This window comes from Alosa alosa, chromosome 22 (genome assembly GCF_017589495.1).
Source record: "Alosa alosa isolate M-15738 ecotype Scorff River chromosome 22, AALO_Geno_1.1, whole genome shotgun sequence".
NCBI classification, from domain to species: domain Eukaryota; kingdom Metazoa; phylum Chordata; class Actinopteri; order Clupeiformes; family Clupeidae; genus Alosa; species Alosa alosa.
Window position 1 is genome coordinate 14260260 of NC_063210.1, and position 288358 is coordinate 14548617.

The 288358-nt window shown below is 44.1% G+C and overlaps 8 protein-coding genes across 23 annotated transcripts; all 8 read right to left on the reverse strand.

Annotated features, from left to right (window-relative positions):
• Positions 1–2563: 2563 nt before the first annotated feature.
• Positions 2564–147345, reverse strand: adkb (adenosine kinase b). 3 transcript variants are annotated; one of them, XM_048233908.1, is made up of 12 exons: positions 146106–147183; positions 145849–145869; positions 144924–144998; positions 144014–144067; positions 127190–127268; positions 80104–80276; positions 70676–70784; positions 35112–35282; positions 18838–18873; positions 13371–13485; positions 4597–4683; positions 2564–3557 (listed from the first exon to the last, which is right to left on the reverse strand). In XM_048233908.1, the coding sequence occupies exons 1-12, from the start codon at positions 146117–146119 to the stop codon at positions 3433–3435; spliced, it is 1059 nt and encodes a 352-aa protein (XP_048089865.1). In that variant the 5' UTR covers positions 146120–147183; the 3' UTR covers positions 2564–3432. The 3 variants fall into 3 exon arrangements, with proteins under 3 accessions (XP_048089865.1, XP_048089863.1, XP_048089866.1); XM_048233906.1 differs by lacking the exons at positions 145849–145869; positions 146106–147183 and adding an exon at positions 147191–147345; XM_048233909.1 differs by lacking the exon at positions 145849–145869.
• A 212-nt stretch (positions 147346–147557) lies between these two features.
• vclb (vinculin b) lies at positions 147558–185601 on the reverse strand. Of its 2 annotated transcripts, none has more exons than XM_048233264.1 (21): positions 185207–185601; positions 170900–170970; positions 167847–167997; positions 166879–166987; positions 166209–166331; positions 164436–164596; positions 159891–159984; positions 159608–159755; positions 157931–158084; positions 157132–157307; positions 156069–156259; positions 154904–155103; positions 153658–153786; positions 153249–153398; positions 152436–152544; positions 151926–152228; positions 151421–151545; positions 150677–150862; positions 150172–150375; positions 149545–149649; positions 147558–148968 (listed from the first exon to the last, which is right to left on the reverse strand). In XM_048233264.1, the coding sequence occupies exons 1-21, from the start codon at positions 185372–185374 to the stop codon at positions 148822–148824; spliced, it is 3204 nt and encodes a 1067-aa protein (XP_048089221.1). In that variant the 5' UTR covers positions 185375–185601; the 3' UTR covers positions 147558–148821. The 2 variants fall into 2 exon arrangements, with proteins under 2 accessions (XP_048089221.1, XP_048089222.1); XM_048233265.1 differs by having other exon boundaries at positions 159891–159981; positions 185207–185600.
• Positions 185602–189954: 4353 nt separating this feature from the next.
• On the reverse strand, positions 189955–198555 carry plaub (plasminogen activator, urokinase b). Its single transcript, XM_048233545.1, has 13 exons — positions 198497–198555; positions 196550–196650; positions 196337–196397; positions 196057–196161; positions 195739–195901; positions 195388–195485; positions 195251–195292; positions 194966–195004; positions 194460–194649; positions 193841–193992; positions 191844–191984; positions 191393–191541; positions 189955–190965 (listed from the first exon to the last, which is right to left on the reverse strand). Exons 2-13 carry the CDS (start codon positions 196604–196606, stop codon positions 190771–190773), a joined length of 1392 nt encoding a protein of 463 aa, XP_048089502.1. The 5' UTR covers positions 196607–196650; positions 198497–198555; the 3' UTR covers positions 189955–190770.
• Positions 198556–203229: 4674 nt separating this feature from the next.
• On the reverse strand, positions 203230–216953 carry exoc7 (exocyst complex component 7). Of its 12 annotated transcripts, XM_048233022.1 has the most exons (22): positions 216766–216953; positions 216219–216284; positions 215760–215944; positions 215418–215523; positions 214947–215169; positions 213677–213844; positions 212980–212991; positions 211366–211458; positions 210390–210458; positions 209078–209223; positions 208657–208809; positions 208168–208266; positions 207904–207966; positions 207216–207282; positions 206416–206454; positions 205105–205170; positions 204868–204988; positions 204560–204655; positions 204332–204395; positions 204175–204216; positions 203804–203937; positions 203230–203558 (listed from the first exon to the last, which is right to left on the reverse strand). In XM_048233022.1, exons 1-22 carry the CDS (start codon positions 216823–216825, stop codon positions 203456–203458), a joined length of 2175 nt encoding a protein of 724 aa, XP_048088979.1. In that variant the 5' UTR covers positions 216826–216953; the 3' UTR covers positions 203230–203455. The 12 variants fall into 12 exon arrangements, with proteins under 12 accessions (XP_048088979.1, XP_048088980.1, XP_048088984.1 ...); XM_048233023.1 differs by lacking the exon at positions 212980–212991; XM_048233027.1 differs by lacking the exon at positions 210390–210458 and having other exon boundaries at positions 216766–216952.
• Positions 216954–217309: 356 nt separating this feature from the next.
• On the reverse strand, positions 217310–221583 carry tvp23b (trans-golgi network vesicle protein 23 homolog B (S. cerevisiae)). The gene is made up of 7 exons (XM_048233268.1): positions 221529–221583; positions 220577–220647; positions 220048–220192; positions 219503–219592; positions 219063–219185; positions 218550–218678; positions 217310–218266 (listed from the first exon to the last, which is right to left on the reverse strand). Exons 1-7 carry the CDS (start codon positions 221538–221540, stop codon positions 218240–218242), a joined length of 597 nt encoding a protein of 198 aa, XP_048089225.1. The 5' UTR covers positions 221541–221583; the 3' UTR covers positions 217310–218239.
• A 2563-nt stretch (positions 221584–224146) lies between these two features.
• trim16 (tripartite motif containing 16) lies at positions 224147–234260 on the reverse strand. Its single transcript, XM_048234096.1, has 6 exons — positions 233334–234260; positions 229959–230054; positions 227550–227783; positions 226565–226736; positions 225719–225814; positions 224147–225491 (listed from the first exon to the last, which is right to left on the reverse strand). The coding sequence occupies exons 1-6, from the start codon at positions 234078–234080 to the stop codon at positions 224866–224868; spliced, it is 1971 nt and encodes a 656-aa protein (XP_048090053.1). The 5' UTR covers positions 234081–234260; the 3' UTR covers positions 224147–224865.
• A 10824-nt stretch (positions 234261–245084) lies between these two features.
• Positions 245085–269343, reverse strand: fads6 (fatty acid desaturase 6). 2 transcript variants are annotated; one of them, XM_048232910.1, is made up of 7 exons: positions 268613–269343; positions 267813–268227; positions 264281–264447; positions 256621–256801; positions 250889–251076; positions 247527–247706; positions 245085–246463 (listed from the first exon to the last, which is right to left on the reverse strand). In XM_048232910.1, exons 2-7 carry the CDS (start codon positions 268114–268116, stop codon positions 246314–246316), a joined length of 1170 nt encoding a protein of 389 aa, XP_048088867.1. In that variant the 5' UTR covers positions 268117–268227; positions 268613–269343; the 3' UTR covers positions 245085–246313. The 2 variants fall into 2 exon arrangements, with proteins under 2 accessions (XP_048088867.1, XP_048088866.1); XM_048232909.1 differs by having other exon boundaries at positions 267813–269343.
• Positions 269344–271933: 2590 nt separating this feature from the next.
• Positions 271934–284569, reverse strand: ush1gb (Usher syndrome 1Gb (autosomal recessive)). The gene is given in 5 exon segments (XM_048232908.1): positions 271934–272093; positions 273049–273181; positions 273184–273739; positions 275803–276265; positions 284241–284569. Coding segments are annotated over 5 exon segments (1476 nt in total). The 5' UTR covers positions 284405–284569.
• Between the last annotated feature and the right edge of the window lie 3789 nt (positions 284570–288358).

Consider the following 288358-nt stretch of genomic DNA (forward strand, 5'->3'; position numbering starts at 1 on the left):
AACTGTAATGCATGATAATGACATGTCAATAACATCTAATACGGCCATAAACCACATTATCCATAGCTTGCGAGGTTTGATTCCCCATATCGCTGTCTTTCTACAGGGAAATAAAAACTTCCTCTGTTGATGTATCCAATTATCTTCACCGTGTGGCGTCCAGCTGGATGGGATGATAGTGCACCAGGGGATATCTTATTAAGCGAGTTGCTCTTCTCGTATGGATCTGTTTACTATTTATGTCAGGTTGTAACACACCACCATTACAAATAATCAGTAGCTCAGAAGGGTAGTAAATATAAGTGTCTTGTTTGAAGTTGTTGACTTCGCTGTTGTCATGTGAACAGCAGCTATAGCCGTGACAGTATGTTGCCATCATGGTAGCACTGAGTGGCATGCGAATGACAACAAATATTAGCAATTGTCATGCATCACCACACCACTGACAAAATGCATTTATGGAAGATTTTCATTTGAAGATTATGAGGACACCTAGTGACATCCATTAATCAAACATACAGCGGAACCAGAGCGAGATTCTGGATTTACATTAGGGCGCACAGGAGATGGAAATTGATGCCTAGGCTGGCATATATTTCAAGAGTTCATGTATCTTATTTTAACAAATTATTACATCTAAATTATAATTAGGCTCACATAGATAATTTGTATTTTCAGATTGTTAACATAAATTATGTTAAACCACTGCTCATTTGTTTAGATGAGCTCAAAGCACGAATGATATCAATATGATTGACTGACAAAGAAAGTGTCATAAGCCTAGGCTGATCAGATGTAGTTAGGATTCATGTCAGGAGTGACAAAAGACATCTGTGTCCACATATAATGAATGTCAGTAAGGCCCCAGCAGGTCCTCCATGGCTTCGAGGGTCTGGGGGATAATTTGAACTAAAGCATGTGCCATCGCATGGTGCGCCCATCCCCCCCCAGCTCACTCTCTGCCAAATGCCACACTGGTGCTCGGAAACGCGTCTGCCCATCTGCGGGGGGGACGACACCGCAACCCGCGTCTCCTCTTCTCACATCAAATCCCACGTCCAAACAGGAGCTCGTCATCAGCCACACGGAGAAAAATAGAGCTTCGTCGTGACTGGTTGTTTGTATTCTTTCACAGCTGTTCAAAATGAATCCATCAGGGCGAGCATCTCATGAAGGGTTAGAACGTTTAGGCTATCGTTCTTGACAATGGCCTCCACCACACACAGCAAAACAAACGATGAATGTTGTAGGCAAAAAGATAGATTAATTTAAAATGTCTTGAATTAAGAGTAAACATCATTTAGAGAATACGATGATGGATATTTTTGACTGCAAACAGGCAGACTTTCACATTGCCTGATCACGCTCCCAGCTTTTTTTGTGTTTGTGTTTAGCCATCTGTCACCTTGAGTAGAAAATGAACCAGCTGCCACCGAGTGTGATCTTGTCCAATCAGAAATCTGCACCCTTTCAAAACGTAGCCATGTGCAACTTGGGGAAAAGACGCCACACACACAAAAAAAAGCTTTGAAAAAAAAATCCTACCCATTTGCTGAATGACAATTTGGCTGCAACTTCTCACACTGCCCAAAAACAAGTGCCACTGCCAGTAGGCTATCAGCTGCTGAACCTTAATGTGTTACCTTCTCATCTCAACACACCCTATGTAATGCCACCACAGAATGTGGTGAGGATTTGTTACATTGGTGCACTTATGATATGAGTCATCAATCATTGATTTTTTCCATCTTTTAACAGTAAATGCAATACAGGCAGGGGCATGACATACTTGGCATCAGAGGAAATCATTCCACCTCACACTCTGTCAACACATAAAGGCCTGTCTGACAAAATCATCCTAACAACATGTAAGCCCCGACACATTCAACACTGCCAGGCAGGCACATGTTACACACGATCAGGCTAGCCATCAAATATCAAGGGTAGTGTGTGTGTGTGTGTTTGGATCTACAGTACATGCTTGTCTTCAGTCCCCCTGGATGAGATGAGGTGGGGCTGAGATGGGCTGAGGTGGGGCTCCTCTGAACTCTCCCAGACATACACCCTATCCACCCACCAAAGCCCAACCACACACACACACACACACACACACACACACACACACACACTTGGAAACCCATGCATGACACACATGCATAACACAGCTGGGATAAGGCTCATTTTCAGGTCCCTTTTAGCAGTCCCCCACATATGAGCGAGCCCACTAATCCCATAACGGGGAGAGAAGGACCTCCTGCAGGCATGCAATCCACATCCAGGAGTGAGCGCCTCACTGCGCCCAGCTGAGATGGCTGAGGAGACACCCCCAGATGCCTCTGGCAGCCCCCCCATCCCAGTCCCCAATTCCCACCACTCCACTGCTTTCTCCATTCTGCTGGTTAAGCAATCTGTGTGTGTGTGTGTGTGTGATCAGGCACAGGATTGATTAGCTTGTTACCCTGCATGTTCCTCCCTCCCTACCCACACAGCCATGCACCCAACAACCCTTTAGAATACCCCAGACTAAATGGAAATAGATTAACAAAGAAAACAGCACATGTGGTTCACATTCAAAATCATTCTCAATCATTTTTTTCTCTTCTTCTTCTATTTATTTGTCTTGTCTGATTGCATTACGTTGACGCTTGGCCGTGTTATAGAGTATACAGACAGATCTTGACCTTCAACAAACAACAAGCGTGTACCTTTTCTTTTAAATATTGGATTGTGTGTTTACAGATACAACCTGAGCTTCACAACAATAATTGCCAAATATGTCTATTCTTGTTCCTTAGCCTGAAATATGAAATCTATGACATCAATTACACTTACATTTGACTGCTATTCTATGTTTGCATTCCAAATACTGGATTTTCTTTACATATTTTCTTTCATTTCAGTATTAAATACAAAGGAGATTGCTATTTGTGTGTAAAAAAAAAAGACTACTGTGATGCTGTTTTGGACAGCTACAGTTCAAGTTCAGGCTGCTTCTCACACACGGAGGAATTAATTTTAGTGTGATGCATCAGACATACACATTTGCAATATCTGTGGAGCCCTGCCAAGGAATAGAAAGTGTAAACAAAAACATAGAGGCACATTAAGAGTCTGAGATGCAGGCAACATTACAGAGGCTGAAAAAATACAAAACAAAAAGTGTCTATGTTCAGAATATCCACTCACTCACTACATAGTGCACTTTAAAGTGAATAGCAACCTCATTAGTTATTTACTTTAGAGTGCACATAGCGTCATGCAGTGCACAATATAGTGAATAACTACTATATGGTTTTTAATAGTGCACTTTATAGTGAATGCGTGGACAGGCAGAGATCAAAAAAGAGAGAGAGGCAGAGGATATGGAAATACACAGTGTTTAGGGGAAGAGGAAGATGAAGAGGAGGAGGAAGAGGCGTGAGGTTGTGGAGGTTATTGGAAGTCGGGCTTGTCTGGGAAGGTGCACCCCGCACGCCGGATGATGACGTTGGCGGCGTAGTGGCCGGCCCGGATGCACTGCTCCAGGGGCTTCTCCAGGACCAGTTCCGACAGGAAACCTGGACGGGGAAAAGGGAAGCAGGAAGAAGGCCAGTCAGCAAACAGCTCACGTCATGCATGTCCCAGGGAGAGAAGTTCCCCTCTGAAGCCGTGTGCGTGATGGCTCTATGTTGGGGACGTCACAGGGTGTGATAATGGTCTAAGTCAAACCACAACAGAGCCTCCAGGTGTAGGCTGTCAAATCACACTACAGTCTAAAGAGGACAATTTCATAAATCCCTTTGGTAATAAATCTGTAATAAATGAATCAAGGAACACAACACAATAACAATCTAATACATTTCATATTAATGCAACCTAATACATTGTATACATTCAATATACATATTATTTATCAGATCCATTTTAGATACTTATATGTAGTACAGCTACATATGAAATCCAGAATTCAGTTGGCTGGTGACAACAGAAGACAGTACTAGGTGTCTTCTACTGTGGCACCAAGGATCAACATTTCACAGCAGGAAACAGTAGCTGTCTTCGCAGTAGCTTTGGAGGTGTGTAGGTGTGAAATATATAGAGCCTACCTACACCCCTTTCAGCTACTCTGGATTCAGTGAGAAGGAACTGTAAAATAACATGCTTGTTTCGAGTGAGGCACTTGGCTGTCTTTTCTTCGAACAGGAAGAATGCCACCTTGCTTTCACAGGTTGTGCGGAAAGTCAAATTATAAACTATTTATAGTCAGGTTGAAGAGGAGGCCATGAAATTGGCTATGTACAGCCAATTGACAACAACAAATCCTACAATGAAACCAAATCTTAATAAATATGTAAAATATATAAATAAAACATATAATATAAATACTTAACAATTACCTATTTCACTATATAATTCATAATCTAGATAAACTCAGTGTAGTGGCTTCAACTCATTGATTTCCATTACATTTTACTACAAACATATTTGTAAGTATTTTCAGTGACTTCCTTTTTGCCTACGTTTTTACATAGTTTGATACCTTGCAGGATTTATTTTGATATTTGTTTACGAGAGTGGTGAAGTAATTAGATGTGTGCCGATCGGACATGTACGTACCTCCAACAAAAGCATCTCCAGCCCCGTTAGTGTCCACAATGTCATTCTGATCAATGTCTAGCACTGGGAAATTCGTCACATTATCACCTGGGAGAACAGAAATGAAGAAGAGGCAGAGAAGAAGTGATAGAGAGAGAGAGAGAAAGAGAAAGAGAAAGAGATGTTGCTTGTTAGGGTAAAAGTGGGCTAAGACAGTGAAACATGGCAAGTATATCAGACATGACACACTGTAGCATGAAACCCTGTAAGGAAAAAAAAAACATGCTGGCAGGAGCTTTACTTCAGTTGGTTTTGCTTCACAGATTTGGCACCGAAAAACGGCGTTGCATTTTTACATTCTTTAACAGCACATTTTCTCTCAGCGGTCCATGGCGGTCCACGTAAACGTGTTTAGCATTGCAACATTACGGCGTTGCATGTGTTCGTCGTGGGAATGTAACACGGTGTGGATCATTTCATCACTCTCTTGGACTCAAATCATTTGCTCTGCCAGGAGCCTGGAGGATATCTCACAGTAATGTCAAGCTTCTTGAAATCAAACTACCCCAACGCACACAAGATCTTCAAACAAGCGCGTCTCTTGTCAGCAACAATGAGCCTTCAGAAAGGGGCCTGCCAGACAAAGTCTGACACCCAGATGAAAAGAGCAGAGCAGAGGTTGACAAGTTTGATGGTGGTGATGGTGCAAGGGAGGGAGAGAGGAGAGGGAGAGAGGGAGGGGGAGGAGGACAAGAGACAGGTCGGTGGATGTTTGGAAGACTGGGAAAAGCCAACAGCAAACGTGATAAAGCCTCGTGTCATGTCACTACAGATCAGCGGCAGATGATTCGCCAGTGGCATGGAGAAGCCGTCAGGACTTAGGCTTGAGTGGACGCAAGCAAACCTTGACTCTTCTAGTGTAGACTCTTATATTGTATCAAGAGAGGTGAGAACAAATCCTACCACCCCCAAAACATCTGGCAAGCTACATTTACCCCCCACCACTTCTCGCACCATCTCTGCCTCTCTCGCGCGCGCGCCCCCACACACCCACACACACCCACACACACCCACACACACACACACACACACACACACACACACACACACACACACACACACACACACACACACACACACACACACACACACACACACACACACCGTCCCTTTCTCAGAGCCTCTTAAAATAATAACGGACATGTTTGCAGATGCGGCAGTGACGCAGACATCTAAGGAGATGTGAGAGGACTGGAATTTATCAGCCTGCCAAGGGATTTTGTTTCTTCTCGTGACAGACAAGCACTTGAGAGCGGGCTAATCCTCGATGGCTCGAAGAAAGGAAGAGGAAAAGGAGGGGAGGAGGAGGAGGAGGAGAAGAAAAAAAGAGGAAGAAAAGAGAGAGAGAGAGAGGGAGAAAAAAAGCAGACACAACACTGAGAATGTTGAAACGCTTCGGAGGCTGGAGCTGCCAGATTCACTTAAGACGGGCGACACCATTTGCGATTTGGGGGGGGGGGCAAAGCGAGACATGAGTGACACTTGAAACAAACAAACAAACAAACAAAAAATCACTACGACATTCCGATAAAATCAGAAACTTAAAAAAAAAACACAATAAGAGTGAGGGTGGAGGGGGGTGATAATAAACAAACATTGTAAACAATTTCCATCAACGCATTGTTTGACGGTCACACAAAACAGGAACGTGTGGATAATGAGTGTTCTGGATAGAAAGATGGAGGCGGGTGACTGCTTCAAGTCTCCAAAACAAAGTGCTAACACCATGACAGACATCTAACTTAATTAGCCTTTAAAAACACAACGAGAGGGGACACATTTCTGAACACATTGGTTTGTGCTTGAGGGCCATTTGAAAAAAACAAACAACCAAAAAAAACAATAGCCCATTTTTTCAACCGGCTTTTTTCAGCTACATCCCAACAAAACCTCAGACAGATAAGACATGTAGTCTACAAACACACCTAAACCTATATGACAGGCGTTCGATTTCTCAATATCTTTTTTTCCCCTGCAAAGTTCCTCAAAAGGAACATTTCCCTGTTAACAAAGCTGCTGATTGTCAGGTTGATAATTAATTACAACAGACTTGGCTCCTTTTGGGAGCTGCTAATTAGTGGCATAACATCTTCGCTTAATTAATGCTACAAATTAAGTATTCAAACCCACCTCCCTGTTGATGTCACTAATGGCAAATCCTACATGCAACAAACGACAACAATAGTTTGGAGCTGGCAACCACATTATGTTGACTTTTTGACATCCTATTTTGAAACTGTCTTAAATGAATATATACCACAGTATTGGTTTACCGTAAAGATGTGGTATGTGTGCAATGTAGACCAGACAAAGGGCACACCAAGAAATGTTAAAAATAGACCTGTGACTGCATCGCTTGCACAACAGTTATCAGCAGATAGAATGTCTCGAAAAGGAAATATTGGCCACAGCTTGCTAAGATGATTCACCAACTGCACAGGGTAGGGTCTAGAGATGGATGGAAAATGGAGCGACAGCAAAACACAATATACTCTGGGCCTTAGAAGGACACCCCATTAAGGTGCAGCTGAGATGACTTTTGGGACAAGATGTGGTTTGTGAAACTTTCTTGCTAAAGGATGCTGCCATCATACCAAAGCGCCAGACATGAACTGGAAGGCAACTCATTCCTGGATATCTACCCCTGCCTTCCGGAGTCACTGGTACTTAGGGCCAAGACTGCTCCGAACAGCTGCTTCTCCCTCAGACAACTCACCTCCTGTGCTGGTGGGCGCGACTGTCTCTCAGGCCCTGGGCTGGCCTTCAGCTACCAGTGAGTCACTTACACACTGCAGCACAAAGCATTCCAGAGGACGACAGGGAGACGGTTACTCACATCACTTATCGGCGATACACCCACTCAACAAAAACACACCTCAATGGCTAATAACAAAACAAAAACAAAAAAACCTCTCAGAGATGTCACTGAATTTACTCATTTGGTCTCCAGGGTTCTTTTTTTGTAGCTGGGATTATTCTCATTTCTTTTCCCCGAGAGAAAGGGAAGAGCATGCATATCATCAGTGCTTTCACTTGTGGTGATTTTCAAACCCATGGCCTTGGCGTCATTACTGGAGCTCCGCGCTCGGCAGGCTGAACTATGGGTAGAATATCTCGTCTGATCTGAGTCATGCAGCCACTTATCAGCAGTACTTTAGAGAAAATGGGAGAGAAATCAGTTTAAGGGGCTGGCCATGTGAGAATGGCATGATGGCCGGTAGCACATGCTTTCACGACGAGTGCTCGGGCCTAGTGCTCTCCGCTAGTTTCACTGGCCATTAGTTATTCAAGTCCTGCACTCAGCAATTACTGAGAGCTCCGCTAATTTGAGATGCGTGACGGAGAACGGCTTGCTTGCTGACGATTTGTTTGAGTCAGCGTTCTCGCATAGCGCCTGGTGACAGCGTCCTCGTGTCTCCTCGAAAAAAAAAAAAAAAAAAACTTATTTATTTGTGTGTCTACGACCTGGCTAATATCATTCACAAACTAACAGACAAAAATTGTTAGAGTTCACTGAAAACACTCTGGCAGTTCAGTACTGCAAGTTCATACATTAGTAAAGGGGAAAAAAAAAAACATGTTTTGTTCCCAGGGTGCAAAATGGCTGCTAATACTGTTACTCTACTTCAAGTCGATAAAAGTAGATGTCCTCTTGACAACCTGATACCTACCTCTCTGGGACTCCCTTAGGTGCTGTAATTGGCAACTACACATTCGAAGGCGGTACCACTGTAGTAATCAATGAGAAAAACTTCCAAAGAGATGGCTAGCTCTGAATTATTTTATGTGCTCACTTACAGCACATTACAGGAAGGGAGTAGAGTCTACATTATAGACTCACGTAATGAGCAAGTCTGGCAAAAATAGCAAGAGTGGCTAAAATGAGCAGGATAATAATAGAAATAGAAACATAGTACTTCAGTAACGCATTAATGGGAAACACAAGTCTCGGCTGGCAAAGGCATTTAAAAGCAGCATACTAGCAATAAGCAGAGCACTGCCAAAGCACTGTGTGTGTGTGTGTGTGTGAAAATTTGTGATTTCTGTTGTGTGAGCTGCTGTGTACTGTTACTGGCTTGTGGTCGTCTCTGTAAACACCTCTATGGAGGACCATTTGTTCTTCTCTGAGCTGATTAGGGTAGGGTTTACTTTATATGCAGGGTCGGGTTAATTTTCACACTGAGTCATCGCGCTCAAGTGGAAAGGCTCCTAAAAATTTTCTCTGAAGGACTTGGGCGAGTTTATTCTTCTCATCCATTTAACAAGTTGACTTGGAAAGAAAAAAAACAATTTAATGCAAAACACGTACTTTATGCAAAGGGTTTATTAGTGACAGTCCCATGAGAAATAATTCTCAGTTTCTTGTTGACCTCAGGGTGTGACACTGGAAGCATTTGATGATATTATTTGACTGTTTAAATAATGATGTTTGAAAAAGAAGAACACAAGTCTTGCACTGAAGAGGCAAGCGTAAGAATGATGTCAAGCTACATAGGCCTCGAAGGTGCAAGAATTCTGCGTAAACAAATTTGCTGTCACTGTGGGGGATCACGATACCTTCACATTAATTAACATTTAATTAGGTCTGAGACTTGTGTCCCAAAATGTGAACTTTTCAAAGTTCACATTTTGGGTTGCCATGCATCATCTGGGGACAGTCGTGTCAGTGGGAGCTATTCAATCAAATAATTTAAAACTCTAAATGCTTTAGCTCGAACAGCGCTAAACGACTAAAGGCCTCAAAGGAATGTCATCAAGCAAGACAGCAAACAAAGAATTACGGACAAGCACTACTCTGCACTTGAGCGCTAATTCAATCATGACGTTGAGTTTTATTTGAATACTTCTGCTTCTTTGAGACAATAATAGATTCGTAATAGACTCAATTATGGAACATGACATGTTTGAGGGGAGACTGCTTTAAATGGGCAACTCCTAAATCATGTTAATAATAGTCATTCCTGATAGGTGAAGAGCATGGGGAAAAAAACAAAAGGAGTAATCTCGGTGATTGTGTAGCATCACAATCCTTGTGGATACATTAATGGTTGCTCTGTACACATGAAATAAATAACTTACTGACTGGCTCACCAGTCATTTTACCCTCAACAATAATGGCCTTTCAAGGTAATTCAACTACCATTTCCCAAATCGGTGGCTAGCTAGTATGAAACCCTGTGTATTGATATCTTCATCGTTCTTTTTTTTTTTAAACCACAAAACACACATAAAAAGAACCTGCCTGCCTGACTGAACCGCTAGCCTCCCACACCCTACCTACCCTCTCCCTGAACCCCCCTCTTTCCCAGGAGAGAGCGCACTTACTCAGGGGAGCCGACTCAGGCGTTCTCTTCCCCGTCCTTATCAGTGATTAGAGCGACTTGGCCCTGGCTGAACGATCGTTTATTAGATCTCCTTCCCGTTAGGGTTCAGGGCACAATGATCTTAATTAGTGCTTTAATAGGTGTGTCTCGCGCAAACACACTGTAGTTCACAAGTGTCAGTGGCCGCTAAATAAAGGGACAGCGTTTCCCACACAGCCTCCATTAAGCACTTTTAAGAGCCGAGGGGCGATGAAAGGCTGATTTAACATTTCAAATGAGAGGCTGAGACAGAAAAGGGAGGGAGAGGGAGGCAAGGAAGCAGACGGCGAGAGAAGGTGGGGGGGGGGAATAAGGCAGCGGCAGAAAGAAAATCGAGGGAGCAATAGAGACAGTAACAAAAACAAATTGACATCTCTCTCTGTGCACAATCCAACTGAGGGTGAAGCGTGTGCTATCTCTCTTCTCTTCTCCCCTGCTCTCTCTCTCTCCCTCCCTCCCTCCCTCCCTCCCTCACTCTTTCTCCCTTTTCTCTCTCCTTCTCCTGTCCTTAATCACAGCAAAACGGTTTAATGTGACAATGCAGAGTCTGGCAAATGATCAAATCCTGACAGGGGGACAAATTGCAAACAAAATGAGAGATCAAGTTTATTAGAGGGCCGCCTCTGGGAAATGAGAATCTTTAATTCTCTTCGCGCACTGACATTTATTTGGCTGCTGCGGCAACGGTTCCCGATGGCTCACCCGGCACGGGGGGTGGGGGGGGGGGGCGGTGGGGTTGCGGCGGGGACGAGGGGCCTTTTCCCTCCACGATACCGGGGGCCGTCTGTGCACGCCTCCCATAACCTCCCAGTGACATACATCATGTCCGCCCCCTTTTGGATGCCATCACAGACAGGCAGCCTCTCATCACTCTTGAGCACTCCACCGTGCAGACCTAATGCGGGTCTATGTGTGGTGTCTTCAACCACATAGGAAGCCAGGGGAGATAAGTGTGTTGATTGTGGTGGGAGCAGTGCCTTTTTGTTGTTGATGAAATACACACCCGTAGGACAATATGTCTACCTGCGGTTCTGCTCGTCAATCACAGAAGACAGAATCACAGACTCTATTAGGACTGTGTCCTACTAGACTCTAGTAGGACACAGACTCTATTAGGTGGTGGTGTCAAGACCAAGAGTCCTTCAGAGACTGGCTGTGTTTATTGGAAGTGAGCGAGTAAGGAGTGCAAGTGCTTACCACCACACGATGGCAAAAGGCGAAGTGCTTTTCGCTAACACCACCATCAAAACTGGCGACTTTGGGCAGACTCAGCTGTCAAAAGCAACAACAAACATCAGCCCCTTTCTCATTGTCCTTCTACGGCTCACATTCTTGGCCATCAGATCAGAGTAAATGGGAAGAGATAAAACACAGGGAGAGCGAGAGAAAGAGAGAGAGAGAGAGAGAGAGAGAGAGCCGAGAGAGAGAGAGAGAGAGAGTGAGACAGAGAGAGATAGATAGAGATAGAGATAGAGAGAGAGAGAGAGAGACAGAGAGAGAGAGATAGAGAGAGAGAGAGAGAGAGAGAGAGAGAGAGAGAGAGAGAGAGAGAGAGAGAGAGAGAGAGATAGAGAGAGAGAGAGAGAGAGAGCTGTCTAAACTGATGCATGCCCCATCATCTGGATGGCGAGAGGGCCCGAGTGCTTAGGCAGGCCATTCCACCCGGCTCGGCCCCTCGTCTCCACTGATCTCCTGCTAGCGCTGCAGTCTGGTAATTGCTGTGGCGTGTTGATATATAACAAGTCCTCCCCGGCCCTCCTGACTGCCTTGCCTGTGCTGCAGATGGCCAGGAGGAAATCCAGAGCTTCAGAATCGATGCTTTCCAAAGATCCCGGAGATATTAACGTGGTGCCCGTTAAACACGGTAAACATTTCCCCTCTGTTACTCAATACAGTGGATCACTGTGTTATTGGACCTGATGAGCCCGTAAGGCAAGAAGCCAGACGTATCTTTTTTGTTAATATATTGTTTATCTTTGGATACATACATTCTTATTACTTTTTAAGGGAAAATTAACTAACACAGCAAATGTATTAAATGATGTTAAAATACTTAAAGACCAAGGCCTAGACAAAGAAAATGGCATTTGACCAATTCTTTATAGTGACATATGACACAATCCAGCAGAATAGGGCTATCCAAAAAGAAATGAAACAGTTTGAGACTTCTTTTCACCAGGCAGTGGGCAATGTGAAGAGATTGAGTGAAAAGCTGAAGGCAAAAAAACAAAACAAAACCAAAAAAAAAAAAAAAAAAATCCTCCCTGCTCCTTTGCCCTGCTGGCAGCGGCTAGCGGGCAGCTTCTTTAGAGGTGAGAGATGTGTCCGCTGCCTTACCTGCGGCTCAGTGGCGTCTCACTGACCCCCACCGCAAGGGCAGCGGGGGGAGACTCCCCGCGGCTTTGCACAAAGCGCTGGGGCTGGCGAGGGTAATCTGACACCATCATCTCTGCTAACACAGGCTTGCTCTCTGACTAACCCCCAACCACCTCCTCGAAACACACACACACAGACACACACACACACACACACATCTATACACACAAACACCGGCCCCAGCTTGCTGGCTGGGACATCGCCTTTTAATATGCTCCAACACTGACAGAAATGCCAATATTGCAGAACTAAAAGGGGAGAAAGACCCGGGGAAAGAGAGGGGGAAAAACTGGGGTTGGCAGTTTTAAATCACAATGGGCCCTGGTTGGATGGAGTCCAAGCCTCCGCAAAAAGCAAAAAAGGAAAAAGAAACGGCCTCAAAAATAGCTCCCCTAGGTCCCTCTCCCTGCTGCACGTTAATGGTCTAATCAGCTATAGCTTTGCTTTTCTTTCCTTTTTTTTTTTTTGAGTGTGTGTGTCAGTGCCTTTTTTTTCCTGATTGAAAATTAAACCACTTGTAAGTGCTCCTAATACGCATTTCATGAAAGAGCTCCTCAAATCTAACACACACTAACCCCCAATAGTTCATCACCTGGAGTACTCAACAGGGATCCCATTTATGTACGTGAAGAAGTACATTTTAACACTTTACCCCCCCGCCCCTTAAGGATAGTGTATTGCATACATCAGAGGGCCTCTCGACAGATCTGTCAATAGTGGGCTAGGACGCCGGCTGGTGTTTTTTGTACGGCCCACCACAACACATTGATCCCACTGGTAATGCCCCTAAGCACAATGCATTCCGCGCAGAATCTATATCCAGAGGAAGACTGCTTTGGGAGCCAATGAATTTCTGTCCGAGGCCCCCCTCACGTTAAGAGAATGATCGGTCGCCACTAATAACAATTCAGCGCTTTCGCAAGGATGCGGATAATTGAAAGAGGGGAAAGGTAAATCTCTTGTGATGGACGTCAGCGAGGGAGGATCAGTGCTTACCGACGGTGGCCACGGTGTCGTCCTTGCCTTGCGTGAAGACCACGATTCGCTGGCGGTTCTTGTTCACCTTCGGCAGGTTCTGCACCTTCTGTGCAATTTCTCCAATATCCTCTGTCTGCAAATACAATGTTATGGTATTATGACGTTTCTGTAAAAAAATAGCACTAAAAAAACTGTTAAAAAACAGACAGGAGAATAATCTCTTAACCATAAAGCAATAAAGTCATTCTGAGCTATGACGAATTTATGACAGAAATATTTTATTTTGTACAGCTTCACCCAAAACATCCTGAATACCAACAATGAAAGACATGTCTGTTAAATCACAACATCAGACAATTTTGCCTCAAAAACAATCAATTAAACCAACCAAAACAAATAAACCATCAGTCATTGTTTATTGACTACAGCCTGAGAGCACATCATCCCTAAATGCATTCTGGGAAGCATCCCAGAGGGCTAATGGTGAACGTGTCTCCAGGCCGACGCGGCCCAGTGCAGCTCAGCCCTCAGCATCTGTGTGGGACGGCTCCAAAAGAGCCTAGAGACCGGGTGTGTGTGTGTGTGTGTGTGTGTGTGTGTGGGGGGGGGGGATCGGGAGGGGTGAGGGTAGCTCTCTGGTGAGGTTCTCTTTGATCAGGATGAGAGGGAAAGAACACCCCCACACACACACACACACACACGCTGCTGTCAGGAAGGCTTGATTATTAGCCCATCACTATGCATCATGTGCAGGTGGGATGTCTCAATCACCTCCCCCCCCCCCCACCCCTCTACCCCTCTCTCTCTCTCTCTTTGTCCACCAGGGGCTCTTTTTTAATCATCTCTCCTCGTCTATGTGGGACTGTAGCTACGGGGGTAGACGCCCAGAAGGAGCATCCGTCGCCTCGCCTCACCCCCATCCAACCCTAACTAAAGATGAGAGGTGACAGCTGCTTTTGGAGCCTTCACCTGCCTACAACTCACACCTGGGAACAGGTCTCAGCTCCAAAGCGCTCACCAGCTCATAACCCCTCCATTGACTCGGATTCTCTGGCTTGAATTGAGCACAGTAATAAAAGCCGTTGGGGGGGGGAAACATTGGCTTACATGGCAGTGTCTGAAACGAGACTCCCCCCCCCCACACACACACCCTCCAAAACATGCACACACACCCCTCCCTCTACCACATTATCCAATCCAAACGCCTCCTGAGATGTGCATCTCTGAACAGTACCTGTTCCGGAGAAAGCACTCAAATTCCCACCCACATATGGCATGACAGCAAACCTTCTGTCTGTGAGTAGCAAGAATCCCAGGGGGCACCTCACAATATCATCCACGATCAGGTGCTAAGATGTAATGTACCGCCATTGTACATCGCCAGCGATAAGGACGCCATCACCATCGCCGCCATTTTCTGCCTATACTCATCAATTTCCTCAACATCGCCATCTGGACTGATGAGGTAGTGCCACTTGAAATGGCAAGGGGTGCCCACAGGGGAAAATCTATTTGAGGCTCTAGGCTTCATAAAAAATATCAATACTTGGCGCCGGGGTATTGATGACATGTCACATGATGACATATAGATTGCTATATCAATTTCTGGCCCGCCCACTGTCTTTGAACATTTGAACTTTGAACCCTATTCCCAGATGCTACCTGGGCTCCACGGCGCAGCTGTGTTCGCCAGTTTAGCCACCGCACACACACAACCAAAACAAACAATCGCACGCAGTCAGTCAACAAAATGCCAAATGCCTGTTCCCTAGTGGCACCACATCACCAAATCCCACGTCAGACGGAGCTTCCCTAGCATGGAGCGAAAAATAAATAAAGAAAGAAAGAAACCGAAAATGAAAGAGGCCATTTCCTAAACTTGCTCAAAGGAGCACAGCACTTCTTAATTAGCCCCACGCTCTCATTAAAACACGATGACGGGGGGGGGGGTGGGGGGGTGGACTGTGTGTGTGTGTGTGTGTGGGGATAGTGAGCAGCAAGGTCGAGGAACACTTAACGCCCTGACTGGGTGGGCTGAAACGCTGCTCACTGTGTCCCCAAACGTCCTTTAAATCAGTCATCAGTCCGGGGACATTGGGGGGTAAGGGAGTACAGGGACACAGAGAGATGTCTGGGGGGGGGGGGGAGGGGGGTAAGGAGCTCGGAAGTGTGCACTAATGGGGAGGATAATTTGGAAGGAGGCTAGCAGGCCACGGTGGAGAGTGATCGGTCACTGTGATTAAGCCCTCCTGCGTCCATCCGTTTAACACAGAAGACACACACACACACACCTCCTTGCTCACTCACTCATCCACTCACTCACTCGATCTATTCAATTACGTATGGTCGTTACAAGCCTGACACTCCTCTCCTTCTATCAGGCCTTTGGCAGTGACTAGAATTAAGGTGCACACTTTTAAAGAGCTTTCTTACATATATCCGTTAATTATAAATGGCTTTGGGTAACCTGGGAGGTGAGGGTCAGGCAATTAGGTCTCATTCATGGATTTAACAAAACACTGCTATAAAAGGGCTCTGGACAAGAGGAGCTGTGGCACAAGCAGCAGCATCCATGCCACGTTCAGGTCTAAGTGTCCATGGGGACCAGCAGCATCCATGCCACATTCAGGTCTAAGTGCCCACGGGGACCTTGGTTCGATTATGACCTGTGGTTATTTTCCAATCCCATCTCTTTACTCTCCTAACTCAATTAAAAGCAAAAGCTCAAAAAATAAACTTAAAAAAAAAAAAAAAGGATTTGGACACCACTGCCAACAAAGTAACAATAAAGTTAAAAATGTGCAACTGTGTTAGTTGACCTGTTACCAACTAGCTAACTAACCAGTCTCTTATTATTTTTATGTGATGAGATGTACTCCTTATTGCAAGCTCTTATCTGAATGCAAATGTGCCATTAATTCTAGAGGGCCAGATCAATGTTGAATTGGCTACACAATTTCCTTTGTTGTTCCACAGGTGAAGGAAACAAACAACAAAGCAAAGCCCTTTTCATGAGCACAGAACGTTCACATCTTTACTAGTCACGTTCAAAAAGTCGGCGTCTCTATTGGAGCTAATGAAAAATTGATCTTCCCTAGAAAAGTGTTTGTGAGATGATGATGGGGAGGGGGTGGGGGGGTGGGGGAAAGATTCAATTACCACACTTCAGCAGATTGCTTGGTGCGGCCGGGCTATTTAAAAAGACAGAGAGAGAGAGAGAGATGACTATCGGACAGGGGCCTTGCCGGGCTCCCCTGTGATGTCTACGGAGATAATAAAAATGACTGCTTTTCACCTCCCCGTGCTACCAAAGGAAAATGGTGATTAACAAGCCACCTGATGCTGCGCTGGCCGTCATTGATCTCGTTTAATCAGTAGTGTCGATGCACAGTCTAACTCAATATTAAAGACTTGTCAGGCAGATGAGGAGGGGATATTTGACAAGGTAGTGCAAACTATATCAACATGCAATTTTGCCTCTCTTTTTTCCCCTCTTGACAGTAAATTGAAAGAATTCAATCAATGTGAGTTTCTTTGGCCCAGAAAGTCAATGGATTGTGTGTTTGATCTATATTTCACTCTTCACACACACGCATGTATAGATATTCATTATTATTACCCTTTTGTCTAGACTTGTCTTTCCAACACAAGAGGGGGAGACAGAAAAGAGATCCCCAAAGGGGAAAGCACACATCTTGAATCCATCATCCCCAATGAGAGCCCATGCAAGCTGCCATTATCAGGGAAAATCGCATTCGCCGATCGCAATTTGGCAAAGTGCTCCGGCAAATCAGGTTGACACGGAAAATGTCAGTGAAGTGGTTACCACGGCGTGCGTCAATGTTCTGCCCTTTGTATTTACTTCCTCTGATGTGTACGGTCTGGAGCGTTCACCAGTTCACTCAATCACACACACACTCTCTCTCTCTCTCTTTCTGACACTCAGTCACTCTATCTTTCACTCACTCTCCAGATTTCATTCACTCGCTCACTCACTCTCACTGCCTTTCATTCAGTCAGTCAGTCAGTCAGTCTCTTACACTGTGAGGAAAAAACAAAAAACGGAAAACCTGTCACTGCTATCAAGGGTCGCTTTCATTCCAGTCACGTTGATCACACCTTAAGTGATTCAGGATGACAATTATTCATACAGAGCAGAAAGGCAAGGAAGAGAGCTTCACAAGAGGGAGGAGGGGGGGAGAGAGAGGGAGAGAGAGAGAGAGGAAGAGAGAAAGGGAAAAAGCCATAAATAAATAAATAAATAAATGAGAAAAATGCCTGAGCTTCCATCTGAGTACACTGAAAAAAAAAAAAAAAAAAACCCTCTTCCATCTGAAGTCATGCCGCAAAAACGGTACTGGAAGACTCTTAAGCATCTGACTGAGATGAGGGGAGGGGGGAAAGGGAGAGAGAGAGAGAGGAGGGGAGAAGAGGAGAAGCAAACGAAAAGCTAAAATGAAGCTACCACTTCACGACTGAGGAAGCGGCCCTCTCGTCTTGTTACAAGTACATTGTATGTAATAACAAGCACTGTAATTTCCATTTGCATAATCCAAAACCACAGGTGGCAGTGATTTGGTTATTAAAAGGAGTGCATGTTTCTCTACTGTTTAGCCATGTGTGTACTCCCACTGTGCATTTGAGCGCATTTGTATGTGTGTGTGTGTGTGTGTGCACGTGTGTATGTGTACGTGTTTATGTATGTGTGTATTTGCATTTATGTGTGTGTGTGTGTGTGTGTGTGGTGGTGGAGGCGGGAGGAGTATCATCCTCCAGCGTAATGCGACTAATGAGCAGGCTTTTTACACCCGGCAACCTGACAAGCCCCCGCCGCAGTGGAGGAAGGCTTGAAGCCGTGCCCAGCTTCCCCTGGCTTCCCGAGAGGCTTTTCAAAATTCAATAAATAACATCTGTAGGCGATGTTGGGTGCAGCCCTAGCTGAGTGTGCGTCACAACACGGCACAGAGAGAAAGAGAGAGAAATGGAGAGAGAGAGGGAGAGAGAGATGGAGAGAGGGAGGAAAGAGATGGAGGGAGAGGAGAGAGGGTGAAGGAGAGATAGATAGGACAGAGGAGAGAAGCACAGAGATGGGAGGGAGAGAGAGAGAGGGTGGGGGTAGAGTGAGAAGGAGAGGCAGGGTGAGGGAGGGAGGGAAAGAGTGAGTGAGAGAGAGCGGCAGGAAGATAAAGAGAGGGAGGATGAAGGAGAGAGTGAGAGAGAGGGGGAAGAGAGAGAGGCAGAGGGAGAGCGAGCGAGGGAGGGAGCGGGCGCAGAGAGTGCCGGCTGAACAAAGAAACCATGACGACTGCCAGGTTGCCATGGCAACTGCTGCAAGGCCCGGAGAGTATAATAGCACATCAATCACTGTCCAAAAAAGAACTTCATTATAAGCAGAAAAAAGAGGAAGAATATAAAAAAAAACACATGCACACACACAAACCTTTTTTTAAGGATCTGTTGAGGGCACAATTGTCGGTCAACTCACCTCAAAGCCTTGCTCTCGGGCAAACGTGGCTGCCTCCTGCAACAAAGCACAAATGGGACGTTAATTATCAGGCATAGAGAAGTGGGGGCTTGGGGAAAAAAAAAAATGTGGTGGAGTGTGCAGATGGGTCTGTGTGTGTGTGTGTGTGTGTGTGTGTGTGTGTGTGTGTGTGTGTGTTTCGTCAGACAGTGACACTCAAGACGTCTCACTTTCTCCTCCACTGCTTATCTCAAGCGGTTTGCCACTTCGGGAGATTGAGAAGCTCCATGGCCGCCTATTCACATTTAGTTCCGCTATTAAACATAAAATAATAATAATAATAATAATAATTATTTAAAAAAAAAAACCTCACCAGGGTCTATTAGTATTCAAGGACGACTGCACCTGTGTGACAGCACAATGCCCACGCACATCTCTACCCTCTAACCTCTCAACACAAGAGCAGAGAGCGAGAAAAAAACCCCAAGTGCTCCACAAGCACTTCCTTTCATTTAGCTTGGTATTTACACTCCTACCCTTACAGCTGAGGGACATATGAGCAACACACGCCTCATACAGCCAGCCATTATATACCGCTGATAGAGAGAGAGAGAGAGAGAGAGAGAGAGAGAGAGGAGAGATGAACATCCCCGAAACTTTCAAACCCGGGCTCCAGTCCTGAGTGCTCAGCACCAGACGCTAAAATCAATCAGGCAGTCCCATCCCCAAGCTGCCTTCCATTCATCTCCAGCTCCGGGAGAGGCAGCTCCTCGACGCAGGGCCCGCTTAATGACCCAATTACAGCAGGGGAAGCTTCGGCTGAGTCCCACGGCCTGACCTGAGGGACCGCCCAGAGAGAGAGAGAGAGAGATACAGAGAGAGAGAGAGAGAGAGAGAGAGAGAGAGAGAGAGAAAAGATAGATAGAGAGGGAGAGAGAGAGAAATATATATATATATATATATATATATATATATATATATATATATATATATATATATATAGAGAGAGAGAGAGAGAGAGAGAGAGAGAGAGAGAGAGAGAGAGAGAGAGAGAGAGAGAGAGAGAGAGAGAGAGAGAGAGAGAGAGAGAGAGAGAGAGAGAGAGAGAGAGCAAAGCATTGGTAGTAGTCCCCAGGGACACTCCACACTAACACCAGGGCTCCAGATCAGCTAATGAAGCTCTGAACACAACCACCTTTAGCCTGTGCGAGTTCACCCCGGCAACTCTGAGAGCCTTGACAGCCAACAGAACACTTTCAGCTCCGTGGCCCGACCGTACACAAGCATGGGAGCTAATGTGTGCTAAATGATGACTAAAGACGAAGACGAATGGGAGGATGAAGAGGGAGGAGGAGGAGGAGGAGGAGGAGGAGGGACGTGGAAAAATGGCTATGTAAAGTCTTTCATTAGTGCTTTAATAAAGGGCTCAATTTTCTCAATGAGGTGACCTTTGAACCCCGCCTCAGACTAGCGCAGCGCGCCAGTTTATTCTTCCATCGCCTCCGCCGCGGACATCGCACGGATGTACGTCCTGGCCTTTGGGCGCCGACCATTAAGAACAGCCTGTACTGGTTATTGTCAGTTGCCATTCATGCGCCTTGTTAAAGAGAGACCTTTTCTGCTCACCCTTTCCAACAGAAATGAAGAGAGTGGGAGTGTGGAGAACATGAATAGGCTGAATCCATTTTTCAATTGTAAAAACCTGATTAGTAGATCAGCACTGTGATTATGAAAAAGGGGGTGGTGGTGACGTGGGGGGTTGGGGGGGTTTCCTTTATTCCTCTGGGTAGCAGAACTGGCACCATAGCAGCGAGGAGCCGACGTTCTGTGCCACCCTGGTGGAGATTGTTCCACTGTTTGGGATTTTGAATAAACACACAGATTACTGAAGTGTATCAGGGGACCTGTTCAGACGTGTGTGTGTATGTGTGTGTGTGTGTGTGTGTGTGTGTGTGTGTGTGTGTGTGTGTGTGTGTGTGTGTATGTGTGTTTGTTAAAGAGACATGGCATACTTAAATTCCAATTTGCCCATTGGGCATCTTGGGACTCTAGAGAGAGAGGAAGTAGTGCTCAGCGAGAGACTACTTTGGTCTGCACCACAAATGGACTCAATCCCAGCAGAACATGAGAGAGAGAGGACTTTTTGTCCTCCAAGAAGAAGAAGAAGAAAAAAAAAAGATCTCCTTGATTTTTAGGGGATGCAAACACTTTCTATGGTGATTGAAGAGGCATTAGAAAATGGGTAAAGTTCTTTGGCCAACGAAGTAAACAAATGAACTAATACACATGGATCCATGACAGATGAGTCGCATTAACAAATCCATCCCGTCTCGAGCCAAGTCACAGTCATTACCTTTCATTCCACCTCCCTGCAAACAGTCGCTTTTTGACCTGTTGCAATCAAGCACTAATGTCAAGCCGCACTAGAATGACTAACAAAAGTCTTCCTTGCCAAAACTCTGATGTCTACGAGACAGACAGCCAGACGTTGACCAGTAAATTGATCCATTACTGTTTTTAATACTAATGATCATACAGTTCATATTTTACAAGGCCCATTTTCCTGGAGCTGCGAATGCTTTGCATAAAACATCACATAGTAAACATGTTTAGCAAAGCATTACAACTAAGGTTAGAGAAGGGAGCAGTAAGCAGCTGGATTAATGGCATCTGACAGGCTGGCAATGGTAAAATAAATCCTTGGGCACATGTCAAAATATGTGGTTTTGGTTAGACCTGAGTGTGGTGAATAAAATAAAAGTCGCTGGGAGGGATTTCCTGAGACAAGGGTTGCTGGTGGGGGCAAAGCCTGAGTCATGTTGGGCATGCAATGAAAGATGGCCGTAGTTCCACCACGGCAGAGACAACTGTGGAGAAGCGGCGAGACGCCGATTGGGCGGTGATTTAGCCGTAGTGCCAGAATCCTGGAGGGCCGGGGAGACGGCTGCTCAGCCCTGCTCTGCTGCGCTGCGGCAGACACGGCGCAAAGAACGATGAAGACTTCTTGGCTTCATTAAGGGCTGATGATTTATTAATCGCTCTTGGTGGTGGAGGACGTCTGCAGAGGACTTGCCGTCCCTTTAGCAGTGACTTGGAGTGAGCAGCCAAGGTGACACCGCTGCTGCCACCACCGCCATCACCGCCGAACAACCGCTGCATCCCGACGCCCTCACGTCACGATTCACCCTGTCAGATTAGCCCCAGTCATTTTTATCCAAGCTCCATACCCAGTGCAATTACTTTATTTAATCATTTCTTTATTATTTCAAAAAGTTGGTCGACCTACACGATTTTCGTCTGTCTATGTTAGAAATTGCGGGGAGAAAGAACCTCAGATTCCTTCTAAGAGTCCTTTTGATGCCGACCTGCTCATTACGCCTAGGTGTCTCTCATGGCCGCTGTTCGACATGAAAGATAACAAGAGGGGCCTTTGAAATGTCGACTCTTGCGCAGTGGAAGCCTCATAGTTAATATGAAGCTATCAAAATGTATGAGCGTTGTCAAAAAAAAAAAAAAAAGGTTGGGGTGAGGTGGGGTGGGGTGTGGGTGTGTGGGTGGAGGCAGAGAGATATTTTTAGACAGCTTAAGCTAACAATCCGAAAACCCTGGGCCCTGGCAGGAGAGGCAGAGCAGAGAGGAGGGGTGCTGGGGTGGAGGAAAGAGTGAACGGCGAAAGGCACGCTTGGTACAACAACAAGCGCGAGATTTCACTCCCAGCGTCTCACTTTCTATTTTTACAGGGACGACTGGCGGCGGTTAGTGGTGGTGGTGGTGGCGACGAAGTGGGATGAGACTGAGAGGAGGGTGGGACGGGTCTGCGTGAATAGAGGGGTGGGGTGGGTGGAGGGTGGGGAGGTAGGGGTAGGAAATATCCCACTCTCTAAAGGGTATTATGCCCCCCCTCCACCCCCTCCAGCCTCTCAAATGGAGCTCATGGGAATTTCCACTCACAGTCTGAGAGAAAAAAAAAAAACACAAACAAAAAAAAAGAAAGAAAAGGACCCACATGATGAGCCAACAAAAACAACAAAAGGAGTGTTTTGTGCTCTCTCTCCCCAAGCCTTTTGAGACGACACACTTCCTTTGGCACCCCAAAGATCCATTCTCCCAATCTCTCCTTTTTTGTGTTAATACATCACATACTCAAATTAACAAATTATGCACTCAACTTTTGATTAACACAGCAGGGGCTGAGTGGCAGTGTTTTTGATTCAAATTTAAAGGGATCGCTGCCTCAAAAAAAGAAAAGAAAAAAAAAACTGCAAAGAAAAAGGATTAGCGAGTGAATATTTGGCAAAAAAAAATAAAAATCCAGAGAGCACGATTTCAGGTGAGACCTCCATGGTCCTGAAAGTCGAGCCATAATTGATAATTCCAAGAGCAAAGGAATAGTATGAGCTCCAGGTAATCGACCCACCACACCAGCGGTCCCCACTGAGCTAGCGGCTAGGAGGAGGACGGCTGAGATTGGTACACAGCCACTGGCGTGTAATGAGTTACTGAACATTTGACACTGGGTGGGGGGTAAAAATCCCATTTCGCTGGGGGGGGGGGGGTGTTTCACTGAGAATACTGCTCTGACAGAGCGAAAGCTAGAGCGAAGGTTAATAAAAGTTGATAACTAGAAAAGGGAAGGGGGGATAGAAAAGAATAAGAGAAAGACAAAGTCCCCCCAGGGCCGTTTCAGGGGGAAAAATAGGCATTTGCTTGACTGCGTTAGCCCAAGCTGATGTTGAAGCAGAAATTGAATTGTGTTTGACATTGGGGATGGGAGGTGTAGGGTGGGGGGTGGCGGGGGGTTATGGGTGGCAGTAAAGGCTGGAAGGGGTTTGGTGGTGGTGGTGGTGGTGAGGGGTGGGGGTGGGGTAGGGGGTTAATACTGAGGAGTTTGGCCCTGACAAGTTATTTACAACGAAGGCTGTGTTTATTTCCCTTTTTTTGGAGGCCTTTCATGACAGGCAGAGGGGGCTGGGTTGTGCATGTGTATGTGTGTGTGTGTGTGTGTGTGTGTGTGTCTGGGGGTGCTGGAGTGTGTTTATGGTGGAATGTGAGGAGTAAACCGATTCACTCCGCGCTAGTTTCCCCTCCGAGACGTGACGAGAATATGAAATCTTTTTTTCCTCTTCCTAGCCCTCCATCTCCTTCTCCTCCTTCTTCTTCTTCTCACATTTGTTCTGGATTTGTGGAACAGATGACTTCACTGAAAAAGGGAGCTTTTTAAGAGATCAAATAAATAACAGACATAAATGACTAAGGGAGAGGGGGAAAAAAAAGCTCTTTCATCTCACTCATTTCATTTCGTTGTGTAGTTTCAGAAATGAATAAAACCGCAGAAACTGTCACCATTAATATGAGGTCAAGCATCATTACCTGATTAACTCAATTAGCGTAATTACATGTCAAGAGTGAAAAAAAAGGTTTAATTTAATTTGCACATAAGAGGCGCATTAATGCTACAGGTAACAACCATGCTTTTTCTCTCCCTTGCCTGTGATTCATTCCTCAGTATAATGCTATGCTGATCAGCACAGTGTCACTCTGAACAAGACGGGGACACGCCAGGGAAACCAGTTATAGCATATAGGGCAGGAAATGGATTTGTCACTCCATTTCCTGCCCTATAGAGCTGCCTTGCAAATCCAGAAGCAGGTGCTTATTACATACCATTAATATTAAATGATTGTTAAGTACAGGACTAGACCCTGGCTGAAAAGGTGGAGAGAAATATGTGCAGGTCTTGAAGCCAATAAAGACTCGGCTGGATATGGTTACACCAGAGGGACTTTGCCAAGTCTGGTCAGTCAGTCAAGTGGTTTATTGTCATAGGGGACATTAAAGTGACAGTGTGCAGTTCAATGGCATCTTTTGCAGAGTGCCACCCCTTGAATAAACAACAACAACAACAGGCATTGGACAACAGGAAAACAGCAGCAGCAGCAGACAAAATATTCACCCAGGTAGACAAACCATAGAAGTGTAGTGAAAGTGTATCGGTGGTTGTCAGGATTAGCTGAAGTACTCAATGTGCTGCGTTATACTCAGGCGTTTGTGTTTGGCAAAGCGAAAATTCACATGATTGCCTGACCTGTGTCATAACATGGCATCCAAACTGCTGGTTATGGCCAATGAGGTATGACGTTAAGTGAACATAGACAGACAGTAGGAGGACACGCTCAAGTGTACTTCCTCTAATTCCTAATAGCAGACCTCTATGTTTCCCCCCCACCCAGACGCAATTTCATCTTCATTAGCCATTAGTGAGGGGTTTTTCGTCCACCTAAATGCCAGCTCACATCTTTTACAGCCACTTAGAGAGGGAGAGGGAGAGAGAGAGAGAGAGAGAGAGAGAGAGAGAATTGTCCTCCTTTATCAAAACAGGAGGTAGGCGAGAAACACCGGCCACAGCCTTCCTGCAGCGGGGCCTGCGGCTTGCGCCGTGACAACCAAGCAACATAAAAACAAACACCGTTGCATGGCAACCGCCTGAGTTCACCCCCAGAGCCATCAGGTCAGTTGTACGGTTTCGCCCCGTCACACGCCCGCCCAAGTGCCTCTTCCATTACAGAGTGACAGTAATGACTGCACCCCCACCTCTTTAACACCCCCCACACACACACTGTTCATCCAGTCACAATTCATCTCACTGAGAGGGACCAGCAGAGAGAGTGGTCTTTACCCTGGCTTTGTTGGGTCTTTAGCCCCTTGGTTCCAAGGGTGATTTGAAGGTTAAGAGCTACTTTACACAGGAGCACGTCTAACACACAAGAACACACAAACAAACAAATCTCTAACAGGATATGGACTTGTGGGTTGTGCAAACGGAACAGGATGTAACCTTGTTGTCGGTATGCCACAAAATAGTTTGGTGTGGTTTGCGAGGATGACGCTCTGCAGGGAGGGGAGAGCAAAACGTTCCACTATGACGGAAACGGTCGAACAAGTGTCTCTCAAAAAATAAACAGGCGAGATGAAACGTTTTTTTCAAAAAAAGAGGAGGAAGAAATAGAAAGGAAAGAAAGACAGAAAAAAAAGAAAAGAAAAACGACGGTCGATAGCAACCTGTCTAAACTCCATCAAACTCAATCATGACACAGTCAATACTGAACACCTGGGAAATTACATCCAGATGTTCCGTGTCAAAATCAAAAAAACATCCTTTCTAAAGCTACATTTAATCTCTCAGGTCTTAGGCATGTCTAGTGATTTGGTCCATGTTCATGTGAAACAGGGAGGTGAAGCATTGTGTCCAAATAGTCGGAAAACAAAACAATCCCTTGTGCCTCGATATCCCAAATTCTGTTCCTTCTTAAAGGATAACAACTGAGTGTCTCTCCATACAATCCCTCTCATCCCCTGCACCCCACACCCCCACCCCTCTCCCCTGTTCCTCCGAAAAACGTATCAACATTTGGCTTGCGCTTCTTACAGTACCCCATAATGAGAAACAAAGACCGGGTCTGTTGGGGTTTGTGAGCATCAAACGGCGAAAAACGGAAGAGCGAAGGCTTTTAAAAACAATCCAAGCCATTTGTGCGGCCGAGATGAAAGGCCTCGCTTTAATGAATTGGCCCGGACTAACTTGACAAAAAAATAGACGAAAAAAAAGAAAAAAAAGTTGGAGACAATGTCCAACGCCGCTATCTGTTGATGTGGCATGGGGTGGCCGAGCGCCAGTGGGAAACAAAGCGAGGAGGGAAAGAGAGAGAGAGAGAGAGAGAGAAAGAGAGAGAGTGGGGGGAGGGTGAGAGGGGGGAAGAGAGGGGAAGGGATGGGACTGGCTGAGTCTTTAGTAAAGCCAGCCATTTCACAGGCTTGCACACAAGCAACATGTGTCAAGGTCTGTAGAGAGGGAAAATAACCGAGAGGCCTTGTCTTCCTTTTTTTCTTTCTTCTAGAGGTTGGAACACTAAGAGAGAGAGAGAGAGAGAGAGAGAGAGAGAGAGAGAGAGAGAGAGAGAGAGAGAGAGAGGCTGAGGGAGAGGGAGAAAGAGGGAGAAAAGGAGAGAAAAAAATACTTGATGCAATCAAAAAGCCCACAATAATGTAGGTCAAGAAAACGCTAATTCATTCAATTCATGTGGGACCGGCAGGGCAGCTCCAAGTCGGTGTGGTTTTCAAAACATATTCCAGATTGCCTCCTAAACATGGAGGCTGGCACACAGCGCTTTCTGAACGTTCTGTTTTTCCTAATGGGCGAAACTTTAAGACGCCGGGGGACTCGTGCCAGCGTTGCCGCGGAGCTGTAGAACGTCTTCTCTCCGACCGATTCCAAATTGATTTCAGCTCAGGAACATGTTTGCCATTCCGCCTGATTGAAGCCGATGCCATTAACCTCCTCGTTTTGTTGGCCTCATGCGCAGTCTGAACTCATACACACAGAACAGGACGGGTGTGGTGGGGAACTGTCAAAGACCTCCAGTTAGGCGAACAACTTCATTTTTCCCTTTTGTTTATTCCTCTGGCCTCTAGCTTAAAGTATGACTGGCTTCTTCAGAGATGTGTGTGTCTAGTCCAGCTGCTTTGATCCGCAACTGCTAATAGAGACGTGGCCTACTTATGTACTTGTGTTTGTGCGCGTGTGTGTGTGCGTGTGTGTTTGGGGGGGGGGGTTACCTTCAACTTAATTAGAGCTGGAGGAACATTAGTAAATCATTTGAATTACTCAAATCAGAAAGAAAACTTCTTTTGACCCCTGCTTGCCTTCATGGTGATGGTGGTGTTTTGACAAGGCATTGATGGATCAGGAATACTGGCTCGGGAACACGCAATACAGTTATCTCTGAGCTAAACAAAGGACTGTGGTGGATGCCAAAAAGCTTCAGATAAGAATGCAACTTACGGGTGATGGGTGATGTGTATGCATGCCTGTGTGTTTGCCTCTGTGTGTCTGTCTGTCTGTGTGTGTGTGTGTGTGTGTGTGTGTGTGTAAGTGTGTGTGTAAGTGTGTGTGTGTGTGTGTGTGTGTGTATGTGTTTGTGCGCTGAGAGAGGGCGGGGGGGCACAGTTCTCAGAGTTACCAGCAGGTCGAGTGTGTGTGTGTGTGTGTGTGTTTGTGTGTGTATTAGTGCGTGTGTGTGTGTGAGTGAGTGTGAATGCGAGTGTGTGTGCGTAAGAATCTGTGGGCAGTGTCAGAGCGAGTGCTGTTAGTGTTAAACTGTCCCACCGGAGTGTCCCTCCCCACCTCTTGCTAACGAGGCGATGTGCTGCACTGCCACCCCCCCTGCTGTGGCTGCGGTACACTGGGGCTCGGCCCCCGCAGAGCCTGGGTGCTGCTGATCCACTCCACGCCTAATACCTCCCCTCACAACCATAATGAGTCTCCCTCACAGGCAGCCAAGACTGATGGCCATCATCTCTTTCTCTCTCTCTCTCTCCATCCTTTTCCATCACTCTCTCATCTCTCTCTCTCCTTATCTCATCTCTTTCACTCTCTCTCTCTCTCTCCATCCTTTTCCATCACTCTCTCATCTCTCTCTCTCCTCATCTCATCTCTTTCTCTCTCTTTGTCCTTCCTGTCCATCAGTACTCATCCTTATCTTATTCTCACCTGCTCTGATCTTCCCATATCATCATCATCATCATCATCATCATCCATCACCATCACCATCACCGGACTCCATCCTCTCCTCCTTCATGTCTATCTGTGCTTCTGTCTTTCCGCTGCCTGTTCAGCGCTTCTCCTCCAATCCTCTTCTCTCTACCATCATCCGCACCATCCTTCCTGTTTTCTCACTCGCTGTCACGGTCTCGGAGCTTGTTAAGGTGCTCCGTGGCTTCAGCTTTTGCCCTCCCTCCCTCCCTCTCTCTCTCCCTTCCTCTCTCCCTCCCATCCACAGCACGGCGGAGACGACCTCTCTCTTCAACCCTGCCAATTTGAAAGACTTTATGGTTCAGTCTGCCGTTCAAGTTCTGAGCCAGCCCACCAGTGGCACGATTACAGTGGTTAGGGCCCCAGGGCTTCGGATCCCAGCGGAGGAGAGGCTGGCAGGGCCCGGGGGAGAGGGAGGTCCAGGGACACCACCCGCTGTCGGGGGGGTTGGATTGGAGGGTGTGTTGGGCTGTCGGGGGAGGCAGTGGAGGGTGTGTTGGGGGAGGGTCTTTATCCACTCCCATGTGGTCAGAACCTTACCATACCTCCACAGGCACCTCCTGGAGGTTGCCAAAGGGGGGGTAAAAACAAGTGAAAATATGGATCATTATGGCTGGGGCCTGGACTACAGCTGCGATAAGTGCTATCGGAGTTAGCACCCAAACTCTGCTTTGTTCTACACTCTTCTCAAGGGTTGGATGAATAGAGCGTAGGCTTAACAGAGCATAACAATTCCCTTATAGTCAATTATGCCGCTGTGGAAACTGTCCAGTATATGAAGTGGGACAAAATATGAGGCACACATGCTTTCTTCAAAAACTAACATAATCGAATGTGTTCTTCATGGGTGGGCAAGAGGGTGTGTAAGGACACAAGGAGACACATACACAGCCACATGTGCACGCACACACACACACACACACAAGTTTATGTCTGAGTCTCCTCTGAAACACTCAGGGGCACACACAGACAGAGAGGCCCCCTCGTCTAGTCACTACACAGCAGATGGACTGGTGGACTACAGCAACACAACAACCAACGTATGGCAACCCAGAGGAGACCAGGAGGACTAGGAGAACAGGGTATGGAAAAGTTCGATAGAAGGCATGAGAGTGTGTGCATGTGTGTGTGTGTGTGTGTGTGTGTGTGTTGGTGAGTGAATGTGGGTCTTGGCGATGCGTCGCGTGTGTGTGTGTGTGTGTGTGTGTGTGTGTGTGTGTGTGTGTGTGTGTGTGTGTGTGCTCTCGCGCACACACACACACACAGACTAAAGCTTATTCTTTCAGAGAAAGCTGCTCAACTTCTTGCTCAGCCCTTTCTAGGACTCTGCCTACATATAACGCTGTTTCAAGGGACTCTGATGACTTTGTCATCACCCACACATGGACACTCACTGAAGATACCAACTGTGAGATAAGAACACGGGCAAGTCTCTCTCTCTCTCTGGCTCGCTCAAACACAGACACATACTGTATACAGACACACACACACACAACACACAGTTTTACACATGCAAACATAAGTGGAAAGACAGCATGAATGCACACACACAGACGCACACGTATGCGCGCACACACACACACACACACACACACACACACACACACACACACACACACACACACACACACACACACACACACACGCGCGTCACCAAGGCGATAAACAGCCAAGGGGCCCCTGCACAGGAGATAAGGCTTCCAAGCAGTCCATCAAACAAACAAAGCTCGATGACCAATCCAGAGGACCAGGGTGCTGCTGCTATCACTGCTCCTTCTTTCTCTCTCTCTCCCTTTCTCCTCTCTCTCTCTCTCCCTTTCTCCTCTCTCTCTCCCTTTCTCCTCTCTCTCTCTCCCTTTTCCACTCACCTTTTTCACCCAGTCTGGAAAAATTATTAAGGAACCACCCGCCACCCGGCGCAACTGGCCCTGCTGCAGATGGAGAACTTGGAGGGCAGATAGCCAACAGGCCCCGGGGAGAGTCTCGTAACAGGAACCTTCTGTGAAAAAGCTTTACGTGCTCTTCAGTAACACTCTTAGCCCCAAACACACACACACACAGGCACAGACATAAACACGCACACACAGACATAGACAGACACACACACACACACACACACACACACAGACACACACACACAGACACACATTCTCCTGCCTTTGCTGAAGCCATGAAAGACGATACAAAGTAGGTGTGAAAATAGGCCCGGCCTTCTCTCTGCGTACGCAAATGCCCTTCAGTCCTCAAAGAGCCTCGGTGAAGAGGACATGGCTGTGTAATTTCCGCTACTTGTTGATTGAGCCCTGGAAGGTTGAAGTGATCTGGTGCTTCGTTGACGTGCTCTCGACAACGGATTCCAGTTAGGATAAATATGTCCCAGCATACCTATCTGCACCACACAAACCTGACTTCTCTTCCTCAGCAACACCCCACCCCCACCCCTTTCCATTCTGAGAGTGTAGCTATTCAGTTTGTGGTTACTGTGGCAAGGTTTCCCTTGCCTATCCTGGCCTTGGACGTTATGAATGAGGCCCAGGGGAAAGAGTGTGTCTGTGTGTGTGTGTGTGTGTGTGTGTGTGTGTGTGTGTGTGTGTGTGTGTGTGTGTGTGTGTGTGTGGTTACAGGTGAGACGGGCTCTGTGGAGTCTCAGTAACCCGAGCATTGAACATAAGAGAGAGCAATGAGGCTGAAAACAACCGCCGCTCGTGCTGAAACCTTTCTAGCACAGAGGCACTCGCCAGCAGAGAGACAACTAAGGGATAAATATAGATCGAGCTGTAGACAGGTTGGATACATCCAGATCAGTGGAAAGCAATCGTTAGAGAGAGTGAATGCAGCTGGGTAGATACATAGACAGATAGACAAACAGACAGACAGACAGACAGACAGACAGAGAAAGATTGATAGATACAGACAGACAGGCTGAGACCGACAGACAATTTTATGGATGGACAGACAGACAGACTGCTGGCGGACAGAGAAACTGAAAGACACACAAATTACAGACAGACGTACAGATAAATGAATGGATGGAAGGATGGGTGGAAGGATGAATGGATGGAAGGATGAATGGATGGAAGGGTGGATGGATGGAAGGATGAATGGATGGAAGGATGAATGGATGGAAGGGTGGATGGAAGGATGAATGGATGGAAGGGTGGATGGATGGAAGGATGGCCAGACTACTCAATTTAAACAGAGAGACATGTGTAAGACAGGCCACTCATTCTCACTGTACCATTCGCATCACTGCACGCTCTGCATGTTTATCTGAGCCTCGGCATGTTGTAATAACCTTCCACACAATGGGCCATCTGCAAGGGTCTCGTGAATGTCTCTTCCAGCGGTGGGTTTTTTTTCCTAGCGAGGCACCGAGGCGGGAAAGAGCAGCGCGGTGCGACACAGCCTGGCGCGTGTCAGCGTCGTTTGGCCTTTTCCTCCGGCACAATCCACTCGTGTCGCTCGCTCGGGCTTAATCAACTGCAGCCATTAAGAGTCCAGAGCCCTCATTTCTCTTTCCGAGAGAGAGAGTGAGAGAGAGAGAGAGTAGGGAGAGGGAGAGAGAGTGGAGAGAGGGAGGTGGAAAAGGAGAGAGAGGGGTAGAGACAGGGTTAGAAAGAGAGAGGAGAGAGGAAGATGGAAAAGGTAAGAGACAGAAAAGAGGCAGGAGAGAGAGAGAGAAAGAGAGAGAGAGAGAAAGAGAGGAGTAAAAGCAAAAGAGTGGCCAAGACAGTGGGAGAGAAAGGAAGAGTGGACTCAATTAGTCCAGAGGTGTACCCAGGTTGTGGCGGTCCATGTTTGCCAATTAAGTGGAGGCGCGTGTGGTCCCCGCCTCCACAACCCATAGCTCACTCGGCCACTCCAGCTGGGCACTATGGAAACGGCAGCGTCCATCAACACTCCGCCAGGCAGCACCCTCGGAAGACAGGCACCTGCACCCCCTCAACCCCCCTGAAAGGCTGTAATTACCACGGTGACGAGGGGGAGAGTTATATAACCCGACACGCAAGCGCCTGCTCTGCTAGCCGCAATTTAGCCTAAACACTGAACCGCCATTTAAACTAGAGAGAGAAAGAGGATAAAAAAAAGAGGGAGGAAGAAAAGGAGGCTGAGGACAGAGAGAAAAAGAAAGATAGACAGAAAAAGAAAGAAAGAAAGAAAGAAAGAAAGAAAGAAAGAAAAAAAGAAAGAAACATGCTACTGCAGAATTAGCCTAGAGAATTCCGCTAATATGACATGTTCCTAATCTTCATCTGCCAGACGCCCATTCAAACTGGGATTGCTAAAATAATCTAATTTCACTGCGTCTTTATTTAGCATAAAGCTGTTAAGAGAGGGAAGGGAAGACAGCAGAGAAAGTGTGTGATGAAAGACAAGCCAACCTTTGCTATCCCACATAATTTCACAAATACAGAGGCCCACGCATGATAATTAAATGCAATTGCAGGAGCTCGAGGACGACACAGTGTTAACTAAGTGTGAACACACTCACGCAGCGTTTGGTAATTAAAATACAGAACAGCAAACTAGTGCGCGGTTTAACAACGAGCCCGAAAAATGGCTTTTCAACAACATGAAGAAAATGTGTGAGATAAGACAAGGCCACTGTCATGCTACACTTGTGACACAGACACTAAGACTAAGGTGTCACGTCGGAAACGTTCACAGACGGTATCACTTGCGGGGACTTGGGGAAAGAGGGGAAAAATGAGAGAGAGGCAGAGGAAGTCGGAGGGGGAGGCTGGAGGCTGAAGAAGCTGAGGTCAGCAACGGCAATAAATTCTTGAGAGTGGAGGGGGCCGCCCGGACTCTCTCAATTTTTCGAAAAGTCATTCTGGGCAGTGAAACTGATCTCTGAAACAGGTCGTTTGTGGTGCCAAGCACGCACACACACACACACACACACACACACACACACACACACACACACACACAGAACTTGTCAATGCTGGGTGTTGCACACACTGATTGTGTGGACTGATAACACCGGCTGACTAATTCCTGACATTAACCACCATCACACTATCGTATCCAGAGGCAACATTGCAATTGCGCTGTGAAGCCGCACTATCAAAACAAACACCACAAGCCTCATCTGCCACCACTTCTGTGAAGCAAGGCAAAGAGGGTTCCAGTCAAGCATCTCCATCTCTAAGTGCACCAACATGAAAACATGGAGGCTCCCCTATCAAAACTTTAAACTTTTACGAGCACAGCACGGTAGCGCTATGCTAGCATATTACCGCTATGTTTTCATGTCAACACAAGAATTACATACAATATTTTCCTCATCATTGATTCATATGATGTAAAGCAACTTTCTAATTGTTTGATAACCACCCGATTTATATTTATGTCTTTCCGTGGATCTTTATGAACTTGTTGTGACTTTTTTCTGATATACAAGGAACGTATAACTTTATCACCTACATGTCTATGGTGAAACACAGAGTAGGAAGCTGTTGTTAATCTTTCTTGTGGGATTCCAAAATCCTTTCCGTTTGAAACCACTGCTGTGAGCGGCAGACACAGAAATGACATCATCCACGTGAAATGCGCACAGTGCTTTTACAGTGAGACACACAGTTTGTGCTTCAACTGGGACCTAGACTGTGCTTTTCTCAACGCCTGAAGGCTTGAGAGTGAGAGACTGTGTGTGTGTGTGTGTGTGTGTGTATGTATAGGAGAGAGGTGTGTGTGTGTGTGTGTGTGTGTGTGTGTGTGTGTGTGTATAGGAGAGGGTGTGTGTGTGTGTGTGTGTGTATAGGAGAGGTGTGTGTGTGTGTGTGTGTGTGTGTGGAGAGGAGGGCTGTGTATGTGATGTGGTTATCGTCCAACATGCTGTGTGTCACTGCCCTATGGCTAGCACGGGTGCTCAGAAAGGGGATGGGGATAGGGGTGATGGTGGTGGCAGGGTGTGTGTGGGTGTGTGTGTGTGTGTGCGATGTATGATGTATTTCTGTGGAGGTTGCATGCACACGGCCTTCCCGGCACAGCGGTCCAGTTTTGCGCCGCTCAGTCGCCCCGGCGACCGCGCTCTGACCTCCAGCCTCACACTGCCCACTTTCTCATGGGCCGCCGCAGAAAATCAATAGATTAACTGCTGTGAAATGGCGGCACGATTAAGATGAACGATTACGGGACGGGAGCTGCAATCACTCTGTGTGTACGCGTGTGTAAGTGAGTGAGAGGGTGTGCGTTTATATATATATATATATATATATATATATATATATATATATATATATATATATATATATATATATATATATATATATATATATATGTGTGTGTGTGTGTGTGTGTGTGTGTGTGTGTGTGTGTGTGTGTGTGTGTGTGTGTGTGTGTGTGTGTGTGTGTGTGTAAGGATGGGTATGAAAAGGTCACTGTTAAATTGTCCAGTAGTCAGGAGGGGTTGGGGTGAGTGGGTGGGTGTGGAATGGGACTATTTGTTGCTTTTCTCCCACACCAGATGGAGCAAAATGTATGAACGAACACACAGAAACATTAACACTAACATACACAAGCACAAATGGGCCCCACACACACACACACACACACACACACACACACACACACACACACACACACAGTCAAACGCAGGCGAACTGCGATTACTTCCTTATCATACAAATGCATATGCACACCCACACACACACAAACACGAACACAGTTGGGTTGTTAAATGTGCATTTCCAGTACTGACCGTTTCATTGCCGAATAAAACGTCCACGTAGGGCATGACGCTCATGAGTTGCTCCTTGAAGAACTGACTGATGAACGGCGCTGACAGGTTCAGGCCAAACACCTTGTTGTTCTCTGATGCGTGCTTGGCCACCTTCAGAATGGAGGCTGGCGACACGGTCAAGAAAAAGCCCTGCGGGAGAGAGAAGGAGAGAGAGAGGAGGAAAAAAAATAAAAAAGGACAATGAGACACTACAGTGGACAAATGATACAGTGAGGAGAATTAGGTGTATCAACTGTGCAGGAACACCAACAATAGGCTTGGGGAATTCCGCCATGAAATCGATCCCGGGATGAGCACTTACACTCGGACCAGCCCATGTGAAGAACACATGGGAATAGGATTACCGATGCTTCCCATTGACCTGGCACCAGGCGAGAGGGTTCAGACATATTGGCTGAGGCAGACAGGAACACAATGGGGCAGCGATACTACGCTTGAGCCGAATAATGCTGAACAATGTCATCAGTGTCATCGGAACTAAAACGCGGAGAATTTAAATAACCTCCGCCTGTCCCTAGGTGGAGATATCCACTCCCGACTTGGCGGAATGGAATTGTAACAAGACGTTGGAACATTATGAACGACAGGAAACACTTGGAGCAGTACAACATATTTCATGTCGCATGTCAGTCGGAGGAGCGGCGCAACGCGCTGTGCAAAGAGATGGAGAAATTGAGTCCAGTTTTCATGGACAGGAAATTCCAGATTATTTATTGCTTAAATAAAAAAAGAGAGTAAATAAATAAAGGCAAATAAAGAAAACAGACAGAAAACCTCCACACACACACACACACACACACACACACACACGCGCACACACACACACGTACGCACACAACCCCCCAAACCCCTATCTGACAGCACGCTTGAGGCCATGACTCGATGACCATGATCCGAGCTCCCAAGTTCCCTGGAAAACTTGGGAAAGTGAAGTGCCGGGCTGCGCTGCGCTGCGTTTCTGAGGCCCCCGATGTGGCTCTCATGGCCCCGGGCCAGGCGGCGCTCCGCAGAGGAGGAGGAGGTGGTGGAGGAGGAGGAGGAGAAGTGGCGGGGCACAGCGCTCGTATCCGATGATGGGAAAAACAAACGTCCCGTCTGGACTCCTCTTACTTGGAAACGGGAGAGCGGGACGGAGGAGAGGAGGGGGGGGGGGGGAGGGGAGGGTGGGCAGGCTCGGCGCATTGTGTGAATGAATACAAATCAGGTAAGAAAACACCTCCGCATTTCAGCAGGAAATCCGAGGCCAGCCTCTCACAAAATCACACACACACTCTCTCTCTCTCAAACACACACTCACTCACACACACACACACACACACACACACACACACACACACAAACGCTTACCCACAAAGACGTTCACACAAAAAAAGACTAAAAAGGACCCCCCTCCCCTTCTCTTTGATACTGATCTTCGTAACCTTGTTTTTTTAGCTACATGACTCCATAATACCCCCCTATCACAATAGGAGCTATGAGGTTGGGTGGAGTGGGGTAGAGGGGGGTGGAGGTGAGGGGTGGAAAGAAGACGAGAACTGGCAGTAAAAGAGGGAAGAGAAAAGAGAAGAGAGATCTAGGGATACAGTAAGACTCAACCAAACCCCCACTCTACATCCTACTCTTTCTCTCTCTCCATTTCTCTGTCTCTCTCTGCTTTCATCCATCCATCCATCCATCCTTATAGTGCCATGTAGGGGCCAAGTCATTAAAACACGGCTGACATTTGCTGGGGGACGCTTTGGAGGCTGGCAGGTATAGGTGGAGGCGATGATGGCGGTGGTTGAGGAGGTGGAGGAGGGAGGAGGAGGAAGAGGAGTGAGAGCTGACCTTCACGTGGTGTGGCTGAGAGGCGCAGGGCGCTCTCGGTGAGGCGCGGATCAAATGCGCTCCGTGCTCGTGGAGCAAATCAGGCAGAATACAATACGCCACCGCCACAGCGTCGGCAGCGGCGACTCATTACGTATTTATGGTGTCACCTGAGAGGAGCGCCTCAACACCGGTGGGGAGAAGTGTGTGTGTGTGTGTGTGTGTGTGTGTGTGTGTGTGTGTGTGTGTGTGTGTGTGTGTGTGTGACTTCTGTGTCTTTTGATATTTCTTCCTTTGGTAAAAGGCATTTACTAAGCAATGTGACAGGGCTACACTCATGTGAGTGATGTAGTGGCTTTTCATCACAGGTCATACGCATTGGACATAATCTGACCTAGAGAACACAGGCACAGCTTTGGTAATGCTGAAAGCACACATGCTTTTATTTAAACCCACGTTTATGTAAACACTCACATAAAAGACAGTCAGTGTTCATAGATAGCGTACATGGCATATTATGAACCAGAGAGGAGGCGACCTGAAAAATTGCTGGATTTGCTTTTATTCAAACTAGAGGAACACCTGTGATTGTGCAGCCAAAACAGTGTCGACTGAAAGGGCTGGATTTGTCCCTTTAACTTAGTGTTGTTGATACCATATTTTTCCAGCTGAGTTGCCGCTGGATACACACACACACACACACACAAAATAACAAAAGAGGTATAATTTTGCAGGTCCTTGCTTCATTCATACCGGAGGCTCAAAAGTTCACCAAAATAACAGAGTAAAATGTCACCCCACCTGTCTAAGTCTGGCCTATTTGACAGCATCCTTCCGACCACCCGTGCCCACCCCCTCACCTCTGAGTCCCTCACGGAGGGAAGGTGCTGTGGAGGTCGTGAGGCTAAAACAGACAGGCGTTTCTCAGTGTCAAAAGCCCCGCCATCGACCCTGACATCTTCTTTTAACAGAGCGCCAAACGCGTCAGCGCAGAGGAGATGGCGTCTGACACAAATGGGCTTTTTTTTGGGGGGGGGGTATGCGTGTATGTGTGTGTGTGTGCAGGCGCAGAAGGAAGACAAACTGTCACGGCTGCCATAATGTTGCCTCTGATCAAAGCCAGGGCGAGAGGATCTATCAAATAACCTGAGGGGCGGCGAACTCTTTAAAAGCCACTGCCAGCCGTCGTCATCTCTGCCTCTGATCGTGCTCGTGGGGTGTGTATGTAGTGGGGTGTGTGTGTGTGTGTGTGTGTGTAGATGTGTGTGTGTGTGGGGTAGGGTGGAGTTGTGCTTGATGTTCAGGCTCGTATCAGGGGTGGGTTTTAAGCCAGACACCTACTGCAGCTTGTTATGATTTCTAGTCAAGCCGCTTTCATGAGGCTCTTGATCTTTCTCAACGTGCTGCTAGATACCTGAATTAGCTTGGGCATTCGGTGTGACAAGACTTCCTGGATTTGAGGTCAGAGAGTGTGTGTGTGTGTGTGTGGTGGTGGTGGTTGGGGTGCAGGGTGCAGATGAGTAAGGGGTGAGTAATTGTTGCTACTTCTTTAAAACAACAGCACAAATCTCAGCTGCTCTTTACTAAGAATCTCAGAACATCCAACAGTAATTCCCCTTAAAGAAAGCAATCTTGCCCTATTTGCAGTTATTACCTAGCTGTACCAGTCTCGTGTAAGCCAGAGTACACATCCATTAAGCAGCATGTCTGTCTTTCAGACTCTCAGAGTGGCAAGACTCATACGCAGGGTGGATCAAGAGTTGATGTGGCCATTCAGAGCCTTTGGAAATAGTTTTAAACCTGGATTAACATCACTTCCGCTTCTCAGATTCGCCTCTGTTCGTTAGATTTGTTTTTTTGGCTTTGATGCAGAACACTTTTTGGTGAACGGGGTGGAGTGGAAAAGGGGGGGGTGGATGGGGGTGGATGGGCAAAAAGAGAAAGAAGAAAACATGAAAACAAAAACAATTTGTTCCCCCGACTGGAGTGTGTCTCTGTTTGAAGTTAGAGCGCATCCCCAGGCTAACCTTTCATGAGGTAATGTATTCAGCTGATCTTCTTCTTCCACCAGGGGAAAAATAAGAGAGAGAGAGACGAAAAAAAAAAAAAAATTTTGCACAAAAGGGTGACTACAGTGGCTCCAGAGTGGAAAAAGAAAGAAAGGAAGGCCAAAGAAGTGTGAGACAGCAGTGCTCATTACAAATGACACACACACACACACACACACACACACCCAACCCCTTAAGGCACAAAATGACATCACACAAACCCCCGAAGGCGCGTGTGCACAAACTTTCTCTCTTTTTTTTTTTTGTGGATGGGGGTGCAGTAATGGAAGATGCCCTCTTTAGTGCTTAGGTGATTCTCGTATGTCAGGGGCAAGAGCTTGAGTTACCCTGGGTGTCAGGGAGCCCTGTGAAGCTAGGGCCAGATCGCCTTTCCAGGTCAGCGTGATCAAAGTGATGGGTACACTTTGTACAATTTTCTCCCAGCCTAAACATTTAATAAAGAATGGAGAGGACGAGAATGGTGTGGTGTGGTGTGGTGTGGTGTGTGTGTGTGTGTGTGAGTGTGTGTGGGTGTGTGTATGTTGTATATGTGTGTGTGGGTGTTCATGTCCAAGTCATGACAGAACTAGCCACTAGTGTTGGGGAAAAGTTTAAAGGGTATGCCCCCACCCCCACATATCCAGCTTCTCTAACAGTTTCTCTTTCACAAAATACCCGTGGCAGATTCAGACACTGTCACTGTCACAAACAACAAGTTTCCAGAGCATGAAACTCCAAAAAGAAAAAAGTCAGTAAGTCATCATGGAAAACAAAACTACCCTTGCCCTTATCAGAATCAGGTGCAAATTAGTCACCATTAGTCAGACATACAGTATATCTGGAGATCAGAGGCAAAAATAGCCAGGCCAGATACCCACAAAACAGAAAAAAAAACCTCACCACTTACAATAAATGACAGTGATGTGGATGTGCTATGGCCTTTTAGTCATGTCACTTCCGGTCCTGGTGTGTCACAGCACACTGTCCCTGTAATGGATGGTGTGATGTCACTGGGTCTAAAATATAGCCTACCGCTCATCTGAGGAGGCGTGGAAAAAAAAGACAGGCAGCGAGAGAGACAGAGAGAAAGAGACAGAGAGAAAGACAGAGAGCGAGACAGAGAGCGAGACAGAGAGCGAGACAGAGAAAGAGAGACAGAGATAGAGAAAGACAGAGAGAGATAGATAGATAGATAGATACATTGTGAAAGAGAGAGAGAGAGAGAGAGAGAGAGAGAGAGAGAGATCTATTTTGGGAAGGGCATTTTCATTTGTGTCACCAAAGGTGGCCCGGCATAGGAAAATCTTTTTTCCACCTAACCCCGAAGCTATTTAAGTTCTGCTGATGTCAGGGATATGTTGGATATAATCCATCAACTGTTTCCAGAGTTTGACTGTTTCCGAGCAGGCCGTTATTATCGGGACAAGATGAGAGCGATGCTGTGGCCTTTCAGTTTTTGCAGGGGATACCTCACACTGAGGAGTTTATGCATAGCATGGAAAGTTATTGACAATGCATTTATCAGAGGCTATTATCCACATTGACTTCGAATGGAGGCGTTGTGCTGAACTGCGGAGATAAGAGACAATGATCAATGTACAAAAGACACGGATGCGCGATTCCGATTAGCGATTAGCCTACAAGCTAACCACATTCCAGTAATGAAACACATGAATAGAGGGTTTTGATACAAAACCTTTCAAGTGTACACAGGTGTAATTCTACGTCTCTGTCCTCAATTATGAAAATGACTGCTGCTTGAATTAACGAACACATGGAACGACTTGGTGCCAATCTCTTTTTATTAAGTGACAAATGAACTCCGAGTAACTTAAAAACAGAGAATAAGGAAAAGAAAAGAGAAAACGCTTTGATAAAAGTCCTCCAACTGCCCTCCCGCCTATTTAGCGGTGGCAGCTGCGGTTTGATGTAATGGCACGTCTCGTGGGCAGCCTATGATTACCCTGCTGCGAGCTGTCTGTTAAACATCGCGGGAAGGACCCTGACTTTGGGGGTTCAATCACTTTCTGTGAGCCTGACGAGGACCCTTCAGGCAGTTAGCAGGATGCCTCTGTCGTGCTACCAAATCAGATGGGTTTACAGCAGGTCAGTGGGCAGACATGGCACTCACAGTTAGCTGCTATGCGGGTGCCACTGGAGGGGCAGTTATTTTTTTTTAATTTCATGTTGGCACGTCAATGCATTTTATGCGGGACAATACTTAGTTTCACTTCATTGATCTGTTCTTATTTTTGGTTTGACATTAACATTTGGTCGTTTCACCATAAGTCTTGATTATTTCTACACTAAATTGTATTTATTTAGCATTCGGATTTCTTGCTAACTGTCAATATGCTCAGGGACCACATGTTCCTCGAGGGTAAACAGGCTATTGAATTCAACTGAATTAACGTCTGCAGTGAGCTGCCTCTTCAACCAGGCTACTCCAAATCCACACAGAGCACCGCCACCAACATACTAACAACCCACAATGAGCCCATTCATTTCTGACCCCCTGCCAGCTACACACACACACACACTTTTACCCGCTCCGTAACACCTTTCTCTCTACACACAAACAGGCACTTATGACTTTCCTCACACACACAGATACAGTCTGAAGTGTGAAGCCCACATCGCACAAACACATTACAGACACACAGACACACACTGGGTATGTTGCTAACCCACATACACACACACACAGAAAAGCTGGATATTCAGTGAGACCTACACTTGAATTGTTATTTGAATAAAAATATTAAAACTTATTTGAGGGGGGTACATGTTGCAACTCCCTTGCAACGTCTCATTATATTACTATCCAAATTTGCTCACAGATATTTTAACGGATGGTATAACAAGGCAAACACTCTCATGCAATCTCGCCATGCATTATGCATGGGGTAATATATTCAGACCACATTTGTTTTGTCTGCTCACTCTCACAGGAGCACTTTCAAATAGTTCCCACCAGGGGCCCAGGGAGATGATAAAAATCATTACTGTTTGTGGTGGGTTTGATGTCGTTCCTCTACCCAGTGTAAATGTATGAAGAGGATGTGCATAGCTGCGTCTCAGTTTAACGATTAAGAGGTCTTGTTTTTTAAACGACTCATTTTTTTTTTGTCACACACATAGAGACACAATGTAAAGTGGTGAAATTCATGTATTGAATACAACAACCTTACATTACCTTCCAAAGAGGTGCAGGCTAAATGTTTTGGATTCATTATATTCCTCACATACTGTACATACATGCAAAGTGTAAAGCTTGTAGTTACTTAAATACATATAATGCATAATAAACCCTGCATTCTCTTAAAGAGGTGCAGGCTTTGTGATTTTAATTTGTGCTGAGTTCAATTAGGCCACTGAAGCAGAAGTTGTGGCCTGTTTTCTGAGAGACAGAAAAGGAGAGGAGCTGGATACTGAGTCAGCATGTATGGAAAACTTAAACATCTGTTTGATCTGTCTCCGCAAACTAAAAACTCTGATAACATCTGGTTCTCTGCTCCGTTCGCTCTTGCCGCTGTGTGTGTGTGTGTGTGTTTTTTAAACTTAGTGTAACATTAAGAATCCTGTTCTGGACAGGAGAGCCTTATCGTGCTCATGGAACTCGATCCGTCTATCCTCTGAGAGAGAGAGAGAGAGAGAGAGAGAGAGAGAGAGAGAGACACTGAACGTGGTGGGTGGGGGGTCCGGTGGAGAGCTGTGGTGGGGGCAGGGAGGGTGGCGGGAGGGGGTGGGGGTTCTGTCAGCCTTGACATGGGGCCCTGGAATGGGCATCAGAGCAAGACCCTTGAATCACTAAATAGAGTGAGCAGAGAGTGAGAGAGACTGGGAGTGGAAAGTCTGGTGGTGGCGGGTCTGATGTTGTGAATAGGCAGGATTGTTCAATCTGTGCAAGGCACTGCGTAAACTGAGTTTTTAAATGTCAAACGCATCTCCTCAGTAGCAGCAGCACCACCTAAGTTAATTTAATAATGAATTTGAAGACAAATAAAATGATAAATGATCAAACTTCTTTAAAAAAAAAAAAATGCTAAGAAGAGGAATTAGGGTTAGGGAAGTTGTAACGCACACACACACACACACACACACACACACACACACACACACACACAGAGGGAGAAAGTGCAACCGTAGCCTCCCACAAGTGCTTAGGGACACCTGGCCAAAGTTCAGCCAGACTTGGACGTATTGCAGAGAGGAAAAACAGAGGGTGCTTTCCAACACTTGGGGGCCGAATGTCGAATGCCTCGCCGACCATTAGCACTCCTGAGTCACAATTTGCACGGCCGGGAGGGTAACATAATTACATTAACCTGCCGTGACTGCGTAGCACCATGCCACCACCCTGCCACGGCCCCAGTGACTAAACTGACCACATTAACCTCATTGACGGACGAGGAGGTGAGAGGAGCACCCCACCCCACCCCACGGCCAAACAGTCCACCCCCTACGCCTCGACCAGTGAGGAGTGTGTGGACATGATTAAGAGCAACGGTCTCTCCAGTGACATTAGTGTGAGTCTGGCTTTAGTGCCACTCGAGGAGAAATGAGCTGAAGGACCGTTGCTGGCTCGGGTCAATTTGATCGTGCGGCAAAGTTTTCGGAAAAAAAAACAAAAAAAATGTGTCGGTTGAAGGAAAAGAGAGCATGGAGGGGGAAGAGAAGGGAAAAAGTAGGAGGGTGGAGGTGGACGTGATGGTGGTGGAGTTGGGGTGACGGGGTTTAGTAGGGTTCACAGGCTGAGCAGGGAGAGAAGAGAGCGAGAGAGCGAGAGCGAGAGAGAGAGAGAGAGAGAGAGAGAGAGAGAGAGAGAGAGAGAGAGAGAGAGAGGAGGCGAACCCGCCAAGGAATGCACTTAAGATTTAAAACAGACAAGATTGAGAGCCAAGAGCCTTCCAGTGCCAATGCTGAAATCCACAAAATCATTCTGCTCACAGCGCCGGGCCCAGACTTCAATTACAGAGTTCATGTGAGCCATGCAACGATGATAGCTTAATAACAAGCTGACTAACAAATAAATAAATAAATAAGCGGGGCTCGCACTAAAAGATGTTCGATGGCGATAAATTAGGAGTGCGGGGATCAAGGGGGAAGACGGTGCCAGTCACAACAGATCACTGTGGCAGATGATAAGGAGGAGGCGGAGGAGGCTCCCATTGCTCATGGCCTTTATTTTAAGCAGCTGTAAATGGGGAAGTGTTATTTTCTGCAGCTATGTTGTGGACGCGTGAGCACACAAACAAACGATGGCACGCACGCACGCAAGGACGCACACCCTATCTGACACATGCAAAATGCACAAGTACACAAACATCCTGACAGACTGATACACACACACACACACACTGAACACACATACACACACCCAGCAGCAGGAGTGAGAGAGGGTTGGAGGGGCTTTACAGCGGGATTAATGGAAAATGTACTTGAAGGTTTGCCTGAGTAATGAATAACAGTCTGCAAAAAGTACCTATATGAAACCAGATGTTAGAACTTATAGAAAGGGGGGGGGGGGACAGTCTCTTTTTTGGCACAAAACAACATCAAAATGCACGGGTCAAAAAGTCAAGCGCTTGGCAAATCTCACACACACACACACACACACACACACACACACACACACACTAAGCGGTGTAGAGTACAGGACAACACCGCTTAGACACGGGCACTCTAATGCTGTTGCACAGAGGCTAATCCATAGATGATTTGGAGCCGTCCGCCGAGGTAAAAAGCGAAACATTACGGGGAGCTTTTCGCACGCCGATGCGTGGCTGGCCCCGGCGGACAATCTTCCATTGTCCGGGAAAAAATCTGTCTGGGAAGAGGCCTAGAGCAGCAGAACGGAAAATTGTGGGTAATTGCTCGAGCCGTTGAATCATATTTGGTTTTGGTTGAGAGACTAGAATAACAAAGCTTTGATTGCTGAAAAGGGCAGGGTGAGGGAAGGGAAGGGGAGGGGGTGGGGTGGGGGTGAGGGCTGGGGTGGACCAGTGGCTTGGTTGGTTGGGTGGGTGGGTGGGGGGGTACTGGGAGGCCCTTGCTGAACTAACATGGTTAACTGGAGACATGTTTCCCCCATGGCAGGGCTGGAGGGGGCCGCCACAGGACGGATGGGGGTCATACAGCTGACCAATGACCAGCACTTTTTTTAACACGCGAAACAAAAACACACCACAGGTTGTCCAAACCCAGCCCAGGGTGTGTGTGTGTGTGTGTGGTGAGGGTATTGCATGTCAACATGGGAAGCCAACACCTCCAGACAGTCACATGACAATTTCTGGCCTTCTTTTGCGCAAACGGTTTCCGCCGAGAAAAAAAAAAAAAAAAAGACAAAACGTGTCTGACGTGCAACCTTTTCACCTGCTTATTTGAGCCGATGTCCCACGGCGCTGAGCGTGAAGAACGACTGAGGCGGTAAAAACGAGCTTGCGCTGGTGCCAGAGACAGTACCTCTCCCTCCCTCTATCCCTCCATTCCTCCCTCCCTCCCTCCCTCCCTCCATCCGCTTCTTCTCCTCCCTCGTTCTCTTACGGTCGGTGTTTGTGTGAAGTCTGAGTTGAGCACAGGGGCACTGTCTCATCAGCACGCTTCTAATAATAGCCTCTGACGGTGTGCTCAGGGCCTGGCAAAGCAAGCCGCAGAGCACGAGGCCCAAGCAGTGTGTTAATAATTCATGCCGAAGAAGAGAGAAAGAAGGAGAGAAAGAGAGGGATAGAAGGGGGAAAAAATAAAATAAAAGAACTGCTCTAATTGGACTTGTAATATGATGGCCCCTAATGAAAATATAAACAGCTCCTATCCATCCAAGGCCTTTTTTTCCCCCCCTCTCCTGATGGCTGGATCATCGCATAAAAATTCAAAAGATAAGGAACGCTAGTGTGAGTGTGTGTGGGAGTAGGTGGAGGTATTACCGACAAGACATTTGGTGGGAAAGGGAAGGAGAAAAAAAAAAAAAGACAACCAAATCTTAAAATAAAGCTCTCCCAATCTCAGCCATCTGTCTGAGGGCCGTCAGGAAGCAATAGTCTGCTCTCCAGCACATCATCCCCCCCCCCCTCCCGCTCCTCCTCATCTTCCTCCTCCTCCTCCTCACCTTGCTCTTCAACTCATCCCATTTTTGCATGCAGCTTGTGTGGTTTTGAAATTTAGAGCGATAGCTAAGCCACTGGAATAAATTCTGACCTTCTACAAACGGCATGCACTTACCAAGTGCGAAGCCCTACCTTGCATTCCAGCATGTCTAGTCAATTTCTAACTCATGATTTTGCATGGAAATAAAAAAAAAAAAGGGATTCTGTAAGAAATCTGCAGTGCCTTTTCTTTCCTCTTCATATCTAAATTAGTCTTTAACCCTTTTTACTGTCTTGTCTGAGATTTATAGGATTTGTTTAGATGAAGGGAACCTAGAACCCCACAATCCAACATTAAACTACTCTGAGTCTGGAATGGTAAATATTCTTTTTAGGATGCTACACTATTAAAACAAAGACCCTTTTACAGACTCTAATGACACGACTACAACTTTCATCATTCCTAAACTATTTCAAGTACAACAGACATCAATTCTCATTACAATTCCTGCTACAATACTCACTCTCTCTCACACACACACACCCACACGCAAACAGATTGAGAGAGCGAGTGGGCAAACCACACGAAACCTCGGCAGTGACTCGGTCCTTGAGGACTGATCCTCCATCATGTTCTGACAAGCACTGGGGAAATCTCAGAGCATTAAACTCAAACAACCACTCAGTCGTCTGTCCTCACTGCATGGAGGGAGTTTAGCAGAGGAGAACTAAAATAACCCAATCACCTCAGATGCCAGTTCACGCTGTGCTCAAACTCTGCCATAGCATCAAGTTATGAGGCCCTCCATTAGTGGCAACATTCATCAAAACTAACAAAACACCACATGCCAGAAATGTGTCCTGGGTGCATACCGCTAAAATATTGACGTCAATAAAATAAAGTGTTCATCAAGCACAAACACTAGTCAAGAGATTTAAAAATAACGTTCTCCTCAACTAATGTGTTTGGGAAGCCAATCCATCAGCAGGCCTTTGACTGGTTTTAAGACTATAAAGCCTGCAAAGACACTTCAGAGAAGAACACTTCCCCCTACAGTCAATAGTCTAGGCGAATAGAAGCTCATACAAAAAAAAAACTGCAAGTAAACTGTCTGGAAGGCTTTGAAATGTGATTTTGCTCAGCCTTAGTAGAATTACGTAATAATTTTATTCCCAGGCTACGGCTGAATATCTGAGTGTGTTTAAGTCTCGAACGATTCAGCCTTTGCAAACATGCTTTACTAAACTCAGTGTGCTACTGGTCTCACCTGGTAATCTGGATTATATTGGTGGAGAGGCACGAGTGAGCACAGCTCTAGCTCTAATCACCTAGCAGGCTTTAGATTATCTTTGTAAGGAGGACCTGAGAGACAGCTTCCCATCCTTTGCTTCACGTCTGTAAGTATTCACAAAGATGGCACATCACAGTCCGGGTAGATCAGTGGGGGGAAATAAAAGAGGTGGTTACCCATGAGGAGGAGATTTAAGACAATGTCTCTGTCACCTCTCCTCAAAGAGAAAAAGACAGGAGATCCTCTCCAATGTTTCGCCTTTTCCTGGGATGAGCTTGACAGTACAGTGCACCTTCAATGGGATTACATTCAATCCTCCTTCAACCAAGAATCACCTTGAACACAATTTTTCTCTTCTGCAGACGCACAAAAGGAAGCTTTCAAAGAATTTGATTGTGTGTGCTCGAGATTTTGTACAAAGCATTCTGGAGTAGTACAGTGCTTCGTGGTACGTAAGGTGAGGCAGTGTTTGTGCAGGATGCTGGAAGATTGTAGTGTGTTTTGGAGCACAGAACAGCAATCATTCTTCCATGTTTCCATGGACAAGATTGAAAGATTTTTTTTTTGTGACAACTCACATACTTAGTGCTTCTGAAATATCTTGGTGAAAATTTGCTTGAACAAGAAAACCCATCGTAATATTTTTACAATGGTTCTGTGGTCACGTCATGTGGATAACATAAGCATGCAAACGCTAGGTCTGAATGTGGCAACTCGGAATGGGAAGGCTAAAAATCTTTTTCAGAGACAAAAAAGAACTCTGCAAAAAGACTTCTGCAACTGCAACTGTACTGAACTGAGTCGAAGAACAGTAATAATTAAAAAGAGAGCGAGAGATGGAGTGCGGAGGAAAAACACTCATTAAAGCTCGTCTGACAGAGCTGGGGCCAGGGAATAGTTCTAATTGCCTTAGGAAGAAAGGAAAAATAACAGAAAAAGAAAGTCAACAAAGCCTGATCGATGATGAGGATAATATCCTCCAGCTCTTCAGCTCGAGAGGAAATGGAGAAATAGGCAGACCTTGCCGTGAGGCCAGCCGCAGTACGTAGAACAGCAGTGCCACCCAGTATGTGACATTTGTAGTGACCGGTGGCGATAGCGTACTGGGGAATCTACGCGTGTAAATGTACAGAATATGTGAGAGTATATTTTTATTATGACCATCAACCTGTGAGATCCAAAGTGTGCAATACTAGAGCGCATGTAAATGCATGTATTGGTGTCTATATACATTTTTAATGTGTTGCTACACCTCTGTATGTAGGCGTGCGTGTGTGTGTGTGTGTGTGTGTGTGTGTTTGCCGGCATGAGTCACTAATATGTAGCTGTAGCTGAATCTGTGTAGCATCTGCCTGTCTTGCAACCTTCTATTGGTCATGCACTCACGGTGGTAAAGGCGGTAAGAGGTGAGACAAAAGAGAAACACCTGTCAGGGGAAAGCAAAAAACCTCCGCTGCTGGATGCCACGAGTATTGTTTAGAATATTCTGGGAGAGGTAGATGGGCTGGTGGTGGGGTGGGGTGGGTAGGGGTGCTGAGAGTTTGTTTATGTGGCTATGCATGCCAGCCAGCCAAACAGCTATTAATAACCCTATCTGCCCTGGATGGCAAATTAGTGGGTGGAACAATATCACTGCAACACGCCACTCTATTCCATGGCAACCACGCTGAAAAGGTCAGCATCTGTACAATCGTGTCTAATGAGTGCATCACATGACATGTTGATATTTTTAAACACGCAATGAAACGATAACTTTTTTTTTTTTTTTTTTTGTACGGGTGTTATTACGATGAGGAGCAATTAAAGACGTGAGCCGGCGGTAAATAGCGGGTGCTTAATGGACTGCTGTATGCACAGTGCCTTCCTAAAACACCATTTAACCTTGCGGCGCTAGACGCCAGCGGCGTGGCGTTACGGTGACGAGACAAATGGATGTGTCTCTGTTGGTTAGTTACACACGGTCCTCTTAGTCAAATATTCCTGTTCAATCAACATCAATCTACATCAGGGTCGTATGCAAACCCATTACGAGACGGGATTGATTGTATTAATTATACCCACAAGAACGCAGGCTGAAGGAAGATGAAAGAGGAGTGTGAAAAAAGAGATAGATAGAAAAGATAGAAGAATAAGAAAAGAGCGAAAGAGTGAAAAGGACAGAGGGATTGAAGAGTGGAGGGGAAAAAAGAGAGGGAGAGAGAGAGAGAGACAGAGATAGAGAATAAAGGACGAGAGAGATAGACAGTGCATTCACTCTCGCATAAAGCCCTGCAGTCTGTAAGCCGTGTTACCATGGAGGTATCCCATTAGAATAACAAACACTTCCCCTAGATGTTTAACATCGCTTCGCCATGAACAGGGCCGCTTTACGAGCGCGCCTCGCACAAGCACCTGCTTTCACATTTTCCACTTCAAAAAATTCCACCGGCTATGTGGAGAGGAGGGAAAAATGTGGACATTTGAAGAGAGAGAATAAGAGAGAGAGAGAGAATAAGAGAGAGAGAGAGAGAGAGAGAGAATAAGAGAGAGAATAAGAGAGAGAGAGAGAGAGAGAGAGAGAGAGAGAGAGAGAGAGAGAGAGTCATGGAGAGTTAGAGAAAAAGAGAAACTTGAGTTCCAAAAAAGGACTTTCTCCCCCTAAAAAAAAAAAGAAAATCTGTAATAACTTTCCCAGGGAATAAGGCGATGGAGAGAGAAGGTGGTGGAGAGGAGAGTAGGGAAAAAAAAAAACATTCTCGTCAATCCTCAACTCCTACTACTTTTTAAAGCAGGCACTGAATTTCCTGGAGTGATAAGGGCTTAGCTAGTGTAATCCCCAGAGGACCATACTCTAGCACGGTAGGAAAAAGAGAACGCCCCCCACCCCCACTCCACACACACACACACACACAAACAAACACACACATAAACACACAAACGTTTCAGCTAGCCTCTCAAACACACAACACTCGGTTTTACACTAGTGCCAAGCTAAAGAGTCAAACTGGGCATGAAGCTCTCCTACTGGCGCAAGATGCCCACCCACTTCCATGCGCACCACAGTATAACGACTTCAGAACCTCTCTATGTAACCTTTTCCTGACCACCGACGGCACAAAGGCCAACCTGATCTGAGGACAGCCATAAGAGTTTGAAATACGGCAACAGTGCAGGTGGACTTGACCCTCGGTGCCTCTGTGTTTCATTCCCTGACGAGGGGTGTAAAAATATCCAGCTGCGCTGAATGATTGATTCATTACCATACTGCATGACTACAGAACAGGCCAGAGCTTGCAGGGGAACATGCTCTCTGACCAGGTACCTTGTAGGTCATTTTCTCGGCTTCAAATTCATCATTTTGACCTTTGGGCATTAAAAATTGAGCAACCCCCTAAACTCTGAACACTGTCTGCACGGCCTGCATAAGATATCACCTGCATGTGAAACCACAAGGGGAGGATGATATTACAATGTTTAACAAAAGATAATTTAATTGGTAACCAGGTCCATCGCTTTAATGGACACACCAATTGGCATTGCTATGCACAATTGGCGCTACGCTTGTTTTGTTGCCGCTTGAAAGGTAAGTGTTTCTGTTTCAACTGAACCTGATGATAGGAGTACAATGGTCCCATCTGAAATGGCTATCACGTTGTGATTAGTGAATAATCTTTGTATTCCCAGTGAGTCGCACCATCCACGAGGCAGATGTTTTTTAAGGACAAAAGAGGCTGACTGTGTATAAATGAGATTTGCTAATGTGATAATTGAAACGTTCGCAAATGCACAGAAAGAACTGGCAGCAAATGGGTCCAGCGCGACTGGATATTTGAGTGGGGGGTGTAGGGCCGGCCACATGCTGTGTGTTTGTGTGTGTGTGTCTGTGTGTGTGTGTGTGTGTGGCGTGTTGTGAGTGTGAGTGAGAGTGTGTGAACGAGCGGGCGAGTGAGTGAGTGAGTGAGTGAGGTCATTACTGGGCGGTTTGTTGCATGTGGTTGACGCACTGGCATCTTCAAAGGGCTCTGCTGAGGGAAGCCCAACACGTGTGAGAGATATCTGGACAGCATGTGGTCATGCAGACTAGTCCTTTGGCTTCGACTCTCTTTGATTTTCAAATCAGCATTTTCTCACCTTCTCATCTCAGTACCCTCTTCCTGTGAATTAGATCAATTAAATCACATAGGATTTGGTCATTAAGGCGGTAAGGTGTGTTAGCTAGCTCAAGTCTTATGCATCGATCCAGACCTGACTAACCTAAGGGTGAAATTCAGATCAGAGGTCACGTGCTAAATTTCCTTGCAAGTCAGCACATTCCAATGGTTGTGGTTGGAGAACCCGAGCCCTCCGACCTGCAGGGTTGATGGTGATAAATCCAAAAGGACATGTCTATTGTGTCAAAGAGCTAAGAAACTACTCGAATGGCAGCCTTAGAAGAAAACCACACATACAGTAGTGTCATCACGACAAAGGGAGAATGTCTTTTTTTCCCCCCATCAAAAGCGATCCCATAGCTGTTTTCAAAAAGCCAAGGCTTTGAGCTCTCAATACAAAAATCTGTGCAAAATTCAGCGGGAATCGGAGTGTTTAACCAAGATCGCTTTGGTGTAATGCGCAACAGATTGGATCAAAACAATAACAGGGGGTGACCCGCGTGTAAGGCCGCGACAGGGTTACACTACGACCCAGGCATGGGGGGGCTCAGTCTCGCTTCATGTGCGCTTATCAGAGACAGCAAAGGAGGATTCCATTTCCTCTTCCTAGCATGTGGTCCAGACACTGATGTGGTGGGGTTTTTTTTTCCCCCCTTGTCTTTTTAAAATTCAAAAAGGAGAAAGAAAGAAAGGAAGGATGAAGAGAAGAAAGGAAAGAAGAAAAAAAAACACCACACCAAGTGTGGTCCTTAAACAGATTAATATTCCCAGAGTGTTTGTAGTGGATCTAATCCTCCAAACGGTTGCTGAGAAGACAGAAGAACGCCGAAGGGAAGTGGGTGGTGTGTGTGTGTGTGTGTGTGTGTGTGTGTGTTGAGGCGCATACAGCTGGATCTCAACAGCAGCTCCTCAGCTTTTTATGAGAGTCATCTTTCAGGCGATCCTATCAAACACAACACATGCCGCTTACAGATGAAGAGAGAGTAGAGAATAGATTTTTTTATTTTTTTTATTTATTTTTCTATTTCGTGGTGAACCAACAGTGGAAATGAGTTTATTTTTTTAAGTGTCGACATTTGTTATTTCTCTCCATTTACCAGTATCCTTCTCTTTATCTCCCACGAGTAGAGGCTAAACTGTCTTTACATTGATGGCCGTAGGTGTGATTTTCAAAGCGACATAAGTAAAATTTATATTCCACATCAACGTCTGTGTATATTATTTGTACCTGTGTGTGTCCGCATGTGTGGGGTGGTGGTTTTGTTTGCTGTGGGTCAGATGCTTTTTATTGCTCGTTTCACTTTTGATGTCTAAGTGAAGAACATTAGCCTGCTATGACACAGAATACAATCAATCATTAACAAATCACGCAGCTCGATTTTCAAGCCAATAAACGTGTCACTCTCCCTCCTAATTCCCCTTGAAATGCCACGCTATTTGCTCCACAAAGAGGGGGGGTTCCGTAAACATTTTTTTTCTTCTGGTTGTTGCTCTCGCCTCACAATACAAACCCTAATGAATAAACATCAGGGCCGATTCAGGCAGAGAATAATTGAAAATGATTTGGCCGGCACACAAATAAATAACCTTTTTTTTTTTGTGCGATTTTATGCAGTTCCCAGCTGCGTGGATGCCAACAGTCCATAGCTCTGGGTCTGACAGAAAAAAAGAAACAGCGCAACCTAATACTGTTTACACAAAAACTTGCCAACAGCATAGCCACTCAATTAGTACCCGAGTTAAAGTCAATATACAGATGTGTCATAATATTAACTGCAGCAGATGGACTAGGGTCATTTATAACGCCTTACCTTACACATTTTGAAAACCAAGGGGTCATTAGACCAAAAAGAAAGGAAAACATATGGCGTAGCCTTCAGTTCAGTCTTAGTGACATCTTGTACCCATTAAGGCCTGACAATATATCTTTGAGATTTGTTTTTATGCATCAGAAGAACGCGAGGGCTGAAATTACATTTTAGTGCCCGCTGTGGAAATAACATGCTGCCATTTGGGTTTTTTTCATGCCGCCTCAAACTCTCTTTCCTTGGCACGAGGTGGTGAAATGAGCCCATGAACTCGGCCAGGCGGGCATTGGCATGGAGAACAGCGGGTGCAGTAGAGTCTGGAGCACCACAGAGCATTCTGGGAAGCAAGAGGACTGCCAAGAGTGGGGCAACTGAGGTCACATGCCTCAGACTGGCATGGAACAGGAAGTGACCGCGTCAGGTGGGTCTGGGTGTATGACACCCCCTCTTTTCACTGGATTAAAGGTCCACTATAGCTTGACGAGCCAGACCCACATTAAAATGTAGGGTCTGGGCACTCACCGTTCGCAGTGCTCAGTCCGAGGGGCGGGATAATCGGTTGTCTTTCAAATTCCCTCTGCACGCAATAGGACAGCGCTATGAGTCCCATGCGTTTCCCACCAGCAGAGCTAGTTGGCTAGTTCAAACTTTTGCCAACTTAATAAACGCTTAACTCATGTCACACTGTTCGCCAACAGCAACATTATCTTATTGTTTTCAAGTAGCAGGGAATTCAAGCCAAACTGTTGCAACTCTGCCATCAATCATTATGTTAAGCCCGCCTAATGACTCTATACACGATTTGATTGGCCTGATAGAAGTTTAATTTTTTGAGCTCACAAGCCAACGGAGAGTTGCTAGACTAGCCCTGGCAGCAAATGTAATTGTAAATGTGCTTTCACCACAGACCACTAAATGGTTCGATGTCATTCCCAACAGGTACAGGTAATGTCGGTCAAATCATTTTTCACAATATCTTAAAATTGGCCAACGGCTAGATAGGCTACTTTTAATAAGATAAGCTGGAGGTGTCAAAATCAAGTCAAGGGGTACTGTGCCACTGACAGGGGTGGTGAGACTCACTGAATCGCTCACACACACACAGTGTCACTAAGAAAATCTGAAGACTGCTCTCTGCGTGTATTGTGACTGCTTTTTCGACCTCGCTTAGGCTGTGTTTATATTCATAAATCATCTGTAAATAATTCGCATGCACGCCGGCGCTCCCCGCTCTCATACACTCTCCCGTGCTGCGTGCCTACCCCTCTACATAATTAATATACTCCAGACATGACAAGGATATGATATGACAAGAGTATTGAATGCATCGCCTGGGCAAAAGAGCTCTGTGTATGCATTTTTCATAAACTGCAGTGTTCTTGAGTCAAAAGTTCGGCACACCATGACTGGTGACGCTAAGGCAAGGAGACAAAGACAGAGAGAGACTCAGCGAGCCAAGAGCCGCGTTGTAACCCGCGACAAACAAAAAGCGATTTGATGCTCGGGTAAGAGAGAGAAATAAACAGCTTTGAGCAGACACCGAGCACGGCCTCTGCGCCCACTTAAGACACGAAAACCAGCTAAGCGATCCTCTCTAGGCCCCAACTGAGTGTGGTTACACGCATACACAAGGGCCAAGGCTAGCGAGCAAGAGTTAGTGAGCGAGTGTCAAGCGCGCCAAGCGAGTTAGTCTGCACCACCGACAGCGGTTCCTGGCATCCTGGATGCGCTTTGACCTCATTTCCTCTTCCTGTCGGGACTTCCTGACCACTTCCCGAAACGGCTTCATCAGCTAAGGGTCTGGTGCTGATCCCGGCGATATGAGATAAGACGTCAGGGAGCACACGCCTGAGTGGCAGACCAAGGTTACTGCCTGCCATCACAGCCTACACGGGGCTTTTCAACTAATCTAATCTTCTCATCTTGTATCACGAGGGAAACAACACAACATGGAGACTTGCTAGGAGCCCACTGGGCAGTAGTAGCTTTAGCGCTGAGTGACCGGTCTAATCTGTCCATCTCTCCCCTCCCCCTTACGAACATGCTCACGCAAACATACAGAAACACACAGAAACACTGATGCACAGATACCATCACACAGACATATATATACACACGGATGCACGCAGTCACACTCACAAACACACACACACACAAATACAATTACACATACAAACTTACGGACACACAAACATGCACGCGCACACGCTACACACATCTGCTGTCAGGGAGGGCCTGTGATCCGTGGGGAAGGGGCCATCTGTGAGCCGACTGACGGAGAGCAGGATCTCTCCTCCATGCTGGCCCACACACTGCCTCCTCTCGCCACTCATTTGCACATTCGTCCACTACCATCCTCTGCTCCGCTCCAGGGACTACCGGCAGGGAAGTGACATGTGTTACGGGCTCCATCGTTTTCCAAAAAAAAAAAAAAACACGCCAGTGAGGCCAGACGAGGCTCCCGCCGCCTGCCGCGCTCGGCGAATGTGACTACAACAGATAAAAGGCGGAGGATGGGTCAGGCTAGGAGGAAGTGGCATATCCTGACCGCCACGAGATTAAACTGATCAGCGCTCTAATTAATGTCCGCTTACATGCAGGGGTCCGTTTCCTGCTAGGACGGTGACGTCAGCTAAACAGGCAGCGGTGTGTGTGTGTGTGTGTGTGTGTGTGTTGTGGGTGGACCACTGGAAAGCGCCTCTGTGTCCTTGCAACAGGAAGGACGATTTGTGATTGATAAGGCTGGCATGATTTCATAACACTAACGTCCAATGACACACACACACTGGATACTCTCCACACAGACACATGGACAGCCCAGCGCAGCACACAGGTGCTTCTATTAGGCAATGCCGAGGCAAATGGTTTCATCATTTTCAATCCGACCTGACATTTCTCGTTAAGGCGCCGACAGATTTATTGTTATTGTCCTTTAACATCCCTTTAACCTCCGCATCATCGTCTCCTTACTGGGGTTCAAGGGGAGGGAGCCAACTGGATTATGCACAACCCCCTCCACCACACACACACACAAACACTCCCCCTCCCACCAAACCACCAGAGACTTTAACATCACCATTCCCCCACCAGGCTTTGTGGCCCTGTCCTATCCCGCCCAGGCTCAGTGCAGAGTCCAGGGCCCCATGCCGGGACAGATCCTGTTTATTTCCCCCCACTTCCTCCGCTGGCAGACTTCACAGCCAGGGAGGATCCGTGAAAAACACAGTGGAAAACACGACAGAGTTTGAATAAATCAATCCAACTCTCTCTCTCTCTCTCTCTCTCTCTCCCTCTCTCTCTCCTCTCTCTCTCCCTCTCTCTCTCCCTCTGTCTTCTTTTTTTCTTTCTTCCTTAAAGTCAACAGTGAGTTGAACTTATCCAGGTTTCAAGAGTTCAGCAAGTTAAATGTTTGCTCAAACATAACACTGTTTTCCATTCTGGCTTCAAACCAACACACACTAAATATTGATGCAGGGGATATATAGTCAGAGTGGGACTAGGATAGCAGGCCTGTAAACGCATTATTCTACTGAGGCTAATGGCCACATTATTAAGTCATTATGAAGACATCACTGACTTATTGAGTTATACCTAATCTCCTCTTCTACTACCATTGCTAACAGACAGTACTGTACCATTGCACAAACAATCCAGTCCGTCACAAACACATTTGCTCCATACCTAAGTACACTTCCACACACACTCTCCCTTCTCTCAGACACACACACACACACACACGCACGCACACGTACAAGGCACTGTCCCAACATCAGGCGACCTTCCTCCAACCTCAATTTGCCTTGAGCCCAAACAATAACACTACCTGACATCTCCTGATGCAAACTAGACATGAAGTAGAGAGGTCTATTTGGGAACAAGGCCAGCCACTGGCTACCTGGGCGAAACCACGGCGGCATGTGTCATCACGATGCGGGCGCGCAAAAAGCAACACACACACACACACACACACACTGGAGTGGATGAGCATTATTGCAGCTGTAAGAATGGGGGGGGGGTTGGTGCTCTCAGGGGGATAACCAAGAGCACGTCTAGGCTGACGGGTTATGCAAAAAGCCCTGACAGGTGAGAGAGGGTATGTTGTCGATCTGTACATCAACAAGACAGACATCCCGCAGCGGGCAGAAGGACAGGTGAAAGAAGGGAGGAGAGTCACTGTTGAGGTCACACACAGAGTCACTGTTGAGGTCACACACAGAGTCACTGGTGAGGTACTGCACGTCACAGGGCGAGGTCATCCACAGAGCCAGTAACCACGTTTACACGGACAGTTTTTTTTTGTCATTCTGATTAAACTATTCCGATTGAAAAACGTTCTATTCCGATCAGGTGCTCTCAAGCGATTTTCCGATTGAGGTGTCTATACAAGCATTTTTTTTCTTTGATTGAGTAGTTATTCCGTTTTAATTGGATTAAAAGGGTCCATGTAACCGTGGTGGCTACTGTTGTTAACACCCTGTGATGTGCTGTTTGATACGGGGCAGCACACTTAATTAAAAAAATGACATAAGGGGAGGTCAAAACAGGTCAGAAAAGCTGTACAGTGCACTAAGATGCACAAAAGGTTACAGTCTACCAATGTCACACCATCAAAATTAAACAACATTTTTTTGTGCAAAACATAAGCGATAGAGACATTTGATAACCTTGGCATGAAAAAGGACTAAAAATTAAATAATATCTAACAAAAATGTGTCCTCTGTGAAGCAATATAGCACCTGTTGTGAATATCCAGTTCAAGTGGAGAAAAATATAAGAGGGAGGACTGGGCACCCAGCATGAGAAATGGTGCATGAAGCTAATCTTCACCAAATCCAGTACAAGGAGAGATGGTAACTGACCCGGATGGTCATTGTGCCATCTACAGCATGTAGAGATCAGAGGATCAAAATCCTGTGTAGCAATCCTCTCGTATCAACTTCCCATCATATCCCAATGTCCTGTGAAATCCCTATGGGCAAATCTCGTCAATAGGTGAGATAAAGAGAAGGGGTGACATATCAGGTGTTCTAGAGAGTGAGGTCATTCAGCAAGGTCAAAGGGGTAGATGGAAAAGGTCAAGAAGAGTTTTTAGGCATCTAACTCGATCAGTCAGTGTGCTGCCAAAAGAGGCAATCGATGGTCTGAAATCAAGGTCTGAGAGATCTGAGGGTTTTTTTTTTTAATCTAAAATGTCAGTCCAATCGACAAGTAGTATATCTAAGCCCAGACAGCAGCACACTCATAGGATCCAGGGGAGGAGATAGGAGATACTTCCTGAAAAAACTTACTTGCAGACACAACAAATATGACCTTCTGATCTTTGACCTATGACCTGCACCAGTTTTTGTTTGTAAAAAACAATAATATATTGGATTTGACAGAGAAGAAAGTTTGAGCTTTAGAGCATTCCTGTGTACTTCCTCTTTTTCTTCCTTCTTCCTCCTCCTCTCTCTCTCTCTCTCTCTCTCTCTCTCTGTGTGCAAGTAACACAGCTCTCTTGGCAGCGTTATCAGACTGAACATTGAGAATGACAGCCTGATGTCTTTTCAGCCACCAGCAACCTTGATCCAGCTATATCCCCCTCCAGTCTCTCTCTCTCGAATGTGATGTGAATATTCATGGCTGGGATCTGAGGCGAAGTGGATGGCAGCCAAGAGGAGTGAAAAACTTGCTCGCTCGAGTCTGCAGAAGCAGATAAACGTGCCAATTTCAAAAGTCTCAGGCCTCTGCAGCGGGCTTGGAATTATCCTAAAGGTAGGAAAAACAACCGCGGCAGCCGCAACGGCTACAGCAGCAGCAACAACAACAACAACAACAACAACAACGACAACAACAACAACAACGACAACAACAACGACGACGACGAGGCAAATCACTGAACCTTGCTGGATAGAGTGGGGGCGGAAACTAAAACACAAAAACAACGGCCGGCAAACGAGCGAGGGGCCAAAACGTGAAAATAGTTTTTCCCACGGAAGACTAAAAGTCCGACTCGAGGTCTCCTGCCACAGTGAACGCAGCGGACCGTAATCAATAGCACGTTCAATATAACGGAAAATGTACTACATGGATTTGATCTAAGGTCTTGGCTTTGATGGATAAGTGAAAACAGAAGACACCATGGTGCTGTAGGTTCATCATTTCACCCCCCTCACTCCCCAAACCCCCCCTGCTTGCTGCGAGGGATGCTTGCCCTTCTTGTGCGAGTGAGTCAGCTTACATCTTCTGACAACTGCGAGCCGAGGGCTTTGTCAAAAGCGGTCGCATTTATTGTTTTGATTGGTCCCCCCTTGTTATGTTCGAGCACAAAATGCTTTCAAATGTGATTGCGCCACAGCGTCTGAAGCCCAGGCACGCACACACGCACAAATACAAACGGAAACACACACACACACACACACACACACACACACACACACACACACACACACACACAAACATCCCAAAAAACAAGAAAGACGGAAAAAAAGTGAAAAGAAAGAAAGAGGTAGAAAGGCGGAGAATGAGAAGGAAAAGATGTAGCGTCTGCTTTTATTTACTGAGGACAATCGCTTGGCACATCACACACACACACACACACAAACACCATATACTCTCAATCCACCAACGCCCCTGCGGCAGCACCAGCCGGACAGCACTCAGTCATAAGCATTACCATCAAAACGGCGATTATTTCAAAGCCATGTTGTGAACCAAAAAACAGAGAGATAAGGAGAGAGATATATATATATATATATATATATATATATATATATAAGAGAGGGATATATATATATTGAGAAAGAGGGGGGAAGGAGAGAGATATAAAGAGAGGGAGAGAGAGTATATATATATATATATATATATATATCAGATGGATAGGGAAAAAGAGAGGGAGATAAAGAGGGGATATGGAAGGAAAGAGGGGGGGAGAGAGGGGGAGAGAGAGATATATATATATATATATATATATATCAAGACGGAGATGATGGAAATATATATATATATATTTGTTAGAGGAGAGAGATTTTCAAAGGATCAGAGCCAGAAAAAATATATAGATATATATCAGAAGGATGAGGGTGAAGACAGACCTATGGCTTGTGCCAAAACTCATCGGCATGGCGCTGGAGGACTCGGTGGCATGGATACTGGAGACTGGCACAGCTGTCTGCCACCGCGCCACCGCTCCTCTGCTTCGCGCTGCCCTCTGGGCCCGGGTACGCGGGTAAGCGGGCAAACCGGACCCCAGGCGTGGAGCCTCTGCAAAGGCGGCGGCGGCAGCGGAGGTACAGCCCTGCCCACTCCCACGCCAGCGCAAGTGCCAGCCAGATCAGACCTGCCAAATGTGTGCACGCTAACAATGCAACACATGAAAAATAAATCACAGCCAGCTTGTTAGCAACAGTGAGAGTCCAGTGAGAGAGAGTGAGAGACGGAGAAAGAGAGTGAGAGTGAGAGAGATGGGGGGGAGTGGAGGTGGGGTGAGGGAGGCGGGAGAGGGTGAGATGGATTTAGAATGGGGAGGGGTGGGGGGTGCCAGAGAGGGAGAGAGAGAGGGGGGGGAGAGAGAGAGAGGGGGGGGGGGGGGAGAGAGAGAGAGAGAGAGAGTTAAGAGATTTAATATGCTGCTGAAATGGTGACACTTGCCAGGGACCCCAGAGCGGTAGAGCAGAGAGCTACAGATGCACTGGTAATTTCCCGGCATCTCCCCCTCTCACACACACACACACACACACACACACACACACACAAACCCAAATGCCTCTCTCTCACCCCCTTGCCCTCAAACACACACACTCTCTGTCACCAACGAAATTCTTCTCTCATCAATAACACTGTTTAAATGTCGCCACATTGCTATTAATATCCTGAGTACAAACTTCAACGCTTGAAAAATAAATCTATAAACCGCTACAAATGTAAACACTGCAATATTTATGGAAACCCACTTGAAATATGCAAACCCGGGTACACACATACATACATATACTGTACATACACACACACACAGGCACACACTTCAAAAACATATTTCTAAATGCCTGTTTAAGGGTTATATTACCAAGACTCCACAGTTTGATTTTCACTGTTTTCATGTAAAAGTAATTTGTTTTTTTTGCGAACAGGGAATGAAAATAAGAAAATGTAAAATATTTAAAAAAAAAAAAAAAACGGAATGGGAGAAAAATGGTGGACCAGAGTGGATGTTTTCAACTGCTGAGGCAGTTCTCGAGAAAAGGCCCGCTGCCAAGATGACATGAAAAATGGAAAACGCAAGCACTAATTATGAACTCCAAACAAATTACTGTGACATGAAAGCGCAGACAGCGAGTGAGAGAGGGAGAGAGAGAGATGGAGAGAGAGAGAGAGAGAGAAAGAGCGAGGGAGGGAGGGCAGGGGGTTCAAAGACATCTAAGGAGTGTCCAGCATCTGGCTCCCAGAGACAAGTCACCCTTAGCATGTTGTTATGAGGACCGTTTCAGGAACTGTCCATTAGAGAGCGAGAGCGGAAAACAGAGAGAGAGATAGACAGAGAGAGAGAGAGAGAAAGGAGAGAGAGAGAGAGAGAAAAAGAAGTCTCTCTTTCTTCTGTGCTTCAGACCTGCAGTGTTAAATGAGGTGAGTAAAAGAATAGAGGAAGAGAGGGGAGAGGGAGAGAGGAAGAGAGGGAAGGAGGGAGGGAGAGAGAGAGAGAGAGAGAGAGAGAGAGAAGGGCAATAAGATAGTGAGAGAATAAGAGCGAAAATCTGACTGCAAAAGAAGGAAGAAAAAAAAAACAAAAAAAACATTGTTTTTTCTTCCACTGAGGTAACGTGGGTGTAAATGGGAGAAGTGCTACAATGCTGCGCTATGCTAATGTGGACTTCTTGCTGGAAGACTGCCAACGTCGAAAGAGAAATCTCCCCTCCAGCCAATTACTCAAGATACAATGGATTAAAGCAATTATTTCTGGTTGTACTGTTGCTCAAACAGGGGAGGCTTTGACCTTAGGTTTCAAAATAGAACTACCGCTTGAAAGAAAAAAGTTTTTTTGTTTTTTTTTTAAAAAGGGAACATAGTATATGCTCATACACCGAAAGCAGAGCACTAACAATGCAACATAACATATCTTAGCTATCTATTTTAAGGACACACTTCCCCAAAACACACATCATGCGACATCATCATGGGTTAGCAAACTAGTGCACTTTGAACGGCACATCTGTCTGTGCTAAAAGCAGCGATTACAGGTGCTCTCTGTATGGGCAGGAGGAGGAGGAGGAGGAGGCAGCGGTGGTGGTGGTGGTGGTGGTGACGGTGGCGGCTTGCTTATCGTCGCCGGTTCGCCGCCTGCATAAAAAAAAAAAAAAAAAAGGCCACTCTCCTGATAGCAGCTCGTTAAAGCTCAATTAAGCCCTCGTTAAATGTCCTCTAATGAAAAAGCTGCCACCCAGCTGGCTGGGCCCACAACCCACCCCACTACCCCCCCCCCATTCTCAAGGCCGGTTAACAAAAAAGAAAATAACATAGAGAAAAAGGAGGTGGAGACCAAGACGTTTTCGGCTCTCCACTATCACTTGATTGCGTGGACCGACAGCAGTTAATTGGAGGGAGGGCAGAGATAGTGAGAGGAAAAAAGGAGAGAGAAGTAGAGAGAGAGAGCGAGTTAGTGGGGAGAGAGAGATAGTGGAGAGATAGTGGAGAGCGAGAGAGAGAGAGAGAGAGAGAGAGAGAGAGAAATGAGATAGTGGGGTGCAAAGAAAAACCAATAAATAAGATTCAGTAAGCATGTAATTGAACAATTATAGATTCATTTTCATCAGCGGGTGCGGGCAATTATAGATGAGGCTGTGATTAAGGAGGATCGGTAAATGACTGTTACACACAAAAGGTTTGTAGTGTCGGGTTAATAAAGAGGACAGACGTCATTCTACTAGACATCGCCTCGAGTGAACTACAGAAACAGAGAGTGTATGTGTGTGTGTGTGTGTGTGTGTGTGTGAGTGAGAGAGAGAGACAGAGACAATTACACAGTGTGTTTGAGAGAATGGGACTGGGTGAGAATGGGGGTGGGGGGGGGGGGTGAGGAAAGGTAAAAAAGAGAGTGAATGAGAGGGATGGATAAGGACCGGAAAAGAGGAAGACAGTGTGTGTGACAGAATGCAGAAAGTGCGAGAGAGAGACAATATGTGTGTGTGAGAGAGTATAAGTGTGTGTGTGTGTGTGTGTGTGTGTGTGTGTGTGAGTGAGTGAGTGTGTGACAGAGGAGAGAAAGAGAGAATGTGTGAGTGTGTGTGTGTGTGTGTGTGTGTGTGTGTGTGTGTGTGTGTGTGTGTGTGAGTGAGTGTGTGTGAGTGTGTGTGTGAGAGAGAGGAGAGAGAGGATGTGTAATTTATGGAGTAGGCAGCCGGGGTGATTGAGGAGATTTGGCAGGGTGCATCCTTTGTCCCTACAACAAATCCCCCAAAATTTGCTGGAAATAACACAGGGTTGCCTCGCACGTCGTCCATCACGGCGCAAAGGGGAGAGGAGAGGCGAGAGCAAAGAGAAAAGGCGGCACAGAGCGATCTTAATCCCCCGAGGACGGCTTCTAATCAAGATGAAATGCATTTACAGATCTATTTAATAAGGCTTGCCAGAAGTCAAACTTGGCATGTAGATGGGGGATTAAATTTCATCCGCAACCAACACTGTAAGCGATCGCCTGCAGACCGAGAGGAGAGCTGCCAGTTTTCCTCTCACTTACCCTCTCTCTTTCTCTCTCTTCTTCACTCATTCTCTTTTGCTCTCTCTATCTTCCTCTCTCCTGCTATGCTTATGGGGAGGGACAGACAGCAACAGTGCAGTGTGCAAAAGACAGTGGCGCGGGAGGGTGGGGGGGGCAGAGGAGAAAAGAGAGAGAAAAAGACCATCACAAGGGAAAGGGAGGGAGGGAGGGAAACAGAGAGGTGAGGACAGGAAAAGAGACCAAGAGAGAGAGAATGAGAGAGAGAGAGAGAGAGAGAGAGAGAGAGAGAGAGAGAGAGAGAGAGGGAGAACAGAGCAGGAGCTAAAGGAGAACAGGACAGAAGAGTGTGTGTGTGAGTGAGTGAGTGTGTGTGTGTGTGTGTACGAGTGTGAGTGTGAGTGAGTGTGAGAGAGAGAGCGAGAGAGTGCGAGAGAGCGAGAGAGAGAGAGGAGAGGTTGGGCCCGGACGGCCGGCTCAAGGTCGCGGTGAGGACAGCGCTGGCTCTTCCTCCCCTGTGGGCAGCCGGAGCGAAGCGGAGCGGACACGCGGGCAGGGCGGCGGGCATCGGAACTCGTGCTGCAGTCACCTTTGTGCTGCTCAACCGCCAGGCGACCGTGGCACACGTCAGGTGGCATCGGTGGGATGCAACACCCATATCCACATGATCTCTTTACGGGCACTGCAGGGACACAGCTGCTTGTGTGTGTGTGTGTGTGTGTGTTTGTGTCTCAAGGGTTGCGAATACTATACATGCATAACAGGCAGGCTACACTAGGCACGTACCTGAAGTGTTTTGTACACGGAGCATATGCTACCACAATTAGCTTCCACTATAATCAATGGAACTGGCTACATTCGACAAATACTACCAGTCTTCTGAAACAATTTTTATGCTCAGCAGAACCCTTTAATTGCACACACGGTGTTGGCTGGCTTTTATGTATGCACGTCGCTGTTCCGTTGTGTGTGTTTGCATTTGAGTAACATTACCGGTCAGCAGATTTTTGTCATACATTTGGCCCCCAGTTGACAGGAGGGACCAATCATGAGGAGGACTCAACACGTCAACATGACCAACGAGAGCCCACCTGAGCACTGTACTACTGTGCTGTGCGTCACCCATCACATGGGCAACCCAACACAGTCACACAAGCCCGCACTCGGATTACACACGTTCCACATGTCAGGGGGAAAAAAACAAAACGCACTGGCACTTCAAAGGCCTGTTTACCGCATATGTTTCAGTACACGTGTGTGTGTGGGTGTGTGTTCGTGTGTGTGTGATTGTGAGAGCAAGCGAGGAAATGTGCGCAAAGACACCAGTGGCAGCGGCAGCAGCAGCACTAGCAGCAGAAAGAGCACATGTGTGTGTGGTCATATGGGGAATGAAGGAGAGAGGAGGAGGAGGAGGAGGAGGAGAGACTCGGGAGGCTAAGTGGGCCACCGTACAAACACCACCTCGGCCAATTAAAGCTCTCTCAGCTGCGCCACCTTTGTGTCTTCTCCCTTACAGGCAAGAGAGGGAGAAGGAGAGAGAGGGAGAAGGAGAGGGAGAAGGAGAGAGAGGGAGAAGGAGAGAGAGGGAGAGAAGAAGAAGAAGAAGTGAAGAAAAAAAAAAAAAAAATCTTTTTAAATAAAATGATGTGAAAAACACACAAAAAAACACCCCTGTTAAATGCATGACATTGTGTCAAAAAAAGCATTTTACACTCTTTTGCTGTCCTCCAACACTCCTAACCATCCCTCTTCATCTCTCTCTCTGTACCCCCCGATCTCCTCTGCCCCCTCCCCTTCACCCTCCCCATCTTGTTACCGCTCTCTCAGTGACGATTTGCCTAAGGACCCCGATTTCCTAGCAACAGCCTGCCACCAAACATTTGGCTGGGGTTCAGGGGCGTCTTTGTGAAAAATGGCCCTGCTGTTTCCTGCTCTCTCTCCCTCTCTTTCTCTTTCTCTCTCTCCCTCCCTCTGCTCGTCTGCTCATCTTCTTGCAGCCCGGCTGCTGCAACTGTGGAGCCGCGCCATTGGCCGTGCCAAGCCCCAATCATCCCACTCTGGGCCAATCAGGGCAGAGGACAGGGAGGCAGACGGTCTACGGTGCAGGGGCTTGTGCCAAAAAGCATCCATGTCCCTCTTTAGCTCTTGTGCTCTCTCACACACACACACACACACAGAATGGGAGAGCGCAAACACACACACAGGCAAATCAACATACAGCCGCACACACATCCAAGCATGCTCCTGAACACACACACACACACACACGCACACATACATACACACGCGCGCGCACACGCACACACACACACAGACTGGAAGAGCACACACACACACACACACACACACACACGCACACACACACACACAAACAAGGCACACCAACATACAACCACACACACATATAAAAGCATGCATCTAATACACATACACACCCACGCATTCACACAGACTCCCTATAAACTAACGTCCCTATAAACACAATGCAACAAAAAAGAACAGTTTGCCAAACATTCTCCCCGGTCATACAATGGCTTCCCAGACTGGCTGCAGGCTTACACAGACATGAACACACAGAAGCCTGGGCCATTGCCAGGGGCCAGTAAAGCCTGGCCAGCTTGGTTTATTATGCTTGAGAATGCGAGGATTTTCCTTTTCTTTTTAAATGAAGAGGGGCAAATAGAAGGATGCATTGTGGGATGCCGAGCCGGTGGCCAGCTGCCAAAAAGGCGTCGCTGTCATTTTAACATGGCCGCGGACGCTTCCCTCCCTCCTCTCCCTCCCTCCCTCCCTCCCTCCCTCTCTCCCTCTCCTCCTCCCCCCCTCCCTCTCCCTCTCCTCCCTCCCTCTCCCCTCCTCTCCCACCTCCCCTAGTTTGGGAAAGATGGGAACGGGCCCCGGATCTCCGATTCGGCTGGATCGCCGAAGCTGCTTACTGATGCAGAGCCCCGGCGTCTAACCCCGCTACCCACCACTCAGACAGCAAGCCTGGCAAACTTGTACCTCCCCCCAAAAACACACACACACACACACACACACACACACACACACACACACACACAAACAAAACCTTGCTGCTGCCAAACACGACTCGCATAAAATTTCCCACTCGATGGGAAGCAACAGGGACTTCATCGAGCACAGAAAAGCGCAGGACCCCGAACCTTCTTTGGGCCTTGGCTGTCGCTCCTTCCGCAAAAAGTGTGCGACATTTCTTCACACGAGGCCACTTCCAGAGGCTCACAAGCGCCACAGACGGACTCACCTGACACTGTGGGCCTGACCACAGCTGTAGCCCAAGCACCAGTAATGCTATAAAGTGTGAAGCTAAAGACCCTTGTTGGGGGCTGCCCTCTGTGGCTTACCTCGCGGATAAACGAAAGAAGAGAAAAAAGACAGATAGATAGATAGACAGAGAGAGAGAGAGAGAGAGAGAGAGAGAGAGAGAGAGAGAGAGGGAGAAAGAGACAGATAGATAGATAGACAGAGAGAGAGAGAGAGGAGAAAGAGACAGATAGATAGATAGACAGACAGACAGAGAGAAAGAGATAGATAGATAGACAGACAGAGAGAAAGAGATAGATAGATAGACAGACAGACAGAGAGAGAGAGAGAAGAGATAGATAGATAGACAGACAGACAGAGAGAGAAAGAGACAGATAGATAGACAGACAGACAGAGAGAAAGAGATAGATAGATAGACAGACAGAGAGAAAGAGATAGATAGATAGACAGACAGACAGAGAGAGAAAGAGACAGATAGATAGACAGAGAGAGAGAGAAAGAGATAGATAGATAGACAGACAGAGAGAAAGAGACAGATAGATAGATAGACAGAGAGAGAGAGAAAGAGATAGATAGATAGACAGAGAGAGAGAGAGAGAGAGAGAGAGAGGGAGAAAGAGACAGATAGATAGATAGACAGAGAGAGAGAGAAAGAGATAGATAGATAGACAGACAGAGAGAGAAAGAGACAGATAGATAGACAGACAGAGAGAGAAAGAGATAGATAGATAGACAGACAGACAGAGAGAAAGAGATAGATAGATAGACAGAGAGAGAGAGAAAGAGACAGATAGATAGATAGACAGAGAGAGAGAGAAAGAGATAGATAGATAGACAGAGAGAGAGAGAGGAGAGAAAGAGACAGATGAACAGATAGATAGACAGACAGACCGAGATAGATAGATAGACAGAGAGAGAGAGAGAGAGAGAGAGAGAGGGAGAAAGAGACAGATAGATAGATAGACAGACAGAGAGAGAAAGAGATAGATAGATAGACAGAGAGAGAGAGAGAGAGAGAGGGGAGAAAGAAGAAAAAAGAACCAGTGGCTGAGTTGTTGACAGGGAATTAACTAGCTTGCTTGGGGACCGGAAGTGGTGGGTGGGGTGGGAGAACACTGGGGGTGGGAGAGCACTGGGGGTGGGAGAGCACTGGGGGTGGGAGAACACTGGGGGTGGGAGGAGCACTGGGGGTGGGAGAACACTGGGCACTGGGGGTGGGAGAGAGCACTGGGGGTGGGAGAGCACTGGGGGGTGGGAGAGCACTGGGCACTGGGGGGGGGAGAACACTGGGGGTGGGAGAGCACTGGGCACTGGGGGTGGGAGAGCACTGGGGGTGGGAGAACACTGGGGCACTGGGGGTGGGGGAGAGCACTGGGGGGTGGGAGAGCACTGGGGGGTGGGAGAACACACACTGGGCACTGGGGGTGGGTGAGCACTGAGCACTGGGGGTGGGGGAGAACACTGGGGGTGGGAGAGCACTGGGCACTGGGGGTGGGAGAGCACTGGGGGGTGGGAGAACACTGGGCACTGGGGGGTGGGAGAGCACTGGGGGTGGGAGAACACTGAGCACTGGGGGTGGGAGAGCACTGGGCACTGGGGGGTGGGAGAGCACTGGGGGTGGGAGAGCACTGGGCTTCTTGCATGTCTTCACAACCAACGCCCACCCCATCCCCCCCCCCCCAACCCCTGCGGCGAGGCACGGAAGGGTACAGCCTGACGTCACAAACACAAGCACATGCCCCCAGACCCCCTCTCTTTCTCTCTCTTTTCTCTCCCTCCCCCTCTCTTTTCTCTCTCTCTTTCTCTCCCTCCCCCCCTCTCTTTCTCTCTCTCTTTCTCTCCCTCCCTCCCTCTCCCTCCGTCCCTCCGCCTCCCTTAGCACATGACTCACTCACATGATGTCAGTGTGAACCTAATGAGGCCGTGTGTGACTTAGATGTGGCACTGCACATGGCGGAGTGTCTCCTGTCAGTCAATCCATATTTACATGTAACTAGTCCTACATTAACTACATTATCTATTTCATCTATGAAAATATGATGTCAAGCCGGGGGCAGCTGAATTCCCCATAGTGTACCTGCTAACCTTTGTGTCGATCATTGGACACTTGAGCTGTGGAGGATTCCCAAGCGAGCTTTCCTTACATGTGGTGAATTCAGAGTGTCATTTTACAGAAAATGATGTGCTGAAATGAACAAGATTTATGAAATTTGTAACCAAAACACAGCGTGAAACAATAAACGTACATTATTCAGTTGTTTAGCAAGTATTTGAGGGCTTGGTGGTCACATTATGCGAAGCTAATGAAGAACATCTGCGAGAGAAACCACTTTACCCCGACAATTATATAATAACTGTATTTATTTATGCGTTGCACATTTGGGACTGCACTTTTTTTAATTCCATTTCATATTTTCCAGACTATTAAACAGGGAGATGCCAGCGAGCTTGGGAGTGTGCTAATGTGTGTGTGTTTAAACGGCTCTTGTTTAACGAGCTGGTAATTGACCACACCCCTCATTGGTGATCAAAGACAGGTGGGCTTTTGAGGCCATGAAGCCAGAAAACATCACAGAGTTTGTTATATTAGACTTCATAATCAGTTCAATATACGCACACACGTCTCTCACCACTCTACTGTAATAGAGAAGGTGCTGTGTGTGTGTGTGTGTGTGTGTGTGTGTGTGTGGTGGTGTTTTTTATTGTTCAGTAACAATTACTTCACAGGTTTACATCACATTATTAAAGATCAGTTTTGAGAGGGAAAAAAGTGAGATAATTGTGTAACTGACAGTTAACTTCTGAGACTAAATGAAGACCGAGTGACAGATAAGAAAATTAGGATGAATAGAGGGAAAGAAAACAATACAGGATGAAAATAAAGTAAGACAGCAGAGAAAAGACAGACAGGCAGAAGCGAGGAACAGATAAGATAAAGAAACAAAAAAATTAGGGATGGATATATATATATATATATATATATATATATATATATATATATATATATATATATATAGATAGATAGATAGAGGGAAACTGTTTCCACTCTACTAAAGGGTAAATTATCAAGAAAAACTAAGTAAACAAACAAAAAAAAAAATATATCAGTAACGGCATCAGTTATCGTCCCAACTGTTATTTTTTATTTTATATTGGTATCAATCGGTATTGGTATCACAAAAAATATAAATCAGTATCAATATTGGCCCAAAATTTCACAATCGGTGAATCCCTAGAAGAAAGACGAACGTTTTTGAGAGAGGGACGGCATATAGCACTCATGGCGATGTAGAAGAAGGACGGACAGACAGACAGACAGACAGACAGAGAAACAAAAAAGAAAGGCAAACGTTTGAGAGAAGGAGGAAATACAGCACTCACTGCAATGTAGAAGACGCGGGCCTTCTCCACCAGGCCCCAGTTGGCGTCCAGGTCCAGGTGCTTCTCTTTGCTGTAGCAGTTCGCCGCGGCCAGATTAGCAACCAGGGACCTGCCGAGACAGACTCCATTCATCATCCCTGCGCTCATCATCCATCTTCATTTCTTCCCCACCACTCTACCTCTACCACCCCACAAAAACACCTTCAAAAACATTTATCAGCCCTTCCTTTGTTATTTAATAGCCATGTTGAGTCAGGCCCAAGGATATTTCGGAGCCAGGAATCAGTGGACGCTATATTTTACTTTACTCGCGACATGGGGGGAAAAAGAAGTTGGATGCTTGAGCAATGGCGAGCCGTGAAATGGCCCACGATGTGGTTTCCTGAAGAGACATCTGCAAAGTTTATGTGGAAAAATGTGCTCCAATAGAGACAAATAGATAGATACAGTACACACACACACACACACACACACACACACACACACACACACACACGAGACATCTCTGCATTATCAAGGTTAGTGCCCTTGTGAGCAGTCCAATGCTGACAAGATAGCTAGAACATTTAGTTGTATTTCCATGCTTCTACAAAAGGCTTGTCTGTCCGTGTCCTCATTGTCCAGGGCCAAATCATTTCCCTCAGGGGTCATGAACCTCTGTCTCCTCTGAAGGAACAGATGAGAAGCCTGTCTGGGCTTTCCGGGCTCAGGAAGAGCTCACCTGGGGCAAAATGCAGGCTGGCTGGGATGAAGGGGAAGGCTCAGGTCTGGATAATGTTGAGTTGTGTTTTGAACAGTGCCATGAGGTTAAAGTGCAACTCCGGAGTAAAATCAACCTAGGGTCTATTTATGGTAGTTAACAAATCAGCGGTATCGTCAAATCAGCAGGTGCGTTTGATCTTGCAGCACTGCGCAGATCTTGCTGAATCTTTCAATACACATGCCTTAGTTTTAGCCAGATCTGTTCAGCGCGGATTCAATTGAACGAGGCTGCTGAATTTACAACACCTGGGGCCATATTCACAAAGAATTTTAAGGCTAAAAGTAGCTCCTAAGTGGCGAATTTAGTAGCAACTCTTAAAAATAATGGGGCGTGTCCTCCTTACTTTAGGACTCTAATTTTTTCACTAAAAGTAATTCCGCGAAGCATTTTAGACCTAAAAAGTAGCACCTAAGTCTGGGACAGCTTAAAAGAAGTCGAGAGGACTCCTAACTCACTAATACCTATTCACAAACAGCTTTTGTGGCATTTCATGTTAGATGTTTTGAAATGGGTATCGCGGTAACAGGAGCTTCAATGTCGCGAGGAAGATTTTGCATTGTAGGCATAAAGGGATGCTATAACGCATACCAACAACAACCAAAACTGCTCATTGTCAACATGTAAAATTAAATGTAGCGTTTCATTGTGAATTAAATTAAAATGTTCTCCTCTTTGCAAGCGTAGGCATATGGTGACAGATTAATTTAATAATGTTGCAAAGATAACCTAGCCTACTGCATTAATCCGTAGGCCTATGTTTCATTAGGCTACTAGGCTATTTGTTTTGCCTTACTCTTTATTAATTTAGGCTAGCCCTTTTTATTCATTTATTCATCATATTCCGTCCTTCGCACTACTTGTGTAGCGTACGCATTCTCAGACCTGTCACCTGTCACTCATCATCGTAAGGGAGGTGTTTGGAATCATTACCGCGTTACAATCATCAGCCAATCAAGGTGGTCACTTCAGTCAAGCTCGTACATGAGTAATGACGTCATCCATAGCAACGAAGACTCACTCTTAGTTTATGAGTTGTCATTTTTCCTTACTAAGAGTAGGTCTGAAAGGCTTTGTGAATAACTTTTAAAGGAAAACTCCTAGCTAAAATCTTTTAGTGCGATTTAGGAGTACTCCTAGTGGTAAGATAAAAGGCTTTGTGAATACGGCCCCAGACCAGGAAGCCATGGAATTTTCTTCCTAAGAAACAGGTCTTGTTATAACCTCTCTGTACACTTTCAAAGTTTACAATACTTAGGTTTGTCTGTAGAAACCCTCACCACACTACCACAGAAGTGTAATTATATTTTAAGCATTGTTAGTGGTCTAAAATAGCGACGTGGCACCTTGCCCAGTTAGCATCACTATAAGCTCATTCAGTGATGCAAATAAACGGTCTTGCTCAAAACGCCACCAATTAACGTAATTTTGCTCTCAGTCAAAAGTTTGAAGTTGTTAACTACCGTAAATAGACCCTAGGTTGTTTTTACTCGAGAATTACACTTTAAGATGCAAATAAACTGTGTGTGTGTGTGTTTGTGTGCTATTTGTCAAGAACAGTGACAATCCCGCCACACCCTACTCCATCTATTTAATCCCATCCATCCATCCATCCACCCATCTCCAAAGATGTGAGAATCTCAAATTACCAAGAACACATTAAAATATCATACATATATCTTCCTATATTTACTAAAAGATTTCATATGTCTATTACAAAACATTCCTCTTAGCGCAAACAATCAGCCCATTTGATAGAACTAGCATCAATTAAGCGTGCTAGCTCTGGGAGGCTAACCACATTCATACACAAAAGCCAGGTGTTCAGAGAGGCCCTCGTGACAGCGAAACACGCGGCGTTTTCAAGGAATATACCAGCCGAGTACTAAAACTTCCATTCTCTGTCTTAATTACACATGACAGAAACAACTGTGGATGAGTTGAGGATGAATAATGAACATGGAAAATAGGCCAGGAACAGAAAAAAAACAAAAAAACACACAACAGAAAAAGAGAATATAAACCCGGGAGCTATCCAAAAGAATGCCATGGTATTAATTAGCGCTCAATGCCTTTAAAGTCTTAGAAGTAATAACTGTGGAGGGATCCTTTGAGCGGGGGCCTGAGGGCTGGGCTGGGCTGTGTGTGTGTGTGTGTGTGTGTGTGTGTGTGTGTGTGTGCTTGTGTGCCAGATGTGTGTTTGGGGGCAATTCCTCGTGCCCAGACTGAGGGCTGGTGACCTTTCCACATGTCAGAGCCGACATCAAACAGGTCCTCAGAGACAGAGACAGAGGGAGGATGACAGGGAGAGAGAATGGAGGAGAGAGGCTGAGATTGAGGAAGAGAGAGAGAGAGAGAGAGAGAGAGGCCAAGACAGTGGGATAGAAAGAGATGGAAAGAGGAAAGAGATTGGAGAAAGAGACAGGGAGAGAAAGAGACAGGGAGAGAGAGAGGGAGAGAGAGAAAGAGACAGAGAGAGAAAGAGACAGTGAGAGAGAGAGGGAGAGGGAGAGAGAGAGAGAGAGAAAGAGAAAGAAAATGAGACAAGGACCGAGAACCTGACAAGTCGGTATGGCGACCAATGACTGACATGCTCAGTAGCTGCTGATGAAGGTCAAGTGTATGAAAGGGGTCACATTTTCTTTCACTCGGAGTGTGTCTGTGTGCACACGTGTGTGTGTGTGTGTGTGTGTGTGTGTGTGTGTGTGTGTGTGTGTGGAAGAGGTGTATTGATCTGCAAATGGCCGCTCAACATGATGGGAGGCATGAACGGCACATTAAGAGATGAGAGCCAACCTCTGCAATGACAGGGGGCTGTCAGGAGACACGGACGGACCCTCAGGGCTGTGTGTGTGTGTGTGTGTGTGTGTGTGTGTAGGAGTGTGTATGAGTGTGTGTGTGTGTGTACATGTATGTGCTTGTCTAAGACTGACCCCCAAAGGCTTAGCCCTCTCTAACACCAAGGCTATGAAGTGAAAGAGCAAACTCATTTAGAGCAAACACACACACCTGGTCACCGTGACCTGCCCTAGCCCCTCCTCTCTTCTCTCCTGACTCTGACTGACGGGTCTCACCATGTAACGACTTGCTCTCTCAAAGAGCTCGCCACTTCATTTTTACCAGTTCCCCTCCTTCAAAAGCCCAGACACAATCCGCAGTCTGCACATTCTCTCTGAAAAAGCACTTTCAAATTCCTGGCCGCGTGCACTCACATCTTGCTACAGCGGAGGCTGAGCAATGTTCCCGAGTATTAAAACCCAACGAAAACACAACAGCACAGCCGCCACAAGAGCAGCAGTAGCAGTGGTAGCATTAGAGGCTTAGATACATAAACACCTCTCATCTTCTTCTGCCTTATTAAATCTAGTGTGCCCTAATCAACATGATTAGAGCAAAGACTGGCCCACATCCATTTATCCACCCCCCTCCCTCTTTCTCTCTCTCCCTCTCTCTCTCACATCCATTTACCCCCCCCTCTCTCTCTCCTCACTCACATTCCCTCTCTCTCTCTCTCCCTCCTATTCCCTCTCTCTCTCCTATTCCCTCTCTCTCTCCCTCACATCCATTTATCCCCCCCTCCCTCTCTCTCTCCCCTCCCTCACATTCCCCCTCTATCTCCCTCTCTCTTCCTCCTATTCCCTCTCTCTCCTCCCTCTCTCCCTCTCTTGCTCATGTCTGCGTGTGTAAACACAGTGCGGTGCAGGAGGGTAAACACAGTGAGTTGTTGTGCACGCGCTAATGATGGCTGTGAGGTTCGCTCACAGGACTGAAGATGCTGGCTCAGGTGTCTGGAGGCGGACCAACTATAAAAAAAATTGGCACACAAACTTTTAAAATGCACACTCCACCCCCCCTAACACACACACACACCACCAGCTTCCCCTGTCGACACCCCCTAGCTCAACCATGCCCCTGTCCTTGCATGTCCTACCCTGTTTTTGGCTCAGTTGAGGCCTTAGAGAGAGAGAGAGAGAGAGAGAGAGAGAGAGAGAGAAGAGAGAGAGAGTTGAGAAACAGTTGAGAAAAGGAGGTAGAGGGTGAGGTCGGGGGGTTTTGTACTAAAATGAAATGCAGGCATGCAAAAAAAGTAACAGAGGAAGGAGAATGAGAAATGAGGCAGGTGAACTGGGCAAAGATTCAGAGTCTATTCACAGGTCAGTACAAAACTTAGAAATCTAAAATCACATTAGAAAGGGCATAAATTGGTAAAGGGGTCTGACAAATCCCATAACCATAACCAAAACCATAGATATTACATACCTTGTGCTGCCACCATGGCGCACAAATCGTATTGTAACCTCAACATGACCGATTACCATTGTTATAGAGGAGTGTAGTAGCCTGGAAAATCCAGACCCTGATAATCTAGAAAGATTAAGGGTCTGGCGAAGAACAATGTAATGGCCCAACTCGAGGGGCGGCAACAAGCATGCATTTAAAAAATCTCACTGCACGGAATTGGATAACACTAGGCCATGTTTACTCTGAATGATTTCGGACTTCGACGCAATCGGATAACACTATGACCAATGTGTACTGGCCTCCAACATTGCAGCGCTGTCTTCATCAGTTTAGCTGGTTCCCCGGAATGTTGGGGTAAAAGTAACGTGCATCATTGCTCTTTGCCAGAGTGTGTCGCAGAGACAATTCCATTGTGCTCTCGCGAGAACTCTGGATTTCCAGGGTAGGAGTGTAGAGGAGTGGGGTGGTATGTGTGCTGTGCATGCAAAAGCAAAACATGGTAAAAAAAAAAAAGAAATGGCTGCAATCACACAGTATAAATGCTCATAATCCCCAAGGAGGTGGTGAACTGTTTTTTTGTTGTTTTTTTTTTTTAAGTTGTAGGTTTTAAAAAGATGAAACCCAAAGACCTCTGTAAAGGCTAACAAAACGTATTATTTGACAAAGATCAAGCAAAAATGCAAATTAAGTAGCCCCCCACAGGGTTGTGATTACGACAGCTGTGAATTAATATTGTCGGCAAATTAGAAAATAACATTTAGCCTGTTCAGCAGATTTTTTTTTCCATTTTACAGACTGAACAGGCAGTGTCTGAAGAGCATGAACCCTTTTCACAACTGTGAGGCTCGTTCAAAACAAAGGCTACCACATAAACAAAAACTGACTAAGAGAATGAGTGGGAGTGCTGGTTTCTACTAGTGTCGTCATCCTAATGCACTTGTTGCACTAATGACTTCTCTAATTGCCAAACAAATAGTCATGTTAGACTTTGGCATAATAATGCAACATGCTCTCATCTCAGGAAGACAATTCTGGTGCTAACTAAGTACTATGGAGAAGTAATTATAAATGCCTGTCTTAGACACCTGTGTTGTTCATGCTATCTGTGTTAATGCTGGTATAAGGAGACAATAAGTATATGTGTGAACATGTATTATTCTTTATTCATGAATAATTAGCAATCTATTGTTTTCCCAAGTTCTTGCCTCATCAACCTGTTCTCGTAAATGTCAGATGTTAGAAAACAGTTCAAATATCTACAAGATGAACATATGCTGTATAATTGGCCATAGCAAGCTCTGGTACTGTGATATGTGTTGCATCATGCCTATTCAAATAAAGTGTTGGATAAAAGAAAATGACTGTCAACCCACTTGAGTGAGGACCAGAGACGCCTCAGCAATCCACAAGGTCACAGCATAAAAACATCTTCTGAAAGCTTGTATGAGTGGCTATGGTGTTTGCAGTGTGTGTGTGTGTGTGTGTGTGTGTGTGTGTGTGTGTGTGTGTGTGTGTGTGTGTGTGTGTGTGTTTGTATGTGGTCGAGCATAAGTTTTTATGTGTATAAGTGAGTGTGTGTGTGGTTTGTGTGTGTGTGTGTGTGTGTGTGTGTGTGTGTGTCTGTCTAAGTGAATCTGTCCTCGGGAAATCAGTGGTCCTCTGAAATAGCACCCCTGGGCTGTGTCACAAATAGGCTCACTTGTCCTCTCAGTAGGGTTCCACTGTGGACGCGGCCGCGTTCCATCTGCTGATAAACGAGTGAGAGCCTCTGAAGGGACAAACGAGGCTTTAAGGACCACAAGTGCTCTTCGCTGCTGTACTGAAGCTGTCAAACCACCCCCATTTCTCTCCCACTCTAATGAGCGGCCAATTAAAACTCATACATCTGTTCAAATGAATAGGTAGATAGCAAAGATTCTAGAACAGAGCTCTAGAATCTTTGGTAGGTGGTGTATGGGAGGACAGGATGGCAAGCAGGTCGGAAACGGTAAAATCCTTAGAAGCGTTTCACAAAAAAATATGGCAAATGCATCAGAAGGCTACATCAACAATCCTGCACATGTTTGAGTGTGCATCTGTGTGTCTCTCTCTCAGTGTGTGTGTGTGTGTGTGTGTGTGTCTCTCTCTCAGTGTGTGTGTGTGGCACGCATGGGGATGTGTGTGAGTGACATGCCCTGACCCGTGCCATGTTATTGTGCCTGCTGTGCTTTGACATGTGTGATTACGTAGTGTGACTGTGTGTGTGTGTTTGTGAGCACGTAGCACTGTGTGTGTATGTGTGTGTGTGTGTGTGTGTGTGTGTGTGTGTGTGTGTGTATGTGTGTGTTCGTCTGACTGACACAGGTCCTAACCCACATAAGACCCTGAGCATACAGGACTTTGTGTATATGACTGTGTCTATGTGTATGTGTGTACGTGTGTGTGGGTCCAGACCAGTTCCTCCTGTGCATGTGTGTGCTTGCCCATAGAAACGTGTGTTCTTTCATGCAAGATGTTTATCAAAAGATGTTTGTGTTCCTTCACGTCTATATTTGTGTGTGGTACATAAATTTGCAGTTCTATGCATCCACAATAGCATGTCTCTATGTAAGTGGAGGTAAGTGGCTGACCAGATGGGTGACCTGTTGACCTTGTAGTAATCCTTGCAATGTGCATCCTTGCGTATTGTGTGTGTGTATGTATTGGTCCATTCGTCTGTGTGTGTGTGTGTGTGTGTGTGTGTGTGTGTGTGTGTGTGTGTGTGTGTGTGTGTGTGTGTATTCTGACTAGTATTGAAATAAGATGCTCTTTTTATTTGTATATGGATGTTTGATTTACCCCTTAGCTACTAAAATATCAGCCACAGTATTGTGACAATTTGTCGGAAGTGTGGGCTGCAGACTAATCAGTCTTGTGTTTGGATGTTTGGGCATGTGTGTGAACTTGTTTTATGTGGGTTAACAAAACAAAAAACAAAACAAAACAAAACAATATAATAAATTATACTATCATTTTTCTGGTGTAGGGGTAAAAGGGGTGTCGGTCATGGCACCTCCCAGAAATGCGTTTGTAAAGGTTGGGATGTCTATGCTCGAGTAGACTGCTTCAGCAAAGTAATGCTTGTAGACTTTTACTTCATTTGTTTACGGTCCTACCCTTTGACATTGTAGCCTGCCGAAATCTGAACTGCTCCCTCACAGTGAATGAAAAAGACGGTTGTATCTCTTCAAAAATATGCTTCTCTGTCTTGCTAATCACTTACAATTAAGCTCAGTCAGCTGAGTTTCCCGTCGAGCACTCCTATTTGCATAAAGAGCGCTAATAGGCTGCAGGTACAATAAGCAAGTTTTGGAAATTGCAGAAAATGACAGATACTGCATTATAGCGCTTTATGTCATATCATTCATATTGAAGTGTGTGTGTGTGTGTGTGGGGGGCATACCAATTGGTTCCAGGAATGTAACGTGTACTGTGGCATCCTCACTGTGTAGAGTGCAACACGTTTCCACTAATGTCTGGATTTGGAGCGTGTGTGTGTGCTTGTATACAGTATGTGTATGTGTATGTGTGTGTAAAGACGTTTCCATTTTCAACGCCAAATATAGGCCAATCCACAAACAACTAACAGGCATTAGGACGAACGTAAAGAGGGCGCTTGTAGACGCAAGCCAGCAATATTTCTGCTGATTTATTGGCGTGAAGTTACGTGCACATTGACAAACATGAGTGAAATATTCTCAAAAAACAATAAGCCGAGTGGACTGCCATTACATCAGTGACAAACATTACTGCAGGCTTCAACGTAGCGGTGTCTGTGTTTACGATTAGAAATGTCAAACAAATTTAAGCCCACATTATAACTTCGATTGCACAGTTTATTAGCCTACAGCTTTGTTCTTCTCCATAGTTTGATATACAAAAATCCAAAGTACTTCCACATCGAACTCCTCAAGTTATTAGGGCCTATCACTTTCGTCTCTCTCATGCTCGCTGGGACAGGTTGATCGCTGTCCTCCATTTTTTGGCAAAACCACGAGCAGTGATTGAAGCGGCTGTTTCGGTCGTAAAATTGGTGGGAATTTTCTTTTTAGCTTTAAATGCTTAGCCTACTGCACTTCGGAATTCTATTATATTCTTATATCCTTGTTTGTGAATTTTGTTACATCTATCCTTTTTATTTGTTTAATTCGTTTAAAATTAATAGTGTACATACTTATTTGGTTAAAATCGATTCCCTATTTTAGTTTTCGAAACTTGTGTTGTTTGGTCAAATCGATTGTGCAATGGATTTTCGAACGTAAAGTGACAGCCCTAATGTGTGCATGTGTATGTGTGTATGTGTGTGTATGTGTGTGTATGTGTATGTGTATGGGTATGTGTATGTGTATGTGTATGTGTATGTGTATGTGTATGTGTATGTGCCCGTGCACACACACTGACTCCTGACCTGTTCTCTCCTGTGATGCAGGCAGCACATGTGCCGGTGGGCTCCTGGCTCTGCTCGTAGTACTGCGCGTCCACGTGGGCCTCCGCGGCCTTCTGCTTGAGGATCTCACCGAAGCGGTCCGTGCCGATGCAGCCAAAGAACGTGGCCACTTTGTGGGGCTCCTGGATCATCCACTGCGCAGAGAGAGAGGGGGTTCCATCAGCTACAATAATACAAGAAATGCCTGATCAACTTCAGAGATTATTAGAGAGAGAGAGAGATAGACAGATCCACTGACTGTAGTCTCAAGTCCATGTTTTAGACACTTCAGTTTTTATTTCAGTTTTCCCAAAGAGCAGGATAGCATTGTACCTCAGCACAGTAAAGTCAGTACATCTCTTTTATGGCACAGACCACTGACCTGTCAATTGCTCACCTAAACATACAATTGAACATTGAACGAAGCCCTAGTGTATGAATGAAATCTCCCTCTCCGTTCGTCACATACTAATATATTACAAATCATCTGTATGGATTTTTGGTTCCGTCTTGAATTGTTTATGGACTAATACCATTCAAATGAATCAAGCAACCGACCAACAAACCAAATACTAGACCCAACCCACACAGCAACATCGGGATATCAACATCAGCAACCCTTGTACAATCACAAAAACACCCATACAAAAGAAACATAACACGCATCGTACTGTATGTCCAACAGCCAAAGGTGAAACGCATATCTTCTATCGACTTAATGTGTGCACAATCGATGTTTAGAGTAACATCATGAGATGAGTCGATCTTCGCTATCCTAAGAGCTATTGAGACGCTTAAGCACCGCAAGCTACCTCCTGAACTGAGATGTTAATGGGAGCACTGGGGGGTCAATGTAACCACACAACACTAAAACACACAATGATGCGGCTACTTAAGCCTGCCATCTCAAGGGCAAGCAGGACACATTCAGGCAGTTCCACCGCTAATTATAGCACTCACCGGACTAGAACTGACACCTGACTGTATAAAAACAGCACTCACTGATGCACTCGTTCTTATTGTACTCTGTATTGTACCTTTAAATTGTTCTAGGAATCGTTGGGAGAGTTGTTGTCTACCATGTTGTAAGTTGCTTTGGTTAAAAATGTGTCAGCCAAATGTAATGTAATGTAATAGCAGACCCAAGGCCACAGACTCGAAGGCTGCAGAGCACAGAAAACTACTTCAAAATAAAAGCCTCGTTGGCGTGTACTTCTACATTTCAATAGGATAATGGGATCTGCTGAATGAGAGACGGGGAGAGTGATAAGAGATTTTTTTTTTGGATCCCAAGGGAAATTTATGAAGTAAACAAGACTTCACATAAACAAACCCAAGCTTAGTTGATACCTTCTGCTTTCTCAATAACTCGGAACATTATGCACCTCGAAAAAAAAAAAAACACAAATAATGAAAGCGAGCCAAACATGTTTCTTTTTGTCGTGGGAAGTGAAAAAAAAAGGCACAGCTAAGCTAAGTACCAATAACAAGGTGTTTTCATGAGCTCCAGCTCTAAGTGAATATCCACATTGGCTGGGGCCTGAAGGGATTTCACGCCTTCACAGCTACACTAATGCATTTTCCTGTCTAGAAACCGACCAGAGAGCACCTGCTCTGGAGACCAATCGGGGCCCTCCAGCTCCCGCTCTTTTTCAGCCATCTCCGGCTACCCTCTTCGCCTTCATTACAGCCGTCTTCACCGATTCTGTGGCTTCTCTCTCTCTCTCTCTCTAGTTCTCCACATGTTGTCCCGATTCTTAGGCTATACACTTTCTCTCGCTCTCTCACTGTGTTCCAACCTCTTGTTTTCATTCTAGCTTTTTTGGTGTGTGGTGAGCGTTCTGGCGCATAATGGCTGCCGTGCATCACCCAGGTGGGTGCTACACATTGGTGGTGGTTACTAGTGAGGTCCCCCCATCCATGTGATGCGCTTTGAGTATCGAGAAAAAGCGCTATATAAATGTAATGTGTTGTTGTGTTGTTGTTCCAACCTCTTGTTTTCATTCTAGCTTTTCGTTCACCAATTCTCTGGCGACACACTGTTTTCCTCTCGTCCTCTTTCTCATCTCATTCCCTCTTGCTATCCTCACCGATTCTTCACTCTGTTCCTGCATGCAGGTAAGACTCAGAGGACGAGAGGAGAGACAACTCCCTGGCTGACCATCCCAGCGTTGGCTCACTAAGATTTATGGAGGCTGCCGCTGCCGCTGCTGCTGTTGTTGTTAATGTGGCTGCTAAGTTTGCTGCGTTCACCATTGGACTGTGCTTGGCTTGCTGCTGACAGAATCCCCTTGTGAATGAGGTGATGCTGTTTATGTGTGTATGGAGTGGGGTGTGCCTGCATCTTTGTGTGTGAGTGTGTGTGTGTGTGTGTGTGTGTATAGAGACACAAGTAAGAAAGTGTGTACATGTGTATTTGCGCGAGCAAGGTGAGTAGTGTGTGTGTGTGTGTGTGTGTGTGTGTATGTGTGTAAGGTTTGCAAAGGGGGGTGGGTGACCTGCATACGTGTGAAATGAATCACAGTGTGACCAAACCACATCTCAGTGGGGAGAGAAGAGCGCTTTTTCTATCATCTGAGCTTCAGCACAGTCCTGATGGCTAGAACAGGAGTGCACACACACACACACACACACACACACACACACACACACACACACACACACACACACACACACACACACACACACACCTCTGACTGCTGAGGTGATTTGTGCTGGCGTGCCAGGATGGCAGAGGTTTGGATAATGGGATGAGAAAAGCAAGGGATTCCAGGGAGTAGAAGGTATTAAATATGTTCTGGTGTGAGTGTGTCCACGTGTGTGTGAGAGAGAGAGAGAGAGATATAGAGAGAGAGTGTGTAAGAGAGAGGGAGGGAGAGAGAGAGAGAAAGAAAGAAAGAAAGAAAGAAAGAAAGTGAGAGAGAGAGAAAGTGAGGGAGAAAAGAGATGAGTGGGGATGGCAGGTATGACAGCAGCTGCCATATCCAGCCTGGCCCATGCCATGATTCTCCCTCTACCCATGCTTATTAGCTGCTCATGCTCAGACAAACACAAACACAGAGCAGCACACACACACACACTGCATTGGGACACAAGCATGCATGTTCTTTTGATATGATATAACGCACACACAAACATACAATAAATATATATTATATTGATATAATTATCAACATACCAACAAAATCACATTCTGTACACATATAACTCTCTCTCACACACACACACAGTGCACAGATATCCCACAGTAAGGCAATGAGCAGGGAATTCGCACACACACACACAGCGTGCAGCCCCCTCCTGTCCTGTGCTGGAGGCCCCCTCACACTTATCAAGGTCACGGGCTCGGGTACACGTCAAGTCCAATCTGATTTTCCCCCAGCCGTGATGAGCTCACAATCCAAGGTTAGTAGCTGCAAGCACTAAATAATGGCACAGCGTCCCCTTCCATTCTGAACATGCACTCACACTCACGCTCACACACACACACACACACGCGGTTTCCATCCATTCCATGAATGTACACAAGCACACACAGGGTCTCCATCCATTCCATGAATGCGCACACACACACACAGTCTGCTCTATTCCCAAAGCTCTCAGGTGGGAGTACATTCTGCCTCAAAGGAAAGAATCCCCTGACAACAGTGTGGTGACTCACATTCTGTGTAAGTCTGTGTGCCTCGGTGTGTGTGCCTCGGTGTGTGTGTGTGTGTGTGTGTGTGTGTATATGGGCCCAGCAGTGTTGCTGCTCATTGCAAGTGTAACCTCCGATTTCACAGGGTCATCAACTCTCAGCACACACCAAGCTTGCATATTCAAGATGCACACAGGCAGTAAGCGCACACACACACACACACAAACAGGGGACAGACGGAGGACACAAGGACACACACACAAAAAACATATACACAGTGTGTGTGTGTGTGTTTTTATAAATGATCCATCATTACAAGAACATTTCCCTCTTCACACTCCCCCTCCCTCCCCCTCCTGCTGCCACTGCGTGGGAGTCGTGACTCTCGTCAATTCATTTCATTTCTCGCCCGCCCGCCCGCCCGCCCGCCCGCTCGCTCGCACAACCTCCATCTCCCTGGGCGCTCAGATTTGCATGGGAGATAATACCTCCATTAGGACAAAAGCCCTCTGCGCAAGGTCACGGCGAGGTCACGACGCACCCCGGCGCAGGGGAGATTCATGCTTAGTCACATCCCAATTATCATACAGTGGTGGCGGCAGAAATTGGCAACTGTACATCAAGGCGCTTCATTACCGAGGGGCCAAGGCGCTGAAATTAACAGGCAGATGAGAGAGGGAGGGAGAGAGAGAGAGAGAGAAAGAGATGAGGCCCCAGGCTGCCCACGTCTGTTGGGGTGTGTGTTTTGCGTGTGTGTGTGTGCATAAAGGGCCTGCAGGGTTAGTGTGTGTGCATGTGAGAATGTGTGTGTGTGTGTGTGTGTGTGTGTGTGTGTGTAAAGGGCCTGCAGGGTTAGTGTGTGAGTGTGTTTGTGTGCGGGTGTGTGTGTGTGTGTGTAGGGCCTGCAGGGTTAGTGTGTGAGTGTGTGTGTGCATGTGAGAGTGTTTTTTGTGTGTGTGTGTGTGTGTAGGTTGGGGTACAGCTGGGGGAAAAGGAAGACAGGAACACACAAAACAAACTTCCCTTTACACAGCCCTTCATAAGGTGCCAGAAATCCATCAATAACTGTGACTCACAGCCATGTTTACTTAATGAGAGACGCACTGGCATAAAAACACATATGCATTACACATGCATATTATTCCTGTATAATTGTGTATAATACATATGTTATATGGACCCTTTCAAGAGAGTTCCATTATCAGCATCATAGTTGGCCCCACAAGACTTCCTTTTTAACATTCCATATGTTATCTTAATGCAGAGGAAGTAGATTGGGGCCCAAATAGAACGTTCAAGCATTGTTTTTGTTTACCTTGTTGAAAGGGTCTATACAGGTTTTTTTAGAACTGTGTGGAGGAAGGAATAGCGAGACAAAATATACTGTTCCAGAAACTGTGTGTGTGTGTGTGTAGAGGGCCTGCAGGGTTACCACTGAGAGGGGCAATGTTTTAATGGGAACTGCATGAGGGAAGGACTAGTGTGTCTTCTTCCTTTATTATGTATAAATATCTTATTTAAGGTTTATTTGACGTAGACATTGCACATTAATAAGAATAAAATGTAAATGTACCAGAATTAGTCAAAATGGGTATTTTGCATGTATTCCATGGACCAATGTTAAAAGGTCAGAGGCACCTGACATTTATACACAGTACTTGTTCATTTGGCAGACGCTTTTATCAAAAGTGACTTACATTACATTACATTACATTACATTACAAGGGCCAGTCTCCCCAGAGCAACTCAGGGTTAAGTGTCTTGCTCAGGGCCACAAAGATGGCAGCTGGGACTGCATGCTAGACTATAATCAATGCAGACAAAAAGGGGCAAAAATGGATGAAATAGGCCATTAACGATCACAGTTCGGTGTGTGTACCTTGGTTTTGCACTCCCGGCTCAGTTCATTTTCAGTACAGTAAGCCTGTGCTAACCTAAAATTCTCTGACAAAATTACTGCGTGTCAAATTTTTGATGTTAATTAACTAAACTGACACACTGTATGGCCCACCACTTAATATGTTGCAGTGGGAACTCAAATATGAAACATGGTCCAAAAGCACAACAAAAAAAAAGCCTACTGATGATTACTGGTAACCCATTTACTCCTAAAATGCCTGCTAAAAACGCCTATAGAATCCTATGGCATTCTAGACTAAATAACCTTATTTCCTGAGGGTTTTCTGAAAACATACTAAAAATTGTCAACGTCTACCAAAATTTAATATCTAAGCCTCTGTAGCACCTAGAAACATGAAATAAAAAGCATGCTGCGCTACGCAGCATCCAGCGGGAGATTCAATGTTGCGCTATGCAGCATCAGGCGGGAGATAGAATGTTGCGTCTAGGGATGCATCCTAATTTAGGCCTACGTAAGGTCCGTCTGGCTACACTGAGCTACTTGAGCTTGATTGGCTATACTTTTTCCTCAATATAATGTCAGCGGTGTGAATGTATTTCACCACTCTAACAAAATCTGTGGATATGCTTTCATTTGGGAATCTGTGCATCTCAAAATCCTCTTGTGAATGATCCGCCATTTAACCTTACCAGAGCGGAGCTCAGCCCTATCTAGAGTCGTCTTGTGCTGACGTGTTTGCACTTTACCGCGCTGGTCGGGGAAACACATAAACTCGTTAGTGGGACGAGTACATAAGCAGGCCTAGTTCTAAGTTGTGTTTTAGTATTATATTTGCATTACTTTAGCTTGGGTTTTGTATTATTACCTAGAAATATGCTAACCATTCCTGCTTCAGTTCCAGACAGGTCATCATAATAAGTTATTAAAACTTCCGGGGCTAACCCTTTCATTTCTGCTGCAGCAGGTTGTGCGCAACAAGAGTAGAGCGGACATAAGATACAGTCTGAGGAGTTGCAGCTTTATTCAGTTACCCGCAGTTGAAACTAAACCTAAGTTTCCCTCACAAACTCTGATTTGGTCGCTATACTGTAGCTTATTCCCAGCTGAGCCGTTTATGAGTGTTTAGTCCTAAATGAAAACGATTCATACTCTCTAGCCACTCACTCGCAATTCACTGACGTCAGGTTCACTTAAAGGAGCCACACATACTGTAGGGCTAGGCTACCGTTATGTTGACTGCTGTACTATTGAGGACTATTATGAGTTCTGTCCATCATTTGGTGGTAGGTAAAATTAATGCAATAAAATTATGCTTATTAAATGCTTTCCCCAAATCACTTTTCACATTTTTTTTCAAGAGTAATATTATCGGTTATCGTATCGGTATCGGTCACAACAAACCAATAAATATCAGTTATCGTTATCGGCCCTAAAATTCCATATCGGTGCATCTCTAGTTGCGTCATGCAGCATCCAGCGCGAATGGGTTAAAGACTGCATTTGGTACCTTCGGTACACATCTGTATTGAATCTAACATCCTGTACCTAAACGGTTCGGAACATATACATACACCTATACACTCCTAGCAATTACAAACCTATACATAATGAGTGTGTCCCCTATGTGTGTATGATATATCCTATGTAAGCTACACACACACATGCATATATTGGGGGTGTATGAAGCATGCAATGAAATGGGAAGCCAACGACAGTGGACTGAAGACCAGCACTAGCAGTAGCTTAGCTAAAGGCCACCTTGTCCACTCCAGAGGAGAGCAGTGAGTACTGCTGGCTTGACATGTTTGAATGTTGCTCACTGACAGAAGCAAGTGTGCTGTGCATGTAAACACACACACACACTCACACGCACGCACGCGCACACACAATATTCACCAGAGGGCCTTCAAATAACTGTTAATTAGGACATCTTGCTTATACGAGGAGTTTGGCGAAAGACTGCAGTCACGTGGAAACTCTCCTGGAGTGGGATTCAGGAGTGTAAACATAATGCTAGTACATTCACAAACAGTCTCTGATTCAAGTACACACACACACACACACACACACACTCCCACATACTCCTACACACACACAGACAGACATGCTCAGACTCAGAATTGAGCATTCATAGACAGACACACACACCTACACACACAGCCCTGGATGTTACTTGTTTCCTGTACTGCATATGGATATGATCCAACAGCCTGCTGTCTGAGTATATGTGTCTCTCTGTGTAAGTGTGTGTGTGTGTGTGTGTGTGTGTATTTGTGTACATGTGTGTACATATGTCTCCATAAATGTATGTATACATACATGTATGTAACTGTACCTGTGTGTGTGCGTACGCGTGTCCGTTTGTGTGTGTTTGTGTGTGTGTGTGTGTGTGTGTGTGTGTGTGTGCGCATGTACAGTAAGAGCCTTGTTTTGGTTGAGGTCTGCCATGTTCAGGGTCACTGCACAAGGCCCTGCTCAGTGGAGGAGCACTAACAAACACTTCTGCTCTATTAATGATGCAATGCCCTGGCAACGCAGGTGCCCCCTGAGCCCTCCATCTCTCGCTCACACACACACACACATTTCTCAGCACAGCCTGTGTGTGTGTGTGTGTGTGTGTGTGTGTGTGCATGTGTGAACAGCTAGTGTGTGTGTGTGTGTGTGTGTGTGGTGTGTATGCGTGTGTGTGTGGTGTGTATGCATTTGTGTGTGCCTGTGTATGCATGTGTGTGTGCCTGTGTATGCGTGACTACTAGTGTGTGTGTGTGTGTGTGTGTGTGAGACTGAGCGTGTGTATGTGAGTAAAGATAAGAAAGGCCTGAGGGTGCATTGAGACACTACTGACTGTACATACACGCACACACACAAAATTATAGACTACTCTGTTCTTGCACGTAGATGTTTCGTGCGAGCAATCCGTCGCCACACTCCTCCCATCCCTCTGTGAAGAGGCAACAAGATGTCGGCACATAAGATCTCAAGTTCAGTTGACACAAGTCCTACTTTTTAGGCGTATGTGTGTGTGTGTGTGTGTGTTTATCCCGGGGACTTCCAAGAGAAGAAGGCGCGGAGCTAAATCTCAACACTCAGAGAGGCCTTGTCATAACATCAACACGACGGCTGTAGAAAAAAAAAAAAAGCTGCATAAATACCCAACGACCGACAGGAACACAACTGTAAGAGCAAAGCTGTGGGTCTTAGCCGAACTGCACTCCGTTGAAGGCACACACTGTTCTCTGCCTGGTGAGATTTCAAAAATAAGACGCACAATGATGGCCAGTAACGTTCAGGAGAAGAAGTTTAAAAAAAAAAAAAAAAAAAAAAAAAAGAACATGTCCTCAACCTGTCGTCAAAAACTCTGAGAATACTGCATAGAAACTTTAGGGCACAGTTTATGTTATGCAACAGATTTTGTAACTTTTTGAGGTATTTAGCTTACAGAAAAAATGTTTTCTAGTTCAAATTGAAATTCAGAAATGGCATTTGAAGGAGGACATACTTGTGTTTCTCACTAGTTGCCCAGACTGTGGACTATGTAGTCTGGACTGACCACCTTGCAAAAATGACTTGGAAAACAAAAGTTTCACATCATGATTGCAATTGCCAAACTATATTTCCAAATATTTTATTTTTTATCATTATCCTCTGGGCAGTTTCTGGTACTTACATGTAGCTAGTTTGGTCTACTACCTAAAAGACATCCAAAAGCCAAACATTCCCAGTACTTACAACATTTCACTCAAACCTTCCCGTTGAACACTTAATAATATGGGCTCTCTTGTGTCCGTTAAGAACCTTGCGCGTGTCAAAATTTCCCTAAATCAGCTCCAGTGAACCCTCCTGGAGGAAGGCGAACTAAATGAAGCTGAAGTCGGGCTCTCTCTCTCTCTCTCTCTCTCTCTCCCCTGCTCTCATCCCACTCCTTTCTCTCTCTCTCTTTCCTGTTCCCTTCTCTATTAATAGTGCGATGCAGGGGGGAGCTTCGGGGGGCTCTGATAACACCGTAATTAATGTGCTCGTCAGCGAGCCAGCAGGACGAGTTCCTCTGAGGTGGCGGAGGAGAGAGAGAGAGAGAGAGGAGTGATATATTAGAGAGAGAGAGAGAGAGAGAGAGAGAAAGGAGAGGAGTGAAATATGAGAGCGAGCGAGAGGAGGAGGGAGGGAAGAGAGGACAGGTCACCGGACAGAGAACGGGCAGCCACAGCAGCCTCTTCCTGCCAGGTTCAGAAACCAGTGAAATTACTAAAGCAGCAGGGTGGACACAGGGGACAGGGGATAAGGTCACCGTGTGATGGTACCAGGAGGGGTGTGAGTGTGTAAGTGTGTGTGTGTGTGTGTGTGTGTGTGTGTGTGTGTGTGTGTGTGTGTGTGTGTGTGTGTGTGTGAGGGATAATTTAGTTGAGTATCATGAAATTTTTAAATCCTTCATATACTTTTACAATCCATTGAAGTACACATGAACACTTCACGTTCTTTTCAGAGAAAATGCAACAAGCATTCTCAACCCCCGAAATGTGCTCTTACCCTGGTGTGCTGAATGAAAAACCCCACTTAATCATTTGATAGTGTGTGGCCGATAGCTTGTTATTATTAGCATAAGTAACACCCTTTAAAGGAATACCCCACCATTTGGGGGAAAGCAAAAAGCTAGCATAAATCATTGAATCAGATTAGACCATAAGCATCTTGCCCGCTAGCATCACGCCTAGAAACCTAGACATTTACAATAACGATTTACATTTACGTAAATCGCTTCTCGCATAAGGCCTATTGTTTTATCAAGCACTGTGTAACGTTGTCAACTTTTTGATTGTGCACACATAATTAGTTAATCGTCTCCTAGGGTGACAAATTGATCACTCTCGTAGTGTATTACATGACGCAGGCATGATCTTATACTTCTTAACTGTAATCCGTTGTCCTTACTATTTGTGGTTTTAAACGACTTCAACCTATCTAATGCCAGAAAAAGTCCAATAGAACTCCCATTATACCGTCTCAGATTTTGCTCAAAGTTTGTCTACATATTGTTTAGGTCCCAAAACTAACACTTGTAAAGTATTTTTGATCATTTCATTAGATCAAGGTTTTTTAAAAAGGAAATCAGAGATGGTGCAGCTGCAACCTTAGCTGATTTGACAAGGAATGATCCCCCGTCGCGACCCCTGTAGGAGGCTTGACAGGTCATAGTGGGATATTAATTACAGTCAATCACGCACTCTAAGAAAACTCCAGGTATGGAGATCCATGGGGACTCGAGTCATTTCATGCTGCACAAAAAAAATTCCGAGCATGGGACAAATCATGTTTTTTTTTTGTCACTGTGTAAATAAAGAACTGAGACGCATGTGAACATCGAGCACCACTTTAGCCACTTCCACAGGGACCAAGGCCATTGTGTTATCTCACCACCACTACTGCTTTGATGGTGTTATAGTATGCATTCTATAGTGCCATTTACATTGGGATACAGTGTATGTGGAATACATTAGTGGTTTCTCAACGGTTGCTCAATGGTTTCTCAACGTTTACTCAATGGTTACTGCTTCTGCCTCTGCCTATCGCCGACCTAGAAAGAGGATCCACCAGCATGAAGCATTACCTAAAGCAGCCTTATAGTGTGGGAGTTGCTGTACATTAAACAGATGAGCCATGAGCTCTGTTGTCCCAAAGAAAATATGAAGAGTTAAGTTCCAAAACGCTATATCCACCATTTTAATAAATCATTTTTTTTTACAATTCATCATACAATTCATAAACCATTTTTTTTTGGTAGCAATTTGATTGATATTACCTGAAATACACAATTAAATAACATGACTTTTTAATGTTTTTAAAAATGGAGATATAGCGTTTTGGAACCAAACTGGAACCATATCCTCCTGCAGCGGAGCCAGTGCAGGTGTTTATCCATAAACATACCTAATGAACATTCAGCGGGGCTTGTAAACACGAACGTAAAGAATTTGTCAATTTGTTTACAGCGCAGAGTCATTACCACTACGGACTTATTTCAGATATCACCACATTTCATTTCACTCTAGAGTAGAACGTTACACGACTGATTGTGCAGTCATCACTGCTTACAAGCACTCAGCGCGTGAGCCATTGAGATGGCGACACAAATGATGGGAGAGTTTGATCCCTACTGGAGGCATGCATATGAAAATCAATCACGTCTTCTTTGCATTGTAAGTCACTCGGAGTGAAGGGCCCCCGGCTAATTGAGTGAGTGTCAGGCGAAGTGTGTTTGAATAATGCAGCGGTGCTGAGATCTTAAGGAGCACGGCGGGAAGTGGACCTCGGAACCAGCACCAGCTGTCCATCAATGGGAATGAGGTGTGTGTGTGTGTGTGTGTGTGTGTGTGTGTGTGTGTGTGTGTGTGTGTGTGTGTGTAGTACGTGTGTGTAACTGAGTTTGTGTGAATGTGTATTCTATGAGTCTGTGTGAAAAAGAATGACAGAGAAAGAAAAAGAGGTGTGTGTGTGTGTGTGTGTGTGTGTGTAAGAAAGAAAGAGAGAGAGCAAGCGTGTGTGTGTGTGTGTGTATCAGAAGGCAGTTGTGTTGACTGGGCAAATGGCTTGTCAGGAGGCAGGATGGAGTGGGGTGGGTGTGGGGAGGGGGAGGGGGGAGGGGTCTGCAGTGGTCAGGTGACATTGATGGGGACTGGCAGCTTCCATTAAATCACTCTTTTCCCGGTAAGAGCCCAGATCAAGAAACAGGGGCGGGCGGAGGGCCAGTCACTCAATCGGACAAGAAACACACACACACACACACGCAAGCCCTCTTATCCACATCTTTGTGGGCCCCCTCGGTCTCCGCCATCCTCACCCATGCGCTCCACCACAAACACAAGCACTGGTCAATAAGTGGCATCAGCTCAATTTCATGCACAGTTAGCCGACTGCGAGGGTCTGTGTCACAGCAGCCGCCTGGGCCCGAGACACCCTGGGTCACGATTTCCTCTCGCCCTTGTGTCATAATAACCAGCAAAAAAAGACCAGGGTGTGGAGGTGGTGAGGAAATGTGTGTGTGTGTGCGCGTGTGTGTGTGTGATGAGTGGCAGAGAGAGAAAGCAAGAGAGCGAGAGAGGGAATGTGTGAGAGAGTTGGAGAAAATGTGTGTGTGTGTGTGTTGAGTTGTGAGTGAGAGTGTGCATGTGAGAATGAGAGAATATATGCGGATGTGTGTGAGTGTGTGTGTGTGTGCATATGTGCTTGTGTGGGTGTGTGTGAGGTTTGGGGGTAAGATGTGAAGCCTGGCCCTCGAGGCCTTCGTGTCTGGCCCTTTTCTGACACTTCCCTGGAGGCCCTCCCGAGTCTGTGAAGACCGCACTGCTGCCCCCTCAAACATATTCTTAGTATCCCAAACGACGCCAAGTCAAATCAGAGAGCACCAAATTAAATGGTGCTAAAGGCTGATTTATTGGACTGGAGACCTCTGACAGCTGCAGGCCTGAATGCATTCTTGACTGGCCATCTTTGGCTGAATATATAAAAAAAAAAAAAAGAAAGAATCTGTGGATTGGCGAATATGGATGACTGGCTAAGCTAACAGTTGTCGGCTTCATTTTTTCCACTTGAAACCGAGAGAACAGAAGGAAAAAAATGGCCCCTAGTGTAAATATGGGTCATGCTATTTCACTGCAAAGAGAGAGAGAGAGAGAGAGAGAGAGAGAGAGAGAGAAGCACAATATGTCAAAGTGTGGCATAAATTAAGGGACAGCCACTTATTCATATGTGTGTGTGCGTGTGTGTTCATCATATTCTAGAGCCATGCCAATAAAGCTCACTGAATGTGAACTTGAAATTCGAGATAGAGCGAGCAGACCAGATATAGGGATCCATCCATCCATCCATCCATCCATCCATCCATCCATCCAGAGAGTGAGACAGAGACAAAGAGAGAGGGAGAGAGAATGAGAACAGAGAGAACAGAGAGCAGTAGACAGTGAGCCAGAGTGAGGCAGACAATGAGGGCCCATCCTGATAAGGAGATACACATCTGGGACTATGGCCAGTGGGATGGGACTGTGTCTGTGTGTGTGTGTGTGTGTGTGTGTGTGTGTGTGTGTGTGTGTGTGTGTGTGTGTGAGAGAGTGTGTGTGTGTGTGTGTTATGGGGGGTTTGGTTGGGGATTATGCTGGTTACAGTTCACCCAAACACCAAAAGAAAGCAACAAGACTGTGGCAATGGTGGTAATGGTCTGTGTCTGTGTGTGTGTGTGTGTGTGTGTGTGTGTGTGTGTGTGTGTGTGTGTGTGTGTGTGTGTGTGTGTGTGATGTTTGGGCACACTGGGGCACACAATGGCAAACGGCGGAGAGATAAGCGTCAGGCCGGGGTGGGCCGGGAAGCTGCACAGGTCTCCTGACGGGAGGCGCGGAGAGGAATGTTCCGGCATTATCTGCAGCGGTGTTTGGTCTGCCGCTGGACAGGCTATCAAAGGGCACGGCTGGGAAGGTGTGGCTGGGTGTTTGTGTATATGTGGGTAAGTGTGTATTGGTTAGTGAGTATACTGTACAATTGTGACCAAATTGTGTGTGTGTGTGTGTGTGTGTGTGTGTGTGTGTGTGTGTGTGCGTACGCGCCCATACGCGTGTGTTTGTGTTTGTGTGTGTGTTTTTGTGTGTGTGTGTACACCGTGGGAACAACAGTGGCACTATCATCTCCAGGCATCGTTTTTATCTCATGCTGGAAGCAGCGCACTCTGCTCACTTGTAAAACACAGAAGCTTGATTTGTTTGCCACGGTTCGGGGGTGGGGTGGGATGGGGTAGGATGGGGTGGGAGATGGGTGGATGAGATAGAGGGTGGGGGTGCTGGAGTTTGGAGTTGGGGATGAATTATTTACAGGATAAACAAGGTGATGCTGTCTTCGCCTACATCTCAAAACTCCTCACCCTGAACTTACTATGTAGCCCCCTAGGCAGCCAAATCTGTGAGGGTGTGTGTATCTTGAGTGAGTGAGTGCATATCTATGTGTGAGTAGGTGTGTGTGTGTGTGTGTGTTTGTGCAGATGTGTGCATCTGTTTGTGTGTGTCTGTGTGTGTGTGTGTGTGTGTGTGTGTGTGTGTATGTGTGTATTTGTATATCTGTGTGTGTGTTTGCTTGAGGATTCATGGTGGAGGATGTGATATTCCATCCAGATACTGATCTGGAAGGGGAGAGGGAAAAACACACTGTATATTTAACGGTATCTCACAGACACTAAATTCTCGGGGGCCCCAAACAGCCTTGGCTCAGTATGTATTTTGACAGACGATCCTCTCGGAGGGGAACGAAGAAGAAATCCGATATGATTTACTGCCAGGTTTTAACTGATCATAAAAAAGGGGGCACTTATGCAGGAGGAGAGGGGCTGGTCGTGAGCAGTGGGGGAGATAGAGGAGAGAAAAAAAGAGAGGGATGAAGAGAGATGGAGGAGAAGAAAAGAGAGACAGAGAGATGGGGCAGAGATAAGAGGAGAACAGAAAGGATGAGGACAGAGGGAAAGAGAGTGAAGGAGGGAAGAGGGATGCACATGATAAAGGGAGAGAGAGAGGAAAAAAAAGAGAGGAATTGAGAGAGGGAGGGTAGAAAAGAGAGATGGGGGATGGAGATAAGATACTGTAGGTGGTACAGAGAGAGACAGAGAGAGAGACAGAGAGAGGGAGGATGAGGAAGAAGGGATAAGAGAGAGGGAAAAGAAAAGAAGAGAGACCGGGTAAGAGGGTAGGAGAGTGAGAGACCGAAGAAGGGACAGAGAGTAGGGGGAGAGGGGGGAGAAGGACAGGCATGAGTGATGATGATGATGATGGAGTGAAGGTTCTCGGGGGCAACCTATAATCCTACTGGCACTGGGGGGTAGTGGGGGGGCAAGCAGCTGGCAGTTTGGGGGTTTAGGGAGTGTGTGTAGGGGTGTGTGCGGCAAAAGGGGCACAGCAGCTGTGTTCGTATCCACTGTCCGCCCCGTCACACACCAGGTGAGCCGCCCATGCCACAACACCCTCCACACACACACACACACACACACACACACATCCATCCGCACTCACTCACTTCCCTGGCTCCCTTGCGGACGATTGGCAGCATGGCTTTGATCACCTCGGCAACAGGCCAGCACCCCCACTGATTCAAATGACTGTGCAGGTGACAGCCGTGAGTCAGAGAAGGGCTTATTTTAAAACAGACACACTCTCCCTCTCTCACACACACACACACACACACACACACACACGATGGGGAAGACAGGTTCAGGGCAGGCTCATTTTAACACAGACACAGACAGACACACACACACACACACATACACCTCAAAGAGTCAAAGAGACAAGCTCACGGCAGAGCACAGTTGATCCACAGCTTCTGTCCATCCCAGTGAACCAGCATTAAATGGAGACGTGTGGCGTATTCAATTAGGCAAACCCTTTAACAATCACCTGTAGAAAAATCCTTTGAAATAACAAAAGTCTAAGCTCGAATAAAATCAGCGGTTTTAAGATTCTTGAGGGTGGCTGGGTAATCTCAAAGATTAACACGAGGGAAACACTGGTAATTTAGTTGGCACTGGGGTCAGTGTCTTTAATGAGTAGTCATTATAGGCTCAGACACTCAACTGCATAATAAAGAGGGAGGACAGCGAAACTGCAGTAAAAATGAATGTGATCGTTACCATAATCTGTACTACACCCTGGTGGTTTGCTTGCTTGCACTTAACAGGCCAAACAAATAATGGGCAAAGCTGGGGAGAGACGAGAGCGTTATCGGTGGCATGATGGGTGCAAAAAGAAAGGGCAACTGTTTATGAAAATGTAATGAGTGAAGTTTGAAGATTTTATATGAGGCCGAGAAAAGAAAGATCAATAAGATCAAGCTGGGAAATCCGACAGAACTGTTGACTCTTCGGAAAAAAATAAAACCACTCTGAGTCCAGGTCTTTGTTGATTGGTGGCTGTTTTGTGTGAGGGGCTGCAATGCATTATACCTTAAAGCCTTGTTTTGATAATCTTGCATCAATCACAATAAAACTTTACTTTGATCTTGGAGAGGAACAGAAGAGGTTCCACTAATAGGGGGATGCCGTAGAACGGAAAAAAATTGCTTCGGAAAAATAGGTTAACTGAACCATTTCTCCACTTACGGGAACAAGGGATCATCAGGGAATGTTTGGTCACATCCATCACCTATAATCGTACCAAGATATGAGTTGAAACCATTTACTCAAACAGGTTTTTATCTCTTTTTATAGCATCAATGCTTCAATTTGCCAACTCGGAATTCACAGATTAATAACCTAGATTCAATATCCTTCAATACAGTCATTAGTCACAAATATGAAGAGGCCTTAATATCAGTCATCAGTTCTCACACCCGTTGCACCTCACTTGCCGTCACCATCCATTACGTAAACCTTAGTAGCAGCTGCAGATGATCAGTCATCATATCTACAGTACCGTCAGTGAAGTGAGAGTTCACTTCAGACTCTCATTCTGCTCTTTTTCCATTTCAAACACCAAACAATGAATAAAACACTACTAAAGAAAAAGAGCTACTCTCTAAGGACATGCAGTAGGAATTTAATGCTGCTCAGCAAACCTCATATGACCCTGATCGCAAATAAACTCCAATTCACACACACAAACACTCTCTCTTTCCTTCTCTCTCTCGCTCTTTCTATCCATCTCTCCTTCTATCTCTCTATCTGTCTATCTGTCTGTCTATCCATATCTCTTTCTATCCATCTCTCCTTATATCCATCTCTCCTATCCATCTCTCCTTCTATCCATCTCTCCTTCTATCCATCTCTCCTTCTATCCATCTCTCATCTCCTTATTTCCATCTCCACTGCCTCCAAATCAAGATGGCAATATGCAGACACTATGCATGTGCCTTTATAAGCAGTAGCTTACTGCCCAGGCAATCTGGACACAGAGGGAAGGTGGAAAGGGGGACAAAAAACCTCCCTGCCGACCTTGACGGGGAGGCCATTCAATCAGAGAGGTGCACTACAGTAAAGACCCATCATCGTGGTCATAGACTCGGGTCTTTACCCCTCCACTCAGCATATGAGAGGATGATGCACGGCTGATTGGGAGACCTTATTTGAGGGCTAAAGGACCACTTTTGCTGGTCTAGCTCCACCACCCAAGTCAATGCACAATTAGGAAGAGAAATAAGAACCAATGGACCCTCTGTAATGGATAAACAAACAGTCTGTCAATCGGCATGTGGACAGCAAGTTAAGACAAGATGAGGAAAAGAGGAATATTCTAGTCTACTGGTACACAGGACAATTTATGTAACTAAATTTATCAGACATTTTCAAAGCTGTTATATATTATTATCCATTTTCAAGGGAATATTTTACTCTGTGTCTCCTGGTACACAGGACTTAAAGCATGGACAATTTATGTAACTAATGTTATCAGACATCTTGAAAGCCACAGCACAGTGTCGGAGACCTTTCAGCCCGGGGTACAGCATGGTACTAACAATGCTCAGGTCAAATAGAAAGAGTGTGTGTGTGTGTGTGTGTGTGTGTGTGTGTGTGTGTGTGTATGTGTCCACATATGAGGACTATGATTGTGAGGACTGAGTAGAGAGATGGCCGTTTGTTACAGACCAAGTGGGGTATAGAGTGGATGTGATCTGAGCTCATACACTTTGTTTGGAGGGTCTGCCAGGATTCCATCTCTCTGTCCAAATATTTCAAAGGGATGCCAGCTCCTGAGGCCCTAAAAGCCAGGAGCGGCTTATCGGCATCTCACAGCAGGGAGGAGGTGTGTGTGTGTGTGTGTGTGTGTGTGTGTGTGTGTGTGTGTGTGTGTGTGTGTGTGTGTGTGTGTGTGTGTGTGCGCGTTTGGTCACAAGACAGAAGGAGGAGGGAAAAGATTTAGGAACAATTGCCAGCTTTGAACTCAGAGTCGCCCTATCAAATTCCACCTTATCAAAGTCGTGGTTTACAAGAAGGCCGTTTTGTTGGGCTATCATTCTGTACCACTATAGCTCTCTCTTGCTCACACACTCTCTCTCACCCACATACATACACACACACACACACACACACACACACACACACACACACACACACACACACACACACACGGCTGACAGCTTTTTGAGTGAGTGAGTATGCGAGCTGCAGCAGTCATAGCTACTCTTTTTTTGCTGCAGCGCCGGGACAAACAGCGTCGGAGGAGCGGAGGAGATTTATGCATCTGATAACCTTCGCCGTTCCTCCGTCTGGTGCCATACGCCGGGCAACTGCGCCCAGAGTTATGTTTCATTAATCTCCATAACTACACGCCGGGAAAAAAAATGCCTTGCGCCCAAGTGAAAAATAAGCCTGTTGTTATGAAACCATAAAAAACCGAGGAGAGAATGTGTGTGTGTGTGGGGGGATCCATATCATCACTTTAGGGGGAGAAGATACACTGCACGGTGGCAACGTTTTCCAGGGGATTGAACGGTCCCCTCGGATGGAAGCGAGATAATGAAAGGAGGAGGAAAAAAGGAGTTCGAGAAGAGAGATGATGGTGCGAAAGAGGGCTATACAGAAAGACAGACATGGCGAGGGGAGTGGGGGGGGTGATGGTGACAGTGAATGGTTATTACTCGAGTTCAGGCTGGATAAATAACGGTGCTCGAGATGCGGATATTCCAGATTGTTCCGTATCCGTGTTGTGCTAGCGTCGGTACACAGAGGGGGGAAAAGCAGGGGGGCTGATCACGTCATTAGAGACGGCTCCATACATCATCATTATGGGACAATAAGAGTGAGTCAGCCATCTTCTCTCTCTCTCTCTCTCTCTTGCTGCTTGCACAGATGCATCACTGGGAAAAAAAGTGAAATGAGAAGGAGAAATGAGGAAATGACTCATCGTTGAAGAGGTCATAGAGGAGCTTCTGCGAAATGTTGAAGAGCGATTGTCAAATGAACTGAAGTAGCCCATTCGGGGGCTACAAACCACACGCTCAAAATAGGTGGAGTGGTTCAAAACAGATGCATGTTTGAACAGTACAGTCTGCGAAAAGAAAACAAATAAAAAAAACATACCTAGAGGAAGAAAAAAGAATAATAAATAACTCATTTTCCATTTTTTCACTTGTAAACCTTTTAAGCTGAACACGTCGCTCTCCACCCACTGATGGACCCAGACGTTAGAATCTGCGTCCCCGTTCCAACATCCGATACTCCCCGCTGTCACTGGAACATGTCACTTTCTGGCACCGTAAAAACGGAGACAATCTCGACGCTGGACGCTATTCGTTACCGCGTCGGGGCCCCCAGATGTAGGCCCCCCACCACCCCTACCGGCAGTCTCGCACGCCTCTGAACGAGCAAGCGAAAAAAAAAAGGTGGCGGTGGCCGGCGTTCCCAGGCGGTGCTCTGGCGGTCGTAAATCTGATCGGAGCTATAAATCAAAACGTGGTGCTGTCAGCCCCCATAACTTTCCTACAGAGGGCCCATAATAACAATGTCACAGGAGAAGCGGCGCAAATGCCATTAGGGCCTCTCTCTCTTTCTGCGTTTGTAACGGTACGGGGTTTAACGTACAGGGGCCGGCAGTGGTGTATAAACATATTATGGGGTCATTTAACGCTTTGCAGGAGAATGGAAACAAGGCGAACACAAAGTGGTGTGTAAATGTGAATATATGCAGAGAGAGAGAGAGAGAGAGAGAGAGAGAGAGAGAGAGAGAGAGAGAGAGAGATCTGTGAAGAATCTGTGTTTGTCTGAGTATTTGTGCAAATGTATGCATCCATATGCATGATATATGTCCATATGACACGTTAAACCCAATTTTGAAAAAAAAAAAAAAAAAAAAAATACAACGAATCCCTTGAATAGTGTAATGGCTGCCAAACACAACAGAGTGTGTGTGCCAACAAACCCAAGTCTCCTCACACACTATGTGGATTCTGCCTTTCAACTCAGCAGACAGAATGTGATCCCAGGCAGCTTTGGGACAGTGCACTCCAGTTAAATCTATCTCAAGTGAGAAATGTGAATTATACTCTCTCATTGAGCTATGGGCCAAGTGAGCATTTCTGCCAAAAAACACTAAATCACAATTTTGCTCTATGCGGACCGAGAGAAGAAAGAGGGGAAAACATACAATAAAACTAGTGCACACACACATATTTAGGACATCTTTTTCACTTCTGGGGAATGACTGTGGAAACAATGAAATAGTCTTCTAGAGTTGGGTGGGGTCCAATACAGAGATTAAATCTATCCAGGGCTTCTTAGGTGGAGATAGGATAGGATAGGATAGAACTTTACTTTATTGTCACATAGTCACAAGTACCAGTGAAATTGACCATCAACCTGACCATACAAACATACATACAATATGACAAGGGGGTAGACAGGGCAGGAAGACAGGGCATTGAAGAAAAATACAGCATAACATGAGGAGAGGGGAGGAAAAAAAATGCAACCCCCAGACTATGCTCCTGTGGGGAGTACAGTGTGGGAACAGGAAAAAAAGCACCTCAGCAACATTAGCACATACACTTTACACACCATAAGAGACACACGGCTTGCAACAAGGGGGGTGGGGGGATGGAGGGATACCGACATGCATACTACTCATCCACACACACACAATTAACTTAAACCCCTGCAAGGTGAAGTTTCAACACTAAACGATCAATGGATTGGAGTGGGATGACCTGACACACAAAAAACACATCAGCCTTTCCAGAACAAAATATACACCTCTCTCTCTCTCTCTCTCTCTCTCTCTCTCTCTCTCTCTCCCTCTCCCTCACAAGGGGCATTAGTCTCTCTCAGCGAGACAGTTAGGTGAGGGATGCTGCCTGGGATGAAAGCAGCGTGGCCTTATGAGGTAAAAGCAAACAGGCCTCGGAGCGGTTTCTGGATCCTTCCGCCCTGTTAGCTTTGGCCTGGCTAGGTCGAGTGGTTTTGGATAAACACACGGCTCAGGACAGACGGCACCCCTCATAGGGGCCACTGCAAGGGTCTGTCTGAAACCGAGCTGAAGGGGAGAGACCAACAGGGATGAGGAAGAAGGGGAGAGAGAGAGAGAGAGAGAGAGAGAGAGAGAGAAAGAAAGTAATAACAGAAGAACAGAAACAAATGTCTAAAGAATAATGACCATGGCCAGGCTTATTTGTTTTTTTGCTGTGTACAAGTCGTACAAGTACAAGGCAGTTTTTTTTTTTGCTGAGCAGGTGCGTGAGGAGAAACATTTAAGTGGGAGTCATGTTACTCAACCTTTGTTAAATGTAGCAGCACAAGCACTTAAGAAGAAGGGATACTTGTTCATCTTTAAATTGCTTAACAAAAAAAAAAAAAAAAGCACCAATTCAGCGCTAATGGTCACGTATCCTCTCGCCACCCGATTCTTAATTTTGTGTGTGTGTGTGTTTGTGTGCATGCATGTGTGTTTATGTAGGCGTGTGTGTGTGTGTGTGTGTGTGTGTGTGTGTGCATGTGTGTTTTTATGTATGTGTGTGTGCGTGTGTATGTGTATGTGTATGTGTATGTGTATGTGTATGTGTATGTATGTGTGTGTGTGTGTGTGTGTGTATGTGTATGTGTATGATGGCTTGGGGAGTTTCTTCAGGCCAGGAGTGAGCTATGCTAACGGGGTCACGGAGGCAAGTCCAGATGAGCCTTGCGCATTCCTTGGGCAGGAATTTCCATTCATATTGCGGAATAATAAACAGTGAGGGCGCAGTCAGGAAGAACTTTCGTGCTCCCACCACCGGGCTTGCTGGCGGGATTGGGCCCTGTCTGTCGACAACCTCCGCTCACTGGTCAAGCTCACCACAGTCTGCCCACAGTGTATGTGTGTGTGTGTGTTTCTTTCAAGAGGAATGTCAGAGTATGTGTGTAAGAGTGTCTATATGTGAGGGTGTTTGCATGCGTGCTTGAGGGGAGTGAAGGGATATTTCAGTAGCGTGCGCGCGCGTGTGTGTGTGTGTGTGTGTGTGTGTGTGTGTTCATTAATTTGCTAATGATGGGGAAACCCCCAGTAGGTAAGTACAGAACATGCAATCATGCCAGAGGAATGGAAGGGCTGGAGAGAGAGAGAGAGAGAGAGAGAGAGAGAGAGAGAGAGAGAGAGAAAGAGAAAGGGAAAGAGAAAGAGAAAGAGAGAGAAAGAAAGAGAGGGAGGGAGAGACAGAAGCTTTTGCCAGCCGCAGGAATGAGAAACTGCAACAGCAGCATATTTTGATTGGCAGGAGGAAGTTACACCCACTTTATAATAACATGTTTCGCTTTGGTGGGGGGCCAAATGGGCCACTGCCAGTGTAGACACTGCTGAAGTATCAGATCGTTCTGGACCGAAAAACATCAAACTCTGATAAACCGTAATTATTCGCCTCGGGGGCCTGACTTCTCCAAATATTATGCAACACTTAATGATATTTAGTGGGAAAGGACTGAGATTAACCTCGTTTGATGATGAATTCATTATACTTTCGGTGAAATTCTATCTGCCCCACTATTAGTCGTAATAAAAACCCCAGACGTTAGGGGGGCTGAAATATGAATAGCATATGGAGCATGCAGTATAATGGGATCATTGTAATATTTCTCAATTGAACTGCGACACAATGACGGAGCACATTTTCCCCTCACCGATGATTCGCTTAGCTATGCACGGCGTTGAGTTCACCCCATCTCCTCCCCCGACCACCTCAAAATCTAATTCTCCACAATAAACGACAAATCTAGCTGTGGTATGGTACTATACGAGTCACGTTACGCTGAGCTTATGACAACATGCAAATCAAAATGAGATTTAAAGAGAGAGTGAATTAGATGAGACTGGAAAGAGAGAGAGAGAGAGAGAGAGAGAGAGAGAGAAAGAGAAAAGAGAGAGAGTGGGAGAGGGATGCTGATTACACTTAAGGTGTGTCATGTCATTTCCCCTGTAGCTGTCAGTGAGTATGTATGTATGTGTGTGTGTGTGTGTGTGTGTGTGTGTGTGTGTGTGTGTGTGTATACACACTCACAAGCAATTACCCGTGGGGACATGATTGATCAGCCCTCATTTGTCATCAATGAGACGCTGCTCGTTACAGGAGAATGGATGAATGGGTGTATAACTGCATGTCAGTGGGGTGCCTGGTACTATTGCGCCGTTACGTTAAATGCATGAGGAGTGGAGAGAGAGAGAGAGACACACACTTAGTGTGTGTGTGTGTGTGAGGGGGGGACTGTAAATCGTGCGACTCCACAGGAGGCACAATGTGGAGCCAAATGGGTGACTGATGTAAACATATAAAACTGTGTTTTAAAGAAGCCCAAAGTCTTGAAAAATAGGGAGAATCAGGTGTATTTTATAAGATTGTTACATTGTGTTGTGTCAACATTTATTGGTAGACCAGCCAAGGGTATGGAAGACTTGTTTTCTCAAGGAGCATGCATGCATATATATATATATATATATATATATATATATATATATATATATATATATATATATATATATATATATATATATATATATATATATAAAAAGCTCTCTACTACTGTTGTGTCACAAGTCCACTACAGTTAAATCTAATACTAGCCTATGCATTACTACATGCTAAACTGAAATAGGTTTGGGGTGATCTTGGCTAAACAAGTTATTGATTGTCTTCCAGGGGGGCTACACCTGGTGCTACACTGAAGCCTTCCGTTCGCATCGCGTAAAAACAATTTTAGAAGAGTGGTCTATTTTTTTCGAATGTATAGTATGTGCCGCTATTACGTCTGGTGTAGCTAGTTCCATTGATCGTGGAAGCTAATTGTTGCTGCAGACGCAATGTGAACAGAACTCGTCAGTTTCGTGCCCGGTGTAGTCTCCCTTGTTACACACAGTAGGCGTTTCTGTTGGAGACCATTAGCCCCACTCTCCATAAAGGCCAACTAAGATGGTTAGGTAGGACTTGATGATGAGGAGATCATGGGCTCAAGACCCCAGAAGCATCAAACTAAAGAGGCATAGAGGGCAGCTCACTGTAACATCTGGTGGTATCATCTTAAATGACTACCTGTGCAATGAAAACAAGAAAAATGGTAGATGCAGACACGCTGACATTATCGATGGAGGGGACCGCTAGGGTGAAGGTGGGGGGCTAACTGCCTCTGTGCAGGGGGCTTGGATTCCTCCTTCCTCCCCTTGCTCTGGTGTACCATACCGATACGAGCCATCTGGTGATTCAGACCGTCAGAGACTGACCCCAATTTCAAGCCGAGTGGGCCGCATCCGAGTGGTCAGGACATCAAGCCTGTCAATCAATCACCGTGACAACCGACTCCATTTTAGCTTGTCACAGTGTCACTTTCCTCACATCAACAGATCCATCCCCCCACCCCACCACTTCTTTTGAAAAGCTAGTAGACAGAGGAAGAGACAGCAAGAAAAAGAAAGCAAGAAAGAAAGAGGGATAATGAGAAGGCTGGATAGAGAGAAAGAAAGAGAAAGAGAGAAAGAGTGAGGGGATGAATTGTGAGACAGAGAAAGAGAGCGAGGGAGGGATCATGAGGGAGATGGATAGTGAATGTAGGCAGTGTAGGTATTTATCTCCCTTTACCTCCCTCCTCTCATCTCCTGGGTGTTTTCATCATTCTACATCTCCATCTCTCTCTAGTCTTCCCCTCTCTCCCTGGGTGTCTAAGAAATGTGGCCAATCGAATGCTCAGTGGCATTACCATTTCAAGGCACAGTCGTCGTATGTGGCCGGCGAATTATGGGATCGATTGGCGGATGAGCGACTGACTGGGGTTTAATTAGCGAAGCGAGTATCAAGTTCGGTGCCGACAGGACGCCGAGAGGCAGCGACGTGCCCGACCTCATTACGCCTCCGCAGCAACACGTCCCCAAAGGCCCAAACTGGCTGCACGCGGTTTACGCTGCACATCTGTTTCTGTGGAAACGCATCCACTAGAGGGACAACTCCATAACAAACACACTTTTCCTTCTTTTCCTTCCTCTCTCTCTCTCTCTCCTTTTTCACCCTCTGTTTCACTCCATGTTTCTTTTTCCTCTCTCTCTCTCTCATGTTTTTCCTTGTCAGTTTCGTCTTTTGCTTGTCTTGTTTGGAGAGGTAGCGTGAAAACGTGTCCCAGTTTGAAGCTGCATCCCATCTGCCTTTCAATAACTAGACAATTATGCCGAGAGGAGCCACCATTAAACCTGTTGTGCTTGCAGGCGGTTTCCAACCCCTCTCCAATGTAGGCATTTTTTGGTGCAGTTGTCATTTTGGTTTCTCTTTCCGTGCAATGGATCTCAGATCTTTCTCAAGTTTCTCTCTCTCCCCCTCTCTCCCTTGTGCTCTCTCGCTCGCCACCTCTCAGGAATGGTGCTGATATTTTGGCCATTCGAGCGCAGGAGGCGGTTTCGACTCCTCACGCCGAGATGTTTACCCGATCCTTCATCCCTCAAGCCACCGCACTGTCTGCTGCTCCAGCAACGTCAACAGAGACGCAAACAAAGGGAGGCTTTCCTGCTTGTGCCGAGCGACTCCAGCCTCCGATGAAAAATGGCAAACAATTCTATCTGCCAGCATGGCCCAGAGGCAACAATGTTGACATGCGAGTAATTATTTACAGGTTCCTCCTCAAAAAAAAAAATATGACGTGCTGTGGCACAAGCTTTCCTCAGAGAAGTCGAGGCCTGGCTTCGATTAGCCAATTACGACCTGCCTGAAACATCAAACAACAAGCAAGTATGTGTGTGATGAGCTGTGGGCTTCAGACAAAAGCAACTATGTAGTCAACTGTCTGGAGCGTTAGAAAAGATGTCTCGTTTCATGTGAAAAATTGACTTGCCAAAAAACTCTCTCTCTAAGCTGGCTTGAAATGTGTGATGTGTGAAACCAAACAGTTCAACAACGCTATTTGTGTGATAATTATGTACGTCAAATCAGGAGGTATTTATGCTAACAATGCTGACTTCAAATAAAAAGCTGAAACTCGTCTCTGCTGGAGACACGGTGCTATGAGCCAAATGCACAACCCTGTTCTAGTTTTCCTTGAGAGTAAATTAACCTTGGCACATCCGAGCGCAGCATGACACACACGTGTGGTGAAGGGATTCGACAACTACAATCATACGCAATCTCAAAAATCACACCAGTCATCTAATCAGATGAGAATTCAACTCGCTTGATGAGAGAGAAGCCAAGTAGGGAGGAGAAGATAAAAAAGAAAAACAGTGAATCTGCTGCAATTATCCTTCCCCCCCCCGGAACGGAAGGGGAAAAAAAAATAGCACAAGGTACATTAAAAATCTAATTAGGGGCCATTATTATCTTAATTGCCGGGACGACGTTAATTCAAACGAGGTTAACAGCGATCGCTTTTTAACATGCACTAGAACATGTGGTGGAGAGAGAGGTGGTAGCAGCAGCAGGCATGTTCAAGAGCATCCCTGGCACCAGCTTGAGTCTTCACACGCGCACGCACGCACATACGCACGCAAAGACACACACACACACAAACACACGCACACACACAAACACACATAGAGAAACACACAGAGAAACACACACGACAGGCTGTTAAACATGTGCTCATCAGGCCTCCATCGCTTAAGGACACCCGTAGGGGTCTTACCTCAACATGAGGTGATGGGTTGAGGCACGGCTTGTGAACTGTGCCTGTAAGTCATCAAACACATGGCAGTGCCCAATGCCTCATGGGCATCGATCGCCTGACGACCAAAACAGGCCCCAACTGGCACACAAAGGATGGTGAGGAGCGAGCTGAATATCCCATAGAGAATGTAGAAATTAGCTACTGAAAAATTCATATTTGATAAATGAGATTCACTAATGGTACTGTGCTGAAAAAACTGGGTTGAGAGATAAGACTGAGGTTCTAGGGCTGTGCTCAAGATATCAATATTCCGATAGGCAAAAAAAAAAAAAAAAAAAAAAAAACCCTCACGCTTATAAGGAACTTTTCAGTTGTCTCCGTTTTGCTTTAACAGTTAATAACTGTCAGATATGTTATAGACATCACATTGTGAGGTTGAGGCAATACCCAGACCAATGAGGCTCAATCAAAGTCAGACTGTTCCAGTTCTGAAGAATGTGACCCAAGACTGTCCATGTCTCTACACCATTACCTACTTGTTTCCTTTTTGCTCTACTGCCTTGAACTTCTACTATAAAAATTCCAGTTTAGCCTAACTGACTGAAACAAGCTTTTCCACAGCTGCCAGATAAAACCATCTCCGTCTCTCTTTTGAAGTGCCCTTCATGCAACCCTCTATGTGTGGTATTTTGCCGAATTGTGCGGTGTTTGGCTAAACCATTGATTTATGTGTCCACAATGGCATCCTACATCTCTACTTCACTGTCCACTTTCCTTGACATGCTCAATTTTAAGAGCTTTGTAGGGTATTGGTTATGATAAATGAGCCACAACGCACGAGAGCTAGACAAAGCTCAAACATTTCGTAATGGGGGTCTTAACAGCCCGGATAAAATATTGAGAGGAAGATATGCACAGAATTTGGGCTAGAGAGAGTGTATTGTTCCAGTATAAAACACTTTTTTTTTTTTTTACATTTATACAGTTCTTTTAGCAAAATTGCTCTTCACAGTGAACATATTCTTTACAGAAAATTATGGTTTAAAAGTACATCAGAAGAGTCTTGAAATCTCTCAAGGAAATGAGCATACGACCCCTGAAGCTCAGCTCCTGGACTGAAACCACCTCTCCAAGAATCAGTTTTTACGTACATAAATGTATCGGTATATTTTTCACACTGGTCTCAGAAACAACGTGAAGGGAGTACAAATCAGCCTGTTTATTGAGGGGAGATTGCGGGTGCATTTCCTATGGAAAGCTGAAAAGTACAAGTAATAAATTCCGCAGGTGCAAGTGTAAGCTGGAACCCGATAGACTGGGAGACAGCAGTGACAGTCCACACACACACACACACACATAAAGAGGCGCACAGCATGACAGCAATGGGGTTGGAAGAGGAGGAGGAGGAGGAGGAGGACAACGACGATGACGAAGACAACGAAGTCGACTACGTCAGTGCGCACGAATTCACAAAGCCTCTACACGGGCCATTTATCACGGCGGTTATGTGACATTAAGCACGGCGAGGGCTCTGGTGCCATCCTGCCTCCTGAAGCAGCCATGTTTGGCGGCGGGCGCCCCCGCCATGCTCGCTCAGTCCTCCCGCAGCCCTGCACGGCCCCCGTTGTGTTTTATTCATGAAATCATTAGGGTCCATTACAGGGTGCAGCCCAACACAGACTGGAGCAAACGTAGTAGTGGTGGCGGTGGAGGTTGTAGTGGGTTGTGTGTGTGTGTGTGTGTGTGTGTGTGTGTGTGTGTGTGTGTGAGAGAGAGAGAAACCACCACTATAAATTGGTCCGCTTTGTAAGATTATTTGCACGTTTAACCATGTGGAGAGGGTAATAAAATATTAGTGACTCGGATAACATGGAGCAGTTGGGATATGAAGAGGGAGCATGAACGTTTGTTATGACCGTCTGTGTGTGTGTGTGTGTGTGTGTGTGTGTGTGTGTGTGTGTGTGTGTGTGTGTGTGTGTGTGTGTGTACGCTCATGGGGGTCATCAGAGTGGAGAAACGGAGAGACTCTCAATTTTGGACAGCTTTTTGGATGCCAAGGATGAAAATCATCTGCAGTCACCCAGAAAGGCAATTACTCACTCAAGGGCTAAGAATCTGCTGAGCTTCACACAGACAGTTTACCCCCCCACACACACACACACACACGGACACCACCCCCAATCTCCTGAACCCAAGCCCCCACTTCTACCCCCACACACACACACACGTCTACCCCCCACGTTTCTGCCCCCTACACTTCTGCCCCTCCACCTCTCTGTTGCGGTCTAATCAGTAATTACCCATCGGTCTCACTCTCACTGCTCTCTTCTGCCCTCTCTCTTTTTTCTGAGGGGTGATTTCCTGACAGAAAATAATAAACGCTAACCAACACCGGCCGTGTTTTCACATTGAGGCTTCGCAGCGTAGTACAAACACTACAATCCCGACATCTGTTAGACGGCTTCATGAAAGCTGCTCGCTGTACTTTTTTTTTTTTTTTTTTACTTCTCCGGCCTTCTACAGCAGACACACAGGAAAAATGAGTGTGGTTTAAATAAATTAAAACAACAAGAAAAAAGAAAAGGAGGGAAAAGTGGGTCTGTTTGGATGAAATGGGGAGAGAGAGCCTCAGGAGGTCCTCAGCATCCGCGCTTAGCCTCTCAGTCTCTGCGAGAGAGAGAGAGAGAGAGAGAGAGAGAGAGAGACAGAGAGAGAGAGAGACAGAGAGAGAGACACTGTACAGAGGAAGAGAGAAGGCAGACAGAGAGAGAGAGAGAAACAGAGAGAGAGAGAAAGAGAAGAGTGAATAAAACGACAGCTCCTATCGCTGCCCTGAGAAAGCAAACGCCGCGCCGGGATCGCTTTTCAATTCTCAGGGGCTCGGATAACTCAATCCTGAACCTACCCTCCCCCCGCCTCACACACCCACCTTACACACACCCCTCCTCCTCATCCTCCCCTCCTTTCTGCCACCCCTCCTCTGGTCCTGGGCTATTCAGGCAAACGTGTGAACGGGGCCTGTTGGGAACGCGACAAGTCGGGTATCAACATTCTCGCCTCTTGTTGCCGCCGCTGTATAGATCGCTTGACTTGATTAGACCGCTGCCTAACACTGGACCTCCACCTTTGAGCACCGCAGACATGGATATCAACATATCAAACAGAAGAAAGGAGGAGGAGGTGGTGGTGGGGGGTGGGTGTTGCTGATGTGGTACAGTGGTTGGGGGTGGAGGGGGGGTGTGGGTGGAGGGGGCAGGCGGTCTGAGCTTTCATAAAGTCTTAAGGTGTAGCCCCATTACTTGCTGAGCAAGAGAGAGGGCCTGTAAGCTAATAGGATTTGCTCCCGATCAAGAACCGCTGCTATTTCCTGGGGCGGCTTCGGGCCAGGGCACAAAAATAAATGAGCCTTTATTTCGCGACTATTAAAGAGAGTCTCTCCACCACCCAACCTGACCCTACCTTCTCCCCCCCCTACCAGCACCACCACCACCACCCTGAGCCAAGGGTTGTCTGTTACCGTTCCAAGGGCTTTTTTGGTCTCGGTGCCAACAGGGAAAGTAAAGGCTCGGCACTTTGTGCTTTAAAAGATCCATTTGTTCAGGTGAAAGTGAGAGCCGTGCGGTTTAGCGGGGGGGAGGCGAGAGGTGGGGGGTGTTGGTGGTGGGGGAGAAGGAGTGGAAGAGAGCGGAGGGGGAGGCAGGTCGGTCTGCTGTTTTTGGATGCGGCCGGCCACTTCAGAAGGTTCCCGACGCCTTTTCTGTGAAGACCGTGCCCATGTCTGCCCATTTCGCCACAGAAGAGGAGAGAATGAAACCATTATCCACCATCTGGTGACATTTTTCGTTCACAACACTGTCAAAGTTACAGCCTTGCTCGGATGGGCCAAGTAAGCTGCAGTACAGACCTGTAACTCATCGTCATGGCCATAAACGACTCATGCGACTTGCCACAGAATCTAAAGACAGCAGTTATTAGTTATGGAGCTCTTAAGGACGGCTACAGGTGTTTGCAATCCCACATCAGGCTCAGATCCATTTCACAGACAATGAACTTTATAACATCTTTTGGGCATGTAAGGTCTGATTTGTGACACTCTTTAAGCAAGACCTACATGCTTCCGATAGCATACCCTCTGCCCTACACACACACACACAAACACATATACGCGTACATATATTAGCAGGGTGCAGTTGGGTGCACCATTTTTGGACTTGTTCTTTTTTGGAGTGCATGCAGGAAAACGACGGCGTAATCGTGCCACACATCTGAGAACAACTCACTCAAACAGAAAATAAAAATGTCTCTGGCGGGCGTAACAGTTAACTTGAGTCAGAACACCATAAAGCCAGCGGGGGAGCTCGGAATAATCGCGGCGATGTTAATGATGCAATTTATATGTGAGGGGGACCGACGTTTGGCAAGCGCTTTACGTCTGAGTGCTTCGCTCCAACCAGCCAACTCCCCACCGGCTCTCTAACAGAGAGATCGAGAGGAATGGGGGTAGAAAAGAGAGAGAAGAGAGAAAAAGGAGAAAGAGCAGAGAGAGAGGGAGCAAATTGGGTTGGAAAAAAAAAAGAGACAACAGATTGGAAGTGTAGGGAGGGAAAGAGAGAGATGAGTGGGTTGAAGAGAGAGTAAGACAGCGAGGCAGAGAGAGACGGACAAGAAAGGCAGACAGGCAAGCAGGGGGCAGCAGAGTGGGTTGGAGAGGAGAGAAACTGCAGCGTGAAAAAATAAATAATAAAGACAGCATGAAGCAAAGCAAAGTGAGTGATGAGAGAAAACTATGAAAGGTGCAAGAGGTTTGTGTTTGTGTGTGTGTGTGTGTGTCTTTGTGTGCGTATGTGCGTGCGCGTGCGTGTGTGAAGACTCAAGCTGGTGCCAGGGATGCTCTTGAACATGCCTGCTGCTGCGTGAGTGAGTGAGTGGAAAAAGTCTGTGAGAGAGAAGGAAAGAGAGAGATGCATAGGTACAGAAGTGAGAGGGAGAGGAGGGGGGCAGGAAAGGAGAGAGGAAGAAACAAACATAGCAAGAGAGAGAGGGTGGGAGGGACCGAACAAATGAGCAAGAGAGAGAGAGAGATAAGAACCATCACTATTAGTGTCTGTCTGTCACCTGTCTAGTCACACTGCACCCCCACTTACCCACCCACCCACCCATCCTCTCTCTCTCTCTCTCCAACTCTCCATCTCTCCCTCTCTCCCTCTCTCTCCTTCCTTCACTCCCACCTCCGCACAGCAGCAGCGGTGGCGGTAGCAGCAGGGCTCAGAAAGCACATCACATCAAATTTGCACCCTCCTCGCACCTCTGCCTCCCTCCACTCACTTCGACAACTACCCCCCACCCCCATCAGCGGAGTCAGGGTGGTGGCGTGGATTAACAGGTGCAAGACGCGGATAACGACATTTTTAAAGAAAAAGAAATTATAATGACTTCAATAATCGACTTATCCAAGGTTCCATACGAGTCTGAGGGGCAAATAATTAACTGTGTGTAAATTATCCAACCTACGGGGCCGAACTGAAAAATACACATTTGAGCGACTAAAAAAAAAAGGGCATGCTTGTGTAAATTGTAAATAGCAGTGCTGGAGCACTCTTTAAACTTGTGACCTCTGGAAAGAGGCAAGGAAGGAAGAAAAGAAAAGAAAAAAAAAAAAATCACAGAAATAATTACAGACCTTGCGTCTGTGCTCGCCTGCAAAGATTTTAACCCAAATATTTAAAGCTGTTTTTCTTTGTTGCTATGCAACAATTTTGCCGCAAGAGCAAGGGGGCATGCAGAGAATGCGCCAAATAAACACAACGGCCACTTTCCTTCTGCAGAAAGAGAGAGAGAGAAAAAATAAAACTGAAACATAAAAAATGAGAGAACATTTAAATACCATTTAGATACGAGTGCGACCTTGACATATTACATTAACACAGACCTCAACAGCACAGCATTAATTGAGGAGTGAGGGCTCTGTTGGGAGTTAATGTTAGTGCAACACTGGGGCCGTTTCGTCGTCGTCAGTACCCATGTGGCAAATTCGCCTGAGCAAACACGTTAAAGGCAGACGGTTTTCTGACAAGACGATGGGCGATTTGTCAAGTTTCAGCTGGCAGTTTTTGCAGTTTGTGCCTTCGGCCGCCACACAGACAGGCAGAGTCCTGAAGCGAAAAAAGGACAGTGTGTGTGTGTGACTGTGTGTGAGTTTGGGGTATGGGGGGGCTTCTCATTCCGCGGGTCTCAGTGCTGCACGATGCCTCACGTCACGTAACGTCAGCCCACTGACAGCTCGGTGCTGGCGGTTACGCGCATGACCGTCCATTTCATGCGAGTCTTTTCGGATTTCTGTCACACCACAATCCTGACTCCTGGCAACTGTGCAACACCAACAGCCCCTCTCAACACACCCCCTGTGCATCAGCCCTTCCATCACCCCCACCCCCACCAGCACAACTTACACCACATTAAAACAAAACCCTGGACATGAGCACTGGATATTAAGGTTGGGTATCGTTTGGGTTTTATCCAATACCGGTGCTAAATCAATACTTTTAAAATGATGCCGTGCCAAAATTCACATTGTTATTCAATGTCGTTACTATTGTTTGCGTTAGCACCAACACTACTGGACATCCACTCCCTCCACGTCCCCAACCATCTCACCACCTGATCAGAACGGACTACCAAATCTCTTCCTCGCAGTCATTAGTAGCCTCAATCTTTTAGGGCAGCTTTTCTCCAACTTCTTTGACCTGAGGCCCGGTCATGGCAAACCGGTGCCAGTCCGCAGCCCATAGTTTGAGGGAGCCTAAACTTAACTCAACACCTGCTGCCTTCCACTGGCGCGTCCAGTTCATGAGACTCTAAACATGCAAGGCACCTGGGGGAGCAAGGTGCTAAGACAGAAAGAAAATTACTGTAAATGCTAGACATGAATCTGCTAAATGGCTACACTTATCTATCTTAAGTATCCTGAAATATCCAAAATGGACACTCTCATTATGTGCCTACTGAGTAATGAACCTTTTCAGTAGAATGTACATAAATGCCATTAACCTATGTACCAAACCTCAAACTTTTTCTAGGGATCTTGACACGCATTGCTATGAATTCCAGTCAGCATGCAAGCACATCTCATGCCCAAAATCCTCTGAACGGATACAAAACAATCGATCACTGCATGATGGGAGTCAGACGCCCCATAGGTTAATTCACTTTCTTTTCTATGTGACGCTGAATGATGACGCTGGACAGGACCAGAAGGTCTGTGTCTTTCTGCTTATATGGCTCCACAGAGCTGGCTAGACCAAGTGTGGCAATCAAATGGCAAATTAACGGCTGACGGCAACACTAACTTCCTGCCTTACGAGTACCGATTTGACTTGGTAATAAATTGGCTAGCATCTGGGAAATAAACTAGATGTACCGCATAGCGGTACAAAATATGACCGCCGCTCAGTCCTGTCCAGCCGTTCCGCGAAAATAAATCACACTTCAATTTGTCTCCATATTTTACTCCATCCCCCACTCTTGAAACTTTTGTGTATGCTTGTTTGGCATGCCTGAGTGTGTGTGTGTGTGGCTGCACAGAGAGTAGCCTACTGGTGCTGAAAAGGTGAATAGATTGTAGAATAGCCAAAAAAGATGTAGCATTGTTATAAAACCTTTAACATCTCAAACAATCACAAGTAGGGCAGTTCATCACAGTTCATCCATTGCAACTGGATTGATGAAAGGTCACTTACACCTGTAGGCTACATTGTATTTGGGAAAAGCAAAAGGTATCAGCATAATGTTATTTATTTATTTATAAACAAAAACATCTCTGTCAGTTCCGTGCCGTTTTCAACAGCGATCAAAAACAAAGGTCATTTTTGGATGGATGGAACGTTTCTTCTTCTACATAAGATTTTAGTCATCTTTAGTTCATGTAATACTTTATTGTCAATGCACAAATTAAGTAACAGTAGTCTGAAACGTTATTGTTAATGCACAAATTAAGTAACAGTAGTCTGAAACGAAACGCTGTTTTACATCTAGTGGTGCAAATAACTGACATGTCCAAATGGGCCTTGATGAAATGCGCCGCTAGACTGTTCAACGGGCCAAAGCTGAAGAGCTGTTGTCCGTTATTGTTCGTGCAAATATAGGCTGATTCATGTTCCCTTGCATTGTGTAACTGAGGTCCATGGCTAGTCTGGCTTTCACCAGACCAACCTCAATCTTTTAAGAAATCAAAAAAATAAATATGGGCAGATCAGGCTGGGTTCACCAAGCCTAGTCCATAGGCACCCGATATTGTTCACGCTCTGGCTATTCTAAATGCAAAAATGCATCAGGGAGTTATGACAAAACTGTAACTAACACACTAGGTCCTAATAGAAAGCTGTTAGCTTCCCTAAGCTACAGGTAGGCTTATAAGGTAGGCCTATTTACAACATAAATTGTCAATAGGCTATGCTGGCGACACAAATAAAATCTCCTTTGGAAACCAATGGCTTACGCCTTACACTATCAAGCGGACTTAAAGGGAAACTTGGCAGGATTTCCCCCTCTGCTGGAGAAATTGTGCATTATGCTATTTCAAACTGTGGGAAAAGGTAACGATAAAGCACATGGATTTGTTTACAAGCTAGCGAATGGTTAGCATAAGTTTGGCAGAACTATGTGGATGTTACAAGGTAAGAAACACGATTTAAAACTAGTTTCTTGTTTCTCACTTCTCTTTCCCGGACGGTAGTCTCAATGTTGCAAGGTTGTTTTTTGCCTGAGGGGCTAGGCTTGGCGGGGAAAGTCACCATTTTCACCGGAACAGGTCATTTAACCATCCAAATGATTTCTAAACGGGTTTATTACGTAGAAATAGTTACCAAGTTCCCCTTTAAACTGCCATATCGTGGCGAAAAGTTGTAATAAAATTCACGCAGCTCCATGAGTCAAGGAAAGCGCGAATGAAGTAGCCACTTCTAAATGGGACCCACTGCACAGTAGTTTAAGGTGTGTTGCTAAAGCAGCCATAATGAAATGAAGGTGTCATTGTTTGGATACTTCACACACACGTGCTTTTTAATTTCACAGACTACAACTACCAAGCTGGAATCAAAGCACATCGATTCCCCTCTCACACCCTGCACGCACTTAAAACAAAATAAACAGGCGTCTCAGTCTCACGCATGTATAGGCAAAACTGTATCAGACCGGTGTAACGTTGGTAAATCTTCCATTGCACAGAATGATTTTTGTAGCACATGCAACAAATGACAGTCGAAAGATACAATTACAGTGCTGCTATCAATTTGCTTGGTATAACCGCATTTATAGTTTTCTACAAATGCAATCAATCAAATTGGCCTCCATCACTCAACCAACGCTAACGGTAACCTAGGTCCTTATTGATATTATAAGATTAACGTACCTTCAGTAAAAACCAAGCATGTCCGATAAACATCCTCAGATTTATTTCGGCTTCAAGAAGAAATGTGAATTACATTTCATGTGAACATCCTATCGTTATTAGACGTTCTCTGCGGTAAACTATAGTCCTTGTAGGAAGCGTCCATTGTTATTCCAACCCACGTTAACTTCCAACAAAATTACGTCTCACTGCAACGATGCGCCATCTAGTGGACAAACGACTACTTATCTCCAATACTGGAAATGCAGCCATGATGATGAATATATATTTTGGCTTTCTTTTAATCCTACTGAATTTGTAATTATGTATCGGCCGTTCTAATACCGATAGTATGTGTGTGCCTGTGTGTGTGTGTGCATGTGTATATGTGTGCACCGCCATCTACAGGCCAATGAGTGTACAGTCACTAAATGTACACATAATCTATTTTTTTTTAAGACCCCCCCCCCTATGGATGAAATTCTACGAAACTTGGCATACCCCCAGAGAATGCCAGGTCAATCATACAAAATAAAATGTGGTGCAGTTCTGAACATCTTAACTGAAGATAGGGGCGATTAAAGCAGAATAATATTGCATTTTCATTTTTTTTACCGGGTGCAAATCACAAATGAGTGATTATGGGCCAGATTGATGTGGGCCCTTGAGACCAACATACCATAAAAGATTCTTCATCCCTCGGTGCCACGGTTCAGGTAGTTATTTAGGAAAAAACTGCTTTTTGCTGTTTTGGGGGGGCCCAGCACGGGGAGTGGACCCCGAGGGATCTAAACAAAATTTTTCCGTAAAAGTCTAGTGGGGCTACATACCCACCAAATTTCATGTGTCCCGGTGGTTCGTTGTCCCGTGTATCATTGACCAAAAATTCAGGAAGTAGATGACGGGGGACTTTGACAATCCCTATATGACCGCTTTGCTAGCGGCGGTCATAATAATGCTATGCTTCTTAGAGCCAATAAGCCATTACCAAGGTTTAACTAAATGCAATCACAACCAACTCCCTCAAAGACACAAAGGCATCATTTGTCAAAAGGACAAACCAAACAATTAGAAAGGTTTTATAAACTTTTAAACATTGCCATTTGTACAATCAATACATGTCATATGTTCAGATATCTGGGGATTTGACATTCCAAAAAGCACTTTCAGACTCTTTTAAAAATATATATTTTTTAAATCTGTGACCATTCACATCTATAAAGAACATTCAATACAAGTATTCAGTTCACTGTTTTGTTATGTGCTCCGTTGTATTTTCCCAGATTCACTGCTTTTCATTTAAACTTTTCTGGATTCATTTTTCTATGGTTAGATCTAGTTATACCCTTTAAAAGTGTGTCTAATCACAATAAGTTCATCAATAAAGCTGGACTGAGGTTAGAGATATTTCACCAAAATGATTTGTAATGCAGTTTGCCCAAGGACCTGGATGTTTATTAAATGACGCTTCTTCTTTGGAGAAAAGACTGCTTCAAAACAGTGTCTTTCTCTCTAAGTACACCAAAATAATAATACAAAAACAAAACATATGGAAAATATAAATGCTGAAGTTTAAATAGATTTTAGTTCATAAACTTTTGTTGTTTTACAATACTGAACAGCCAGGGATTGAAGAACCAGAACAAAAATATATTATCTATATACTACACTACACTGTACAGTACTTTACTATACTATGATAAAATGTTTGAAGTTCTTTGCAAATGTCCAACTTCTTGATATCAGCTGGGAAACTGCTACCATGAAGTTTCCATCACCCATCACCTCCAGATTTTCATGGTGATGGACTCTCTCAACTACTCTAGATTGATGATATTAAACCACATCCTGGCACTGGCCCTTGTAAATACCTGGCACCATTTTGACTGACGAGAGGTGAAGGGGTCAGCCATCTCTCTTGACTACACTCTGGCACTGGGGTTTGTCAAGAGCTGTGATCGGAAAGGCTAGGGGAACTGTGGGAATATGATGAAGGTGCGGTGTGTGTGTGTGTGTGTGTGTGTGTGTGTGTGTGTGTGTGTGTGTGTGTGTGTGTGTTGGGGGGGGTGTACTGGTTTCCACAGCTGTCTGCAGTCAGCTGGTGCCTATGGCCCCCCGCACATATGAGCACATCACTCGTAAACACCAACGAGGCGCTGCCTTCTGCCGGGGAAACTGGTGAGAGAAATGTGTCTGCAGCACGTGCGAATGGGGGGAAACGATGACTCCTCCATCTACACCTGTGGTTCCCAGACAGCTCTCTCCCTGGAGATTGAGATGTGGGGAGAGGAATGGGAGTGAATGGCCGGGGGTTGGGTGGGGGTTGATGGGGGGATATCATATACGCCAGGCCATGCCAAAGCCACAACTCCACCACATATACACATAAACAAGACACGAAAAGTAATGAATGAAAATAACTTTTGATTTGCGATTCCATGAATGGCAATATATTTAAACACTAACCAGCTCCTTGACAACACTGGTCCAGTAACCCAGAAAGATAAATAATAAATATGTACTTGAAGACATCTGTGAGACCTGAAGGACCAAGAGACGTCCCAGTTTTGAGTGGTTGAGTCAATGTTGGCTTGTTTACCACAGAAAGAGCTTAACTTCTCTTGAAACAGTTGGAGGATCAGAGACACTACAAGTAAAAACAACAGCTGAATGGGGAAACATGAAACTGCACTGAGACCTCCAGAGCGTGTGTGTGTGTGTATATGTGTGTGTGTGTGTGTGTGTGTGAGTGTGTGAGAGAGAGAGAGAGAATGTGTGTGTGTGTGTGTGTGTTCCAAGTCAATATATTATTTCCCCAGCTAAAATCTCGGCCAGGCAAGCACGACATTGTGGTTTCATAACCCCCAACCCCCCCACCCTACATCCCTCCAACCCAGTCCTCCAGCCTTCAGTATTTGCCGATCCTCTAAGTGGGAACAGGCAGCGGACTCGGCATTTCATCATTCTCTGACCCGCTTCGACGCGGCGTCGGGTTTGACTTATTTGTTTAGCTGCCCGCCGCCATGCCAAACTGTGAGACAACCAAAGGGGGCTTCGAAAAGAGAGGAGAGGGGCCCTGCGGGAGACGCCTGCCAAGCGAGGAAGACATCAAACCCGCTTAAAAGATCCTCGCTAAATCTGATACCAGGGAACCCCCACCACCACCACCTCCCCTTCCCCAGCCCCCCCTCGGCCCGGCTCAGCACAGTTCATTACAGGCTTTTCTTTCTCCTCGGAGGACGTTTCAACAGCACAGCCCACATGTGCTTCACATTAGACCCTCTAGAACCATATGTAACGCAGGGCTGCTCAAACTGCACCCCCCCCCACCCACATACACACACACACACAGAGCACATTATGTCTGGAGGAAAACTAGGAGAGAGAGACAAAGACCGACATTGTGGCCATGACAGGGTGGGGGGGTGTGAGTGTAGAATGCCTTGACCTCTTAGGTAAAACGACAATTTACTTTTATGTGAAAGCGTTTACACACAAAGACAATACTCACAGCCTGGGACTGACTCTGCTGGAAGCTAAATGTGTGTTTCATTGTGCATACATTAAAAAGTATTTTAACATTGTCACACACACACACAACACAATGACAACATCAATCTCTAAAAGCACGTCACACACCAACCAGTCTGCCTGCATGCATTTAAAACATGGCGATGGGGAAAATGAAGGGGATGATGCTCTGATATTTATTGTACATAGAGATTGTGCAATGGACACACACTGCTGTTAGCTATCTGGGTAGAGTTGCATCCATCAGGATCTCTCCACACACACACAAATCTCCTCTCCGTCCAACACTGAGCTATGTTCTCCAGGTAATTGTAAACAGAGTTGAACAGGTTTGCAGCTCCCTCTGGCCATCTCTCCACCCGACCTACTCTCCTCCTCCTCCTCCTCCTCTTTCAACTTCTTCCTCTCTCCATCCCATCTTTCTGACATTCTTGCCTCCCTCTCGCTCCCTCTCCCTCCTTCTCTCTGTCTCTAGCTCCTTTGCTCCCCCCCCCTCCACACCTGTCTTTGATCTCAGAGCCAAGCGTGTTTGCTCTTCTCCTGCTTCGCTTGGAGCAGGTAGGCAGGTAGGTAGAGGTCCATCCAAGAAGCCCCTAGCGGTTAAAAAGAGACCCTGCTGTGTTAGATAAGATGGCTGCTAGCCTAATATGCACACACACACACACACACACACACACACACACACACACACACACACACAGGTAAAAAAAAAAGTCAAACACACAAATAATAATTAAAAAAAACTCCTCAGCACTAGAATACATACCTCAGGTTCTCCATACAGAGTCAAAAGCCTGTGGCGGCAGCGGATGCTGACACTACTGCTGCTGCTTCTGCATGTGCTGAAGCTTTAAATCTAATCCACAAAAGACTAAGAAAGAATAACAGCACCTTGCGTCTGTAGATCTGAGATGGGAGATTATGTCAGCTCAGAGAGACAGGAGCGAGTAAATGTCACGACATGTGAAAAAGGCGAGTCGTGTGTAGACACGGCTTTAAGAGATAACACACGAGTAATGCTCACAGACAGCATTGTTAGCATGAAGACGATCACAAGGGGCTTAGATATTTGTTAGATGAAGAGATGGGTAGAGAGTTTTAAGAGACATTTAATTAGCTCTGTGTTGATATAATGCCATCCTGATTCTTCCATGCACTTGATTCAAGGAATGACCTCTTCCTAGGCTTTCCTAGGTTTCCAGAGGGCTTAGGTACTATTCTCAACTACATTTTAGAACAGTGTTCATATATCTATATATGACCAGAGAATGAGAGCATCTATCCACACAAGCGCATATCCAATCTTGTTGATTGGCAGGTCCTTCCTGTTGCCTTAGTTTTCCATTTGAGATCACGCCACGACTCTGTTTGGTCTTTTGCATAGTAGGCTACATTGATTCTGATAGATCACCTGAATGGCATTTTAAGCTGCATTGCCTATTCAGCGTGAAGCCATTAACAAAAATTTCCAAGCATTTAGAACATAAAAATTCCAATGAAGATGAGGTGACAAGGGCCACTTGATTTCCTTAAAACTCAAAAGAGTGACGCATGTGTAAGATGCTCAGAAATTAACATAGAGACGTCGAGCTATATCCTCACTTGAAGGAGCTTGTGTGGACAAATAGGGTGAAGAGTTAAATGGCAATGATATTATTACATACTCGTTAATCTGACTCCATTTGATTGGCATGGCACACTACGAGAATTGAAGATATACTATTGGTAGGCAAATTAACAATTTAATAGGCATTAAGCCTTAAAAGGTAAATGTAACCAATATCACTTCAGTTGAAGGTAAAATTAGACTCACATGGTCTACTGTAGCAAAGTAGCAAATGGTAACAAAGGAAACTTAACCAATTCACAGAGGTAAACTTGACAAGTTAGAGATAACAGATACACCAGATAAAAGGATACAAACCCAGAGATAGAGAAAGGGGGAGAGAAAGAGAGAGAGAGGGAGAGGAATAGGGGGAGAGAGGCAGAAGACCAAGCCACAAGGCCCAAGGCCCTTTTCCCAAGATGGGAAAGAAGAAGAGACCTGGAGGACCAGAGCCTCCACTTTTATCATTCACTTGGGCCACACCCCGACTCATCAGAGCCTTTGTTGTCTGAGGTGGATGGGTGTGGCCCAGGTGGATATCATAACTTTATGCTACAGTTTAATTCTTAATCTACAACTATGCACAGATACATTCAATTGTAACAAAACCATAATCAGACTGTTGCCCACATTACAAGTATTAATTCAAGACCAAACATGAATGTATTATTCACAACACATATTTACAGAGCAATACTGTATAATAATGAGGTTGGCCTATCTCACCATAAGACATCAAGTAGGCCCAGGACTGAGTTACCCTCTCAGTAGAGGGGCCATAACCAGGAGCAAATGGTCACTTTATGCATGAGCGGGTGTTGGGGATCTTTGGCCATGGCCAGCTAAGACAATACAGATCAAACACAGGTATCCACACATGTAAATTGAATGCAAAAGGCATTCTTTAGAAATGCATAAGGTTTGGGCAAAAGACGGGCCTTACACATGCAACTGGAACACCATCGTAGCAGGGGGCATTTTGCACAAAATGTCAATGTTCTGCAAACAGGAGAAGGGAGTCTGGTAGCATGCAAGAGGCCAATTGGAACGGGTACAGTACTTTGGTACGGGTCAGTTAACCTCAAAAACAGGACAGAAGGTTACAGGGCATAATGAAGGTATGTAGCAAAAGCTCAGGACACTGAAGGGGCCTCACCCAGCTTTGAAAAAGGCCTGTGCCTCGTCCTGCATATTTAAGCTGTTGCTGTCTGGACAGAGGTAACCTTTGTCTACATGCAGGACTAACCGATACAAGAGTTAACTTCGTACCAGTGGCCTTTTAAATAACTTCCTATGATTTTAATTAATTTAAACCCTGTCGATTTGGTACTTTGGTGATGTGCTTTTATGTTCCTATGCTATTTATGTTTTCACATTGTATTTATAATCTATCTCTGGTGTTCAGTTGTGATTTTGTGGGAAGGGTTTGTGGGGGCATTGCTGTCTGTACTACAAATGGCCTCTTGAGGACAATAAATACATCCTAGATCCTTGAAGTGAAGGGATGCAGGGTCAGAAATTTGCAGGTACTTGTTGCTTGAAAGGTTTTATGTACTGTAGGTTATCGGCCAAACTGTCATTTTAAACATGTGCATCAGTATTGGTCCAAAATGTCAATCAGTGCAACCCCTCCCGTCACCAAATAACAAACAGATAACTAAAAACCCGAGCATGAAAAAATGAAATTGCATAAAAACATGCAATATAATATATATATATAATATACATCTTAACATGTATATACTCAGACCCTCTACACGCCACCAGATGCTGTTACTTTTTTACATTGTTTGTTTACTCCAAGTCATGTCACGTGCTCATGAAAATGTAGACAGGGTCCACAGGCAGAACATCTGAGGGCTTATAGGCTTACATTCCACTTGATTCAAACAGACCAAACCTGGTGTATATATATATATATATATATATATATATATATATATATATATATATATATATATATATATATATATATATATATATATATATATATATATATATATATATATATATGTGTGTGTGTGTGTGTGTGTGTGTGTGCCAGCGATGGCACCTCTTCCAAGCAGCACCTGCCCACCACCGTGCCGCGTTAGATCTCATTTATACGGTACCACCTTTGATGTGTGCATACCCAACCCCATCACCATGCCCGTCTCATCACCGCATGTGTGCATACCCAACCCCATCACCATGCCCGTCTCATCACCGCATTTTGACAGATCTAGCCTTCGGAAAAAAAAATATACAACCCAGCTCATTTTTTGATACTGCACCATTTTTTACGTGCTACAATGTGACGCTACAGAGAGTGACATACAATTCAGATGTCTTTGGTTTGTTTTGTTTTGGTAATACAGAATAAGTAACATCTGAAACAGAGTTCAGATAACAGTTAAACCAAACCATAATACCAAACTGTACCACTGTATTAACAGCTCAGACACTTTAAGACGTAACCACATCACACCAAAAGTAATTTGCATATTCTAAGTACATTTACAATCAAAGCAAACCGAGTGTCCTGAAGCAAACCACATACCATGTTGACCTTTAACCCCGCAACCTTGAGTACCTAATCAGTCAATCTAGCCTTTGTAGTGATTAACTGTCCAAGGTTTGATGAATACCACTCGACCCCTTTGGGAAATAACACTGTGTGATAACAAATGGAACAAAGTAGGCACGGTCACACGCACTGGAAAGGCTGCCGACTAGCTCAGGATAAAAAGCACAATAAAAAGAATAAAAAGTAACTCATCTAATAACAGAGTCGGACAGTAACAGAGTACATTTACTTGAGTACAGTACTTAAGTACAATTTTGAGGGATCTGTACTTTACTCGAATATCATTTTTGGGGAGTACTCATGACTTTACTCAAGTACATTTGAGAGGCAAATATTGTACTACATTTCTATCCATAACCGTGGAGTACCCAAGTATTTCTTCTAAAAAAAAGGAAAAGAAAAATCTCGAAACCCTCAATTTGTTGTTTTCCTCTCAAACGTGATTGGATTGTACAGGCGCCACTGATTGGGACAGCCTATCAGCAATCACCTTCAGCTTTCCGCCAAAGTCAACTCCATGGTCAGATTTAGATAAGAGAAGAAACCATAGACGAAATAATGGATGAAGACGCAGCAGGTCCATCCCGGGAATGTGCCAACCTGTGGCCCCACCTCGGCAGACTATTTCAATTTTCTGAACAAGTTAAAAAGTTGGCAAAAAGATGAAAATTACTTGATTTTACTTTCAATTCCTTTTACATTCTCCAAGGTATTAACATTAACATTTTTCATAACTCCATGTAGGACGTTTCTGTACATAAATGTAAGCACTGTGGCAGTAGTAATGCAATATTTAGAAAATGTAGGCTACTCTTGTACTCTTGATCCTCAAGTACTTTTAAAAACAAGTACTTCAGTACTTTTACTTAAGTAGATATCTGACTGTTGACTGGTGTTGTGAACAATTGTGGGGTAAAAATGTAAACTTGTAAGCTTAATTTACACAGAAACATTTCATAACATCAACAAATGCATTTTGATATGAATCAACCCATTGCATTTCAACCTTAGTCTGTGTGAACAGGGATTTAATCCACTTTCCACACAAGTTTCGTATTTAACTTTGATTTTATGTCAATTCCAAGTATTTCCACTGAGGATTTTCTACTCGAATAGCCAGAATCCACTTTTTAAAAGTTGAATGGAAAGCTATTATGAGACCAAGTCATCAGATTGTGGGAATTTTGGGGCGGGGTGGGGGGTGTTGGGTCTGACAGTACTCTCGAACTGATTCCACAGATGTGCCAGCCAACCCAACAACCCTGGTGCATTCCTACACTGCTGTTGCCAATAAATAAAAATAAACATATGGCAAGACAAGAGGAAAAAAACACCTTGCACTTTACATTGCAAAATTTACATCTTTAACATTTCCAAAACTGGATTGAACCCTCCAGTTCGCTTAGCTTGGCTCAAAATCAACGGCGTCAATTCCAGCCGGCTGTTGTAACAGGTTGTAATGAAGTCAAACTAGCATACATGTGGGCAGAAAAAAACACTCAGCAGGCTCCGGCTTGACACCGACAACGTGCAAATAAGGGCTGACATTTGAGAATGATGGAGGAGGCACCGCCATGCTAAATGAAATAAAACTGGCAGTTAATGTGTCAGTACTCGTCCCACAAGGGGGGCTTTGCAGAGGGAGTTTTATGTAAATGCTTGTGATCTTCATAATTAAAGAGTGTTTGCAGCAGAGGTGCATATCACTCTTGTCTCTTTGAAAAGGATGTTTACTGTCTTCTACAGCACTGAGAAGCTGGCAGTCTCAAGACGTGACTGCCTAAACAGACACACACACACACACACAAAACACATAAACAAGCAGCAATGATAAATGTTCTTATAAACATTGCACCAACAAAAAGAAAAATATCCATGATGGGCCAGGGGAAAAAAAAATCCTTTTTTACCATGTATGGCTTCTCTATTCATTCGCTTATCTATATATGTGTGAAAGCGTGTTCATTTTGCGCGCACCCAGTGACACACACACACACACACACGCTTTGTGAATGTGTGTACAACTCTGAACCCACGCTCTTATATCACCAAATCAATGTGTCAGAATTTCTCATAATTACAATAGGGGCGCACAGAGGTTCAGCATTCATGGCTTTATGTTTCTTTTTTTTCCCCCCTGCCTCTGACAGCTATTTTGGAATTGGACCACTCCCCAGACTGGGAGAGAAAAACTCTTTTGAAGCGCAAATCAGTGGAACAGTCAGCAGGAAAAGAGAGGGAGATCGGCACTTGTTGGCTATAATTTGTTGTGACATGTTAATTGCCTCAACACATAATTCCTCCTAATTGATGTTTGATACGTTGCAGGAAATTAGGCCAACTGTACAACACTGCAGATATTAAACACGTTCTCGATCGTGGGCTTGTTTTATGCTCAGGGTGGGTTGTGAGGGACTTGAATGGCTCGTTTCTCAATAGCAGTTTTTTTGACACATACTAGGGAGCATCAGATAGCAGTAGCTAGCCTGAGTGTACTACTTTGCATGTGTGTGTGTGTTTGCCAGTGTGGAAACAATTTGTCGCATTTAGGAATAGACAGGGACAGGGTAAGAATAGAAGTGTTGTATGTGTGCATATGCAAAACATTTGTTTACGTCACTATGCATATGTGATGTTTGTTTGTGTGTATGTATGTGTGTTTGTGTGTATGTATGTATGTATGTATTTGTGTGTGTATGTGTGTGTGTGTGTGTGTGTGTGTGTGTGAGACGCCTTTACCAACGGGTAGCTAGTATCACCCCAACATCAACGTTCCCTTGCCCAACCTGTGGCCAAATGTGTGGCTCACACGTCGGCCTCCCTTCCCTGGAGTAAGCATCATCACTGGACACAATGGACAGCTGAGATGAGGCGTGTACATCATGTACACCCTGTTCCTCTGCATGTGTGGGATTCAGCATTATTGCAATCTAACCTGGGCAATTTTGACAGAGTTCTGCGTTGAGCCTCCGGCATGGTACTCCACTTTGCTCTTCTTGGCAATCTCATCAAACCTGGACAGACAGAAAGCAACAGGATGGTGTGTGTGAGAGAGAGAGAGAGAGAGAGAGAGAGAGAGAGAGAGAGAGAGAGAGAGAGAGAGAGAGAGCACTCCACCACATGTTTACAAATACTAAGCCACAGAATAAACCTTCTAAAGTAGCATAAGTGGTCCAGAACATGTTCCACAATCCTTTTGCAGATCATCAGACCCATGCAAACATGCTCAAATAACAATACACACTCCCATATTAAAACAAAAATTTTTTTTGAATTCAAATGCTCTTTTTCACACCTTTACCTTCAAGCTTTGTGACTGTAAAGATGTTTTATTCAATTACCAGTGTTGGCAGGTGGCTTCAAAATCATATGCATTCTGCTATTGCCATCAACACCTTCTGTTTACCCTAAGCAGGGGGGAAACTGCGGCATCTGCGGATCATCTAGAGCCACAATGGTGGTAGGGGGTAAAGGTGGGAAAGATCTGTGACTATAAACGCGCGGTATGAGAAAATGAGTTTTACGGGATCGTTAGGGGGAAACGGATGAAGTCAACGGCATTTCGGCACACGGCTTGGGATGTTTGTTGTTTTTGCGTCTCCGCGTTTATGGGGAGAGTCGTAAAAGTGAAGTCATATGAATGCCCAAGGGCGTGGGAGAACTTCAAGAGTGGTGGAGTGGAGTGTTTGCTTGAGTTTGTGTGCTTATTTACTTCTTATTTTTATTTCTCTTCAAAGAGATGACTAGGGACTGATCTCAAAGAGCATTTTCAGGATTCAGACAGAGGCTCTGTTGAAGTACCTCCTGGGTGTCAAACAAGAAAAGCTTTGAACGAGACATACCTAGACACCATTCGACGGATGTAAGCACAACACTTGTCCACTGGATGACCCGAGAATGAAATGCAGCATCAAAAACCAAAACTGAAATCGTTTCATGGCCACGCCAACAGCTCATGAGAAGTTGAGGAGTTAAGGGAGTTCAGTTCATTGTTGCGGTTCACAGCACAGTTGGCATATTTCGTATGGAGCAATCAACTGGAGCTAGAGGGATCAGGGAGCAAGAGTGGGACGGGGATAGTGGGGGAGCTGATTGGAGATCGCGCTGAACAACGTAACAATGAAGCTAATATGGCATGCCAGTTCATCACTCTAATTGATGCTCATAAACTGTGGCTACATTGCCTCTGTTGCAGCTATCAAAAAGCAAGTGAATGGGGTTTGAATGGGGGGGGGGTGATTACTCACCAGCGCTATCAATCCTAGTCAAAGACTTACATAAATATAGGCCACCAGTTTCTATGGAAATTGTTACGACGGTTATCATTCAGACCTACAGCACTTTTTGAGGGGGGCTGGCAGGCCTGAATAATATGCTTTCCAGTCATGAGTCATGGTTAAAAGCTCGGATTTCAATTGACCCATTTTGAAGCCCTTTTCCCTCCCTAATCATCCCACGAGAAGCCCCACCACACTCCAGACATGGGGCTTATAAAATGGTGGGTAAGCAGCAAAAATATAAACTGACACCACTGCGAAACTTTGGGGAGAGGGAGAGAGAATGAGAACAGAGCGCTGTTAAAAAATGTGCTCGCATCATGTTCTATTTGCAACGGCTTGGCTAACACTATTAACATGCGAGTGCCTAATTTAAGAGAGAAAGCAGGAGAAGAACACACACAAAAAAAGAATAACTGGTACCAATAAAAAGAAAAAAAAAAAAAGAGGGAAAAAAATGAAAAAAAAAAAAAAAAAAAAAAAAAAAAAAAAAAATCAAGGATCTGGTCTTTGAAATCCTCAACCACAAATGATACGAGTAAAAAAAGAGCAAATAAAAAGTTTCATGTCAGTTTGATAAAAGCCAAACTGACATTTCGACACATGTGTTTGTAGTTAGCCTTATTAAAGTAAGATGAGGGGAGAAGAGACCCTTTTTAAAAAGCTACGCTTAATCTGCTATCCCTCGGTGAGTCCATCGAAGAAGTGGATCTATTTTTCTTTTTCAATCTGCCTGAAATGGGTTTCAAAAACCAAAAAATAATTTCTTCGAGTCCACGTTTCTTGAGAAGGGGTTCAAACAAACAGCTGTTTTTAATTAATCCAAAAGCTCAGATGTTGTCTAGCTTTTTTGATGCAAGATGCAATTTGCAACAACACAAATTAATGCACACTCATATAAGAACCCGCCTTGTAAAAAGATAACTGTATTCCTCAGTTTCCTCTCATTATGCAATCACACAATTACCTTTTAAAACGAGTATTAACATGGAACATAAAATGCCTGATTAGCCTACTTAACATTACACTCCCACACTTATTAAAATCTCTGCTAAAATGTGTAAAGAGGTATCAAATTTTACATGCTATTTCCCAGAAGAAGAGCAATACACGGATCAGCTATAACATCCACCCATAACTTGAAGTGGAGGTTCCCTGATTATGCATTAAGACGTAGGCCCTAATGCTGGATTCTGTTAAATATGTATGCTTCTTGAATGCTAATCCAGTGCTGGAAAGTGTTAGTGCATCAGTTTCTCCCTGCTTGCCCTCCACACGGCCCCGCTACTTGATGTTTTCAGGCAGGTTTTTCCAGGCCCTTATCTCCCCCATTTAAGTAGCCAGTTCTGGCTTACCAGAGGATTAGCACACAATAGGCACCGTAAATGAGCCAGTGAACAAGCAACTCTAGCGAACGCTGCCTGGCCCTACAGCAGTCTCTCCAGAACAGGGTGGGGGGGGTGGAGGAGAGGCGAAGAGGTCTACTCCCACTCGGATCACTCTCTCCTGGGAAGGCAATGTGAGAGTGTGTGTGTGTGTGTGTGTGTGTGTGTGTGTGTGGGGGGTCAAGTATGTGAAAGTAATAACGGCCAGCTTTTGTCTTAGCTGTCCGTTTCCTCATCCTCTGGTGTAATCGGAGAGCCTCTTAGCTCAGCGGCGTCTCCCTATGTGGTGTGCTGTGATGCTGCTGGCCAATAAAGATATCAAGTGCAAACCAGATGTAAGAGGTTTATATTTATGGACTAAATTGGGGCTTTTAAAGAAATAGTCTTGCTCCCTTTCCATCTCTCCCTCTTTCTCACACAGAAACACACACACACACACAAAATGAGCACTTGGCCCTGAAAGCTGCATGTCCTGTCATGTCCTGTCTGGAGGTCTAACGGGGGCAATGCGGTCCTCCTCAACCAGACTGTCAGACTTTTCCATGCGAGTGGAAAATATGCCGACCATAGAAAGAAAAAAAAAAAAAAAGAAAAAAGGACTATGTGCTAGACACCTGTTGGGCTGCAGTCAGAGAGGAGGAATTCCAACACTGCGGGTGTTTATATCGCTAAGGCAGCCAAGGGACTCCAGGAACCCTTTCAAAAACAGACACACGGCTCCTGCTGATCCGTCCAGGCCTAAACCACCCACCCCCACCTCCCCTCCAACACACACGCACACACAGCCACTCCACCAGCACCTCCAACGCCCTCCACCACATCATCACCACCGCCGCCTCCACCCAGCGCCACCCCTTCTCCCACGAGAGGAGATATTCGCTCCACCTTCGAGGGGCCCCCGACACAGTGACGCCGTTCAAATCCCCTCCGAAACGGAGCAGCTGCCCTCTCTCTCTCTCTCTCCCTCTCTCCCCTTCCCAGGGGAGCTATCGAAGGAACAGGATCACATGACCGTACCAAACACCTGTTTAACCCAATGACACTGGACCACAGGCTGCAGACTGCATACACTGGACCTTACCAGGACTTCCAAGAACTTTGACACAGAGGCCAGTACGGAGAACATTTGTAAAAGATGGAGAGTTTATGACTTGGTTAAGGGAAAAGAGGAGGAGGAAGAAAAGTTGTGAGGAATGTCACGGACCTGACAACTGCAAGCCACACCCATCCACACCCGTCTGCTGTAACTCAACCACACTTATTTGCAGCAATAACAACCAGTGGGCCGAGATTCTCCAACAGGGACTCACTACTTCGCCCAAGTAACAACAACATGATCCCCTTTTCGCCAGGCAATGGAACATGAAGTGGGCAGAGTCCCCTGAAACGTTTGTCCAGTATCCCAGTCACACAGAAGGTCACTTGTAAATCCTAGCCGTTTAAAGTTTACCCCTTTCAAAGACCACAGTAGTGCCCAGAAGAAAAACTCCAGGCCTCTCGTCCCGGCAGGAAGATCACGTGGGTCGGCAAACTGACCAAAATCCTCCCACAAAAGCCCAAAGCTATTCCCACTCGGTCAATCCTGCTTTCCCCTCTTTTGATGTTGATCGGCCTCAGTCCGACTCCTGCTAAGCTCTCCGAGAGCCCCTCGGAATGTGAGCGTGACCCGGTACTGATCGATGCCCTTGATTGGACGGGCGTCCTCCTGACTGCTGTTCTGGGTTTAGTGAGCGTTGTGCATCGGTTCAGACCGGTGGGGGTCTTGCTAATGATCAAGGAGTCCTGCACACGCACACACGGCCAACTTCCATCACATCTCACCCTACTCAGTCCTGCTTAACTACCTCACTCTTATAAGCTTCTTACCAATCACATAGCACAAGCCATAGTTTATTGATCAAACCCAGAAATCTCGGAAGCAGGAGTGGAAGTCAAAATCTGTGTGTGTGTGTGTGTGTGTGTGTGTGTGTGTGTGTGTGTGGGGGGGGGGGGGGGGGGTTGGGAGGGGGTTAGGCACCAGTGTAGTACACAATGAACTTTGAACTAAAAAAAACTCCTGTACACTGTCTGGTTCACTTGCAGTATTAATTTTATTGTAAACAAAGCTTCGGTCCGCAAAATGGACACTGCCTCTAAATCCGATCAGTCAACAGAACTTTCATCTCATTCTCAGTACTCCCATCTCCTAGCCTGGGAACACCCAGACCTTCACAATTGTACAATTGGGGGTCTGGAAAAGGTTCATTGACTTACAACTTCCAGCAGGGGCGTAACTAGCAGTGAAATTAAACTTAAATTAGTACTTATCAAATCATTTCAAAAGTGTAGCAATCTTGTAAACAAAGATTTCAAATGCAGATGTTTACTCAATTCCAAAAACAAAAATACACGTCCATGCCGGATTAGCGATTGTATTTTTTCGTGCTCGTGTTTTGGGGACATTGGAAATGAGCTTCAATGGCTTCTTGGCCAGATGGACTGCTGAGCAAATCCCAAAATTTTGTTTTGGGAGTTCGTATGGGTATTCCCAGGCTACCCAACTCCCCATGTCGGATCCAATGTAAAACCACAGACCTTGGCAGGCTCGTATGAACACAGTAAAAGTCTGTCTGCAAGAATGACTAACATCTTTTACTAAACCTTTGTTTTCCCCATCAATGGCAGGGAGGTATTGAAGGTGGATCCTTGAGCAATAGCCTCTATGGGCCAGATTAGTAAATAAAACAGAGTTTGTTGTACGGGTGCAGCTTGTGCTCAGTTTTTTTTTTTTTGTGTTCTTTGTTTTTCTTTTTTTCGATCCTTTCTCTACCCCCTCAATTAAATTGTTTGTCAAAGTCTTCACAAAGGGTAGCGCAGCTTGTCTGGCTAAAATCAATACCCCTTGTCACCTCGCAGTGAAAACTTGTCGCAGCAGCAGACAGGGCCATTAATTATACCAGCTGCTCAGCACGCTCTTTGCCAAGCCTCTCAAGGTGGAATCTTATCTTTTCTTATTTCAGATCAATAATTATCTCTTGGTATGTTTTTTTTTACCTTCTTCTTTTGGAGGTCTTCCTGAAAAAGTAGATGACTTTACCCATCAGAGAGGTGCTTCTTCAAAAAATGGTTGATTTTTTTGTTTTGTTTTGTTTTTTCTTTTTTTTCTTCAGAAACTAACAACAACTGGAAGAGGAGGCTGACCGCGCGCACACACACAAACTAACACACATTTAGACACACATATAGACACACACACCCCGGACACACACAGACGGGTGGTGGCACCAATGGCGGTTCCATCTACCGTGCCATCATGGCGACGCTGCCCTGAAAAGACTCCCACTGCTGTAATGAAAGAGGAAATGACCCAACCTTCGTATGAATCCATCCTCCTATTCATACACAAATACCCGCACAATTATGCACAGTCTGCATTGCCAGACTGACAGGCAGGTGGATGGAACATTAAGACACAACAGGGGAGGACTATGAGGGAAAAGAAAACAGGGTAAGCTGTAGGGGAGAAGACACACAGATAAAGGAGGAGAGAGAGAGAGAGAGAGAGAGAGAGAGAGAGAGAGGAACAAAATAGGTGAAAAGAAATAAAGAACTGTTTTGTTGTTGAGATAGATAGACAGACAGACAGAGAGAGAGAGAGAGAGTGGAGTGGAGGAAGAGAGACAAAGAAAGGAAAAGAGACAGATACAGAGAATGAGAAGAGAGAAACTTCTGTGCTGTTCTTAAGAGAAAGGGAGGAAAGGAGAAAGACCACAAAAAAGAGGGACTGGGAGAGAGAGCGAGAGAGAGAGAGAGGCGTAAAGCTTTGTGTGTGAATAATTCAGCTCCCCGCTGTGGATACCATATGGCCTGGTGTGAACTTTAAAACACATAGGGAGGGCGAGCCGCTCACAAGACAGCAAGGATCCACTGTGCATATGCTTAAATGTCGCTCAGGGGGTCCTCAACCACCTCCTGTCACACGCTTGAGTACTGCAAAACATACACCCACCCACACCACCCACACACCCCACACACCCACACACACACAAATACAAACATAAACACATGCATATACACATACACACATACTGACTGACATACACAACAGATAGACACAGGTTTGGATGTCACGTGTTCTGTAAAAGACAAAGACACACACACACACACTCTTGCATGTCATGCATCTACAGCAGCTTCTATCTGAAAAGAAAACACATCTTCCACTCAGGGTAAACACTGGCCGGCACGGCCGGTTTTAAGTAGCATAGCACCACAAGTCGTTTTATTTTTCCACCAACGTGCCAAGAGAAATCAGCACGCTCGGAGCAGAGGGTAGTATTAAATTAGCCTTGGCTGAAAGACCGAGTCGCCAAGGTTACATTTTAGGGGGATTAGAAAAATAAATATATTATTTGAAAAGAAAAAATTAAATAGAGAGGGGGAGTAGTGGTGGAGGTGATGGGGAATCAGTACAGTTCAATGCTGTTCTGCTAGACTCTGGTTCGTTTCTGGCGCCACCTGGTGGTGGAAAGTTGACAAGATGGATACTGTCTAAATGAGAGGTCTGGATCAGCTCCACACAGATTGCATCAGCCCCTGGTGTCTCTGCGTCTGTCTCAGTCTCCCTCTTTATCCTTCACTCCATCTCCATCGCTCTCTCTCTCTCTCTATTCCAACTCTCTTTCTCAGACACTCTGTGTCTGTCCATCTTGCACTCAGCTACTCCGGCTCCCTCCTCCCCAACCCCTCACTGTGTCCCTTCACACTCTCCCTTTCTACTCCCTTAACCCCCACCCTACCCCACCCCACCCCACCCCACCCCACCCAGTATCCTTGACAGCCTACACATTCTGCCCCCCCCCGTCCTGCCTCCCCATCCACCTCCACCCCCAAAACCGCAGAGTGACAATATTTATTGCGGTCCTGACGGCTGGAGGCGGCCGTAAAACATCCCGGTTGACGTGGAGACGCCGCGCAACTGAAGGGGAAAAACAGGCGGGACGTCAACCGCATAAACAAATCTACACATGATTTCCTCCGACTACCACCGCTAACTGACATATTTACAGTCACCCCCCCCCCCCAAACCACCCACCCTCCTGAAGAACATTTTTGGGACTATTTTTATAAAGACGACCCCTTTTTCTCGACAATCATTAGCATGAGCTGAAATATTTTTCCCCTTTTTCCTCTCAAAGTAGAAATGTCTCTCTACAGAGGAAATAGCCAGGACCAAGTTCTGGCCCAGGCGTTAGGCTGGAATGAATAGGGTTTTGTGGCTTTGCCTGTTTCACTTGCCTGAGAGAGAGAGAGAGAGAGAGAGAGAGAGAGAGAGAGAGAGAGAGGAGAGAAAAAGAGAACGGGAAGCCTGTTTTAATGAGGTCATCAAAATTATAGCTCGGCTTCCAGACGGATGTCCACTGAGAGGACGGCAGAGAGAGCTGGGGACGAAGCAGATCAATAGAGCCAGACAGTGAGGAGCAGAGATGGCTTTATTTTAGAAAGGGGGGGGGGGGGTGACTTTACGGCTCCATTTAACAGACTGGGAAAGGTAGTGGACTGACTTGGGAGCAGGTCAAGAATACAGTGCAGCTGAAAAGGATACAACTGGGAGCTGGGCTTGTATCAAAGGATGATATAAGAGGTTGACACATCATCACACGTCCCTAACACACACACACACACTGCTCTTTGGCTAGGACTCCCATGTGTCCTCTGGAGTGACCAGTGAGATGGTAGCCTTGGGGGTTGAACTTTGACCTCGAGTGGCGATATTGACCAAAACAGACTGGAGGAGAAGAAGGAGCAGGAACTCAAAAGGGAGTTTGGCCTGGGCGTATGACATGACCATCAGCAAGGGGGAGATGAGAAAGGCTGCTATGGTGGATGTCAAGTGTCAATAAATCCAATGTGACAGCAGCGTAGGAAATCTAAATGACTACATGTGAGACACATGCTTGCCCAGCAACCGAGATTTCTCAGACATGAAGGAACACTTTTAGATCTCCTGTTGCATTGGGACATGCCAGCACACACACCTCCATAGAAAACAAAAATAAAAAGAAACACACAGGCTCATTCACAAACACAAACACACACACACAAACGCACGTGCACACACACACAGACAGACATAAAACACATGATTGAAAAACACAGACTCCATCCCCACTCTCGCTCACTTTTGAAAACAAATCGCCACCACCTGGGACTTCATTGGCCAACACACCAGTTCAGTTCTCATATTTTGCAAGACAGAGAATGGTGGGAGGGTGGGGAGGGAAATTATAGGAGTCAGGAGTGTTTACAGAGCCTGGAGTATCACACACACACACACACACACACACACACACACGCCGCCGCGAGCAGTAGACTGCAGAGTGCTTCTCTTCGTCAGAGGAGCCTTTGTTGTTTTCCCTCACAGCAAGCTCACCAGGCTCTCCACATAACAGCAGGGATCTCTCTCTTCTCTCTATGCACACACACACACACACACACACAGGCAAACAAACACACACACCTTCATACCCATGCTTACAGACACACACACACAGAGATTCACGCTCCTCTATTGATCCCACCTCCTGTAGCGTGATGGTACAACATCCATGCATTTGAGTGTGTGTGACTGTGTGTGTGTATGTGTGTGTGTGTGTGTGTGTGTGTGTGTGTGTGTGTGTGTGTGTGTGTGTGTGTGTGTGTGTGTGTGTGTGTGTGTGTGTGTGGGCACGGGGAAGAGATGCGTTGTGTGATGTGCGTTTTACAGGCTCTGGTTCGCCTCTCTGGTTGGAGCTGTCACTTCTCCGTTGGCTCTGTCCTGTTCGAAATGCTAATGGGCTCACAGAAACACAGGCTGGGTAAATTATTCATATGGTAGCAGGTCACACAGCGTAATGGGGGGGGGGGGTATGCATGTCTGTGTCTGTGTGTGTGTGTATTTGTGTGTGTGTGTGTTAGGGATTGTGGTGGTGGTGGCGGTGGACGTGGTGGTGGTGGTGGGGGTTACTCCATCAGTTAGCAGACAGAGAGCCTCTCCACTACATTAGCCAGAAAAATGAGCTAAATGCGTGTGGAGAGCGAGAAATAGTGAAAGGGAAAAGCAGAGCGAGAGATAGTACGCTAGATTACACCAACGGGGGGGGAGGAGGTCAGTTCAATGCCTGGCAAACTGCGGGGGAAAAAACGCAGATGCACAGACACAAGCGGACACAGATACACACACACAAACGCAGACAGACCGAGCTGAGGACCAGTGTGGGGAGATCTCTCTCTCTCTCTCTCTCTCTCTCTCTCTCTCTCTCAGCAAATCCCCTAAAGCCTGTACAGTTATGTAATACAGGTCAGCATGGAATATGTCTATCTGTGTACAATAAGCACAGGGTTTAGTCCAATCCCCACTGTTCTGCAGCAAAGGGGGAGTGTGTGTGTGTGTGTAAGGGGGTGTATTCCTCGTGGGCTCTGGCTGAGCTAGAAATGTGACCCGACAGGTTACACAACTCTCCGGCAGCACGTTTCCATCTGACGGCGCGCATTTAGCAAGCCGAGAGGTGGAGGACGATGGAATGGTGGAGCCCGCGCAGGATCCCGCCTCATCTCCACCCGTCTTCCATCACAGCCTCTTCCATCCGAGCAGCACGGGGAGGCAGGGCGAGAGAGAGTTCTGTTGCACCGTGAAACTCTGCTGCCACCTGCAGAGTGAAAGTGATCGAGGCGACAAGGAGGATGCCATTCGTGACAGGAACCAGAGGGGGGCGGTGTTGCTCACTTTTTAACCAGGTATCTGCTCTATTCTTTTTAACTGGTAGCCTGTCAAGGTGTGTGTGGGGGGGGGGGCTTCCATGTCATGTTCCGGGCTTTATTCAATGTTCTACAAGAATGATGAGGCCATGTGGGCTGAAGTGAGTTCTGTGTTGGATGGACGGACCAACCAGTCAGAACGCTAGTGCCCACGCTGTATGGGCAGACAAAAGCTCTCAAACAACATGTCAAAGTCCTCTGGTAGCATGTGTGTGGCACTTATCATTCACCTCCTGAAAGCTATTTCCCACAGAGATCTGGATTAATGTCCTTGGGTAGTTGGAACTTAAATGCAAGTTTCAACAGTTTCTACAGTCACACCCACAAAGGCTGGTAAAAACCCTGAGTCACCATGACAACATCCACAAAAGTGTGGTTAGCATTAGCATCCGGACCTTACCCATTCTGCTTCTTGTGGTGAGGGCGCGCGCACACACACACACACACACACACACACACACACACACACACCAACACAGACCAACTGGGTTACCAGACAACTGACACTGCCTGGTTGATATAATATCAATGTACGCATGCACACATGTACTGTACGTGTACACACACACACAGAATACGACCAATGGGGAAAGCAACACCTCAACAACAAGACACTATTTTGTTCCTTTTGAGAGAAAGTGGAATAGATCATTAATACTGTATGTGGTTTAATGTTCTACATTATGTCCAATATTCTAATATGTGGTTTAATGCTTTACATTTCTCACTAGGTCACTTTGACACTAAAGGTATGCTCCTACTTCATGACCCTGTATGATATCTGTACCATTTTCCCCAAATATGGATAATGTAAGACGCCTGGGTTGATATCACTTCTTATTGCTTGTTTTTTGTAATTTAATTGATTGGAGTACACTGGATGTTGTCTGACTGTCACTATATGATTATCTATCCTTTGCTACGATCTGTTGTGTAATTAAACTCTGGATAATTCTGTCAAGTCAGAGATGCATATTCTGGAGTGCACTGTGCTTTGTGTGTGCCTCTCTCCTGAACAGCCAAATTAAACTCTTGTACTTCTCTGTGACTGGATTTCGTGTCTCGCTTTGGTATGCTCTATTTATTGATATTTATTTATTTGTATCCTACATATCTAATTTATTTCTGCATTTATTTATTTATACTTTTAGCCGCTGGCCATAATGATTTTTTCCACGTTTTTTTCTGACCAACAGTATTCCGTGAACATGATCAACTGAGCTCCGTGTTAAAATTGGCTGGATTTCTCGTTTAAGTGTTGAAGGTTTCACTGGGGTTGCAAGAATTTGCATTGGAAATACTGTAGCTCATGGAGAATTAGAGTGAACTGCATGACCATACAAACTCTATCATGACTTGTCATGAGCATGAGGGAGTGAAGAGTCCAGACACTGAAAGGAGAAAGCACTGTGGTTTGACCTCTATAAGACCCTGCTCTTAACACACAGCCCCGTGATCCACAGGGTTAGCTCAACCAAGGCAGGGTGTGTTGTGTGCATGTGTGTGTGAGTAAATCTAATATATATGTGTCTGCGTGTGTGTGTACACATGCATGAGTATGTATATGTGTGTGTGTGTATGTATGTGTATGTATGTATGTATGTGTGCATGTGTGTGTGTATGTGTGCATGTGTGTGTGTATGTGTGCATGTGTGTGTGCATGTGTATGTGTGTGTGCATGTGTGTCTATATGTATGTGTGTGTGTGTCTATATGTGTGTTTATCTATAGGGCTTAACAGGTCACTGGAAGCCATAATTACTGAGTGTGTGCCAGGGCTGAGTCGAGGTGGAGTCTGTGGCACCGCATCACTTACAGTTCGCTCTACAACGGGATTAGTGTGTTCAACCAGGGGATAATTGAATTCTGGCCCACAGACCTCCTGACTCAAGTGTTTGAGAGTGATATTCACGCTTTTGAACAAGTCGCAGAGGGAGGGAGAGAGGGAGCAAGGGAAGAAGAGAAGAGAGAGAGAGAGAAAAAGAGAGAGGGTGAGAGTGTGTGTGGGTGGGGTGGGTTGGGGGTGTTGTGGGCTTTGGGCTGAAGCAAAGTAGTGGTGTGTATGACTGGTTTATCAGACTAGAGCTTGCTAATAAGGTTTGAGAGAAAATTAAATAACCTCAGTCACGCTGACATTGTTCGTAGGAGGTAATTGAAGTGGGCCCTCCTCACTTGCTGTGAAAAATAGCATTAGCCTGAGATGACCTTAAGCAGACACTAGACTAGCAAGCACAAGACGTCCATTTTGAAGTAATGAACACCTGCTTTTTTTACTAGGATAGTCATTCTGTCCTGTTGTACTGCCAAAACAACTCTGAACACTCGCTGTCTATTTCATTATCATTTTAATAGATTCCTCCTCTAATATTGTTAATTTTTATAGGTTTTCCTAATTGCATAATGAGCAAATCAAAACACTCATGGGCTTCTATGAGCAACACAAAGAACTTTGTGTCTTTTTTTAAGTTAAAAAGCATTTACAGCTTTCAACAAGACTCCTGACAGTAAACAGAAAACAGTAGTAAAAGACTGTCTACTCCATTTGGTCCCAAATTACACAGGCCTGGAGAATCAATACTCTTGAGTCTGAATTGCATCTGAAATCATTACTTTGACACCCACACTGGCGTTTTTCCACACATACAGTTCAGGGAAAAGTGAAGAAAAGAGAGCAAAGTCTTGCACTCCATTCAAACCGCAATATTTAAACTGGTCATTTATGGCATGAACGTGCCGGCATGTTTAACTGGGTCAAAACATGGAATTCTATTGACTGTGACAATGCAATTGGTTCCACATGACTGATGACTGAATTATAAACTATAATTAGTTGCCAATGAATGAGAAACAAAGAGTGGTGTGTTAGTCAGCATGTTTGCATGTGTGTATGTACATACAGTACATGCAAACATGAGAGAGAGAGAGAGAGAGAGAGAGAGAGAGAGAGAGAGAGAGAGAGAGAGAGAGAAATGGTTATTAGGCACCCAAGCTCAATGCTAATCCCATCTCTGAACTGTTGCATGGGATGGACACAGACACACACACACACACACACACACAGTCTGTGCAGGGCCAGATAACAGTGGTGCTTTGTCCTCTGCTCGTCAGTGCCTGGAGGACCACTGTGCTGATGGAGCACTTTTGGGAGCGCACTGCCACCTCTGGGTCCCCATGCAACAATGCAAAACACTCCTGGTTTTCAAAGCACCCAAAACAGCAGGAGTTACACACACACACACACACACACACACACACACACAGAATGATTTTGTGTCCGATTTCCACTTGTGGGCCTTGGATAGAACACCAGGCTATCTATGCCCGTCTCAAAGTCTTTAATCAGATAGTCTACTCCCCTCCACCAAAAAAATCTTAAATCACCAGACTTAATGACTTTGGTGTGGTTAGTGGAGCAACTCCGCAGCTTCCAACTCCAGGAGGACTAGTCGGATTAGCACAACTGAGTGCATTAAAACAAGTTCACAACAGAACTACTGTACCTGCAAGGCAACTCTGCAGGGGGCATTCCAGGCTTTGGAACTCATTTTTTTGTTACACTTCCTGGTCTCCGTTAAGAGTTGTTTCATCCCCTTTTTATTACAAACAGAGCTAAATGCAGCTTCGCCGTGGTAACAATGTTTACACTGGGCGCGGTTGAATATGCTCACAGATTAGGTTGAGTAAATCCAGAGATTGTTACTGCAAATCAAGAGGGGAGGCGAAGGCTGTTTCTTAAGGAGTTTTACTGAGTCGAGTACTCCCTTTCAAACAGTGATAAGACTCCAACATTCCCACTTGACAAATACTGCTCTTCTGAGTCTCAAACAAGAGGGCCTCTTTAGTAGAATAACACCATGTTGAGCTTTGTAGGCAGCTTTGGCATTGACAGTAACATTGTGAGGAGACAATAAATGGTTGAATAGTGGACCTGGCACTGAATAGGGAGAAGCAAAGTCTTTCTTCCATATAACAGTGCTCTTCTTGTCTCTGCATGTCTATCTCAAGGATAGCGAGTCTCAAAACAGGAAATGAGGGGCTCTGTTTGCCACATGCAGCCATGGGAATAAGAGGTCGGTTACGAAACCCTCCAAGGCAGCAGGATCACTAGCTGCATTAAAACACATGACTGGAGACGCCTTGCTGTGCACATCGTAGCATGCCACAGCTTCAGCCCAGTTCACACACACAGCTAATTTTATAATGGTGGCCAGGCCCATGTGCACAGAGCAGACATGTTTGACATTCCACTACACTTCAGGCCACTTACAGTAGGTGTCCTGATAACAATTATGCTTCAAAAGACAGCCAGCAGTCAAAGAAAAATTACATAAAGCAAAACAACGCCCAAAACTCAACCTGCCGGAAAAAAAATACAGATTTCGGGAGGAAACTCAGACACCAAGAGGAGACTGATTACCACTCATGGCAGGGAGTGCGAGTGTTTGAATGTGTGTGTGTGCATGTTTTACGACTCTGTGTGGATGACAGGGAGCGTCTGATGGGAGATTATCTATCAGGGTGGGAGTGTGGCCTGTTGAACACTCACCAGGGGCTATATTTACACAGATGTGCCTGTGGAGACCCAAAAACCGGAGTCAACTGCCAAGAACTGGAGCTCAACACACACACACACACACACACACACACACACACACACACACACTGAGCGGCTCTTAATAGTTTTCTATTTATTTTCTATTCCAGTTTTTTTTTTTTTGCCTTTATTAGGTAGGACAAGTGAAGAGACAACAAGGATGATGAGATGAAGGAGAGAAAGATGGGGAGTATGTACAGGAAATGACCTCAGGTCAGTCTCAAACCTGGGTCTCTGTTGCCAAGGCTACTGCACTACGGTTCCCTCTTATTAGTTTTTACATTAACTAATTTCAGGAAAAGCAATGAACAAATGTCTTAGAGGAACTGCTGCTAAAGGCACATGTACTAAAATGGGACGTGCAGAGGTTTCATAGAGATAGCTGCAAAACAAATATATCTCAACCTGCCGTGATGATGAAACACTGTACTGACTTGCTAGGATTGCTTATGGGCTCAGCTCAAGCCTGTGTGTTCGCTTCCCATTTACACAGCCAGGGCCAGGCAGCCAGGGGACCCGGAGGAGCAATGTGACAATGTGACAATTGTTGTACATGATAAGGGATTCCCTATTCCCTATATATTCTGCTGAAATCCCAAGCACATGAACTTTAAATTATTATTAATCATGTTAGAAATGGAATTTTGAGCACTGCACCTTGAAACTTCCGTACATAATCTATCATTTATAGCAATACATTTTATGCTATTACTACTTTGACGTTCTTTATCTCATAATTAGATTTGGCGATTCTAGCCAGGTTTTCACAGACGGGGTCACATTTGTTTTCTGTGTGTGTCTCTGCCAGTACACCATGAGCCTAGCATGTAGCTGCTGGCACGCTCAGACCATGAAGCTAGTACGGGACATTATCATCAGTATAAGCGCTCACCAGTACATAATTGGCCGGTTTCACAAACATGCATCAAATCCTAGTCTTAGAACTAAAAGAGAACTTCAATGAAGGTCCCCATGGAGAAAGCCCTTTTAGTCTAGGACTAGGTCTAGGGCTTAAAACATGTCTAGGGAAACCAGTGAAATGGTATATGATGAGGAAGGTATGATAAGGCGAAAATAAATAAATAAATAAATTCATCCCACTGCAATAAACAGCCTTGAGGCTGAAGTGAAGTAGCAGAGTCCCATGGAGCTCAGCAGCAGCTCTGAATGATACACCCGAGAGAGGAGAAAGCAGCTTGAGCCGGAGGCCTTGGGCAAAGACGGGAGATCGGAGCCTCTCGGCAACAGATGTGGTATGGCTGAGATGTGGGTGTGGCACGCGTGAGCCGCAAGCGACAGCTGCCTCCTTACAGGGGTGTCACTTACTGACATCAGGGGGGACGCCGGCTATTTCTGGCTACTACTTTGACTGGACCACGTGGGCGCACAAGAAGCAATGTACACTGATTCATACACAGTATAGCTCATTCTTAAAGCTACACAGATCTGGTTCATGAAAGTAAGGCTATTTAAAAACTGACTCTGATGTGCACATTCAGTTCTAATGAACTGAACTGCCTGAAGCTCAAGTTACTGGCTGAAGACAATAAAGAAGAGCATAACTATTGAGTGAAGAATTACATCTGACTGCTATGTCTTCGGTGGAAATTGGTGCGTAAAACTCAATAGATTGCATCAAAAGAGTTGGGTGAAAAGGAAAGATTTTTTTTGTCATTTTGAGTGAGGGAAATGGGGAGTTGATAAGTGGTTTGTTAACACTTTACTCACAGTTCTTTGTGTTTGTCCTCTGCCAGGATCTGGTCATTGGGCTTCAGTCCGTACCTGTCAGAAACACAAGATCATCCTGTAGGCTAGTACTTCATTTCCCAGTGGGCTGATCAAGGATCCTGCATCTGCTGGTCTTAAGTTACAAGCATACATCTTGTCTTGATGGACGACAGATATGTTACTGACTTGAGAAGGTCTAAGTACAAGGATACAAGGAAGTTTATTGTCACATGCATATAGTTACTGGAAGTAAGAAATGCAGTGAAATTATGTCTGGTGTCAGCCTATTTGTGCATTAATGGGGGGAAGTGCAGTAGAAGAGGGGTTTAGGGGTTTAAAAAGTAGATTGGGATTGGGTGGGGGGCACCAACAAGGAGCACCCAAGAGCAACAGGGGGAAAGGGCTGCAGTAGAAGAGGGGTTTAGTAGATTAAGGTGGGGCTGCATAAAAAGGTGGGGAGGATTGGGATTGGGGGGGGCACCAACAAGGAGCACCCAAGAGCAACAGGGGCAAGGAAAAACTCCCTTACCAAGGAAGAAACCTTGGGCAGATCCACGGCTCAAGGGGCTAACCCAACTGCCAGGGGTCTTGGTGTGTGTGTGTTGGGGGATGACAGGGGAGATGGGATAGTGTGCTGTGTATGTGGGGGAGGGCAGTGTGCAATATGTGTGTTGGAGAAGCTTCCTCATGAGACAATGTGCTGTGTATTGGGGGGGGGGCAGTGTGCTGTAAGTATGTTGGGAATGTGTGTTGGAGAAGCTTCCTGATGAAATAATGTGCTGTGTATGTAGGGGGGCAGGGACTTACTATTGCAAGTAGTAGGCACCCCAACTTCTATTTAATCTACATGTGCTGTGAATTCACCCATTCATGGACCTTCACAGAGTTCTGGCCGGGTGATTAAACTTACTTGTCCAAGAAGTCCTTGTCCACCACCGCAGAAATGTCCAGCAGAGGGTTTCCCATCCCAAACAGGGCATTTTGGCTGTGAGTGTGACAGCGAGTACACAGTGTTAGCTGGGATATCCTATTTCATAGCATTTCTCTTCACTTAGAGCACTCACAACCAAACACACACATGTACACACAAGAACAGTAGTACTAGTAAACAGACAAATCTTCCAAAACACATTATAAAGTTGTTTAGTACCGGTACATGAAAAGCTGAACCCTCAACACTGCACTTCATAACAAATGAACTTTCTTAAGAGGGCATAAGTCAAAATCATCAAGTCATGATTTAATTTCTGTCCAACAAACTAAGACTGTGGCCATGTGCTCAGTGCTGCTCCATGTGCTCACAAGAATGGCAGACAAGCCCAGCACACAGGACGCTATAGTGTCAGTGGACACACAGTCACATGCAACACACACACACACCCGTCTGTGGAAACACACATTATTCAAATAGCCTAGACTGATTCATTAGACTGGCATCTCATGCAATCAAAACGGACAGGTCTGTGTAATCCCACCCCCCTCTATCGTGTTAGTGACACACATCAGCATATTTCAGAAGGGATCTAGCCTCTGTTCCATGGATTTTATAAGAGGATGTCTGGTTAAACAAAAAACACAAAGAAGAGGAACTGACACACCAAATCAGACATGCACACACAAAAACCCCTATGTCAACAATTTTCACTCATGTCATGTGTCTGCAGCAGCCTCCTATCAATATTTTGTGTGAGAAATCAATGTGTGTTACACCCTGAAGCCATATGGGACTACTGTATGCACATGGTCATTCCACAGCCACTGAGGCATGAAGAGCAAACACAGGGATGCAACCCACTGCAAAGCCCAAAACCACCACCAGGTCCAAAACAACTTACAGAAATGAGTTGTCCTCGTGTCTGAACCAAATAATTAGAGCACATTGATAACACAAGACAGTACTATTAGAATTATGCGAGATTAGTCATGTCCTACCTCTGACACATGAACAGCTGATTATGTAATTCTATTGTATGTACTGTATATAGGCTCCTTCAAGAGCATTACAGATGCACGCATGTGACAAATTACATTTGAGCGCGTTTTCCGCCATTACAAATTTAAGGTTTCTCGCATTCATCAAATATTTGCTTACCTGGAAGCTGGCATGGCTGTTGATACCGGAGCTCTCTAAGTGTTGACAAACTGTGGCTTCAAGCGTTCACGGCTTTTAAAATCTCAATATCAACATCCAGGAGGGACAGCATGCGTTTTAGTTGTCTAATTTTGTTGAAACCGGAACCCAACAACTGTTTGCTAAACTGATTGGTTACATCCAGAAGTGGGAGGCACGTGTGCTTTTCTCCAAGAATCTGGTTGGTTGAAAATGCATCGTCTATTTTGGGTCTTGATGGAAAATCATATTTGCCTTCAAAATGCGTGGTTGATCGCAATGATTATGGTAATGTTGTTCACCGTGGCGCAGAAATCTGCCGTTTGCTGGGTTCTGAAGTGGCGACTATCCATCTAACTGAAAAGGTATTCCCGACCTATACAAAGCTCATTTTGACAGCCAAAAACACGTGACAGTCGTATCGTATGTGCTATGCACTCACTGCTTTGTGCATTGCAGCCAACTAATCACTGTCAAGAGTCATTCCGTGCAGTTGACATTGACCAAGCTCTCAACCAACAACATTTCAATTCAAGAGAACTTACCTCGTGCTTTTGCTGCAGGCTAGTCTTTCGCAAAGGGCCCATTGCGTCTAATAAGATGAACCAACCTCGGCATCCTCAACTTTCATTAACGTCAATTGTCACCTTAACAGCTAACGTCAACGTTACTACAGCTGCCAATATTACTAACAATATAGCATACGGAGGGGCTAATCTACAGCATGAATTCATTGAGCATCCCTGTCATAACATTAACGTTAGCCAGCCGTCAAGAGCTAGCTAGCTCGAGCATCATAGGGCTCATATCGACTTATCGTCACACTGTTGCACATTTGGCCTTTCAGCAAATACATACCCTTATTTGCAACATTAGATTAGTTAATACTGACTAATGTCAACTAAATACTCTACTAATCCAGCACAATGTTTAGCATCTTGCATAACGCTGTTAAAGCTAATTTTAGGTAACGTAGGCTACAGCTATCTTTCACTTGCAAGCAGTTCCTTCACGTAACGAAGACGCATTCCAGGTGCCATGTCTAGGTCCCAGATACATTTTGTTACCTTAGCGTTTCTCTGGTTTTATTTGCTTGAGGTTCGCCGGCGGCAGCCATACTGAGAAGCAGTGTTGTTTGCCCGCTAAACTTGATTTCATCCACTTTAATTTTCCGAGGGTTATCGACGTAACGTTAATGCAAGAAAGGTAGTCTCAGGATATCGCCTGAATTAAATGTGAAATTTGCACATTTAAAAATCAAATAAAACCTTTTTTGGTTTCGATTGAGAAAATGTGTTTTGTTGATCTAACTCAATTGCTTTAGTTCAAGGTTCAGGAGAACTTGACATTTCAAGAATCAGCGCACTTAGTGAAATGGTAGCCTCTGCTATTTCATGCAGACTGATGAGGTAAATGAATTGACCAAAGACAACATTTGGTGATAAAAGTCCTTAATATTTATTCCAAGGCACATTAGATGGTTTTGAGGGATTCTACAAAGATTGTGATATTTACATTCAAACTACTTTAACGTAAAACAGTCTCATGGGAATCTGCCTGATCCTGTCTTATAAATATGCACGCACATTATAAGTAACCTTAGTGTATTTTTTCTTGACAACTTTTTATGATGGTAGACTTCGTCTAGCAAAGTCTCTGTAAAGAGACACTTAGTCGCTACTTGTTCTGAGAAAAACAAATGAATACATATGTTTCAGCTTAAAAAAAAAGACTAAGCACCTGTTTAAAGAATTGACCTTGATGTTACTGCACATTTCATTCTGAGTATCACAGGAATTTTGAGAGACATTCTGAGGTTGTAATACTAATAGCCTATTGTATTAACAATTAATTTTCATTAGTTTCAAGAATGTAGCCCTTTGCACATTTATCAAATACAAACAGAAATAGTTTGAACAAAAAAAAAAGAGAAAAACTAATAAATCTTTGGTAATTCCTGAAAATGTCATATAGGCCTACTGCTAAGAAAATACATAGAACAGCAAGAGCACACAGTTAGAGATCATTCCCTATTTACCATCATAATGTATTGTGAATGTGAGAGCAGTGCTTGTTTTCGTATATGGTGGTAGTTCATGGTGTAATATATTTTGTGTCAAACTAAATATATAGGCTATATTGTTTCGCAAACACTCTGAGTTTAAATGGTTGTTCAGGCAAAAGGGTGAAAGGTTTTCTTCAGTACACAAAAAATGTCATAACCAGTATAAAGATATAAAACAAATGTCTCCAAAAAAATTCTTAACATTGAAAAGATCCTAAAGTTTCAACCCCTCACTGAAAATAACCTCTGAGACAGAAAATAACCATCTCTATGTAATACCAAAATCAAACCTCCACTCAAAATATATACCCAGGATTCTTCTCAACAAAATTCAACAACATAGTATTTTCACATAATACAAAATGAATTACCCAGTTGCATTGAATTGTCCCTTATCTTACATTCCACTAAGACAGCTCTTGAAAAAAGTTACCAGTGGGGAAAAAGGAACAATTGTTAACAAATGACACCCATACAAAAAAAAGTGAAAGCAATGTTTTCAGTGAACGTCATGACCCTGCTATAACTGTCCACACTTGAGGACTGTCAAAGCTGTGTGTTAAACTGGGGGCAGCTCTCTCACTGAGAGATACTGGACTTGGGACTGAGGAGGATGTGGTGTTGGCCGGGCTTCTACTGGTACCAGGGAGTCTTCCTGACCCAGTGGAGAGTGAAGCCAGCGTCTGTCCGAATCTTGATGGAGGCGGCCTCGGCCTCCCTTACAGTCTCTTTCACTGACTGCATCAGATTCTGGGCGTTGTGCACCAACATTTCTGTAGCCTGTTGTAGGAAGAGAAAGAGGAGCTCATTCAGAGATTAGATTTTTTTTTTGGGCCCTTTCCAAACATTAGCCCCATAATTCTCCACACATAGGTGCCGACATGAGTGCAGCACACTCCGCTTCCGACGTTCAATTACATTAGATTCACTTTTTTTTCCCAATACAACTCTGCACACCAGCGTTAAACTTCGACCCCACCACCATGATGATTACGATTCAGTTCTATTTTTGTCAGCGCTGCTCAATAAAATCCATTGTTTATCAAATCCTTGTCAGCTAAAAATGTCAGTGCTGATGTGCATGTCAATGTCGGGCGCCTATATGCAGATATAATAAATGTTTTTGCTTCAATAACTCATGTTTTGAGGCAGCTGATATAGCCTATGTTACGCCACTTGTTTGTTGCAAAACCACATACTATCAAACACTACAGTTAAACATAGCAAAGCAAAACAAAACAATTTATACTTCCTAAACCAGAATTTTTACAGCACTGCGATTGAGTATTTTTTTACTGTGGGAGATTCTTGGAGTGAGGGTACAAAGGGTCAAACGGAGAGAAATAGAACACCCACCTGCTCGGATTCCTCCTCACTGATGTTAGTGCGACCCAACATGGTGGCCTTGACAGTGGAGAGGATCTTCAGCTGAGTACTGATGGTGGGGATACGCTCGCACACCTGTGGATAGACACAGCTGTTAACTCAGAAGGCAGCTATGCAAGAGTGTGATTCTGAAGCATATTCCAGATTAAAGCAGTAGTCCCCCAAAAAAAACACGTTTTACAGTGATTTTGAAACCGCTAAGGAGCGTTGTTAGGCACGACACAAAGGTGAGTTTTTTTAAACACAGTATTAATAAGGGAATGTGACTACATGAGTATGACTGAGCATTTTACGATTGCTTTGAACACATCTCTGCCAATTATAATCAAGATTCTGAACTATCCATTTTATTTTGAATGCTAATTCTCATTACTAAATCAATTAGTACTGTTAAATTGTCAAAGTACTGTATGACAGAGACACGCTTTGTCCAACTACAAGGACTCCAGCACACAGCGACAATTGTATTGTTTGTTCTATGACTAATAAAAGTTAAAGATGATGCTGTTCTTCTGTGGTATATGTCAAACAGAATCAGGTCACTTAAGTTTATGAACCGTCTCTGATAAGGTATTTCGATTGGCCCCATTTACTCACCTGAAGTAAGTTGGTCCTGATTCGCTTGTCTGTGCACTGCTTAGCGACTTCTTTGGCCAGCCTGGTGACCTCGTCTGAGGCCTTGGCGATGTCTTTGGCACACTGAATGAGAGCACGCTTGTTGCCACTACCACCACGCACAAGACGGGACATCTCTGCCATCAGCAAGGCCATTCGCTTAGCTGCACCAATGATGTCGTTGCCCTGCAAGTAATGGGACAGGTTATGTATTTGTTTCCTGTCGTTTCATAACTGTATTTTTTCTGAAAACATATGAACATTTTTATTTTTTGAATAATATATATATATATATATATTCATTTTTATTTCACAATTCTATAAAATATATAGTGCCCTTTTATCCATGTAGTTATATTCATTTAAACTATTAATTTTAAACTATATTTATTTGACCACAGTAGAAGATGATCATCTTCTGAAGATGTGGCAAAATAAAGATAATAAAGAGTCCCAGTTTACTATAGGGTGACTTTTGACCACTCACCTTGCTGGACCACTTGCGGGCCTCGTCGTGGAGTTGCCTGGCGGCCAACATCATGGGCTCGCTCACCATCTCGCCGGCCTTTTGCTCAGGGAACTCCTCTTCCTTCTCCTCTGGGGGAGGGGGTCTGGGAGGAGGCACCTCACCCTCAGGCAGTGGGGGCTTGGGAGGGGCAGCCTCGTCGTTGATCTGTAGGAGAAATATAGAATTGGTTCATTACAGGGGTCAGTGTGGCACAAGCGGCTGCAATGTCCACACCACATTCGGGTCCAAGTGCACACAGGGGTGTTTGAATCTGACCCGCAGTGATTTCTCAATCCCACCCAATCTCTTCTTTCTAATCACTTTTCACTGTCTTATCTGAATAGAGGCAAGAAGCCCAAAAAATATACTTAAAAATGATTCATTATAGCAGCCAAAACAATTATTAATACCCGCATTTCACTCCATAAGATCCTTCCTTAAAATATTTTTGGAAGGTTTTGGAGAAATGTATCAGCTACCAGTTAAAACACATTTGTTAAAAAAAAAAACACAAAAAAACCCAGCATTTTTCATTCTGGATTTGAATTCATTTGGATTCTTTTATCATGTACGAGTAGGTGACTTGAGGCAGTGCAAACAAAACTGGAGAAAAATAAACACCATTACTGCTGTCTGTGGATCCACTCAATTTCAACAAGTAACATGCCGTTTGGGTGATTAAGGAATGTCATGTGAGGTGCATGTGGAACTGTTTGAACTTACGTGGAGCTGATCTAGATCGGGGGGAGGTGGGGGGAAGTCGGGCTCCTGTGGCTGGAAGGCCTCCCTCACCTTGGCCACGGCACCCAGAATCTTGTATCCGGAGTCCAGGAAACCTTTCTGTAGGCCTGTCAAAACACAAACATTTGGGACTCGTCACGGCAACCAACCAGCATGAAATACTCAGTAAGAATGGCTTACTTATCTTGGGCATTTATTCAGGACTTCATAAATATATAAGATGTGTTTTAAATGAATTGACCTTTCTGATTTAACAGATGTGTTCCCATCACTCCTCAATACACTTTCGGCTTAACTTTATAAGAAAAACACTTTCCGAATTTTAAAGACTGGGAAGCAAAGACTGGGTTTGGCAAAATGATGTCAGAGTTCTGTATAGAATTACTGGTCTTTTTCTCTCTCTTAGTCCAAAAACCCTTGTAGCCAGGAACTATAAATGGTACACTTCACAAGCAAAACTGGCCTCAGTGGCTGGAAAAGTCCAAACCTTGGTCCTGGATGTTGGCAGCCACGGCCTTGGCGTTCATAACCATGGGGGAAATGGTCTGGCTGAGTTCATCCGAGGCTGCCTTCACCGTCTCCCGGAACTTGGGGTCCTCAGAGTTCTCCACCTCCCGCTTGGCCACCAGGAGGATCCGGTTGGCGCGCCTGGCGATGCTTGTCGCTCCGGCGACGAGCATCTGAGGCTGGTGATTGGCCATGGCAACCTGGCACTTCTCAAGGTCCTTCCTGATGGCCTCCTCAGAAGCATCCAGCAGGGATTTGGTGTCAATGGCCTCATCAACCAAACCTGGGAAAAGGCCAAGTAGAGGTCAGTAATCCTGTCCATCTCATTCAAGGCCTTCCCTAACCTCCCTTGTGCTTTTATAATAACCAATATACATACGTACGGACAGACAAAAACTAGATCAGCAAGTTGATCATTTTAATAATATACACAAGGTAAAACACACATACACTCACAATAAAAACGAATGTGGAATAATTTTTTCCCTACCAGTCATCTTTTCCACATTGTCGATCCACTGGTTCTTCATGGTCTCAAAGTGCTCATTTGCTGCCTGGTTCCCTGGGTTCTTCAGCAGAATTCGAGCAGCAGACACCACCTATAGACCAAGAAAATCCAATGTACCGTGAACAGAACTGGACACTTACTCTATAACTCAGAGTAATATAATATAATATAATATAATTCAGCAACACCCTGCAAACACCAACACTATAGCATTTCCCCATCTATTCAAACACAAAATTCTATGCAGACCTACCATGGTTGTATGCAAAAGGTCCTAAATATATTTGATTCTAGCAATATGGGGTTGTAGCTACTCACGTCCCACAATAAGACTGTTAAAATACAATTGATATCTTTAATGCAGCACTAGAGTGGGTCTAACTGTTTCAACCTGAACTTCCCCCTCAGAGTACACAGAGTATTATAGACCCTTTCAACAATAAAAACAAAAACAATGCTTGAACGTTCTATTTGGGTCCCAATCTACTTCCTCTGCATTAAGATAACATATGGAATGTTAAAAAGGAAGTCTTGTGGGGCCAACTATGATGCTGATAATGGAACTCTCTTGAAAGGGTCCATACCATCACATTAGCATCTCCACCAGGCTCCACATCCACACAGCCTCAGTTACCTTCTTTGCATAGACAGTGCAGTACAAGACTCAAACTCACAAGCCTAGACATGGCTGGCAGAAATGCTTTTAAAATCTATGGCTGCTAACTAGCACCTGTCACTAACACGTCTCTAGGTGTCGTGGGAGTGAGGTTTACACACTGCACAGCACTTCCTCACCTGAGGAGTCAGGTCCCTGGCAGACTTCACCGCAGCCTGGATGCCCTCCACAGTGGTCTTATTGGCAGTGCCCACAGCTGCGGCCTTCTCAGCCGTGGCACCCAGACGGTTGGCATGGCTCTCGAAGTTTGCAGCTCGCTCGTCAAACACCTGAGTAAGGAAGACGTTTTGGATCAGAGGGAAAGTCTGACAATGCGCCAGTCTGCCAGTGAGAATGTGAGAATACATTCTGTTTGCCAGTACAAAGAAACGTTAGATAATACATCACTAAAAAAGGTGTAAACTGCTATGTGAATTAATATAATTCAACAGTGTCTGTGTGAATTATGCAAAAAGACGGAGTGAGTGTGTACGACGAAGATAGTGTGTGTGTGGCTGAGTGTCTGTCTGTCTGTGTGTTAACTCTTACCCCTTCCCTGTTTGGAGCGTCTGGCGGTGCAGTGGCGGCCACAGCCAGGAGTTTGATGGGGGTGGTGGTGTCGCTGAAGATGTCCGACACCTCCTGAGTCATGGCCTCCTGCATCTGCCCCTTCAACTCCTGCAGCAAAAACATTTCCGTTCAGAAGCCAAACTTAACCATCTGAGTTAGATCAACAGCCAAACACACCAGTCATTTGGCATGCTAAATAAAATGGCGATTTCTGCACTAATATTTAACATTTCATCTTGTGTTTTCAAAGCAATCAAAATTGCTGCTTTCTCTGCCTAGCACTTGTCAAAGGCCATGTCTGGGATTGGTGTGCATATGATAACCAGTAGGGGGAGCTCTGCTCTTGTATTGACCAGAGCCGTATATATACCTGGTATTGACCAGACTGTGCAGCACACTGTGGGAACACATTAAATGGCTGTCAGAGAGTGCAGAGGTGTGAGACTTGGTGGTGCTTGTGAGATCTTGAAACTGTCTGTGGGTCTTGATTAGTCATTAAGTTCACAGTTCACCTTCTTTTTCTCACAGTCTTTACTGTAGATGTATGCTTCTAATAACTTCATATTTTATGTTGTACAAGTGTTTAATGTATGTGTATAAGGTAGAATATGAAAGGTACCTAGTCAAGTGTTTAAGAGTTAATAAACAGTTCACACCCTCAGGAGTTGTGAGTTAAAGGTAGTATAGGCTTCTGAGACAACTGCTCATCCTTGAAGGAGGGAGTTCCTTCTGAAAATTGTTATTCAAAATGTGCAGGAAGTAAACACAGGAAGTCGTAATGGGCGGAGGTGTCTCAGCCACTGTGGTAGGCTTGGTCCCATGTGCTCGATCCATAGACAGCTGACATAATGAGACATTGGGGTTTGCAAAAGCTTCAACCTCAATTTATCTCTGAAGATTCCAGTACCCAATTTGTAAATCATGCCCTGGAAACCTCTACCGAGACGATAGTCGGTGTGTGCTGATTAAAGTAAAGACATGATTTGGAAAATGTCCAGTCAGGATATGCTCTCACAGAGAGAATACCATGGAGCTTGGTGGTGGTCCTCCTGGGTGGGTTGTGTGTATCAGTTAAGTGAGAAGGTGTTGACGTGTTCAACACGACAATCCTCAATAAATAACACACGTGACAGGATGTAACCTAACACATCCAAATGTGTGTGTGTGTGTGTGTGTTGATGTCCTGCAAGCACACACACGCACACACGGCCGCGGCATTCCTCACCTTGAGGGCCTGCTGCAGCTGGTGGGCGATGGCGCGCGCCTGCGGGGAGTCACCCTGGCCCCGGGCGGCCAGGTCGGCCAACTGGGCCATCAGCTGTTCCACCTGCTCGCACTTCCCCAGGAGCTCCTGCCGCTGCGGCCCCTGCAACACGTTGGCCAGGCGACGGCCCTCGGCGACCATGCTGCGGATGGCAGCTTGACCTGCGGTCGGGAAAGTAAGCGAGAGCGAGAGCGAGAGAGAGAGAGAGAGAGAGAGAGAGAGAGAGAGAGAGAGATATATGTTAAGGTTTGTGTACAAGACAACGTTGACAGCAAAGGTGGCAGTAGTGTAGCATCACTGTTTTACTTGATGTGATGTACAATTGGACTTCCTTGTGTGTGTCTATCTGACAGACATTCTCTGTGAGGAGATAGCTTGTTGGGGAAATCAACGAGAGGGATGTAAAAGCTTGTGTACAAAGACAAAAGTTGGGACACAGTAGTGTGCCATTACTGTAATAATTGATGTCAAAAGTACAGTTGAACTTCCTTGTTGCAAACTGACACAGTCATTCTCTATGACAAGACCAGGAATAGCCACTTGGCCGAAGGTCAAGATATGAACAATAGGAAGGAAATGCTCGGAGTTGTAGCGACTGTTGTACTGTTCATGCTAATCTGCATGGGCAGCACAGTGCATGCTGGTGATGCAGCATCTTTTTCACCAGGGAGATGCTTGTGGTCGACTAAGATCTTTTGTGCAACACAGGGTTGGCTCGCGTGGTTCTGCTAAATGTTTGCTGTGGTATTTTTTTTGTGGATGACAACACATAAATAATGGAAGTGCGAGCAAGCACATTTATGGGGAGGGGAGTTTTATGCAACTGCTCCGTGGAAACAATAACAAGTGTGGAATTTTGAGCTCCGAAACAAGCCAACTGGGGAGGAAATTATATGGTTTGGAGTGGCGGGGTGGAATGTAACGGTGGAAAGAAACCCTGGCAGACATGTTCACAGCGCAAACAAGAGATGGACATGCAGAGTGTTTGTTTGTGTCTTTCTCTGTGTGTGCGTGTCTGTATCTCTGCCTGTGTGTGTGTGTGTGTCACGCCTCATTTTCTTCACCATAAAAAGATGGAAGACAGGGAGTTGAGGAATGAGAGATGGGACAGGACAAGGGGACTCACCCACGCCGCTGTCGTCCAGGGTGGGGTTGTCGATCCAGTGCTGGGCCTGCTCGAGCTTCCCTTCCAGGTGCACGGCCGCCTTGGCGGGCCGGCTGTTGGCAACGGCCTTGTTGGTCTTGGACTGCAGGTTCTGCAGCGCCGTGGCGATCTGCTTGGCCAGAGCCCTGGCTTCTGGGGTGTCTCCTTTACCCCTGAGTGAGAGGAGAGATGGGGCCGACGAGAGAGAAGATGAATGAACGTGATTTCCCAACTATTAGTCACGGCTTATACATTGATTGTGCAAAATTTCTTCAGCTATGAGGTTAATACACGAGTTAATATGGTATTAATGTTTTTTTTTTCCTTTTAACTTGCATAAAACAGTGTCCTGCGGCTTATACACAATGTGGCTAATGCACAGGAAATTACTGTAGGAAGTAGGAACTTTATACTGTACTGCAAATGGAAATGAGCTACTAGCTAAATCTGGTGCAAAGCATCTTTTTTTTTTCTGTGATCAGTGGATTTTTTGTACATGGTCCCTGAAAGAAATAAACTTAAACTACAGCCTCGAGAGCTCTCTAAGCCTTTATTGACGCAATAAGTTTTTGTGAGTTTTGAGGGCATAAACAAAAGTGCACCAATGTGAAGTAAAGACACAAAAAGACATGGAGGACTGAGTGAGACTTGTGTAAATGCTGATTGCTGAATAATGAACTATGCATGTTCAACATTAAAGTGTTTATGATACCCACACCACCACTAATATACTAATCCACCACTAATATACTATTCTCATGTGATTAACATGCAGCAATAATGTTTGCATTCATTGTTTGCATTGCTGCTGTTTGCCTGTGCAAGCAGACAGTATTGAGATAGTGGCAAACAAAATTAGGATTACATCAGAAAAGACTTGACAGGAGTATAGCACAGCCTCTAGGCAACATTGGGCCATTGTACAAACACTGGGTTTTTACTGAGGTTATAGGAGAAAACTAAAGTGTACACACTAACCAACAAATGGCTTGGACACAGTTTAAAGATTAAGTCCCTGGGAGAGAAGGCTCTGAGGGCTACATACTGTTTCTTGAGCTCTGACAGCTTTGCGGTCAGGGCAGCGATCTCTCCCATGGAACGCAGGATGTCATCTCGCTCCTTGGGGTCCTCGCAGAGGTCGGCGATCTTTCGGGCCTCGGCCAGCAGGGACCTGATGTGCTCCTCGCCCTCAGGGCCTGCGTTGGGGTCTGCCAGCCAGTTCTGCAGGGGCAGAGACAGTCACATGAACATCTTTGCAGACATGCACTCATCTCATGTTCATGACTGTTACGCTCGTGACTGTTACGTTTGTGAATGTTACGCTCGTAACTGTTACGTTTGTGAATGTGACGTTTGTGATTGTTGTTACATTTGTTTGTGACTGTTACGTTTGTGAATGTGACGTTTGCGAATGTGACGTTTGTGAATGTGACGTTTGTGAATGTGACCGTTACGTTTGTTTGTGACTGTTACGTTTGTTTGTGAATGTCTATTTCCTCACATTGCTACTCTGGTCTCTGGTGCAATGGTGGCATATCTGCACTTTTTACAGGGTGCTTGCAAACGTTGTGTCTCTTTGATAAATGAATAACATATTAGGCAACCACAGAGAAAGAATGGGGTATGTGTGTGTGTGTGAGAGAGAGAGCGTGAGTGTGTGTGTGAGTGTGTGAGAGTGAGTGATAGAGAGAGAGGTGGGAGAAAGAGAGCAAGGTGACATGTTATTCATTTTGGTGAGTGGATGTGTGAGAGAGGGGGTAGGTGTGAATGTTATTAGTTGTGTGTGTGTGTGTGTGTGTGATTAGCCGTCTCTTCACAGTCGTGGGTGCTATGGGTGGACCAACCTGAGCAGCATCGATCTTCTTGGCGATGGCCTGCTTGGAGTTGGTCATGGCCTCCAGCTTGCGGGCAGCGTTCTCCACTTTCCCTGTGAGCATGTCCAGCCCCTGGGACACCTGCTGGGCCTTCTGCATGGCCACTGGGCTCGCCCCCTGCCCTCTATGACAAACACACCAATCAGAAATGGTTATGCATGTGACGTTCAACACAAGCACCAATCAGAAGTGGTCATACTCATGAGGTTCAACACAAGCACAAATCAGAAGTGATGATGTAGAAAAGCAGTTGTTATCTCCGCGCTTCTGTAATTAACTATCTGGCGCGTCAACGGGAGAGGACTAATTGTAGTATCTCTAGATAAGTTGGCAGAACGTTGAAAGTCCCATTATGTTGGCACATTAAAATAAAAATCTGAAGTTTAAACATCTGTGCTGTTCCTCTCTCTCGCTACAGTAGTGACCATGCTCATAAGATTCAACACACGCACCAATCAGTTGCCATGCCCCTGCGGCTCCACGCATAGCCAGAGAGGGTCAAAGCGGAGTTACAATGTAGTAATCAAGGATCTTTCGCATAGCTACTCTATGGCACTAATGATGTGCTGGTCATAAGTTTAAATTGGCGCTTTAAAACGAAGATTTGGACCAAACAGTCACTGCCACAGCATCTTTTAAAAACAAACTCAAATGTGTGGCCAGTGACAAAGAATGCATTCATTTAACATTAACAAAGAAGAATGCCTTCATTTAACATAAAATAGTTGATTAAGTAATACAGGTATTTTTAACCGATTCAATCAATGTTCTGAGCAACATATTGCTTAACTCGATAACATCAGCTGATCCTTTTTTTGTAGAAAGCCACCAGTCTGATGTCAGAGTCTCAAGAAAAAGGGCCAACAGCTCACTTAGAAGGCATGTGAAGAATGTGTTAAAAATATCTTTTTTTAACAGATTTGCTTCTTTTGTGTAGCTCCCCCCACCCTCCCCATCTCTCTGAGGAAAAAGTCCAGAAACAAGCCCCAGTGCCTAGAGAGGCTGGAGGAGGATAGAGAGGATTAAAAATAACCAGAGGCAGCTGCATTTCATCCACCAGACCGCAGCTTCAGTCGAGACCCCCATATCTGTGGGAGATCGCTTTCCCTCCCTTCTGAACAGTAATCCCCCATAATCAGATTGCCACTGCAAGTCTGCTCCGACTCCCACGACTGGGAAGACATATTAGAGCTACCGCTCCAAGAAATACATAGCATCCGCTTCTAGGACAGCACTAGATCAATGGTTTTGATAATGAGTCGGAGATCCAATAAGCAGTCAGCAGACAGCTGTGCATTTCCTGTTTCAACTCAGCTTCTTTATTACATCAATCAAATAAAACAACTATAAATGAAAATAAATATAAATGAATATAAATATAAATATATATAAATAAATAAATAAATAAATAAATAAATAAATATAAATGAAATCAATTTGTATCACTACTATAGCTGAAATGACATGATATCACATCACTACAATTTAAATGTTAAGAGAAAAGAGCTTAGCCATCACAGAAAAAATGAATTAGTACATGAAGCACCTACAGTGAGTGAGTGTCTGAGAAACTGAGAAATGCTCAGTGTGGGTATAAAAATAGGAAGTGAAGACTGTGGTGTTAAATTTGGATGTAGTGGTTCTTACCTCGCCCGCATCTCAGACACCTGATCGGTCATCTGGCCCAGGGCCTTGGCTGTGCCCTCGATCTCCCTGCGCTCCTTGCCGGCACACAGCTCACCCACTTTGCCAGCCTCGTCCAGGATCTGCCGAATAGCCTGCTCACCCGGATCGCCTGAGGACACACACACACAAACACACACATTTAGCAAACACTTTCATCCAAAATGACTTGCAATACACTAGGGAAATCAATTCTACAGACATACTAAACTACATTAGCGGATCATGGCATAGTTGCCTGCCTTACCTGGTTGGGCGTTCGGGTCTCTCAGCCAGTTTTTGGCCTGGACCAATTTTGAGTCGATGAGGGCCAACGCTCTCTTCATGGCTTCCGTGTCCTTCATTTCATGAGGTTAAAGAGAATGAAAAGATTAATATTCTCATTTTATTTATTGAAATCACACACTGTTTGGCACAATATCACCCAGCTTATACAGGCCAGGCGTCCATACAGAGCTTGATTTAGCACAAAGTGGCTCACACTTCCCCAGTCATTTGACACATTGGATGATAACCTTCATTGCCATAAAAATGACAATAAAGTTCACAGCAGGTGCCAGGTCACACCAACAGATGCGTGTTAGGAGCGGAATTTACAAGAGTACGTATGCAACACGAACAAACAACTGAACAAACACCATGCACCAGCAGAGGGCCTAATCAAGCGTCTCTCTTATAAAAAAAGACACATCTGCTTCATCATACCAAAACCTGAACTCATAAAAATCAACATAACAAAAACCAGGGCAACATGTATTGCTTTATTTCATGTTGAAACATTCCAGGAATTCCAACTGACGCTCTGATACTGTACACTGCTAGCATGTATTGGAGAGCATTAGAGTGGAGGGGGAGGAGAGCGAGGTGAGGGTAGGAAGTACTGTAGGATATAAAAAAAAGGTGCAGAGAAGTGTTTTCATGGCCATTTCCTTTTTAGGGTAACACGGTTTTTCAGGCGGCTGAACTGAGTCACCGGTACGCCGGCTGACTCACTCTAAGAGCAGATCCAGACTGCCATGCCTGAGATTAGACATGCTCGGCAGTTGTAGCGCTCACACAGAATGCCACACGTCACCACAATCTGCTGCCAAAAGGGCTCTGCACTGGATGCCGTTTAAGTATGTTAACAGAGAATTCAAATGGCTTATTTATGTCATGAGTGTACACATGATTTGTCTAATAGGTGTGTTTTTTTTTGTCCTTGCTTGTTTTAAAGCAACACAATGCAGTTCTTTTAGCGTGAAATAACAGCTTAAAACTCATTATGATGATACACTGACTTATAATACAGAGAATGAAGCCTCGGACAATGCCAATGCACGCCCGGAATGCACAAGCTTGAACGTTGTTGTTCAGGTAGGATCATGACCCTTTTAGTCGTTTTTTTTACTAACTGGGTACAGTCATAGCGCTAAATGATGGTGAATGTTAAATCTTGCTATAACTAGTCTTGCTAATCCTAGCACTTACCACCCAGCTAGAACTGACACTCGACTGTTTAAAAACAGCACTCACTCATGCACTTATTCTTATTGTACTCTACCTTTTTTAAATGGTCCTAGAATTGAATTGCTTTAAAAAACATGTTGTTAGTCACTTTGGTTAAAAATGCATCAGCCAAATGTAATGTAATGTAATGTAATGAGTGTTGATGGAGAATAGATATCAATTCTTCCATTGTGTTACCATAAGGCAAACTCAACTGCACTGTCATGCCAATAGAGCAATCTAATCTAATTCATACTGTGAATGCTAATCTGATCTTTGTATCTATCAAATTAGTGCGGAAACTAAAAACATTTATATTAGTGTTTGAATCTGTACATGTTGTGTATGTGTTTGTGTGTGTGTGTGTGGCTTAAGAGTTTAGACAGGGTGGGATCAGCTCAGCTGTGCCTACTCAAGCTTCCTGTAGCTCACAAACCGAGCTTCGAGAAAGGAAGAAAAAAAAAAAACACTTCTTCGAGTCACTACCACACAAAACACAAGAGACATCTACAGAGGAACGTTCACGACAGAAATAGACCATATGAGAGTGGGATCGGTCTACCGCCAGAGAGCAAAGAGAGAGCAAACACTCTAAAAAGCCACAAAACAGACGAGCACAAGGGGAAGACACCGATGCCGCAAGTACACAGACAGATGTACAGTCTGTCCTTGACGACAGCTAACGCGCATATGCTAACGTGTCCATATTCTGTGTGGCCATGAAATACTGATTATATGAAGTATGAGAAACGTTTAGAGGGAAAAGAATTTATGATGGTCATTCAGTAAGAATGAAATGGAGTGGAAATGACATGGCAGTGTGAATCTTTCCTAAGATACTAGCACTAAAACAACAACATTAATAACAAAAAGGTTACGTCATTGTGTAACCATGGTACACAAGAACAATACCACAGCAAGGGACTAGCTTCTTTCACACTTTTTTCTTTTACTAATCATTTTTCCATACGTGGCAGAGAGAGAGTGAGTGAGTGAGTGAATGAGTGAGTGACACAGGATGAGTAGGTGGATGGCCAAGAGACAGTAGGTGAGTGAATGAGAGACTGGGAGGCAGGGGAAAGAGAGAGAGAGGGAAAGAGAGAGAGAGAGAGGGAACGAGGAAAAGGGAGGGAGGTAAGAAAAAAAGAAAGAAAGAAAGAAAGAAAGAGAGAGAGAGAAGACAGAGAGGGAGGGAGGGAAAGAAAGGTAGGGAGGTAAGAAAGAAAACAAGAAAGAAAGAAAGAGAGTTGTGAGAGACTGAAAGAGAGAGAGAGAGAGAGAGAGAGAGAGAGAGAGAGAGAGAGAGAGAGAGAGAGAGAGAGAGAGAGAGAGAGAGAGAGAGAGAGAGTTGTGAGAGAGATAGAGAAAAAGAAAGAAACAAAGAGGGAGAGAAAGAGAGAGAGTTGTGAGAGTGAGGGCGTGAGGCAGCGGAGAGCTGAGTGGGGGCCAGCCTGGTGGGTGAAGAGGCACGTGGAGCTCTACGGAGCAGTGGACTGAGCTGAGGAGGGAGATTTGGAAACATACGTCCAACAGGGGAGCTTAGATCCCTTTACAGACCGACACACACACACACACACACACACAGTCCAGTAGCCACACACACACACACACACACAGACAGAGACAGAGTGCAGTGCAGGGCAGTGCACTGAGGGATTAGTGATATGAGGGTTATGTTGGGACAGGAGATTTCATGGAGAGATCAGAGCATCCTGGAAACAAAGCAGAATGCCCCCTTTAGTCCCTCGGTCTCACTGACTGTCAGTGAGGACAGATTCAGTTTCAGTCATTAGGGCTGATAGTGTGTCCTTCCCACAACTACCAAAGATGCCCTGCTGATGCAGTTATTTCAGTTGTAGGATTTATGTGTGTGTGTGTGTGTGTGTGTGTGTGTGTGTGTGTGTGTGTGTGTGTGTGTGTGTGTGTGTGTCTGAATGAGTGAGACAGAGACTGTGTGTGAGTGAGTTTGTGCGTTCAATGTTAGAAGGAGAAAGACACACTTCTTCAACTTGTGTCATGACAAACACACACACACACACATTCACAAAACACAGACAAACTGGACGAATATCCTGATTAATTGCCATCTCCCCATTGTCCAATCTCACAGGGCAATAGCAGGTTGTCATTCCACGGGGCATCACTTACGCTGCGTCATTAGGAGAGACTCATTCCAGCACACGGCACTGGTCACTCCGCCTCAAAGGCTCATGGGTAACCACACAACATGACAACACACATGGGCAACCGCATGACACAAGGAGCCAGTAGAGGGAGAGAGAGAGGGACACACACACACACACACACATAGAGCAAGCATGCATGCTCCTGAGTACCGCTTACCTTCTACAGGGGGGAGGAGGAGGAGGAGGAGGAGGAGGAAGAAGGGAGTGATTGAGGGATCAAGGGAAAGAAAACAATAGAAAATAAAAGGGAAAAAGGAAGAACAAAAAAAGAAGCACAAATATTTTAACAAGACATAATAAATCGAGTCAAAAAATCTGAAATAAAGAGCCAACGAGAAAGCAAACAAACAAGCAATCAGAAGGATTTGAGCGGTTCTGCTCAGAGCTGAAAAAGGGGAGCTTAGACATGCAGTGCAAAGAGACAGGGCCAGGAGCCAGTGGGGTTTGGGGCCAATTTTATTAAAGGCAGCAGCTTAAATTTGGTGGTAAAACTGTTAAGTTTCCTTCTCAGAAGCAGTGCATTTAGCAGTAGCTTCAGCAGAGTAGCCGCAGTTCCAGCAACTGTGTAATTTGTATTTTTTTATATTCATCAGGGCATAATTTTATTCTACTGTGAAGAAAAAAAAAATTGCTCTGGGTTGAAGTTCTTGGCACGGAAAGGTAAGTGTACGGGAGGGCAACCCGGTACAGTCTGTCACGGCCCAGAGGCTTTTGTGTGCAGTGTGGGGAGCCGCATCGGTCACGTTCTACCCTTAACAACTAGGTTTGGATGGGCTCAATCCTCTTGCCCCGCTCAAGGGTAAATTCAACACAGCCATCCCCTCAAACCAGTTGCTAAGGGTATGAAATGGTACATATACAATGTGTAGAGGTGAAATTTAAAAAGAAAAATAAATAATCAAACTTGCTGTTGACCCAGGAACTCCAGAAAGCCCAATTTGTAATTCACCAAGAAATTGAAATGTTCCAGAAACTTCATGGGGGGAAAAGGAGTGACTGGGTCAAGATTATTCCCCTTTCCAAGCACTTATAAAGGGGCTTTGTGTGTGAGGGATCATGTGTGTGTGTTTTGCACGTGCATGGAGGATGCAGTGGGCGTACAGGCCAGAGGCACATACCTTGTTGGCCCAGGCGTCCTCATCCCAGGATGTGAGCTGCAGAACCCGGATGATCTCGTGGATCTCGGTGCTCATCTTGTCCACGGTGAAGTTGCGGTTCTTCAGCGCCTCCTCCACGCCCTGGCTACCCGAGGTCTTGGTCGTCACAAAGATTTTGATTCCTGAGCCACGGAAGAACGAACAAAGGACTGGTGAACATTTCATTTCATGACATTTCTTTTATTAGTCACTTCACTCTGAAAAGACGCTGAGAAGTATTCCCCTATGAGAGGCCATTCAGGATGAAACAATGCCATTGTTTTGGCCATATAAAGATGAAAGGAGGACACACACATCCCCATAGTGTAATTCACATTAAATTATTAAAAGGGAGCCGCCTTGGTGTGCAAGTTGTTTTCTATATTTCTTCTATTGCTCTTGGGTGCTCCTTGTTGGTGCCCCCCAATCCCAATCCTCCCCCACCAGCCCTTGCCACTTAATCTACTAAACCCCTCTTCTACTGCACTTTTTAACCCCCCTCCCCCATAAATGCACAAATAGGCTGACACCAGACATAATTTCACTGCATTTCTTACTTCCAGTGACTATATGTATGTGACCATAAACTTCCTTGTATCCTTCTATTGTTTTGGCCATGAACATCTTCTTAACGATCTTCGCTATGTCCTGCGAGTACACTGAGTGAGTTCCCCCCCACTGAGTGAGTTTTTTTTTTTTTTAGAGGTGAGAGGTGTCTCAGGACAACTAAGTACATACAGCCATGCTTTCCCACTACCTTAGGACACACTCTCCTCAATTGGAAGGTCTCTCAAGGTGAGGAATGTTCCAGCTAGGACACTAACACCATAGCCCAATCAGCCCCCGGCCCAACCTAGACTTGGCCATCTGATTTCACTCGTTCAGATCATCTGTTTCTGATTATGGCATCCAGATGGGTTGGACACGCTAAACCCTGGGGAGGACCACCTCTGATGCTTACAAGTCAATAACATTCATGGAAACACTGATGCCACTGATTATGTGTCAGGTCTCTTGAGGACAACTCTATTAAAAAGATCCTGTTCTGACTCAGCTAGGAGAGCCTCCTCTGGTGACAGAGGACAAACCAGATTCACCACTCCTGGTTCACTTTTGGTTTTATACTCAATTGACACAACTGGCATCAATACTTGTTAGGATGGCAAGATGTAGCAGAATAGAACATCCTCCATCTTCTACTAAAGTGACATTAGTTCATGAGCAATCCCGTTCTGACTCAGCTAGGAGACTGGGTGTTGCCTTCTATGGTCAGTGGCTGGTTTCACATCCAAATGTAACCTGTACAACAACACCAGTATGAGAAGACACAGCAACTTCCCCATTATAGAATTCTGAAGGCTTTGTTGTTACGCAAAGTTAAGGTAAAAGAGATATTAGGGACCAAACATTTCAATAGTCAATATTCAGTATGAAAATTTGCTATGTGTCAAATACTGTATGGTAAATATGGTGACGTGGTTGACACCTCAGTCTCCTAATTACTTTCTGCCATCATATACAATTGACACAAGCTTAAAATGCAACCTAACACTTGGTAGGATGGCAGGGTGTAGCAGAATGTAACCTTCTCTATCTTGTGGCCCAATTAAAGTGGAGGAAAAGTGAAATTAATGCAAGGGCAATATGCACCATCAAATATGATATATAGATGATATACTTAGATCATCAATATAGAATTATGATGAATTTCATCAATAATGACGTCATCTCCTGTTTTTTATAGTTTATAAATACCTGAGATGAGGACGGGCAGAAGCTCCTTGACCGTGTTCATGGAGTTGACGAGCATGACGCGGTGCTCCTGATGTGTGAGCTCCTGCTGGCGCTCATCAATCATCTTAGCCATCTTCGTCATTCCTGGAGACAAAGAGACAGAACTGGGTATGACTGAAAAGGTCACTTCTTCTTCCTGTATTGAAATATGTCATTCACGTACGTCCTTGAGATGAGACAAGTTGTTAAATACAAACTATACTGATGCAGTGGTACATGCAAGCACTCAATCTAAAAGAATTATGATCTGCATACTCAAGATTCTGAGATTCTGTTCAAATTTGTCATCGTTTGTACCATCACTCTTGATATATTTATTTTCTCTTGTGAGAGATGATTATGTGTCCTCCATCAGAGATTCTGGTTGTCCCTTTAACTCTGTCCCCCTAGGTTTTGATTACGAGGCTCATTAATAAAAACACAAAAATGCAAACTGCTGCTTTAACACCAGGACTGTGTAGCAACATACTGATCCACATTGGATCAACCTAGCATCGAGAGAACGGCAGAGAAATATTGTTTGGTGAACTATTTTACATTTTCCAGGTAAAGGAATGAATATTCCAATGAATCTTCCAGGAGTTCTGAGGCCTCTTGAGACCTGGGTGTGTGGACAGAACCCTGGACTCACCTGGTCCCAAATTCTTTGTGTATGTGATCAAATCCTCCATGGACTCCACCACCTCTGCCACTGTGAGATACTCCAGGATACCTTTACAGACCCTGATGATCTTACGCACCTGTATGGCATCAAAGGGAAAAAAGGAATTCACTTAGTGCCAGAAACATTAAAGGCCTGTAGTGGAAAAAAAAATAGTCACACTCTGGTTACACCATATAAACTATTTCCTTCTTAGAGGTTCTGAGAGTCCTTAGAGATGTAATGCCCCTCTCAAGTCCCTCTCTGCTTTCAACCTATGAGGTAAGGCCATTTTCATCATGTCTGTACACCAGAGAAGCAGGTCCACCAAGACAGCTAACAAGCTGCTAAAGTCTTGTTTGATCACCTCTCCCACTCTAATGTTACCCAGAAATGACATTCCCCGACCTTCATTACCCTCCACCTCATCCACCTCCTCCTTCTCCAACACCCCCCCCCTTCCTTCAGCCTCTTAGGTCATGCTGTGCAACATAAACACTTTCCAGGCTTTGCTGCGCTGTGCAGGACGTGCGCTTCACATCCAAACAGCCTGTCCCAGGAGGGGAGACAAATGGGATGTCTCCCCCGGAGCTGAGGCAGAGATTTCTGTAAATGGAGACTGGTTGAGGGGTAGAGTAAGGAGGGGGAATTAGGGAGTCGATGAAAGAAGGGAAAGGTGGAGAGGAGTGGCGACAGAGGGATGGGGTTGGATGGAGGGTAAGAAAGCAAGAAGAAGGAATGGAGCAATGGTGGATGGAGGAAACGCTGAAAAGATGGAGGGCTGAAAATGGGGAGAGATTGACACTGACAAAAATAAAAAGGAGAAAAGAGAAATGTGGGCCAAAAGAGGAAACCAAACATAAATAGAAAAAAAAAACTATATCTACAGAGAGAAAAAAAGGAACCCAATCACAGTGACAATGCTGGTTAGCAGAGATAATAATGCAAGCTGGCTGTACCTCAGCCTCGTCGAAGGTCAGCAGGAGGTCGGACGTGCCGGACAGGATGCCTCGCGAGCCATCGATGAGGTAGTCCCGGGCAGGCACAGAGTACGGGTCAGCCTTCAGCATAGACGCTGCCTGGACCAGCTTGGTGCATGCATTCTCCACCCTGTAGGAAAAACACGAGCAAGACCAACCATCAGCTATGTTACCTCTGCTCTGTGGGGAAAAAAATGTGTTGTGAACCACTATTACTGTACTGTTCTTTTTTTTTTTAACGATTACAGTCTTGACTGATGTTAAGGATCACAGTGTTAAAGCCGTCATAGCTCTGTGTGCAATCATGTTAATAGAACAACTCAAAATCAAACTGAATCTTTATGCTCAACTTGTACTTCAGCCAAGTCAACATAAAACAGAGAGATGACGACATAGGACCCCGAGGACAGTAGTAGATGTGACACATGGAGAGAGTAAGGGGTAGGAAGAGAGCAACCTCTTACTGGTAAGTGATGAAATAACGGATGAGGCCACTTTTCATGCCATGAGTCAGCTAAGCTAGCCTGGCTCCGCCTGTCTACGTACTTCCGCTCGATTTCTTTTCCCTACAGTACTCCGCGAAGTCAGAGAGTCTGGTATCCAGGCTACAGCTAAGCAAATGTAAAACATGGCATTGATGTGTGGCCTGCCTTAGATTTGTCTCTGCACATGTAACAGTAGCCTGCTAGTCACATGTAACGGTAGCCTGCTGGTCACATGTAACGGTTGCCTGCTAGTCATATGTAACAGTAGCCTGCTAGTCCGTAGCTGTGCAGTATCTACGTTGTGTAAACCTCCCTCCCGACACCTTAATAGTCGTGTTAGTGAGAGAACTAGCAGCCTGGCTTTTAGCTCGATTGCTAGCGCGTTCGACTCCCGATCTGAGATGCTGCAGTTTGCGGGTTCGAGTCCGGGCGAGTGCAGGGCTGAGCCACACAGTCAACACAACACAGGTTCCACACTTTTCCATGTATTAATTGTCTGTATTGCATGAGTCCTCACCAATCGCCGGAACTAAATTCTTTGTGTGTTAACATACTTGGCTACTAAATCGGATTTTGATTCTGAGAAGCAAATCTCCGTTAAACAGGGCAGGAAAGCGTTGCTCTCTTTCTCTATCTCTCAATGCAAAACACTCTTGCCCCAACTGCTGTTAATGTCATTCATGGGATACAATTATACTGCACTCTTGCCAAGACATTGATACTGAGCCTACTGTAGGAAGCAAGCAATCCGAGGCCTCCAATCTCCACATTTTCAGTGACTCAAGGAAATACCACCCAACTCCCCTGACAGGCCACGGATGTTCTGCAGATAACTGCCATACGTCCAGCGTGAGATTTCCACTGAGCGTCACACTCATTCCCAGAGCGAGCGAGGGAGCATAACTCAACATTACTCACGGAGAGAGAGAGAGAGAAAGAAAGAAAGAAAGAGAGAGAGAGAGAAAGAGAGCAGGCTGGAGAGAACACCCTGCATCAGCAAAATACGACCAACAGACAAGGCCAGATAAATCACCACCCCCCACCCTCTTCCTCTCAACCCACTCCCCGAACTGCACCCCCACAAATGTGTAAGAACAGCCGGCGAGGCAGCGACGTGTGTTCCCATTCCCACACAATTCCCGACTTCCTACAGTCGGCCGTGAGCCAAGAGTGCATCTGGGAAAAGGGGATCTGTATCCTTCTTGACCCATTGTGAGGCATTGTTTGAGAAGAAGGGAAAATATTATGAAAAAGACATCAAGGTAACTCATGTTACAGGCCGCTGTTGGCGAGCCGTGCAGGAGACAGCCCAAGGATGTGTGGTACGAGGTAATGTATGTGCATGTTAACGAGTGGATTGTGTGTGCTGTGTGTGTGTGTGTGTGTGTGTGTGTGTGTGTGTGTGTGTGTGTGTGTGTGTGTGTGTGTGTGTGTGTGTGTGTGTGTGTGTGTGTGTGTGCGTAGAGGAGAGGAGTTGGCCCAAGAGTGGCAGAGTCAGCAGTGTCCTTCAGTATGCAGCCCTGAGCCAGGCATGAGACACACACACACACTTCCCCACATAAACATATCCTGATGGTCATTGCATGGATGCTAAGCCCTTAGTCTTCTGTGTGTAATACCCTGATGGAGTGTGCTTATAAAACCAGTGTGTTGGCATACAACAGTGACATAGCCTGAAGGTGAAGGTCACAACACTAGCCTTAGAAACCTACAGAGAGGATCCATGAGGGATGATGAAGTGTGCAGACTGGAATGGGAGACTACTGTGCATGTAACTGGATAGCCTGGAAGGCTCTTTTGGTGTGCAGACTAGTCCAGAGGGGGGAGAGAGAGACACACACACACACACACACACACACACAGTAATAGGTTTCCACATGAGGGCCATTCATCGGGACTTAACAAAGCGCAGCTGTCTGGAACAATCTGTCGGTGATTTATGAGTCTATCGTGCTCGCTCTGGAGTGGAGCCTCCCTGGGCAAACAGAGAGCGGCCGGCCAAGGCAGAGCCTCAGAGACCATGCAGTCAGCGCAGCTATCTAGCTAGCTAGCTAGCTAGCTAGCAAGCCAACCAGCCAGGCAGGCCTCTTTATTTATAATGCAACTTCAACAGGACTGTGCAAAGCACTTAACATGCCATATCTGACCTTTGCCTGAGCAGACACAGACGTAACTGCTGGGGTAAGAGAAAGAGAAAGAGAAAGAGAGAGAGAGAGAGAGAGAGAGAGAGAGAGAGAGAGAGAGAAAGAAAGGGAGAGGGAGTGTGAGTGTGTGTGAGAGAAAGAGACTGAAAGAGGGAGTGTATTTCTTTAGCATTTCAGGGTCATCTCATCTTTCACTTATTTACCATGCAGCATTCCCTGGCCGCCTTCAATTTCCCTTTCACAACCAGCACAGAGACAGAGTGCGAAGTGATACTGGAGGACCAAAGTTCTACATTCATGGCATACATTTCACCACATAAGCTGTATTAACTGGTTGTGGAGTGGTGTGGTGTGGTGTGGTGTGGCGTGGCGTGGCGCGTGGCGTGGTGTGTGTGTGTCTTACTTGATGAAAGCAGGCGGCATGTCTCTCTTCATAATCTGGTCCTCTGTGGTCTGGACAGTCTCTCTGCCCACCTGCAAACACAGAAGCAGTGAGGTCAGAAAACGACACCATTTCGCCTCCAACGGCTCTGAGTGGACCTTCAAAAGGCTTCATAGGGACATCGGCACTGCATGGCATATGTTTGAGTGCATTGTGGGAACGTGTCCCACTTCAAGTGTGATCCGGGTGGGGAGGTTAGGGGTGGAGGGGAGCTTTGCGGAGCTCATAATTGGGGCTTGATAAACCATTTTCTAAACAGCTGCAACTGTATTCTGGCTCTGGTATGGAGAAAAGCTAGCTATCAGCCACCACCAAACAGCCCCACCCCCTTCAAATTAGTCCCTCTTCTCCCTTACACATCCCCCTCCACTTCACCCCATACTTCATTCCTTCCTCTCGCACCCCCTAATACTTCATTCTTTCTTGTTATGCCCCCTTTCTTATGCCCCCCTTTCTTCTTATGCACCCGACTCCAGTGACTCAACTTTGCCAGTACGTGCTCGCCATTTATCTGCCCAGTAACGACACCCTTGTTGCCAGCCTGCCTCAAATGTCAAATCTATAATAGAAAGGAACCCATACATTAACAGCACAGAGGCACTCATTGTCAAGACGACTCGCGACCCACACATCAGGAACCATTTCCCCCAACTTGTGCCACCTCTAATTATTAATAAATCTATGGTCTTTTTAATAGCACTGCATTTCATCTCTTAAGGACAAGGGACAAAGTAGTCATTGTGCCTTGATAAATGCTGCTGCATCTACACACTTGCACAAAAGGAATGGTAGGCTACAACTCAGACATCTTTGATGTCTGCAAGACTTACATACATAGCAAGATTCAGACAGTACAGGAGCAAACTGGCTCATGCCTAATATATTCCGACAAAATTGGAAACAGGGATAATGGACATAGAAATGCAACATAATAGGACACCTTTTATATATGACACCAATACTTCATACATTCTCTATATTTTTATACATGCAATAGTGTAGTTTATAGTCATACATCAATGAACAAATTGACCAAATTATAAAGAGTATACTGCCTTCCTCTTAAATGCTTACGTGCATTCCATTTCCTGTGAAATGAAGCTACAAGTTAGTCAGCATTCTATTCTAGAATCAGTGTGGTGGTGAGTGACATTGGTCTTCTTCTGAAGGCCTGGCCACGATGGTCAGTTTCACAGATCATGAGGTAAAGCGCACAAGTGAGTCATTTATGGTAGGAGCACAGTCAAGCCAGAGTCAGAGTATCGCTGGGACTCCACGCTCTTCCTCACAACTACAACTACCACTCCACCCCCGCCCCCTATCCGCACGTCTATCCACGTCACTATCCACGTCATCCAAGTCCAACAGGTGAAAACATGCCACACATAACGTTCAGCATGAACTCCCAGGGATTTCAGGGATCGCAACATCAGCGTCCGAGTATGCCGCATGAAGATGCAACCACAGCTAAATCTGTCCACTAGATAAACCCACAAGTTCTGCTTTCACGCAGCTCGATAGCCAACATTTCCTACGGACAAAATATAGAAATAACACAATAAAATGTTGGTTAACTAATAGCTATTGAAGTGCCATGACAACGAAACTACAGTACTACCGATCTAGGCACAGGGAGGATGGAATGCATTGTTTGAGTTGGGGGTAAAAGTTCAGTGGACTTGGCAATGCCAATGCGCTGACGTACTGCTCTGGCTAGCCATTCCAGGAGGACAGTTCCTTTCCACACACACACACACACACACACACACACACACACACACACACACACTTGACATTCACTCGCCAGAGCAGGTCGGTGCCAGTCTAAAAAAGGGAGCCCCCAGCTCACCACTCGCTCAGTTATCGGGGAGGCTGGCAGAGAATTCCACTTCAGCATTCCTGCGTGCTGCGCGGAACCTGTACAAGAGCCAAAACGGCCATCTGAGGTCCAGCAACACTCGGTGAGCTGATCATACACTAGGCAACTCTGTGGAGAAACCCTGCTGTGTGGCAGAACGGCCAGTTCAGGTTATCAGTCATGGGTGCCTGACCATAACAAATAACTAAAAATATAGCCGTGTTCAATCACGGTGTAGATGTGTTACTGTGACATTTCTCAGTATTGCAGCACATCATTGTTGTCAAGAACACATTTCCCAGAGTCGATCAGCCTAAAGCTATGAAGTTTAACAGGTCAGGTACACAATAAATGCTCTGCCACTACAGGGCTAAAGGTTTACACAGCGTCCCGAGCGATATAAGCTCGGCTATATAAAGTTATTTCTACAGTTAATCTTATATCAAATCTACCGTGACTAAGCCAACTGCATCAGGGTTTACTGGAGAATGATCTGTTTATGTAGCACTGTGTGAATTATGGTGATCCAGGCCACGACTTCAAATCACTATCTGTAAGCCGGTGCCTGGAATGCTTTCATAAGGACTCTGTCTCAGTTTGTATCTGTGATGTGAGCGATATGGCTGAGGGTGGATGTGGGGGGGGGGGGGCACGAGGAGTGGGTGGGTGGCTTTCAAAAGGTCCATGTAGGGGAATCTGTCCAACTAGTCCAACTACTGTACTGAACATCAATACAGGGTGATGTAATGATGTAGTTAGAAAGCGATATTCCACCTCCGGGGAAGAGCAAGCTCAGGCAAGACAACCAAAGTTAGCCTATGTAAATTTTAACTCCTACGCTTCGGCAAGAAGCTGCTCTGTGCTCCTCTGGTCTGAGCTGAACGTGGCCATATTTAAAGGGACTACAATGACTCAAAGCATTCCAATGGAGCAGAGGGCACGTACTGTCAAGGGGCATGAACCAGGACTGGACACCCCACTGGACAAGTCAATGCTGGCGTCAATTTAAGAGGGACTCGCTAAACTCCAGAGTAGAACAACTGTACATACACACACCTAGTCTGTGTCCTGACTCACACACTCCTTTACAGACAGAAAGTCTTTTAGGGTAGCTCCAGCCACCTGCATCTCCACACACACAATGCAGATAGTCATGCATGTGGAGTGAATTCACAGTGACGCAGTGTTGTGGAACATCAGCCATTTTTTTTTCCTCAAGGGAGGAACCAATTACAAAAGCATTCCCCAGCACTCACAATGCTGCTGTGTAAAGACTGCAAGTGACGCAAGACAAGGTTTGCACAAGAAGGAACAGGAAGTGACATAATTATCTCACCTCATTGCAGAGCAGCACAGCTAGTGAAATAATTAGTGTGGCTACAGTAAAAAGCCTGGTACACAATCAAGCAAGTTCAATAATCACGACCGACCGACCGACCGACCGACCGAATGAATGAATGAATGAATGAATGAATGAGCCCAAGAAAAGGCAAAGGGAGGGAAAAAAATCCACACAATATTCCAGCTGCCAGCAGCGAGATGGTGAACGCCAAGCTACCAGACGCTGATAAAGTGGCTAAGTCCGTGGGAACAGGCGAAGGCTTTGTTGAGATGCACTCAATCCTCCTCATCCACACAAAGAGAGCCAGAGAGGGCCCAGACACTAGCCACACTGACTGCCCACTCACTCTGAGGCAACGTTGTTAGGCGTAATGCGCCACATCTTAGAAGCCAAAACAATACCATTTTAAATGCTAAATTGTCTGTAATGAGCAGAGGAACCATCCGTGGACGCCAATCTGGCACAAATATCATGACTTTTTCACACTGTGCACTAGCAATAGAATTTCTACCAGATTCGAGGGACACTCTGAAAACAATTAATACTTGAGGAGAGATCAAGCTAATCTCATATCATCATAGTGGTTCAAGATGGCTAAAGGCAAACGCATACCAGTTGAAGGTCACCAGCTGCTAGACTGCAGGTCCATCATGCAACTGACACAGTCGTGGCAGGCATGGTTTACAAATAGAGGAGGAAGCACCCCGGGCAAATTAAAGGTGGTGAGAGGAACAAATCAAAGGGCCTCATGTTTGCCAAGAGAGGCTAGAGACCAGACCAGAGCTTTTTTTTTTATGCTTGTTTAAACTATTATGTGGAGGGACTCTGACACAAACTTTCCATTTTCCCTGCATTTTCCCTGCATACCGAGGCGGATAAATTTCCATCGCAAATGACCTCACTGAGGGATTCCCTCACAGAGAGTTAGGTTTGGTTTTGATCAGATGTGGTGGCCTCCTTGGCAACACAAATACACACACACACACACAAATATACATCAAGGGAGGGAGAGAGAGAGAAAGTGTGTGTGTGTGTTGTGTGTGTGTCTGAGGAAGAGTGTGTGTCTGAGGAAGAGCGTGTAAGTGTATGTGTAGATGCAAGAGTAAATAGTGTGCCTATATGTGTGTGATGAATAACTAAACCACACACACACATACACAACCTCGAAAAAAGGATAGCGAGAGATAGTGTGTGTGTGTGTGTGTGTGTGTTGTGTGTGTGTCTGAGGGAGAGTGTGTAAGTGCATGTGTAGATGTCTGTGAGTGTGTGCCTGACACACACACACACACACACACTAGCATAAATATCAGGTCAATCAGCTTTCCATCTGTCCCCACATCTCAAGGCGAGCAATAATGGAGCCGTGGGTGCACCAGGGATGAGTCATGGGGAAGAGGGGGATAAAAAAGGAGAGGCCGCAGCCACAGGTTTTCCTGGCGTCGCTGACAGCACTCATTTCCCCTCATGGCCACACAGGGCCATCAACGGCTCATCAGCGTGGGTGTGGGCGGAGGCAGAGGCAGGCCTGTTCAGCAGTCCACTGGGCTCGCTCATCTCAGTCGTGCAAGAAGCAGACACACACACACACACACACACACACACACACACACGCACACACGTACACACACACTATCTATACATTCACATGCACAGACACACAGACACACACACACACACACACACACACACTCTCTCTCGCACTGCTGTTGCACACACTCACTCACTTTCTCACTTCCTCTCAACAGGCCTTCCTGACTTGGCTAACCCCATGTCCCTCACTCGCCCCACCTCTAGTGCACCTCACCTAACACACATCCACCCCTGCACCACCTGACACCACCGCCCCTTTGTTCAGGGGTCCCCAACCTTTTATGTACCATGGACCGGTTTGATTCCCATTTTTTTTTTTCACGGACCGGTTGGGGGGGGGGTGGGTTCAGGGTTCCATGTTCCGTGTTGTGCATGCATTACTTGAAAAGAACTAGCTCCAGCTATGTATGAACAGTGAAGGTAACAAACTCTTAAAAATGTGAAAAACGTGAACTTGAAGAAGTGAAAATTGAACAATATGAACTATGAAAATTGAACAACTTGAAGCTACATCTATCATGTGTGAACATGCTTAACAAAATATGGTAACAAAACATGGGAACTAAACGTGCATTACTTAATATAATCAGTGGGAGCCCTGTGCTTGTTTCCCTGCAACAAGAAGGTTCCATCTGGGGGTGATGGAAGACAGTGACACCCTCAGTGTGTTTGAAATGTCCAGTCGATTGCGCAATTTGATCTTAGTTGCAGTCATTGCCGAAAACCTTGCCTCGCATAGATACGTGGTGGGAAATGGTAGCAACGTTTTTACGGCTATCTCGAGATATTCTGCTTTGGTTTTCATCCAAAAACCCGCCAGAGAGGTTTCCTCATAGCCTACACACTCTTAAGACCATTTGCAATTTCGATCAACTGCTCTTCCTCCTGCGCTGACAAGTTAGGACTATTCGGGATATTGACAAATGGGTTGCGGACCCACTCATTGGTTTGCCGTGGATCTTTGGAGGATGGGAAGTAACGCTCAAACTCATTTGAAAGCGCCAACAAGGTGATCAAGCACCAGCTGCGGGGAGAAAGGGCCCTGCCTCAGTCTCTCCCAAAACCCCCACTACTGTTTGGAACATATCAAATACACCCTATCCACTCGTCGTACCCACAAATCAAGCTTGGCTTTAAATGCAGCGACTTTATCTGCCAGTTTAAAGACAGTCGTCATTCTCCCCTGCAGTGACAGGTTGAGGTCATTAAGCAACCCATATATGTCACACAGCAGGCCTGTCGCTAGAAGGCAAGCAAACCAAGCAATTGCTTGGGTCCCCGAGCTGGCCAGGGGCCCCAAGACAACGACTGGTTAAAAATAAAATGCAACGACAAACTGTGAGCACCCCTTTGATAGTCAATGCAGTAAAGTGCAATGACACTGTTACCGGCAATACCGGGATCCCCCTCAAGGGGGCTCCTCTCAGTAGTCGCTGACAGCAGCCAGCCAGCCAGGTTTGTGGTCTCTGTTGCTGCCGTGAAAATATAAAACCTCGGCGGTCATAATGAAGCGTAGTTATGCGTCCGGAAGCCAGAAGAGAAAGGAAGAGGATGACAAGAAAAAACAAGATAGTGGTAAGTGATAAATTACACTGGATAAAATAGCTCTACTTGTCTTGTACCAATGGTGTAATGTCGCAGCAGGAAGGCTAGCCTAGCATAAAATGTTTATGTTAACTACCTGCCTGACGGCCTATGTTGCTTGTAACAAACTAGAACAGTTAGCACAACTTTTTTTCCGAACGGACGGAATATGGTTACATACTGTAATATGTTTATTAACGGGATAAGGAAGACGCAGATCTGTTCCAGAATCACTGTTTATCGTATTTAATGACATAACATTGCTATAGCTTTGTGATAGGTTTTGATGAAAGTGGCATAGCTTCTCTGCTATACTATTCGACCGTGATAATCTATTTACTAAATGGGGGTTAGGAAAACCACACGATAAATTCCGTGCATCAAAGCAGACTGGAACATTCATGTCTAGTAGCCTAGTATTCATGCACGCCAGCTGTTTACTGTCTTTAAAGCATCAGGTGCGTCTGTCTAATTCTCAAACAGCAGAATGCTTAAATGCTATGTTAAGCTACAAGTAGGTCTAGGTCAATGTATAACATTAGCTTGGGATGTTTTTACAGTAAGCATTGGTAGTTGTGAAAGCAGCTGCATCCCTTCTACTGTAAATATCAAAATATGGAAATGCTAACATATCTTTGCTTAAATTTCTCAGACCTCAGGCTCTTCCTAAGGATACCTCCACTGATGAAGATGGCCTGAAAGGTTAATCTTGTGTGTGTGTGTGTGTGTGTGTGTGTACTTGTATTTATGTTGGATTTTTAACTTGCTATACAACCTGCACTTTTTATAGTTTGAACAATGCATCCTGCATAAGATGGCAGTGTTTTATTTTCTCACTTTGTGAGAACTGAAAAATGTTAATGTGTGTGTGTGTGTGTGTGTGTGTGTGTGTGTGTGTGTGTGTTTTTAAGTATGTTGGATTTAGTTATTGTGCACTTTTTTACATTTATATTGGATTTTATGGTACGGTGGTGTTTTTCCAAATGTTCAAAACTAATGCACAGTATATTTATGCAACTGCAGTATTGCACTGTCAACATTTTGTATTTATATAAACTGTGGGTGAACTTAAACTGTATGGCTATGCGGTGGTTCCTGTACACTTTGCGTGCGGTGGGGGGGCCTCCATGTCCATTTTGCTTGGGGCCCCCAAATTCCTTGAAACGGCCCTGTCACACAGGTAAGTGAGTTTTGACACCCAGCCCTCATCACTAAAATATGCAGCTAACGGTGACTTTTTTTCTGTAAGAAATCTCTGCAGCGGCTCTCGCAACTCGGTGACCTGCAACCAACCAACTTGGATAGCGTACCACGGTGACCCATTCACCCTCTCTAACAACTGTGCCTCAATATCCTCTGACATATCAAGTCGCCTATAGACAGTGCTTGCAGAAAGCGGTACCGGAGCTATTTTTTAGCTGCAGCCTCCTCAAGGAGTTCATTGCACATATGCTTTTACCAGCAGGCAGAATGAACTCTTCCCCAATAGTAAAGGGCTTCTTAGATTTAGCAATCCGACTAGCCACTATGAGGCTTTTAGCGCAGCCACATTCACTGATGTGGTTGCTTTACGCACTAGTTTTTTGTCCTTCTTGCTCGCGTTTCTTACGCTCAAAGAACTCAAGGGGTTTGTCTTTAAGTGTAGGATGCTCGGACTCTAGATGTCGAATTAGCTTTGATGGTTTCATTGCTTCGTTTGACAACTTATCGCCAAATACCACACATAAAGGACTTGGTGCATGCGAGTCACCGGTCTCTGCGAAACCATATTTTAAATATGACTTGTCATATTTCGTAGTGAATGACCCCCTTTTTTTTCTTTGAGGTATCTGGCTCACCATCGTCAGTGGGTATTATTGCGAATGTGACATTATTGCGAATTAAATTGAGTTTATTTAGTTTGCATGCATTTTTTTTAAACTCTTGTCGTAGGCTACGGCCCGGTTAGGAACGTCCCGCGGCCCGGTGGTTGGGGACCGGTGCCTTTGTTGACCATAGACCCTTTCAACTGCATGAACAAACATGTGCGTTTCCAAGGCATTTCCAATGCCACAGAAACAACATTGTGCTAATGGTAACTTGGGGACAAACAAAATTAAAAAAATAGACAAAGGAAGATTCTTCGCGCTTCTGCCGTTTATCAACAATCCGGTACAACCAGGCCAGGACAGATAAGTATAAGTATAAGTATAAGTATATATCCTTTTTTTGATCCCGTGAGGGAAATTTGGTCTCTGCATTTAATCCAATCGGTGAATTAGTGAAACACAAACAGCACACAGTGAACACACAGTGAGGTGAAGCACACACTAATCCCGGCGCAGTGAGCTGCCTGCTTCAACGGCGGCGCTCGGGGAGCAGTGAGGGGTTAGGTGCACTGGTCGGGGCTCGAACCGGCAACCCTCCGGTTACAAGTCCAGAGTGCTAACCAGTGGGCCACGGCTGCCCCAATGCCACAAGATAATGTGAAGAGAAGGAGAGGGACGCCGGTGCAGTTCAGATGTCTTCTTAATTTTTTACTTACTTAAAGGTGCAAAACATCATTGACTAACGTTTCGATCTTCATCAGAGTCCTTGGAAGACATCTGAGCTGCACCAGCGTCCCTCTCCTTAAAATTCAAAAAATGTTTCAAATCGCATTTTGTATTGCATTGCGCTTAAGACAGACTCGTTTTAATTTCAAAGTCTCTGCATTGGTTTTAAATGTTTCAACCGGAAAGCCCTCTAGGAACTGACTGAAAGGGTCTATACTTGCTTGCGAACGCACACACAAGACAGACAGCTGCAGACAGCCACCGTGGATGCCTAGCTGTTCTTATTATACTTCCTTGTCTGCTTGGAGTCTGGCCATGTGTAGTGCCCTTGTAATGTAGTGACCGCGTTGCCTCTTGTGGACCTCAACACCCCCACACACCCCCTGCACCACTCAACACCAACCCTTAAGCACAGAGGCACTCTACTAGGGTTTGAAAGAACTGATAGCAGTCTTCTGTACCATCATACAAAGAAACATTGCATTCAGCATTTTTCCTGTAAAGACTATCATGTTACTTAATTGATCCTATTGAAGTGAATAGATAACGGGTGACAAATGCCCAGAAATAAGGCTGGCAGATAGCGGGAAATCCTATCTTTGGATGTCTAAGTGGCTTGCAGGCAGCAATCTTAAACAGAAATCTGATATGCAACCTTTGGCACCTATATAGGCTATGCAGCCTTCAATAGAGTCCCATCATCAGGAGCCATTAACTTGTTCATTTGACAGCATTTCAAAGCCATTCTTTCTATTCATGACATTGCAACATTTCTACTCGGTCAGTTTCTCACAACACACTTCAAAGGGTGGATGTAATCCACCTCATAATTGTTTTTGGATGAGAATAAGTGGTAATCTGCATAGGACTTTGCTGTGCTGTGGTCTCACTCTCTGGAGCGTTTGCTGTTGTGGAGCTTGGCTTTGCAGACAGGCTGGCAGGCAGACAGACAGACAGAGACAGACAGGGAAATATCCAGCGCTCACTAGCTGCCAAAGGACCCATGCGCTCGCCATTTACACCCCGAGTGAGCTCCATAAAAAGCCATTTGAAAATGATGAAGAACAGACAGATCACAGCAATAGGCCCATATGTGGTCATTTCAGCTGCATTCATATCAACTTTTTGTTTTGTTTTTTTACAAAAAGCAAAGTCCACACAGGGCATGTGGTCTCTGTAAAAGGAAGAGAGGATATTTATTTAATTCAGAGCAGCCTTCCCGCCACACGATACATGGTTTTAACGGACTGTTTGTAACGTAAAGGAAATGCACCGCGATATCACTGCATCAGATCCTGATATGTTTTCGGTCGGTGGGTTGGGTGGTGTGGTCGTGGGTTTTGGCCAAGCAGCTGGTTGCTTACACCAGGAATTCTTAGCATTCCGGTGGGTTAGAACACAGCAGGAGGGTACGGAGAGAGAACGCTGGCCATTATAGAGAGAGGGAATGGGCTGAAGCGCACAGGTCAACGACAACATTCAAGTACTGTACCAGGAGCCGCCACAGGAATATGTGACTAGCCACAAGCAGTCTTAGCCTTTCCCTGATGCTACTCGTGTTGCAGCCTCAAATATGCTGTTTTTAATTGTTCTCTAAAGCTGCAATGATGCATTATTATAGTATGCAGCATTATACTGTAATATAGTACTGTTATGGCATATCAAATGTGCAAAAATAACAAGCAACATGAAATGTTATGCATCTCAACATGCATCATGTAGCATGCAAATGTTCTTTTCAGACTGAAAAACAATAAAACCTGTTGCACACAGCCCCAGCTTGCCTCTATGAAGAAAGATGCCTGTGGTGCAATCAGAGTCACTAGGCTGGTTTTCGAGACAGGGGGGGCCATTTCTCAACTCGATTTGGCTCTGGCAGAGAATCTACATTCAAAATGCTGTTCAACCCCAATGTACACATCTCTATACAAAATTGCCTTTGTCTACTCATAGTAACAGGTTCAGCCCTTCAGTTGGATAACTGGTGGAGCATTTCCTGCATTAGCTATGCATCTGATGTCATTCTTTATGTGACTCTTAGACTATGTGAATCATTACATGATATATTTTAGTGTCCTGAAAAGAATGGCTAGTCACTACATACAATAGTCCCTATCCTTAACACCATATTCTGCTTACATCCCATCAAACTGGTCCATTTAGACCTGAGACTCAGTGGAAAGACCAAGTGATGCTTATCTCATCCATACAAATGGACATTACAGTGCTTACTCCCACCACGGCAATAAAACAGTATATTGGTAATTGCAGTACAAATGACAAGATAATAACAAGAATTATAACAATTCCTGAGATGTATGTCTAAAGTGCTCTTAGTGATGTTTTACCACTTGGGGTATGAAGGACATTTACACCTCCCACCTCACCCGCAAGGCGACCAAAATTGTGAGAGATGCAAGTCACCCCGCTCACAATTTGTTTGATCTACTGCCCTCTGGGAAGAGGTACAGAAGCCTGCGCTCCCGCACCACCAGACTCACCAACAGCTTCATGCACCAGGCTGTTAGGATCCTGAACTCTCTTCCCCCTCTCCCCCCTCAGCTACATAACATCCTTTGACTTTTAGACCCAAAATGGCTGCCTTGCACTACTCCACTTGCACTACTCCACTTGTACACTTGCAACTTGTTGTTGTTGTCCTGTTGTCCTGAACACTTCTGAACACACTTCTGCTGCTCTTACATAACTTGCACCACTATGCCACTTGCATACTTAGGTCAAACAAAACTACCTCAGCCATTTATTGGCCTGACTTTTGCACTATTATATTGACTGTCTACTGTATGCACAATTGCACAATTTCTACCAAATTTTGCTGCTCTTATTTCTTCATTGTATGTGCCTTCTTATTTTTACTTTTTATATTGTTTACTTGAATTTACTATGTATTGGTAAAATATGTCTTGTAGTAGGAAACGCAATTTCGATCTCTTTGTATGTCTTGACAATAAAGCCGACTTTGACTTTGACTTTGTGAGGGCATACAGCTTAGTGCACCCTATATTTAAACAAATCTCTTCCCATTTTCGTGGGGGAAATACTAAAGCATCTCTGGATATAGTCCATATGTTTACAGTAATTTCCCATTTATTAACTACAGTGACCACAAGCCCAACAAATCAGAATCAGATTGAGCTTTAGAGATACATTCCCATGTATAGCCCGCACCGTGTATTCACCTCCTAGCTGAAGACATTTAGCAAAATCAATGTATAAACCTTGGTTAATAGTCGAGAAATTACGGTAATACAGATTCCTGTTGGAATGATGCCCTCCATCGTGGGATCTACAAGGCTCAATCAAGCTAAACCTACATAATGCAAGGCAAACCCTTATAGTGGTGACAATGGGTTGAATTGCTTTCCCTGGCTCTACCAAAGCCAGTCTGGATGTCTGGGAAAAGACATTAGACTCAATGAGCACCTAATGACATGAATTACAGCTCACACATTGAAGGGCAGAGACATCTCTATAGAGGGTATCACCATATATTCAGACAGATATTGTGTGAGAAAAGAAGATTTACAAGGCGAAGGAGACACGTTTCTCTCCTCAGAGACAAGCGATTTCAGGAAAAAAGGGGGTAAAAAGCCAAGCACAGTTTCTAAGGAGAGCAGGAAATAATTAGTGCTTGATATCTCGTGCCAGGATTGGGAAAAATGTGATCAGTAAAGTGATAGAGCAAAGGCCTGCTAAATGTGCAGCTCGTGATTGTAGCAGAGAATGAACTTATCCATTTCACAGAGTTCAAAACTCAATGAGAAATGGATGCAAAGAATGAAATGGTGTTGTGCTGCAATACTGACATCAACACAAAGTAAACGAACATCAGTAGGTCTACACTACGTGAGATTCTGAAAACAGACCTCCATACAGATTTCAACTGATTTACAGTACGTGTCATTTGCCATTTAACTGTTGACAGCAAGTGAAAGTGACAGCAAGACAGACAGCATTCAACCAACAAGAACTGAAACTACTAGGAATACTTGGATGTTAACTGGGCTACCGCTACATTCCTAGACACAAGCCAACTCAGATGGAAGGAAGACGGAGTGTAGGGTGAGGAAACGTGAACAATGAAAAAAAGGGCGTTCAAAGAGTTTACATAAGCCACATAAGGGCCCTCTGGATTTGGCCGAACAGCTAGTACCAGGCCATCACGTCTTGAGTGCTTCACTCCTTTAGTCATGACACTGAAATAGCTGTGAAACTGACAGCATCCTACTGCCTTGCTCGTAATGATAAATGCATGAGCAATATCTCTATTTCCTCTTTAGCCAAAAACCACAGTTCTGCCGAAATGCTGATAGACCTAACCATGTTCCTGTTCCCGTCTCTGTGGTGCTGTTTTCATGTCCATTATGATGATGGCCTTTGAGAAGATCATAGTTTCCATTAATGGGCCTAAATCAAATGTGCCTTGCATTGGGACATAATATGCTGGTTTCCCACATGGATTAAGCCTAGTGCCAGACTGAAAGCTTTTTGTCAATAGAGATCTCTACTGAAGTAGCTTTCAGTCCAGGACTAGGCTTAATGCTGTGGACAGGAAACTGACCCTATATGTCAGTCAGAGTGGCATATCTGAGGAGGAACCAACCCTTATCCTTCAGATTCTGTGTATAAAAAACATGGAGAAGTACATAAAAAGAAAGAGGACATCCTCTTTAAATATTGTTGTATTTAAAGTAAAGAGAGGGTAAGCTGTCAGCAATAGGCTTATCTTCTAATCATTGGAAGACATTATAAAGAACCACAATGTGGTAGTGGCCTATTGAACCGGTTCCTAAATTCTGTGAGCCAAAACTATTGCAACAATATAGCCCAGCAGTTTTGGTAAGTGGGGAAACCAATGACATCTTGAGGAAGCAACAGTTTGATACATCAGCACATCGCCTCACCTATGGCGGTGGGGCAACTTACCTCACGCACACCAAAGTTGCTGCGTGATTAATTGTGGTCTGTGGTTATCTAATTGGTACTCTGGGAAGAATTAATTGACGAATCCGGCAAGTCATTTGATATAGCCTGTGACAGAGCATGGCACCGCAGTCAACTCATGGTTACCCTGCCCCTCTGTCAAGGGGGAAGGGCATAATTCCAAAGGGAAAGGCGTCACCCTTTCATGATGAAAGTCAACTCTTCACCAAACTTTCTTTTCGATAGGCTAACCTAGTCATATTCGTATGATATCCAAACATAATCGTGAACCTCCACATTGCAACTGTAGGGCAGGTGAATACTGGGCAAAACAAAGAGACACCGGGCAATAAAACAGAGAGAAGGTAAACTGTTCTAGGGCTGCTAGCGTCCTTGAGGAAAAGAATAGCTCTTACCCGGACGAGGTTGCTGACAGCTGCCTGCACCGCTAACACGGGAGCGCTGAGGTCTGGGATAGCTTTTCCGTCAACCTCACCTTCCTCGTGCATTATCACCAGATGGGATATCTGCTGAGCCACTGGCTCCAGGATACTTTCTATCGTCTTTGTGTGAAACACCGGCATGATGAAAACTTAAGTCCGCTGTCCGAGAAAGAAACAAAAAATGTAAAAGAGGGCAGAGAGAACCGACTTCCGAAATTTCTCGATTCCTTGAATGCGCTCGCTCCGAAACTCTACTGTATCCGATGCCTCTTTACGCACTGATTCACTTCGAGAGCGGACTAAAGAAGTCTCACTCCCCGACTTGCCATCAACGTGAGGATCACTGGCCGCAGTTCACTGTAGACGACCAACCTAAACTTCAATGAATTCAATTGCAGCCTGTTGACCAATAGGAGGCTGGTAGAAGACGTAACCACAGAGTCGATTGGTGCAACTCAACGCTACTCTTCGCTTTCCCAACTCCTCCCAGTATTGTAGCCGAGTTTGCTAGAGACGCGAGTTCTTCCCAAATTACGTAATAAATTCTCATGCCCTAAAAAGGGAAATACAACATCCACTGTTGCGAAGAAGGAATTCCTATAATCATTTGCAGAGGCGAACGTGAACTGTTATGGCGCGTCACTCTATAGTGGATGAGTACCATGAAGGTTTAACAGCCATGCTCAAGCAAAATAAATTAATATATTAAAAAAAATCAGTTATAGTTTGCTTAGTGTCTATAGTTTGAAATATCCACTAGCTCCAGACGTAGCCTCGAGTCTCACAAAAATGAATATGGTGCCCCATTTGTGCACGTTTTGTTTCTTTTTTTTCCTTTTCTGACGTAGATGGATTAGAATATGGCAAATGTGTGAAAACCATAAACTACAAGCTATAATTAGATGCTTTTTTTAAACCTCCATCTGTTCATCTTACATGTTTTCTAGGAGCATCCTTTCACCCTAGTGGTAGAGTGATAACTGATAAGGCCTAATTTAAAATACAAAAAGTGAAACTATAGTTGTATCCATATGGACTCTTATTCTATTTTGTTTAAATACTGTACCTTTTTACTGTCAGATCATTTTAATTTTGAAATCAGCTGATACATAAGGACTGAGAGTCGATGCAGGTTTGGCTCATCAGGTCATAGTGGGTATTTCTTAATCACTTTCAGTGTGGCAGCGTAGCAAATAGCTCAAATTCCTGCACTACGGGACAGACTGCAACAACAATATTGGAAGATTTAAATGCAACTGCCAGCCAAACCAGCCATGGAATTCCCACAGCATCTCTCCAGAGACGACTGGAGTGCAGCCCATGACCTAATAAGGAAGATTCCCAAAAGAAGGAATTCAGGAAGTTGACCTTGGAAGTAAACACATCAGGGCCTTGATGAACTGTGAGCAGGCTGTTTAGGCCTCCCCATATCCCTCACCTTCCCTATCTGACTGGCTCACCTAATAAAGACTACCACGCTGAATTGTGCATGCCCACCCCCTCTCTGTCCATTTACATTCATTTAGTTAGCAGAGGCTTTTATTCAAAGCGAAATACAAAAAGAGAAATAGTGTTCAAAGAAAGAGGATTACATGTATGCTCCATAGGCTAATTCATCAAGATAGTATGATCACACACACACACACACACACACACATCACATATTGTTCGCCCTTGTCCAAGAGGAACAGCTTTGCTAATATGAAGTGTCCTCTGGTATTGTAGGCCTACAAAAGTGGCTGTCAGCAACACTCAGTTGGGCTTAGAAGAGCCTTGATGAGAAAGAGAAGTAGGTGAATATTACAAATGGCTCTTAGGTTTAAGATGTTATTTAAGATGTTGCTAAGTCATAGCTGTTTTAGCTTGCCTATTACAACACTATACATGTGGATATGCTTTAAAATGGGGAATTATGTAGGCTGTAGTTGAACACTGCTTTAGCTCATACTCGATCTAGAAATCTAGGAAGTCTAGTGGTAGGTTATTTATGCATTTTTGCACTATAATATGTAATAAACGGTCAATGTAGGCCTAATGATGGCATGTTGTCTGACTATATCTTCTCCATCAATGTTTTTCATTGAATTTGATTTCTCAATCACAACCTTATGTGTTCATAATAACCTTTAATCTGCAACCTGGAAACTATCAAAGCTTTGGCTGGGAAGGTAGCCTACAATGTCCAGTGACAAGCACCATGGGTGGTCTGACTTGGGGGAACAGACACTTTTTTTAGACTACACAAACAGGCCCACTATTTTAAGTGTAATAGACGTGCATGTAGTGTGTAGTGTAGTGTAGTGTGTAGTGTAGGCTTGCTCCCTGCAATCCAGTTTTATAATCTACAAGTAGTGTTTGATCTGTGTAAACCTACTTCGGTATTTATTTGAGAATTTATTGTTTAATGGTTTTGTGTTGATCTCACAGCATTATCTCTTTAACACCGGTATGTTTATTTCTAGATCAGTTTGTTACATTTAAAGCAATGGATGATCCAAGTAGATTTCATTGTCACAGTGTTCATAATGCTCTCTATTCTAACCACTGAGAACGTCTATCTATTCTGTTGTATGTTTAATTCGCATTGCCACCTAGCGGTTGTAATATGTAGACACACTTGTAATTAAAGTCACAGTAAAACATTCTAACTTTAATGGAAACCTGAATTAAATATTCCAAATTAAAATCATATATAACAATTTACTTACAATTTGGTGTCATAATTACAAATCTCCCTTACCTCAGAGCCTCCCAAAGTCAGTGCCCAAATGAAGGCATTGAGTTAAAGGAGAACTCCGGCGATTTTTTTACATACTGTAGATCTCTGTTTCTCAAGGTCACCGATGATTTTAAACATTCCAGATGCTTTTGTAAACACTGCAATAGTTTTTTTTCCAGAAAAGGCCTAAAGTAGATGTTCTCATGCAGTTCTAGCATGCTTTGAAAAATTAGCTGATTTTGCAGCTGATCTTTTATTTTTATACTAAATTGTAATTGCATGATTGGTTTTACTCTGATTGTCCAACATCTTCAGGTATCTTCTAGGTGAATTGCTAGATTGCTTTCAACAAGAAATGAAAGCATTTGTGTTTCTAATTCATTTGTGTGGCTTGACCTCTTTGGATTTTGAATTTAGTCACTTTTAAATGAGTATATGTGATGAAGGTGTTGAGTTTAGTCACCTTAAATGAGTATATGTGATGAAGGTGTTGAGTTTAGTCACCTTAAATGAGTATATGTGATGAAGGTGTTGAGTTTAGTCACCTTAAATGAGTATATGTGATGAAGGTGTTGAGTTTAGTCACCTTAAATGAGTATATGTGATGAAGGTGTTGAGTTTAGTCACCTTAAATGTCTACAGTATTTGCGCTCAGTCACCCTAAATGACTATTTGCTGTAATGGCTAATGTGTAGTGAGGTATGGTATGGCCCCCACCTTGCCCGTCATCTTTATGGTGGTACCATCAAAACAGTAACACAGTCAGACAGCTACTTTGACCCTAGTCTGTCGAGGGCATCCACTAATCCTTCAGTTTGGTGTTCAAATCATGCAGCTGTTATCAGGACTTCCCAAGTAAAGTCATTCAGTAGATATGTGTGATCCCTTCTCAAATAGACCCATAGTATCCCATAGTGTCATTAGTATCAGATAAACCAGTTTAAACAGCAGGGCCTCCTATTACAAGACTATGTCATGATACTCTTTTAAGATCTGGAGGAAAGACAGACATGGTGAATAGATGTATTTGAAGAAAAAGGAATCTGCAACAAATTACAAAATCAACAGCACAGGGTGATCATGTTTTTTGTGTCAGCTGCAATCTTTTAACAGCTGTAAAGTATTAATATATCATCTTGGCCAAAATGTAGAAGCCCCCCAACAGCCTAAAATCTCAAACAATGAGGTCATGACATGAAAAGCATGGATTTTCCTGGCAATGAGATTGATTGCCCCCCTTCAGTAAGCTTTTACAGAATATTTCTTAGAGGTCGTCATGGAGACGACAGTGTTGTCCTCACCCTTGCATCGTGCAACTCTCACAAGAAAATAGGTCAGGCTTCATAATCAATTAACAACACCAGATGTAGACTATTTAACTGTGGAAACACTTTTTTAGTACTGATGTCATTTTCACCGCTCCAAACAGATCATTAGCCCTTGGAAAACTGACATAGCACAACAGCCAAAACAGCACATCAATCTCTGTCCAAGTCAGAAATGCAAACAAGATCAAGTGGAACCCTATCATAATCCTCTGTCCAACCCAGGTCTCGCCGCGGCCCTGGACCATGGAGTGCCTTTTGAAATGTTCAAAGTGTTGTGGTCAGCACTTGTGGTAACTCCATGGGTCAAGAAAGATTCCAGAAGCCTGAGTGGAGAGACCAGTGGGTGGTGGATGGATGGATGTTATGGACAGTAACCAAAACACAAGCTGCTGCTGATGAGTCACGTCCAAAGAGCATTTCACTGGAGATTACAGTGTGTGTGTGTGTGTGTGTGTGTGTGTGTGTGTGTGAGAAAGAGGTCTGTTGTTTTGGATCAAGTTGGTTTCAAAATAATTTATCCTTCTGAATTTTAAAGAGCTCTTTTGAGACCGAATCATTCACTCACATGATAGTTATGCCGGTGGCCTTGGCCTGTTTTGAAAGAATACTAGAAGAAGAATTCGAAACAAGTCAGTAGTAAATATACACAAGATCAAAAGAACTTATGAAAAAAATAATTTATTTGATAAAAGTGTCACATAAAAAAGAGAAGGAAAACATGAACTGCAACTGTACATTTGATAAATGTAATGACACACACAACGCACAAAAAGTAGATATAAAATATACTCTATTTACACAAGATATCTAGTCATGAAATAGCAGTGGTCATGGTTCAAGACATGTTAAAACTAAAGCAGCAGTGATTCACAGAAAGGTGACGGTGACTAAGTTCGCCCCAAATCTAAATTAGATTTTTGCAGAAGCTTTTTAAACGATTTAGCATATAAAACAATGTGACCTCCTACACTATGATAGTTCAAAGGGTTCAAGTGACAAATTGTGGTATAGTGTGGGAGCAGTTGAGGCTGATGGTACAAATGTGTGCACAATTCCAGACTTATTTAGTTAAATAAGTTAATTAGTGGATTACATGAATCAACCACAAGAGTTTTACAGCACCAAGATCACTGGTAGGATGTCTGATATTCGCACATTTTTCCCTTAGGAATGTTCTAACACACCAAAATTGCTCCCAACTAAAACCATGTGTCACTGGACCTATATGACCTTATCCAGTGGGCTATAATGGATTAGTTCTGAGATAGATCGTTTAGTCTTAATTTTATTTCTTGTTTCATTTCTAAATTACATGTTAGAAGAAAATGTCTTACACACTATCGACCGGCTCAAAAGAGCTTTGTGTGGGCGACGTTTCTTAATGTGCTGCGCAGCAACTCATAACCCGTCACGTTGGGAACCTCTCAGTGATTAACGCAGTCAGTCGGCATGTCACGGCTCGGAAGTGAGATGGGCCCCTCGCCCGCCCCTCACTCCCGTAAACGAGTCGTGTCTGCTTTCGGAGAGGCTTGAGCCGTGTGTTTGGCGATCCAGCTGTTGTAGTTGCTAACTCTGGTGTACACCCCCGGGCGGAATGCCTTGGCACAGCCATCCCCCCAGCTGATGACGCCGAAGAGGACCATGCGACCGTTCACTCCGCAGACCAGCGGACCCCCGGAGTCTCCCTGTTACACAGGCAGAAGAACATACCGAAAGCAATGAGCAATGAAGTGTCAGTCAATAACCATCATTTGCATTTACATTTGTTCATTTAACAGACGCTTTTATCCAAAGCAACCTACAGAAAGAGAATAACATTCAAGCTGCAGGGCAGAGGAGACCTTAGCTAGGAGTTACTACTGCATCTGTCAAAACTATTACTAGAAGATACAAGTGGCAACATTAAGTACTAGCCATAATACCTTTTTTTTGGTCTTCTTTTGATCTACTTTGGTTGTGCTCATGAAGCATTGTTTGAAGGACCAATGGAGTGGTCCCTAGTGATCATTAAAATATTTCAAATGTATTGTTTCAAATAAATCCTACATATGAGACTGTATTATAGCTATACCTATAATTACATACTGTTTCTGACAATGAGATTTCCCATACCTTGCAAGCATCCGTTGACCAGTTGGGGCTGCCCGCACAGAACATGTTGTCTGTAATCATGTTTCCGTAGTGTGTTTTACTCGAGCACACGTCCTGGGATATGAGGTCCACTTTCCCCTCTCTCAAGTACTGGGAATAGTACCATAAACCTACAAAAAAGAGTCACATTTACAATACAATTAGGACAGCAATCCATTTAGGCTATGTCCAATTACCAAATACAAGGGGACAAGCATGGGATGACAGAAGGCAATTCTAGTGTCTGAACCATAGACTGTATATATAGATATATATGTATCTATGGTCTAAACTTAATGTCATTTGTAAAATATCTGTGATACACTGTGCTCAGCTGTACTTTAATTGACATTCAGATGATGGCTAGCCTATGTGATTACTTATGAAGCTGTCCAACTGGCATGTGGAATTTGGCCCTTGCCAGTAACCTTACCCTCTTTCTCTTTCCCGTACCCAGCGATTTCACAGGCATCTCCGGCAGGCAGAGCCTGACTGGCCACTGGCAGGCACACTGTCCTCACGGTGTCGGACTCCTTGGCGCACTGTCCTGTTGAGGACTGGATCTTCAGAAGGGCTATGGAGCACAAGACAGTGTTAGCAGAACATACACTAAAACTAATGTGTTAGAAACAACACAAATTGTGTTATTTTCAACACATTCTGTAATCTGTAAATTTGACAAATTGTGTTGTCCTATCTGGACATAGAGATGTGTTTCAAAACAACACAAGTTGTGTTATTTTCAACACATACTGTAAGATGAGAAAATGTGAGAAAATATTTAGAGTAATATATTGTTTACAGAACCGGACAGTAACGGAGTACATTTACTTGAGTACAGTACTTGAGTACAATTTTGAGGGATCTGTACTTTACTCGAGTATCATTTTTGGGGAGTACTCATGACTTTACTCAAGTACATTTGAGAGGCAAATATTGTACTCTTTACTCCACTACATTTCTATCCATAACCGTGAGTACCCGTTACTACTTCTAAAAAAAAAAGGAAAAAAGAAAAATCTCGGAAACCCTCAATTTGTTGTTTCCCTCTCAATCACCTTCAGCTTTCTGCCAAAGTCAACTCCATGGTCAGATTTAGATAAGAGACGAAACCATGGACGAAACAATGGATGAAGACGCAGCAGGTCCATCCTGGGAATGTGCCAACCTGTGGCCCCACCTCGCCAGACTATTTCAATTTTCTGAACAAGTTAATGATAGTTTTCGCTTCAAGTGTTTCAATTACAATAGTAGTATTTTGTATTTGAAATACGTATTTTAAATACATGTATTAGAAATACATGTATTAGAAATACTGCCCATCCCTGGCAACATGGTAAAAAGATGAAAATGACTTGATTTTACCTCCAATTCATTTTACATTCTCCAAGGTATTAACAATAACATTTTTCATAACTCCATGTAGGATGTTTCTGTACATAAATGTAAGCACCGTGGCAGTAGTAATGCAATATTTAGAAAATGTAGGCTACTGACTTGTACTCTTGATACTCAAGTACTTTTAAAAACAAGTACTTCAGTACTTTTACTTAAGTAGACATCTGACTGTTGTACTTTTACTTGTACTTGAGTAAAATGTATTTGTTTATTTGACTGTACTCTGTCCGCCTCTGATTGTTTACCAATTTTAAAGTTGTTATCTTAAATCTTAAATCCTGTGCAATGAGAGGGCTCTTTGCTCCCACTCAAAATCAGAAAGTATATGTATACACCTTTGCAAACACACTCCTTCTCTGTCTATCTCTCTCTCTCTCTCTTTCTCTGTCTATCTCTCTCTCTTTCGCTCGCTTTCTCAGAACAGGTAAGTGGTCACGTCTCAAATTGTCATGTGGTTAGAAGCCACAGACCACCCATGTATCAGCATTTGATGAAGCTGCCTAACCACACGAAACAACAATGAGACCAAGGGTCACAACCAGGACATCAGCCTGAATGAAGAGACCTTGAATGGTTCAGTCAAATGACTAACAAACAGTATGAGTTGGTAAAATAAAAGGGTGTGCCAACTATTTTTAGAAATATTCATGACTACAGTGGCAAGAAAGGGCATGTTTTTCTGGAGGACTGGGGGGAAGCCCAGATGACTTGCCATATGAGCTGCCATGAGTTACCAAATGAGTTGTCTGCTCTGCTATCTTTTTTGTTGCTGTTTCTGCACTGTCTTGTTGATAATGTTCATCGATTTTGTTTCCATATTTTGAAATCCTGTAGGATTGTGCTGCACAAAACATACTAAGTTGCAACAGTAAATGTTGGACCTGACAGACACATTACACAGTTAAACTGTAGGCTAATTACTCGTGCTGAACTACTTAAGCACATAGGAAGTAAGTGCTAAAGTGCAGATTTATATGTCCTTAAATTTAAACAAAGACATGATGACGGTTACTTACACATGATGACACTTACCTATGTCATTATTGAAGCTTCCCTGACTGTTGTCAAATTCCTCGTGAACAATTACTTCAGTGACGTCAAAGTTTTGTTCACTCATCTCAACTGTCTCGTTGATAGCACTCTTCCCAAGGATCACAGATACTTGATTGGCTTTGGTCTTCTGACTGTGGAGAGATGAACAGTCAACAAACCAACCAACTAACTAATCAGGAAGTCAATCAATAAATCTGTTTACATCAAGCCATCAAGCAAAAAAATAGTATACTGTATGTATCCATAACTTCTAATCTTAAAAGCACCAGCTAAACAAATGCTACTATTTATCCTTCACCTAAAATATGTGGATATATATGATTGACAAGTACATAATATCTCTCTATTACTCATCTCCAGGAAGTAGTTTCATCCCCTCTAGTACTATTCTTACTTATTCTGTCCACTTCATACCAGAGAGCTTGGGGTATAGGTATTGACTACTGCTAATATGTGAGGAGAATCTATTCAAACAACAAAACATACCCCACGTTAGCAGAAGTGAGCATCATGCTTAACAAGGAAATGCTCCATTGAAGCAGATACATTGATAAAATCCTTTCATTTTTCTATCTGCATAAGTGTGCCAGGCCCTCACCCATCGGAGAAGCAGTGTGCTGCCGTGAGCACCCAGCAGGGGGCGATCAGGCTGCCCCCGCAGAGGAAGGACTTCCGGTGGGAGGAGCTCTTCCAGTAGATGGCCGCCATCCATGGCTGGGATTCCACAGGTGTCACGGATCCGCCCACGATCTTCATCAGCTTGTTTTGTCTGTCGCCACAGGTGTGCTCTGGAATGTAAAAGACAAACACACCACACTTCACTCACTAAGTCTGTGCATGGTAAGCCAGTAAGCCTCACTCACAACAAGGGATCAGCTGGGTTTTGTGAAAAGCAACTGACTGTGAAATGTATGGGAATATTACAAACGTTTCAGGGAATGGGATTTGAAAAACACTATATTTATTGCTTCTTCAAAATACCTACAGTAACTTGGGCAATAAGTGTGACAGAAAGTTAAGCTGACAAATACTTTAGTCTAGGATTAATGTTGAAGTTGAATAACACTACTTTGAAAATGTTTAAAAAAAGATCTCATAGCTTACCAGTGCCTGGTTGAGTGGGTTGAGGAACACTTGGTCTAGCTGTGTTGAAGAGATGAATATGTATTAGTTTGGAGCATGGATAAGAACACACAGACAAATGCCGATTATGACTGATCTGCACAGGTGATCTGTTCCTCAAATTTCTAATAATTGAGTCCTTCATCTCACAATTTTAGTGCAAAGGTAAACAGACAAACTTACTATTATTATATTCTTCTATGTATTTGATGATGATGTACAAAAACACTGAGAAAGATGGTTGATTATTAAATCCATCTAGCTTACCATTGTCTGGCTTGCTGGGATAAGGTTGAACTGTTGGTCCTACTGTGTATTGAGGAGATTTTCAGATTAGTGTCCAGGAAAGCACATAAGCACATTTTTTTTTATCCTATCAATGATTTTTCACAATTCCTACATACCAGGCACTCTGACACAGGGTGGGATGTTGCAGTATTCTTTAATGGGACCAAACGCTGTTTTTACGTAACACCAAGGCTTACGGCTGTAGTCAGGATTCCTGCATTGACAACAAACATTTTAGTGTCAATATCTGCAAAGTCTTAGGTGGTTGAAACATTTCTGTATCTTCAATTTTTGGGCGTGTAATGTTGTGAAGATGAATAAATAATACAAATCTAAGCATGTCTATCAGTGAGACTGGAGAAATCAGTGCAATTTGGGGAATTTCTAAGACTTGCCATCATTTTAATCAGGTGAATAACATCAGGTGCATCATGAAGAACAAAAAAAAAAACTCCAACTCAACTAACCTGCAGTAGTTCCGTTCTAAACTAGATGTCCAGATATTCTCATCACTGGTGTCTGAGTTCCACCTGAGACATCTCCGACTGCTCCGTGACCGTGACTCTGTGCCCTCATAATAAAGCCCAATACCAGTGTAGCAGTTGGCAGGGGCAACGGGGGAAGAGGTGACTGGAACGCAGAATGAGCAGAGAGGGGTGGGGTGGGGGGGGGGGGGGGTGGAAGTGTGAGTGTCTCGAATGACTCGCCAGAACATACAGACAAGGTGTGATAATAAGCATGGGCACATTATTGGGATTGCATTTCGGTGACTTAACAAGACTCACCTTTTTCACAGAACTCTCCCGAAATTCCGTCGGGACAGATGCACAACAAATGTGCCCCCTCATAGATTAAGGCACTACCACCATTTTGGCAAAGGGAAGAAAGCTCTAGAGGAGAATAAGACAAAACTATTTAAAATAGGCTGTACCTCCTGGTTCCAAAATCCTGTCAATATGCATATTGTAAAAGACCCTGTGAATGTATACACTTGTATATATGCATAAAGATCCCAATCAAAACACACACACAAACACACAAACACACAAACACACACACACATACCTGTACTTGCATCGTCTGTAGTAAACACGTAAACATTCTGCCTTTTCTCTCTTAAGAGCCTCTGCAAAGAGAAGAACATCAATCATTCTCTCTCCTGGGCTCCTTGTTTAGCTGTATTATATTTCTACTACTTAGCTGTATTACATGTCATGAGTCATAGACCAACATAATGGTTCTATGATTGTTCAGATTGAAGATAAAAGTTTCCCTTACCGCTGAGATTCGACTGACTAGCGTCAGAGCTGCGATCAGACTGAATAAGATCTGCATCCTCTCCTTTTTGTTCAAACTTGAGCTATGGGGTTTGTTTAGACCTGCAGATGGAATGGGGAGATTTAAGCTGCATGAGACTCTGGCATCTGCTCTGAATAAGACAAGCAGCTTTGGATAGTGGAAGCATGCCAGTTGTTGCTACAACCGCCAGTGACTTGTGCGTGTGTACGTGTGTGCGTGGGTGTGCGTGCGTGCGAGCGTGCGTGTGAGTGTGTGTGCGTGTGCGTGTGAGTGTGCGTGTGCGCGTGTGCGTGTGCGTGTGCGTGTGCGTGTGTGTGTTTGGAGGATGGGGGCCTTGCAGGGGTTGCGTGTAAACACATATGCGGAAATGAAGACATACCAAGGACCATTCCTCATACATTGAGCAGAAAGTCAGAAAGTTTAGTAGACATAGCCAGAACCACAGTGAACCAACAGTAATCTATAACTGTCAACCTAACACTAGTGTTTATATTTATCATCTATTGTCTACACTAGAACTTCAACACACAGGAGATAACCACCATCTATCGGCAAACTACAAATTACAAACTGGGCAAACTGTTAAAACGCAAACAACAATAAAACAAACTATGTACCAAACCAATAATTTGATGCTGAATTATTGCAATGCTTTAATCCTTCATCAAGTTCATCAAGAAGCTCTTGAATACCCAACTCGTCCAAGGATACCTCCTCTGTTAGCACTTCTAACAACCTTACACACACACACACACACACACACACACACACACACACTTACCATCAGAACCGGACAGTAATAGAGTACATTTACTTGAGTGTACTTGAGTACAATTTTGAGGGATCAGTACTTTACTCGAGTATCATTTTTGGGGAGTACTCATGACTTTACTCATTACATTTGAGAGGGAAATATTGTACTCTTTACTCCACTACATTTCTATCCATAACCGTGAGTACCCATAACTACTTCTAAAAAAAAAAGGAAAAAAGAAAAATCTCGGAAATCCTCAATTTGTTGTTTCCCTCTCAAACGTGATTGGATTGTGCCGGCGCCACTGATTGGGACAGCCTATCAGCAATCCCCTTCAGCTTTCCGCCAAAGTCAACTCCATGGTTAGATTTAGATAAGAGACTAAACCATGGACGAAACAATGGATGAAGATGCAGCAAGTCCATCCCGGGAATGTGCCAACCTGTGGCCCCACCTCGCCAGACTATTTCAATTTTCTGAACAAGTTAATGATAGTTTTCAGTTTTTCAGTTTTTACAAAATAGTATTTTGTATTTGAAATATGTTTTTTAAATACATGTATTAGAAATACTGCCCATCCCTGGCAACATGGTAAAAAGATGAAAATGACTTGATTTTACCTCCAATTCATTTTACATTCTCCAAGGTATTAACATTAAAAATTTTTCATAACTCCATGTAGGACGTTTCTGTACATAAATGTAAGCACTGTGGCAGTAGTATTGCAATATTTAGAAAATGTAGGCTACTCTTGTACTCTTGATACTCAAGTACTTTTAAAAACAAGTACTTCAGTACTTTTACTTAAGTAGACATCTGACTGTTGTACTTTTACTTGTACTTGAGTAAAATTTAGCAAAGGGTATCTGTACTTTTACTCAAGTAATGAAGCTGTGTACTCTGTCCGCCTCTGCTTACCATGCACTCCCTCCTCTACCTTCTTCTCCTCCTACCACACTTGACAAGTACTGATAATGTCTGCACTCTTCCCTAGTAGTAGTAGTATTTAATGAGTCCAGGTTGCACCCAACCAACCCAACCCTGAAGCAATAGTAATTCCTAGCTAAGGTCTCCTTTGCACTGTAGCTTGAGTGTTATTTTCTTTCTGTAAGTCGCTTTGGATAAAAGCATCTGCTAAATGAAGAAATATAAATGTTTAGTGGAAAGCTTACCTTTCCTGGATGTGTCTGCTGATTGTCTCTGCTGTTTGTCTGATGTAGGTTTGGGCAGCTTTGGGCTCTCTCTGTCAGACTCCCTCTCTTATAAAGGGGAGGGATGACAGTAGACTGGCCTACGGGAGCTGACGGATTGGCACATTTGGTGTTGTGACCGCCAGGGCACGGCCCGTGGGAAGCCCTGCTTCAGCAACAGAAACCAGGATCAATGATTCACATTGATGATTCAGGGTTGACCAAAATTACACCCCCACAGAACATGATGATGCCTGATTCCCCCAGCCTCTCTGGTCTAAACTCCACATAACTAAAGAATTACAATGCGTGAGTACATATCAATTATGCTGCTCATCATAAAACTAAGTTCAAGTCAGGAGGAGAAAAAAAATATTTTGATGATCAATTATATATATTTTAACCCCAAATGGTTTACCAAATTTCATTTCAATTTAACATTTGAAAATTTGATGATATAGGCACAAGTGGTTTGTCTTCTTAAAGGGTTATGGTAGGAAGACACACTTGTTCTAAATTTAGCTTTCATTAAAGTATTTTTCCCAAAATGCTTGCTTAACAATGTGTTGGTGTGCGTGGGGGGACACATTAGAACTTCTAAATTTGTGTTTTCTTGTTAAAATGTTTTAATTCGGAACGAGACACTTTGTTTTACATACGCCGGAAAGTTGTTAAAGGCAAGTAAATATAACTTAATAGAATTTTTTAAGGTTAATATGTTCCCTCAGCCTAACTTGGCCAGCCACATAGCTGCGGTGATGCAGAATTACGTCCGCAGCAACCACTAGTAAAAATGTGAGACATACTGTTCGAACGCAATACATTAATTTCCTATAGTGCTTTTCAGAAAACAAAGGGCAGTGCAGAGGTGGGTAGGCAAAATGACACAAGACAAGTCAAGGGGTGGGAAGCTTAAAAAACAGAGGTCAGAGACAAGACATGGATGGATGATGACACTACGTATGGCACAGAATTAGACATGTGTGAAGGATAAACAGCATATGTATGTCTGTTGGACATGTACACATATGTATTCTGCAGCCGTCTACAATCACTGAGGCATTGCATAGTTGATCAACCACAGATGGCATTATATTTCTAAAGACAGTATAGGGAACTACTAGATATGAAAAACATAATGCCATTGGAAGACTGAGCCATGAAAATGGAAATTTACTGTTTTATAACTTTAACTTTTAAAGCATAGAGTGGTGATGGCCTAGTTGTAGTCAAGTGTGTCTGGGCACTAAAACATTGTGAGTTCAACCCAAGGGGCTGCCACCATTAACCGTTAACCCCACATTACTCCAGGGGTACCGCCCCGGTTCTTAGTTCACTGTAATTCTTGATAAGAGCATTTGGTAAATGGCAAATAACACAATTTGCTACAATGAACACCAAACCCACAACACACTTTACACAATGTTGTTTTGGAGGAAAAAAAACAAAACAAACAAAAAACCACTTGGTGTCATTAGGAGAAGCACTCGTTTGGGAGTCTCTGGTATGTGACCTCTGCAAATCTGCACATCAGGGGATGCAGTCTTATATGTAATTACATGAGATTTAGCTTCTCATGTAGAGACTTGTCTGAATGCTCAGCATGTTTATGAGCGAAAAGGTAACTTGGGTAAAAAAAAAAACTGTCTGTGTTGTCCTGAACTGTTGAATGGTTACTTTAACTGTTGAATGGTTACTTTAACTGTTGAATGGTTACTTTAACTGTTGAATGGTTACTTTAACTGTTGAATGGTTGCTTTAACTGTTGAATGGTTACTTTAACTGTTGAATGGTTACTTTAACTGTTGAATGGTTGCTTTAACTGTTGAATGGTTGCTTTAACTGTTGAATGGTTACTTTAACTGTTGAATGGTTGCTTTAACTGTTGAATGGTTGCTTTAACTGTTGAATGGTTGCTTTAACTGTTGAATGGTTGCTTTAACTGTTGAATGGTTACTTTAACTGTTGAATGGTTACTTTAACTGTTGAATGGTTGCTTTAACTGTTGAATGGTTACTTTAACTGTTGAATGGTTGCTTTAATGGCATAACAACACAAAAGTTACTGTATGGGACTATAAAGTAGCATAGATTTCTGGGAACTTGTCTTGTGTTTTTTTACGAATGGATTATCCATTCTAGTTAATGTTACATATAGACAAATGTTTCATGCCATTTCATCTGTTTATACAATTCACCAAAGTTCTAATATTTTTTTCCGACACTTTTCACAGTGTGATCAATGTGCGCATTTATGTCTCCTATGTACATGTATATAGTATGTTTAAGTATGTTTAGCATGTATGACTGTCCCCTACCTGTTGCGGTACATGTTGCACCTTACTGTGGTAGATGAGGAACGACATTTCGTCTTTGCAAAATGCTGTATGTATGTTGCTAAGGTGACAATAAAGCACTACTTGACTCGACTTGACTTGGAAGGCAAGCATGTGTTTCCCAGATGGTGAGTGGTTGAGTGAAAGGCTTGATGTATCCACTTCAGGGTTGCCCTCCTTTCCACACAATTACACAGAAGATCTGATTTGTGCTGAAATCCCCCTAAGGACAATTAAAACACCAGATTGACTTCTCTGTCACTTTTGTCAAACCTCATGCAATCAAGTTTATTTAATCCATCTTTAATCATTTTTAATCAATACACACACGTCAGTGCACTGATTAGAAATGAAGTATCATTCATTTGATGTGGATCTGGCAAGACAGAACTAATCTCTATCCAAAAAAAAGTTAGTGTCAACATGCACACAGAAAATGATTTCTGTAGGTAAACAAAAAAAAGTTAGCAATCACCTATGCAGGCTTTAGATGCTGGATGACCCTGAAAATTACACAGCTCATTACCCAGGATGCTTCACTCCCTCTGGACATGGAAGTGGAAACGGCATATCAAAACAAATAACCTCCTGAAACAACAGTGCCTTATGATGATGATGTACAACTTATATTATTATTGTTTTGCTGCTAAAATGTGAAACTAGGCCTATGAACTGTAACAACACATCTGTTGTTGAAACTTTGTTTCTAACTGGCTAATTCTTACAGCATTTTGGTTTGCATATGTTTATGATTATTGTTATTAATCTGTTACATTTTATTTAGTCTATTACTAATGTTGTTTTATTATTATTATCATTATTATTATTTAGGCTATAGCCTATGACTATAAACTGTTAATTCTAATGTCAATGTAATGGTTATTGATGTAATTGTAAGTAGCTTTGGACAAAAGCTTCTTCTAAGAACCATAAACATAAACATCTGGAACCTTCCATTTACTAAGAAGAGAATAAATATTTTGTGAAGATTTGACATGAATGTAAACTGAAACTTTAAAGTGAAGTTGAACACATAACAAATCTTTCACAAAGAAACAAAGACATGACCAAGCCAGTGTGACTTCTCCCTGTACTTTAAAAGTTGCCTATGAGTATCCTCTTATCTTTGAATAGAAGTGACGGCTCTAGCTACAGAGTAAATGGCAGACAGTGCAAGGACTCTACTGTGTATGCACTTTGCTGTACAAGTACTTGTACAGGCCACAGATCTTTCCAAACTTAACTATTGCAATGCATTGTTAGCTGGCCTACTGCTGTGTGGGCCTACTACCGATGATTCAGCCAAAGACTCCTGTTAGTTACTCATCATTGGTTTCCTATAACAGCCATAATTATATTCAGATCCATCACCCATCTGGACATACTGGATCTGCATCTTATTACAGTGCAGTGACTTCTTTTATCTCAGTGCATTGAAAACAATGCACTGTATTGTTATACGATGGCTTCTTATTGCAGTACATGCCAAGCAATGCATTGTTATCTGATGGCTTGTTTTTATTCTTCTAGGATTTTTGTTTAATTCAACTTGAACTGCTCAACCTAGAAGCTTGGTTCAAATTGTGTCACATGGGTGTTGAAACTAAACTGTTTTTTTTGTTTTTCAATTTGTCCACACTTTGATTTTAAGATTTTAATTAAAAACCCTGCTATTGTTATTATCCTGTTAAAACATATTTATTTTAATAGTAGTATTTTTTATGTATGCTATATGACAACTTTGAGCTGTTAATATTTTTTTTATGATAATGTTTATTGTTATTGTTGTACATTGCTTTGGACAAAAGTGCCTGACAAGTTTAACAAACCTATAATTTACGTATGCTCACTGCTGCTTTTACCCCTTCATGATGTTGGCACAACTGATGACATTGGTGCCCCCTTCTGGCCTGTGGTAATACAGGTCTTATTAACATATCCTTTAGGCTATTTTGTAATTCAAAATATGAATAAAAGCATTGCAGTAAGCACTGTGAACACTGGGACCAGGGATGGCAACGTCAAAAATGGGCATCTGTGAACTGAATCAGGTACAGTAAATGTTTCAATCAGGCACATTTTCTTTATCCTACATGACTATGGCAGATTTTTATTATTATTACATTTTATTGCGGATTTCATTTTTTAATTATTATTATTATTATTATTATTACATTTTATTGCAGATTTGTGTGTACAGTAAGCTTCAATGTTTTAAAAGTACTCAGCAGTGCAAGGAGTATTCATCTGGACTTGGATCATATCACAGTAAAAAAAATGCCTTAATTATGGTCACTTCCACCGTTATAAATTACATCACAGTGATGTATCCTTTATCTCCACTTTTATGTTAGAAATGAACAGAGATACCACATCAAAGTAACATAATTTCTTGTATTTATTTATAGTGTATTAATCTCAATACAAATGTGCACATGGAGTTCACATAAATAGTTTTTATACAAAAAGAAAACAAAAAAACAAAAACAAAATGCAAAAAAACAACAGCATTGGCTCCCAGGGGGCCCAAATGAAGCAGGAGGTTGAGATGAGCATGGAAATGTGCAAGGAGCATTGGGTGGTTGCCACTGGCGACTGACGGGAACTCAAGCTGAGGTGTCGAAAAGCCTCCCGATCATTTCCTCCACGTCTTCTGACCTGTACTTGTGATACTTCTCTGGATTTTTCGTGAACGAGATGTTGGCATATCTGGCAAAATATAAGTGTCATATTAGCCTTTATTTCTTGAAGTGTAGGACAACAGCTTAGAGTTAAAATGACAGTCATCAGTAAAGTAGCTATAACCCTCTCATTAAGTAATTAACTAAGACAGTAATCTGAATGGGTAACTTTTAAAAAATTATTCTGTTAGTTCTCACGGAGTAATCTTATCTAGACTACATTATGGCTGCTGGACCCCTACTGTTGTGCTATTTGGAGAGGTTCTATCTCACCTCTGCAGGAAGGCCTTGTAGGTCTCTGAGACTACTCTCCTTTGGGCCTGACGGATGAAGTCGCGCTGCTCTTTGTCAGGGATGGCCCAGCCCTTCTGGATCTTACACAGCTCCTCCAGGCCATCGTTGAAACCCTGACCGACCACAGACAGAGACGGGGTCATTATGATATTTCCTAATTATTGTAGTATTTTTCAAGACTGCTTTTGAGTGTCAAATGCCAAAGGTTACAGGGGGTCGATATGATATGTTCTAATTATTGCAGTATTTTTAAATGACTATTTTCAGGGCCATAATACACTGACTGCAGTGTACTGTTTTGCTGAAAACAAATACACAATATTAAATACATGTGTACATAAATAACTTGCCTTGAACTTGTCTTTGATCACTTGTCGTTCTTTATCTTTCAACTTGTGAGGGAAAAACAATGATACTGTTTAGTTTATATCATACTGTTGTGCTTTCAAACACAACTTTGATGTTTGTTCCATAAGACAATTTATTTATTTTTAACTCAGTGCTCACCTTGGTACCAGGTTGAAATACTGGCATATTCCGATCAGTCAAGTGCTCTGTTACTTTGTACCAGCTAACGGAACAAACAGTGTTGGCTCAATTTGATAAACACTCACACAGCAGTTTTCTTCAGTATACAGGTCATAAGGAACCTCTGTCTATATCCAACAGAATATCAGACATTGAACATCTCTACACAGATAATGAAAGCAAAAATTAAAACAACACGATTTTTACCTGCGTTGGTACACCTGGATTTGTTGTTGTATCAGTTCCCTATAAGAACTCTCAACCTTCTTATTAGTCACGGCAACCAACTGGATCAGTTCTGATCTGTTTGAAAATCAGATTGAGGATTACCGTATTGTGAATTTCTGTGTATTCAGTATATTTTTGTCTAAAGTGATGTACAAGTCAGGAATGAAGTTGAAATAAAATAAAAACCCATTAGCAGTAAAAAAGAGAGGTTCAGAATCTTAAAATACTTTTGGTAACAATGAGTGTATTTACAATATGTTGTGTCAAAGAGCATGATCTCTGCTTACTTCTCCAGGGACTTGAGGATGTAGTTATAGTTATTGTGGAGGAATATGGCACTGAGGGCTTGGTCCTCATACACTTTGGATTTGCTGAGTAGGTTCAGTTGTAGGTTACCCAGAACTTTACCTGAAATGCACACAGATTACTGATGACAGTTGATCTGAGGGGGAGAAAGTGAGATAATCTAAAGGCTGCTACAGACACGTGGTTTCACTCCAGAAAACTAGCCAATGTGTACTTACATATGTATGTACTGAGGAGTCGTCTGCTGAACTCAGAGCTGTAACTGCTGGCAGACGAACTGGTCTCTAAAAATAACAGAGAAAGTGTTAAGTGTATTAATGCACTGCAAAAACTGCTTATCGAACAAAATGCAACCAAGTGTTATTAATCTTATATCTTTGGACAAAGGCTTCTGCCAAATCCCATAACCATAACCATATCAAAATAAAAAAAAATAGTTGGTATTGTTTTTAGTATAGAGACTTACTGTACCTAGCACCTAGATTTCTCATGAAATCATTTGACTTAATTAAAAACACTTTAGACTTACTTTAAGACATCTTATCCTGAAAACAAGCACATTTGTCTGCCAGTGCGTTAAGCAAATTTGTCCTAAAAACAAACAAATTTGACTGCCAGTGCATTGAGTAAATTTGTATTGATAAGACTCCTTAAAATAAGTCAAAGTCTTCTTAAATTAAGTAAAAATTATCATTTGAGAGAGCACTAGATAATACTTTTTATACTAATAACAATACCAAATAGATTTGATGTTAATATAAGATTAATAACACTTGGTTAGATTTCATTTTTTTGCAGTGTGCACCTGGGAAGTGGGAAAGCTACCATTTCAAATTGCCTCACTTATGAGATGACAGCGTTCACTTGACAGCAACAAACTGCCAACGTGGGTAATGTTTGTAAGCATGTTAGCCAGAATGCTATCGTCACGTACTGTAGTTACACAAAAGTAAACTGGGAAGTTTTATTTAACATCAAAATCACCAGCGCACATCTTTCACAATGTCAAGGGCCGTCAAAACGTTGTTATAGGACTTTTCAAAGAGCTAGTTTTGAGGTTAACCGATGTTCAGTGGTGATGTTGTCACTTAAAGGTCAGACTTTTCCCACTTCGCAGTTGCTTATGAAGACACTATTGCAATCTCCCCATCATGATCTGGTGGGTAATTGCAACAACAATATCACAATTACTGATTCTTGTAGTTTTTTTTTTTGTCCTTGTGTTTTTTTTTTTTAAAAGCAAACTTACTTTGTTGGCACTTATCAAAAGAACTTCATTGATCTTGAACTTACTGAGGACAAATAATTAGCTCAGAATAAGGCCAAACAAGAAAGCTGGCTGTTTTCCCTAGAGTTAAGAAGTTTCATTAGCCTGGCTAACAAACACCAGACCAATTCTGGGGGATGCTTTGTTCACTGCTTCGGATCTGTAGAGCAAATTCTAATGCGCTTACAGATTTGTCTGGGTTCGCCCAGGCTAAAGTACCATGCTTGCCCTGACTGGAGTTGGACCCTGGGTGCTTGCTTACCTCGGGGGTCTAAAGGTATATTGTAAGTGTCCCCGAGGACTACAGGGCAGAGGCAAAGCAGAAAAAAAGAGAGAAAGAAGGAGAGAAAGAGAAAGAGAGAAAGAAGGAGAGAAAGAGAAAGAGAGAGAGAGAAGCAAAGTGCAAAAGGTTAGAAAAGTTTTGTTAGTGCAGAGTAAGCATTCAAGTCACAGCCCCGTCACAGAAGCAAGTGTGAGCAACAGTGCAGCAATGAAGTGGTGAAAAAAAATGCATAGCATAGCAAGCGAGCAGCCAGACGAACAAACGAACAGCTGAGATAATGAAATAATAATCAAGAAGACATTAGCACAGGTATGTTATGTAACTAGAAGGTAGAAAAGCTGAGAGAATGTTAGTTTAAGAAAAAGGGAGAGTGACAGTGAAAGAGAAAGAGAAAGAGAGTAGAAACCAGAGGAAAGACATGCCGGACATTTACGATCAAATGTAGAGGCGCTGAACAAAACAGAGATGCCATGGGAAGTTAAGAATACATTATACTTAAGTCTTGCATATTGCAGATAATAAAAGGGCATGGAATTAACTGCTAACAGAATGAGTCTCCATCAGTGCCAAAAGTGACATTCACACAACAAAACGGACCAATGGAAAAAAAACAACAACTTTGTATTAAGTACTGAATATAACAAGTAATTGCGGATGGACATCTATACGTAACTGGAAAAAACAAATCTTATGTAAACTGTATGATAACTTAGCAAAAAAGCAGTTATGGGAAAGCCTCCTGTGGAAGTTAATTAAAAGGGGCTGCTTCTGATCTTTACCTTGCGAAGCCAGCATGGCCCCAGCGGTCTCCTGGAAGTCCAGCAGCTGCTGCAGGAACAGGATGGCCTGTGTGGCAGAGATGAGGTTTGAGGAGCCACCTTTGCATTACCAACTGACATTTTATGAAATTTGTTTTCATATTTTCTTAGCAGTCCAAGCAGCAAAGCTGCTGGAACCTTCTAGGTTTTGTTCTGTACATTTTTAGGGAGGGTTAAAAATGATTGTGTAGCTAACACCATCACACACCAACATTGGAAGGTGTGTAGGAAGCTTTACCTGCTATTCATGAAAGGACACACATTGGCCTTAAGGTGATGCTATAATAATGCTTGGACCCCGTCCATTGTTGCTTTGAAGCTATATTTCTACATTTTAAGAAATAGTAAAATATAATTTTGAAGAAAATCCAATTTTTTTACACTGTTTGGTGCAGAAATCAGTTGACGTGGATGTGTCAAACAAACAATGTTAAATCTCAGTTGGCCATGTACAACTATTGTGCCAGGTCTGTTGAATCAATCATAGTTGTCAAATGTTGCTCTTATATTACAACTAGTTGTTTACATACAAAAACAATGCTTGTAATACCACAAACTCAGCAACATGTAGAAAAATCTTTATCTCTATGCTGACATTAACCAAACCACACAAACCAAAGACAAGGGTATACTGTTCAAGGACACTCACATTGCTAGTCAACTCATGGACTGTTCCATCCTTGGGCATGTTGTATTCCTTGTCAGGGTCATTCTAAAAGAGTTAACACAAACATTTAAGTAACACAAAACATTTTTAAAGTATTATACTAATTCGCTATGAAATCCTTTCTAAATAGCACGACAGGCATCGTCATTACCAAACAAGAATTCATAATTTCTGTAAAACTAATACATTGAGCTTTCTCTGTCTTTTAGCTAACATGATAAATGGATGTGGAAGCAGCTCTCTGACCTTAATGCTGTCAGCAAACTCCTCTAGAGCCTTAGCTCCAATGGTCTCCATGGACGTGATGAGGGTCGGGAGCTTGTTCTTTGTGCTGGCTGCTGTGCCCTGAGTGTGAATGGGGGTCATAAGTTAGTACTGCCACTGCTGTCCGTGAAATATATATTACTTTAGGGTGTAGAAACAGGATGGAGAGTTATCTATATATATTTTTTTTGAACAGACAAACAAACAATCTTGAACACACAGGTCTCTGTGAGAGAAACATGGGTGGTAGAACTGACGTTAACATGTCTAAGTGGACTTTGCCAAAATCAAATTTTGTTCACTGACTAAATGTATTATTTGGATTGAGAAATAATTTACAATAATGGCCAAATTATTCTTAAAACCATTGAGATATTTCACTCTACAAATCAACCGACACCAATTACAATCTTCTTGGTAATTCACTTGTGACTGCCTTCCAGGATAATCCACCAATTTGTCCCTCCCTACCTGCAGTGTAGAGTCAAAGTCGGGCTTGGTCTGCTTCAGGTGTCTCAGTATGGGGAAGATGGTGAGGACAGCAGAGTAATCATGACGCAGGATGGCCCGGCGGGCAGCCGACACAATGTTATCGCCCTCCAACATCAGGTTATCAAGAGCCTCCTGTGAGGAGAAGTTGAAGCCATCACATTAAAGACCTCAGGCAGGGAACACATACTGTACACCCACATACTATATATTATATAAGCAAAGACCTTAATTCTAACTAGAAGACTGCAGTTCAGTCACTCAGTAGTTATATGGAACATTTGATAGAAACCAAAGCAGTATTACAGGAACCCAAAGAATGTAGAAGATAATTATGACTGGTCACCAATGAACAAACACAGCAAACACCCTCTGCTGACCTCCATGACCTCACAATCCTGACCTGAATGAGCGAGTCGAAGGTCTTCTTCTGGTGGTGTTCCGGAATGATCTCCGAGAGCAGAGCATACTCGCTCTGGGCCAGCTTGACGAAGGCGCTGATACAGTGGATGTAGGAGTCGATCTCGACGTCCAGCACTTCGTCCTTCCCTGAAGGATACACGGCAAAGGGAAGCCAAGTGAGAACAAAGTCCTCAGAGAGAGAGTCTCCATTAATAGGCTTTTAACATTAGGCTTCATTAATCTATAGACCCTTTCAACTACAAAACGCACGAACGTGCGTTCTTAAGGCATTTCCGGTGACACAGATAGCAATGAGTTTATGGTAACATGGGGATACAACAAAAATTAAGGGAAAAAAGGTTTTTAGTGTACTAGACTTAAGTGCAATACAGTACATTTTCATTACAACTTATCTGCACTGATTTTGGACGTTTAAACCAGAAACCCTGTAGGAACAGATTGAAATGGTCTATACTCAACTGGGCTAATAGAGATAACCTGACCATATGATAATATTGTGCATGGATTTATTGGCTTACTGTATAACGAGACTAATCATGTTCTGCTCAATCTAGCTATGAAAAGTGTTTCTACATCCCACTAAAATAATTTCTGGAAATGGAATACACACTATAATAACCACATCATTGTGCCTTTTATGAAAATGCTTCATATATACAGTCATGGCCAAATTTGTTGGTACCCTTCCACAAAAAAGAATTCTCAATTTTTCTCTGTAAAGATCTGAAACGGATAACCTCTCCTTTGCTCTTGACTTGCTTGTTAATTATGATGTACTGTACACAATGATACCAAACTGCAGATTGACTACTTTTCTTCTAAAATAGGCTGACTGAAAGCAAGGTTGAATACATCTGTAATACTAATTAACGTGAAACAGTTAGTTTGAAACATCACTATAATCAATGATTTATAATTTTTTAGGGGTACTAACAAATCTGTCCGGGCCGTTTTCTAATAACTTTGTAAAATAAACAACAAATGATCTTTTTTCAAACATTCTGTACTCTATTACATACCAAATGCATGCAGCTGTACATGAGAAAATTACACTTTTCAGGAAATAATTTTTTCATTGAGAGGTAAGAGTACCAACAAATCTGGCCACAATTGTATCTACTGCCATAAACCATTTTCCTTTATCATAATTTGGAACAGAGGAAACATTCACAATAATTCATACCATACATAGTGTGTGGGGACACATATCAATGCTATATGCTGTATGTATGTTTTGTGGGGTCCTTTGGGTCCCTCTGCTCTCAGCCTTGGCTCCCCTCTCACGTACTCACCTGTGCTTGTCGCATGCTTCTCATTCAGGGCATCGCTCGGGTGTTTGGCCCGCAGGTCATAATCGTGACCTACTCGGCAGTGTGGGGGGGCGATAGGGTGTGGGGGTCAGGGGTTGGGGAAGGGGAGGTAGTCACATGACCTGAGGTTACTTCCTGTCGAGCTGAGAGCTGAGCCTGTGACGAGCGTGCTGTGCTGACCCCGAAGCGGCTGCTGACTGACACTCAAGTAACCGACCACCAAAGCCCAGAACTTATAGAGAAGCACAGGAGCCCCATGGGAGACCGACAGGGGAGAGGGGACACGGGCTAGTTCAGAGGCTGCCCACAGGCTAGAAAAGCCCAGAATATGTGTGTGTGTGTGTGTGTTTTAGACTATATTATGCCCAGGGTTAGTGAGTGGGTTAACGAGAGAGAAGCGTGACAATGTAACAAGCCATAGTTTTCAGTTATATGTAGGAGAGACCATCATCACAGCAGCTTTTGGACTTTTACTGGTCATTTTGTGACTGACTGTGTATGTTAATTTACTGGTCATTTTGTGACTGATTGTGTATGCTAATTTACTTCCCTCTTAAGATAAGACAATATTTTGTGATGTTTAAACTTTTTTATATACTGTTATTCTACACAATATACTATGTTGCGTTCATTTACAGTATGACGTCAAAAAGCTGCATTGATGCTCGTGAGCGCATGACCGTTGTTGTTTTTAAGACACACACACAAAAAAACCAACACCCCAAGTCAAACAACAACATAGATACCCGTTTCCTAGTGTCAAGAAGGAAAGAGCAAAAGATAGAGAATGGACACGATACCTTTGTGTGCGTGTGTGTGTGTGTGCGTGCGTGCGTGTGTGCGTGTGTGCAGGCGTCAAGTGTAAGTGTCATCGCGTGCTGTGGGTGTGTGTGTGTGTGTGTGTGTGTGTGTGCGTGTTTGAAGGGGGAGCGGGTGGAGTGAGAAGAAAGTGCTTTACCTTCCAGAGGGGTGAGGTTAGCGCCCCCTTTTTTGCCATCCAGCCCATGCTGAGAGTACTGTTTCAGAAGGTTCTGAGCCTTGCGAATGGTCCCTGCTCCCGCAGAGAGACCCGCAGAGAGAGCGAAGCGAGGAAGAGGAAGAGGAGGAGGAGGAAGGAGGTGGTGGTGGTGGTGGTGGTGGTGTGGGGGAGGTGTCCCAGAGTGCACAGAGAAAAAAAAAGAGAGAAGAGAAAAAAACAGACAGAAGAGAAGGAGAGAGAAAGGAAGGAAGGACATCTAGGAGGTGAGTGTTGAAAAACCATGGCATCCCATAATCCCTTGCACCCATCACACATCCCCAACAGGGGAAGAGAGTGAGAAAGAGGAAAGGGGAGGGGGGGCATAGTCTAGCACCACAACACAAGAACAAACACATCACCACTACAGCAGCAGAAGGAAGACTACAGCTACATGCACCGCAGTGCACTTTCACAGGCTCAGTGGAGAGAGAATAAACTGGTTAATCCATAGACATATAATACAGCCATCACAGTCCAGGTCACATACATCAACAGTTCTGTTAATACAAGTATCATACCATACATTCATACATACAGTCAGCAGCAAGGTTAACACAGTTGATGAGTGAGTGTGTTACATGAGAATGAGTTCACATCCTACATCTCTATATTCTACAAATACAAAGAGGATGCAGCAGAACAGAGGCGTAATATAATACTGAGTACAGTACACAGCAATACAGTGGCAATGTGATTTGGTTAGTAGTATGTGAGCAAGTGATAGATTAAGTTATTGACAAACCAAAGCAAAAGGCTTGCAGTTTAAGAATGTTGACATGAATGGAAAATGGACAAATAGTCATAACGTATCAATCCTCAAACTACAAACGACTTCTAGTATATACTTTAGCAGTATACTTCTTATAATTCTAGTAAAAAGCTATTCTTGCTGATCTATTTTTTTTTTGCTGTCTATTCTGTAGCAAAAGCTGTATTTCACAAATCATCATTAAATTCACAGGTATAGGTTTCACATTAACATGAAGTATGTAGACCTGTGGTATACTATGCTTATCAAAGAACAACTGCATCCAATGTCTTTAGTCTTCTTCTGGTACGTGCTCTACAGGTAACACACAGTAAGGCACAACGGCAATAGCAAAGCAGTGCAAGACAAATGGCACTAATGCAACAATTTTCTATCTAGATTGCTCGATCAATTAAGCTTTTGCACTAGTCCAACAAAACTAGCCTTCCATGTAACTAGGACAAAAGGAACTGTATCTACAAAGGCAATAGTCAATCAATCATCATTCTACTGCTACTGAGATGCTACTTTATAAATGTCTACAATTGTAGCCTTCCATATTACCAGGGCAAAAGGTACTGTATCTACAAAGGCACTAGTCATCACTACATAATCAGTCATGTATTTCTAAATTTTTCTGAAATACTATTCTATAAATGTCTACAGCGTACTGTCGTTGGGCACACTAGCTGGACACATGACTACTTGGCCTAACTCAGGCCGTGGGTTGGAGCTGGAATGCAGATGGGTTTGGGTTACAGAAGAGCAAGCAATGGGCAGAGGCACACTAAAGCCTTCGTCTTTACCTGGGATGTAGACTGCCATCACCACAATTCCCACGGGGAATTGAGAAACAAGAGGAAAGGAAGGAGGGAGGGGGTTAGTCAGAATCACAGGAGGGCCAAACTGCATCATGGATATACAGATAGGAGGGTAAGCGGGTTGGGCTGGGCTGGGGGTGGGGGAGAGAGAGACTTTGTGGTGGATGTGGGAAGAAGGAGAGAGGAGGTTTGGAGGTTCAGTGTAATTTGTGTGAGGATTTGTCAAATACACCACAAAACCAACATGTAACCAATTGCTTGTAAACAGAAAAAAACAATTTAGGCACTCACACATATTGTCTGAATGTTCCAAATGTTGTTTTGACAAATTGTGAATTTGCCGGTGTGCAAATTTGTATATTTGTACATTTTGAGGATGTGTGGAGAGATCTGATGATTACTCTTATGTGATATGTGTTCGGGGGCAACAGATCAAACCCATGGTGAGCAAAAATCATAATAAAATGAGAGGTCAACTCAAAATAATCTTGTATGATAGCCCAAGAGAAACCCATACTAACTCACCCCAACTAACATGATCTCTGCATATCAGAGACATGGTTACTGTCTAGAGTGAGTGTCACTCTGAGAAAAAGAAAGAAAAAAAGAGAGACAGAGCCGGACAGAAGAAAAGATAGAAAGACAACAATCAACGACCAGCAATTTCCTCTGTAGGACTGACCTGGTCTTTTGGGGGCCTTCTTGGTGGGGGTGTCTTTGCGTTTGGTCTGCACTGCCGGCGAGTAGAGGATGCCGGAGGAGGCACTGCTTTTGCGGAAGTGCTCCTTCAGCCCCTTGATGGATCGGTCCAGCTGGTTGGAGCGGATCTGGAAGTACACGTTCATGAAGTCTGTCGAGGTAGCGGGGTGGGGGGGCAGGAGGCAGAGGACAACCAATCAGTTGAGGGAACAGACCAGTGAACAACCAATGAAAAGACATGATGGCAAAGAAGACGGCGGTTAGATCAAAATCTGTGTCCGTGTCCTGTGAGGTGGTCTTTAAAAGAAAACGTGCCGGTACTGATGAAACACATCACTCAATTATAAATATCAATAACTATGGATGAAGCTATGAGGATTATATACAAATCTACATTGAATGATAATTTAGTGATACATATGTCCTGCAGACAATTAGATTCATGTTGTCATTTATTTGTTATTCTTCTCGGAACGCAAATATATGATGACACATAAAGTTAAACAACACACACATGGGTGATGTGTAAATAAGTAAGTTAGTTTGGTAGATTATTAATTAATACCGAGAATCCTTCGTCATGATTTACCATACAAGGTAGTTGAGCTGTAGAAACGCATGCTTGGAGAGGGCCTTCTTTTCTCTGAACTCCTGTGCCTGTTACCTGGCGTGGGGCCTCTCTTGGTCCTCGATGTCCCCCTCATCCTCACTCTATGCATTCTCTGTCCCTGTCCTAAGTCCGTCACAGTTCCAAAAGACCACTATCACTTGGTGAATACATGACCTCAAACCTGACACTTAAAACTGCTACACCTGGGGACCTCCTGCTGACTGGACAAAACCTGGCAGCAGAAACTAAACTCAGAGAAGTCAGGGACCAAGAATGCAGGAAATGGAGCAGAGACTCAGGAAAGGGAAATGGAAGAGTCATCAGCAGGAAGCACGGAGGTGGGGATTGGGTGGGAGATGGGGAGGCAGACTTAGAGAGTAGGTGGTACACACAGGGCAGATCAGAGCAGAAAGAACATGCAACTATAACACAGGTGAAAGGAGACACGCAACTTTACCATGCATTGCATCACCAACATTAAACCAGCTACAAAGCTCAAGACCAAGAAAGAATAGACACTGACAGAGTAAAGATGAATAATGTGTGTGCACACATATTATATGTGTGTTCATGTATGTGTGTGTGTGTGTGTGTGTGGGGGTTGTGTGGGTTTGTGTGTGTGCACATATGCATGCTGGCTCACCCTGGTTGCGTCCGTACTCTACCAGCCAGCCGGAAATGATGATGATGTCCTGCAGCACGGCCTCGGGCAGGTGCTCCAGCGTCACCTCCTCCTGGATCTCCAGCTCCTCGTCCACACCGATGGCGTCCAGGATGAGGATGGGGGGCACTGGCTTGCTGTAGCGCGTCAGCAGGCCACGGAACTCGGCCTCCAGGCTCTCCTTTCCCTTCTCAAATCGGGCTTTCTGTGCGGCGGGGAACGACAACAAACAAGGAAAACAGAGATGTTTAAGAGGAGATGGAGACAGTGCACTACAGCAGAGAGAGACAAGGAGTGAAAGAAAGACAGCAAGTAGTAGTAGTGTGTGTGTGTGTGTGTGTGTGTGTGTGTGTGTGTGTGAGAGAGAGAGAGAGAGAGAGTGTGTGTGTGTAAGAGATTAAAAAAATGAAGCCAAAATTGCACGCTAAAGCTAATGAAGAGGGGATACTGTACCACTAAGTTGAGTTCTGGGCTGTCAGGATTGTTATCCTGGAAATACTCCACTGCTTTCTGGATCTTTGCAATGCAGGCCAGATACTCATCCAGTCGCCCGGTGGGTCTGTATTAAACATCATCCTGTGAGGTTACATACTCTCTACTACTTACATAATCTCTAAATTGTAGGGTTCATTGATGCAAAAATACTAAAATTTGGTTAAAGTACATTTCAAAACTCTAAAAGGATAAGGCATCATAGGTGCATGAGTAAAAGTTGGTCAGGCCATCCAGCATTGTGATGATTTTTTCTTTTTCTTTTGAAGACTTGCACAATTCACAACACTGGTCACTACTCACCCCTCTCTGATGATCTTGTCTGTGTCCTTGGCTACATGGTAGTAGCTGATGACGTGATCCATGCAGGAGAGGGTCTTGTCCACATTCTCTTGCAGTCTCTGAAGGTTCTCCGTTTGCTTGTGCACTGGGATGATGGAGTTCTCCAGCTGCATCAGTCGGCTCTCAAACGACGACAGAATGGACACCTGACAGCGCAAAAGGCAAGCAGCGAAACTTTAAGTATGAAGGCCAGTTTCAATCTACACAAACCATTACCAGCTATAGGTTGTTTTCCATACATTCCCCTTGTTTCAGGGACAAAAGTGACATTGACCACAACAGTGCAGTTGAATGCATGTGTACAGAGCTTTGACAAAGGCACATACTGTAGTTGAACTCACAGTGATGTCACACCACCATTGTATCCTTGTAACTTCAAACCTTGTGTAAATACAGTAGGCTACAAATCAAGTTGCTTACCATTCCTTTTGTTAACTGGTCACTCTTCTCTAAGTTTTCACGAATAAATGCCAGGGTTTCTTGCTCCTTTGATGAAGACAAAAATGCAAGTTAGTAGGCCTATGCAATTCTTGTGCTGATAGCTCCTTCTCATTCACTCAATATATATAAGTATGTTTTGTTGTAGAACAACATCCAAAATGCGAACAGCCAGTGTTTTTCATTGAATAAATCTACACACCACTGACATTGGTTAATTAATTACAACACATTAATTGTAGCACAGACGTACGATTGTTGTGTACTGCATTGCAAGGGACTTTGTAGATTGGGCTACTGAACGCTACGTAATCATGAACTGCCGCCCCACCCTCCAACAAGAGGTTGAGTCTATGCGTTTGTCAACATTCGATCGGAAACATTATGTATCCATTCGCACAACAGAATTCGAAATGAGCAAATATGTCTCATACAACATTAAATGGGCCTTTGGTGGGGCCATCGGGCAGTCATGAGATCAGTGACATTGTGCCTACAAATATTAAACCTTCTCTTCCTCTATACTAACCTGCTTTAGTTTCTCCTCTATCTCCCGCTTCCTAGCAGACGCATCCTCGGTCGGAATCATCCTCGCTATTTTGGGGTGACTGACGACTGGGCGCGAATGCTTAGAAGTATTGTTATTCACAAAAAGGCAACAATTTATCCGGACGAATACAAACACCAGTCAGTAGGCTGGTCCGATGAGATTTGATTTCCTGTACACTTCCGTTTCCTTTTTGCTATGGCAAATGAAGGAGGCCATCTTGGTTGTGGTATCAGCTGACTTGCAACACGTTTGTCGACTTCAACCGTTTGCTCTCTTATGTTCAAATACTAGTCTGGTGAGTATTAAACTTTAGTAACTAAAGTGTGCTAATAGTACATTAAAAGCAGAGAAAGACGCCATTCTTTTGAAAGACTCAACTCTAGATGTAGGAAAGGCCTTTGAAGACATCACTCTTGATGAAATGTAATAGCCTACACACACCAGTCAGAAGATCTTGGAATGAGTAATAATAATAGATGAAATCAGATCAGAGGGAAATGACGAAACTATGTGTCAACAACAGTTTACTTTCGTCAGAAATTCTTTATTTGAATTAGCACAAAATGTTTTTACATGATGTCTTATAAATAAATATTTACAAACACACTCTTGCCATCATACATCCAAACCATTGTACACAATATTATACAATGCAGTTTTTTGTACTGTACAAAAAAACTCATGTTAGCTAATGTGTGGCAAAACACCAAAAAAAAAAAACTAAACAAATAAACAAATCAAACAAAATGGAAAATACTGTGGGTATCCCAAGTACATAATTTAGTGACTAATCTGTCCAAGTTAACTCAATTCTCCAAGCTAACACTACTGTAACAGTATTCTTTTACAAGGGCTTACTACTTGCTCTGAATGAACTTTTTTGGGTTAGTCACTAAACAATGTTGGGATACCATTGAGGGCTGCACTACAAAGTGCGGTGACTGGCTAACCCAGGTAACTTCGGGAGTAACCGCTGATCTCTAAAAGAACACTGCACTGAGCAGCTATGGTTTCTAAAGTATGGTGTTGTTTGGAGATCAGTAGCCTTGCTTTGTAGCATAGCTCTCTGTTGTATCCATAAACAAAAACATTATGTACAGAGAGGGGGAATATAGAGATGTCCCTAGATCTCTACTGATGTGGTGTGATCACCGTAAACAATCCCCAATGAAATTCAGTAACCATAGAGGCGCTTGGTTCATCATGCAAATGTATCCCTCGATGCTCTTGCAAATGCAAGCATGAGCAAGTCAAATGACCCCACAATCACTACAGAGATGTCAGCCCGCAACCATGGTGACCAAGCAATACAGGAACAGGAAAAAAAACAAACTTTGAGTTAATGTTGTCAACAATTCTAAATATCTTGACTTTTGGAGGAAACAATTAACAAAATTCCACTCTCAAGTCTTTAAAATATAAAGCATACGCTCTTCCATAAGGCGTAATACCCTTAGGATTCTTCCTGGTTGGACATAGCCTGTATGGAAAGAGAGAAAGCAAATAAGAACTCATATAGTCAAAAGGCAAAACAGACCGCAAAACAGACAGTAAAAATCAGGCAATTATAATCTCAGAAAAGTTATTGGTCACAAAAAAACATACTATTTCTACAATATTCAGTTTCTCATTACACTTCACTTTTATGTTTCTTGATCACTAACTACAACAACATAATTGTGTAGTATGGGGAACCTTTACTTTCATCTCATTAAACATTCCTCACCTCCCAAGAGTTTAACATGGTGGTCATCCACACTCACCTGTTTCAGAAACTGCCGCCCGAAGTAACTGGTGGCCATGTTCTTCAGGTTGGTCCTTGTGCCCACTTTACAGCGCACATAGCCGTACATGTTAGCTCCCTGGAGAACCACTCCCATGATGACCACAGCCTAGGTTTTCAACAACAATAATAAGATAGTAAACTTAAGAGGAAGAATAGTGTTCTTGCTTATGCAGTAATGACTCTGTGAGGTCTATGGACTGACACACAACTACAAAACTACAGAGGCCATCAGATATGGATCACATAGCTCCAAATTTGAGAGGATTCTTTTTTTTTAATAAATCAAATTTCAATTATTGTTTTGATAGTAAATAGCTGTCAAACTCAGATAGGGAACCCTGATCCATATTGAACGTGCAAGGTGGGGGTGTTGGGAGGGCGTTGACTGTTGGAAACTGTACTTTACTGTACATCAGAATGAATATACCAAAACTATAGTTTGTATTATGGCTTCAGTCATTCAAATATAGAGAGAGAAACACAGTCGTACCAGCCACTTGATTTTGAAAGAGAAGAGAGAGCTGAAGGCAAAGATGACCCAGATGATGGGGCAGATGATCAGGCCGAGCCAGAAGATCCGAGACTCCGAGTCAGAGGCCTGCTTCCCTGAGCCCTGATGGAAAGGAAGACAAAACGATTCTATTCATGCAGATGTAATTACATTTACATCCCTCACTGTCTCTCTCTCTCTCTCTCTCTCACACACACACACACACACACACACACACACACACACACACACACACACACACACACACACACTTAATGTTTTTGTTTGGATCTCAACACAAGGAATGAATTACAGATCCATACACTGATGGAAGTATGTTACAGGTTTAGTAATGTCTGATCAAACACAACATGCTTTGTACTACTCATCTCCTACACACATACACACACACAATGTTAACTTTGTACAATATGGGCTACCTTTCTGGATTCAAACACCCAGTGGCTTTTCCCATCGTCATCCACCTGATTCCACCATCGCAATCCCACCATCAGACGACCAGAGATGTTCTGAGTGATAGAAAACAAACAAGCAGCGGCCAGTCGTATCATGATTGGAAGAGGAACACTAAGAACAGCTAATACATTGAGATGCTGGTTTAGTCCTTTTCAGTCTAATTTTCAGACCAAAGACCAAAGTCATTAGTAGCCATATTACTGTAAATTACTTGTTGATCAAAACTAAATTAAAGTAAAAAAATGTTCACCACCAAGCTCTGACCGCAACTGAAAACACATATACTGATGTACTGTAGGCCTAAATCTCCACCAAGCCAATGTAGAAGAAAACTAAAAGTCTGCTACATGATACAATGTGGAAAAAAACTGTAGCATGTTGGTTATTGTTGTGGTTATGGGATTTTGGCAGACGCTCCAAAGCGTCCAAAACATATATAGTAACATGTAATTGTCCAAAGCGTATATAGTAACATGTAATAATAGTGAGCAAGTGGCGACCGTCTCACCTTGACAGTCCAGAAGTCACAACAGAGCAGTAGGATGATGGTCACCATGGGAGCGATGAAGCTGCTGCTGAGCAACTCACACAGCAAGTAGACCAGGATGGCGCTCACACGGAAGAACAGGTGAAAGAATGACGCCAACGGATGCCTGAGAGAGAAGTATTTATTTACTTACTTATTTATCCTCTCCATGCCCTTATGGACGCTGCTGATGGTATGTTAATGTCTATCCATAAGATACTCAAAGACATCATATAAATCAATGGCAGGGAATTGATTCAGTGATTCATCAGTGAGCAAATGAAGGCCAAGTGGATTGGTGCTGTCTCAAGAAGAGGGACAACCTTCAAACTTGACATTATTGGAGTACTGATAACGAATTTTACATATTCAAGGTGATTACCATGACCCTACATACTCTTACTTGAAGGAGTGAATGGTAGTTGTGGTATAACACACACACACACACACACACACACACACACACACACACACAGATTGATTAAGCAGTAAACAGTTGACAGTCACTGACTTGATTTTGGACTTTGATTTTCGTCCTGCATCTTCCTCTGCATCAAACAGGGAGACATCATCACTTGAGTCCTGGAATAGAGATAGGAGCATAACAGTCAATAATACTGTCATATTAAGTCTACAGCTAGCCTAATTCAACACTGACAAGATACAATATCTGACAATTCTTGGTAAACATTGTCTGCAATTATTCTGCAATAGCAATGCGACTGAAACATATATATCAGTATTCCACTGCGAATTACAAGTAAATTGGGTTCATAAAATCTTCTCAAGGGTTTGAGAGATCCATTGACGAGATAGGGTATTTGACACCAGGTCAAAAATTGCTGAAAGAATGTCAATATGACTGGGAGTCACCAAGATTTTCGGCTAAGAACGAACAGACCGATGCGCAGAGGTTGTGTAGCCTACTGTATCTGGCTACAGATTGTGAACGGTCAAGGAACCTCAGCTATATGTCAGGCCTATCAAACTCCTGTTCATTATCTTTGTGAATGTCATAGGTGGACACGAACATACACTTAACTGATTATTGTAGAAGGTTGTCGAAAGAGCGAAAACTTCATGCTGGGCATTTATCTATTCAACACTAACGTTAGCTAATGTTTACGTACAGTTCGCTAAGTTCCGAGGACGCCAACAAGGAAGAGTGCTAACGAGTGGAAAACAAATACAACTGAACAACAAAGTGCACACCTATTCAACTGAATGACAACTCTACTTTGGGTCTATCAGTGAGTTTTGGACCACTAGCAGCTAACTGTAACGTTAGCTAGCAGACATTAAGAGCTGGCTAAATATCACTGATGTTAGCAATCAGTAGTTGGTAAAGATGTAGCCTAAGTGTAAGCATTGCTTCTTAGCAATACCATGAAAACACGTGTTTAGTAAAAACAAGCGTTAAATGGCAGTATAAAACGAAATTGACAAGAGTGGCCTTTACTTACCAGTCGCCTCATCTCTGCTAAAAAATGTTTTCGATACTACTTCCGGATGGTGGTGGATGACGTACAATACAAAAAGGTGACGTGTCCTCTCAAAGTATTTGTTCCTCCACTGGGGGGAGCTCGCTCTACACTTTGAATGAGCCTTCATTTGTTGTGAATACTTTATTTATCCCCAAGGGCCAATTGTACATAGAGTAGTACACAAAAATAAATGATATAGACATACACATTGAAGTGTAAAAAGCTGTAGATAATAAATATATCTAAAAAAACAAACAAAAAACAATAGGTCATCCTATGAAATGGGAGCATTTGCGTCCACAACATTTTGATTCTTGCTTTGTCTGTAAATAGCATACTATTACTTGAAATTAAATCACAAAGACAGTTTTTTATCCTGACATTATTTTATCCTGACATTGTTTTACATTGTTTGTTTATTTATTTATTTTATCACTATAAAATGTTAAGCTTAATTCAACCACCCCGTCACATGAATTAGACAGGAATAACTGTTTTTCATTACAGTTTTAACACTATCATTGCAAAGTAAATTACATTTCTTGGCTGAGGTAGAGTCTGGACAGAGAGTGGATAACAAGGCTGGGCTACTAACGTAGTTTGAAGTTGAGGAGTTGAACAACCACATAAAGGTTGCCTGCCTTCGCTTCGTTTTGCAGCATAGGTTGCGGAGTCCTCGTCCAGGGGGAGCCACTCAAAGGAAGGGAACAGGGCATGTGTGGGGTTGTCTAAAATTCTGCTAGCCAGCCTGATCATCTGCTGCTCATAGTGAAGAATAGAGAAGAAAACCTTAGAGGGAAAGTCCTTAGAACAGACATTAACCACATTGTGTAATCACCTGCGGTTTGAAAGGCTGATGGAACCAGCATGTGAAAGAGAATGTGATGGTGCCCTCAAGGAAGGAATAATAAAACACTGTGCAAGACAATGCTTTTTTGGCCACATATGAGTTTAGATATTGTCACTGCCAGAGGCGGACAGAGTACACAGCTTCATTATTTGAGTAAAAGTACAGATACCCTTCGCTAAATTTTACTCAAGTACAAGTAAAAGTACAACACTCAGATGTCTACTTAAGTAAAAGTACTGAAGTACTTGTTTTTAAAAGTACTTGAGTATCAAGAGTACAAGAGTAGCCTACATTTTCTAAATATTGCATTACTACTGCCACAGTGCTTACATTTATGTACAGAAACGTCCTACATGGAGTTATGAAAAATGTTAATACCTTGGAGAATGTAAAAGGAATTGAAAGTAAAATCAAGTCATTTTCATCTTTTTACTATGTTGCCAGGGATGGGCAGTATTTCTAATATATGTATTTAAAATACGTATTTCAAATACAAAATACTATTTTGTAATTGAAACACTTGAAGCAAAAACTATCATTAAATTGAAATAGTCTGGCGAGGTGGGGCCACAGGTTGGCACATTCCCGGGATGGACCTGCTGCGTCTCCATTATTTCATCCATGGTTTCGTCTCTTATCTAAATCTGACCATGGAGTTGGCTTTGGCGGAAAGCTGAAGGGAATTGCTGATAGGCTGTCCCAATCAGTGGCGCCTGCACAATCCAATCATGTTTGAGAGGGAAACAACAAATTGAGGGTTTCCGAGATTTTTCTTTTTTCCTTTTTTTTTAGAAGAACTAATGGGTACTCACAGTTATGGACAGAAATGTAGTGGAGTAAAGAGTACAATATTTCCCTCTCAAATGTACTTGAGTAAAAGTCATGAGTACTCCCCAATAATGATACTCGAGTAAAGTACAGATCCCTCAAAATTGTACTCAAGTACTGTACTCAAGTAAATGTACTCCGTTACTGTCCGGCTCTGGTCGCTGCTGACATTTCTTGAGGATTAACCCTTAAAGGTGTAGGTTTTTGAACATTCTAAGTTCCGCAACAATTGAAGGTTCTAAAATTCTATGTTGAATTCAATGAACCCAGATATTCTTTAGAATGTTCATTTCCCAACATTCCCGTCACACCGGTGTGACGGTACTCCTTTATGGGTTAACTCAGTGTTGGAGGTGAATTTCAGGAGACTAAGGTTGTGCCCAGGTATTTATATTTGTCCTCTGATACTACAGGTTCCCCATGGATGGTAGTAGTAGCCGTCTTAGCTATAGTGCCCTCTGTTTGCTAGAAAAGGTCACTACCCTCTCCTTGGTCTTGCTGTTGAGTCCCAGATGGTTCCTATTATTACACTACTCCAAACTTGTGGAGAGAGCTGAACCATGGTGTAGTGAAGACTAGGAGAGCAGTGATAGTCGAAAAAATTTCGAAGTTCAAATCAATGACTTGAAAAGAAAAGGTATTAATGGGTTCAAAGCCAGTAATATGTTACCATCTCTTTCAGTTTACACATAAGACTAGCCTGACCATTTGCCATAAGGCCAGGCTAACATAAGACTAACCATTCAAGATTCAAGATGCATCTGTGCGTGAATCATTTCCTCAAGTGCTCAAGGCATTTAAAAGAATTTAAATGATTTGTGCAACCTTTAGCAAACCAGTTTTACCAGGCTGTCAGCAGTTCAGTGGAAACTGGATTATTTGTTCAAGAATAATATAGAATAATATGTTTAGTTTGTACTCTGTTGTTATGGCAAATTCATTTTATTGTTGCAAAAAGACAAAAAAAAGTAAAACAATCCCTCTGTGCATCTCTGTGCGTATACAAAAAGACAACTTTCCATGCAGCTTACAAATAAATATGGTCAGTGGTTCAGACATTGCACAAAACTGAAAAAAGAAAATAGGAAACAGGAAATGATCCTAAACCATTAATGACACACCCAACATATACAAAAATAGACTTTTTCTTCAGATGTTTCACAATGCTATGCTATAATGACCTAGTCAAGGTGTGTGTGTGTGTGGGAGGAGGAGGGGGGGGGGTGTTAATATGTAACAGGTTTACATTTTCACCACTGAGTGCCCCCAGCCCTGCAGTGAGTCCTACTGTGGCCAGCAGGGCGGAGACATAGTAAGAGTGGGCAAAGATGAAGGTGAAGAGGGGCTCTTGAGAAAATGTTCAATCTTATGGCCCAAGGCTTCTTGTTCTAGAATGTCCACTTTGATCAGATAAGAATCATGAAACATGGCTACCACTGTGAAACATGGCTATCACTGAGGAATGGTCTGTGGACCAGTCCTTTATCAACCAGTAAAACAGTTCATGAGGTCCCAGCTGAGCCCTACTATGATTCTTGTTCCGGAAATGACAGTTTGAGTGAATAAGAATTGACCATGAAACATGGCTACCATTGAGGATAATAGTCTTAATACCACAGTTAATATGGTCAGGAAGTCCTATTTTTGCACAGAGGATGGTGCCAAGGGTGGTGCCGCGTGAAGAGTAGGTGGAGACGAAGGCGGAGAGGGGCTCTTGACTGGCAGGGCGCCCCCTGGTGGTATCAGCAACACCACATTCTCCTTCTTGGACAGCCAGAAAGCTGGGTAGAGTGGCTCCAGGAATTCCGCCTGGTACTCGTGGATCAGGGACATGCCGTCGTCCACACCGTAGAACGCCAGATGGCCGCGGTGATAGTCCACGTAGACACCGATCCGCGTGGCCTTCGGGACGCTCAGCGGGGTCTCCACGTCGCTGTGCCAGGCCGAGAAGCTGCGTCCATTCCACTGGAGGCACCAGGAGAAGTTGTTGCTCGTGATGCAGCAGTTGCTCTCCTTGCCCTTGCGCTCGATGCTCTTGTAGGTCAGTCCCACGTGTGTTCCCTCACCGCTGATGTCCACTTCGAAGTAGTGGCGGTCCATGTAGAAGCTCTCGGTGGTCAGGACCTGTCGCCAGTGCTCGAAGCGCTCCGGGACATCCGGGTAGCTGTGCTGCCAGGGGGTGGTGTTGGTCACCTTGTGGTTCTCCTCCGTAAGACGGAGGAACTTGTGGACTGTGTTGCCATCAAGATTCAGAGGACTGGAGTCTAAAAGGACATTTCAGGCTAAGGTTACGTTTACATGTAGGTACTGACATTACATTTAAGTGCATTTTAACATTCATATAGCTTGTATGATTGGCCCATTGTCAAAAGTGACAAAGGAATGTATACAGTATCATGACCACAACTAAGTTTATATCATATTACTTTACATACAAGTGCCTTAATCAGTTTCTGTCCTTGGTTGGTCATAAGCAGATGAGAACACTTACACTTCATGAAATCTTCTCTAGTCTTTGGGTCAGGAATGGACACATTTTGTTTAGCTGCAACAATGGTCTGTACTGTGGTTTTAATGCTGAGCTTATCTGGAAGGGGGTAAAAAGAAGGAAAATGTGTGGTTAAGTTACAAATCATTTGTCAATATTTGTCAATATTTATGTCTATTAATGGAGGATGTGGATTGAGATCTAAAGGAGATGAATCACAGTGGTGAATATATCATCTGGATTAAGTCATTGGTTATCGTAAGCATGACTAGCAAAGTTTGCCGCAAGTCACCGGGCAGTCCTTGGGAAGAGTTTCAGCTTTTATTTCTGCTGATACCAGGTGTGCCTGAGGGACACGTTGGATAAGCAGGTCACCTTACGTGTTGGAACACTCCTCTTCTCTGACTCACATGACATTTTCAAAGCCAATTTTAGCTCAGGCTCCTTGATGTCTCAATGTGTCTCATTACTCCCTGTTGAGTTGGTCTGTTTGTCTGGGGCAATTCCACGGAAAATTTAATTTTTTTGTCACATCCATAACACCAGTGAAATGATGTGAATGATAGCATTCATTTTTTGTAAATTTTTTCTCATTTACATTCTTCAGCCATTCACATCATACCATACCATCACATTTTATTGGCGTTATGGATGTTACCAAAAATGTAATTTTCCACGGAATTGCCCTCTGGGTATTTTCAGTTATATGTTGCCACGTCCATGTCTATGACTATGTGTGTTTGTATATGTCTATGTTTGGAAGAACAAGAGCAAATGTGACAGACTATGGAAGTCAAAAAGAGGGAGACACGAAAGGAGAGATTGGAGTGTGTGGAATGTATGACGTACCATTCTTGCAGGTTTCCTTGAGCGTTTCGAGGTAGGTGGAGAGGAGCTTGTCACACAGCTCCTGGGTTGAGCTCACAATGACACGGCTGAAGGCGTTGAGGCGATCCATCAGACCGATGGAGACCCCGGGCAGGGAGATGTCTGGAGCGTCTTTTTTCCATTCTGAGTACTCCTGCAAGTATGAGTAACAATTTGCTTTTTTACGGCCTGTCTCACAAAACTGCTGTGAGCAAAATCCTACCATAGCAGCCACCTCCTGATGCATATCTGTACATACGTTTCATTTCAATTCAATTCATTTCCCAGGACAATTGAAGTTGCTTCGCTTTACAGGGCCCAGGGACTGAATGTCCAAGAGCAGGATTAACCAGGGAACCACTTGCTTTCGGCCCTGTGGGTCGGCAAAGACATTTATGGTGGTCCTTGGCCACAAGTAAATTTCTCAGCCTTAAGAATTTGCCAATGTAAGGTGTCCTTATCAATCAATATTATCAATATTAATGTTTACCCACAATAACTGTAGGCAAATTACACAAGTAATTTGCCTTCGTACTAGCTGTAGGATAGTTTTTCATTTGACTGTGACCCAGGGACTACCATTCTGACTAATGCAGCAATCTGAGGACCTCTACTGAATAAAACAAAAACGTGATTACCACATTACCACAAACTACATTATAATTGCATGGCCAGGGACCACCATAAGTGCCTTTGTGATAAAGCATGACTTGAGTACAAGACTATAGACCAAGTCTCTACTAGAGCTAATATGCCAATGATGATATTTAGGCCTAAACCTTCTCCCTCATCAGTGAACTGTGTCAGAGGAAATATCTAAATCTGTGATAAAATGTTACAAATCCAAATTCTAAATTGCCACAGTCATGTCAGTAGCTAAAATCACATAAAGAGCTGCTTGAAGATATTTCAGAAGAGTGGCACTGAAGGCCAGCGTCTATCATGAACACGGAGGGTCGTGGCTTACCTGTAGAAAGTCCACATCGTTCTTGTTGCGGGAGATCTTATCCACCTGTGTCTGGGTCTTCTTGAGGTCAGTACAGCGCTGCTCCAGGTGCACACGGATGCCCTCCACCTGCCGTAGAGCTTGGCGCTCCTCACCCTCCACCATCTCCGTCACCTCCCGCTGTGCACGCTCCACTGCGGCCTGCAGCACTGAGAACTGCTCCTCGATCACACTGCGGACGTCCTTCACCGATGTCTGCCAATATTGGGGGACAAATACACATGGTTTTCATTAAAGCACTGTCTTTTATAGAGCACATGGCAGTCACAGAGAAGTGGTCAGTATGATAACTCATTATTATGCTATTTCATCAAAAACAAATGGCATATTGTCAGTTTTTTTAGTATCTAACATTGAAGCTAAAACTGTTTGACACTAGAGGTTCCTTCGTAAATTTAGTATAGTAAAGTAGTAGTAGAATACAGTATATACTCTTTTGATCCCGTGAGGGAAATTTGGTCTTTTATCCAAATCCATGAATTAGTGAAACACACACAGGACACAGTGAACACACAGCTAGTGAGGTGAAGCACACACTAACCTGGAGCAGTGAGCTGCTACAGTGGCGCCCGGGGAGCAGTGAGGGATTAGGTGCCTTGCTCAAGGGCACTTCAGCCGTGGATGTGGGCATGGGAGAGCAGTGCTCAACCACTTCCCCCGCCCACATTTTTCCTACTGGTCGGGGATCGAACCGGCAACCCTTCTGTTACAAGCCCGAACCAGTTACCATGGCTGCCCCTTGGTTAATTTAAGGTGGACAGTGAAGGACATTTTGTTTTCAAGAACACTGGTCCATTGATTCTGATCTGAATATACCACTTATGAAGAACTAAATAGTTTATGTGTGACAAAAATGTTAATGTAATGTAATATTTGTAATGTCATTTATTTCAGTTTCATTGCAGATAAAGGTCAAGACTAGCTCAGGAATAAACAGGATCTCCTTGGAATCTTGGACCAAATAGTAACAATAGAGGTCATTCTTGCTGGTAATTCTTTATACAAGAGCGAGATCAAGATGTCCGGAAAGAGATGTCACTTCCTGGACTCCCACCTAAAGCCTGAAAGTATTTTCACAGACTCCTAGGCCTGAGGGAGAAAAGAGGCACTAGCTCTCCCTGGTCTCGACTAGTCAGGCATATATTAAAATACCAAAATAAACTGTTAACTAAATGTCCTTAGTAAACTGTGAGTGTGAACTAAATGTGGGTATGTGTGATTGCAGCCATAATGGCAGTTTACATTTCTAAATAAATTCAAGCACCTTAATGGAGTTCGGTTTGGAAGACGATCAAAAGTCTCTAGCCAAAAGTACAGAGACATGCAACAGTTCAAGTTGGGTCACCGAAGAAAAGCCAGTAGGCCTTGTGGCTGTTTCTAGATTACAGGTTCATAAAAACCCAGTCTGTGTGTCATAGTCATATTCATATGGTTCCACACAGAGCCATACAAAGAAAGAGTTGCAAGACTCTTTGGTAACGTCGCCACGCGATCAGAAGTTCCTGTGCTGAATGGCTGTATCGCAGGAGGTTGGGATGTATTTCTGGATGTTGGAGGGCATAATCTAGTAACTCATTGACTCATAATCTAGTAACTTACTGACCAAGTGATTGGTCGTTTTCAGTTCCAAAACTCCCATTATCCGGAAACTGGCATGGAAAAGTGCTGCCATCTTTTTTACTGGGTCTCTTATGGGAGTGTCGCCACTCTGTTTTCTCTACCGCTCTGGTCCCACAAAGTGATGATGACTCCCTGACTTTGAGAGGTGTTCCTCAGCAGTTTGTGACTACCAGGCCAATGAGGTTGGGGCCGAAACTCATTCAAAGAACTGGATATTAAATCAGCCCAACCTACAGGCCTCAAGTCATCACCCGCCACTCACATACTGTAATACTGTAACCCACAGTTAACCAAAATTACTATGTGTCATCCAGGTACGGTTTTGTGGGTAGTCAAAGGAAGTCCATGAAGTCACCGCTCTGGAATTTCAAAACAGCTGTACCACCACAACAACTTGTTTGGTTGGCGGAAAAACACTCCCACATCAAAAATGGAGACAAGACAAATGGTATACAAAAAAAAAGAGATAAGACCTCAATTTTAGCTGTGCGATGATGAAACTACAAAAGCTCAAAAGATGTCTATGATTTTATAATTCAAATAGAATTCCCTCTTTAGATTTCTTACTATTTCCCTAAACAAGTCAATTGAAAGAGGTGAGATTTTTCCACAGCAATGGCTATGGGAAATGAAGGGTAGTGTAGCACATGTCCCCTATCATACATACACTGTGTTATGTAAGCACGGAAGCAGTGAAACAAACACAGACAGTGTGGGATAAGCCCTTCTTAATGTTGTGTAATGGCGTACCTCGATGGAGACGGTGTTGACCTGAAGCTTGTTGATGGCATTCTCTGCAGCACTGAACGTCTTCACCATCTCTTTTTGCTTATCGTTCAACTCTTTCTGTCAGTGGAGAAGAAGAGAGAAGCTTAGTGAACACATATACGCATGCATGAACGCACACACACGCACGCACGCACGCACGCACGCACGCACGCACACACACACACACAAACATTTTTTGTTTCTTTTCCATTTCAGTGCATCTTATCTAACCTGCCTCTCAACTGTTAGAGCAAGGGGCTAATAACATCAAGTTCATACCGACCGAGCAATACACACACACATTGATGAAAATGTGTTGTAGTGTAAGCCACTTCTGATTAAAGTCTTTGATGAATGTACATGTAAAATTATTCAACTCAATATTCTCCCTTTGGAAAAGGGTTGAGAGTCTTTTGAATAAAATTTTTTTTGCACTTCACTGATTGAGTCAAGCCACATTCCTGAGGCAGGTCTGGGCATCCCTTCATTCAGGTTACTGTACATACTTGACAGCAAAATTTGTGCCTGAAGGTGATCTTTCCCCTTTTCTCAACAGGCAAGACTTGAGCAAGAACTGAATGGTGGGGAATATAAAGGACCTGGTGATCAGCATCAGACAGAAATACAGGCTTATAAATGCCACTTTTTCAGTTTAAGGGGACATTTGTAGGGGCAATTAATGAGGAACTGGTTCTTCCTGATGGGTGGGACTGAGTTGCCGTGCTTTGGGGGAGTTATACAAGAAAATTACATTCTTGTCCCGACACACATATCATTCCTTTTGTTCTGCAGTCTTTTCTTTCAATGTTCTGCAATTTCCTCCCCCAAAGTATACATCAGGTTCCAGTTTCAACATGCTCCAAGTTGGAATGCTCTGAAATGCTGTTTCAGTGGGTAGACTCCACATACCAGTATGAGACCATGGGGGAATAAATGCATAGATGCTGAAAAGGGTTTAGTCTGCTGACATGAGAGAAATCATTTGGCCCCACAAGTGGATGTCACTTCATTCTGTGTGGCTGTATGGGCTAAACATCTGAACATTACAGTGTAGATCCAAGTTTCCAGTTTATTTTATGAAGAATGTGTCCAGTATTTTTGCTTAATGGGGACTATATTAATTCAGTAATCCTACAAAACCGATGAAGCCACTCTGAGGAAAATGAATAAGCACTTTGAATCATGCACTTTTATGTTCTGATCAAACAGGACTTGCCCATTGCGTTACGTAACTGCATGTCAAGAGGCACTTGTCAAATAACGAGTTGTAAATGCATGAAACACTGCTCCTGTTTGCTCATGTCGTTGCTGCAGACTCCAACTGAGCAGGAAGCCAGTCCTGTTATCTGTAATGACAGTGAAATGTAGCATGAATACCCTGTTTCCTGAGTATCACAAGCTTGTCACTGACTGTGCCCAGTCATTTAAATGACAATGGCTGGACATACCTCAAGACATCTGGAATGAGGTGCAGACCTGACTGGGATATGTGTCATGACCCCTTTAGTCACATGAGTCCAGAGTCAAGGGTCAGGTGATCTAAAAACCTTTGGAGAAATATGCCCTAGATGATGCTGAACAAAAAGCTGTCATGCACAGTTTTTACAGGTTCCCCTGGGAAATGAGGAAGTACACACCCATACACAAATGAGCCAGTGTTCCAGTTTCTGTGCCATCTAAATGTCAGTTTTGAGAAGTTTAAACTTGAATAGTCATAGTCTCTTCACTCAAATAATAAATACATCCTCAGGAGAAATGCCTTGCCTATGCATCAGTTCTTCTCAGTCAGATCAAATTCTGGCTGTGCTATTTGCTCTTTAACACTAGAACTGCCAAGAATTTCAAAACTACTAGAACTGCCAACGCGATTATTTTGACCATTGGAATTTAAACTCAAAACTTCACCAGCAGAACTATTTTTTTTATTATTTTTTTTTAAATCAGTGGTCAAAATGACCCATCATTATTGCTTGGCTTATTCAGTCAAAACATGACTATTCATTTCTGCTATTATGGCCTTCATCAGGGCAAGTGAAAATGATTGATAGTTTATCCAGAGGAATTCCCCAGAACTGACACTTCCTATGACCTCAGAAGAATTTGTTTTACAAATAAGTTCATGTTTATGTTTATGCTGATTCCCTCACTCTCCACCTCAGGCTGGCGTGTGATGAGAGTTCTGGAGTTCTGGAGCACCCAGGTGGGGACTACACATTGGTGGTGGTTTGTGAGGATTCCCCTTCACTGTACAGCACTTTGGGTGCCTTGATAAAGCTCTATATAAATGCAAGTTGTTGTCGTTGTTATGTTTGTGATAGTTTTATAGTTTTTAAAAGATGCTTTTATCCAAAGTGACTTACAATCACATCATTAAACCTTTACCTTTATAAACATAAACATTCAAATTAACGGTTTAACAGCTTAAATAATAATAAAAAAACAATATTAGCAATTAAGTAAATATAATTTAACAGAATAGATGATCATTAGATGCCTCCATTAAGAATGTTTTAGGGGTTCTCTGTGGGAGAAGACAAAGACTTCAACTCAAATCCTGAAACTGTGTCTATATGCAAATATTGACCTCAATGAGGTAATGAGCCTTTTACTTTTGTGTCATATGAAAACATAACTGAAATGATCTCTTCACAGCTCTTGATTAAATTAAAGTAATATAATCACCTGCAGTTGCCGAGACTTGCTTATCACTCACTGATTAAATTGGGTGCAACTGAGCAGTTAATCCTATGCAATGCATTCCTGCACCAACTCAAGTGTTTGACAATATCTGACCTGGAAGTCTACCGGTCTGTCCTGACTATTTTTATCTGTTTTCCTTTGATCTGGGTGATGGTGTGAAATCCCTTGTTATTTTTCTTGAAACACCTGTCGAGTCTTGTCATCTTTATGGCACATTCAGTATCATGTGGGCTTTTCCACACTCTTTCCATGGCTACAAGGCCGTTGGTATATTGTGACAAAATGGACTTTAATATGTTAGTAGAAAAATATTTGAAATCAAAGTGCCAGCAGAAAAGTTAAGTTATTTTATTTGTCCTATAGGAGATGAGTCCTCTGTATTTTTGTGAATTTTTAGAAATGTTTTGCTGTTATTGGGTAGAGAAGTTTGCATCTGAATATATTTGTGTGTAAGTACTTAAGACACAGATTGCAACAGATTGCAAAACATATTTGGCTGTCTGTCTGCAACACCTTTTGCCTATGTGTCTGTTTGTGTTTGTGGTGTGTGTCATATGTGTGGCATGGTGTGTGGTGTGTGTGTTGTGTGTGTGTGTGTGTGTGTGTGTGTGTGTGTGTGTGTGTGTGTGTGTGTGTGTGTGTGTGTAAGCCCCTCACCTCTATCTTCTTGCGCGCCTCTTCGATGCGCATGGTGTTGTGTCCATGGTGGTCCTCCGCGGCACAGTCCTGGCACACACAGCAGGCATCGGCGATGCAGTACAGCTCCAGCGGCCACTTGTGGCTCTCGCACGTCCGCCGCTCGATGTCCTGCAGCGGCTCCACCAGCCGGTGGTTCTGGAACTTGGCGTTCTCCACGTGCGGCCGCAGGTGGTCCTCGCAGTACGACACCAGGCAGGTGAGGCAGGAGCGGGTGGCACGACGCGGGCTATCGATGCACGAGTCGCACACCACATAATCCGGCTCCAGCACCTCCTCCTCCACCTTCTTCTCCTCTGCTGCTGCTGCGCCTTCACCATTCTCCTTCACCTCCCTTTTCACCTCCTCTGCATCCACCTGCGTCTGCTGCCCACTCGAGTCCTCCAGTGGCTTCTTTGGATCCTCTAACTGCTTCAGGTCCTCCTGGATCTTAGCTTCTTCAGTGGCGGCAGCTGCCCTCTTGGACTCCGACGCCGTCTTGTTGGGATCTCGGGTTTCCGCTCCCTCTTTACTCTTAGTGTCTGAGCCGTTTTCTTTACCTGGCTGCCCGTTCACCTGAGGCTTCCCCTGAGGCACGACTGGACCGGTTTTCCCACCACTCCCGCTCTTCTTGCTGCACTGAGGACAGTCTTTGTCCTCCTCCGCCTTCTGAGTCCCCTCGCACAGAATGCATTTTGTCTGATCTGAGGTCAGCTGTGTGTCTGCCATGGCTTTCTCTTTCACTTTCTCTTTCACTTTTTACTATCTCGTTCCTTCCTCCAGACAGTCACTCACTGGACTCTGTGATCCACAGGTTCCTCGCCTGTCCTTTTTAAAAAAAAAAAAAAAAAAAAAGAGAGAGAGAGAGAGAGAGTAGTTGAGACTGAAACCGCTGCTGTGAACTGGCACAACAGCACTGAGCCTCTCCCATAGTTTCAGTGTGTGTGTCGTGGACGCCCCTCCCTCCTTTCACTTCAGCAGACATGAGTGGTGCAGGGAGGAGTAGGAAGGACAGGAGGAGCCAGCTGGGGCTTTCAGCAGGAATGTCTCAAATCAAAGGCGGCTGTAGGTGTAGTGTTGCCTGCCTCCCGACGCCACATACATGAAATACAGGGGAAGGGTCAGGTGCGTGTTACAGTTAAACTTGGGCAAACAGAGAGCAGAGCACTCACCGTTGGTTTGTTTGTTTACGGCATTTGTGAAGGGTGGCTTTTGTTGACTTTAACATGTGCTGTGTGTATGTAGTTTTGTTTGATAAAACATTCAAGGTTGAGTACACACATTACTTATGCGGGTAAGAATGGCAAACTGTACTTTTCTGATATTCTGATATTGTCACAATGTTTCAGTGAGAATAAACAGTGAGAATAAACCAAAAAGTTAGATGTAGCCTACAGTCCTTAATGAAGCTTTACAAGTCAAACCAACTCTTTTAATACGTGAAACCAAAAAGCAGCTTTGGTTGGTAAATGTTCACCTACCTGATTTAGAGGTGTCATTGATCAACAGAACACCAATCCATACGCTCTAACAAAGTGGTGTGTGGCAGTGGATAGTCCAGGAAATGGTTCTCATTCACTGCTTTATGACTTTTGTTCTGAGATGGAAAGTTTCGAAGGAGAACAAAACAAAAGCCTGGTCCTGCTTTGATTGTCAGCTGGGCTCAATCGGGTTTGGAGTTACAGTTTTTCTCAGTCGCTTTGGTGCTTTTCTCACATCACTATTAACATTTGCACAGCAGTTAGTGCATTTATCAAAACAATTAGTGCAAACTGCAAAACCTAGTGGATAACCTTCAAAAGCACGTCACTTGCTCAAAATGGATAGTCCATTCCTCAAAAGCAAGTATTTATGTCAATTAAACTGCCAGTGTCATCAAAATGAGAAGTCTTGACACCATCGTTTATGAACAAGATAGTTAAATGGCTTTTCTGAAAGCCTGGAATCTCAGCTTTTCAGTGATGTATGATGGCCATCTGACAAGAGTAGCTGTTTTGAGTTATCACACATAATGTAAACTAAGGTTGAGAAAACTAGATGTACCGCATAGCGGTACAAAATATGACCGCCGCTCAGTCCTGTACATCCGTTCCGCGAAAATAAATCACACTTCAATTTGTCTCCATATTTTACTCCATCCCCCACTCTTGAAACTTTTGTGTATGCTTGTTTGGCATGCCTGAGTGTGTGTGTGCGGCTGCACAGAAAGTACCCTACTGGTGCTGAAAAGGTGAATAGATTGTAGAATAGCCAAAGAAGATGTAGAATTGTTATAAAACCTTTAAAATCTCTAAACAATCACAAGTAGGGCAGTTCATCACAGTTCATCCATTGCAACTGGATTGATGAAAGGTCACTTACACCTGTAGGCTACATTGTATTTGGGAAAAGCAAAAGGTATCAGCATAATGTTATTTATTTATTTATTTTTTATGTATTTATAAATAAAAACATCTCTGTCAGTTCCATGCCGTTTTCAACAGCTATCAAAACAAAGGTCATTTTTGGATGGATGGATTTTTGTGAATGTTTCTTCTTCTACATAAGATTTTTAGTCATCTTTAGTTCATGTAATACTTTTATTGTCAATGCACAAATTAAGTAACAGTAGTCTGAAACGTTATTGTTAATGCACAAATTAAGTAACAGTAGCCTAGTCTGAAACGAAATGCTGTTTTACATCTAACCAGTGGTGCAAATAACTGACATGTCCAAATGGGCCTTGATGAAATCGCGTCGCTAGACTGTTCATACACATTTTAACGGGCCAAAGTTGAAAAAACTTTTGTCCGTTATTGTTAGTGCAAATATAGGCTGATTCATGTTCCCTTGCATTGTTTAACTGAGGTCCATGGCTAGTCTGGCTTTCATCAGACCAAGCTCAATCTTTTAAGAAATCAAAAAATAAATAAGCGGGCAGATCAGGCTGGGTTCACCCAGCCTAGTCCATAGGCACCGATATTGTTTAATTTTCGATTGAGATATACACGCTCTGGCTATTCTAAATGCAAAAATGCATCAGGGAGTTATGACAAAACGGTAACTAACAAACTAGATCCTAATAGAAAGTTGTTAGCTTCCCTAAGCTACAGGTAGGATTATAAGGTAGGCCTATTGACAACATAAATTGTCAATAGGCTATGCTAGCGACACAAATAAAATCTCCTTTGAAAACCAATGGCTTCGCCTTACAGTATCAAAGCGGACTTAAACTGTCATATCGTGGCGAAAAGTTGTAATAACATTCACGCAGCTCCATGAGTCAAGGAAAGCGAATGAAGTAGCCACTTCTAAATGGGACCCACTACACAGTAGCTTAAGGTGTTTTGCTAAAGCAGCCATAATGAAATGAAGGTGTCATTGTTTGGATACTTCACACACCGCGTGCTTTTTTAATTTCACAGACTACAACTACCAAGCTGTAATCAAAGCACATCGATTCCCCTCTCACACCCTGCACGCACTTAAAACAAAATAAACAGGCGTCTCAGTCTCACGCATGTATAGGCAAAACTGTATCAGACCCGATTAATAACGTTGGTAAATCTTCCATTGCACAGAATTATTTTTGTAGCACGTGCAATAAATGACAGTCGAAAAGATACAAACAGTGCTGCTATCAATTTGCTTGGTATAACCGCATTTATAGTTTTCTACAAATGCAATCAATCAAATGCCTCCATCACTCAACCAACGTTAACGGTAACATTACCTAGGTCCTTATTGATATTACAAGATTAACGTACCTGCAGTAAAACCAAGCATGTCCGAAAAACATCCTTAGATTTATTTAGGCTTCAAGAAGAAATGGGAATTACACTTCATGTGAACATCGTCCCTATCCTTATTAGATGTTAAGCTGCGGTAAATTACAGTCCTTGTATGAAGCGTCCATTGTTTTTCCAACCCACTTTTAACTTCCAACAAAATTACGTCTCACTGCAACGATCGCCATCTAGTGGACAAACGACTACTTCTCGCCAATACTGAAAATGCAGCCATGATGATGATGATGAATATTTATTTTGGCTTTCTTTTAATCCTACTGATTTTCATTTTTTTTACCGGGGCAAATCACAAATGAGTGATTATGAGCCAGGTTGATGTGGGCCCTTGAGACCAACATACCATAAAAGATTCACAGAGAACTGTGTCTGCCCTACTCTCCTTTTCTTCGGGGGTCCAGTCCAGCGGGGGGGGCTGCAGATGAAAACGAAAAATGACGGTTCCATGCTATCCATGTGGGGTACATGCTCACCAAGTTTTGTGTACCCCGGTCTTTCAGTGTCCCGGGGAATCCTTGTTGGTGTATGCGTCACTAAATGTACACATAAATTATTTTATTGTAAGGCCCCCATGAACGAAAGTACACAAAACTTGGCATGCATTCAGAGGGTGTCATAATGATCCTACTCTTTTAATTTCGTGCAGTTTTGACCTTGTCAACCAGAGATATTGAGATGAAAACACCTCATTTTTGCTTTTTTAATTTTTAACTAGGTGGCGCTATACATGAAATAAGTGGTAATGGGATGGGTTGACATGCCCCCTTAAGACCAACATACAAAAAAAAAGTGGACCTCTAGTTCGCCCTACGGTTCTCGAGATATTCACAGAAAACTGTCTCCGGCCACCTACAGGCCAGTTGGTGTATAGTAACATAAATTAATTTATTGTGTGGCCCCCATGAACGGAATTCCACAAAACTTGGCGTGCATACATAGGGTGTCATAATGATCCTACACTTCCAATTTTGTGCAGTTTTGACTATGTTAGGTCACAGATACCTTCAATTACACCACCTCATTTTTACTTTTTTGTGTTTAACTAGGTGGCGCTATACATGAAATGAGTGGTTATGGAATGGGTTGACATGGCCCCTTGAGATCAACATACAAAAAAAAAAATGGTCCTCCTAAACCCTACGGTTTTCGAGATATTCACAGAAAACTGTGTCTGCCCTACCCTCCTTTTCGGGGTCCAATTCAGCGGAGGGCTACAGATCAAAACGAAAAACGATGGTTCCATGCTATCCATGTGGGGTTACATGTCCACCAAGTTTAGTGTACCCCGGTCTTTCAGTGTCCCGGGAATCATTGGCCGGAAATTTGGGCATGCGAAAAAAAAAAAAAAAAAAAAAAAAAAATCTGACTAAACCTATATGACCGCCGCTTCGCTGTGCAGCGGTCATAATAATGCGTATAAATCAAGCAGTACACTGACATAGCTGAAACTCTATATTGGACATATTGGAATATTTTATTTTGTTATGTTTGGTATCATTTTAAAGGGGAGACTCTGAGCTTTCATTTAAATCATTTTGTGAACATCTTAGATAAGTACAGCCAACCCTGGAGCTCTTCAAACTTTGAACCCAACTTCAAACACATTTCCCTGCCATTTCCGCCAAGTCATTTTTTGTCTTTTAATCCTGTGGCACCAGGGAGCATCAGAGAAACAAAATCCAAACACTGAAATACTGGCATGACCCTAAGGATTCAGAAAATGTATCATTTACCCATATTATCTGATTTGGAGGGGGTGATTTTCAGTCTTATATCAGACATGGCATTTGAGAAAATAATGCGTATAAATTAAGCAGAACACTGACATAGCTGAAAATCTAAAAACGGTATCACAAATAACAAATGAGACATTGGTTCCTATGTTTTAAGGTGTGGTAAACCCAATTATGACATTGCCATTAGTGTAAAAGGTCAAGGTCCTTTAGGCATGGTCAATGACATTTTATGACATTTTTGCACATATTGCATCATTCAAGGCCAGGGACAATATTGACAGGCTGGAAGAGACACTGACAGGGCATGGAACATCCCATAGGGTCAAGGGTATAGCAGTGCAGCCTCAGATGTTCAGTCCTGAACTGCCTACACCAGCTTGTGATGTGCCCAAGAGCAAACAAAGAACTGTCTCTGTATCTTTGCCAGCTCTACTAGTGTATGCTGTGGGAACTAGGTGTGGTCCTCCAACTAGATCCTATGTTGAAGTCAAGACAGGATATCTCTGCTGATGCTTTGAAGAAGAACTTCTTATGGTTGCTATGCAGACTAGCCTGGCTGGCCATCCTATATCATTGAAATGTATAGTCTGGAATCGAACCATTTACCTCGCTTAATCCAAGGGGCGGGCAGAGAATTGTCTTTAAAACTGCCTAGGCATGCAATAGGCCAGCGCTTCACGACCATATCCGTTATCCGGGTCGGCAAAACGGCAAATACATCCTTCTTGAAAGGAATTACTTAAGTGCATTGTGTTGCTCAACTTTCAAAGAAAAGCTCAAGTCCAACTCCTCAAAGTTGACGCCAACGCCCGATTCAAACAACCTCTTAGTTAGCCATAGCCACCTTCCTTGTTGTTCACCGTCACAGGACTGTCGTTATCCTGTTAAGCCCGCCTTAAGACTCTCTAACAAAATAGAGCGCTGTGATTGGATGAAGTCCACGGCGTCAGCCAATAGAAATCCCTATGGTTTGATACTAGACATACAGGCTGAGCAAATTAATTTGCCGCCGCTAGGGTGCGTCTAGATTTCTAGGCTATATGCAGACCGCACTCTGCCTCAAATCAAAGCGTCCCTAGCTGGACAGGTTACAACATCTTAGCATCAAACTCTGTGGATGTTATTCCCTGTGTTGTCAGCTATCTGCCAACCATCAATGCCCCTGCCACCCAGATGGCAACTGTTCATGAGATTCTCCTTCAAATTAAAAATCATGACTTCCTTACACATCAGCAACATGTCAGTTGCCTTTGATCAGGCTCTCTACTGTAAAGTTACAGAAATTCTGTGGGCACATAGAGACAGGTTTCCCAACATTGTGACAAGACTTGGAGTCTTTCACACCATCTGTATGTTCTTGGGTGTGATTGGGAAGCGCTTCCAGGCTGCAGGCCTAAGGGACATATGCATTGAATCTGGAGCTGTGGCTGAGGGATCTGTCAGTGGTGTTTTGGATGGTCATAAGTACAAAATCATGTATGAAGCCCTCCTGAGGCTAGTCTGGAATAAGTTTCCCCAGTGGCTCACAGAGAACCATCCTGATGCTCATGACCTCTTAGATATCCTGCCCCTAGACTTGAGTGTCTTTTCTGAGGGTATATCATCAACCACTGTAGAAGATTCACTTGACCGTACAGTCTTCAGAAAGGTCCATCAATACTTCTGTGAATTCCTGCAGCATCTCAGGTCTCAGCAAGGTCCACTGGCCAGCTTCTGGATGTCATATATTGACATGGTGGAGGTTGTACTAAACCCTGTGAGGGCATCACGTGAAGGAAACTGGGCATTGCGCATGGCTAGCATTCAATCAATCATCCCCTGGACATTTGCCTATGATAAGCCGTGGGGCAGCCGTGGCCTACTGGTTAGCGCTTCGAACTTGTAACTGGAGGGTTGCCGGTTCGAACCCCAACCAGTGGGCACGGCTGAAGTGCCCTTGAGCAAGGCACCAAACCCCTCACTGCTCCCCGAGTGCCACTGTTGTTGCAGGCAGCTCACTGCGCCGGGATTAGTGTGTGCTTCAGTTCACTGTGTGCTGAATGTGTTTTACTAATTCACAGATTGGGATAAATGCAAAGACCAAAAAGAGTATATGTACTTATACTTATACTTAATCTGAATTATGCAAGGTCACTCACTGCTTACTACTCAGAGATGAGCCATATTGTACATGTTTCTCTGTGAAGGTGGCAACAAACACATTTGGCAGGGTTCCGATTGACCAGACCCTAGAAGAGACTGTCAATCGGGACACTCAGACAGCTGGAGACACAAAAGGGTTCAGCTTGAACCCAGCAGGTGTCTCCAGATATTATCTTACTGCTGAGTACAAAAGCACTTACCTGTCTATATTGAAAAGCTCCCTGGGACTCCAACAAAGTGACTGTTCTCACAAGGACCTTGGACAAAGCAGAATTGGCAAAGACGAAGAACACATTACAAGCACTGTGGATCTGTTGGATTCTAGTTGGGTAAATCCATTTGCAGGTGGTGAGTCCCTTGTATCTCTGTCTACTAGAAGTACAGCACCAGCAGATGTTGCTGAAGACCTTCTGAATTCACACACCATTGGCAAGAATGCCTACAGAACCTTCTCTGCTGAGTGTGTTGAGAGTAATCCTCCTGCAAAGCAGTTCCATGCACCACTCTCCAAGATGAAACTACAATAGAGGAATAATGAAGTTATCCTCAAAGCTGATAATCGAATATTTGCCCAGATGGTACTGATTGCACAGAGTAGACAGCTCAACCTGAAGGAGGTGTTATCTCATCCCCTTGGACCACTTCCGTGGGCTCTTGCTTCACCAGATGGCAATCTGAGGAAGACTTGCAAATCCTCACATGCCAAGCAACTGCTCAAGTTCCTATGTGTTGCTGAATCATTGCCATTAAATTCCACCTGCGTAATAGATGGCATGGCACTTGTTCAGAAGCTGAATGGTGATGGCAAGACATTTGCTGATATTGCAGACTATGCCTTGTCCACTGTGCTAGCTGAAGCAATTCACAGCACCCGTGTTGACATGGTTTTTGATGTATATAATGAGGCTTCTATCAAACACATGGAGAGAGTGGCCAGAGGTGCAGACTCAGGCCCAGAGGTCAGACAGATCACTGCAGGGCACAGAGTTCAGCAATGGAAGAGATTCCTACAAAGCAACAACAACAAAACAAATCTTGCTACCTTCTTGCTCAAAGAGAGGAGCAAAGAACAGTCTAGAACAAGACTAAGTGAGAAGGTTCTGTACACTACAACCAAAGATCAGTGTTACAAGCTGACCCAACAGGGAGTACACAAGGTAGCAGACCTATCGTCCACTCAGGAAGAGGCTGCCACCCGTATGCTAGTCCATGCTTCAAGGACTAGTCACAAATCTGTCATCCTTGTGTCTGATGACACTGATGTCTTGGTGATACGCCTGGCTACCAGTGACACACTCACATGTGACCTGTTCCTGAAGACAGGGACAAAGAATCGCACCAGTTACATAAACATCTCACAACTCGCTCGTGGTCTGGGTTCACAGTTGTGTCAGGCTTTGCCTAATTTACATGCATACACAGGCTGCGACACTGTAAGTGCATTTGCAGGTTGTGGTAAAGTGTCAGCCCTAAAACCTCTTCAGAAGAATCAAAACTCCTGTGAGACCTTTCAGAGGGTTGGGGCAGACTGGACAATGACACCGGAGTTGCAGTATGCAGCCTTACAGGAGTTAATGTACAGCTCCAAGTCCAGAATCACCAATATCAATGAAATAAGGTATGCACTTTTATGTGCAAAGAAAGGCATAGAATCCTGGCAGTTACCTCCATGCTCAGATTCTCTCAGGAAGCACTGTCTCAGGGCTAACTATCAAGGTGCTATCTGGAGAAGATGCCTTGAGAACAACCGTGAAGTTCCTTCCCCAGTTGAGCATGGGTGGTCTAGAGTGGACCAAGATGGTGACTTGCAGCTCTCCATAGACAGGTTCAATTGGTCTCCATTGGTCCACCTGCTCAGCAAGAGTACTGTGGGCTGAGTTTCTTTCCTCCGCTTCCCTGGAACCGCAAGAATATTTAGTCTCTAAGCGGATTCTCAACCACGACTCAGCGCTTGCTTCATATCCTAGGCCTGTCCACTGTTTCTGTTACAATGAACTAGGCACGGCGAAATGGCTAGTGCAAGGGAAACCAGAATTGTTTGTTACGGTTTCAATTTTTCAACTGTAAAAAACTAATAAACCATTTTCACCAGGTTTCAAAAAATAAGTGTTCACATTAGTTTTGGCTATCACCGCAGTGCTACTAAACGCCTTACAGGATTCCGTCTTTAATAGGCTACGAATCAAATTGCCATTTGCATTTAGGCGATGCAAAACCTGTAACATTCATTTTTTTTGTTTTTTTTCTCAACCATCAAAAAATAGCATGCTCAAATTTCCATTCACATCATACCATACCATCACATTTTATTGTGATGTGACAAAAAGTCAATTTTCCGTCCATCATGTCAGTAAATGAATGACCCAACAAAATTAATTTAAACTTGGCCTGCACTTCCCTATGCCATGCAAGACAGTGCAAAAGCCAGAAGGATCCTATTCCTCTGATGAGGATTCTGACAATGACTTTTGATTAGTGTCGGGCAGCTGTTGCATCATCAATGCGCATGAGTATCGCGAATGATGCAATCTGGGACCAGGTTTCAAAATGAAAATGTCATGAAATGTCATTGACCATGCCCTAAAAGTCATGACCTTGACCTTTTACAAAGTAATGGAAATGTCATACCATGCCTGGGCCTTACCACACCATTAAAACATAGGAACCAATGTCTCATTTGTTATTTGTTATACCGTTTTTAGATTTTCAGCTATGTCAGTGTTCTGCTTAAAATTTATAATGATTTTTTCTCAACGCCATGTCTGATATAAGACTGAAAATCACCCCTCAAATCAGATAATATGGGTAAATGATACATTTTCTGAATCCTTAGGGTCATGCCAGTATTTCATTGTTTGGATTTTGTTTCTCTGATACTCCCTTGTACAGCCATTTAAAAACTACAGTAAAGTTACAAATTGCTGTAGTTAGGGGAGTAAGTGAGTACAAGACACTGAATATGTACGTTTCACAGTTTTACTGTATATGATCTTTGCAATTCTACAGCATTGTGACAGAATTTGATAACTAGTTCACCAATTTTGTATGTAATGACTGAAGCAATGAAATGAAGACTATTAGTTTTATTGGGAACAACTATTCAGCATCCATAAGTATAGTTAATTTTGACTGACATGACAAAGCAACTGATACATGTTCAAAAGCATTTGCAATTTGTCCAGAGGAAGGAGAAATAGCTACTATTATGTGCACAAATGACTAAATGTTGTGGAGGTTGAACTAATAGTTATGAGAATTTTCATTCTGATCTGAGAAAAGCACCAAAGCGACTGAGAAAAACTGTAACAGAAAGTTAATCATTGCTGCCATCTCCAGGCTAAAAATAACATTGCAGAGTTTTGTTAAGATAATATGGCCTCAATGGCATATTGTTCTGTATTGTACAGTAAACAACAAAAGACCACTGCTATTCAGAATCAGTTTTAATTTCTAACACAGTGTATATATCCTCAGTGCAAACAATTATGCAGCTGCATATTATTAAAGACATTCAACACAGACATTCACAGGGCCTACATTTTACAATAGAAAAAGCATGGCGTGGGTCTGTTGCCATGTTTGAATTAAACAGTCAGCTTAAAAGACAACCAGTGAGCCACTCTGCCAATGTCAAGCTGGAGCACCAAAAGCATTGACAAAGTCAAAACACCAGAAAAACGCAAAACCTACCGGTAATTTCCACAGGCAACTGATTTACCCTGGTTGATTTAAAATGCCCTGAAACAGTTACTTAAACTGTCATTTTATCCACTTGTATCACCTTTTATCTTCTATCCATTTGACGTTCCATCATGAAAACATTATTTTTTTGATATACTTACTGTCTGTTTGGTCAGAGACTTTCTAATGTGGAGACACAGCACTCAAAAAATACTCCATAGAAATGCATGGGGCTAGTTTGTCACACCAATATGGCCGTTGTCTACACATATCCCACCCCTTCCTCGGCAAAAATGTGAATACATTGAGCCAATCATGTGATGTGAATACATTGAGCCAATCATATGGTGTGTTGTGAAGACATCGTGCCAATCATGTGTTGTGATCTCGCCACTGGAGCAAGATTGGTGTCGTGAAGCCTTGCGCACGCACATTTCTGTCGAAATGGATGCCCTACGACTGCGTTGCAATATGGCCGCCGAGTGGAGGGACTTGCTTAAAAGGACTTTGGTTTGGTGCAAAGCTGCTATGGATTAACCTACATTGGTGTAAATAAAGTATGTGTATGTAATTTCTGTGTACTGGCAATTCCATTAAAAATATAATGTAACAGTTGTTCCCTAGTCATTAAACTACAGAAGTGCTATAAAATCCATCCATATATGGAATCCATCTTATTTACAAAACTTACGCATAAAAAAATGGGTAAGTTTTGTAAGTAAGATGGATTCCACAGGCTTTTTGTTGGCTAGCACAATATATCTTTCACAACAGCAACTGCCATGGCCATTTTACTCATTATATAGCTATTATGTGCTGTCTACGAACTATGATTGCCTTGAATTATCAACATACATATTTCTTGCATAGAATCATCTTGATTATGTGATATATGAACCTCCTCCTGAATGTCTGTATGACGTGCACTGCTTTGTAAGTGCAGTTTGTTGGGTCAACTAAAGCAGTGTTTCTCAAACTTTTTTTGACCACTAAACTAATAATAAAAAAAAAATCACAGACCACCTAGCTAAAAAAAAAAAACACTAGACCTACTCCAACAGTATATTGCACAATAGGTATACTCACTGAACCACCTTGCTTATTGTCTTTGCACCTTGCTTATTGTGTCAGAGGAATCATATGATTTAACTGGTGTAGCTTACATAGGCAGTGTTGCAGAACTGTTTGGATTTACATACAAGTTTGTTCAATATTGCAAAGAGCTGATCTATATTATATTTTACCACGTCTGCTCGCGGACCACTTGGGATAGTTTGCGGACCACCAGTGGTCCCCGGACCACCCTTTGAGAAACACTGAGCTAAAGGATGTATGTGTGAATACACGATGGGATTAACAGAAATGTTATGTTTGATAATTAAATTACACGCAATGTAGCTGGCCAATGGTGTTAGTAACCTCCGGTCCTTCCATGAGAGGGAGACATTTTCTCTCTCTCTCTCTCTCTCTCTCTCTCTCTTTCATTCTCACTCTGTGTGCATTTGTTATTGTGCTTCAGAATAAACAGAGTCTCTCTCTTCTTCTTTCCTCTTCTTCTTCTTCTTCTTCCCTCCCTCCTCCTCCTCCTCCTCCTCCTCTATTCCCCGTCAGGAGTCCGTCACTGCACCCCGACGAGCTCGGTGATGGGAGGCGCGTACACCATGAACTCCTGGTACCGGTGGAAGAACAGGCGCAGACGGGAGACGTAACTATCCTCCTGGTACGGCAGCTCCCTCTCTTTCAAGTACTTGGAGACAATGGGCTTCACCTTTGGACAGAGATGAGAGGGGGGGGGGGGGACAAAGGGTGAGGGGGGGCTGTTTGTTAAAGGAAGCTGCCTGGTATTCAAAAATCTGTGTGAGGCAGTGATAAAAAAGACAGTGAATGAAGAGGCGTGGTGAGGTGGCGGGGTCCTGCAACTTCAGTGCAACTCTTTCACAACTTGAAATAGACTTGAGACTTGAAGTCTAATTTTAGCTTCTCATCAGATTCTCAGACCTAAGAGGAAAGATGTTTATGTTTCCTCGTTAGCTGTGTGGCCTTGCTTGAGCAGTCCAGGGAAACTTAACTCTTGACTGGAACTGAGCTACAGTCGTGTACTTGCATCTGGGTCATTATGAGATTACATTTAGAGCAGATTTGCTACTCTTGGCAACCATGGACCTTTCCTTTTTGGAATTTACTTACTAGCCAAAGTTTATGCCTCTGACCTAATATGCAAAGCCAAGGGTGGCCATTAATATTGACTGTGGGTCTGTAACGCCACAGGGGAATACTTTTATCCATCTAATTACGCAGCTTATTGGCTGTACGAGCTCTGAAAACAACTGTTTTGACATTTGTGTCTTTATCACTCTTGTTATACACACTACTTCATTTTAATTTACTGCAGGTGAATTCTACCCTTATTGTTCCTTGTTGTGAGACTGTCTACGATATCACCATCCTCATTTTGCAGCTTTTAACTTGTGTGATTGCTTTCTCTTATTAGTCAACATAAACCACATCCACACTAACACCCAAATGTCCAGCTCTGACCTTAATCCAAATCCTGACCCAAATCTCATGAATACCAACCCCAATCCAAACCCATAAACCCAACATGGAAGGCAAACATGTTGAGTAAAGGTTAACCCAAATCAAGCATGGACCCCAAATTACCTCCTTGTTTTGGGAGGCTGTTTGAGGATCATGTGTGTGTGTGTGTGTGTGTGTGTGTGTGTGTGTGTGTGTGTGTGTGTGTGTGTGTGTGTGTGTGTGTGTGTGTGTGTGTGTGTGTGTGTGTGTGTGTGTGTGTGTGTGTGCGTGTGCATGTAGTGTTAGTGTCTGACCTTTAGGCACATGTTGTCGGAGAGGAAGGGGAAGAGGTGGTGCTCCACGTGGCAGTTGATGAGGGAGTGACCAAAGATCCAGTCCAGCAGTGGGTTCCGTGGGAGGTTCAGCACTCCGTGGGTCATCTGGTAGATGCGCTTGGGCCGCCGCGTCGGAGAGAACATGGGCAGCCCGATGTGCTGCAGAGGCAGAGAGTGGAATAGACATGGTGATGTGTCATGTGATGAGGCCATGTGTTACGACCCTGTGGGTCTTGTTGTTTATTATTTGTGTTTGTTACTTCTGTTGTGTGTTCTTCCAGGCAGATTGGCGCAGTTGAGGGGTAGTGTGAAACCCTATGACGTCAGGATAGCCCGGCCCTTTAAAAGGGGCTGACGTCATTGAGCTCTCTCTCTTGCTAGCTGTGGGGATCGTTCGTTGCCACCGTCGCTGCTGCACATCGCTGCCACTAGGGCCAGCCTCAGGCCTTGCCCGTGCAACTTGCCGTCATCTCTCTCACTCCCTGGGGTGAGAGACCAGGAGTGAGCGCCTGGCCGCCGAGGCCTGGTTTTTCTTAGTTTAGACATTTTTCCATACTGGTTTTTTTTTTGTATTAATAAATACACCATTTTATTAAGTTTTGTGTCTGCCCGTTTTTGTTATATCCCACAAGCCCTAGACCGGGATGTAACAGCATGTGTATGTGTGTGTGTGTGTGTGTGTGTGTGTGTGTATGTATATATATATATATGTGTGCTTGTGTGTGTGTGTGTGTGTGTGTATATATATATATATATATATATATATATATATATATGTGTGTGTGTGTGTATGTGTGTGTGTGTGTGTGTGTGTGTGTGTGTGTGTGTGTGTGTGTGTGTGTGTGTGTGTGTGTGTACTGGATGCATCCTCAACTCTGTATGTATTTCATGTGGTGATGTGTGCACTGCTTTCTGTGGGTTTGTGTTACTGTGTGTGACTCCCTGTCAGTTGACCAGCACATCTGTGTGTGTGGAGAAGGTGTGGTGTTTACAGATACACCCTCCTAAGAACAGAGAATAACAAGTGGACAATACAGGGAGTGTTTGAAACAGAGTCCTGCTATGAGATGGCCTTGTCATGTAAAGAAAGAGAAACATATAAGGAGACAGGGAGGGAGAAATATAAAGAGAAAGAAAGAAAGAGAGAGAGAAAGAGAGGGAGAGAGAGAGAGAGTGCAGGGGAGGTCAGAACAGGACAAAGCCCAGCATGCATGGACAAACAATCGAGATGTTGCCACTGTAAGTGGATAGCACTGCAGGGGTATGGGTGGAGGCTTCAGAAAGGGGGTTAAAGGGAACAGGGCTGCACTTACACACACACACACACACACACACACACACATTCTCTCTCTCTTCTCTCTTTCTCACTCACACACACACACACACACACACACACACACACACACACACACACACACACACACACACACACACACACACACACACACACACACACACGAGCTGTTGCTGACCTGCGAGCTGCCATGCCAACTGCAGACTCTGACATCCTTCCATCCATCCGTGAACAGTGCACTTCACTGTCTGGTCGAGGGGATCTCTCGACAGCTGGACCCTAGGCTAGCTACTCGGGCGAAAGATCTGCCGTGGCAGCCGAAGCTGTTGCTGACCTGCGAGCTGCCTTGCCAACTGCAGACTAACGTTAACGGTGAAGAGCTGCAATCTCACGGAGCAACAAACGGTTAGCTGTTAAGTCCAATCGGTTGCGGATCTGCGCATGATCGCCCAGTACTTTGGACTGTGCTTCCAGTCATCTCCAGACTGCGGGTCTACAAGGCCTAGCTTCTAACGCGTTAACGTTATCTCCAGACTGCCAGTGAATTCACCGGGTTGGTCAGTTGCTAAAGAACTTTGTTGGCATTGCATCGGTTGTGAAGACACAGCTCTGTGCGCGGTTTTCACGCATCATTGCCCTTTTTTCAGCTGGTTTGGAAATTGGACTAATTTTAACATCACTCTTCCCCCTTTTAAATATATTTTCTTTTTTTATTTGTTTATTTGTTTTGTTGTCTGTATTGTATGTATTGGTGTCAATGGTGCGCTTGGCGACTACGCTGCTCCGTCCGGCATTTTTGTATTTGTTATTTTTAAATGTATTTGTCATGTCTTGATGTCATGGTTACGGCTGGCGACTACGCCCGCTCCATCCGCATCGTTTGTCTTGTTGTTATGTGTCTTGTTTGTGGAGCGCTTTGGGTTGCACTATGTGCATGTTAAATGCGCTTTAAAAATAAATCTGACTTGACTTGACTTGAGACACACACACACACACACACATACAACCACAAGCAAACATCAGTCAACATCACCTCTTCCCAAGAACAAACCTCACAAACAAACACACTGAGGCTAAACATACACCAGGCAGCCCATTACATGTAACCCTTGTCTTAGCGTCCAACATCCAGGCTTCCTTCCTTCCCATCAGCCCTCGTTGGCTTCCTGACCTCACAAGTGTGGACGCGACTCAAGAAAGCACATTCTGATCTGACTTCAAACCGGGTGCACAGCAGACAGTCTTACAGGATCAGAACAATGGCGCACACGGATTACATTGAGACACACACACACACACACACACACACACACACACACACACACACACACTCTCTCTGTCTCGAGTCTCCACGTCTGGTAAAGTAACTCATGCATGGGCTGTTCTTTTCTGTGGGACTTGAGTTGGCTGACTGCGCTGAATTCGGGGGATGAAGGACCAAAACAACAGCGACATATTGAAAGGGAGGAAAATGTCAGTGGGGGGAAAGATGAATAGCACAGACCGCAGAGGCTTGCCTTGGGCTGAGACGGCCGGTCTGGAGAACAATTCCACCAGCACCCATCAGCACATTCTGACACATATCCAGCTATAGTACAGTAGACTGAGTCACGAGGGATTGGTGTGAGAGAGAATAAGCGTCTGGGTTGGTTACTTAGTGGGTTATTGACTATGAGTGGGATGAGTGAATTAGCGCATTGTTAGTGTAAGGTGATGTGAGAGAGGAGCAAGACATTTTCTTGTTTGTGGTTTGTTTAGCCACTGACCTAAGAGAGGAGTAGTCATCTGAGAATTGGCTTAAGTGGTTGTGACAAGAGTGGGTATGTGTATATATGTGTATGTGCTTAGGTGTGTATGAATCTGTGTGTGTGTGTTTGTGTGTATTTGAGCATGTTTGTGTGTGAAATGGCATCCCCTACGCTACCCCGTCCCTGGAGCAAGCACCATCAACGGCAACTAAAAAGAGAAAGAGAGAGAGAGTGTGTGTGTGTTTGTTTGTGTTGTGTGTGTGTGTGTGTGTGTGTGTGTGTGTGTGTACATCTCTCACCTGAAAGATATTGACGTGGATGTAGGGCATGGAGAACATGGCCCTGCACACCAGCATGCAGAGCAGTGCGCTGGCCGGGGACTGGAAACCGGACACATGCAGCAGTAGCCAGTACTGAGAGTACACGCCCAGGGCCACCATGAGCACCGTCCGCAAGGCCAGGGCCAGGGAGTGGTCTTTCAGCTGACCTGAACACACACACACAACACAGAATAGCGCTGATACACATACACTCACCTCAAGGTTGTATCACGAGTACATGCATAAAGGCACAAGTACACACACTCACACACACATACACACACACTCACACACACACCCACCATCATCATCATTATCATCACCATCATCATCAACAACAACATCATCATGTGCATCATGTATTCGGCATGTAATTAAGACTTCTTATAAAATAACATTTAACAATACAATGAGATATTTATTCTTATAATGATCAATGTCAAGGATAACTTTATTGTCCTTCAGGTGGAAATACAAATACAATATATATGATATATATATCATTTTTTGTTTTCTATCGCTCATTTGCACATCAAGTCAATCATATGTCCGTGTGTGGAGAGTGGGGGCCGTATATTCTGTATAGTAGGGCTGGGTGATAAAACGATAGCGATATGTATCGCAATAGACATGTAATGATATCAATAATCAGTTTTCATTATACCTTGTGTAGATCTACTTTTTTCACATATAGTATTTTGCAGTATTTTTAGAATACAAAAATACACACCAATAAAGTATTTTGATACAAAATACAGAGCCATTTCCTTCAACCCAAATACAAATAACAAAATACTATTTTGTATTTGAAATGCATATTACATGTTTCAGAAATACTACCCATCCCTGAGAACAGGCAGATTACATCTTTATAGTTGGTCATATGATAACATACTTAGGTTAATACTGTATTTCACCAGTTAGGGCACCAAAATGGCCAGCAGTGGCACTTGTAGCCTATCTTGACATGTCTTTAAGTTTTGAGTTACAATATACAGGTAGTGGGATCTCTGTTGATTTTAATGAGTAGGCCTAAGCCTAAAGTTACAACATTTCTATCACAATTGACCAGACTTCGACCTTTGGTCTGCTTTTAACAAAATTCTGGCTATGATTGTTCCTTGTATTGCATCATGAGCCATCACTGCCTATTGCATTTTGCTGTTGTTAGCCTTAAGCCTCAGTCATTATGTTATACCACATCCCCCTCCATTAGAAGTGCAATGAGCTGCATTGAGCATAATAAACTGCATTTAGAATTCTAAATCCATATTTCTAGATATTTTGGTAAAAGTAACTTAAAAGTAATACAATAGTAGTGTATTTTTTTACAATTCAGATACAGTAATATTATAATGCAACAAATTACTTTGAAATGACAGTAATGAGTAATATATAATACATTACGATATTGAAGTAACTTGCCCAACACTGATGACAACCATCGCTTTCTATGTGTATGTGTGCGTGTGTGTGCACTTCTGATTGTGTGTGCATGTGTGTGTGTGCGTGTGTGTGTGGAGGGTCAATCAAATTCTATGATTGTCACTGATGTGAATGATCTCACAAATCACACAAATCAAATTTGAAAAAATCGTAAAAGTATCAAAATCGAGATTCTTCACTTAGTATTGGTATTGAAACAATAATGTTGGTATTGTGACAACAGGAGTTGGGGATGTTTCCCCACCAAAGCTGAGACCAAACCTACGCCCTTGCTGTGGTTCAACCATTACTAAAAAAGCCCAATCTTGACCCCGCTATCCTCTCAAACTTCAGGCCTATCTCCAAGCTACCATTCCTATCCAAAGTCCTTGAGCGAGCGGTTTATGTCCAACTGCAATCCTTCCTATCCAACAATAACATTTATGAGAAGTTCCAGTCTGGCTTTAGAACAGCTTACAGCACAGAAACTGCGCTCCTGAGAGTCCTCAATGACCTGCTCCTAGCCGCTGACTCAGGTAGCCCTGTGATCCTGGTGCTCTTAGATCTAACAGCAGCCTTCGACACGGTGGATCACAGGATCCTGCTGGCTCGGCTCGAGCAACATGTGGGCATCAAAGACTCAGACCTGGAGTTCTTCCGGTCCTACCTGGCCGATAGGAGCTTCTCTGTCCAGCTAGGAGACTCTCCCCTCCTGACCCCCTCAACTGTGGGGTCCCTCAAGGCGCTATTTTGGGTTCCATCCTCTTTTTACTGTACATTTTACCCCAAGGGGATATCCTGGCAAAACATAACATCTCCTTCCACTGCTTTGCAGATGACGTCCAGCTGTATATCCCCCTTAAGGCTTATGGGCAGGCTACACCCCATCTACTGCGTGACTGTCTTGCTGACATCAAGGCATGGATGGGTGCAAACTTCCTCAACCTTAATGAGAGCAAGACTGAGTTAATTGTCTTTGGCAAAACCTCTCCGGCCTTCTCCACCAATGCCCTGGGCCCCCTTGCCTCAAACATCAGGCCCTCTGTCAGAAATCTGGGCGTGATTTTTGACAGCAAATTCAAGTTTGAACAGCAGGTCAGTGCAGTAGTTAGGAAGAGCTTTTTCCACCTCAGAACCCTAGCTAAGACCAAAGCCTACCTGCCCCAGAGCGATCTTGAGAGAGTCATCCATGCCTTCATCATATCAGAATGTGCTTTCTTGAGTCTCCCTTGCCCAATGCCCAATGTTTAGTTTTAAATGTTCTGCATTTTTTAATTTATTTTAAAAGTAAACTATGCAGAATTGGCAATTTCCTTACTGTTTTCTCAGTTTTTGCTTCTTTTTCGCTGGCTCTGTCATGACGAATGTCTGTGAAATTCACTTTTTTACACCAATATAAAATTCTCCGTGTAGTAATGCTTCGCCTGCGCTTCACCCTAGTCTCAAGTCAATACATCTGCCTAGGAAATCGGTGAATAGGCTAACCCAATCGGTAACGGTGAATAGGCTAACCCAATTTCATACCACATTGGAAATCAGTGACGGTGAATAGGCTAACCCAATTTCATACCACATTGGAAATCAGTGACGGTGAATAGGCTAACCCAATTTCATACCACATTGGAAATCAGTGACGGTGAATAGGCTAACCCAATTTCATACCACATTGGAAATCAGTGACGGTGAATAGGCTAACCCAATTTCATACCACATTGGTACTATGTTGACATTCCGTAGCAAACCTACTTGGGCGAAGTGATTTGCAGGCAGCACCAGAAAAGCTCTGGTACTACTTCTTCAAACCCCAAGCAGCATTGATTTCCCTAAATGAAAACATAGTTCCAACCAAGTAGCCTATGCAGGCCTTAGCCTATATGCTTAAAGAAGGGCTGTGTCTCATTTGACATTGTTATTTGTACACATTGTAACTATACAAATCACAGCATGTAGTGGTGGGTGCGTCAGACCGAGTAACTACACACACAGAGATGAGAAGGGTATGCATCGACTTGACTCTGGGGAATACATTGAATGAGCTAAAGTCCCCAAAAGTCGGCGTGTTCCTTTAAAGTTGCTTTATTAGCATGACAATGGGGACATAGTATTACCAGGTGTAACGGATGCCAGCTAGCTTAGCTGTGCTTGTGGAACGTTGGTAAACCTCACTCCCCAACGCCTCAAGAGTGCTGCTGGCATGCAAGCCAGTAGCCTGGGCTATTGGCTTAACTGTCAGCGTGCTCGCCTCACGATTCCAAGGTGCTGCTACTGTTCGCGGGTTCGAGGCCGGGCGCAGGATCAACACAAAGCAGGTTATACAGGCAGTTAGTGAAATCATTACAATCAAAAATCCTGTTTTCACTCTTACTTTTCCTCAGTAAGAGAACAAAGGATACTTTGTTTGTCTTTGGGCTTGTGATTATAAGTGTTTTAAAACTCTTCAATATGTAAAGTGTAATAGATTGATAAGAATGATATATAGAAAGCATTGATGACATATGCGTTTGCATAATACGACAGTGACTTGTTTAGGACTTGAAAAATAAGGACTTGGACTCGACTTGGCCTTGGTAAGACTTGACTTGGACTTGCTTGGGACATTTCTGTCTTTACTTGGGACTTGATGACAACCTGAGGGTATGCTTTAAGAAAATATATTTAGGTGGTTGAATCAGTTTTCCCTAAATGGTACAGCCCAAAAAGGTATTATATACTGTACACTATTTACCAATACCCACTGTATTATGCATGGACAGCATACTAATGAGGAGGGTGGGACATGTCTCAAGTCATGTTGGATCACATCCTGAGGGTCTAAGCTTTCAGAAAATAAATGGCTTATATAGTTGAATCAGTTTTCCCTTCATGGTACAGACCAAAATGTATTATGTGTACACTTTCTTCACCTAAATCCATAAAATCCCATTCATTTCAATGGGAAATTTACTTAAGTGGTCTGCCATGTACAGTGTACTTGTTACCATTATTTTCTTAAACGCTTATTGTGTTTTACTGAAATAAAAAATGATTCCCCGAATCATTTTTTATTTCAGTAAAAAACAATAATCTCATGTCAAAGTCAGATAACTGACTTTACCATAAATTGGCACCTCAACCGTTTGGTAGAGGTTTATAGAAATTTAATGGGAGGGTACTTTAAAAAAATAAATCACAGATTTTTCATACGACAGCCTAATAGAGCAAGAAAAAAAATCTTCACTTTTATGCCAGTTAAAGGGTTAAAAAGAAAAAACATGGTTTGGTTAGAATATAATATGATACAGAAGTGAGGCTGCAACCACTTATTGGGTTTCTTATAATAAGTGTTTCTTATTATAAGACTGCTTGTTTCTGTGTTTGTAGTTGGTTCTCTATATTTTGGACTTTTTAAGCCTTTCTTTGACAGGAGGACAGTGAAGAGTGAATAAGAAATGTGTGGGAGAGGGGGGCGCTATGATGCAACTGGCTATAGCGCCCATGCCACACCTGGGTCCATGTGCCCACGGGTAGTGATGGGCAAGCTTTGGTGAACCACTGAAAGACAGCGTGTCATGAAAAGCTAGCGACACTAATGAAAACAATCCAATATGGCCACCACATGTAGATTTTTCAACATAAAAGTCCTTACCCAAACCAGTATATGAAACCAAAAATACTGGTTTACTTAAGGACTTTGATGTTGAAAAATGTATGTGTGGCGGCCATCTTTTTTTCAGCTAGTGTCACTAGCTTCACACAAAAGCTTAATTTGCCCATCACTACCCACGTGCACCGGGGTTCAGTTCCAATACGGGTCATTTCCCGATACCACCCCATCTCTCTCTCCCACTAACTTCCTGTCGGTCTCTTCACTGTTCTGAAACCGGTCTATACATTACAGGCAAAAGGCCCCAAAAATAATACACCTAAAAAAATGAGTGTGAGAGAGATATCGGGAGTGAGTTTAGGAAGTGGCCTCAGGTTGGACTCTGGGTCTTCGTGGTCAGTGAGCCCACATGTGGTATAGAGGACACACCGTCTTGTCACACCGCTAGACAAGACGCTATCGCTACGGTATGTTAACGCTACATTGCGCTATCGCTACATTGCGCTATTACTACGTTATGCTATTGCTACGTTACGCTACCACTACGGGTACGCTATTGCTCTGTTACGCTACCGCTACATTATATCGCTACGTTACACTATCACTATGTTTTGCTACCGCTATGTTACGTTGCGGCTCTCCCCTGGCTGTTTTCGTTCCTTCTGTGTGTGTGTGTATAAGTGTGTATGTGTGTGTGTCTCACCTAAGGCCACCAGTGGTGTCATGATGGGCATGGCCAGGGGGGCAATGAACAGGTAGATGCTCCGCGGGAGGAAGGGTGCCTTCCAGGTGCTGGAGTCGCCCAGGCCGATGACGTTGGTGTGCGCGTGATGCATCTTAATGTGAGCCTGGACACCTGTTCGGGCCGTGAATGAGCCGCACACCTGAGCATAGACAAACACACACGTAAACACACAAGCACATTGGTTTATGATGTTATTTATCATCCATGCTCTGCCAAGGACATTTTGTTTCCATTCATATTTTTCTTTATCTGTTTGCCTGTTTATCAGCTAGTAAAAAATACTACTTGGCTGGTTTTTTATAAAATTTGGCAGAGGGATGAACCCATTACATCTTGGAGCAAATACCAATCAAGGTCTGGATCCAGGGTTTTTTCCCTCACTTTCGTTCACATTGCAAGATAGGCATATTTCTTTGATTGGAGTCGTCTACCTACGGGCCTTGGCAGAAGTCCGAGCTCACCATGAGCTCTTCTAGTTTTATGGTGTTATTAATCCCAATCAGAACAGACATTGGACGGAATGGGGAACACACTGGGGACACTATCTGACTTATGAACGAATCAGCACTGGGTCCATGACGAGGTTATGATAAGACAAGTGTTTGCTTGTCTTATGTTTGCATAATGACAGGCTACACACTCACACACAGACACTGATATATATATATATATATATATAGCCAAACCATGTCTCTGTGTATAAAGGTCATATGCACTGATGAAAACAGAAAAATATTGCTGAAAGTATAGTGTTTTAGTGTGCCTGGGTTGAAGGGTGATTTTATAAGGGTACATATCTTGGAGATATGTCGCTTATGCAAATAGGATGGGAGTGAATGAACTCTTCAATCTTGTTCACTCCAGTTGAAGATTCAAGGACAAAACCACATGAGTGTCAGACACCAAACAGGACGAGGACCACAAAAGAGTCACGTTCAAAAGTTTATTTAAGGGTTGGGGGTTAAGGGGGTTTCAGGGGTTCCGGGGGTACAGGAGTTCCAAGAGTCTGCGTGTGTGTGTTGCCCCAGTAGCCAAACAGCGATGGCAGGAGCTGGATGATCCGGGAAGTCCTGGGGAAACACACACAACAAACAGCAATTGAAACAAAAGCAGTACAGTCAAGGACTAAGGCGGTATTAGTGAGAAGAGGGACGGAAGGCAGGTCAAGATTACCGGGCTGGAGAACACAGAAGTAGTCGAAATGGGTCCGGGATCACAGGCAAAGAGTCAGAGGCGTTTTTCAAAACAGGCAGGTAACTGGTGCTGGTTGCAGACAATCTGACAAGTGTGGACTGAAAAGCAAGGCTTTATATACAGGGCATGATGAGTGGTGAATGCAGTGCAGCTGGTAGGTAAACGAGGGTGAGGCAGAGCAGAGCAGGAACAGGTGGAGGTCATCAGACTTCAATCAGCGATGTTACCAGGCAGAGAGAGAGCTCATGACAATGAGACTAAAACATCAGCAGTGTTCTTAAACAAAGTAATGATGTTGTTGCTTGTAAATGAGTGAATTAAAATACCTGTTTTGCAAATATTTTAATAGCTATTTTCCCATGTTGTCTGCATGTATGAAGACATTCATTTGCATGCATTTATATCTTTTGACATACGAAAAAAATCCTCACAAACAAATACATATTTTTTAATTTTTGTTTCTGCCATGGTCATCTCAGTTCCTTGATTTGAGCTTGTGGAAAACCAGTGACGTGAACTAAAAAGGAGAATCCACAAGAAGGGACCAAGGAATCTGGGTGATCCAGAGATATTCTATAAAGAGGAATACTCTCAAATCACCTGCTTGGTATCTTCCAAACTATATGAGATGTTATGGAAGAAAATATATTTTTTGGCTAAGAGAGGCCAATAACTGTGGCATGTTTAAGCCCTCAATGTTTTCATTGTGAAACTAAGATAAAACTGCAACATCAGGGCTGCACTCTCTGCTTCAATCTCATCAAGCGTCACAAGCAGCCACTGCGGCCACACCCCCTTCAGTCTTGCTCGGCTTCACTGGAAATATTGAAACACCTGTGAACTATATTCGACTAATGAGCCTTGGAGCTGTTACGATAGATAGATAGATAGATAGATAGATACTTTATTGATCCCCAGGGGAAATTCAAGGAGAAAGGACAAGACTGTACCTGCCGTGACTAAGTGTGAGATATTGTTTCGTTTGTGAACTTTGCTGAACCTGTGAATTGGATGAGTTTGGATTCGCTGTTATTGACCGTGCCCTGTTAACTTGACCGTACCTGAATTTCTGTCTATCTTGCCTACGTGTGTTACTGACCTGGATCTTGTACTTTGACTGTGCTTTAGGATTACTGGATACTTCTGCCTGTTTAGCCTCTCTCTGTTACTGAACTTGCACTGTGTACTTGAACTACATTTATTGGACTTTCCCTTTGATCTGACGCCTGAATTAAAGAAACATTATTGCACCCCACACTTGAGCTCCCTCTCTGCAAGTCATTACAAAAACACAGCAAAAATATTTTTATTCCTCTTTTTACTCATCCTTAACAGGGGTGCCAATACATTGGAGGGCGCTGTGTAAGAATGTATTAAAAGTGTGATTTGAATAAGATACCAAAAGTGCCCCTAGTTAAAGAAACGCCCATAACAGCAACTGTAAAACTATGATAAACTTGTTAGTGGTGTGGGAAGAAATGATAAGACACTTCTAAAGCAAAAAAACAGCAAGAGAAGCACCGCAGTGCATCTGAACTCCAACTGAACTTCAATAACCGCTGCAGACAGTTTGTGCAGAACACAACTGGAATTGGTTCAACGTCAAACACACTCTTGGCCGGCGGTGCTGCTCAGGGTCACTGGCCAAAAAAGGGGAAACACAACACAAAGAGGGATCTGTCTTGATCAGGCACTTACTCTAACACTCGTGTTGGGCAATAGGCTGGATTTGTTGGAATAGGGCTAGGGCCGTCATTTATGGTAATTCTCATGGTCATTATCATGGTCATTATCCTTTTTCTGTGTGGGTTGTTGTTTGATTACATACTTCTTTACTACTCCCACTTATTAGCAAACAAGACAAATAGGTTTATCATATACTGCTGTCATACACTGTTTTTTGTTGGTGTCATTACATGTCTTGATATGTCAGGAATCAAATATATATAGTTTAATATTACAGTCAAATAATGGTAAATTATCTTTCACATAATTCACATTTGGGTATAATGATGAATCATTTTCTATTAGTGGATAAAAGCATCACATTTGGTAGAGAAATTCACAAAGGGGGTCTGATCAGATTTTGGATTGTAGACGCGTCGAATTTGGCCCCTAGGGTCATGATGGGCATTTTTTAAATTGGCCGACAAATATGGATTTTGTTATGTGGAAAAGGATTAAAAACAGAAACCAGCAACTGATAATACAGTTACATATTATATCATAAATCAATCAAATTAATTTTTTCAAGTCAAAAGAAATTGGTTATCTTGATATCAGGGGCGATTCTAGACCTAGAGCTTTGCTGGGGCACAGGCCCCCAACTCCCAATACATGAAAAAAAAAAAAAAAAAAAAAAATGTGCACGCAATATGAAACTAGATGTACCGCATAGCAGTACAAAATATGACCGCCGCTCAGTCATGTACATCCGTTCCACGAAAATAAATCACACTTCAATTTGTCTCCATATTTTACTCCATCCCCCACTCTTGAAACTTTTGTGGATGTTTGTTTGCCATGCCTGAGTGTGTGTGTGCGGCTGCACAGAAAGTAGCCTACTGGTGCTGAAAAGGTGAATAGATTGTAGAATAGCCAAAGAAGATGTAGAATTGTTATAAAACCTTTAAAATCTCTAAACAATCACAAGTAGGGCAGTTCATCACAGTTCATCCATTGCAACTGGATTGATGAAAGGTCACTTACACCTGTAGGCTACATTGTATTTGGGAAAAGCAAAAGGTATCAGCATAATGTTATTTATTTATTTATTTATTTATAAACAAAAACATCTCTGTCAGTTCCATGCTGTTTTCAACAGCTATCAAAAACAAAGGTCATTTTTGGATGGATGGATTTTTTGTGAATGTTTCTTCTTCTACATAAGATTTTAGTCATCTTTAGTTCATGTAATACTTTATTGTCAATGCACAAATTAAGTAACAGTAGTCTGAAACGTTATTGTTAATGCACAAATTAAGTAACAGTAGTCTGAAACGAAATGCTGTTTTACATCTAACCAGTGGTGCAAATAACTGACATGTCCATGATGAAATGCGTCGCTAGACTGTTCATACACATTTTAAGTTGAAGAGCTGTTGTCCGTTATTGTTCGTAATATAGGCTGATTCATGTTCCCTTGCATTTGTGTAACTGAGGTCCATGGCTTGTCTGGCTTTCACCAGACCAAGCTCAATCTTTTAAGAAATCAAAAAATAAATAGCGGGCAGATCAGGCTGGGTTCACCCAGCCTAGTCCATAGGCACCGATATTGTTTAATTTTCGATTGAGATATCCACGCTCTGGCTATTCTAAATGCAAAAAAATGCATCAGGGAGTTATGACAAAACTGTAACTAACAAACTAGATCCTAATAGAAAGCTGTTAGCTTCCCTATGCTACAGGTAGGCTTATAAGGTAGGCCTATTTACAACATAAATTGTCAATAGGCTATGCTAGGCGACACAAATAAAATCTCCTTTGAAACCAATGGCTTACGCCTTACAGTATCAAGCGGACTTAAACTGCCATATCGTGGGCTTAAAGTTGTAATAAAATTCACGCAGCTCCATGAGTCAAGGAAAAGCCTTGAATGAAGTAGCCACTTCTAAATGGGACCCACTACACAGTAGCTTAAGGTGTGTTGCTAAAGCAGCCATAATGAAATGAAGGTGTCATTGTTTGGATGCTTCACACACACGTGCTTATTAATTTCACAGACTACAACTACCAAGCTGGAATCAAAGCACATCGATTCCATTCTCACACCCTGCACGCACTTAAAACAAAATAAACAGGCGTCTCAGTCTCACGCATGTATAGGCAAAACTGTATCAGACCAGTGTAACGTTGGTAAATCTTCCATTGCACAGAATGATTTTTGTAGCACGTGCAACAAATGACAGTCGAAAGATACAATTACAGTGCTGCTATCAATTTGCCATCTACAGGCCAATGAGTGTACAGTCACTAAATGTACACATAACCTAATTTTTTTTAGACCCCCCCATGGATGAAATTCTACGAAACTTGGCATACCCCCAGAGAATGCCAGGTCAATCTTACATATAAAATTTGTTGCAGTTCTGCACCTCTTAACTGAAGATAGGGGCGATTAAAGCAGAATAATATTGCATTTTCATTTTTTACCGGGGGTGCAAATCACAAATGAGTGATTATGGGCCAGATTGATGTGGGCCCTTGAGACCAACATACCATAAAAGATTCTTCATCCTCAGTGCCACGGTTCAGGTAGTTATTTAGGAAAAACTGCTTTTTTTGCAGTCCGGGGGCCCAGCACGGGGGGGGAGTGGCCCCCGGGGACGAAACAAAATTTTTCTGTAAAAGTCTAGTGGGGCTACATACCCACCCAATTTCATGTGCCCCGGTGGTTCGGTGTCCCGGGTATCATTGACCAAAAATTCAGGAAGTAGATGACGAAAAAAAAAAAAAAAAAAAACTTTGACAATCCCTATATGACCGCTTCGCTAGCTTCGCTAGCGGTCATAATAAATGGCTAGCCTACGGGTAGGCTACAAGCTTCAAAATTATTATTGTCACTGTCATACTGTAGGACCAGCACTATCTCTCCCTCAATTGTTGTAAGAACCACTATCCAGCAACATCCAAACACATAGGAATAAGTAGGCCTATACTCACTGCATGAATTTAATAGGCTTTCCTACTAACACAAGGGAAAGCTTATTTTTTAGTCAAAATTGAGATATACTTCCCTCCCAGGCAATTGGGTACTATAGTCATCCTGGCAATACAGCAGTTCTTTGTAGCTTAAAACGCCTACTAAAGCCTTCATATTGACTTTTGGTGATAATTTCCAGATGTAGCCTATAATCTACACAGAGTCTGTGTAGATTATTATAGGCTACATTTGCAAATGCAGCAAACTTATTTAGGTTTGCCATTAAACCATTGATCAAATCACCGCACTGGCACTTTAACATAAATGTTAATGTTACCATTAATGTGGGCAATTATCATAGCCTACCTCCCTCGTCCTCCTCATCTCTCCTCACAGTTCCTCTCCTTCTGCCTCTGTTCAGGAAGACTTTTCTGATGTCCATCTCTGAATAGTTTATCAGAAGGCTATGTTTAGTTTTACAGTAGGACAGCTTCACAAACAGTATAGGCTACTTTTACAGGACTCTCTCTACACTATACGTAAATCATTATTAATTGTCCGCATGTGTGCATGCAGCCTACGCATGGTGTGAGTGTGTGTGTCAGGGAGAGCACAAGCTGGTAAACTGTTGCTAAATTTAGGCTACAAATGTGACGCTAAGCATTGAAAAACAGATGCTAATTATGTGGGCAACATTCTCTAACATCGATCAACTTGTCATATTTTCTGTCAAACAAGTTGTGAATTTGCTGTAACATTAAAACAGGGGACGACTTACTCTGCGCTCAAAGTGATGTGATGAGCTCCAACGGTTTCCACTGTACAACGAAACACTCAGGAAGAATCATGTGAATGATTTTCATTGGTTGTTGCGTTCAATCTTACCCAGCTACAGAGGTGCTATTTCCTGATTGGTTATTATGGCCCCTTTCTTTTTTTCCTTGTTTGTTTTTTATTGGCTGGTAAGTGACAGGCTCGAGTTATGACTAAAGCAGGCACGGAGATGCGCTCATGAATGCCGTTTCCAGCTAGCCTAGAAATCTAGACACACCCCTAGCGGCAGCAAATTACATTTGCAAATTACATTTGCTGCCAGGGCTAGTCTAGCAACTCTCCGTTGGCTTGTGAGCTCCAGAAATCGAAACTTAATCAGGACATTGAAATCGTGTAGAGTCGTTTGGTGGGCTTAACATAATGATTGATGGCAGAGTTGCAACGGTTTGGCTTGAAATCCCTGCTACTTGAAAACAAATATCCTATTGCGTCCTATTGCGTGCAGATGGAGTTTGAAAGACAACCGGCACTGCGAACGGTGAGTGCCCAGACCCTACATTTTAATGTTAAAGTTTCCAGCAAGAGCAGCGCTAGAATTTTACTGGGGCACTGGAGACTTTTACTAAGGCACGTGCCCCAGTGTATAAGGTCTAGTGACGCCCCTGCTTGATATTGATATTAAATTGCATATTTATTCAAATGTATATACATGCATAAGTCTACTCCCACCATAATACTTATTATATACATAATATAGCTATTGCTTAAGTGTCAGCGCTCATTTGAAGCCCTCCTTGTGTGAAGGCAGGTTGAAGCCCTCCTTGTGTGAAGGCAGGTTAAGATGAGCAGGTTTACCTGCATCTGCATCATGTGCATCTGCTTTGAAACTGAACAGGCATTTTCACCCCTGCACTTTTTTGGGGGGGAAAGGCTGACATCTTCATGTGCCTTGTAACATACAGTACGTAACCCATGACCAAACGTCAGTACCAGATGCTCCTCACTCACCTCGATGAAGAAGACGGCCCAGAACTCGCCCCAGGCTTGAGACTCGCTAAGTGACCCATGACTGGCCAGGTGGGTCCCTTTGATGGTGATGATGCCATGGGCGACACCCATGACCAGCATCCCCAGAGCGAACAGCAGCACCTGAGAAGAGCTGAGGAGGTAGAAGGCTGGATAGAGGGAGAGAAAGGGAGAGGGAGAGAGAGGGAGAGAAAGGGAGAGAAAGGGAGGGAGAGAGAGGAAGAGGGAGAAAAAAAGGAAGAGCATGATGTATTAGAATTGTTTAATTTGACGGAAAAGTGTTTATCAAAGGGCGATATGGGATTAAGATTGGAGAGGTGAAAATTGCATATCTCCCTGTGACAGTCAACAACTATATTTTTTTGTCAATTTGTTGTTCTGTCATGGGTGACTAAAGGAAGAAGATACATATAAGAGGAGGAAGTTGAAGAAGAAAGGATAGAGAGGGGAAAGAAAGAAGGAAAAAGAAGAGGAGAGAGCGAGAGATGATGTCCTGGCAGCGCAAGAATGGGACAAAACCAGTCTGTCAGGAGCACGATTTCAAGTGAAGAGAAACCAGAGAGAAAGTAACGAGCCATTTCAAATACAGTAAAGGACATTACAGGGTAAACTCCCTCTGCATCCAGCTGACACTGTAATGAGACACAATCTTACAGGACCCCCCGTCCTCCAAAGTCTTTGCCCCGGTCCTCCTCACAGCGCTCATAAATATTATCGTTCCTCTCTGAGCACAGGGTGCAAAGTAATTCCTGAAATAACATGTCGTGTCGAGAGGGGGATACTTTCGTTAGTCGCTCTAATGGATTTTGTTTTTAGCGTGTTGCACTCGAGTCCAACAAGCCCATTTGACACATCAGACTAAACTGTCCCACTGCCAGAGGCACATTCTGTTTTGTGCATTTAAGGACTTCTAATGACGATTTGATCAGAATGTTTGGCACAAAGAAAAAGCTGCTCATTTGGGGTGGCAAACCCTCCTCATGATTAAAACTATGTATATGGCCTAGGTTTAGCTGTTTCTCAGTCTCCAGAATGGTGGTTGTTATGTTATGTTACAATGTTATGGAATGGTCAGAACTGCACTACAGCATACCGCTAGAGTACATGTTTTTGTTTTTATGCTAGGGGTTCCTGCAGTTCAAAGTCTGGTATGTTAAAGTCTGGTATGTTAATGCTAAACATTGATCATACCGTGACCCAGTGTCTATGCAGCTCGCCAGAATTGATCAGACCCTCAATTAGCAGGAGATATCCGTGTGCAAAAACATATTTTTAGCTGACAATGCTAGATGAGACTGATTTTACCCTGCATCTCAAAAACAACTCAATAGCATGAACAAGTTGACACATCTTCTCTGAATGTTTTCAAGTACTCTGTTATAACTAATAAGATGTCTAGATGTCTAATAAAATGTACCAGGTTTAGCCATACAAGCTAGTTTTCATCTGCAGTCCCTTAGATACACATTGACCAATGAACACAAGCATCTGAACCAGCATCCTCTCTCCTCTCTCAGGCTGCGCTGCGCCGCACATCTCACTGCACAGTGTCCAACCCCGTCACTTTAGCATCACCAAAGATGATAGCATCTGATCATGAGGTCATTGATCAGATGCTATCATCCAGTGCTATTTTAACACAGTGAAGGCGTGGCATTACATTTGATCAATTGCTCTGCATGCGTGGAAGTGACCTTCATGACCTTGTCAGATGTGGATCCCATGCATCCAGAGGGGGTTGTTAAAGAGCTGTAATGGCCAAATGGTTTGATGTAGCCTGAATAAATGTGCTGAAATCAAAACTGAATTTGGGCTAAATGGTGAGTAGGTGCAGTGGACGTGGCCAACATGACTGAGTTCAGTGTTCTGGGGAGTCCAGGGAGATCTGAGCCATCAGGGTGACTTGAGGCTGAGGTCTGGTTTCAGCTCTGAAAGGACACTTACTGGGCTCAAGTAGAGTGGAGGGAAACTGGATCTAACAGAGTGAGGGAGAGCAGACAGACACACACACACACACACACACACACACACACACACACACATACACACACACACACACACACACACACACACACACACACACACACACACACACACACACACACACACACATGCACGCACACTCTCTCTCACACAAGACACACACACACACACACACACAAACATAAACACACTGAAATATACATAGGCCTACACACACTGAGAAGAAACTTCCAACTAGACCAGTTGTCATGACAACATCCACTCACAACTGTGTAGGTCCTGAATACTGATAACGCTTCTGCATGACAACTGAGAAAGAAATGACCAGAGAGAAATAGTATGCTTCATGTTACACAACTGTCCATATTACAGTAACCTCCTTGTGGGGCACATGGAATGGGGTCGAGAGAGATAACCTGACTCCACTTCTCCTCTCCTGTAAAATCCGAACGGCCTTCTCAAGGATCTTCATCAGAAGGTGCTAAGCCTGAGGGTCAGGCACAATATCACACACCAAAAGATTACTCAACACACGTCCACTTCACTGGTTCACAAGAGGAGGGAGACTGTAACAGATTGTGAAGGTAGGCTACATTGTGTCACTCTGTTGTGTAGGGATACGGATAAGGATTGAGGAGGGGAGAGAAAGAAGAGTCCGAAACAAAGTTACATTTTCTCCCAGCGGCCGACCCTCATGAGTTTTTTGAAAGAATGTAACGAGCTGTCAAAACGGGTCAAGCTCAGCAAATTGACCTCAGGAAACCCACAGGCTCTTTTGTGTAAGACCACCATTGCGCAAGGCCCCAATAACCAGGAAACCTGATCCAGCCGGGTGGCACCCGCATTTTCTAAAGCGCGCGCTTTCTATTAGATGTCATTAGACACCTGTCCTGACTTGTTCCAAAGCTAGAAGCTGTCACTTGGGTTACTGTAGTCTAATTTGGCCTCTCAAGGCTTTTTATACCACTAAGCACAAAAGGCAGGTCATGTGGGTCCCCCAACACGCACCCCAAGTTGGATTTGACTGACAACATATGGAGCGAGTGAGCACTAAAATAAGCCCGTGTTCTCTCCCTACACACAGCACTGTGGACTTCTGGACTCTGTTCTGGACATGAGGCTGTTCAGTGTTGTTCGGGGGCAAACACATGTCGGTCATAAAACACAAAAAAGACTTGCAAATTATATTGTAAGCAAACCAACTGCGCTCCTGCCACTCCTGAGGACTTATTTGTATGGAGGCCAACATGCTCTTTGTTTTTAATTTCATTCACGTTAATTCTCTACATGTCTACTTGCTGTCTTTGCTTTGCATGATAATGTGAAGTCCACAGGTGTGATATGATGCCCATAGGCATGAATACATAGCTAAATTTCCATGTGTTGCCATCTATTTTCAGCCACCAATACACAGCTGAGGCTTCTGTCAAGAAAACTGGCCTGTCAATCAATCAATCAACTAGTAAGTCAGTCAGTCAGTCAGTCAGACGGTCTCGGTCAAGGAGAGGTGGACAGGGTGCCGGGGTCTTACCTACGGGCAGGGTCAGGAACGCTGCGGCCAGGATGGCACAGTCGATGCCTCTCCTCTCCCACCAGCTGCTCTCCTTCACAGTCCTCTGCACCAGCCTGGTCAGCTCCATCATCAGGGACTCCCTCTCCGCCTCGGCCCCCTTCCCGCTCACCTCCTCCGGGGACGCGGCGTCCGACGCACCCTTCGCAGGAGCTCCGGTGCCGTTTCTCTGGAAGAGCGTCTGTCCCTCCCAGGGCGCCGGTGCCCCCTTCTCGTCCACTCGGTCCGACGGGGTGTCCCGCCACTTCTCTGGAACGGTCTGCATGTCCAGCGCCGGGCGAGGACGGACGCGGAAGACGATGTGGAGGATAGGGATGCAGGGACGGAGAGGAGAGGAAGGACGCAAGTGGACTCAAGGGCGATAGTTGTAGCAGCGCTAGTGGTGGGTCATAGTACACACACACAGACAAACGTGCCGGCAGACAAGAGAGTCAGTCCAGACAAAACTCAACCCTCTGTTCTCCTCCTCCTCTTCTACTCCTCCACCACTTTCTCAGTGTCTTTCTCTCCTCTACGCTGACTCGTTTCACTCATTCGCTCCCTCCCTCCCTCCTTCCCTCTGTTTGTGCCTCTGTTGGTCTTCCCCCTCCCGCCGTTCCCACGGTGATGCGCTTGGCAGAGGTGACCGCTGTGCAGACAGCCAGCGCTGGGCCAGGTGGTGTCTCAAATCTCACGCCAGACACACCCAAATAGACACTCAAACACACACACACATACACAAGAACAAACACTCACACGCACAGAGAGCAAGATGCCAATTCCTCCACGGTGCAGTTGCTGCAGCTAGAGAGCCGTCTAGTATGCTCCCCTCTTCTCTCTCTCTCTCTCTCCCCTCTCTCTCTCCTTTCTCTCTTCTGCTCTGTCTCCCTTGTTCTGTCTGCAGTGTAACTCAACATGCATTCTTAATGCTCTGCCCCTCCTCCCTCTCCCTCTGCCTTTCTCCCTCCCTCTCTATCCCTCGCTCCTCCCATTTTTGCCTCCCCTTCTCCCTCTTCTCTCTCTCTCTCTCTTTCACGGCTCTCTCTCGCCTCCCTGGCTGAGGTCCTGGGAAAGGGGTGAGGAGAGAGGGGGGATTAACTGGGTCACAGAAGCACACACAAACACACACCTTCTGTACTTTAGTCTTGATCAATGTGTATGCAGTGGGGTGACCTAGACATTGAGAACGATAAGATGTGACAGAAAGAGAGAGAGAGTGTATGTGAGAGAGAGAGAGAGAAAGAGAGAGTATATGAGAGAGAGAGAAAGAGAGAGTATGTGAGGGGGGGCAGGGGGACAAAAACAGAGAGATGCAATTGGCAGTGACAAATTCTTCAATGCTCATGTAAACACAGTTCTTACAGCGATAAATATGAAAAATGAGACAAGAAAGTACACGGGAGTACGGAAGGAGGAGAGAGAGAGAATGCTCTGGACCGGTGCCATTCTGTTGAACGTGGGATGAACTCATGAACATTTCTCTCTCTCTCTTTCTCTCTCTCACACTCACACACAATTTTTAAACTATTCTTTGACTATTGCCCTTCTATGCTTTTATCAGCTATTCCTGTTTGCTTTTGTTTATGTAAAGCACATTGAAAGACCTCTGTGTATGAAATGTGCTGTACAAATAAAGTTGACTTGACTTGACTCACACACACACACACACACACACACACAGTGAGTAACTGTAATTAATTATAGGGGGACTGGGAGTTAGCTGTCAAGAACCATCTCAGATACATACAAATGCATCCAGCCTTTCTTGCCCCATCAAATGTGTAAGCACACACACACATACACTAACTCATCCCTCATGCAGATGCATAACGGAAGACTTGATGGCATCAACACAAACTGTATGCTTTCATCCTCTTTTAGCCCCAACACACACACAAACACACACACACACACACACACCTCCTACAGTATCTCCTTCATTGCCAGCATCTTATGTTGGTTGTCCGTCACCCTGATCTCACATAGTCATGTGATTCACAGACAGGAAGTTTACACTCCAAGGAGTTCCACTATCACCATGTCAACACTAACAGAAAAACAAAAACACATGAAAACAAAATACCAACACAGACGGAGCATTCCATAGAAAAACATCCTTTCATTTTTTATTCTTGTGACTGAATTCAAGCAGTGAGTCCATCATATAATACAAGTTTCTTGCATCATGAACCAAAGTGAGTTCCAAAATTGGGGAAAAGGGGTGTAAAATGACCAAATTCGACACACACACACAGTACAAACACATACACTCACATAAATGTTACTCTTTACATTGTAACACAAACATATTAACAAATGATTGGCATTGCGAGTCTTCCTCTGACAAACACTTAACATATGCAATGCATACTGTTGGAAGACATACAACATGACATAATGATTTAAGGAACAACATTTCCACTTACTGAGGTACATACTGTACAAAATATCATAAACAAATGACTGGCAAGCATGCAGGGGGTGGGGGGGGGGTGGTGAGGATGAGGAGGAGACAAAGATGAAGGCTGGCCAACATCTAATAGACACCACGTCTCCTGCGTACATCACCCAGACACAAGAAGCATGACACAAACATATACACTTACATTCTGACAGGCATACATAACTACATACATGGAAAAAGACATTCAGTCATGTAAACATTTCAAACACACACACACACACACACACACACAATCACACACACATACATATAGACACTCATAGACACCAAATTGTAAACAGATACACATGCATAGCACGCACACACATACATAGAGAATAGACACACACTCATCATACACACACACACACACACACACATCTTCACACTTCAAGGGGTGGCTTTTTAAATGAGCTTGCCATATGTTCCTTCTCTAAGATAGTGTATCACCAGCTGGATCCTCTTTCAGAGGCAGCACATAAACATGCACACACACACACAGACACAGACACTCACACACACACACACACACACACACACACACACACACCCACACTTGCACACACCAAACAGACAATGACCTAAGACCTCTACTACAGAGATGTGTGCAGGTAATGTATCTAAATGGACCTTTGCTCGCCCCTCTCCTGTGCCTCCATAACACAGTCACATAACCGTCCTTTACTCGTTCCCATGTGTGGTATGAGGTAACTATAAAAGACCCCATGTGCAACTTTGTGTGAGTGTGTACTGGAATTGTATTTGTATGTTCCACACATCCTATGTGTGTGTGTCACAGTGGCAACGATACATTATGTGCACCAGACTCACAGTGGTAAAGATACATTATGTGCACCTGTATCTGTAAATGTGTGGTGCGTGTGTGTGGATGTTACGGCAGAGGGCATCCCCAGTTTAAGGTCCTCTGGCTGGCTGGGCTCCTGGGTGGGTGCCAGGGGTCCTGTTCCCTGTGGACCTGCCTGTCCAGCCGCCTCACCCCACCCCCAGCTCCCCCATCTGTTCACCCAGCCACGGCCTCTCATTAGGGGACTATTCTGGTTCTCACTGGGAGCCACTTTTAATCCCCCTCCCTGGTGTGTGTGTTTTGTCAGTATGTATGTGTGTGTGTGTGTGTGTGTGTGTGTGGTGAGAGAGAGACAGAGAGAGAGACTGTGGTCCAGGGGATGAGTGATGAGTGCCAGCAGATCTGGTCTTTGAATCTGTTGACTGACTCAACCAAAATATGCAAATACACACACATGAGATACATTCGCTCACATGCACATACAGAGACACAGACACACACACCACACACAGACACACACACACTTCCTTTTTTGTGCCTATGGAAGTTCTCAGAGGCAGTTCTGTAATAATATTCCACATATACATCTGGATCTCATCTGAAAAATAAGAGAAAAGATGCACCCATTAATGCATCAAGGGAACATACATATATTGAAGAAATATTTTCCACAAGTTGTTTATAATATATCACCAATTTACTGTAAAGTAATTGTTTTGTGTTCCACCACTAGGTGTCTCTATTTGTCAATGTAAATGTGCCATTAGGAAGAGTGTGCTGTGCATTTACGTTCATAAAAACATGCACAACACACACACACACACACACACACACCTCCCACCCCATCGTCCTCACTCACAGCTGGGTGTCCCCCATGGCCTCTGGCTCGTCCAGGACGTCCAAGCGTCTCCTGCAGGCCTCTAAGATCTTCTTGCGGGGCCCGAGGGGGATGTGGATGCTGCTCAGGTCCTTCTCCGAACACAGCAGCAGGGCCTCCAGGTCAATCCGCTCCCTCCTGCTCAACACAGGCCACAGCCGTTACAACTTACCCTCCAATTAGAGGCCAATCATTTGATTTGGTTTGTGTTATTCTTGATTATTACACGGCTCTTCATAATGCTGAAGAATGCTCCATTCACTTGAATGGGCCTTCCCAACGTTCGGTGGTCTGCTAATTCTCAATAACAGACCGATGCTAAGTATAACAGACCGCTGTCAAGGAAAATGGGTTTTGTGCTTCTATTTTATTGGAACTTCATTCAAAAGCGAAATCGTACGGTTGATCATCTGTGTTCTAAAGAATGTTTGATTCAAGTTCAGCGTGTGCTGTTGCGAACTATTTGTTTCTCAGCAAAAGCCACGATGAAACGGTAACAAATAGGTTATAGCCTAGGCTATGTAGGCTAAAGAGTCATATTGTGAGGAGTTTATTGTTTTGGGGCGGAACAAGACCCCTCCGCTGCGCGTCGGGGTCCGGTTCACCCTGTCGGGACTTATTTTCCCAATAATGACCGGCGTTATCCCTTACGTAAAAGGAATGGTTGGTACTTGTGAGTAATTCAGAGACTGTTACAGTTCAATTCAATTGTATATGTATAAGGCCGTAGACCACATTGTGATAATGCACTCCATTCAAAACAAGATTCAAATCTATTCTACCAGACACAATTTTGGCAAACACTGTAGAAAATTCAATATACTGTATAATATACATTAACAATACAGCTTTATACACATTTGACCAAATATTACCACAAATCAGACTACTACTACTACTACTACTACTACTATTTTTATCTTGACAGTATCTTTAACTTTATTTCCAACTATTATGTTTTGCTAATGCAATGTTCATATCCTGTAAGTCGCTTTGAAAAAAAAGCATCTGAAGAATACCATGACCATAACTATTGTTTTAACATTATAAAGCTGTAGCGATTTTCTGCCCCCAGATCAAATAAATGTCCAACCTGAATATGGCCATGAACTCCCCCAGGCCCTGAGCCACCAAGAACACCTCCAAAGGCCCGGTCACTGGGTCCAGTGCCGCTCCCTCCACATCCACCTCATCGAGCCCAAGTAGCTCCGCCTCCTCCCACCCCCCCCCCCCAGCGACAGCGCACTGCCCACGGTGCTGTCCTCGTCCAGGCTGGGCGACCTCCTGGAGGGCAGCGGCCCGCGGAGCCGCACGTTGGGGGCTCGTCCGGCGGGCTCGCTGCCCACTACGCTGCCCTCGCCCGGGAAGAGGAGGGCGCTGCCTGTCCTTGTGGCATAGTTCCGCCGGAACACCATGGTGCCCAGCCCCGGACGGGTGAACAGCGAGTCCCGTCCCGAGTCGGCGCTCACCTCCGACAAGGCGGCCTCGTGGAGCCCCGGGTCACTCAGCGCCCGCGACACCGTGTCCGCTCTGTCCTCGTCATCATCGGCATCGCCAGCGAACATGTGGCGGATGTTGAGGCGCGACGCAGCACGTTGGTCACGGGCCGGCACGTACGTGCCCTGCTTGACAAACATAACGTCGCTGCCCATCTGCAGGCCGGACAGCGAGCGCACGCTCTTGCGGCCGTCCTCGTAGATCTTGAACGTGCCATCGCCCTGCTTTTTCTTCTCCAGCTTCCTCTGGATCTTGGTCTTGCCTTTGCCAGTGGAATGGAGTGTGGCCTGTCAGAACAAAGGCTGTTAGTTGCGTGCCAACATCACAGAAAAGCATAAGCACTCTCAGATAAAGCTGATTATAATAATAGTTGTATTTGGAAAAAAATTATTAGAAAACCAGCATGATGCCTTCTTTGACTTTGGCTACTTTATGTGCTTGTGCAGCTTTGAAGACAGATTATCTGGCGTAAACCTTTGCGGTCCGGTAGTCAAGGATACAAGGAAGTTTATTGTCACATGCATATAGTTACTGGAAGTAAGAAATGCAGTGAAATTATGTCTGGTGTCAGCCTATTTGTGCAAAGTGGGGGGTAAAAGTGCAGTAGAAGAGGGGTTTAGTAGATTAGGTGGCAAGGGCTGCATAAGAAAGGTGAGGGAGGATAGGAATTGGGGGGGATAAAGGTGTGTTGCAACAAGGAGCACCAAGGCAACAGGGGCAAGGAAAAAACTCCCCCCACCGAATGGACCCAACTGAAACAAACAAGAAAACCCGTGAGGCTGGTAAGACAGATCCACGTGTTGGATAAAGCTTCCGATGAAATAACGTACCGCTCTCAAAGAACAATGGGCTAACCCAACAAGCCAGGATGTATGCGATCGAAGACGTGTGTGTGTGTGTTGGGGGATGACAGGGGAGATGTTAGTGAGTGCAGTGCAAGAAAGGCAGCAAAACTATGCAATCAAGGACATGGGTAGATGGAGGAGAAATCAAAAATGATAATAAAATAAAAGTTCTATGGAGATGTGCAAAAGGGGTGGGAGCTGGGAGAAAAAGGCCAACCCACGACCACTACATGGGTAGATGATATGTGTGTGTGTGTGTGTGTGTGTGTGTGTGTGTTTTGACGTGTGATGAAATAATAAAATAATAAAAGGTCTATAGCATAGGGTGAGGGATGTAAAAGTGCTAAAAGTCTTGTAGGTGTGTGTGTGTGGGGGGGGGGGGCATGAGTGCTGAGGAGTGAATGAGTGCAAAGTCAGTATAGTGTGAGGACAGTGAGTGTGTGCCCAAACTCTATTGGTTTCCCCATGCTAAACAAAAGGAAAACATCTTTTCACAGATGGTATAGATTCCTTGCATAAGTCTAAATCTCTGATACACCTGTGTGAAACTCCTTTGCACAATTCTTCAGTCAGCAATCATTGATTATACATAAGAGATGTCTGTTTTGTGTTGCTATTTGAATGTATGGATATAATGCACATTTAGTACTGTATTGCCTATTTGGTGGAGAAAACAGTACAAAAGGTGTTTACTGTAGGTTTATTTCGATGAAAGTTGTAGTTCAATAAAAATGTACAGTATCTTGCTAGGTGTTTGCTGTATGTCTTACATGTCATTGACAGTTACATCTTGGGAGGAATTAATAAATTATTTTTTTACAGTATTCAGTAAATTTTGTTTTTTCACTGTTTTTTTCAGACATAGCAAAAATGCTCATTTTGAGAACTAGATTTTGCATTTTGTTGTCAAGTGTGTAATGATTGATTAAATTTTGTTTTTAAATTGGCAACAAGTTGTAGTGTTTGAAGGCAAGATTTGCTTTTGCTGCATGTTTTAAGTGTTTTGAGAGAGTAACAGCCTTTTGCAAGCAAAATGTGTCATTTTGTCCAGAGTGCTTTTGTTCAGACACGGGTGTTAACTGTTTTGAGAATGTGATGTCAGAGTTGACACAGGTATCAAAACGATCGAGAAAAACTGTAAGTTCAAATTAATCAAATCTATTTGTGTTCTGGTGAGTCATAGACCTCTGAGTTGACCTAGTTGAACAGGGGCTGTAGATTAAACAAATTCATTATGTTGAAGCGTGTCATAAAAGTCTGCAACGATTAATCGATTAATCAAAATATGAACTGAACTAAATATCTTTGGTGTGTGGACAAAACAAGGCATTTGAAGACTTGGGCTCTGGAAAATATTGATCCGACATTTTTTCACCATTTGCTAGCATTTTATTGATCAAAGAACTAATCGAGAAAATAATCGGCAGATTAATCGCTTATGAAAATACTTGTTAGTTGCAGCCCTAATATCAAATCTGTTAGTGTTTTGGTTTGTCAGAGCAGACCTGTGAGTATGTCATGGTGGAGTTGACCGTGTTGAACTGAGGCAGCTTGCGACTGAGCGTGCTCCCGCTGGTGTAACTGGAAAAGCTCATTGTGTCCGAGTTATCCATCGCCGCCGCCGTCGACTCCCTCTGGAAGTGGCGCTCCATCCGCTGGTGGTGCTTCTGCTGCAGTTTCAGGCACTCCTTGACCCTCCGCTCGGCCATCTTGAACGCCCGCTCCTTCAGCTTGCCCACCAGCTTGGGGTTGAGCGTGGCCTGCTTGGCGGCGATGGAGTCCAGGTAGCGCACGCAGTCCATGTGGCTCTTGGCAGCGGCCATGTCCAGGGGCGTGTGGCAGTCGTTGTCCAGGCACCACACATTGGCGCCGAACGAGACCAGGAAGGACAGGCAGTTGAGGTGGCCGTTGGCAGCGGCGAGATGGAGGGGAGTGTTGCCCCAGATGTCGCAGCGGTCGGGGTCGCCACTGAGGAACGAGGTAGATTTTGGATCGCAGATGGAGAAGGTGGGGGGGGGTGGGGGTAAAGAGAGGAAGAGAGAGTGAGAGAGAGTTTGAGTACAGGGGTGAAACGCTGTTGGACCATATGGAGTGCTTTAGAGAAGTCAATAATTAGCTGTAGTAATGTAGATCACTGTGTACCAAGTTGAAGGAATTTGTGCAACAGCAAGGTGTCAATCAATGCATATGAAAAGATTAGCTTCACGCTGCTGCCACCCAGTGGACAAAGACACAACAACAATAGCTCACTGAATGAAATGTAATAAAACATAAATTTTTATGTTATTCTATATTATGTGAAATCTGAAGTTAAAAAAAAATTCACAGCTTTGTGCTCTGAACTTTGCAGGTTTGCTTTCCATGATGCTTTTTAAATGTACTCAACTTTCAGTAAATTCAATGCATATACATTTTTGTCTCCAACCCACGATGCTGGTGTTTATAACACCATGGACTCCCCGGCTTCTGCAAACATGTCTCTGAGTGTACGTGCCTGTGTTAGCCTGGTGCTGTGAGTTTCAGTGTTCATGTGGACGACTCCATGCTGCGGTTCTGTCACCAGAGGTCGACCCCTGGGCCGGTCAGGCCTGGGTCTCCCTCCAAGGTGTTGATCTGTGGCGTGTAACCCAACACAGTCTCAGTGCCTGAGCTGTATTGCAGCCAGAGGCTCACGTTACAGTCAGCACAGTGGCCCATTTAGCACACACACACACACACACACACACACACACACACACACACACATAACGCAACTCAAGCACACCTGCTAATAACCTAAGCACATACACATACACACGCATACACACACACAGAAGCAGCACAAGCATACAGTATATACAGCAGTCAGAGCACAGAACCCATGCGTGCAATGTAACAAAGTGGACCAATGCCACACATGTGCATGCGCGCACACACAGACAGAAAGTGATGTCATCTTGAAGTTGTTGACCTCTCACATGCAGTGTAGCCTTCTAGTATGATGTTGAACAGTGATCAGCCAGACAGGAATACATCCTTCACATACAAGTCCACTCAAGTCATCTACGTATACCGACAAGAAATTCCTTAATAAAAGTCAGTTTTTCTCAGTGGGCCTATAGCTACTTCCAGTTTGACTGGGTACAGTCTGCTGATTCACCTCCTACCACTGAATGGTAGTGAAAAGGTGATTTATTATTGATGTTTTGGCAGGTAAAACATTACAGCACCACCGATGTATTATTCAGCCTCAGACAGAGAGTTTTGTCCAGAAACATGTGTCTGTTTGCGTGTGTGTGTGGGTCTTAACCTCAGTCATAGAGGTCAAGACATTTGTGTTCCTTGATTTTATGTCTTGTCATGGAAGCATGTCGTTGTTTTCCAAACAGGGTAAAAGGAATACGGCCTTTGTTCTAGGATACACCACAATAGTTTGGTATAGGGTAATCTATTTTATGCTATAATGATTATGGTCTAGTTGAGTTTATTTATCTATAGCAGTTTTATTCATTTAGCAGACAGATATATTAAGGCATATCCAAAGCGGCATCCTACATAGTACCATAGACTGTATAAAATAGCATCCATACGAGTGCACCCTTGGCCTTGGTGTTCCTATAACCTCACCCTTCCAGTTACAAGGAACAGAAACTTCTTAAATTGTGTAGCCCTGTTATCATCATCTCCGTATTTGAGACGCAGTTTTGCTAACTCAAATGTACTTCCTGGAGATACAGTAGATGGGATACATCTTAACAGTTAACAGCTACCCAATAAGAATAATGCCATTTTAAGCACGATTGCCCAAGTCTTACTGTGTTGTTCAAGGATTAAAGGATCAAGGATCAAATCTACAGTGAGAAAACAACAGAGAAATCCCATCCTTCTCCTTTGCATAGGATCTGAGTAGGACAAAAAGATTACTGAGCTTTGCAGAAGCACCCTCTAGATCGGACCCTCCTCCTTTCTGAATGGTGACCTCTTTTTGACCCTGAAGTCCATGAAAACCTGTTTCACAGTTGAGCTGACAGAGCCAATGTCAATGCCAGAGAGACATGCAGCTGGGGGGAGTCAAGTGCAATAGTCCCAACTCATCACCAGTGACCTTTCCCTGCCAATGCATTTACAGTCTGGGCCTACTCAAGCAGAAAGCCCAACGGCTGCAGACAAGATGGTTTATGAAGCCGTCAGCGGCTCGCCCTGACATCCCTACGGGCTCTGCTTCCCAGTCTCAGGATGTTAAAGAAGCTATATGGAATTCTCTAGACTTCCAGTTGTCTTGAACATAGCTACATAGCACTCTTTTAACTGACTTGGATTGTATTTAAAAGACAAATTAGGTTTAAGAACTGATTTGGTTTGTCTGAAGGGACCCTCTTCACAGTATCACAGAAGTGTAAACATATTTTCAGCATAATTAATGGCTTAACAGAATGATTTACCAAAGCTTCCCCAAAGGCTATGCTATCGTAAAACCACCAATTACCAGCCCAACAATGGTGTTTTTTAATACTTCAAAATAACATTTGATAAATGAACCTTACATTTTTCAGTAGCCATAGGTGTGTAGATTTTAGATCCAATTTTGTTTACCACGCTTGGAGTTTAGTGCTGGACTGGTGGGTGCCTATTTCCAACCTTTCTCAAGGCACATCAATGGTTAGACCGAGAATTCTCGTCGCAAATAAAAATTCCACTGGAGCTCCAAGCGGATTTGTACACGCAGCCTTACAACACTGTTTACAGCTCTTCAAGTCATGGTAAAATGTAATTTTTGATACATAACTAATTTAGATACACTTATGGTGTGGGTGCTTCCGTTTCTTTAGGAATCCGCTGTAACGTCGGCGCACAAGACATTGCATAGCGTTCTCCCGCGCAGGGCATCCTGGGATACAAGAGCGAACATTTGGGGGTTTATGTCTGTATTTCTCCTTAGTTTTGAGTGTAATGTTAGCGTCTTTATTGTAACATGTTTCCCTTTTAGTTCTCCCTCGTGTGTGATCCTTTTTGTGTGGGGGGCTGCGTCCACCCCCTGTATGTGTAGTGTGTGTGTGTGCTTGACGTGCCCCTTGTGTATTGTGTTTAGGGTCTGATTCTCGGCCCTCGTACTAATAATAAAGCTTGCATTGAACAACGCTTGGAGTCCTGGAACCTTCAAACGTTTCAGTATCATCAAAAGATGGAGCACACCCGACCTTTCGCTCGCGTTGGTGTTGGGGAGTGAGATGTTCCAGCATTCCGTTTGTTTACTATGCGAGAGTAGGGGAGAACAAAACACGTTTCTATTCTCTCCGTTCAAACTCGATTTACATAAAGCTGTTAAACGTGAAAGCTGTGAAATTTGGCCAGAAAGGAGTCAAACATGTTTAGTTCATGAAAGAATTACAAAATATATTCTTGTTTGTTAAGAATTCAACTTAACAGCGACATGTAGGTCTAGACTAGCCTCGGACCTACCACCGACGCAGCCATTAAAATGTGCGGTAGCCTACCGTTGTAACATTAGCATAACAGTTCTTAAATCATGATAGCCTTGTTGATAAACTGTTTATCTCTTCATGTCTGAAGCATTTGGTCCAGTGGTCTTTGAAGATGCTGCAGCTGCCTAAAGTTTAATTGGCTGTGATGGCTGATGGTGGCACAAAATTCATAATCCATAATCTATTTTTTTTGGGGGGGCGGTTATTTCTTGCTTACTGACCGCGGTAAGAAAACATCCGTCCCAGCCCTATCTTAGACAGGAGCTATCCTTTCAAACGCGTGGCATATCATAGTCTTACAAGAGAACCAGCCTGGTGATAGCTGGGTTGAATGCTAACATCAGTAAATATCTGGACAACACAGAGCATAGGCGTTGTTTTTTTTTTTTTTTTTACTCTTTTGATCCCGTGAGGGAAATTTGGTCTCTGGATTTATCCCAATCCGTGAATTAGTGAAACACACACAGCACACAGTGTACACACAGTGAAGTGAAGCACACACTAATCCCAGCGCAGTGAGCTGCCTGCATCAACAGCGGCGCTCGGGGAGCAGTGAGGGGTGTGCCTTGCTCAAGGGCACTTCAGCCGTGCCTACTGGTCGGGGTTCGAACCGGCAACCCTCCGGTTACAGGTCCGAAGTGCTTAGCAGAAACTGGAATCCATGCATTTCCACTGAATTATTTTTGGAATCTGATCCCTTATCATACCTGTTCATTCTTACTTGTCGCTCGACTTATGTGACTAAATTCAAGATGGCTGCAAACGCATAAATCGTCTTGTAAGTAAACTACCAGTGCTTTTTCAAAGTTCTCAATGTCTCGTTTTAAATGTCAGGGCCCTCGGAAGTCTACCAATGAAGTGTGGAGATACATTGAGCCTCGTAAATGGTGTAAAACAGGGATTTATTTGCATGGCTAGCCCGATGCCGAAGCACCACCATTGAAAAAGCTTTTGGTAGCATCGGCTAACTAGCGCCAGATTTTGGAGTGCAGATGGGCTATGAGACATACGTTCACTCTCGGTCTCATGTTTCAACACACTTTAGGTCAATATCACACTGGAATTCTCCTTTAACAAACTGTTTCAACAATGTTTTCTTCTCTGCGATTCACGCGAATTAAACGTGAAGCTTATGCACAGCCGGCGCCATCGACTGGTCTGGCATATGCACTACAGTATATTTAGCCGGTTACACCTCTGTGTGTGCACACAAGTTTTTTCTTACGGTACAGATCCACTTGTACTTTATTTTGTCGTGTCGCATTCCACTCTAGTCCTATGGGTGACGTCAAGCGACTTTAGCAAAGCATTCCGGGAAGGCAGCGCTGCATTTGAAATAATGTAGCGTGTCAAAAAGCTGGCCGATGCCCAGCTTTATGCAAATGAATCCGTTGAACGCGAGGCGGCTACCCAATGAAAGCACCAAGGGGGCAGGCGAACGTTCGGAGAGCGTAGACACTATGGCTGATCTGAGGCTAAATAGTAGACCAGTTCACCTAGCCATCCCATTGAAGCCCATTCAATGTTGGCGCCACTTTGACATCAAATAACGTTACAGTTGAAGCGTTTTAAGCCTTTATATGAACTTTTTCTATTTTCGGAGTAATACAACATTGTGTAATTGGCGTCATAAATCCATGCTAAAGTGACGTAATGAGCATACAGCCAGAGCGGGTGAAAGCGTCGCACAGGAGCAAAATAACCGTATTCTCTGTATAAGAACTAAAGCATCGGAGTACAACATTTCAGCGAAGTTTTGATGGATTGACAGTAGCCTGGGCTATGAATGTGGCGAGTGCTGTTTATATTAAATCACATTTATCTACGAACAACTAGGACATTGGTGACATGGTGGTAACAAAGTAAGTGGCTACCAATCTCTCGGTGCAGCTATCACAAGAGTTACACGAGTCAGACTACGTGCCTACGTTATATTTACGTCCCCTGAGCCTGCGCAGAAAGCCTCGTCGACCAACAGGAAACGGTTGAAATTTGCTTCACCCGCCTCGATTGACGTCTACGTGAGGACTCTGTCCATATCTTTTACTGTCTATGGAAAGCACGAGGTTGTAGGTCCTTTGTACTACCACAACAGTGCCTGTGAAACTTTGGTTCCACTTACAAGACAAATAATGTTTTAACGATCTCTTCCACGACCACCCAGTAGGCCATAAAACAAACGAAACTAGGATTTGGATGAATATATTGACTGTTGGTGTTTCTGGTGAAGATTTGAGATTGCATTGAGTAGCCTAGTTTAAATAAAACAGGATTTCGAAATGGCTTGCATAGTTTGTTTAGGCTATTAATGTGTACTGTTAAGTACATGCCTAAAATTGTGGTCCATTTGTGGAAAAACACTTAAGATACGTTAAACGAACTGAGTATGAGCTGGTAACTGACATTTTAAACAAAACGGCCACACACGACTGAACAGGGGAGGCAGCGCGACCCCATGCGTAGCCTATGACGTGTCGTGCAAGTGGATCGGTACCGTTAACCGGTGTCGTTAAAGGTGAGAAAGCGGTAAGAGAAAATTCACCGGGCGGTTTCGTGTAGCCGTACCCCAGGTCATTTTGAATGTTTACATAACAAAACCTCCACTTAACACCTTTAAGCATACTCCCTTTGTACACATGTAGCGACACCATCTCATTTTGCTTTGGGAGGGAGATGCAAGAAGTGAACATTTAACATGATACGTATGAAGCACCTCATATTTCACCTCATCCACACTCAGGAACGATATGTGTATTTGATATGAGAGGTAAGTCACAGATACAGTACCCCCCCCACACACACACACATACACACACACATCAACTACTACACACAACATCTACTAGTCACACACACACACACACACTGACAGTGATACACTGCTGACAGATCTCGACTGGGACATTGTACACAAACATAAGCATATCACATTTATGTGCAAATAGAGACATATTACATCCTGCACACTGATAGCCCGATGACAGATGAGTACGTACTGTAGCTGTGCATACTAATATAAATCTATCTTGCTGATCAGCAATCACACACACACACACACACACACACACACACACACACACACACACACACACACACACACACACACACACCACAAAGGCCACAAAGTACTTTGTAAAGCTTTCAGAGAGCGAAAGTTATCTTGCATTGTGATGATCTTAGATCTAAGTCCCCCTTTAAAAGCATTTCTCCTGTATCCTATTGAATGTGCTGGGGAGAAAAGATTGCTGTAGCCTACCCTGTCAGAGAGGGAGCCAATTCCTCCCAAAAGCAACTGATGAATTCCTCTGTTGAAACAGGGAGCATAGTCATTGTTCTTTGGAATGACCTGCTAGAGGTTGCCAAATGTCTTGGTAGTGTTTGAAAGCAGTTGACAGAACGGCACATCTTTCTGTGGCTTAAGGCCCCAAAATACACTCAAAATACACTGCTACACACAACAGCAAGCACGCACTCATTCTCATACACACACACACACTCATTATGCACAACTATGCTATGCTGCATACTGTATACAGAGCTAAATGATTTATGGAATTGAACCATTTGGAAAATATAAATCCAAGTATGTACCATCTATCCATCCATCCACTCAATACAGACAAAGGCACACAGCTAGCTACCACCAAGCCTGAGGTTTGAGGCTTTGGAGATGAAGGGAGAGTTAGGCAGGCTGCTGACCTTTTGGTTTAATTAGCAATGGACTATTAAAACCCAACCACATAGCATCCATCAAATTACTCATAGAGATGCAGGAGAAGATAAGACATAGTGTGTGTGTGTGTGTGTTTCTGAGAGAGAGAGAGAGAGAAATGTGGAAGACAGAAATACACTGAAAATAGGTTTGTATGAGTGAGAATACGTGTTCGCCTGTTTACATGTATGAATGCTCAAAAGTGACCACACCAGTGCGAAGACAAATTTTGCCGTCACGGTCTGGGATGCATGGACGGACACATGACCTATAGAAATGGCCGATTAGTCACCATGTATCGCAACATGCTTCAGTGACCAATACAGAAGACAACACAGGGATGAGGTCACACTCGAACTGTCAGGCTACACTGTTACACATGTGCTTCCAGGAACTGAAGTCATGTAATGGTATTGATGGTTATCTGATGACACTGTTTGTTTGTAAACCTACATCTACATTCAATCTAAATGCTGTACCTAACTAAATACTTTTGGCCAAACTGTACAATACCTTACTATTCAATACACTATTTTGTTTAGTAGCCAAAATGTGAGGGAATTCAGAAACATGGTGCATTGTGATACGTTAATGGATGTCTACAATGATAGAAAAGGCTAGTTATAATTGAAAAATGTAAATACTGAACAGGGGAAAAAACTGCGCTGAGTGGACGTGGATAGTTGAACACCTGGAGAAGTAATTCACGCACGACAACAACAGATATCATGTAGCCTATAGTAGTTAACATTTTTACATTAAAACTTACCCACGTCCTACAATAAGCCTTAAGGCGTCCAGGTTCCCGTGGTAGGCGGCCCATAGTGTCGGCGTCATACCATCTTCATCCGGCAAATTGAGCTCCTTCCGAGTGGCCTGCCGGAGCAAGTCCAGGTAGCCATCCCTGGCTGCCCGGTGGTATTTGTCATTCATGGTGTCTTTGGCACCTAGCCTGGCTTATACGCGAACATTTGGCATTCCAAGTTGGTAAAAGCCTGCCGCTGGAAATGTTCGGACCACCTAAAGACATACAGCGGGGTATTCACATAAGTATGTTGCGCTTCTGAGGGAGAGAGAGCGAACACGGGGAATAGTGCACCGAAGCTTGTACTCGTTGCCACGGACACAAGATATGCCTGTCAAATGAGTAGGGAGGGTTTTCAAGAGATACACACGCCCACTCCCCCTCAATTTCAAAAAACCTCTGGATAGGTTCCTCTATGATCCATCTCCTTAACAAACCTCCTCGCCGTGGATTGTTTCAAAAGACCTAAACAACGCAACAGCGTTCTTAATGATAACTTACTTTTAATATGGGGTGTAAACAGTCACTAAATTGCAGTAAATCTCCCACACTCAAAGAATAACAGCATTGCATAGGGAGCAATTCTGTAATGACCCTAGAAATTATTCATTTTTGTATTTGTGAAACTGTAGGCCCCTACACTGTTTAATCTGGGACATTTCATCATTATAAAAGTAGTTAATTGTAATATGATTTGTCAAAGAGGGAGTTGAATATCATCACACATAAACAATATGTTTCTTTAGTGTTAATCTCAGACCTGGCGGCAGACACAAATTCACGGACGGGCATTACACCTTTGGGGCACGGGAACTTAAATTGATCACGATAGTTTAAGCTTAAACTGAAAATGTAGATGCACTTGTTGTAAAATGGTGCAGCTCCTTTAAGAGAACCCCGTGCGCAGGGATGGAGAGAGAGAAAGCGAGAGGGGATGTTTGTTAGAACTGAGATGAGTGTGGAAAAAGTAGACGTGCTGTTGAGACTGGAGCAAGTCATATTCAAAGTAATGCAAAAATAAATCCGCAGATAAAACCAAAATCCTCGTTCATTTGCTAACCACTTTCACATAAAGCAGGGATGTCAAAGTCAAATACATTAGAGGGCCAAAAAAACAAATTTGCTACAAGCCGAGGGCCGGACTGGTTCAATGTTTATTAAAACATATTAAAATGACTGCATGTCACCTATTGAACCAAGACGTGTACTGTATTTTATTTAATGATTAAATGAATAATGACTGTGACTGAAGTGCGGGCAAAGTTTGCACAGAAATGTACGATTTTTCCCATCCTCACTGACCTTGTCATAAAACTTGTTTAAATGATCATACGATGCCTCCTTGCTGCTTTGTCGTCTACATCAGCCTTTCTCAAACTTCTTTGACCTGAGGCCCAGTCAAGGCATACTTTGGGGTCATAGGGCCCACCTACATGAACCCACCCCCTCCTCCCACCTCCCATAATTAATAGCTTTTGGTTGACTTTAATACTTAATGCCAAACAGTGTTTTATCTAGTCTGTGATCTGTTTTTTATGGAAGTTGCATAAATCCACGTCGTTCTATTAAATGTCGTTTCATAATTAAATAGCCTTCCAATAGGTTGACGCTTAGCTTTGCTACCAACGTGCACACGCATGCACTGAATAAACGCCAGAATGAACGAGTTCACAGTAACGTTCATCAGGCAGTAGTAGACTAACAGTAACGTTCATCAGGCAGTAGTAGACTAATACAGTACGTTCTGTACCCTACTGTATTAGTCTACTACTGCCTGATGAACGTTACTGTGAACTCGTTCATTCTGGTGTCTGTGAACGGCACGCTCTTTCAGTTTAACTTCGTTGAATAGGGTGTCAGATTTCTACAGCGCCTTCCACGCGAAAACCTGGCTAAAACACACCGTAAAAAGGCCTTAATATGGCAGCATGCAGGTCACAATTTGTCAAACTATGGGCCGCGGTCCGCAATGTGGACAATGGTCTGCAGAGTGAAATTATTCCCAGGCCATCGTCTGAACTCGTTCATATTTTGAGCGAACATGAACGTTCACGTTCGCTCAAAATATGAACGAGTTCATGAACTTTCGTTAAACGAACGTGTTCAGGCACAACACTGGGGAGGGGGGTAGCTGAAAGTTGACATCTGCCGAGACTGAATACTGATGAATAGGGGAGACCGGGGACATTTGCAACAGGGGATGGTTGCAACATGTCAATTTTCTCCAATCAGAAACAAGGTAGAGTGATGACACTCACACTGCAAATGCTCAGTTGGATGCCCCCCTTAGCAGAGAAAAAGCAAGGAGATTCCTGAACTGCTCCAGGATTTATTGGAAAAAAAACTGTTTTTTAGGTATGAAAGTATTTATTTTCTTGAGCTTTGTTTCTGTTAAACTGCTGTCACTGTTTTTGTGATTCAGCTCAAACTTATATGATTTAAATGAGTGATATGTTAACTTTAAGCTACTATGGTTAGCATGTGTCAAGGTCCCCTTGTTTAGCTAGCACATGAGGTTTTATCATGGCTGACAGGAAAGGGGACAGTTACTGTCCCCGTACAGTCCTGTACAATGCATAAATATGATCATATAAAATATATATTTTTAAAAACATGTTTTACATGACAATAGTCTAAATAAAAGTATATTGCCTCCCAAATTGTTCCATTCTTCCTATGTCACTAAAGTCCTACTGTATTTTATATCAATTTCAATATTTGACATCTGCACATAAGGCCTACTCATCTAGACAAATCTATAATTGTCATCTAATCAAAGCTGGTGAATAAATAACACTGCAATATTATTATAACTTACATAACTTGTATTTACATACAAAAATAATCATTTTGCTGCACTGACATATATTGTAATATATTGTATTTTTAACATGTTGCAACCATCCCCAAACAATGTTGCAACTGTCCCCGGGCCCGGGGTCAGTTGCAACATCTGACTCCTTACATTCAAATGGAAATTGTGAAAAATGTAGATTCTGTAATTATCTTTAAATGGTTTAGACTATTAACAGACATATGTAAGTGTATTGTATAAAAAATTGGTTTGTCTAATCCAAACCGTCTCTGAGTAACAGAACCAAATGCAAAAAGTGCGCCACTAAAACGTCCTTTCCATTAAGGTGATGGCTGCTTACCTTATGTTCCTGATAAGCTACGGAATAATACAGATTTTACAAGTTTTATTTGCTACTTGCTATATTGACAAACCTATAATATAGGCCTACATTTAATTAATGTTCAAAATCAATCTTTGGGATTAGGGAAGTGGGGTTGGTTGGTGCAGCCAAGCTCGTCCAGGGCGGGCACAGATGACTTCCGGGACGGGCCCGGCCCCCCAAAGCCCCCCCATGACACCGGGACTGGGTAATCTCAATTTATAGCAGGTTTTTAAAATGTTCTGCAATTGTAAAATTGATGAATGTTTTCTTAGTAACTTGCTTGTGTGTTGGCTCTTTACACGTGTCTGCAAACTGCTTTGAGCTCTCAGGGCCCTCTGCAGTAAATGATGGAAGATGTTATGTTATTACGTCTTACAGTCACCCATCTGTTGATTTAAGCCTTTTTTGCATCATGTTTGTTTGGTTGGGTAGAAAGTTGATTCACTCATAGAGGGGATTTCATTAATTTGAAACTTCCTTCTAATTACCTTCCCCTACTTTAATCTGAGACTGATGATTCAATTGATATGAAGTTGATGATTCAATTGAGATGAAGTATTGGTACCTGGTACCATAGTGGTGTGTGTGTGTGTGTGTGTGTTAAGGAGGAGGAAGTAGAAGTTGTTAGAGGTAAAACAATAAGAGCTTTATTATCAGCATCAAAAACAGGACACAGACCATGACCAAACAGTCAGTATGGGTTTATGTGTGCAAATCTCTGACCTCTCTTAACCACGCATTGAACAAACATTCATTTTCACTTCCACTGGTTTGCTCGTGCATTTGATGCACAAAATAATTAAAATATATATATATATATATCATGTAAAAAAGGAGGTTTAGCAATGGTGTTGCAGAACTAGGGAAACATTAAACACATGTATATGAAATAAGATACACTTT

Coding starts and splice junctions, on each gene's coding strand:
- adkb (XM_048233906.1), bottom strand. CDS start 147,240: ATGGCTGCCGCCGGCGAACCTCAAGCAAATAAAACCAGAGAAACGCTA. Junction 35,283..70,675: donor CCCGCGTCTTCTACATTGCA/GTGAGTGCTGTA, acceptor TCTCTCCCGCAG/GGCTTTTTCTTGACCGTGTC. Junction 13,486..18,837: donor CCCGAGAGCAAGGCTTTGAG/GTGAGTTGACCG, acceptor TTGTATTTGCAG/ACAGAGGATATTGGAGAAAT.
- vclb (XM_048233264.1), bottom strand. CDS start 185,374: ATGCCGGTGTTTCACACAAAGACGATAGAAAGTATCCTGGAGCCAGTG. Junction 153,399..153,657: donor ACGCTCCAAACAGGGAAGGG/GTAAGAGTTAAC, acceptor TTCCTTACTCAG/GTGTTTGACGAGCGAGCTGC. Junction 149,650..150,171: donor TCAGGACCAACTTACTTCAG/GTGAGTAAATGG, acceptor GTCTATCCACAG/GTGTGCGAGCGTATCCCCAC.
- plaub (XM_048233545.1), bottom strand. CDS start 196,606: ATGCAGATCTTATTCAGTCTGATCGCAGCTCTGACGCTAGTCAGTCGA. Junction 195,902..196,056: donor GGGAGAGTTCTGTGAAAAAG/GTGAGTCTTGTT, acceptor TCTGCGTTCCAG/TCACCTCTTCCCCCGTTGCC. Junction 190,966..191,392: donor GGTCAACGGATGCTTGCAAG/GTATGGGAAATC, acceptor CCTGTGTAACAG/GGAGACTCCGGGGGTCCGCT.
- exoc7 (XM_048233022.1), bottom strand. CDS start 216,825: ATGATTCCGACCGAGGATGCGTCTGCTAGGAAGCGGGAGATAGAGGAG. Junction 208,267..208,656: donor ACTTTGACTCTACACTGCAG/GTAGGGAGGGAC, acceptor ATTCACACTCAG/GGCACAGCAGCCAGCACAAA. Junction 203,938..204,174: donor TGATCAAAGACAAGTTCAAG/GCAAGTTATTTA, acceptor GTGGTCGGTCAG/GGTTTCAACGATGGCCTGGA.
- tvp23b (XM_048233268.1), bottom strand. Junction 219,186..219,502: donor GGGTGTTTGAATCCAGAAAG/GTAGCCCATATT, acceptor CCTTTCCATCAG/GGCTCAGGGAAGCAGGCCTC. Junction 218,267..218,549: donor GGCGGCAGTTTCTGAAACAG/GTGAGTGTGGAT, acceptor CTTTCCATACAG/GCTATGTCCAACCAGGAAGA.
- trim16 (XM_048234096.1), bottom strand. CDS start 234,080: ATGGCAGACACACAGCTGACCTCAGATCAGACAAAATGCATTCTGTGC. Junction 230,055..233,333: donor AGGCGCGCAAGAAGATAGAG/GTGAGGGGCTTA, acceptor CTCCACTGACAG/AAAGAGTTGAACGATAAGCA. Junction 227,784..229,958: donor TCAACACCGTCTCCATCGAG/GTACGCCATTAC, acceptor CAATATTGGCAG/ACATCGGTGAAGGACGTCCG.
- fads6 (XM_048232910.1), bottom strand. CDS start 268,116: ATGCAGACCGTTCCAGAGAAGTGGCGGGACACCCCGTCGGACCGAGTG. Junction 256,802..264,280: donor GGGCCGTCTTCTTCATCGAG/GTGAGTGAGGAG, acceptor GTCTATGCTCAG/GTGTGCGGCTCATTCACGGC. Junction 246,464..247,526: donor CCGACAACATGTGCCTAAAG/GTCAGACACTAA, acceptor CTCTGTCCAAAG/GTGAAGCCCATTGTCTCCAA.